This window comes from Cryptomeria japonica, chromosome 10, assembly GCF_030272615.1.
Source record: "Cryptomeria japonica chromosome 10, Sugi_1.0, whole genome shotgun sequence".
Classification (NCBI taxonomy): domain Eukaryota; kingdom Viridiplantae; phylum Streptophyta; class Pinopsida; order Cupressales; family Cupressaceae; genus Cryptomeria; species Cryptomeria japonica.
The window spans coordinates 918,490,640-918,778,997 of NC_081414.1; the positions used below are offsets into that span (position 1 = coordinate 918,490,640).

Sequence of the window (288,358 nt, forward strand, 5' to 3'; positions counted from 1 at the left end):
ATATACTCATTTTCGCATATACTGTCTAAAATGCAAGTTTTCCTTCTCCCCTTCATTTGAAATAGATGTGGATCTTATGTGTACTCCCAACAAATGTGTTGAGAGGTTGGTACCCAATGACGACTTTTAAGACCTTGTACATGATGAATTATAGAGTTATAAAAGGTTGGAAGAAGCATTATTTTATTCAACTTTATGCAATCATAGGAGAGTCACTTTGTAACTAAGTTTTTAAAAAAAGTACACTTTTTATATTTGAATAATACCAAATTTTAAAAAATCTTGAATTCGGAAGAAAAGAAGTGGAAAAATAGAGGGGATTGCTTTGTAAATCGAACAATGCTCGTTTCTAGGATTTGTGCCCCGTTGGAGGGGTCTTCCAAGCCACACTGTGGAGGAGGGCGTACGACCTCCTCCACGCAGGTCAGCTGCTTCTCATTTTCTTGATTTTTTCATGGTATTAATGTTGGCTCGTGTTGGTTTTATGGCCTTTCAATTTGTAAGGGTTGTCTAATGCACCTAAATGGATGGAAATCCATTCGTTGTGGCATATAATTCGGATGAACACGCCTTTAATTCAAAGGTTGCCATTGCGAGTGACACTAAATCATATAATGCGACACTTATTGATCCTTCGCTTTCTATCCCTAACTTCACAAAGTTTGACGCAATGGTTTCTACTGTCTAAAGGTAATGGTGACATGGGAGGAGATAAGCAAAATAACATTTCTTTGTCTAGCCTTTCCATCGCCTCTAATTCGGATATGATTAATGCTTTGAATAATGAAAAATGTAGGCTAAAGAATATAGTTGTATTTCTTGCAGCTATGGATATTGCTAAATGCCCGGCCCACAAATATTTGGATGAATAACACAAAAATATTTGGATTAAAATATTAGGTTTTCATTTCTCCTTCGGTAGAATGATTCAGAAAGGGTTGTTTATCATTTTCTTTAATGATGCTAAGTCTTAGGCAATAATAGTTGAGAAGCAATACTGGTTCATTGGGAAATGTACATTTAGGGCCCATAAATGGTTGCTTGAGGTTGTTAGTGATGAAATCTTAGCCCTCTCGTGTCCTAGGTGGGTTGTTATAAAAAACCTTCCCCCTCTATTATGGAATTTTATTCCCCAAATGCTAGAATCCATTGGGAAAGTTCTCAGGTTGGATAACACTCACTCATTGGTTCCCAACATGGATGCTAGTGTTTTAATATATATCAACCTAGGCAAAGACCAGACCAAGTTTGTTGAAATTAATATTGACGAAGATCCCATGGTCTGTGTCATTGAGATTTTAGGCGAGATTAATGCTTGCTTCATGTGCAAATGAGAAGAGCACATTCAAAGAAATTGCCCTATTTTAGCGAAACACAAGCCCCTTGCTATCTATAATGGCACTTCTGGTGACCGCCTTGTGCAATCCAATGGTGAACCTGCCATCCCTCTTTAGGCTCAACCCAATCATGTAGAGGATGCACAAGGCCCTATTTTGGAGCACCTCAATTCTCTTAAAGAGACGATGAAGGTTGTGATTAACTCTCTGCCTGCTAGTCTTCCTGTCCTCAATGAGCCTGCTAATTTTGGGAATTTTAATGCTAATCTCCTTCCTCATTTGGTCATTGTCGTGTCGTTATCCCAAATTAGGGATCCCAAGGTTGATAATTCAAACCAATTGTGCATCCAAGGACTCACAAGGTTAGGAGGAAGAACACACAACTTGCCCTAGATAAGCTTAATAACTCTAGAGTTTCCATCATGGAGGTGACTCACTATTCTAATGAACCCTTCGATATTGACCCTTCCTCTTTCCCAATGGATGATGATTCTTAAATTCTGCCACCTATGGCTAGTTTGGTTAAGGAAGATGATCGTTCTCTCATCAAGTCTATAGTTAGGGGTATCGAGGAAAGGAGATGCTCTAGTATGAAGCTAAGCAAAGCGACTAGCTTGGTTACCCCTATGGAGGGATCAAACTCCTTGAAACTCTCTGAAAATTTTTGACATTCTTGTGGAGCCTCATAATGAGGAGCCCCAAGATGGCGAGATTGCCAAGGCTCCCCCCTTCCTCGGTGATAATCAGACTATGATCTCCCCTTAACTTGATGTTAGCACATCTCCAACCATTGATAACCATAACTTTAACCTTGACAATGATGTTGCTTTTTTGATGTTATTATTGTGGACCCACTTATTAGGAATAAGGCCTCTAATGAAGCCCATGACTTAGCCATTGTGTCGTATGACAAATACAGAATGAGCCTTTGTGATCTCACTGAAGCTCATCCTTTAGAATCACACCTCGACACTAGGTCCTTGTTTAGTGATTCGATCACTAAAGAGGAACAAAGCCTAGGTCATGATCAAATTATAGAGTCCAAAGATGAAGATTATGAGATTTTGATCCCTGTTAGGAATGATCTTTTTACTAAAGTTAAACGGAAGAGGGGAAGGCTTAAGGGAAAACAATCCCCTTTCCTAAGAAAAAAGATAATAAGGACCTTCCTAAGTGCTTTGACAACTTTAAAGCTGCTAAGGACATCATTACTTAATGTTTCTCATGGAATTGAACTGCATTTCTTAGAACATTAGGGGACTTGAATCCCCGGATAGGAAACATGTGGTCAAAAGGTTTCTAAACCAACATAAAAATGTTTACATTATGTTGCTTCAGGAGGTAAAGCCACTAGGATCACTCTGGAAATGAACCTTAAATGCATATGGAAAGATGCAATCCAATTCTCCACCAATCATGATAGAGGTAAAGAGGGTGTTGTCATTCTAATTGAAGGCAAATAGGGTAACAAAGTCTTGGATAGTGGTTCTTACCCATGCAATAGAGTGATGTGGATAATTTTGAACCTTCATGATACCAAGGTTGGCATATGCTCCCTTTATGCCTCCAGTGACTACAAAGAAAGAATAGATCTTTGGAAATGGTTGTGTAATCTCCCAGATATTCCTTGGCTTTGGGAGACTTTAACATGGTTGAGCATCCAGAGGATATACTAGGAGGTCTGAACCTGGAATGGAAGAGTGGGGAGAAGCTCTATTGGGCCATGATGAAGGATAAATTTAGAATATTCGATCCCCTAGAAGGTATGAAGAAGGATTATAGGTCAATATGGTTTACATGGTGTAACTTCTAGCAAGGGAGCAGTATTTACTATAGGTTGTATAGATTCTATGCACATAAAGATCTTTTCTCTTTCAAGCAAAAGGATGACAATATCACAGTCAAAGTTTGTCCTTTCACCCTTTCGGATCATCATCCAATTTCAGCTCATATTACATTGAATTTCAATACAACCCCTCAACCCAAGAGGGAGGAGAACTTTATCCTCAACACTAACCTTCTTAATGATCAAGATGTCAAAAGTGTCATCTATATGATAAAACAAATCAATAAATGGGACTGTCACACCCCCTTTGCCATTGATAAATGAAACAAAAATGTTAGGAGTTGGAGGGTTCTACAAACAGTACAAAGGAGAAAGCTAAAGGCGGTAGAAGACTAGAAAGAGACCCAGTGTATAACTTGCTAGTTCTAGAAGCCTGGATTCAAAATGACCCTGTCAATCTGGAGCTATCTCACTCATTGTCCTGAACCAGAGACATGCTGAGAAGAATTCAACATAAAAACATCTAGGGAGTCAAGGTGAGGGCTAGACTCAATTGCCTGCAACAAGGAGATAAGGGCTCCAAATTCTTCTTTAATATGTTGAGATAGAATGAATTCAAAGAAAGAATTGATAGAGTTTGGGAGGGGGATAAAGAACTGGTTGACAATGAGGACATTAAAACTGCCTTCTTGTAGCATTACCAGAAGCTATTCTCCTCTGATGGTAATTCCCCTTCTAGCTTCTCTGCTCGAGACAAATGTAGAGCCCTCATTTTGAAGAAGATCTCAATAAAGGAAGCTGATATTCTCAAGAAACGTATCTTGATTGAGGAGGTCCATACGGCTATCAGTACCCTTAACAATGATAAGGTCCCAAGCCTAGATGGGCTACCCATTAAGATCTACAAAGAGGCTAAAGATTGGATTAGCATGGACCTATTGCAGACTTATGAGGAACCTTTGGCTAGGAATTCTTTAGGTGTTAAGATTAATAAGGGGGTGATAAAGCTTCTCCCAAAACACAAGGACAAATCCCTTATTTAAATTGAAGCCCATTACTTTACTAAATGTTTCCTATAAAATTCTTGCTAAGATTATTGCAATCAGACTTGTGGATATCTTGCCAAATTTGTAAGAAATACTCAGTTTGGCTTCATAAAAGGGAGGTGCATTCTTGAAAACCTCATCACAAGTTGGGAAGCCACAAATTGGGCAAAGTTAACCAACCACAAAGTTGCTATGTTCCTTATCGACTTTGAAAAGACATGATTGGATTAGATGGAGCTTCCTCACCATGATGCTGGAAGCATTAGATTCCCTGATGAATTTTTCCAAATGGTTCTTCATCAATTTGGTCTGCAAAAATACACAGTTCTTAAGATAAATTTCTAGCCTCTCCCCATGCAACCTTGTCATAACCATCCTCAAATGCTCTGAATGGTCCTCCTTTGACTTCCTAAACACCAAGATATCATCAAGATACACTAACAAATTTCCCTAAAAATAGTTTTAAAACCATTAGAAAGCCCAAAGCGCATAACCAACCACTCATAAAGTCCATCATTAGTTTTAAATGTTGTTTTCCACTCATCTCCAGGTATGGTCCTAACTTGATGATAACCACTTTTTAAATCTCTCATTGAGAAATATATAGAACCACTCAACAGTCCATCAAGTCTTCAATTCTTGGAATTGGAAATCTACATTTGATAGTTATCTTATTAATGGCCCTAGAGTCTGTGCACATTCTCCATTCACCTCCTTTCTTAGGTATTAGGACTGTAGGAAAAACACTTGGCTAAGAGACACTCTTATCGAAACTTTCTTGAGTAATTCCTCAACTTGTTTTCTAATCTCCTCATTTTCTTTAGGAGTCAATCTATGTGCAACCTTGTTTGGAAGGCTAGCTCCTAGTAACAAATCTATATGATGGCTAAGACTCCTTATGGGAGGCAACTCATCGAGTAAATCAATTGCAACAATATCCATATGCTTCTTCAAGATATCTTGCATCTCCTCGAGTAAATCATCTAGTTTTGTAGAGGTAAGAACGGTCTTGAGCTTGAGTACTAAAGCATATCCTACTTCATCTTTCATTTCATGTAAAAACGATTTTCTACTTATCATCATTACCTTGTTGCCATTGCTACTACTATTGTTGTCCCCTTCTTATTCTTGCATAGGCAACAATGTATGATTGATACCATCCTTCTCAAAAGTATAGGTATTATTCCTTCCATGAAGCACAACCTTCCTGTCAAATTGCCAAGGTCTTCCAAACAATACATGACACACATCCATGCGCATGATATCACACATAACACTATCTTTATAATTTCCAATTTGAAACTCAACAAAGGCTTGATCATCTACCAACAAATGATCCCTTATGTAACCAAGAAACTTTATAAGGGAAAGGATGTTTAGTTTACTCAAGTCCTAGCTTATCTACCATTTTTGTAGCCATAAGATTATCAATACTTCAACTATCTATAATCAGTTTGCAACACTTAGCTGTTGCCTTGCATTTTGTTTTGAATAAAGGTATCCTTTGCACTAGTTCTTGACCCTTCTTAGGTGGCTTTAACAATATTCTCTTGAGCAACAATGACTCTCCAAATTCTAGTTCTTCTTTGTGATGAACACATGATCCAACACTTCCTTGATCTATTTTCACAATTTGATTGGTTCTCTCGGGTCTTGGATGACCTCCTTGTGAAAGCTCAAGACACTCCCAACTTTTATGACCAACATACTTGTTACACTTCAAACACTTACCAACAAAGCCTCTTCCTCTTCCTTGGAAACCACCTCTTCCATAAGATCTACCTCCTTTGTTTTGATATTCTCCTCTTTCTTGATTAACAGGTCCACTTGAACTACTGACCCCTTCATCTTGATGGTGTTGTTGCCCCCTTCCAGCCTATTGTCCTCTTCCACTATAGCCTCTTCCTCTATTCCTTCCTCGCTGATTTTTCTTTCTTGCAACCTTCTCCTCTGCCTCTATAGAATCTTTCTAGAAGGTTGTTAGCTCTCATAAGATCTTATCTTATCTTTTGGCATTTACTTCTTGTCCTAGGTCATATAATAATTGTTAAGTTGTGTCGTAACATAGGATTAAGACACATGTCACAATCTTGTGTAATCCTATCCCTCAACCTTGTCTTTATAAGCAAGGCATCCTATGCACATTTCATATTCAATCATTTATTCAAACATCAATAATCAAGCAAATTATTCTTGTCATTCTCTGTTGTGGAAGGTTATTTTTATTTGGTAGGTTATATTTGATTTCAGCTGCAATTTTTATATTCTTATATCCATTTACCCCTCTCTAAGCCTTTTTTAGTTTGAAAAAACAAAATATAAGACAACAAGAAATCAAAAGAAAAGAAACATTAAAATAAAGTAAAATTAATAGTAAATACCCACAAGTAATATAGTTCCATTGTTTTTGGCATATGCTGTGATAGAAACCAATACAATCGGATTGTTCTTCCCCTGAAACAATAACAATGCTTGTGAGAATAGTCAATTATTTAAATTGGACTGAAAAATATATATTTAGTTACCCAAATCCTTGGATATATAATAGTTATGGAAACTTATTAGAAATATAAATGATCTGTCGCAAGAAAGCTACTTCTTATACTCACAAAATTGGATTCAGCAGTCAACTCATGTGGCCTTCCAAAAACTATGATTTTAATACAATATTTGTTTACTAGATGATTTTGGGGAAACAATGGAATAGGCTCTTAAAGTGAAGTGACAACTTCATCTACACATAGTTCTGACTATCTTCTGCTCCTTTTGTATATTTCTAATCCAAGAGATCTATTTCCCTTATCAGTCAAACGAATTTTTTTACATTTTAGTTAATATGGGCACATAATGAAATTCAGCAACAGTGTATACATGGATCCTGATAGCTCCAAATCTCTTGAAAATGTTGATTGATAGATTTGGGCAGGACTCAGAAGCTAGATAGTTAAGGAACCACTGAAAAAACCAATACTTCTATTTTTCCTGTCATTCAGGAGCTACATGGTTCATTAACCATCAATAAAACTGATACAGATATTTTTCCTGTGTCACACGTACACTATGAAAATATAGAATCACACACTTACACATTTGACATCTGCAACCAGATGACGGATATGTGGAGCATACCATTTAACTCGTTCCACATGCTCAATACTCACCTTCCATGTGTATCCTGAAAGTACTTAAAAGATTATAACTGATAAATACATGAAAAATTAACCATAAAAAAACCTAAAAGATTGCAGAAGAATTGGGGATGAATTTGTTACCTTCTTTAAGAGCAAAATCTTTTATAGACATGGCGAGATATTCCAGCCAAGATACCTCCTCGCAGTCTTTAACATTCCCATGCACATGTAGCACACCCCCTTCAGGCCTGCATAAAACAAACCATTCAAGATCTTGACAATAAGAAACAAGAGCTAATCAATAAAAGTGTTCCACTTTGGTCCTCAACATTTAAACTGCTCTGCTATGATTTGCTTCATGTAATTCATGTACTGCTGCATCTCTTGTACAGTTTTTCAGATCTAATATTCAAGGTCAAGATGCATAAGGAAATCCCATCATACACTATTGGTTATGCATTTTGTAGTCACATTGACAATGTTTTATCAGTAGTGGACACTAATGTTTAACTTAATCAAAATCATATATCATCAACAACATGATGCCAAGCATAAGCATAATTCCAAACCAATTATCATTAAGATCATTGAACAAATTGTGACGTGCTATATTCTTTGACTGGAGTGATTGTGAGATCTTATAATTGTTCTATTGATCTCTATCTCTATCTTTGGGATAACATTATACTTGTTGGTTCACCAACCTGCCTTCAATTTTCTCTAAGGGGTTATAAATCCCTATGATTAAGAATATTGCATGGTTGGCCAATGAATGTTTCTCTCTTGCACTTCAGGCTTTGCAGAAGCTAGATGGGTGACCCTTTAGGACTCATTTAATTTACACAAATTTCATGAATTCATTTCAATGTAAAACAAATAAGAAAACTCCCACAAAATGGGTAACGATTTGTAGGGTTAGAAGGGACTAAGTATCTTGTTCCTTGTACCTTTAATATCTTAGTGTGCATTTAAAAAAAGAATACAAAAATAACTTATTCTCTGGTGAATTATCATTTCAGAATCAATTGGGTTGGCAGGGATTGTCTGAATAGTAACCGGTGCCTATATGAAGAATTACAGAACCAATTATTACCTATCAACACTCATTCCTGAAGCGGACATCATTGATAGTTTCTAAACATGGAACATTGCCTTACGATGGTGAAACTTGCAAATACAGTTCAAACAACCTAGGTCCTACTAAATAATCCTTTGCAACATTCACACTTCCCATTATTGCTTGTGAAAAACTAATATTACTCTTTGAGTATTAACTAACACAAGACAATAATTGAACACAGCAAACGTGTGAAGAAACTCAGATTCCTCAATTCCTTGCCTTAAAAGCATACAAGCATACAACAAGAGATGACACTAAATCGAGAAAATTCATTCATATCACTTAAACAAAGACAAGTATCAAGAAAGCATTGACAAAGAATAGTTTTCTTTGTATTTCTTCAAAGAGATTTTACATGTATTACAGAGCTTTTCCCTTGCTTTATCAAACTCTTAAACATTACAAAGATCCAGTCCTTTTATAGAAGGAATTACAAAAAGTGCCCCCAAATGGGTGACTCCTGATATTCTGCAACAGTTGATGAACTAAATGCAAACCAATTGAATAAAGGACAAGTGAAAAAACATGGGAGTTCATAAGCCTTTGCAAGCTGTTGGACGAATTAGTTAGAGCCAAATCAAGCTCCAACTGTAGATAGATAAAATTACAAACTAGTTACTTTTGTTATGTTGAACACTCGACAAAAATAGTTAAGATTCATTGGTTGTGTAGTTACCAACGATTGGAAAGTCCTCAGCAACTGTTGGCAAGTTTAAATATTTCCTTGTAGTCGAGACAAAGGACTGCATTGTGCAAATAGTCTCCGATCCTGAATTTGGTATGAAGTCCATTGATGAATAAAATATACTTGTTTGCTCTCTCAATTCATATATTGTTTAATATGTTCTTATCTAGATCAATTCTTCATGAATAACTCTCTTTACTTCACTATTTTTATTGCTTAACCATAATGCAAGCAAACATTTGGTGCTGTTGCCCTTCAAGAAATTGGGGTAAAATGACAAAATAATGGGACAACCAGTTGAAGAACCTGTTGAGTTGATCCAGGAAAAAGAGGACAAACTCACCCAAGACCTTGTGAAGTTGTGTAGGACATTTTAGTTAAAGAGAGTGTACTAGCAGAAGTCAAGCGATGGAAAATCCCACAAGAAATCATATGTGATAACCTCGGGGTAAGCAAGGTAGATATTCTTCTTGATCATATGCCATGATTGCTCACAAGACACTAAATAATCCTTAAGACCTTCTTGAGGAACATGATCATGAAATTCAAAGATAGCAAATAAGGGAACACTTTGAGAAGAGAAGCTGATGAGGAACATAGATCAACACGGGATCCCTAGAAATTAATGCCCTAATACCCAAACAAGAATTGAAATCTATCAAAAAGCGGTGTAAGCCGTTTAATTAGTAAATAAGGCTTTTGTAATGCTTTAAAAGAAAACAATAGTATTAAGTTATATCTACGGGTAGTTAGTTGCCTGACGGTTGATGGCCTAACCAACCGCGAACTCTTTATATTGTAAACTCGTAGCACATTTGGGACACATTGGAATGGAGAGGAATATGATAGAAATCTGTGTTACATGAATATATCATGGTATACTGTATTGTGTGTTATTGATTCCATGCTAATGTGTTACTATGCTCTAGTGTTATAAGTTGGATATTGATGTTCTGTATACTACAGCCTAACCCACTTAGGCTACTAACATTTTGGCGCCGTTGCCTAAGTCGAATCCGGAGGTCTCTAGAGGGAAGGCTGGCGGGATGGAAGCATAATGGGTCGTCCATTCGACCAAAGCATACGGGTAACAGACAATGACATAGAGGATAACACTGAAGTAACCAGGGAGGATCAATTGACACAAGACCTGATTCACGCGTAGGATGTTTCCGTGGACCGGTACGTACAGCGAGAAGCGGAACTGAGCGCAGTCTCGGCTAATACGGTACGGGCGGAACTCAACGTGAACCGGGCCGTACATGATCTCCTGGGTAGTCTTCCCCGGTTATTGGCACGTGTACTCGTGGAACGTGAAGAGGAACGAGAGAACATACAGAGGGAGCAACATAGGCAGCAAGTGCTTCAACAATACAGAGAAAGGAACAGAAGGGAAGAAGAACAGTGGGACTCCACACAGCAGAGAAACCACCGTAGCCCCAATAGTTAATGCCAAATACACTCAACAAAGATCGAAGCCGACAACCCCTAGAGGAAGAAGAGGGGAGCCACGAAGACATAGTGAGGAGATCCCTGCGCATCCAGGAGCAACTCGAGATGCACCTGAAACTCTACCGGATAGTTGAAGAGAGAGGAAGCCTAGCGGAAGGTTCTCGGCAACATACACAAGAGTGGGACAGGAGTCACCACAGGCCACAGGCAATAGAAAGTAGCCAGAATTGGGAGCAAACAACCGCCCCCAACCGAGTCACTCAACAATTCCTAGAGTAAACCAGAGAGGACGAGAAAGATGGCACATAACCCTGAAAAACAGAAACTTCCCAGATTCAATGGACTAGGATTAGAGGATCTCGCGCGCCACTGTAACACTTGTGTCACCATATGGCAGGCCAATGGCGAGGATGATGAGGATAACTGGTTGAAAGCATTTCCGGCCACCCTCCATAGGATTGCCATTGACTGGTACAGGGACCTACGCACCACTTCAAAGGATACCTGGAAAAACCTGGCTAAAGCATTCGAGGAGGAGTTTCGGCTACTCCGGGATGATGACGAGATCGTTGCAGAAATATACAACACCAAACAGGGCAAGATGGAGACGGTAAGGTCCTACTACTGTAGACTGAAAGAGTTGATTGGAAAAATGGACAATAAGCCAGCCGATGGGTTGAAGAAGCGATGGTTCATTGAGGGATTGCAACCATCCCTGCGGAACAAGATGAAGGTAGTACCTCCATCTACGGTCACGGATGCATACAATAGAGCCATGGACATTGAAAGTGAGAGCAAGACATCGAAGGGCAAGAGGCATACAAGTGATGAAGATAGTAGTGATCAGGAAAGCGAGGAGGAGTCACGCACGATACAAGCGCTCTGGAAGGATATGAGACGGATGATGCGGGAAATGCAGACGCAGAAGGAAGAAAGTAGGGAGGGTAGGGACCTCTGGTGCACAGAGTGCAAACTAGAGGGTAACACAAAAACCAATTGTCCAAAGAAAACTTTCTGTGACATTTGCCAAGTGTTGGGGCATTCACAGAAAGAAAACTTTCTGTGACATCTGCCAAGTGTTGGGGCATTCACAGAAAGAAAACTTTCTGTGACATCTGCCAAGTGTTGGGGCACATTTTCAGTTTTAGTCTTTCCATAATCTAGGCTAAGTGTTCCTTTACCTTTTATTTCTCTTTTTGTGTTATCACCAAATCTTACTGTTCCTTCATCTGCTGGTTCAAAGGAGATGAACTTGTTTTTGTCCCCTATCATATGCCTTGAACATCCACTGTCTACATACCACCTATCCTTCTCGTTCTTTGCATGAAGAGCTATTTGAACAAATAGGGATTCTTTATCTTCTTGCTGTTTTTTCTTCCAAGTCATTCTAGACATTTCCTCCCTTTTGATGGGTACATCTTCCTTTCTTGGTAAACTAGGAAAGATTGTTCTGCAAAATCTGGCAGTGTGTCCAAAGTTGTGACACTTATGGCATATCACATCATAATTCATTAAAGGAGAAAATGAATTGTGGTTCTTTGGAGTAAAATTAGAAATATTTCTAGTATGACTCCTATTTGTGACCAAACTTATAACATGAAAAACAATATCCTTGGAATGAATAATGATTATCAGTTACATGTGGTTTCTTTAGGTGGGATGTTTTCAACACATCAGTGGGAGGATGAGATTTATGAGTATCATTCTTCCTTCTTCTATTTTCTACTATCTTCCATGACTCATCCAAGGGTTTTGAACTAGTAGCCTTGGCTATTTGATCTTCTTTACGTCCTAGACCTGATTTAATGAAAGTAGGTCTTTGTGTTTTGAGAAGTTTATCCATTTTCTTGGTACTGTCTTCAAATTTCTGAAGTTTCTCCAAGTTTTGCTTTAAGGAGACGATTTCTGATTCTAATTTACTGCGTCCTTCCTCTTTACTTTTAAGCTGATCTTTTATCTCTTCCTCATTCTTCTTTGCTTCCTCTAATTGTATTTTTAGGTCTTCATTGAGCTTGCTTGACTCTTGTAATTTTGTCTTATATTTTGAAACCCACCCTTTTAGTTTTTTATTTTGTTCATAAGCATAATGTAACTCTTCTTCTAGATCTACATCTTCTTCATCACCCATAGCCTCTTGTTCTTCTTCTTTTTCATCTTCATCATCCTTAACTTTCACTGCCATGAAAAGAATTTCTTCTCCATCACTGCTGGACATATCTTCAGAGCTTTCTTCTGATGAACTAGAGCTTTGTTTAGAGTAGAAGCTTTTCTTATGCTTTGAGTAGTTCTTCTTGAAGTATTTCTTTCCTTTTTTCTTTGGATAGTTCTTCTTTTCCTCTTCACTACTATCGCTTTCATTTTGAGGACACTTTGAAGCATAGTGCCCTACCTTACCACAATTGAAACATTTAAATGGAAATTTGCCTTTATATTTGCCTTTGCCCTTTTTGAATTTCCTCATGAAATAAGCTTCAGCCTCATCTGATTCACTACTTGAGCTCTCCTTTGGTTCATGGTTTTTGTTTTTGCCTTTCTTCAATATTTTGAAAGCTGCTTCCTTTTGAGAGGGTTTGTCTTCTCTTCTCATTTCATAGGCTATGAGAATTCCAAACAATTCATCTTTTGTCAATGTTTTCAAATCCTTCATTTCTTCTATAGCTGATACCTTAGGATCAAATTTCATTGTCAAAGTTCTTAGCAATTTCCGAACAAGGAGTGTGTTTTCAACTTCTTCTCCCAATGCTATGATTGCGTTCACAATTTCATCCACACGCAAGAAGTAGGCAGCGATGTCTTCATCTTCCTTCATTTTAAGACTTTCATATTTCATTCTAAGTGATTGAAGCTTGGCTTCTCTTACTTTTTCATCCCCTTCATAGATACCTTTTAATTTGTTCCATATCTCTTTGGCTGATTTGCAATGCATAACCTTCGTAAATTCGGAATCTGCCAGATTGCATAGAAGGGCATGTTCTGCTTTAGCATTATTCTCACTTTTCCTCTTTCCTGCCGTATCGGTGGACGGAGGTGTGTACCCATCCACCACGGACTGCCAAACATCATAACCAAGTGCGTTCAGATAGGCTTTCATTTTAATACTCCAAAATGCATAATTTGTCCCATCGAAGATTGGATTCCTAACTACATAGTTATCCACCATTGTGCTCTTTTGGGGATCTACCTTCAAGCTGTAAGGCTATCTATGAAGGAACCTCGCTCTGATACCAATTGAAGAGCACACGATTATACTGAGAGGGGAAGGGGGGGTGAATCAGTATAATGAAACTTTTCAATTTAATATGATTAAGTTATTCAAGACAATTATGCACATAAATACAATAACAAAAGAATTTGAGTGGAAACCCAATGAGGGAGAAAACCACTAAATGAATATTGTATATTTATATTTCTTTTACAATGTTTGTGAGCACCAACCCACTGGAAGCACCAACCTCCTAATTCTGTTTTGTGAGCACCAACCCACTGGAAGCACCAACTCCCAAATCTGAACTTTGTGAGCACCCACCCACTGGAAGCACCAACTCCCACTTTTGTGAGCACCAACCCACTTCACATATATCTAATTTTCACCTTTACAATGTTGCTGTACCAACTGATGATGGATTATATTCTTCTCAAATTTCCTTTTTCAAACTGTTACAATGCTGATCATGAATCTGTCACAAAAACTGATTATAAACTCTTATAAATCTAAATGCTTCATAAGTCTGCTAAACTCTGCTTCATAAAGTCTTCACAAATCTGTACATGGAGTCTACATAAATCTCTTTTATATCTGCATATACATATTCGTATATTTTCCTGTGTATGATTGATCTTCACACGCACACTCTTGTGTCTGATTATATTTCCAAAATTACACACTCTATTCTGTCAGTAACTTATTATATTTCTAGCATCATACACCTTGCCAACGCTACAACACACGTATTCTTTCCACCCTCTATATTTTTCACCATAAATCTGAAATAGCATTCATACAATTGTCTGTCTTAATCCGGTGCACATATTATATTTGATTGTCTTCTTCACACAGCACACCTGTAAGCAGCACTCTACACACATCCACCTTACACACTTAACATATTCTTCATACAGATATAGCGATATTCCTCCTTATAACATTATAAAAAATTCTCCTATTTTTTTTTTCTAGTCACGCTTATTTTTCCAGCATATATATTTTCTCGCACACTTTCACAAGAGGTGTGAACTCTTTCCAAAGAGTGATCCTTATTCAAAACAAATTAAACTTTATTTAATATCCTCTAAAACAAATCGCACCTCTTCATACGTATTGTTGCCTTAACCGAATGGGTTGTCCTTTTAGAAGCTTGTTTATATTATTTAAATCGCTGCTTCTTATAATGGCTATTAAAATAACCAATACCTTTTCATTAAACGCTGCCTCAATAGGATTTGTTAATGCTTTTAATTTTAAATTCAAATCACCGCTTTGTCTTTGCCTTTGAATAAGACAAAATAGATTTTGTCTTTTAGGAAAATACTTTTGCCTTTATTCACAAGATAAAGAGATCGTAGCTTTCCATTTTTACTTAATCACACCTTTTACAATTTCACTTATTTCCAATTTCGTCTCATGTGCAATTTGTCTTATTCTTTCTTTGTCTTATTCATTTTTTGTCTTGCGTTGAATTAAGTCACCAGACTCCTTGGCCATGTCAGCGTATCACTTGATGAGTTGGTTGTGTAAGACATATACACGACTTGATTATTATCAGGTTTCTTCTAAACACGATTTTTATTATAGACGTATCTATAAAACAAATTTAAATCGCATTCTCCTTTACAAAATTATTTTTTCTGTTTCATACATGTTCAATGTAAGTTTGAATCAAATCATATCTTTTGTTTCTGCAAACTGCTGGGCATTCTGTATCCATTGTTTGAATACTCCTTCTGTAGATATCGATCATACATATAAGTTAATGCACCAGTATGCATCATTGCTGTGTGAGTCCCTTCTTGATATGTTGTCGTTGATACAGATTGAGACTGTATTATAATCAAGCCATACACAGAAATACATAGTCACTGATAAGTCACTGATACACAGTTTCTGAGAACATTGTGGCTTTATCACTGCACACAGTATAGATTCATTAAATAGCCTGATTGCTGCTGATAATAATCCTTTGTTTCTGCTGCATATTCATATCCTGAGAGGATGGCTGAACATACTATAAAGTATAAACTAATATGTAATGTACAACATACTTAATTTGATCATCATCAACCGGCATAATAATTCAAACTTGTATAAGTTAACAATCATCTAAGCATCATCCAATATGTTCATCCTCCTCCAAATTCCTTTGACATCAATGACAACATTTCTATCACTATACCCTCCAAGAACACAAACTCAGACACATCACCAGGTGGCTATAGGAACAGCCGGAGGGGGAGTAACAACAACAACAATAATAATACCCCACGAGGACGCATCCAATATGATGCAAAAGGCAGACCGATGATACAATGTCGACGATGTAACGAATGGGGCCATTTTGCACGTGACTGCCAGAGTGGTGTTGGACAAGGAGGAGGGCTCCTCTGCAAATGGTGTGGGCTGGAAAACCACGAAGATGTGGAATGTCCAAGACAGAAAGGCGTGAACATGCTGGAGGTAGTACGGTCAGAACCAGAAGTATTGGCCATTACCCGATCTCATACAAGGAAACTAACTTACCCTGAACCAAGAATAGAAAAGGAAAGACTAAAGGAGGCACAAAAAGAAGTAGAAAGGGAAATGAGTGAGGGACGGCGGAAGACAATACCCCATAAAACCACCAGCACCATACGAGCCGACTCTGAAGCTACCATAATGAACCAGCTGCTACAAACCACCGTGCCACATGAATATATCGTGGTATACTGTATTGTGTGTTATTGATTCCATGCTAATGTGTTACTATGCTCTGGTGTTATAAGTTGGATATTGATGTTCTGTATACTACAACCTAACCCACTTAGGCTACTAACAAGCGGTTAGACAAAACATGAGATAAGACGATCCCCGAGTGTAATATCCCACTAATTTTTTTATTTTTTTTTCAAGCCAATAGCAATTCATCCACAACAATTAACCCGTTAATGTTAGAGTAATAAGCAAAACAACTGAAAGGGAACCCTTCCACCTTTTGTTCACAGAGAGCCCAGACTGGGAGGGTGAGAGCATACGGTGTTCCGAGGATCGTCAGCATCAATAAACAAACTGAAAATTACAATTGCACGGGCGGCAAGCCATCCCCTTCTGCTTATCCAGCAAGATAGAAACTAAACTTCTTGGCGGTGAACCGACCAAGGGAAAGATTACAAGAAACTAAAGTTCAATCACTCTACTGCGTATTTCAGGGAGAGGACATTACATTACAATCACTCTACCGCATATTTCAGCGGGAGGACCAAAAACATTGAACTTATCACTCGACCACTTATTCAGCGGAAGGACTGGAAATTACAAATTATTGCATATCAGGCCGCAAGCCAGCCTCTTCCACTTATTCAGCGGGATGAGAATTACAAAGAGAGATCTGGTTAGTAGTACTACTACCTAACCTTACAATAATAGAAATGATAGAAGGAGAGTAATGCAGATTTCTATAGTAAAGATATAAATTTCTATTACAACCAAATCTGCAGGCTGGAAACACAGACCAGCAGCCTAGATAAATGCCAAAATATTCATATCTCCCTCATTTTACATCCAATTTAGCTCAAACCAATCCCAAACCCATCGTACAACATATGCAATGCTAACCAATCAAAACAACACCCCAAAAAGACCCTTATTTATTTTGCATGCATTCCAATGCAAGGCAGAAAACCCACGCCTAGACTAGGAATTTCGATTTTGCATAATTAATTCAAAACTCAAACAAACGTGCTAAAAACTTACAAACCTATTTGCCAGTGCTGGGAAGGAAGATAGGATTGATACCCATAACTATCAGACGCTCCAGCAGAGAGATGTGAGCAAGAATATGCTTCAGCCATAGGCAAAACCAGCAAGTACAGAATCATTGCAACACCAAGATGTCAATGGCAAAGCTCTGAAAACGGTAGAGGAATACAAGGCACAGCTAGGTACTGTATTTCAAGTACGAAACCGAGTAGCACTAGGGAGACGCACTCCGAAGCCTCAAGTTCTGTCGCCAATCCGGCAACATAACATTACAGATTTGCAAGATGATGCAAATGGGAACCCAAGCCTCATATTTATAACTTCATTCTTCAAATTCAAATGACATCCCTCCAAATTCCACACTTGCATTTGAATTTCATTCCACTTACATGTGGACCCAAGTGTAGCGCCCATTCTCCTAAGTCAAAAGTCACGCCCAAGAAAGGGGAGGACCCACGTTAAACACTTAGGCACATATTAGCGATGCAAAGTGAAATAATATCCCTTCTAAAATATTTCACATTCCATAAAACAACTGAATTTCGCCAAACTTAGGATTAAATAGGCATTAATCCCAAATTTAATAAACCAATAGCCAATAAATAGATTAATTAAATATTAACCTTAGGATAAGGAAATAATATTTAATTATGTTGCAAATGTTTCCCGCACTGATTATTATCACCACCAAGATGAAACTGAGCCCAGACGGCCACAGACTGCTGCAGAATTCAGACCCCTATCTACTGCCAAAAATAGAATTGTGCCACCTAGCCACTTACTAAAAATAGTAAGACAAGAATTAATGCTCAGAAAAATATGATCATCGCGTCCAGAGGCAAAGCAAGGAGGGCTCAGTAGGACAGTGGCACCAGAATGGTCATTCCCTGACTTATTAAAAATAATAAGTCCTCGTTTCATCAATGCTAGACCCTGATTACTCATTCCACCTAGCCTACGGGTCTTAGGAATAGGCTAATGGACCACTGAAAGAGCATCAATGAGAAGGGGACATTACACCGAGGATCTTAGAACAAAGAGAAAGAAGGAAAAAACTATGACAAGCACTTGAGAAAAGCACTGCAATACGATTCTCAAGTCGGAGTCCTTCTCGGGAAGTAAGTTGGAGTCAAAGTCAAAGCCAAACTTGGAGGACAAGCTGAAATTTGGACCAAAACTCAAAAAATGAAAAACAATTCTTCCACAAGAAATCGTACAAAGCGTGGCAAGAGATGGCAAGACATCTACCCTTACTCGATGAAATGTGGATTAATCTCTCTAATCAAATAGACAAGCCAACAAATAAAGATGAATGGTAAGTAGAATCTAAAGACTTATGAAAACAATAAACAATTGTTAATTAAAGAAATGGTAGTGGAAGGATGCAAATCTAAAACTCTTTGGTCAAAATTTTCAAAATTGAAGGCAACCTTGTACAAAACACTCAAGCAGGAGGAGTTGAGGATTCTCACACGACCATGAGTGCAAGTGAAGCACCAGAGGATGTGAATCAAAACCCAATGTTAAGTCGGTTTGAAGCATTGACATTGCATTAGAAAAGATAGTGAATCCCCTATCAAGTCCAAGCAGTGAAAGACAAAAGTTGGCTAAATTTATAGACAATGGGTCAGAAGACCCTACATGACATTGCATGACTTGTGAAACAATGTGGACAATGAATAGCCTGGATGATAGAGCCTATTGGCTATGGTCCTTTCCAACAACCTTAAGAGGAAAAGGCATCAATTAGTACACAGCTATGTTTCGCAACGTCTCCAAGACAAGGACAATAGGGGATGCATTTTAGGCCATTATATATATATATATATATATATATATATATATATATATATATATATATATATATATATATATATATATATATATATATGTTACCAGGAACGCCTACTTTGGTCCACGCACCCAAATCGACTTTCCCTGGGTTCAGGATCGTGTGGGGTTTGCCTTGGGTTCACCCTAGGTACATACCCAGTGTAAATGTTATTGCAATTTCCAATTTAATGAACAAGTTATATGCTAGATGGTGTATTTAAGATTTTGGTATTATTACTATGACAATAATATTATCGTCTTTCTTTTCTGTAGGTAAGGAGGATGAACATGTATCGATTTCAATGTCATTCCTTTTCTTTTGAATGATGTATATATAGTAAAGCAGTCACGATCAAGTGGCACCTTGATCGGACATGTCTTTTTAGACATGTCCGACCAAGATGTCACTTGGTCATGATTGTCTACTGATTCACTCGGTGTTTATGATAACTTAATCGGTGCCATTGTAAATGATAACAGATCGATATAAACACACCCGATAATGAATCGGTGTCAAAGCAAATGATAACAGATCGATATAAACACACCCGATAATGAATCGGTGTCAAAGCAAACAAGCCCAATAACTAATAGCATTTAGATCGACGCTTAACTATGTTAAGCAAGTCGTCGATCTAATCCATCTTTATCCAATATCAATATCATAATCAAGATCAAAGTTACAGTCTGATAAACATATTCAGTTCGGAAAGCATAAATCAAATAATCTAATAGCATAGATGAGTAAACCAAAAACAGAATGGAGGAGATTAACGAGTTAGGAAAATCTTATCTTGCAGAAGCTACTAATACATTAACACTCCCTCTTAGCTTTGGAAGATAGATAAAGTAACCTGCATCACATTTCTTTTTCCATAATGTCAGTCTCCAAGAATATATATCATCTATACATATGATATGAAGTATCATCAGGACATAATATACAAATATAAAACATCACTCTAAGCATGTGACATAGAGTATCACCTAACCATGTGATATAAAAGATTCATCATTTCATTATGACAAGATATCACCTAAACACGTGATATTAGTATTGCCTAAACACGCAATATTGCCTAAACATGCAATACTAAGGATAAACATATAAGGATGGTTAGATTCTCATCTTATCCAAGTTGTGATATGTGCACAAACATTTTATACAAATGTTTTATCACAACACCGTCATGGCACATCCATGACATACCAGAGATCCAACATGATAACTAGTTTAGATAATCATAAGATCGTCACCTTATGATGTCTACATACAAGTGTTCATAATCTGAGAGATCGTCACCTCTTAGATATGAACACAGGGGGTGAAACCCAGAATGTCTCAAAATGACAAAAAAAGTTTACACATTAAACATCTTATTTACAAAGCAAATTACCTTTCTATCATACCTAAACCTTTTCTAAAATGATCAACCTTCACTCTGGAAAGTGGTTTGGTCAAAATATCTGCAGTCTGATCTCCTGTACTAACATATTCCAATTTGATCACATTTTTGTCTACCATGTCTTGTACATAATGATATGGAATCTCAATATGCTTAGATCTGTCATGAAATACTGGATTTATAGAAAGCTTTATGCAGCTCTGGTTGTCACAGTGAATGACAGTGGGTTTCATGGGTTCACCAAATAGTCCCACAAGCAACTTCCTAAGCCATACTACCTCTCGAGCAGCCATGGAAGCTGCAATGTACTTGGCCTCGGTGAAACTCTGTGCTACAGAAGACTGTTTTCTATTGATCCAAGAAAATCATAGCTGATCCTAAATTGAAGCAACACCCAGAAGTACTTTTCCTGTCAGTCACACTCCCAGCCCAATCTGAGTCTGTAAATCCGTGTAGGTCTAGATCGACTTTCTCATATTTGAGACCAAGGTTTAGAGTACCTTGTAAGTATCTCATAATGTGTTTCACTGCAATCAAGTGGATTTCCTTAGGCTCGCACATAAACTGACTTAAGGCATTGACTGCATAACAGATATTTGGCCTTGTATTCACTAGATACATGAGAGACCCAATCATCTGTCTATAGAGAGTAGGGTCAATGGATTGTGACTCTGCTGATGCTTCCTTAAGTTTATGTAAATTTGTTTCCATGGGAGAGGTCATAGGTCTGCAGTTATGCATTCTGAATCTCTTCAAAATGTCCAAGGTATACTTTCCCTGGTTTAGTATAATATTTTCAGAATTTTGCCATATTTCAAAACCTAGGAAGTAATGAAGGAGTCCCAAGTCCTTCATATCAAATTCTTTAGATAAATCTTTCTTACATTGATTTATGAGGTGATCTTCTCCTGTGATTAGTAAGTCATCAACATATAGAATCAATATTAACATATCACCTTTATTTTGTTTGTAGTAGAGATTTGGATCTGCATCATTTTTAGAGAAGCCTAGTTTAGAGAGATAGGTGTCAATTCTTTCATACCAAGCCCTGGGAGCCTGTTTAAGCCCATAGAGAGCTTTCTTGAGTCTGCACACATGAGACACTGCACCCTGAATTTCAAATCCTTCAGGTTGCTCTAGGTAGACTTCTTCTGAGATCTCACCATTAAGAAATGTTGTTTTAACATCCATCTGGTGCACCTTCCACCCCTTTGCTGCTGCAATGGCTAGTACTATTCTTACTGAGGCATATCTGGCCACAGGTGCAAAGGTTTTTTCATAGTCTATTCCTTCCCTTTGAGAGAACCCTCTAGCTACAAATCTGGCCTTGTGCTTTTCAATACTGCCATCTGCAGCATGTTTGATTTTAAACAGCCATTTTGATGAAACAATTGATTTCTTAGTAGGCCTAAGAACGATCTCCCAAACATCATTCTTCATAATGGACTGATACTCTTCAGACATGGCATCCTTCCATACTTGATGTTTAAGTGCATCTGATACATTGTTTGGTTCAGCTTTAGAGAGATCATTCATAAGAGCAACATAGCTAGTGAATTTATTAGGTCTTTTGCTTTCCCTAAAGGTTCCTGAAGGAGCAGCAAACCTCTGAGCTTTTGCTACAGTCTTGGTGGCCCACAGAGGTCTTTTCTTGAGGTTTTCTCTAGGTAGGATTGGAGTTTCACCTATAGTTTCCTCAAGATTCTCCCTCTGAAGCTCAGGAGTAGGATCTTCTTCTATGTTAGGAGTGGGGATATAGTTTTCAGGCTCTATTGTACTTAGGGCTCTTTTGAAAGCTAAATCTTCTTCAAAGATTACATCCCTACTAAGTTCAATATTTCTCTGACCATGTATATATATTCTATAGGCCTTGGATGTTTCACTATATCCTACAAGTATTCCTCTTTTTCCATAAGGTTCTAGTTTTAGTCTTTTCTCTTTAGGTACATGTATATAGATAGGACACCCAAATATCCTAAGGTGGCTGATAGCTGGCTTTAGTTTGGTAAATACTTCTTCAGGAGTTTTATCTTCAAGATGTGAGTGAGGACATATGTTTTGTATATACACAGCAGTGTTAGTTGCTTCTGCCCAAAGATTGATATTTAGATTCTGATCAAAAATCATCGCTTTGGCAGATTCTACAATTGTCCTATTTTTCCTCTCAGCTACCCCATTTTGTTGAGGATTATAAGGTATCGTTAGCTCCCTCTTAATCCCTGAGTTTTTACAAAATCTTTAAATAATTCTGATGTGTATTCCCCCCATTATCAATCCTTAGGATTTTAATTTTATTTCCTGAGTGGTTCTCCGTCAGTGATTTAAACTCTTTAAACCTACTAAGGATCTCTTATGATTCTTTACACTTCAGAAAGTAGATCCAAGTTTTCCTAGAGTAGTCATCAACAAATATTACATAATACAAACATCCTCCTAGAGAGGGAACGAGCATTGGTCCACATACATCAGAATGAACTAACTCTAAAAATTTGCTTGTCTTCCTAGTACTATTATGGAAGGCACCCTTGATATTTTTACCTAGGGCACATCCCTTGCATGCCTCTGAATGATATTGCTGCAACTTAGGTAAACCTATGACAAGGTTTCCCATAGATGATAAAGCTCTATAATTCAGGTGGCCTAGTCTTCTATGCCAGACCTCATTTGCATTTGTTGCTTCATGAATTAGGGCTAGGTTGGGCTCTATGCACAGCTCATACAAATAGCCTTGTCTTGGACCAATGACTTTAGCTTTCTTGATGGAAGAATTTCTTGGCCAAGCCAACACCTTGTTCTCCATGAAGGTTACTCTGTATCCATTATCTTCTAGGGATGATATGGAGACTAGATTTCTCTTGATGCCGGGGACATTTAGTACTCCTTCGAGTTGTAATGATATGCCTGTCTTCAGTTTGATGGTGCAAGAACCAATTCCTCTAACTGGATGTGAGGAATCATCTTCGATGGTTACTTCCTCATCATTATCCTCTGTCATGGAGTCTAGCACTTCTCTAAACCCTGTAATGTGTCTGGATGAGCCACTGTCGATCACCCAGGAGTTAGATTTATTTGATGCATGGCTTGTAAGTGTTGAGTAGAGGACATAGTTCTGGGAGTCATCTTCTCTTTTAGATTTTCTTGCTCTGGCAAATGTGGCTTGTTTGGCTCTCTCTGGACATTTTGCAACAAAGTGTCTGAACTTATCGCACCTATAACATTGAATATGTGATAGGTCTCTCTTTGAAGTATTCTTGCCTTGATGACCCTTCCTCTTCCTAAATTGCTTCTTCTTGGTTGTCTTATTTGTGTTAGTATTTAGAACTTGAAGGTCTTCGTCTATGTTCTTTTGTTTTATTCCCATCTTGTTCAATCTTGATTCTTCTTGGAGACAATCGTCCCTTAATCTTTCAAACTTAGGATACTTGGACCTTGCACTGATGCCTTGGACGAATGTACTTCATCCACTAGGCAACCCATCTAGAGCAATGAGTGTTAACTCTTTGCTTTGGATCTCGTAATCCAGAGTTGCTAGTTCGTCTCTTAGAATTGATATCCGCATAAAGTAGGCGTTGATTGTCTCCCCTTTGTTCATGGTGATATGATTTATTTCTCGTTTTAATGCCAGAGTTCGACTTGCATTTGATATCTCAAATGTGCTTTCAAGTGCTTTGAACATTTTATAGGCTGTCTGATGTTTTCTTATGATGGGCATTATGTTGTTTCTCACCCCATCAACTATTATTTTTATGGCCTTTTCATTTCCCTCAATCCATGCTGTTTTGTCAAGTTCATTTTCAGGTTGGTCATTTTTAGTTTGAACAAATGAATCTACTTTGTTCTCTTTTAAGATCATCTGGATTCTAAACTTCCAGGCTGAAAAATCATCGCCACCTCCGAGTCTGTCTTCGAATCTGATAGCGCTGGCCATTGGAGAAATGTGGTGTAGTATATAACCTTGTTCTTAAATTATTCACAAAATTGAATAGCCTCAAGTTCGATCAACGTGGCTCTGATACCATGTAAATGTCATTGCAATTTCCAATTTAATAAACAAGTTCTATGCTAGATGGTGTATTTAAGATTTTGGTATTATTACTATGACAATAATATTATCATCTTTCTTTTCTGCAGGTAAGGAGGATGAACATGTATCGATTTTAATGTCATTCCTTTTCTTTTGAATGATGTATATATAGTAAAGCAGTCACGATCAAGTGGCACCTTGATCGGACATGTCTTTTAGACATGTCCGACCAAGATGTCAATTGGTCGTGACTGTCTACCAATTCACTCGGTGTTTATGATAACTTAATCGGTGCCATTGTAAATGATAACAGATCGATATAAACACACCCGATAATGAATCGGTGTCAAAGCAAACAAGCCCGATAACTAATAGCATTTAGATCGACACTTAACTATGTTAAGCAGGTCGTCGATCTAATCCATCTTTATCCAATATCAATATCATAATCAAGATCAAAGTTACAGTCTGATAAACATATTCAGTTCGGAAAGCATAAATTAGATAATCTAATAGCATAGATGAGTAAACCAAAAACAGAATGGAGGAGATTAACGAGTTAGGAAAATCTTATCTTGCAGAAGCTACTAATGCATTAACACCCAGGCATTTGGGTTCGTCAAGTATGAACCCAAGTACAAACCTGGGCATATCCAAAGCCACTGAGCACCAAAACATAACAGAAATAGACTTTTTTGACCTTTTTTTGCATCCAAAAGCCCTAAAGCACCCCTTCTATCGTTTGGTTTTCATCATGCATTTATCAATGATGAAGTAGCATACTATTAAATGTATTTAGTTTTATAATTCTGAATATTTCTTTAAATTTTTACATATAATATGTATATATATGTATATACATATATATACTAAGTCACAAGGTTCGAATTCGAATTCGAATTCGACAACCATGAAATTCGGATGAAATTCGACAAGGGAAAAATTCGAAAAAAAAATCGGATAAAATTCGCCTTCTATAATTTTGTTTATGTTTAAATATATGTATACTTCTAATAAATTATCAGAATAGCGACCCTTGTTGGAGAAAATCCAAGGGCGACCCAGCAATTGCAGACACCCATGACCCAATAGATACAAAACATATACAAAGAATACCCACGACCAGCTGAGTTGTGTTTAGAGGCGGATAGCAGTGCTTTATAGAGGAAATTCGATTAAATTCGATTTTTTTTATAGAAGTTTGAAATTCGATTAAATTCGATTTTTTTTATAGAAGTTTGAAATTCGATTAAATTCGAACCTCATCCATAAAAAAAGCCGTATCCTGTGACTTAGTATATATATATGTATGTGTGTGTGTGTGTGTACGGATGAACCTGACCCAATAAGTCAAAGGGCAAAAAATTTCTTACTCGAACCCATCGACCGGGTTCGCATACCTGAACCCCAACTAGTAACTTATATATATGAACCTGACCCAATAACTCAAAGGACAAATAATTTCTTACTCAAACCCATGAACCGGGTTCGTATACCTGAACCCGAGCCCGAACCCGAACTAGTATATATATATATATCCCAAAAAGAAATTGTTTGTTTGTACTTCTTAATAATACCACACTATACCAAACCATGGCAAATGCACTTTTAATATCTTTTGCAACTAACAATAAAAACTAACTCTAATACCATATCAAGAATTTTGAGGTTTGAGACCTTTTTGTCCAATGAAATCAGAACTCCAAACTATTACTATTAGTGTTAACTGTTATATATCTTATAGCATTAACTATGAATATGAATCATGATATATTTATTGTTGTTAGACTACAGTTGTTGCTGTCACTATTGTCATGGACTCATGATTAATTTATCTACTGTTATACCGCTTTCATGATATGTTTATTGCTACTGTTATAATGTTGTCATCTTATATTGCTATTATAATAACGTCACGATACATTAACAGCCCTTTTCTAATGTTATCGATGATTTTTTTAAAACAATATAAAAATTGCTTTTTTGCAAGGGATGCGACATCCCAATCGCCTCAGTGACAGGTAGGCGTCCCCTATGCATTTCCTACCATCCTTGATTTTAAGGATGCGTTTCAAGACATTTTCACATTTTCCCAATTTTGAGGGGGGCAACTAGGATACGCCCCCTAACATCCCTCATCCCCAAAATGCCGCAATGGACAGGGATGGGGTTTTGAAGGGTGGGGACACATGCCTATGTAACATAGTAACATAGGTACACAAAAGTCGATCCAATCACCAAAATTTCATCAGAGGGATTAAAGAAAGCCTTCAAGGAAGGATTTAAATTGCTAACAGATGAGAATGAGATTGTAACAAAGATCTACAATACAAAGCAGCGCAAGCATGAGAATGTAAGGACTTACAACCAAAGACCTAAAGAATTATTGGTGAAATTGGAGAAGAAGCCAACGGACAGCCTTAAGTAGCAATGGTTCATCAAAGGCCTTATCCCTTTGTTAAGAAAGAAAATGAAAGTAATGTGTCCATCTTCTTATAAGGAAGCATATAATTGGGTGATGGATATAGAGAATGACGACAAAATGTCCTTGTTAAAGTTAGATCAGATCTTATATATGGTATATTTTAAAATTTTAATTGTCACTCTTGATTAATTTTTCAGATTGCAATGTAATGTTCAATTATCACATTAATATATATGTAACCGAATTTCCTTTAATGCCGATTACACTGTATATATATAAAATGCAATGACTGCAGATGCAATTCAAACTCTCCAAGTTCGAATCTGGGAGTACAATAAAACAGAAATGTCTGATCCTTATCAAAGCACTGTTGATTCCTTGCAGATCAAATAATATCTCCACACGATATACTGAAGTTATCGTTCTGTGATTGTGATTGCCTATATATATGTTATGCAGCGGATATCTTATTTTTGTTACCAACCACAATGTCTATGTGGCACGATATATATGCTTAGTCGATCGCATAGGGTTGCGACCCTATGTGGAACCGACATGGTTCCACATACGGTCGTAACCCTATGTGATACAATTAGTAAATATAAACAGCGATCGGCATAACAATATTAATCAATTGGTAAAACATACACCAATTGGTATTAGTAGTATACGATTCTATGCATAATTAATTAACAATGAAAATGTTATTATTAATTATGCATAGAATCGGTAATACTTAATCAACCGATTCAATGTTTATATGATACAATATTAATTTGTACAATGATCAGAAAATTGAATTTACTGATCTGTAGAGTAAGAACAATAAAGGATAGAGATAATAGTTAATTATACAAATGTCTAAGGCCAAAGGCCAATTAGACATTTGCATTATTAAATGATTATCCGACCGAAGCTATATATATATTTTCAACAGTCCTCACATGCAAAAAGAAAATAGAAGATGATGAAAGCTTGGACAATAGTAGCGAGGGTGAATACAAGACAGTACAAGCACTGTGGAAAGTAATAATTTGAATGATGAAAAAGCTGAAGTCAAAAAAAAGAGAGCAAAGAACTCTAGTGCGCAGTGTGTAAATGTGAAGGACGTGCTAAAAAACAATTACCTAAAGAAGTTATCTTTTGTCATCTGTTAGATCATGGGACACTCCATTAAAGAGTGTCCATACAATTCGAATTCTATGAGCACACAAGTACCCTTCACATAGGGAGAACAATCTATCCCATCAAGTATGCCACCGAAACCACAAAGCACTAATCCATCCCCAAGTGGATACCAAAATAGAAGATCTAACAATAATGGAAGTACAAGCAAAATACAATATGACTCAAAAGAGCGTCCAATTATACAAAGCAAGATGCAATGAGTGGGAACACTTTTCCTGAGATTGCCAGGTAACCACAACAAGTCTGGATTTCTCTACAAATGGTATGGACTAGAAGACCATAAAGATGTAGATTGCCTTAAAGTTTTAAAGTTTTAGTAGTAACCAGAGCACAAACTACAGAAGTGTTCATTTGGATGCATTTAAAAAGAAAGAATGACTAAGAGAGGAAAATCGGAAGTTGCACAAGCCAGGCAAAGGAACAAAGGTATTCCAATGACAATACAAGGCTACCACAAGAATCCAATCAGATAAAAACATCATATGGCGATTTACAGACCCCAATACCTATTAAGATGGCTGATCTCTTTCAAACTATGCCTCAATTGAAGAATACAATCATTGTCATAACATCAAGTAACCAAGAAAAAGGGGTGAGCCAAGATAAAGACAAAGACACAGTAGTGGAGCCTCCATTGCATAGTGAGCAACTAACAAATCCTCAAGAAAGTTGTTACAAAAACAATCATTGATGATGGTGCTGGTTTTTGTTCCAGCTAATTGCCCAAGTAGCCCCTATGAGGTAGCCAAATTCAATCAACAGGGACTTGGATCAGTGGCCAACTGTCAGGATCTCTAAATGGGGATAAGGAACTAATCAAAATCCTCTACACTTTAGGCTCTGTTAACCAAGGTGGGTGTACCTGTATCAATACGCTTATAATCCTAATCCCTTCTTAATGGGTATTGTGACACATAGGTTCTCAATGTATGGGAATCAAGCAGGTATATGGTATCAAGCAGATTTGGCTTTATCCTTAATTCATAAACCTTAAAATCCTTGATAATAGATTATTCCTACTCTAATTTTTAAACTGGAAACAAAATAAATTGGAAGAAATTTGTACTGAAGCTGTAAAACCAGCAAACATGATTGGTGCCTATCCTAGGGCTAAAGGAGTCATCAATAAAATGGAATCACTTGAAGCAACTGCAACATGTTAACCAGAGACATACATATTCTGCTTGATTAATAGCTTGTATTAACCAAACTGTGAAGATGAGTTACAAGCTCTACTTATTATCCAGTAAAAGACTCTACCAAATCTTTGAATCTGATTTAAGCATTTAATCTTCCACTTTAGAAAAAGCAGAAATCAGATACACACAAACAACACAATGCACAGATACAAGCAAAAAGATCCTTGATCATTCATTTCATAAGATTTTGGAATACACTTATTGGAGACAGCTTGGAAATCATTGAACTTTGAATTCAAGATGCTCTGATATTACAAGTGCTTCACAATGTCAATTTGTATTCATGAACAACACAAAAGGACTAAGACAAGTACTTCTCATATTCCTTGCTTCACAGACTTACAGTCATATATTTTGTCTCAGACTCTAAAAGTACTCGAAAGAGAAAAAAAAAAAACTTAAGAATCTAAGAAGTTGAACTCTCGAATAAGGCCTTGAATTCCCTTTTATATGATAAGGGGGCAACAAGCTTCAGGCTGACATACTAGAAGACAAAAAACTTTTTGAGCTGCTGACTGGATCAGATATTCTTCTTCATTCTCCGCAGGTGGTAGTTGTTGTTGATAGTTTGAAGCCTCCTTTTCTCCTCGCAAGTCTGTTTATAACTTTATCATGCTGACAAAGATCTGACAATTATGCAGACACATTAAGACCACCATTACAGAAAGTAGCTTGTTGGGGGTTTTAACAAATATGAAATTAATGCTCAAATTTTCACAAATAGTCTACAAAATCCTTCTAGCATAATTACAATTGACCTAAAAATAAGATCTAATCCCCCTTTTCCATCCAAGAAATCAATAAGCAAAAATTTACAAAAATTCAAAATTTGGTGAGAAACAACAGCTACTACTTGTTTCAAAAGTACAAAATTGTTTCTCAAAGTGAAACAGTTGATCATAGAGCTTGGCCACCACCTTTTTTGAACTTTTGAATCTTCTGAAGGATGCCTTTGATAGTCTTCATCATCTATTATGCTTCTTGCTCTCTCCATCTTTGTCAATCCAGATTCTAATTTGGATAAAGCATCCAACTATGATTCCAACTTCTTTATTGTTTGAATCTCATCTGCATGTATATCTACAATCATGGGATCTGGGACTGTTCTAATTTCTGCCTTCCACTCTGACTTTGGTCTCAGCTGCTTTTTTCCCTCGCTATCCTTCTTCTCCTTATCAAAAAGGGGAGGCATATGCCATGTAATAAGGCTCCTAAACTTGGAGAGCTTTGTTCTGATCACCTTAGTATATAGCCTATGAGTAAAGAATATCTGAATCAAAGCATTTAACTTTGTCCTCGTGTCACCAATCAATTGTAATGTCCCCATTTTGCGAGCATCAGAGTTTGTAAGAATTAGCCTATCATTTGACCCTCGTAGGCTAATAATTATTGATAGAGGGCCTCGTGTGGCAATTACTTGGTGATTAGAGACATTACTCTTCAGCTGGATTCAGGTTTTGGCCTTTGCACAGGTTTTTTTGACTCAGATTGGCACACTTACTATTTATAGTAAGTTACTATTTTGGGAGAGTCAGGGTTCCTATTAATAGAAAGACACCTGAGCAGAGCTTATTGGCAATGTCGACCTTGATTGGGCCTTTGCAGCTATTTCTAGACTCAGTTCCACATACTTACTATTTATAGTAAGTCACTATTCAGGGTTTCTATTTTTAGACAGGCATCCAATCACATGGAGAACAGGGAGAGTCGACTCCTGGCTCAGACGGCTTAGCAATCAGAAGAGATATTAAAGTTTAAGTGACTTAAGTGATTTATTTAATATTTTAATATTATTATAAAGTTCTAAAGTAACTTTATAATAATAAAGTCACTTTAATATAATAAAGTGCGTTAAGTGAATAATTTAATGTGGGAATAAATCTTTTATCCCACATTGGCCAGGAAGGTGTTTGAGCTCTCTTAAGGAAAGAATAAAAGGAAAGGGAGGAGTTCATTCTCGGCATCTAGTTGATGAATCGTATTTTGATTGATTTTTATTGTGGAGCCTAGGGTTTTCGCAATTTTCTTCTTTGATCATAGGAAACGAAAACTTCCTATTGATAGCAATTTTGAAGGTGTGAAATAACACCTGAATTATTGCAGTTGTGGGAAAGAATACTTCAGTTCTTTCATTTGTGCAAATTGGTGAAGTTTTCTACAAGGGTTTGAAGTTTATTGTTGAAGAACATTTATAGTTGGTTGTGAATCATCCTTATTTGGCAACAAATTATTCAAGGTTTTAAGAGCAGATTGCAAGTTTGTTCTTGCTGCTCCAGTGCCGTGAACAGTGCGCGTGAACAGTCAATAAATGATTAAATTAATAAAATATATTTAATAAAATATATTTAATATATAATAAATGTCAATCAAATATTTAATACATTTAAATATGAAAGTGAATTATTTAATATTTAATTCTTTTACAAAAACTAAATTGAATAAACAAAGCAAATAAGAATAAATAAATACAACGTAAGTTAATTAAATAAAAGCAATTAATCCCCCCCCCCCCCCCCCCCGATTACCTCTGCACAAGAGGTGCGACGGTAATCACAGCCTAAGCTGTAATCACCGGCACACCCCTCCATGAGGAAGGGCACTGTGAAGGGGTACAACCCCTCACGGGATACAAATAATACGAAAGGGAGAAAGCAAGGGGAGGACCGGCATGGAAAAGGAAGGAAGAGAGAGTGGCTGCGTACAAACAGGTATGTGTTGTATGCTTTTCACGTAAGGTTATTAATATGCTAATATATGTAAATAGAATATAGGGGTTAGTATGCTATGACAATTTGCATTATTTAAATAATGAATATAAGTAATGTGTTAATAACAAGGAACGTAGGTAATTAGCATGTTAATGTTATTTACTTATTTAATGAATACAATATACAGATTAACACATTAGGGAATGAACATGTTAATATAGATTTGATTAAGGAGATTAATAACAATATGTTGATAGTTAGGTATATTTAAAATATATGTTAACAAATACGTATTAAGGAATAGTTAAGAATATATATTAATAATGTGAATTACGAAATGGAAATAATAATAAATTGGCAAATGCAATATAAATAGGATTAAATAATGAAGGCCATAGGGGGGGAAACTCCCTTATGCCTAATGGAGGGATACGTGAATCCCTGGTTGGCAATATATATATATATATATATATATATATATACTGATGATCTATATGCATACATGAATGGTTTGGTTGACAAGTTCATCCAAGAAGAGACGGATCTAGCCGGTCCCCTCTAATGGACTTGGGTGATGAGCTACATCACCCATGGCAAGGAATTGACTTATGGTCTGCCTTGGATGGCTTGGGTGTAAGAGATTACACCCAAGACAGGGATCGAATTAACCTTCGATTTCCTGGATGGCTTGGGTGTAAGAAACCTTGGTTCCTGGATGGCTTGGATGTAAGAAATTACATCCAAGACAGGAATCGAATTCACCTTCGTTTTCCTGGATGGCTTGGAACCAAGAGGGGTTCCAAGAAGGCGAGCCTCATAGCCGCCTAAGGACATACTTTGTATGGCATCGTATCCTTTTTGTAGATAAGAATTGTGATTAGTGTTAATTAAGTAATCTTAAATTAATTTGCAAGTTGATTTAGTGACAAATTGATGTATTTGTTGTATTCTAACAATTTGTTTTGCAGGACAGTGATGCCTAACTAGTAGGGACATTACACTTAGACACCTTATGTGCAAACTTGGCAACATTAATTGTCATGTCAATAGCCTCTATAGCTAAGGTGTCTAATACTCTCTTTAAGAGCAATTGTCCATACAACTCATCTTGGTGTTGAAGCATTGAGGGCTTCTAAGTAGCCGGATATAAACACCAAATAGCTAGTATGTCCAATTTATCATCAAAGGCGAAGCAAAAGAACAGACTCTTGGCCTGCTCAAGATCTAGACTTTCTAGATCAATATCTTGCCTTCTCCTTAGGCAATCAAATGCAATGGCTGAGGAAAAATCCCAGCCCTCAAGAAGCAAGAGTCCACTCTTCTTAACAATCTGTCTTGCCATCTCTGGAGTCATATTCTCCAACTATTCGTTAGCATACTTCAGGATTTCTTCTTTCAAACTCAACTTTGCCCCTTCATCAAGGGCATCAAGCTGTAACCCTTTTCTGTCTGAATCTGGGCTACAATAGACTTTAGTAAAAACTGCTTGAACTCTCTGGTTTGGATAAAATTTTCATCACTCATGAATTCCTCGCAAGCAGTGAGTCTTACATCCTCCGTGATATCTCCTCCCAACGTAAAAGCACTAAGAGCCCTCTCAAGAGAAGGATCTTCAATCTGCACTCCTGACCTTGTGTAAAATTTGTGAGGTGGCAAAGGTTGCTGCACTTGAGAGTTGAATCCCTCATAAGATTCAAATGGGATGTCTCGTTCTGGAGATAAGGTATGCAAAGGTGTAACAACCCTTGGGCTCTCAGGGACAAATAAAGGTTGTTAACCTGAGGAGGAAGGAGCTGACATGGTCTTCTTGGAGGATGAAGTAATGAATGACCTTGGAGGGGGGAGGGTGACCTCAAAGGGAGGTTGTGGAACTGAGGGAGTAATGAAAGAAGGTGCCTCAAAACCAGGTGGGGGTGGTGCTTGCTCAAGGCTATGTGATGGAGAGGCTGGTCCAATTGCAGAGACAATAGAAGATGGTCACTCAAACCCAACCTCAATTGTGGGTGAACTAGACCCTACAGACTATGCTAGGACTCTTGGTCGCTCATGGGGCAAACACATTTCATCCACATCCTTATAGGCACCGAAAATTGCCCTCATCTTGGCCTCAAGAATCAACAATTGCTCTCAATAAGGAACATAAGAGTTGTCACTTCTCTTCTTCAAATTCTCATTATAAATTATTTTATACCACCTCTCCTTTTGCTTGAGGACTTCTTGATGGTCTGAGGCATTCCCGATTTAGTCCTCCTCATTGCATTCATGGTCAGGGCATTTTCCTTTTGTAAGCCCTATTACAAACCATTTAAAATCATAATACCTATTCTTTGTGAGAGGAAGACCATACTTACCAAGCATAGTGTCCAAGATTTCATATGCTCTCCTATTTTTGAAGTGAAACCCTCGCGCTTGGACTTGTGATGGGAGGGATGAGCCCTTCTTGTGAGTTCCTCTAATAATAGATTGCTCTGCTTCAAAGAACTAATGCATAATCTCCAGAAATGCAATCCTATCAGGCACTATGATTGGAAGGTGCCTTGGCACAACAGGGCTTCCAAAAACCCTAATTATTGTATGGTCCTTAAAGTAGAACCAAGACCCCCAATAATGATCTATTCCTTTCTTTGGGTCAAGGTCTTTTGGCCTGAGAAATTTCTTTGCCTTTTCACTTAATCCCCACAGCACACTCCCTTGTAGTAAAGCCATCATCCTTCTGACAAAATGATTTTCAAGTACAATGTAATTGGACCGCTTACAATGCATGTCCTATAGATATGTCCACTCTTGGATAGGAAGAAACTCCCCATCCACCATGGGCCAAACCCTAAGGTCGTCATGCCAAACCTTAAGACCATTGGACAACAAGATATGCATCAGGATTGAATAGTGCATGAAGTGCACAGAGGGACTTGCCTTGAATTGACAAATTGCATTATGTAACTTGGCTACGAGTAAGCTTTCATAATCATAAGGCCTATTGTAGTATCGTCTCTAAGTATCCATACATAAGACCAACAACCAATTACGGATGAATGGTTCTACATCTAAACAGTGTTCCATGGGGACGTGTACCCCCCCTTTTTGGGCGCATCCCCCTGTCAGGGACGTCTCGGGGACGCGAGGGACAGGGACTCAACGTCCCCCGCCATCCCGCCACCGCCACCCAATCGCCGTCGGGACGTGGAAACATCTCCGCGTCTCCCAGGGAGACATGGAGATGTGGAGACGTCTGGGCGTCTCCTTGGGAGATGCCCAGGCGTCTCCCGCGTCCCCACGCCTAAACAAACTGAAAAAGCCACATTTTAAAAAACATGTGCCTTTTGGAGGGATTAAGGGGTAACCCTAATTGAACGTGGGCCCCACCCAACCCCCCCAAAACAACACAAAAGCATGTTTCTTTTAGACTTAACTCTCATTTTGGTAAACTGATTTTTTTTCCAGCAAGCTAAAGAGGAGGAAAAACTTGAAGAAGACTGATTGAAGGGGTGAGAAAAGCTGATTGCAAGTGTAATAGGAGCTAGAAGAAGCAAGAAGAAGAGGAAGAAGAAGATTCTTCTACATTTTGGAGAGATTTTTCAAGCACAAGGTAGGGTTTTTCAACTTTTTCTTGTTTTTTTTTTGTTTTATTTTGAATATTTTCTGATTTTCATTGTTCTATGTCATTTTTGGATTTTTTTTCCCTATTCATCTCAAGACTCAAAATGAGATTTGATGTTGAATCTTGAGGGCAAAATGACTGAATCATTTTGCCCTCAAGATTCAACATCAAATCTCATTTTGAGATGAATAGGAAAAAAATTTAAAAATATATTGTTAAACTAGGCTGATTTAATTTTTATTTTTATTTTGTGAAATGCAATGTCAATTTCACAATGAGCTCCCAAGGCATGAGTGAAGATGACATGGAAATCCATTCTCATAGTGAGAATGATTCAGAATATGAACCTGAAAATGAGGGGGGTGACCATGGGGCTGATCCTGGAGCTCAATCTAGCTCTATGGCAAGTGCACCAGCTAGTACAGGTTGCCCTTCAGAGTTGTTGGCACCATATGCTAGGGGTCATTTTGATCCTAAGTCTCCCCTAAAACAGTTTGCTTCACGAATATCAGTACAAGGCACTGCATCACATTCAAGTGGGGGAACAAGGAAGTGGAAGTGCAATATTTGTGACACAGAATGGTTCGGTAGCATTAGTAGGGTGAATGCACACTTTCTGTTTTGGAGAGGAAAAGGCGTGAAACATTCTAAGTTTTTGGAGGAAGCCAAAAATATACAGTACAGAATTGAGTTTAACAGGCTTTGGGGGGTTCCAGATGACACAAATATTTCAATGCCTACTACTTTGTCTGCTAGGGCAGCACTTCATACTTCTCCTGCTTCGCAAACGGGAGGAATGATGTTTGGATCTCCATCCACTTCCACTTCTACTACTGCCAGGGTTGGGAAACGTAAGTTGCAGACACCACAAAGCAACCCCATTACTGATATGTTTAATGTGCAGCTGAGAGATGAGATAGATGAATCCATTGGCAAGTTCTTCTTTGCCAATGGCATTCCATTTCATGTTACACGGTCTCCTTATTATAGGGAGATGATGGCTATGGTGGCCAAGGGAGGACCATCTTATGTGCCACCAGGGGAGACGAAAATGAGGACCTCGATCTTGGATGAATGCTATTCCAAGATCAATATTTTGATGGAGAAGATGAAGGCATGTTGGGTGGCATCGGGTTGCAGCATAGTTATGGATGTGTGGACGAACATTAGCCATCGTCCACTCATCAACGTCATGGTCACATGTGCAGAGGGCCCATACTTCCTTAGAGCAGTTGATTGTACAGGGCATCGTAAAGATGCTGACTTCCAGTTTCAGGTCCTCAGGGAGGCTATTGAGGAGGTTGGGCCACAAAATGTGGTCCAAGTAGTGACAGATGCAGCCCATGTGTGTAGAGCAGCAGGGAGACTCATTGAGACAGCCTATAGACACATTTGGTGGACCCCATGTTGTGTGCATGCCATGAACAATGCACTCAAGGACATGGGGAAGATAGACTGGATTAGAGGAGTGGTCACCGATGCAAGAGATGTGCAGATGTTTATTTGCAACCACCACACTTCACATGCACTCTTCGGGACCTTCGCGAAGGAGGAGTTCTTGAAACCAGTTGAGACTAGATATGCATCCTATTTCATTCTCTTGGAGAGAATGATTGAGTTGCAAGAGGCATTGCAACTCATGGTTATGACTAATGAGTGGAACAGGTGAGCTGAGGCCAAGACAAAGCAAGGGAGAAGGGTGAAGGAGATAGTGAAGAGTGATGTGTTTTGGACTGATGCGAAATACATTGTCTCTATCATTTCTCCAGTATTCCAGGTGATAAGATATGGGGATGGGGATGCACCTAACCTTGGAGAGGTGTATGAGTGCATTGACTCTATGTTTGACCAGATGAGGGTTGTTGTGCGAGTGAAGGACCCCTCTTTAGCATTCTACAATGACCAAATCCAACCTATCATTCAACGTAGATGGGACAAGTTGAACACTCCTTTGCATATGGCTGCCTTTGCCTTGAATCCTAAGTGGTACAAGGCTAGACCGGCTAGACCGATTCAGGATGATGAGGTGAAGGCGAGTTTCTTTAGGTGCATAGAGAAGATGTTTGATTCCAGAGATGCCTGCACAATGCGCACTAAGTGGGGTAGATTTGCCACTCTTAGAGGTTATTCAGATGCGGCAAAGATGGATATAGACAGCATGGCACAAGAGGATCCACTTTTATGGTGGAATTGTCATGGCCCGAAATCTTTGACCACCACTCTAGCCATCCGTCTGCTATCCCAGGTTTCCAGTTCTTCAGCTGCTAAGAGGAACTGGTCTACATATAGCTTCATCGACTCTCTTAAGAGGAACAGACTTACCTCTAAGAGAGCAGAGAAGCTTGTGTCTGTACACAGTGCTTTGCATCTCATGGACTGCAAGACACTTGTGTACAAGGAGAGTCCAGCGGCACGATGGGATGTAGAGCCAAAGGAGCCTTCACAAATTGATGAGGATGATCCTACCACTTCAGATGCAGGGCTAGTTGGTGTGAGCTTGAGGGACCTTGATCCTCAGGAGTCCAGCAGTTCCAATGAGGAGGAGTTCGCAGATGATTAGAGGCCTCCATTAGCTACGGTTTGAGTTTTCAGTTTTGTCATTTTGTATTTGACTCTAGTCTCTTTTGTAATGCTATTGCTGCACGTATTTGTATTTGGCTACTCATTGTAATGATGAATCATGTAATCATCTTTATTATTATAGACTTTGCAATGGCATCAAATATTCGTATTTTCGTTTTCCTTTTTCAATATTCATATGATAGAAATGAGAAATCTCCAATTTGACAATTTCATTTGTCAAATTTTATTTACTTTTAGCAATTAGTTACGTATCACTAATCTAAGTAATCTTGGTATTTCCTATAGTTTCATTTGAAATCTAATTCTTATACTGTTATACATCTTTTCAAAACTAGTTTTTCAAGTACTATATGTATATGTATAAGTATATGAGCACCACCACCCCACCACCCCCCCGCCGCCGTCCCCCTGCCGTCCCCAAATTTAGACCCTTGGTCCCCCCGTCCTGGAGACGCGTCCCCGTGTCCCCCCGTCCCCGACGCCCATGGAACACTGCATCTAAACCAAAAACTTGACACAAGGCAAAGTATGTGTCCTTGAAGTATCTGACAAACAAGTCCACAAAATAAGGGGGTTGGTCCCTGTTGTGACGTTTTCACACATCGCCCCATTGCAAATGGGGACCCATGTTTTTTTGCTTTTTAGGGTTTGTTCTTTAGGTTTTTTTAGGGTTTTGTTAGCTAGCCTTTGCATTTTGAACGTCGCCCAGGGGATCACATGGATAAGCAAGTCCGGCTTGAGTAAGGTCCTGATCCTGAAATTTGGCTAAGTCTGGAATGTCCTGATCCTGAATTTGACTAAGTCTGGAAACCGAAAAAACCTCCAAAAACTAGATTTTGCAATATAACTCCTGGAGGTCTGAAACCACTCTCAAACATCCTGAAAGTATATATGGAATATAACTTAAAGTATAAGAAAGAAGAAACATAGAAGGAAATGTCACTTATACTTATTTGAGCCATTCCTGACCGTGTTTGGACGAATTCAGACATCAAAGGCATGGTGAAGGACGAAATGAGCATGATAGAGCATCCAGACTTCATCAAAAACAATGAAATGATGAAGTTTTTACCTAGAGGGTCAAATTCGCTCCTGTCCCTCACTGAAGGACCAGAGCGAAGTTCTTCACAAGACAAAATTCAGGCAAAGATCAAGTCAAGTTTATGTTTGAAGGCAAGAAAGGAGGCGAGATGAACGCGTTTAAGACAAATTGAAGATTATGAAACACCAACAAGGGACCAAAACGTCCTAGTTCGCTCCTGTCCCTCAGGAAGGGACCAGAGCGATTTTTGTTTTAGATGATTTTCTTGCCCAGTTTGGATGGATCCCAAGGCATAGATGAATGGAATGGAACATTGCGAATCCGTTGAATATAATTTTTGAAGGATATGAAGTCAAGTGAAGCCTACAAGAGCAAGATCGCTCCTGTCCCTCTCCAAGGGACCAGGGCGATGTAATGAGTATATTGCTTCTTATTCAAGTTCAAGACATTCCAAGACGGAGAACAAGGTGGCAAGGACATTTCAAGACATTTCAATCAAGCATGAAGTTACAAAGGTCGCCAAGTTGAAGGATTTGCATTAAAATATCCTAGTTCGCTCCTGTCCCTCAGGGAGGGACCAGAGCGAAAATTGCATAAAGGCATAGATTTCGAAAGTTAAACAAGCATCAAGCCACCAAGAGGAATCAAGGGACGTCGTTTCACGAATTGAAGGTAATGGCAAGTTGATGGAAGCAAGGACAAGCTCAAAAACTTGAAGTTCGCTCCTGTCCCTCAGGAAGGGACCAAAGCGATATTGATTATATTGGCTAAATCTCTTAAAAATCACGTTAAGTCAAGGTTTTGCAAGGTGGTAAAAGATCCAAGGCATGATTAGAAGATGATATTCAAAGGTTTCAAACGTTAAACGATCATCAAATTGAACAAAGAGGCTATATCGCTCCTGTCCCTCTCCAAGGGACCAGGGCGATTTGCATAGGATCCTTCATTTTCCTTTAAATGCATGTCAAGGTAAGTTCATGCTAGATCAAGAACGTCCTTTAAGAGGCAATGAACGAAGAACCAAGGTTGAAAGGTGATGCATTTGGACTAGAGCTTCAAGATCGCTCCTGTCCCTCTCCAAGGGACCAGGGCGATATTCTTCTAAACATCAAAACGCCTCGTTGAATTCAAGTGAAATGAAAGTAGAATGAAGGAATAACATTGTTTGTCCCTCACAATGAAAATTGGAGTTCGAAGATGTAAGATCTAGGAGAAAGCATGAAGATCGCTCCTGTCCCTCTCCAAGGGACCAGGGCGATAATACATCCTAAGGCACTCATTCACACATGCAAGTCGATCTAGCTCGAAGGACTCAACGAACATGGCAAATCCAACGTAGAGATGAAGACCTGGGACGTAAAATTGCAAGAATCAAGACAAAGTGATGAATCGCTCCTGTCCCTCAGTCAGGGACCAGGGCGATGAGGTTTGAACCTTCCCATTTTTTTTCAATTTTGGCATTTTGAATTTATTTAAATGCTAAGAAAATCGATAATTTTTGAAAATTCAATTAAATGGCATTTAAATATTGCACTTAATATTAATTAATTGTTTTTGCCTTCTAAAAAATCGAAATTGTTAAATTAAAAAACGTTGGCAAATAATAATTAATTATTTTAATTAAAATTGAATGGAGCGCTTGGTATTTTAAAGGTCGGCTTTGTTATTTGTTTTAAAATCGTTCAAATTGCCTTATTAATTACCAAGTCGGCCTTAATGAATTGATGGTGTAAGCGCTTATATAAGGAGGGTGAAAGATTTCATTTTTACATCACCATTTTATCATTCAAATGTGATTAAAGGGAGAAGTGCGAAGTTGTATTCAAAGGAGCGAATTTTGTTTCAAAGCAAGGTGGTGCGAACTTAAAGTTTTCATTTGAGCGAATTTGCCAAGGCTTGAAGATCACATCAAAGACATATCAAAGGTGGCGAAATTGCTATTTTGAAAAAAGAGATCACGTTGAAGGGAGATCTAACGTCAATTTTGCCTAGGCGATTTTGTTCTTTTTGCATTTTAGAGTTAGGCTCTCAAGTAAGGTATGGCAAGATCTCTTGTTTTAATTTCGAATTTTGATCATCATTGCCTTAATTTTGAATTTTGAAAATTTGTTTTCCCTTAGCTCAGTCGTTTTTAGGAAATGATTAATAAAGGACTTATCATTAAGTTTCCTAAAATTTGCTCTCTAATTTATGTTATGTATTGCAAAATCATGTTACTAATTTTGAAATGTTGTGTAGGCATCAAATGGAGATCTCTTCAAGGAAAATCAAGCCGGATCCAAGACGGTCTTCGCCAGGACGATCAAGCCAGGACAGGGGCGACCTCTTTCAATCCAGCATTCCAAGGCGAGGTACATCATCGTCTTGCACATCAAGGACAAAAGGAGTTAGAACAAGGGCTCGTTGAGGAAGCAGATAATACCAGATGAATTAATTAAAGCAAGCTTCTCAACAACATCAAGTTGAATATCTACCAAGTTACAAGTGTCAAATGAGGTGGCGTCCTAGTCATCATTTCTCCAATCAGTGAGGTCCACCTCAGCATGTCCAAATTCAATGTACTTAACTCATGGAAGGTGGCACAAACTCCGATGTACCTACCCTGGCTATCCATTGGTCGATTTTTCTAGAAGAGACATGTGTCCAAGCAATACAATTTTATCATTGGTCAAGCATTAAATGTTATGTAATGGTTGTAACAAACCCTAATTAGGGTTTTCATTGTTGAATCTTGGCCATTGATCTTGAATTGATCTAAGCCATCAAATTGTATTGTGGGCACTATATAAGCCCAGGCATTTCATTTGTAAAGGCGAATTAGCAATAGCTATAGAGTTAGGAGATAGTTGGAATAGTTAGAAGATAGAAATAGAATAGCAATTAGAGTAGAATAGGAGGACAAGGCAAGAAATTGTTGCCATTGATTGTAAACAAACTCCATTTTCATTGAAGTAATGGTGAAGTGTGTCGTTTCTTGCAATTTGCATGGTTTCTTGTTAAGTCTTCAATCCTAGATGGTAGATGATTAAATGAATGGAGGAAATGCGATTGATTAATGGTGGAATTCGTACATCCATACTACTAGCAGTTTGTTGATTGCAGACTTGCCTTGCGTAGTCAACTGGAATCATTCAGCCTAAGCTCAATTTCAATTTGTCGCCTCTTCATTGATATGCATCAACTTGATGGTGTCTATGCCTGTGGTGATGATTTGAACATCATAAAGCTTCCCTTAGAAGATCGCACTAGCCTTGTGTAGATGTTCCATTGATGTCAAAACAAGACCTAGTTGGAGTTTCATCAAAAATCAATCATTGCTCCTACATTCTTAGTATTAGGATTAGATCCTCTCTTCGCCCTTATCCTTTTTTCATTTTTTTTTTAAATCTAAGTTAGTAAGAGCCTGTGTCCAGCAAAGCAGATCGGAAGTTCAATCATCACATGTAAGTCCCCTTGTGATCCCAGCAAATCACATCATACCACTGGAGCTTGTCCACACGTAGAGACCCTACATCAAAGAACCTTGGAGTCTACCTAACTGATCCTTTATGCGAATCTTCAGCAGTTAGAGACTTTTTCTCAAGAGAGGATAAGATACCCTTAGGTATTTTATTCTGTGTTAGGCTGTGTACAAAATACACGTCAACAGTCCCTTGGAGTCAAAGCCTTCTCATCTCTTGACAAATGTTTTGGCCTAAAGGTCAAAACCCTGCTCCTATAGAGCCTATCATGAGACTTGAACTCCCTGGCCAATTCATTAATGTCCAAAGGCCAATTGTTCCTCTCATATAGCATAAAAGCATCTTCAATTGTCTTCTTGTTTATGACAACTAGCCTTCCACCATCATGAGCTAGAATTTCTCTAGTTCCCTCCTTATATCTTCTGGCTATAGCTATCATAAGTTCAATGTTAACAAAGACATTGGGAACGACCAACCTTCCCAAATATTTCTAACTGGGATGCTCTCCTTTTATTATAACATCGACTCCATAGATTGAACCCCCATGGTTCAATAACAGGGTCTCTACATCCTGCATTGTGATCAACTAGGAAATCCTCTGGCTTGTTGCAAACCTTTGCTCTTTTCTGAATGTTAGTAGACCTAGGAAGCTTAGCAATAACCTCATCATTGAACTTCCTCTTGAATTGAGAAGTAGAAGCTTCAGCCATATTAAAACCTTAAGGTTAGGGTTTAGCAAAGAAAAACCTATTGCGCTAGGGTTTCGCAATTATATATCAATTTTGCTTTATGGATGGCTTTGCAAGCTTAATTGCAACACAGAGGACCAAGAACTACAAATTAAAGCATCAAAATGTGAAAATTGAAGTCCTATAGCTACTGCAAACATGTTTATATAAGCTTTGGATTAAAACCCTAATCTCTGAAAATTTAAATTACAGAATTCACAGAGTGCACTCTTGGCAAGATAGCTAACATTCAAAGATTAAAGTAGGACCAATCAAACAAGGATTTTACTTAAAACGGTGCAAGGAGATGAATTAATGGCAGCACGTATTCAGTTAGGTCGCGGGAACTAACCGTTATATTTCGAATTTGAATGTTGAACTTCTAACAGCTATTTAGTTGTTATAGTCAGCAACCAATGAGGTTAAAACACATCAATCGTGGGTCCAAGGTTGTGCTGTAGTGAGCCTAGCATTATCGAGCATCTCCACTTAATCACGCAATAGCATGCCAATCCTAGCCTTTGATTCTTTGTTAAGTGTGTACCGCTTAAGGGCCCACCACTCTCTTGCTTGCAACCTTGCGGAATTAGCTCCATCGAGCTATTTCATTTACTTGTGCAACTGTGCGAAGAAACTGTGTCATCAATCCACTTGGAAATAACCTTCGTTTAAGTGCATGACTTAACAAGGTATTCTCAGGGTCCACTGGCTCACTGCCAGAGTCACTAACATGAGTCTTGACATCATTTTTCCAGCTGGGGTGAGGTGGTGGAGATGTGGGCCACCTTGCAATGTCGACTTTGCGAAGCTTCGGAGTTAAGGTCATTGTGCATCTCTACCTAATCATGCAACTGCATGCTCATCTTGACCGTTGATGTAGATGAAGGTGATTGGAGGTTTGGGCACATTGACAAGTTGACCACGGAATTGCGAGGTTGGCTCGGGTGTGAAAATTTGACTAATTGCGCAACAACGCAATGATGTAAGTCATAGCTAAGAATAAAGATGAATGGTTGGGAGAATCACTTTGACTCTTTGACTGCGCCCTTGCGGAGATAGGCTGGCGCACAAATTCCAGATATCTGCGCAATCGCACAGGAATATGAGTTGTCAATGCTACAAGATCTACACTAAAAATATGTTAGTCTTAAAACGTGAAGAAGGGCATAGGCTCGAGTAAACTAGAAAAGCTAACACGCGGGGTTGGTCAACACGAAGACATGATAGACTCAGTTGGCAACTTAAATAATGGAGAACTTGTTGGAGGAGGTCAACTCAAAATTATAACAAAAAAGTGACCATTCATAGGGTTTATTAGGGTTTAAGGTTTAAAACTTTAAACTCTTCAAGAGACAATAAACCCTAGAAGACCTCATGACTATAAACAATGGGAGGCAAAGATGAAAGGTCCCAAAAAATGGCTTGAGAGTAAATGTACTTCATGAAGACACATAGAAGAGTCTCAAAAACCCACCATCTAGCCACAACCCTGTCAACTAGGAGGAGTCGAATAGCAATCGATTAAAGTCTTAAGAGTCCTAATGAGGCAAGGAAGGTGCAAATTAGAAAGCAATCATTATGCTCATTTTTGTTGTTATCTCTCTAAATTTAAGGGTCTATGATGCATTATTGGCTTAGGGATGGCTGATAGTAGCCAGAGCCAACTACAACAGGAAGAAAAGAACAATATCCATTGAGAATAAAGGTAGAAATATATAATTGATTGAAAAATCAAGTTGTGAGTGAGGAAGTAGCTACCTTGGATTCAAACTCAGAACTATGGGGAACTTGGGGAGAACACAAGAAAGGCCTCATGGAGCCGAAACAAGGAAGGATTTGTTAAAGCCCACCCTACATTTTTTTTAGTAATATAAAGATGCAATGCAATGCTTTCAACAGTTTTTTATCACCCAAATCCTGATGTGGGTAAGGTGAGAACATATGATGCCTCCATCCACATAGCTAATCTAAATGAATACAATAATAATGATATGGTGACAAGCCAACAAAATATACAAGCAATAAAGCTACCCTAATCAACACCTCTTAGGCAAATTGCGTAAAATGACACGAAAGCAATAAAGTGAACCTACCAACACCTCTTTGGTGGGCTACATATACACAATGCAAGCCACTACCAGAATTTCTAAGCTTGACTCAAATAAAAATGGTTGATAATGTCAGCTTGCTCATGCCAAAACGGGCAGAATGAAAATGCTATAAGAATTGGCAGTAAACCGTCCAAATTACAATATGAAAATGCACGCAAATCATACTAGTGGTACTACCATCCGAGATTTATAAGATTTATCTAAAATGCATTACAAATTGATATTTGAAAAAGTAAGCTACGGTTATAAACTGATATAAGGTTCTGATTACAAAATCAGACTACTGCAACACCCAAAATAAGGCCAAATAATATTGACAAAACAACACAATTAGGCACCCATTATGCAAGATACCTCTAATTGTTGATGCAAGAGGCTGATAATTGATAACATTGACAGGCTGTTTTGCAAATTGTACCAACAAATCAAAATTGCAACTCACTAACAACACTCAGAAACCACTGCCCAGAAGCACACCAACACCACCAAACTAGCAGAATAGACCAGATCTTTTGTAAGTTTGTCTTCTCTTTGTTGATTGGATTATGTTGGTTCTTCTAATGGTTGTCTAATTTATACCCACTTTTTATTCCACTAGGCTTCTCTGCAGGCAACAATGCCAAATGTTTACTTGCTAGATAGTTACACAACAATTTAAAGCTCACTAACCTAATTTAATATACAAATTGATTCATACAAGAATTGCAAAATAATTTATCCATTACATATTCATACAAATTGATATAACATTTTCTTTCTTTATTCATTACATATTCTTATACAACATTGGAATAAGGGAATAATTCCAGCACAAAGTCCCTTTTCCTAACTAAAGAACCATATAGACTTGCCAGTTGTTGCCAAGGAATTCCAACCATCAACAACTAACAAAACTAACTCCATAAGCCGACAAGGCATACACATACCCACCAACTTATAGAAAGTACAACTTAATTAATATATATTTTATGCTATCTATACTCTATCCTTAAACACTTAGTCACAAAGTTCACAAAACATTCTTGAAGAAGTTTTAAAATCAGGTGAACATTTTTTTTTAAACCCTAAAAATCATTCAAAATCTCCATTTACATTGTACTTACATGGATGAAAAATTATGCACGTAATTGGAAAAATGTGTTTTAAATTTAGACTTTTAGATTTTTGAAGACTACTACATCTACTTCTTGGTTAAATCAGTCTCTGCATGATGTCTTTGGTCTTTATGCTTTCATTTGCTACAGTTTATTGGTTAAACTTATTCTTTTTCTTGTAGTATAGATTTCCGGATAAGATCGTGTGCGAAACTATACTACAAGAAATTCTATGGATTGTGGAAATCTTATATCACTAAACTTATTATTGTCCATGTTGGAAAAGTGTATACGAAATTATGAATAGAATATGAGAGAAAAAACTTAACATCCATGATGTCAAGGATAGCTAATGAGATAGCAGACCCTACCACTTTTTCTTTTTGAAGTGTTGATCTACCATTCAATTTGATAATGAGCTCCCCCATTCTCTCAACCATCTCCCCGTTAAATAGATCTTGAAATGAACTTGCTACCAATTTCACACAAAAGACAACATTAGTTAGTCCTCAACTGGGATATCAGGATTTTTTCTTTGCAAGGGATATTTGCTTCTAAATAAGCCTTTTGTTGATAGTTGAAAGTGGGGTTAAATTTCTCAAGGTAATATTTCTTCTTTCTCCCTAACTCCTTTTCTCACATTGGCTTATGATACTTATTTACAACAAATATTTTTATTTCTTTGCCAATATTAAGGGCAAACATTCAAGTGAATGTGTGCACCATTTGCTCATCCACTTATAGTTTTGCTTTATCCATAACGTATTTCTTTCACTAAAAGACTTCTTTAAACAAAACATTGGGCCAATGTATTTCTTGAGAGTTTATTTGGGAGTATTATCCCATCTTGCTATGTCCTCTTCTCGCTTTAACATTCCCCCATAGAACAACAATGTATAGTAGTTAGTAATATAATGCAACTTCATATCCATTATTCAACATTTATAAATTTGTATTAATACAATATAAATTTAACTATAAACTTATATTAATATAGTATAACTTTATAGTTTATTAATTTTACATTAACATAGTATAGCTTTATATCAATATTTAATATTTATATATTTATATTTTTTTAAATGCAATATTTATAATTATAAACATTTATTATATATAAATATAAATATAAACTTATAATTATTATATCAATGTTTTTAGTTTTATTATTTATATATTTTATCGATCAGATAACATGATTAACAATATTTTTAAATGACTTGTTTAAGATTACTATTTATTAATAATATATGGGGATGACCCCACAATGCAGCGGTTAGCTGCAAGCCTCCTACATGGGAGGTATTGGGGTTCCTACATGGAAGGTCTTGGGTTCGAGTCTACTCGACCGATTTCTTAGCTCTAGGGAAAAGCTAAAAAATACCGCTTCAGCTGTGACTTATATATATATATATATATCTTGTGTAACCGGGAGACATGTCTCTGACACCCTAGCATGCATTTTGGAGACCAAGATGCGTCTCCAGTACTAGAGACCTTGCCTAAGACATATTCGATTGCAGGAAACTTTCAGATGCGGCCTCCCAAAGCCTCTCATCATCTCTCACACAAAAGGCACCATCTCCCACAAATAAAACAATAAAACCTAAAAGTTAAAAGTTAAATGCGTGAAGAAGCTAGAAAATAAACATGTAGCGGAAGGAGAAACAAGATTTGACGTAGGGTAGGAGCCAACACAAGCTAACAAGACCATAAGTATTTGCCATTTGGCTACTTGCAATTTGATGCAAATTTCAAAAGATATTCACTATACTCTTGTTGTTGTTCTTTCAATTCCTTTATGTAGACTTTGCAATCAACACAATGGGGGTGATTTATACTAGATCCTTGGGAGTCGAGAATTTGGTTGTCATAATACATTTTCTTTCTTCATTCTTGTGAGGATGTCTATATTCATATTCTCACATATAATCACACAAAATACCAAAAGGATTTGTTGTGTTGAAGGAATCAACTTGTCAGTTTGGGACCTTGCCTCTGTTAATGCATTAGTAGCTTCTACAAGATAAGATTTCCCTAACTCGTTAATCTCCTCTATTCTGTTTTGGTTTACTAATCTATGCTATTAGATTATCTGATTTATGCTTTCCAAATTGAATATGTTTATCAGACTGTAACTTTGATCTTGATTATGATATTGATATTGGATAAAGATGGATTAGATCGACGACCTGCTTAACATAGTTAAGCATCGATCTAAATGCTATCGGGCTAGTAACCCGATAGCATATTAATGTCGATTCATTTATGAATCGGCATTAATATACTATCGGGGTATTAACCCGATAGCATATAATGCTATTAGTTATTGTTATTGTTTATATCGATCCATTATAATCTGCTTTAACACCGATTCATTATCGGGTATGTTTATCGATCTGTTAACATATACAAATGGCACCGATTAGTTATATCGATAGACATTCACGACCAAGTGACATCTTGGTCGGACATGTCCGATCAAGGTGCCACTTGATCGTGACTGCCTTGCTATATATACATCATTCAAAAGAAAAGGAATGACAATTGAAATCGATACATGTTCATCCTTCAGACGTGCAGAAAAGAAAGACGATATTATTATTGTCATAGTAATAATACAAAAATCAAAAATACACTAACATATAACTTGTTCATTAAATTGAAATTGCAATAACATTTATAGCCTCAAGTTTGTATGAAATTTTCTTGGCTATGGATGATTTGGTTCTAGATGAACTCTTTGCCCCTTTTATCTTATAGATCTAGATTGTTGTTGGGTGTTTAATACTTCCTTTTTCTCCTAAATGATTTTCATTGCCTATTTAGTATTTGGGCATACCCTTGCCAAACAATTTGCAGTGTTGAAAGTTCAATGTCATGATATTTACAATAAAATAATAAATTATATTTAAAAAATTGTGTCTCCAAGTACCCTCATCTCCTATTTTGAAAAATAGACATACTGATACCAGTACCAATCTCCCGGCAACCTTGTATGCTTCTATTCTCCGAACATTGTCACTATTTTTTAACCAATGTGTATGAGCTGGTAAACCTTGTGGCTTAACTTTAATACATAAGAAAAATAGAACAATTACAAAAATAATAATAGATTAAAAAATATGGACAAATATATAATGAAAGGAATTTTAAAGAAAACAATCAAAACAAGATTCACGCTGATGCCCTTTTTAAAACAATAATACAACTCTACAGGTTTGATAGGCTAATCTCTATAAATTAACTCCCTCAAAAGAGGAAAATATGTATCCAATATACTAGAACAAATTTATCTGTACCTACAAGTTTAAAGTTTGTAACAACATCACTAAGAGCAACTTTAAATTTCAAAATTCAGATTTCTAGTAGGATATACAGGTTTTGGCGAGCACCTAAGAGAATTAATAAAAATAAATAAATAAACTATCCCTGTAATGACATCTCATTTCAAATATTGTGATCAGTTTTGAAGAGTATATGAATCAACAAATCTAATTTATATACAAAAGAAATAATACAGAGAAAGGTTAAACAAATCGAAATGACAATGGAACTTCATCTTGGATATGCTAGATTACCTGAGGGCTCTGACAGCAGTGCACCAGCTTAGCTCACTACTTGGTAAAAGGCCAAGACACACCCTGTGTGCGACTCTCTGAACCAAATGCATTCATTGTCTAGTCAGACAAGAAAACAACTAAGTATGCCACAAGGGCCCAATCAATCTTGAATCATGGAAATCGTACGCAGAGTGTAAAAAGAATTTTATATGAGAATATCCATGTCAGTATTAAGTATTAAGCCACAATTTTAATCTTAGATCCTCAACAAACTTATTTAATCACAATAACACAAAAATACAAACCCTTTATTAAAAGTGCAGGTACAAGACTTACATTAATATGGCATAACTTCCATTACAAATAGTGTCATTGATTAATTAAATCTAGCAGTGAAGTTATGGTGATCCAAGTGATCAATCAGTCAACCAAAGTGGAGGGTAGCTTTATTAGATTCTCTCTTGCCCATTTTGTAAAACCAATTGTCCAAACAGGCTATTGATGTGCGCGACAAGGGCACAGATAAGATAAAACTGGACCTAATACAATATAAGCTTATTAATCAATTTTCTATCTGAACTTTGCAAAGATGGATAACATGGACCCTCGGATGGTGTATCTTCCTCCTTCCAAACAATTAAAGCTCTTAACTAATGCCCTCAACAAAAAACAAAACGAAAAAAAAAAAAAGACTTAATGGTGAAGAGCACTCAACTCTGAAAAGGAAGAATAATCAAGTCACCTAGTACATAACAAAACAAAACGTTGGAAGAATATTAGTTCTACTCTATAACATGCTTACGTTTGGTCGCTCAAGAGCCAATAGTGTTTCATAGAAAGGTAGGAATGCAAAAGGGACTGCTATTAACTTATTAGATTTTAAATTTTCCTTAAGTTTACAAAAATTTTGAAATATATGAATGCACTTTAAAAAATATATACTCCCCACAAGATACTGAGAATAGGTAAAGTTAACTATGAGAATATACCTTCATTTATATCCATCCCATATAATCATGGCATTTATTCTTTTCTGATGCTATATTAAATATATTGTGTTCAGAGTGCCTTAAAGACATCCATCATATCTTGGAGTTCTTGTGCATTGATCTGCTTAAGTGTGCTTTTACTCTACTGTCAACCATAGCACTCTCCACTTAAATATCACAGAAAGTCCATTAAAAAAGTACAATAATACGATCTATGTAAAGGAATATCCATGCTTTATATTATGTAAACTTATATCATGTAGGAAAGCTGATGTGGTGAACGCTTCAGCAATCAACAGCAATTGTTCACTTAACTTTGTGGCAGATATGTATATTGATTAGAAATTCTCTTAAAGCACAGAGGTTTAGAAATCCCTTGACTCAGGAAGGCACAGCATCCTCCTATTGCTGTGTTTATCTTCCACAAAACTCTTACTCTACAAAGGATCAATGAATCATAATGGTTGGATGCCTCTCACTTTAGAAAGGTATTATTGACTATCATATGAGCAAGAACCTTTCTCAACAATAAATCAGCAAACCAAAACATAAAGATTTTTTTCAATTAATCGGAGTTTAATTAGAGAAACTTTGGGAATCCCAAAAATGCAGGAAAACTTGGGAAAAAGGAGGAAAAACTACTGGTTTTCATACAAGAGGTAATTTAATTGCATATAGAGAGAGTGAAGAAAAATGAGAGTCTACATCATTGAAGCAAAAATATTTCTTGAGAAAATCTCGGCAAACCAAAGGAGAGATATTTTCAATTTCTTGGGATAATATTGTGAAAATATTGGGAATAAAAAAATGCAAAAAAAAATAAAAAGAGAGAAATAATTGATGTTCTCTATATTTAAAGGCATGTCAATTGCATAGTGGGAGAGAGAAAGTAAAGGTACACCATTAATTTTGAAATATGGATTTTTCTCATTAAGTTTGAAATAATTATTTATAGTGCACATTGCACAGTGTGTTAATACATAGTTCTGCTTCAAAGTTAGAAATCTCAAAATCAATCACAAACTACAAAATAAAAATCTCAAGCTACAAAGTGACAACTACAAGAAAACACAAGGCAAAGGAAGCCAACAAGGCTAGCTACCATGAAGTACAATCAACTAGACAGTTGTACTTCTTGATGGTCAAGCTCAAATATTATGCCATAGTTACATTATACTTACACAACAACAGCATGGCAAACAAAAAGCATAAATGGTATTCAATTACGCAGATTTAGATTGGGAATAGACAGCAAACCAAAAAAAACACTATAATACTCATAAAAACAAAAGAAAATGAGTGAAAATATAATTTCATGCCAAATAGAATGCATAGAAAATGAAACAAAGTCCAAATTTCAATTATAGGATATAAATAAAGATTCAAACTTCATTATTGTCAATTACTCTCAAATACTTATTACATATCACTTTTTCAGTTGGTTAAAACTATATATTCTCAATGTCGTAGACTCATTACAAATAACTCAACTGTTAGATAAAAAACAAAATTGGAGAGTACATAATTCAAAATTCAAATATTCTCAATGTCATAGACTCATTACAAATAACTCAACTGTTAGATACAAAACAAAATTGGAGAGTACATAATTCAAAATTCAAATAGCTGCTAAGGCCGCCATGACTAGATATGTAAAGCAGATGTTGATGCCCTTGCAACCCTTGTGTTTGCACTTTGAAAGCATTTTGTCCAAATGACCACTTCCATGATCATCCAAAACATCATTAAGGATATCCAAATCCTCTTCACTAAATGTAGGATCCTCCTTGACTATCATCCATTTAGAATCAAAATCAATCATCTAGATCAATTGGTTGATCATCTTCAACACTACCTAAGGTGACCAACGATGAACACAAAAGTTCTCAACCTACTATTGTAGTTTACAAAAATAGAAAATAATTGGTATTCATAATTGAAAACTTTCTAATTGCAATTTTCCTTCAAGTGAAGATGATGGTTGTGATGGATGAAGATCAAACCATGTTTACCAACCGTCGCACCGTAACTACCATCCCTCGGTTACTGAACTAACAAAGACAAATACAACTTAATTAACTAGTTTTATACAATATTGCCGCCAACAAACCAGTCATCCATTGTTGGCTCAATTCGTTGCATTTTTAGAGTATATATGCTCAAGCCTCAAATACAACCCAAAGACACTCACAAGCAAAAGAACTACATGGTTGGGTTAGCATTTGCATTGACATCGAACGAAATGATTTGCCATCATAGCCAAAGTACTCCAGCCATTGCGTTGAAATTAGATTAGTTGCACAAGCAAATTATATTAATAAAGCCAAGTCACTAATCATTTAATTCCATTTAATGTAGAATAAATTGTATTACAAATTATTAATTTAGAAATGTGTATTCATTGATTCCACTACACATATGTTAGAGAAGTTCTTTGCTTTCATATACAAGAAGTTGTCTGTACAATAGACATGACAATGCATTTAGTAATCCGATCTAGAATTGATGATCTCCTAAAATGGCATGAATCTCTTCTTATCATTTTGCATTTTGGACCACACTACCTCTATTGCCCTATGCAAGGCCTCATAGAATCAAGCGACCTTGAGCACTCAAAGAAAGGGCTTTGAAACTTGCACAATCTCTTTGCATCCATCCAAAATGCATCATCAAATACAAGATGTGAAATAGTGGTCGCATCCATCTGACTAAAAAAAGAGCACTCTACCGAATTTGATGAAACAATCATACATTTAAGGTTAAGCTTTTGGATACAAATATTCTTAATTGCCAAGAAATTAGTGGCAAACCTTGTTGCCCCAATCTGATGAGCTACATTCCCAATCCCTAACCTACAATTTTCAAGTATGTGTCGAGCCGCAACCTCGGCCCTAACACCCAATCTGCAATAGCATCATGACTCTTCAAATCTCAATGTGATGTGTAGGTGTCAAAGTAACTTGTACTCTACCATGGGCCAAACTGGTGAGATGAGGTGAAATGCAGTGAGGTTCACCGAAATGCATTTGCATTGATCCTTTATTATACTTTCAAAAAGGTGACATGACAAGTCATCCCTGCCCAAGATTGCTTGTCCTCAAGCAATGCCAACTGGGGCAGCTTAAGTAACTCCGTGCTAATGAGCTAAATCATGATGAATGTTCATAGAGCCCTGATCCTATATATATTAGATGATGCATCTTCTACCAGAATCTTTTCCAAACTTAAATGTTCAAATGTCTCCATGTCAATATCATGAATCCCATTGTAATACCCATGCGAACTGGAACTTGTACCTTTCCACCTTCAACTTGGATCTAATAGTGAAGAAACCAACTATCCATATGCTTGTGATTGAAAAAATCCACAAACTCCCATAAGACCAAGATCTGCTCTATGCATTTGCCAAATTATCTTTGTTGTGGCTTATTGATCCTCTGATGAGTATGATGATAATTCCCTTGAGTTATAGTGGATCCTATCATCATAATATAGGTTGGGACATTTATGAATTTGGAACACTCAACTTGCATACTAGGTGGAATAAAGTTATAGAAACCAAAATCTATTCCAACCCTCATCCAAAACAGGAGTGTAGTCATTGAAAGGATTGTTTCCTACAGCTCCCCTAGTTGAACCCTTTTACAGACAGCAAGGTTCATGAAAGTTATCCAAAGATCTGCAATTTGGCAATTGGATATGATTGACAATAGCAATCTATAATCAAAAGCCCTGAAAATTAGCAGTATTAAAATGGTACAATAGCTACAGTATTGAAAATCTCTTGCACAAACCAACAACTTAGAAACTGGAAGCAACCATACAATGCCTCAAAATATCCCAATAGCAACATCAAATAAAAGATCATTCAATTCTTTGATTGAATACACCTATATAAACTCATTGCCTTTGAACTTTATCTCTATAATGTATTTTTCAACGAGATGTGAAAAATGTTTGTCAATTATGATGTTCGCCCCTTCCAAATTGGTGTTATAAGCTATATCTAGGACAACAAAGACTTACCATAACACCCCAAGCTTTATAACTTCAAAGATAATCCAGATCAGATTATACAAGGCTGGAAGATGGTTGTCACAATCAAATTTGCCTTGAAATCTCGCTTCAAACAATGATATATCAACTGGACTATTTGCACTTAATATTCCCAAGGGATGAGACTTTTTACACACAACATAAGGCAAATGGACCTTCCCAAAAACATCCCTCTAATATTGCATTTCTCCACTCATAATTAGAGTTATAATGGTTAGAAACCACCCTCTACTAGTTGCAAACACCTCAATAATGATAGTGGTTTAAGAATTCCATCATCTGACTAGGAGTTCTTCTTTGGTTGTCGCTAAAAGTGGGACTCGCTACAGATGTTGAGGGCAACAGGTCTAAATTCTTTGGAAGAGATTTAACTACTACCAAACAATCTTTCATCCATAGATCAATTGCAACTCTAGGCTCTCCTTCTTCAGTGCCTAAAAGTTCTACCCCTTCTCCCTTGGGTTTCAACTCCATTGTGGACTCTCCCCTAGGATGTATCCTTGGCATGCCCCATATTATGTTTAACTCTCCTATGAAATACTTGTTGCATTCCATGTATCTAGCTACTATGTTCGAATGCTATTGTGCACACTTGGTCTTCTTATGTGATGAAGGACCTCAAACAACTAGCTAAACTTTATGACTATACCGTTGAGCTAGAAATAAACCATCACAATTCACTGAGCACCTTATCCTCATTAGTGCTAGGATAGCGAGAGTGATTACACCCCATAATGGAACCTTCTCACTAACATTACCAAGCAAGAAATTCCTCTTTAAATGTACCACTCCAGTACAATCTATAGCTTGAAACATCAAGACCAGCATTATTAAATTAATGTAGTAATTGCAAGTATGATAAGCTCTGCCCAAGTCCGCCAAGTGATTACTGTAGGGCTAGTAAACAGCCCTACATAGACTGAGAACTCTTCATAAGAAGCTACCAACTGTAAATTACTCTTCATTGTAGCTAAGAGTCCCTACAAAACCACCTACGTTGCCAATGAAGTAATGGGGTGGTTGTTAACAATGATGACAGCAATATTAGGACTGTAGCCCTAGGAATGCCTCTACTATGGCATAAGGATACTCAACCGCCTCATGTTTTGCTAGAGACAGGCATCCAATCTTGCTCATGTTGTGCTACCCTATTATATACTAGAATTTCTCCCTAGAATCTTTCAATGAAAACAACATGCCTCATTAACTTGTGATGATATTCTCTGCTCAGTAGTAGCCATCAAAAATCGAGTTTCATGCATTGCTGGTCCAAGCTAGACCAAGTACAAGCTCTAATGTATGACTCTCCTTTGAATAAGGTTGTAGTTGATACCAATTGAAACTCCACATAGAAGTCTTTGTGTATCTCACGTTCACCCATAAATGACAACCAATCGCTCTACTTCTATGATGTTCAAAATTTGGGGTGTCTCATTCTTCATGAATCCTCCAATTTTTTTGTAATTTGACAACACCATACCAAGCTTAGTCACAAATCATTAATGTCAAAATGACACCCATTTCAATTACCTCCATCTAGCATCAGACTTCTCCAAGTGACTATCTCCATTTGGTATTCAAGGTAGTGAAGTGATAGTTTGGTGAATGCATCCCTTGCCCTTGAATGTCCATGCAAACCTCTCTTGGATCTATCATGTGCAAATCAGTACTTTTCTTTTCATGACCACCAAGCTCATCAATCTTGGAGCAAAAGAGTTTGACACTTCCTAGTCAACCTCTATGTAGCCAGTGTGTATCATCATGGCATTTCCTTTCGTCATGTCAGCAGTTGTAGAAAGGGCAAAGGGGCTGGAAATTGTGTGGCTCATTTTGGGTAACACTCTATCATTTTGCAGGTATCCATCAAAGCTCCGATCAAGCTTAACCATTGTTTTGTTAGCATGTAAGGGATGGACAAATCTACTACTGATGGTGAGAGTAGTCCCATCAAAGACACAGTCTCCTTATCCCACACCATTGCATGTAAATGTCCTTGATCCCGAACAAGGGAATCCCCATACCCCAAGTTATAGGGTATCACCTCAATCTCTCCAATATTATTAAGGTTTTCATGATCAACTTTCAATTCCTCTTTATAGGGATCAATCAAAGTTAAATCAATTTTCACAACAGCATAACTAATATCTTGCAGATCATCATCAGAAGGCCCAATCATTCCCATACATCGCAAATCATCATTACATGGTGCAATTACTTCCATACTGAAAAATTGGGTGGATGTTTCTAGGAAATCATTTGCAAGTATGACACATCTTCAACATATAATACCAACTCGTTGTCGAGGATGATGTTGTGCTGATATTGGATCTCACTACCTTCTATAATTGAGGTGTCCTCTTGTTCTTTCTCTACAACAACTTGTGTCTGATATTTTCTTTCTGCACTACTATCACAACTTCTTTCTTGACCTCACTACCTTCTATAATTGAGGTGTCCTCTTGTTCTTTCTCTATGAGAACTTGTGTCTCGAATATTTATTTCTTCTCTACTATCACTTCTTTCTTGACCTCTTCTTGTGATTCTAGCTCTAATGTAGTCTTCACTATTTTAAAGTTCCAATGTCCTAGGTTCTCCTTCTTTCAAAATTGATTCCTTCGACTCCAACTCCTTGATCACGTCCTTAGTAAATTTTGAATCTTCCTCCTCTTTTCTCCCTCTTCTTATGTAATTATAAAGGCTTCCTTTATTTGGATTCCTACTGTCATCTCTATCCCATCGTTCCATTCCAAAACTTCCTATATGAGGCTGCTCCACATGCCTTCTCCTCCTATGCCCATTCCCTGTTTTCAACTTACAATATTCAAAAAAAGACAAGTCACGATGGATGGTTGGATCTAGGGCATTATACTCAATGAGATACCTCTCCATTTTCTTGTCAAGGGTGTATAGGTTGTTCTCTTGGATTCCTTTTTTCCGAAAATTTGTCCCAAGATTGTTCTATTCTTTTGTCCATTTGCTCTAGAATGTGATCAAAGATATCTTCAACTGAATCTGTAGATCTTCCTCTCTAATTTCCATTTTGCAGCATTAAAAGTTAACTTCCACCCTATAGGGTGGCTAGATCTTGGCTTTGATACCAATGATATGTCCTTTTCCAAAAAGTTTAATGAAACAACAAATTTGAAGCACAAGCAACAATATTCACCAAATAACATACACAAACCATATCCCCCAGCAAAAAATTAATTAAACTCATCAACACACATAACTTGCACAAATGAATCGCAATACTTATATTAATATCAGCACAGTAAATGGGATTGTTTACAATTATTAGAGCAGCAACACACCACATTAATAACAATGCTCACAATAACTCACTACACTTTCCTACAATGCCTTGCTCTGATGCACTCCGTAAGTGTGAATGCCCTCCAAGAACCAAAGGATTTTTGTCCACTAATTCCATTCAACCAATGGGATTTCGTCCACTGATCACAGCCTCCAATGAGTTTTTGTCTACAGAAAGACTTGGACACAAAGTGTCCAGAAAATAGAAGTAGTGTCCACTAATTCCATTCAACCAATGGGATTTCGTCCACTGATCACAGCCTCCAATGAGTTTTTGTCTACAGAAAGACTTGGACACAAAGTGTCCAGAAAATAGAAGTAGTACTTCCACACAAATGAGGTGCAATGGTTACACTGATCACAAGATATACTTTGGGTAATATATTGGAGGGCAGGGAAAAAATCGCAAGAAATGAAAATTGCCTTTGTTAAGAGTAATTATTTACAATATAAGTGAAGTGTCCAGAAAATAGAAGTAGTACTTCCACACAAACGAGGTGCAATAGTTACACTGATCGCAAGATATACTTTGGGTAATATATTGGAGGGCAGGGAAAAAATCGCAAGAAATAAAAATTGCCTTTGTTAAGAGTACTTATTTACAATATAAGTGAATTGATCTTGAAATGTGTAAAAAACTGAATATGAACGAATGTAACTTAGTTTAATCTACAAAAAAAATTTGTAATATAAATTGTTTTTTATGAAAACGATTAACTTAATAAAATGTTTTTTAATTCAAATATAAGTGGATTGATTTTGAAATGTAGGAAAGGCAATAAGAATGAATGCAAGTTAATTTAAAATACTGAGTTGCACAAAATGTTTTTTTTATATAATTTTTTTTACAATGCATGGATACTATTAGAGATCGGTTACATTAAATATGTTTGTCGTTGATCGTTCTGATAGTTTATCTAATTTAATTTTTATTTCAAGAATTTTAATAATAGCAATTATCATATAAATTTATTAAATATTATAATATAAAGTTATCATTATTATTAATAATAATTATAAAGATAAGTTCATCAAGATTAAAGCATAAATCAGGTTATTAGAAGGTAAAGTGCAGTAAAATTAAAATTTACGTTGTTCAATATGCAATAGATTTATTTTTGCTTGCCTTAATATTATTATATATTAAATTATGATTAAAATTATATCTTATTTATGTGAAAGAATTTAATGTTGTTAAATATTTTATCCTATACATGTTTAACTATTAGAGTAAAATATATTTAGGATTATCATGTGCATGATTAGTTAATTTATATTGTAGGATCAAAATATGACATGTCTATCATAATATTAAAAAAAATACTATACAAAACATTGAATCGAACAGTAGTAAGGCAATGGTTTTCAAATTCAATTACAATTATGGATGCATTTATGGTTAGAATCTGGTGCATAAATTTTATATCAAAAACATTAATTCCACGTGTTTTTTTCATATAATTATTAAATATTCTATTATATTTAGTAATAATAATTCAATTGAATTTTTTAATTTTAAATATATAATTTTTAAATATTTAAATTATAAACATTTTAATTGATATAGCTTCTCAGTGCTTGTCCATACAAATATATACATACCTACATAAAATTCAACTCGTTTGTTTGATTTGTTGTTAGTTTTATTTATAATATTGATAATTATATAATATATACTTTTAATTTTACAAAATCAACAAAATATTTAAAATTTTATCAATATTACATATTTATAATTTACTATATCAAATATTTATAATATTTTTAGCCAAGTCAAATTAACTCAAGATTAATATCAACTCTATTTTCACTTCGTGATAAATACTTTTAATTTTTACAAAAACCAACAAATTATTTTAAATTTCATCATTATTAAATATTTATAATTTGAAATTAACATAACGCTTTAAGTGCTGTATCAAATATTCATAATATTTTTTAGCCAAGTAAAAATTCACTTATGATTAATATCAACTATACTTTCAATTTGTGGTAAAATAATGGCATCTCTTCAACTAATTACTATAACTACATTATAAGGGTCTAACACTAAATCAATTGATCAATATAATCATATTTGTGCCGATTAAAAATCAATAAATAAGTAATACATCCAACTTCTCAAACTATCATCTATCTTGTCTTCAAATTAGTATACCATAACTCATCTATCATCTATTCTACAATAAAACTATAAACGCAAGTACTCACCACCACGTGGCACTTGCTTTTATTAAATTTAAGTCACTTTAAGATTATTTTTATTTGAATTCAAATTTTTAAACTATTTAAAGATTTTTTTCATTTTATTTATATTCTCTACTTTAAAATTATTACTTGTGTTACTTAATTGAAGGTTTTATGCACTTCAAGATTTATTTTAGTTCATTTTAAATTCATATAAATTTTAGTATATTTACTTTCTTTAGTTTACATTCAAATTTTATTTTTTTTATTTACTTGTTTCCATGTTACCAATCTACAATTATAAATTCCTATTCCCAAAGTAGATGGTTGTTTTTCCCAATATTATAGCCAATCAGGACTTTCCAAGAAATTCCTATTCCCAAAATAGGTGGTTGCTTTTCCCAATATTATAGCCAACCAAGATCTTTCTAAAACATACATTAAATTTTAATGTTTTAATGAATTCCAATAATATCATCCTTCTAACAATAATCAAAACCTTGGCCTTTCAAACCCTCATTACTCTCTTTGCCGGAAGATTATCATTGCAAGCTCAAATGCATGGGAATTAACAGAATTTTGAGCTTTATATAGATTAGGCAAGACTGACAAAAGAATTGATTTACCCATCAACTAAATTAGGAACTTTATTGCGGAAAAAGTAGCTACCTTTAGAGTAGTTTTTTTATAAATATTCTTATAAAATATTATAATAACATCAAAGAGTAAAATATTCCAAGAGCTATTATGAAGTTTACTAACTCAGAACTGAATGAATACAGCAAAATGGTTACAGTTGCTTGGTTAGAGAGCTAACCAATAATTTATGTAAAATGGAAAAAATGAAAAGATTTGTGCTGACTATAATTGATCATGGCACTCTAGTGACAATTTTGATAACACGATGACCAAAGCAAAACCAAAATTATATTTATGAATACTTACGACTAGATTTTAGCTGTTATAAATTTTACTAACTCAGAACTGAATGAATACAGCAAAACGGTTACAGTTCCTTGGTTAGAGAGCTAGCCAGTAGTTTATGTAAAATGGAAAAGATGAAAAGGCTGACTATAATTGATCACATGGCACTCTAGTGACAATTTTGATAACACGATGACCAAAGCAAAACCAAAATTATATTTTTTTAAACTGAACCCTCGCCCTCTATGTTTCCCTCCCTTACCTCTTTTGCGCACCCCTTCCTTATTTCCAAAAAACTTGAACCCACATCTAGAATCCTTCTCTTTTGTAAGCAGTCCCGCCCTATTGAGGAGTCAGGGCAATCTGAAGGAAACAAAACAAACAAACAAAAAATTGCTCTCGGAAAGTATGTAAGTCACTGAAGAACTAACCTGCAGAAAATTGCAGCTCAAAAAAGCTGGCCACCAGAAGCTTTTGAATGGTTCAAAAAATTCAGGCTTCTGTGCACGTTTTGTCCTGTATTCTGGATCGTTTCCCTCACACTGGATTTAGGTAGCCGTAGGAGGCGGTGCCAGCTACATTTATTGGGGTTCACTGATGACATTTATCAAGGCGTTCTGAACAGAATTGTTTTGATAACTATTTATTTGGGGCAGAGTGTCACCTATGGCGTGCTAGACGTGCTCATTATTAAGGATTATTTACGCTTTAAATAATCAAGTATTTATATCATTATTAATGAATTTGTATGTCACCAATGGATTCAGATTGGAGGTTGTGCGTAAAAACCTTTAAACAATTTGGTGGCTGATATTTTAGATAATTATTTGCAATGGAGTTTTTTACAAAATTTGTACGATTATTGTTTTCCAGTGGAAAAGAAAAGCAACCAATATTAAAAAAATCACAAACACAAAACTGGAAATGATCCATGCTCTTGTTCGCTTAAAAATGGAAAGAGACCTGGAACCCATTTTTTTGGCTATGATATCAAAGGAAACAATCTGGATCACATCACATCCTATTAAATACAGGAACAAAAAAATGCAGGTTTTGTTTCAGTCTCGCTCTGTCCTTTCCCGATTCAGTGGCCATGCTGACGCTGAATGAGCATTAACTTGGCCTATTATTACACGACATAACATACAAGGAAATGGGCAGAGCTCACAGGATACATATAAATGCACGGTGAAGTTTTCTCATTCCAAGAAAAAAGCAGGCGTAGATGGGGAAAACCGATTAAGGAAGACGTAAACTTTGTTTGTCTGAAACTATTGTCCGCCAGGAAATTTTTCAGGCGTGAGACATCACGCTTTCTATAGGAGCTTTCTTAAATATAATAGCCTATCGGCTAATAACATAACATAATCTCCTCGGTATAATTGAAATGTTTCCAAGCTTTATAAGAAATGCAGTGTAATGTCCCTTAAAACTCTCTAAGGATATTGCCTTCTATTTTGTCTGTTATGTTGTCAACTTGTAGCAAAAAGGGGGACCAAGTATGACTGTTGTGTTGAAGCATAGTTTGGAATGATATAAATAGAAGGTAGGTCATACAATTTTTATCTAGCAATGGTCTTCCTTGAATATGTAATCAATAACTTCTTAAATACATAGAAGGTACCCACTGAAATATAATATTTACTGAAGTATGAATCGACACAGTATTAAGGTGTCAATGCATTCTTCCTTAATGATTGTACATACTCTGATTATTAATATAACTGAGTTCTGATCCACAGAGTAGATCTCGCTGAAAATAAAAGACCCAATCCTTGTGACAATCTAATCGATTTTCCTGAATCACTTCTATATGTTCATGCAAAGGAATAGATCTGAATTATGCTAAGTTACGGGTTCAGGTTCGAACAACCAGTACACTGGTATGGCAAAAGTTTGAAAAGGGATTTGAGTTCGTTTGGGTTCGTTAGTACAAAAACATGTAAATTATATATATATATATATATATATAAGCATGAATTAAGATTAGCATGTCACATAGCATCATATAAACAACAAAACCAACATAAACTTGTAATCATAGCATCATGATCATACCATAACAGCATCATATACATCAAGTTTAATATCAAAATGATAAAATATTAAAGTATCATTGTTTCAAATTTCAACAATTTAAAGTTTGATCATCAAATAGATTCTCTAATTCATCATCCTCATTCTCCTCCTCCTCATCATTGACATTGACATTAGATGAATCAATGCCAATGCCAATGCCACTTACACTTGCACTTGCACTTTAAGTTTGCTCGCTATCTGAGTCATCAAATGCAACAAGCAGAGAAGTGAAAGCAAACAAAACAGTATGCTCTGGCTCTATATCCCACATCTTCGTTTCCCCTTGCTTGTAGTCATGTTGCTTGTGTGAAATGAGCCAAGTTAATGTTTAAAAACTCACTTTTAGGGCTATATTTTAATTTTTTAAGTGGTAGAATTTTAAAAAAATTAAATTTTGCAAAAAAAAAACCATTTTTGGGCTGTCCGACCCCTGGGTTCGACCTGGGTCCTCTTGGGTTCTACCTGGTCCGAACCAGGCATGTGAATCACGAACCCTGTCTGGACCACAAGCGGACCGGACCAGAACCCCGGACCAGGACCGGACCGGACCGGACCAGTACCAGGGGTCTAGGGGGCCAAACCAGTAACCTAGGAATTATGTAGGAAGGAATAGGGTCTGCAACTTATTGCTCTTTCAAAATTAGTGCCTTCTAATCATGTGTTGGTTGAATGAAGAGGCTAAGCCTCGAAGTGTCGCTGTTTCTGATTTTACTCTCTTCATTGCTGTAACAAGTATGGACGCTGTCCCTGTTATTTAGTCCTCCTTTGCAGCATCAAGGCCTTATAGAATGGTGGGTTTACCACCTTCACTGGACTGCCTAGGCAATCTGCTATAGATCAATAAAAAACAATAATCCAATTCACCCCCTCTATTGATGGCATGCCTTGCTGATCACCAAATCAATAGAACACACACAGGAATTTACAAGTAATTGACAGAGCAATAATGATAGGAAGTTCAGGAATTAAACAGGGAAACAATATCATCAATAATCTGTTCCAATTATACAAGTAATGGAACACAAGTCATTACAAAACACAATGAACAGACACTGTCTTCTATCACGATTTCCACAATGATTACAATGCTAATTGACTCTTCAAGGATTCGGCCTGACTGACAATTCACACCAATTTAGTCACTGGCTGCAATGGCCTTCGCCCAGACAGACCCAAACGACCAGCCTCCCCAATTGATTACTGTTGCCTCTTATTTATTCTGCCATTCTTCAACAGGCCCGATTTCCTACACGCCCAATGCCTTCCTCTGCTGTGTGGAATTCGACCCTCTCATCCCCAACGTGACCAACCCCAATTCATGTATAGTATTATCTATAAAGATAATTAAAGGAGCTTCATCAAGTTAGCAACACAATACCTAAGTAAGTCTTGTTTTGTATTAGAATTTGGATGGGGACATCACATGCAACCAAAGATAAAACTAGTCAGCCAAGCCCCAAGATGATGCCAAGGTTCAATTTGAATCCACATGCTACATCAAAAATTGGCCTCATGGCCTTGCAATCTTCTTGTCGTTCCACATGCTCCAATTTTGCCCACCATTGCATATGCTACTGTTATTTTTGTTGCCTTGTGTGTTGTCCCTTTCTCGTAGTTCCATCTATCTTGGGGTGCACCATACTCCACCCTTGATCCCTGCCTTACAATTTAAGGGTATACATCAAGAAGCTACCCCAACCCCTTACACTTGATCTACAACAGGAATATGACACTCTAAAGAAACACACTTATACTTGTTGCCCTGGTTTTTAGTTCCCATTTTCAAAACCATCATTTCACTCATTAACTGGTTCAATCAATGCTTAGAAGCCTTGAGAGTTTTTAAGAGATCTCATTTTGCCTTAAACAACCCTCGGAAATCTTAATATTTATTTTATGCTTAGGTTTTATCCTTGGTTTTGAAACCATCATTGGGCTCCGAGGAGGTTCTCACAACCCATTCAAGACCCAACTATGTTAAGTCCAAAGCAACGATCCTTTTGATTTTAAAGTTTAAGTCTTTGTCTTCAGTCTCCATCCATGGTTTCAAAACTGATGTTGGCAACTATTTAATTTATGAGACAAAAATGTTGGCAACTATTTGTCAAAATTCTACACCTAAGCAATAATTTAACAAGCCTAGATCAGTCATATCAAAAGCTTTACTCATATTTGATTTGATTTGTTCAATAATGTGTGTCTCACTAACTATAATAATGGTCTCATCTACATATATGACTAGTAGAATGAAATATTTGCCTATGTTTTTGATGTACAAATTAGAATCCAAAGGGCTGTACTAGAACCTTTGTTCATCCAAGTACCTATCAATTTTTATGTTCCATGCCCTAGATGCCTACCTCAAGCCATATATAAGTTCCTTCAGTCCACTAGCAAAATGCCCCTTCCTTTAACCTAAAAACCCGATGGTTCATACACTTATACTTATTCCTCCAACTTTTCATTGAGGAAGGCACTCTTTACATCTATTTGATAGACTATGCAACCAAACCAAGCTACCATAGCTAGGATTAAATGATTGGTGCTCATATTGGTTGTAAGAGCAAAGGTCTCCATGTAGTCAATGCGCTCTCAATGAGAACTTTTTTGCAACCTATCATACTTTTACTTCTCTAGTATGCCATCTGCATTGTACTTGACCTTGTACACCCATTTGTGACTAATGGTTTTCTTCCCTAGTGGAAGATCTATCAGATACCAAGTCTTACTCTTCATAAAACTCTCATGTTTAGTTGCCATGCATTTTCTCATCCAGTTTTTGACTTTGCTTCCTCAAACACCTATGGCTCATAAACTCAATAAATATTGGACATAAAAGCAAAGTTAATCATGTTCCTTGGTGATCTATGGGCTAGTTAACCATAACCTTGCACAGTATTTAAATAATTCAATTATCTAAACCTAATAAAATAAACATATAATAGAGAGTGTCCATTTACAAGAAGAAGTGCTATTGCTACTGAGATGTTCACTAGATTGCCCAAGATTTAGCCTCATTCAACACAGATTGAATTCTGAAAGCTGGGTATAAGCTATAATGTAATCACATGGTTGTTTTCAGTCATTCTCATTAATACAGATAATACTCAAACCTTCTTTCTTCACAACAAAGCAAAACAATAACAAGCATAAATTAAACAAAACATACTACTCAAGAGTCAATGTCAATTTAGCTGTCTATCACCATTTCAAATGGTAAGAAAGAATGAATATATGTGTGTGTATGTGTGTTCTTTATGTGTTCAAACATGGAAAAAATTTGCAGTCCCAACAAAACCATACCAGAAACCAGATTCAAACAGAAACTCAACCTATATGATATATGTCAGCAATTATTACCTTGGGAGCTGTAATGCGGTTGTCCCCTTCCAAAATAATGCAATGATCTTCAACACCATTTACAGTAATATTATGCCGAAGAGCAGCAATTGCATTAGGATTCCATTCACAAGCATACACAAGTTTTGCATGGGCCCTGTCATATTTGAGTGTTTATATTAGATACACATCCAAAATAGTTTGTTAACATAACAGATAACTAAATACACCCTTTGACAAACTAATATGCATCAATCTTTTGAGGAAAAGAGGCTTTATGAACAGTAGAAGCAATGTACACCACCAATTTTGTGCAGAGAGACTGAAGGGTTTTGCCTACAGTTGCAATGGAATATTGTTTTGCATCCTATGGAATTGTTATCCTTCATTTTGAGATAATTTCCCTTTCTTAAAATTTTAATTACACTTCATTTTTTATATCAATATTTTATATTTTAAGTACCTTTCAAAATGTATTCTTAGCCATATAATCTGTAACCTGATCCCTCCTTTCTAGCATTGCTGTGCTGGATAATTCAAGTTGCCATGCTCCAAGTATTATCATGACGAAACTTAAGATTTCTTGAAATATTTTCAGCTATTATTTTTGCCTCTAGGTTAGGTTCTGTGATTACATAACCATTAAATTACTAAGTAGGAAAAAAGGAGAAATTGAGCATACTTTAAGAGTAATGGCAGAACAAAATATCCAATTCCAGAAAATAAGTCCACCACTATTTCATTTCTGCAATTCATTTTGGCCATTCGAAGTTTCTCTGATACATTTCCAGATGAAAACATACACTTCGTTACATCAAAACAATACATAATTCCATTTTCTCTGTGTTCCACCCAGCCATTGTCACCTAAAAGGAGCTCTAAGGTGCTATCCCTTGTACCTGTTGCAGCAATTCGACCCTAAAACATACATGAAAAATATAAGCTTGTCAGGTATAAAACAACCAAGTCAAATTGTCATAGGAAAACGTATTCAAACTGATACATTTAAAACATAAATAAATAAAGCATAATTCAATACAGCATTATAGGTATCTTACAATGATGCTACAAATTATCTTATGCAGCGAATAGTGGATATCATACTTCTTTGTTATGTTGGTGACTGTTCATGAATTCATGGTATTGATATCACACAGAAATTTGGTATTTTACAAATGAAATGCTAAATTCTCGAAGCATAATTGAAATTGGTATTTTCTCTTAGCAGGTTCTTACTTACACAGGTGGTGTTAAAAAACACCACTTTTAACACCTCTCTCACACACATAAAAAGAAATAAAATGTGTTACAACTTGTTTGCTCCAATGTGTTTATCTTAAAAACCAAAGCTCTGAGCTTAACTAATGCTCATCCAGCATCTGCCAACATTGAAATATCCCAAATAGGATATGCGCTATAATTCTGAAAATAATTTCTTGAATTCTGCCCTAATTCTCTGCATTTTGGTTTTCTGCTCCAAACCATAGAATTCTGATTTATATTTCTGGTTACAACAGATGTGGACAGCTAACACATATGCCAATAATGATCCCTTATGATAATATCTTCAATCAAGAACTCATCCAACCATATAGGACATAAAAAATGCAAACATATATATGAAACAAATCTGATTTCAGGATTATTCAGTCTACTTTATTCAGTCTGCTGCTACAAATCAGAAATTCTGAACATGCAATTACATCCAAATGCATAGGCCATACATGCTCAAATACAACTCAAAAATCTGCCATTACACATCAGACCTATCAATAGGTTTGTACATACCACAATGACATAGAATGATGCTCAAAACCCTTCCGGTAATATTTCAACCTGCAAAGATATAACTCTGAAACTCCACAAATCTCTAAAAATTGAATAATGAAGCACAACTGTGAATTCTGAGATGAATTCACCACGTGGGCTGATCTAGGTTTCTGTCCAAATAGCCAAATCCTCTAGGGTTTTCGTCCTAGGGTTTACTAAACCTGCAAGCTAAAGCTCTCAAGCTCTCAAGGAAAAGTTTCTTTGAAAATAACAACTCAAGAATGAATCCTCATTGCACTTTTTCCTCCTTTTATAATACTTTTCCTTTTTGAAAGTAATACTTTATTTTATTTCTCTCTTAATTTACTTTCCCCTCAAAAGTGACTTTACTTATAATTTGTCATTGACATAATTATAAAGTCACTTCATAAAATAAAGTATGTCCAGCTATTGATTAATTAAATTTAAATAATCCCAAAGGACTTAGGACTATTTAACATTTAATTAACTAATTATCACTTGAAGAAAAGGGGACATTACAATCCTCCCACCCCAAGATTGCTTGTCCTCAAGCAATCACATGTATCAACTCTGCATTAAGCTCAAATATTCCAGCCAATACCTGGATCCCAAATTAATCTAGGACCTTGGTATGTCTTCCCATGTGTATCTCCTTTAAGCTTCCACTGCTCCACTCTGATATAAACATCATTATGCCCAAAGTTGTGAAGCAACTCATCATGATCCCAATGAAGTAGTTCACCAAACATGCCAATGCTAGGATCCCAATTCAGCACACTCTCACACCAATGAAAAGTGGAGGAATAGATGTCTCTTATTATGCCACCAATGCCAAATGTCCATCTATATCTGAATGAGTTCCCACGGATGTGAGAAATTATCATTACAAGTGCACAATCAATCATTTCAATCCACCATATGATGCTGGAAATCCCACTCAAAATGATGCCCCAAGTACCTCTAATGACAAACGATGATGGAATCTCATCACTATACCAACCTGCAACAAAGGAAGAATGATCCCAATCTTTCAAAATCCTCCAACCACCTGCTGTCCTAAAGAATCAATTTGAAGTCTTTGTGATCAATAGTGTGAAACAACAATCTATCACCATTGTGAGAACTCTAACCCAATGAACTATGGTTGACAATTCCATGCTCAGAAATGTCTAACAACCCTCTATCCTTGTGATGTAACTCAAAACCCAAAGGTTTGAACATGAAGTGCTACTGTCCTCTACATGCTCCATGATGTCTTCTTTATTTATCACATATACTCTCCAAGTGTGATCAAGGAATGATATTGTTATGTAACAAAGATATAATGTCAAACCTTGAATGCAATGTGGTTCTTCAATTCTTATCGCATGTTCTTGCATAACAACAAGATGAATGTAACCACGTAAAGATGGGAGATGGCTGATCATCAACATGAGACTCGCCTTTATTTTGTATCTTCCAAGTTTGCCTTCATGTATGCTATCATAGGCTGCTGTCCCAAGGTGTGTGACAAACTGACAACTTCTCTCAAGAGCTGTCAAACTTTCCACCTCAAGGCTGCTGTTATAAATCAGACTGCTGTTATAAATCAGACCAGCAACTAAAGTGAAGGCAATGATGTCTGCATACCCATGCATGAGAAAGAAACCCATCTCATACACCTTACCTATAAAGTGAACGTGTCTCCATAAACTCCAATCCAACCCAAAAACTGATGTAGACCCAGATAAATCTGAAAATGCAATGTACAACCATGTAGGACAGCCACGTGTCAACCATGAATCCATGAAAATTATGTCACAACCCAACCAATAAACAACTGCATAAGCATATGAAATAGGTGACAATTCCATAGTTGTATTGTAGTTGTCTCCATTAATACAAAAAGTCAATGCATGAATGGTTGATCCACTAAACATATCACCTATAAAATCATGATACACCTCAATGAAATTGTCAACATCACAAATTGATTCATGCACTTCTTCAACCGCTGGTAAAAAAGCAGATTGTTGGTAAATTGAGGTTTCAACCTTTACCTCATACTTATCTATCCACTCATGAATGTCTACCATGCTACACTTCTTGTCACCACTATTCTTCTTGGATTTGTGCACATGTGACATCACAAGATTGCTGTCCCAACTCAATAAACCAGAACCTTTCCAAGGTGTCTTCGTTGCTCTTTCTTGTATCTTTTATGAGGGAAGATTGTTCATCCATGAGTGTTGGTCTATGAGGTGTCTCCCGCTGCAATAACATAAATTCCTAGCTGCTAAAGCTGATCTGTTTTTCATTACTAACCAACTCCATGGTGTAGTATGCAAAACAAACCAAAATTATCAAATTGTAAGATCTTCCTATTACGCAATCTCTTAGTCTCTATAATCAGCTCTCTAAGACAATATGCCTCATGTGATCTTAACAAGTATTCCTCCAATGTAATCATGTGTCCAAAACAAGGAATATCAAACTTACTAAGGGCAGTCATACCTTTCAAGCAGCTTACATCTACGAGCTCCTTCTTATGCACCTCATTGTTGATTGATCCTAAACTTGTAGCACCTATCTCATTACTGAAATTTGCATCTTCATGTGAAAGTTGCCCCACAGGTGTGGCTGCCTTAGAGAATTGTTTTCCTGATTTGCATTCAAAGTCATGCCTCTCAAAATCAGCTACCTCCTTGACCTCTTCTTCATCAAATTCCTCTTTTGAAACGTTATACCCCACCCAAAAGTCATGATGGCGTGATGTTGAAACATAGGTCGATTCGTTGAGTTCTTCGTGATGAGTTAGGTCTTTCCAATCTGAAATAATGTTCTTTTCCACACACTTCCACATATTCTTCCTCAACCATAGATTGATCATTCAAATCATGTTGTGCTAGAAGTCTTTGATCCACAAAACCTTCATATGTATAAACAATGTCTCTTTCAACAATGCTTAAATCTGAATTTCTACCCATGGCTACTACTTTGTCATCCTTATTAGTCACAACATCCACATTTGTAGATGCATGTTCAAGTAACGATTCTTGGAAAATTAATGTAGCACTGTTATTATGCATAACCAAATCAGAATTAGCTTCCTCCCTTTCAGCAGCATTACCATAGCTGCCACAAGTTTCATGTGCCTCTTCTTCAAGTGAATTCTCAGAATTGGAATAATCTATATGCTCATCTTTAGTGACTTCAATGTGTTCATCGTTGTTATGCCATCTTAGCTTCTTCCTCCAAAAGCAATTTCTCAAACAATAATAACATATCTAATTGATATTTTTGAAATGCTTGAAAGAAGTCATTCGTACCATTCATAAGCTCGTCCATATGTAGATCATTTCTTTGTGGACTTATACTATCTCTTCTATCCTTCCTTGATGGACTTGTTCCGCCTTTATCCATTGTTGTAACTTTTGTTACACCTGTTGTACGTGACGTTGATTTCAAGAGGAAAGTAGGTGGCAATCTTCCATCTATAATTCTACCCATTGTTGTGACCTTTTATAAACTTGTTGTATGTGGCTAAAACAACTGATTTCAAACTAACATGCAACCGATTAGAAGAACATGCAACCATAATTTTTGACATGCAGCTGATTAGAAGCAACATGAAACCATAAAGTATGACATGCAACTGATTAGAAGTAGCATGCAACCATAAAGTATGACATGCAACTGATTAGAAGCAGCATGCAACACTCAAAATTAACATGCAACTATCTGGGCAGTCGCCAAACTAACATGCAAGATCTGGGTAGTCGCCAAAACTAACATGCAAGTTCACTAAATTGACATGCAAGATCTGGGTAGTTTCCAAACTGACATGCAAGTTCACCAAATTGACATGCACTAATCTGGGTATTCACCAAATTGACATGCAACGCTGAAACTCCAACAGGCTGGCAAGATCACCAGCTCTGATACCACCATAATATCCCAGACTCGGATATTGCCTCAAATCTGATATGGGATTTCATTTTTGCCCATATTTTGTTCATCATAATATAATATTGTGACATGCAAACATGCAAATTGAACATGCAAGATCAACAATACAGATTTTCAAGGAAATCAATCAATGTAATACGGAGAATCTAAATAAGCCAATGGTATTCTTTGATATAGAAAAGTATTACTGTTTACAAATGCATGCTGCTGTTACAAATCAAAAGATGCCTAATGCCATCAAGTATTACATACTCTGAATGCCTCCATACATAAAATAACAAACCCTCTGAAAATTTGCTAGATAGATCATTGAATCTCAATGAAAACTGATCAATGATGTGCAACTGTGAATCCTGAGATGAATTCACCAAGTGGGTTGATCTGGGTTTCCGTCCAAATAGCCAAATCCTCTAGGGTTTTCGTCCTAGGGTTTACTAAACCTGCAAGCTAAAGCTCTCAAGCTCTCAAGGAAAAGTTTCTTTGAAAATAACAACTCAAGAATGAATCCTCATTGCACTTTTTCCTCCTTTTATAATACTTTTCCTTTTTGAAAGTAATACTTTATTTTATTTCTCTTAATTTACTTTTCCCCTCAAAAGTGACTTTACTTTATAATTTGTCATTGACATAATTATAAAGTCACTTTATAAAATAAAGAATATCCCGCTGCTGATTAATTAAATTTAAATAATCCCATAGGACTTGGGACTATTTAACATTTAATTGATTAATTATCACTCAAAGAAAAGGGGAGATTACACACATCCACAACTATAATTATCCTTCCCCAATCCAATCATCTGTTAGAAAACATTAGGTAGTTGATTATCTTTTAAAACCATTACACCCACCATTTGACAAAAAACATCACATTATGTTGCAGATCTTGTCATGAATACAGACAAATGGCAAGCCTCTAGCGTTACTAACACAGAAACACACCAAAATTTTGAGCAACCCTTGAAGACATTGGCACAAAGAAATGACAAATCATATTGGATTACATTAGATCGCACAAGAACAAAGCCAAAGGAAAAAACAAATCATGAAGAACATCATAAAGAAACTAGATTTTTGGCCGACCTGAATTCCCTCATCCCGATCAGTTGTGCTTTGCACACACTCGCCGTCGTCGATAGAGTCCCCTTTTGGTGTTTGCCTCGTTAAGGTCCTGCGTATGAGTTTTGTCTAGTTGGCAGAGAAAATTGCAAGGATGAGTAAGCAAAACTTGGAAAGATGATTCAATCTGGAATTTCAAACTGATCAAAGGTCCTAAGTCCTAGAAATGGCAAAGCATGATTTAAGTCTCGAGAAGGGGGTGTTCTAAAGGGTCAATGCGTCATTGAAAGAGAAGTGTGCAAAACTCACATTTTGCCTCGAAGGGTAGAGTTCCCCCCCATATAGGTTAATTAAATAACTTAACCACTAAAATATTAATATCTCCCTCAATATTTAGTCTTTTGACGTGTCGTCAGAAGCTAAAGTCAACACTAAATAACCCCCATGTGTCCAGGTGTCCTGACTAAAAATATCACAACTGCCAGATTGACTTACTATAATAGTAAGTCCCTCAACTAAGCCCATACACTGACTGCAAAGGCCCTGGAACTGAAACCAAGATTGAACTAAAGAAGTGGAACTGCCATTGAGACTCTCTATCCAAAATGTTAGCCTACGAGAGTCCAAAATAATAAGCTAACCCATCAATCACTGAGACTGACTAGAGTGGGGACATTACAATCCACCCTCCTTGAATTTGCTTGTCCACCAGCAAACTCAATGTTGGATGCTATAAAATACTGTCACTCTCCCAAGTAGCATCCTCTATCAGTAGATCTGTACACTTAACCAAACATTCCCTAATAACTCGCCTCCGAAGATGACACTCTCTGGAATCCAGAATGCCCTCAGGTGCTAATATCAACTCCCCCTCATTATCCAAGGGTGGTAAGCCTGAAGAAGAAATCACATGTTGTCCCAAAGCTAAAAGTTCTTTGATGGTTTTCTCAATTTCATCTTTCAAACGCTTTGGGTGCCTGTAAGGTGTAATCATGATGGGCTTGGTGCCCTCCTCCGTTTCAATGATGTGCTCGATGCCTCTATCAGGAGGTCTACCAGGTGGTATGCCATTGAACACCTTCGTCTGCTTAACTCTAAGCTCCTGAACATCTGAATGATAGGGTGTTGTATGCTGCTCCTCATAAGAAAGCATCAACATACACTCTGTTGCCTGCTCTACCATATCATGTTTGATAAGTCTCTCTGTTCTTTTGAGAGTTATAACTCTCCAGTTGCTGTCCTTGATGGCCTTAAGTATGTGAATTATCCCATCAACCTTAAATTTCATTTCCATGTCCCTAAGGTTGAGTGTAAACTCTCCGATTGCATGAAGCCACTTCATGCCAAGAACCACATCCGTGTTTCCCATGTTAACCACATAAAAATCAGCCTTAAACTCACAATTATTAAGTTTCATAGCCAGATCCGGAATCATTCTTTCACAATTGAGAGTGCAACCATCAGCAACTTTTACCTTAATTCCTTCAAACTTTTGAATTTGAATACCACAATTTTCCACCAGTGGTACATCTATGAAATTGTGTGATGCACCTATATCAAGTAATGAAATGACTCTTTGACCAGCCAAGAGTCCACGTAACTTAAAGAAGCCTCCCCTTTGCATGCTAGATATATAAGCTTCCGGTAGCTCCAATTTCTCTACATTTGCAACTTCATTTTCTGAGTTTTCAGACCTTGAATCCTCTTGATCAGCTTGCTGGTCTGTATTTACAGTCATGTTTTCTCCCTCATAAAACCATTCCAAATGCTTATATTGCCCCTTAGGCTTGAGAGGACAATCATGCTTTTGATCATAAGGGCCCTTGCAATAAAAACACAGCCTCTTCCTATGCAAATCATTAATTGTTTCCCTATCCAAAGGTGCTGCAAATTTCTTCTTTTAATCACCATTTTCTATTTTCTTTGGATCAGATTCGCTGTCATTAAAGGATGAAGATGGTTTTGAATTGTTTGAGTTGAACTTACTACATGGAGCTCTAAGTTCCATGCTACGTGCTTTCATCATAGCTTCTTGCAACGTAGGGGGATCAAAAGCCTTAATCCAACCCTTCATAGGTTCATAAAGACCTTCAATAAATAGCATGGCCAGCCTCTTCTCTGAAATACCTGTGACCATGATCGAGAGTTTTTGAAACTCACTAATATAAGATTCCAAGCTGCCCATTTGTTTCAGCTGAGCTAAGTCTCTGAAATACAACTCTGGATCTCTTTTGTCAAAACGCTCAACCAATCTATCAGTGAATTCTTGCTAAGAAGAAATAAGGTCATGATGCAAGGTAGCCATCCCATGGTGCCACCAATCATGGGCAACCCCATCCAAATGCAAAGCTGCAAATTTAATGGCATCCTCTTTTGATATAGGACGTAGAGTCAAGAAGGTGTCCAACTTACTAAGCCAAGCTCAAGCTATGACTCTACCACTGCCATCAAAAGTAGATAGTGTGAGTTTGTTGATTGAATATTTAAGATCATTAGTCTTATTCCATGGTTTCCTGTCATTCCAGTTCCATTTCTTGCTATGTTCCCTCTTCTGACTAATGAACCTGTCAAAGTTAAGATGTTCCTTAACTCTTGGTGGGAATGCATCCCACTCATCATCTAGTGTCATCACGTTATTTGTAAAGGCCACCTCATTTTCCTCCTCAGCCACGTCCTCTTCTTCAAGTTCATTTCTCACAAATGTTGGGTGTGTAGGCCTATCATAGGTGCGTGTGGGTGTCGCTCTTGCCCTTGGGCGACCAACAACACTTCCATTTTCTTCCCGATTCTGGTTATGTCCCCTAGGCATAGTGATTTGTTGTATGGCTATAGTCAACTGCTGCGACACATTTGCCACCTGTTGTTGCCCAGTTACTAGACCCCTCATAATAATTTCGGCTTCTTGGTCCTCATTGTTAACAGGGTCTCTATGTGGCTCACCATAATTCCTGTCTCTCATGATTTCCAATGGTATCTCTTCAATTTGATCTGGATCACCCTGCAAACCAGGTCTCCTGTGTGTATAATACCTGTGAGCCCCAAACTGTTGCTAATGCATAAGAACTTCTAACCCTCCAGGAAGGCAGGATCAGAGCTCTGATACCTCTCTAAGAACCTTGCTGGTTCTAACTCTCCTGAAATACTATTGCTGATGTGTTTTTGGATTTTCAAGGTTTTTGAACAATTTTAAAGCAAAAAATAACAAGTGTGCCACGCAAGAATTGCACATAAAACTTAATAGAAACAGAATTGAGAGCAACTGCAACTAAATTATGAATAAGATAACATATACAATTAATTCTACTTCTAATAGCATACCCGTAGGTCCTCGGCTTATTTTAAATGAAGAATTTTGGTGCTTGCCAGCCAAAACTGGGAAACTAACCAAAATAGGCGTACAAGACCAAAATATAATTTCTTCAAGCCAGAAAGTAGATGAATCAACCTATCAGAGCTAGGCGTTGAGGATGGCGTCACCAAAATACAACTAAGGGAGGCGTTTCAACCTCCCATCAAAAAAGTCCTTCCTAGAACCCCCACATGGCAAGCTTGAAAGTGTACGGCCAGCAAAGGAGAAGTGTACGGCTGCTTTAATGAATTCAAAATGCTGCAAATGCGACATCTAAACCTGAATGCTCCTCTTCTTATTCAAAATCTGCAAATAATTGAATACATTAACCTCTGATGAAGCACATAAAGACTCCCGAATGAAGCCCTCTCAGTTTGCAATAATTCAGCTAATCTTCAACAACCTCAAAATCACAGATCCATGAAGAGTGCACGTTCTTCAATAGCAAACCTGTTAGAACATAATGTTATTAGGGATCACATCCTTATAACATTTATATATAATGTTCTAATATAAGGTTATAAAACCTTATATATTATATGCTTTATAAGCATATCCCATTTGAAATAATTATAATCTAATAACTATTAGATTATTAATTATTTATGAGTGGGGGTTATTGAAAAGGTGTGACTAGTGAAGTCACCCTTCCTCCTATATTTAAGGAGGTTCTCTCTCATTTGAGAGTTGTGTGAATTTGGAGCTTTATGGTGAGTTGTATCACTATGCATATGAGGTATTATTGGCCATGTGGAAGTATTGGAGGAGTGTCCCCAGGTTCATGTCTATTTTATTATAGACTATATTTGTAAGTGTTTTAATTAAATGATGCTTTATGGGGTTTTTTACCCGAAAGGGTTTTCCCCATGTATATCTTGTGTAATGTGTACATTTTGCATGTATGTTTCATATTTCATTTACTTTATAATCTTGTTTATAATGATTAGTATCCTTAGATCCTAATTTCTAACATGGTATCAGAGCAGGTTAGGCTAGTACTAATCATTTTTACAGGTTATACTAGAAGACATATAAAACTTGATGGAAAACGTATTTATGCTAAATCAACACACATGCAAGGCCAATTGTGCTATGTATTTAGTATGCCTACTCCATTCATTTAAATTCAATTTATCAAGGCCAAGTAAGGAAATCCTAACTTTTTTTTGATATTTTCAAAAAATTTAATGTTCACATAGCATAGGATTGTGAAGTATAACATATATATTTTAATAACATCAAATTTCAGAATCTTATTAACTCAAAATTATTCCCTTATAAGAGATGTACATAGTTACAAAACTTTTTTCTGTGTCAAAAACCTTAAGCAATAAAATCATTTGGTGTGTCTCTTCTATTACCCTTAAAATCATTTTTTTTAATAATGTACACTGATTTACAACCCTATTTAGTATACTTAGTTTCCTTGGCTAAAACCATATGCATGATTGATAAAAAAAAATTTGCCTATTTTGTTCTATTAATTATTTTTTTAGGATACTAGAAGCTATAGTCATGAATTTTTTTTCTTTAAACTTGCCAATTGTTTTGTTCTTGAAAGATTCTAAGTTTTTTTTAATCAAGCATTCAAGATGTTTGCACTATACATCCAAGAAGGATATGAATTTATCTCTAGGAGGATAGCATTTGAGATGCTTTACTTTTCTATGACTTATGTTTGAATCTATTTTCTTATGATTTATATTTACATTATAATATTCAATCTAATTGATCCGGAGTTTATATTTGTATACATAGTAGCTAAAAATATTTCTCAAACATATTTATTTTATCCATGTTCATAAATCATTTTTCCTTTTATTTTTATATGAACATTTTTTTTCATGCAAAACCATCATTTTAGATCAATTAAAAAATATGATTTAATGATCATCAATAAACCTATTTCAAAACATATAAACACATCCATTAAAACTTATTTTCTAAATATTAATTGAAAATTTAAATATGATATATTATAATATAAAATTAAATAAACTCAAGACATAGAACTTATCTAGTACACCTATATCTTGATAGAGTTGATTCTATATCCAACATATTCTCCTTTTAATAAATTCTTGTGTGAAAGATTGGAAAGACGTGATTGTTTTTGAGGAGCAATACGAAAGAGAGCGTCATTATCTTTTCTTTTAAAAAGAGGCACGTCATTGAAAAGAGTTGCCTCCTATATAACTATAACTATTCAAGTTATCCATCTATAACTATTCATGAAACATGTAATTGCATCCTTTGGTGTATTTCCAACAATAATATTTGTCAAGAATTCGTTATGCTTGGCGGTTGTCCATACAAACTACAACTGTTTCAAATGCCATATAAAATGGTCACTCATAGATATCTGATCCTTGAATACGTAATTCATGGGCAAATGAGATGGAATGGTTGGGGGTTTATACTCATGTTGTTAGAGAAAACCTGCTTATACTTCTTCTGCCTCCTTCCATCCGCAGTCTCGATGATGAATTCGGTGGAGAAAATATTTCATCTACTCTTAACCGTAACCGTTCCTTCCACCAGTTGTCTTCTTGACATTATCATCGTAATTGCTTGAGCTAAGAAGATGACCAAAGATAAGCTCGGGCACATAAACACCCTCCTGCTGATGAATCTCCATGGGAATACCGTTGCCATTATTGTAGATGCTGATTCTTCTGTCCTCCTCGCTGATCTCCACCTTGACAGAATTCATTTTTTGGGTCTCTCTCCTTGTTATTGGCTGCACTGACCAGAATCTCATCGAAGATCTTGTACAACCCCGACACATATTCAATCTCCTTGTGCACCATGCCTCCATTCTCATACACCCACATCGTCTACTTGTGCCTCTCGATGGACCCAACGACTTCAATGGCTTCCTCTGCTTCGCCTTCCTTTCTTTCTCCATTCACCCCAACACCTTCCAACTGATCCGGGTATGTGTTGACGTGTATTTTGTACACCATCATACACAGAATAAAATACCAGTAGGCATCTTATCCTCTCTTGAGAAAATAGTCTCTAACTACTGAAGATTCGCATAAAGGATCAGTTAGGTAGACTCCAAGGTTCTTTTAGTAGGGTCTCTACGTGTGGACAAGCTTCCAGTGGTATGATGTGATTTGCTATTTCCTCCAAGGGGCCTTACGTATTCCGAAAGTTCAAGATTTTGCTAATCTAAGAAACTTTTCAAAAATAACAAAAGAGTAGGGTTTGAAAGAGGTCTAATCTAGTCTAACCCTATGAATGACTTAGTATAGACAAGACTTGGCGAGATTCAACCAACTTCAATTTTGCCATAAGATAACAACTCAATTGAAATTAGTGCGATCTTCTAAGGTAATAAAATGATATTCAATACATCAAAGATCATGGACACTACCACGAAGGTACATATCCAAGATACAATAATGATTGAAGATTAAGGGGTTCAAGGTATTCTCCAGTCGACCACGCAAGGCGTTCCTACAATCAGCAAGAAGCTAGTGGTTTGGATTACGAATCCTACCAAAAATCAAGTCTCACACTATGTCCTTCAAATTAACAAGCTACTTTGATTGAGCATGATTCAAGTAAATCAAACAACCATGAAGATAACTTAAGAAAGTTGCAACGAAACACCATAACTTCAATATTTCATTGATTTCCAAATCATCATGTACAACAATTTGCTTGAATTTCTCTCTTCAAAACTCAATCTTGCTACAAAATAAAATTGCTTCTAACTCTAATCTCTCTTCTCTATTACATCAATTATTGACTATTACACTATTACCAAATGAAATGAAAAATGGGGGTATAAATAGCATCCCCAATTACAATGAAAGGTCCAGATTGAAAGTAGATCAACGGTCAAGATCATGACACCTAAACCCTAATTAGGGTTTGTTACAAATGGCCTCCTTTTTACTGAACAATATTAAATGCATAGCCAAATATTAAATTTGGCACAAAAACCTAGGAGACATAAACCAATGACAAATAAGATGCCATGTCATCTATAACAACCTTTCATCTAGAACCTTATTCCCTTTCCAATGTTCTTTTTTGGCATATGCAATGAATCTTGTCACGATTCCTTCGATTTCTGCAATTGGAATCTCGGGAAGATTCTTCATACTCTCTTCCAAGTGGATAACCTGATCGAATGCATCTAGAAGAGCTGCGTCCCAAGTAGATTCAAGTTCCTTTGTTCTTTCAATCAGGAGCATGGTGGCAAACATTTGATCATATTGCTCATCTGTAACATTTGCATCCTTGCAAAAGATGACCTTGATTCTATCCTCTAGTTCTTGCATATCCACATCTGTCTCGACCTCGATCCTTCTGCCAAGAATGGTACGAAGTACCTCAAATATTCTGTCCTGGATCGGATTGATCACCTCCTCAATTTGGCCACATCTAGTACTGATGTCTTCAAAGAAAACACTCTTCATATGGAGTAAGGTTGACCAATGAAACAAACTGTGAGATTCTCCCTCCAAGATCTTCTCCTGCACTAAAATCTTCCTTGAAGTATGTCTTATTACTTTCAAAACAGGAATGATAACGTCCTTGGTATGGGCAAATGCAGCTACTGTTATCATCAAATTGTGGATTATCTCAAGAACTTGGATAGCTTGATGAATAATCTTCATCATCCTTGTAACAAACTCTATGGCCACTGTATGAGATCTATCCATCCAGTTACTTGTACGTTGGACCATGTTCCTGAATCTTTCTGCCTAACTGATTGATTGAAGTGGAAGTGCTTGCACTAGTGATCTAGCTGGATCCTGACGTCCCAAAGGTTCATTGATGTGACTGAAATACGTCCTCCATGCACCGACCTCTCTCTCAAGCTTTCTATTCTTCTCCATTTCTTCTCTAAGCTTGTCTTTCAATGCCTCAAATGAGTCGATAGCATCATCTAAAGTCTACTCTGCTGTGGATGGTCCTAACTCAAAAGTCTGTATATCATATTCCTCTGCTAGGATCTCACCTTCATATTTGTCTGCTGCTGGTGTAGCTATCTGTAGTTTTCTGGATCCAGTCTCATCTCGAATCATCTTGGACATCTTGGTAGCCTTTCTCTTCTCTGTTACTTCGTGTGAACGTCCAACAAGGCTCTCTAAATCAATTGCACTGTCCTCGTCCTCTAATACAATCACCTTGGTTAATCTTTCTTTCAACCAATCTGGGATAATCGATCTTGTTTCTTGAACTTGAATCTCTTTGTGCACTATTTCTTCTTGTCTGGGAGGAGATGTCATTTCATTGTCTTCTTTATCTTCATCTAAATCATAGTCTTGGAGAGATCCATTTGGTGAACCATGTTGTGCCTGTCCTTCTTCCTGCCTGTCATTCTGTACCATAGACTCCATGGATTCTTCCACTTGAATTGTTCTCTTCTCAGGTCTAGAAGAAGTACCGGATGATCGATCTCTGTTAGCCTCTTGTTTCCTCTTGGAAGATTCTCCCTTTCCAGGTCTCTTTTTCCTCTTAGAACCTCTTGGATGGAGATTGCCCTCACTGGCACATCGAAGGTTCCCTTCACCTGAATTTCTAGGATTAGGATTGCCTTCACTCACACTAGCTCCACCTTCGGCTGGTTTCTCTTCCAAAGTGAAAGTCATAGCTATGCCTTGTTCTCTCAACTTCTGATGCTGAATGTCAACCCATCTGCGAGTACAAGACAAGACTGGTGCCATCAAAGCATCTAAATCCACGACTTCGGGCTCATTCCAATCCAACCTTATTGTTTTGCTTTCTCGATCATAGGAAGACTAGATATGTCTCCCACTGTCCTGAGCTTGGTCGGCCACTCTGTAAATCCTGCATTTCCAGATGAAATCCAAAGGCAATCTAGAATGCATTTTCCGTTTCACTTCAAGATCATCTAAGAGATTCATCATAAAATCTTCTATTTGGTACTCATGTCTAAACTTCCTGCCGACTGCCTCCTCTAAATGTCCATGTGGATCAAAGCTTTCTCTCAGAGCAAAAGATGAAAAAGAATACAAGGCTAACTCCTTCTCTGCGTCATCCATGGCTAAAGCATTAGGACATACCTCAACTGAATTGCCCAAAATGATAGGTACTGGAACTCCATTCTGATGTCTGTGTCTGAATGCCTTCACATATGCTGCCAACTGTCTTGTTACTTCAAGTAACACAATTCTGTCTGTTGGATATCTCGGCAACATGTATGGAGGTAAAGGACATCCATGTACTCTAATATAAGTGAACTTGGGAAACTGAATGAACCAAGCACCGTACCTCTTTATGAACTCCTGTGCATCCTGAGATAACCTGTTGTGAATTCCACCTTGCAACGTTCTTGTGATGTTCATCGTGAAAGTATCATTAACCAACTTATAGTTGCTCCCTGGCGGATGATGCAAGTAGGCATAAGAATCACAAGCTCTGACCTCGCTGGGTCCTCTTCCAATCACTCCTCTGTGAGGTAGTCCTGCGTACTCAACACTCCTAATCAAGGCATAGATGACATATGAACTCATGTGGAAGGACTTAGTAGCCTTGAGTCTCCTCAACTGTACGTCCAAGCAATGGCTAATCATCCTAGCCCAATGTATCGTACCCTTTCCCTGAACGATCACCTGGATGAAGTAAAACATCCATTTCTCAAAATAGAAGGCATGAGGGGCTCCTGTAACTCAGTTGAGCATGGTAATCAAATCTCTGTACTCCTCTTGGAAATCAATCCTGTGCGGTGTGTTCGGGACCTTGCTCAAACGGGGACGGCTCTTAAGTAGCCAGTTCTTATTGATAATGCTTAGACAAGCATCTGGATCATCTTCGTACATTGATCTGGCTCCTTCTGTGCTCTTGTATATCATGTCCCTGTGCTCTGGAAGATGGAAAGCTTCACTTATAGCTTCCTCTGAAAGGTACGCCAAAGTGTTTCCCTCTTTGGACACGATCGTTCTGGACTGTGGATCATAATGACGAGCACACTCGATCATCAACTCATGGCACTGAACAGCTGGAGGAAAGCCGGCCGCCTTAATGATGCCACTCTCTATTATTCTCCGGGCGACAGGCAATGGCTTGCCAATGTAAGGGATCTCTCGAAACTTCTTCGTGCTGAAGTTGCCTAAGTTTGTATCTCCAATGTGGCTCCACTTTGACACGATCTTAGTCTCCACTTCTTCAGTCTTCTGATCTTCTTTCATGAGAGCTGAACGACTGGTGGATGCTCCCGCCTTCGGGGTTGCCATACCTACACAACATTTCATAATGAGAAGCTAGATTTTGCAATAAATAACATAGATTAGAGAATAAATTTTAGGAAACTTCATGATAAGTCTTTGAGTTATCATTTCCTAAAATAAAACGATTGAGCTAGGAATTCAAAATTTCAAAAAATCAAAATTCAAGATTTAAAATATGACGATCAACAAATAAAACAATAAAACCAAATCGCCATACCTCAAATCGTGAGCTAACTCTAGAATGCAAAAAATGAATAAAATCGCCTAGGCAATATTGACGTTAGATGGCCTTCAACGTGATCTCTTTCTTCAAAATATCAATTTCGCCACCTTTTGATATGTCTTTGATGTGATTCTCTAACACCTTGGCAAGTTCGCCCAATAGATCTTCAAGTTCGCACAAATGAATCTCCAAATTTTGCACCACCTTGAATGATATTAGCGCCACCTTTGGATATCAATTCGCACTTTCCTTTGATTGATAGTTCGCACCACCTTGCTTGGAATGAAAGCTCGCACTTGAATGGTAAAATGATGGTTTTCACCTCTCTTTATAAGCGCTTCTCACCATTCACCCTAAGGCCGACTTTTGTGATATAAAGCAATTTTCAAACGATTTTTAATTAAATAATAAAGGCCGACCTCCATATCTAAGCGCTCCTCTTGATTTTTATTAATTAATAAATAATTAATTAAATGCCTTTATTTTAAATTATCAAATTCGATTTTTTTTTAAAGGCAAAATAATTAATAAATGTTAAGCGCAATATTTAAATGCCAATTTAATAGGATTTTCAAATTTATCGATCTTAGCATTTAAAATAAATTAAAAAAATGTTTGCTTGAGCGCCAAATTTTTGAAAATGAAGTATACGTACCTCATCGCCCTGGTCCCTTGGAGAGGGACAGGAGCGATCTCCCTTGTCCTTTCTCGATCTTGCATCTTTGATCTCGAGTTTTCATTGTAAGGTGAAAAATAACATCGTCTCTTTACCCCACGCTTGCATCACTTGCTTTTTACAAGGCATTTTTGATGTTTAGAGGATCATCGCCCTTGTCCCTTGGAGAGGGACAGGAGCGATCCTTGTCTTTTCTCCATTTTAAGCTCAAATTGGTAATATTTAACATCCATTTCCCTTTGTATCGCCTTCCAAATGATGTTTAAAACCTTGTACAACTTTGTTTTGACGTGGTCTTCAAAGGATTATAAGTGTTTTGGCAAATATCGCCCTGGTCCCTTGGAGAGGGACAGGAGCGATCTCCATGTTCTGGCTCAAATTTGTAAACATTTGATCTTCGTTCTTCGTTCATTGTCTTCCAAAGGACGTCCTTTACTTCGCCAATCCTTGCATTGTCTTGATTTTGAAGGAGCATGAGTGTTTTTGTAAAAATCGCTTTGGTCCTTGTCCAAAGGACAGGAGCGATATAGGCTCTATGGCTCATTTGATAACATTTTGACGTTCGAAACCTTTGTAAATCATCTTCAAATGACACCTTATACATTGTGTGATCCCGAAAGACCTTGACTTGGCATGAACTTGAAGGAAAATGAATGATTCCATATAAATCGCCCTGGTCCCTTGGAGAGGGACAGGAGCGATATAGCTTCTGTATTCAATTTGACGATCATTTTACGTTTGAAGTTTTTGTATATCTCCTTCAAAAGATGCCTTAAACCTTTTACAACCTTGTGAAGTCTTGACCTTACGTGATTTTTGCATGAATTAGCCAATATAATAAACATCGCTCTGGTCCCTTCCCAAGGGACAGGAGCGAACTGGGGGTCTTAGTGTAAATCCATTCAATTTAGCAACTTTGGATACTTCGTTCTTCATTGGGACACTTCGAAACGCCTTTACCACCCTTCATCTTGACTTGGAACGGTTTTGAACTTGAGGAAAAGGCAACATACTCACTGTATCGCCCTGGTCCCTTGGAGAGGGACAGGAGCGATCTTGCTCTTGTGGGCTTCACTTCACTTTATCACCTTCAAAGTTTATCTTCAATGACCTTGTAATGCCTCCTTTCATTCATTCATGCCTTGAGATCGGTTGTAATTTGGCAAGAAAATCATCTACAACAAAAATCGCTCTGGTCCCTTCCTGAGGGACAGGAGCGAACTTAAGCATTTTGGTCTTTTGTTGGCATTTGGCGATCTTCAATTTATCTTCAATGAGTTCATTTTACCTCCTTCCTTGCCTTCAAACATAAACTTGACTTGATCTTTGCCTGAATCTCGCCCTATGAAGAATATCGCTCTGGTCCCTTGGAGAGGGACGGGAGCTACAATGTACTTCGCCCTGGTCCCTTGGAGAGGGACAGGAGCGATTTTGGCATTTTGGACCATTTTTCTTCATGTTTGCTCTTCAAGTTATATTCATTCGATAAAACATATCCCCTTGGACATCTTCAAATCGTCAAGTCGTTGAAATCCTGCAAGGACAAAGCAATATTTGATTTGTAGCTCCGGTCCTTCACTGAGGGACAGGAGCGATTTTGATTCCTGGAGGCACCTCTGTGCTTGTGAAATTCTTCAATTTATATTCAACGGAAAGATCACACCTTTCTCTATCATTTCCAACTCGAAATTCACCTTGACCCTACAAGGACAGTAAGATATTCGAAAACGAGCTCCGGTCCTTCACTGAGGGACAGGAGCGATTCTGCTCCTACAGGCCAAAATATCATGATTTTACACATTTTATCACTTCACACGGCGAAAACAAATCATTTACAATGCCCAGGATCAAAAAATCAAAAAACTCAAAATCTGGTCAAAATATTCAATCGGACAAAAATTCACATTTCATCATCAACACTTAGACAAATTTAAGCTCTGCACTCAAAATTCCAATTGAAAATAGACCATTTTGGCGAAATCATTGCATTCAAAATTTGCATCCTTCGAAAGGAAGCTCAAAAGCTCTCAAAACTGACCGGATTTTGGCCTGAAAGGACGGCAATTAAAACCCTAAGGCTAGACCCTAAATCCAGACAATTGACTGACTAACAAAACCCTAAAAGCGAAGCGAAAAGCGAGCGAAAAACGAGCAAAAAGAGGGGGTCCCCATTTGCAATGGGGCGATGTGTGAAATGGTCACAACAGTATGGTAGGCGACCTTGAATGAGAGATTGAACTGGCGGCCACGTGGGCAATCGTGGGAAATGAACTAATGAAAGGTAGTGTTTCCAATCTATTTGCTTCTTGTGTGATGAATTGCTTCCTTTGATACTTGCACACATCCGCATAAAAGGCTCTAAAACTCATTGCATATTAGCTTTGTGAGTAGAACTATTGTTCGCAACGAGAATAATGAGTAGGTATCGTCTTGTCTTTATTTTTTATAGCTATGCTGGCATTTGAGAAATTGTATATAAAATGTGAGCTTTGCGAATGACTAAAGTAATTGGATTGGACATCCTTTACTCTTCTATTCCTTTTAAAAAAAAAGTTAAATTGGCGCATTAACAAAAGTAAACCTCTAAATTTTGAAAGAAGAATCAAAACAACGAATCAAATATGGCATCCCAATGATAAATTTGTTTTGATCAAACGAACTTGTACTGTATATACTTGTAGACTTTTTATTTTACTCAAACTGTAATTTGAAGAGGTTGGTCGACTTCTTTAGTAACATAAAAAAATATAATATGTTCTATTTATAGGAACTAGCATAAAAAAAAAATAGATTGAGTTAATTGCAGAAGTTAATTTTGGAGTTCTATTATGATATCTCTACCTACTTCATTTTTTTAATTTTTTTTCAAGAAAGAAAATATGATATTAATATTTGCATTGTTTCCTATGAGGAAGGAAGGCTCTTGAGATAGAAAATATTCATAACAAACATAAAGATAGGGATGGAGGACTTACCTTAACTCACTCTTCAGGACCTTGCATACTCAAGCTTAAAAGAAAGTTCCACAACTTACAAATGAGTTTATTAACTAATTATTTTTTATCATCTAGGTATCAACAATTCATATATACCAAAAGTGATATCTTACCATAAAAAATTGAACCTTAAAATACATAGGTTGTCTACACAACCATCTAAGGAGGTTATTATTTATCTATCAAACTCTCACTCTAATAACATTGAAATGGACAAATTCATTTCCTCTTACTAAAGGGTGATAAGGTAAACCAAACACTTATACATCCATACATCAAGTAAAATTACATAAAGTTTCAAAATATATTTTTGCTATGAGATTTCCATTGAATGTTAATTTAGTTAGCATTTTTTTTATGAGATTCAATTATGATCTAAATTTATTAGGTTTAAAAAACATTATTTATAATGGATGACTATCGCCCTTATAAACTGTCTCGGGAGCAAACCTAGAAAGGATAGCTCACCCATTGCCTAATTTTTTATGGATCATTACTATATGTAGTAGCATGTCTATTTTTGTATTTTAAACAAGACAACAAATTATTCATTCCTATTCTCATGAAAATATATGTTGTTCTCCTTTCTACCAATCATTGGACTATATTTTTATAAGGAATATTATATGATCTTCGGCAAATGACAAAAATAATATTATGTTCTTTCTTTGCACCAAAAATGAAGTTGATTACTATGTTACTAACTATATTGTTTCTTCTGTGGTGAGGTTATGCCTTCAAAACATATGGTGCAAGTGCTATTACATGGATGCGGCAATACTTTAATAAGAAGACTATCTTCTATGTGTCTTTGAATCAAATGGACAAAATATGAATGTAGCTCTTAAAGAATCAATATGGCCTTGAAGATTTATGGAAGAGTTCCATTTGGATACATATGAAAGTACCATATTACTTGAAGTTACTTTACTCATTCTAGAGAATATCATTTCTAAAGATCAAAATAAACATAGAAGATCATGGGCACCTCACTCAAGTGAAAGCATTCTATAATAAAGGCACCTTGAAGATCATGGGCACCTCACTCAAGTGAAAGCATTCTATAATAAAGGCACCTTGAAGATCATGGGCACCTCACTCAACTGAAAGCATTATATAATAAAGGCACCTTGAAGATCATGGGCACCTCACTCAAGTGAGATCATTCTATAATAAAGACACTTTGAAGATCATGAGAACATACTATATATTATAATTTTAGCCATCACTTTGAAATCCTCTATGTAGTGATTGGCTTTGAGGTGATGCCATTAAGGGGGAGTGTACATGACACCACCTAGTGGCTAAATCCTAGATTTAAGACCTAATAGGCATAAGACCTTTAGGCATTATATGCTCCAAATTCAAATAATGCTTGGCCTTAGGTGATGCCATTGAGGGGGAGTGTGCATGTCAATGACACCACCTAGTGGCTAAATCCTTTATTTTTTAAGTCCTACGGGCACAGTATCGTAAGACCTACAGGCAGATTTTTTTTAAGTCCTACGGGCACAGTATCGTAAGACCTACGGGCAGATTTTTTTAAGTCCTACGGGTATATTGTAAATTCTTCTCCTTGTAAAACTTCCACTTGTAAAAGCATTGTATTAAGACCTACGGGCACTATGTAATGAACCTAGGGAGAGGCTAATTTGAGGGGACCGCGGCTCCAATATAATTTTTTAAGACCTCACGGCATCATTTTTAAAACACTGGGATTATAAATTATGACAAGATGACTTTCATGTAGTCCGGAATGCATGATCTTCATGTTGGCATATATTTGTGTCCCTGTTTATCACTGTCAAAGAAGACCTACGTTATTGGGGTGCTTCATTTTTTCTTTTATGGAAATTGACATGTGATCCCCTATTAACATTAAGGGGGAGTGTTAGAACATAATGTTATTAGGGATCACATCCTTATAACATTTATATATAATGTTCTAATATAAGGTTATAAAACCTTATATATTATATGCTTTATAAGCATATCCCATTTGAAATAATTATAATCTAATAACTATTAGATTATTAATTATTTATGAGTGGGGGTTATTGAAAAGGTGTGACTAGTGAAGTCACCCTTCCTCCTATATTTAAGGAGGTTCTCTCTCATTTGAGAGTTGTGTGAATTTGGAGCTTTATGGTGAGTTGTATCACTATGCATATGAGGTATTATTGGCCATGTGGAAGTATTGGAGGAGTGTCCCCAGGTTCATGTCTATTTTATTATAGACTATATTTGTAAGTGTTTTAATTAAATGATGCTTTATGGGGTTTTTTTACCCGAAAGGGTTTTCCCCATGTATATCTTGTGTAATGTGTACATTTTGCATGTATGTTTCATATTTCATTTACTTTATAATCTTGTTTATAATGATTAGTATCCTTAGATCCTAATTTCTAACAAAACCCTTGTCTCAAACAATCCACGGAGCAAAATCAAGCAATGGCAAATAATCAATAATAGAGTTTGAATTGCTCTTTTTCCCTTATATCTCAAAAAAAGCACGAATTCCAAGAAAAGTATGCCCAACTTCATATTAAATACATTTAAATGTATTTAATTCAATTCCTATAGTTTAATTAACCTTTTCGGCGTCCAAATTCATTTAAGTGATTTTAAAAGTCACTTTATAATATTTAAGTGGTTTATAATTTCAATAGTCATTATCCATATAGGTTAATTAAATAGCTTAACCACTTAAATATTAATATTCCCCTCAATATTCAATCTTTTGACGTGCCGTCAGAAGCTAGGGTCAACACTGAATAACCCCCATGTGTCCAGGTGCCTTGACTAAAAATATCACAACTGCCAGATTGACTTACTATAAATAGCAAGTTCCTCAACTAAGCCCATATACTGACTGCAAAGGCCCTAGAACTGAAACCAAGACTGAAGTAAAGAAGTGGAACTGCCACTAAGACTCTCTATCCAAAATGTTAGCCTACGAGAGTCCAAAATAATAAGCTAACCCATCGGTCACTGAGACTGACTAGAGTGGGGACATTACAAAAGCAAAGGAGTCGCACAGAGTAAACTCACGTGTGAAGCAAACAAAACTCGGCTATCTAATCAGATTTGCAAGTTTAAAAAGAGGACACCGCCTTAGGGCAAAAATCTCACATCTTCACTCAAGAGGCCGAGTTCTCATAGCAAAGGAGAAGGCATTCGACCTTAAATCTCACAAATTCGCCCTAAGCGTCGAGTTAACCCCTAGAAGCAAAAAATTCCCTTTCAACAGCAGCGTGCAAAACAACAAAGTGTTTCAAAGAGGGATTGCAGCTCTTAGTTCTACCTAAGAGGCCAAAATTTTCCTCCATCAAGAAGTAGAAGGGCATTCATCCAAAGCAAGTTCTCAACATTGCCAGGTATGCTTGATTGGCTTCAAAGTTTCATATATTTGATGGATATTCATGTTGTGACCAGTGTTTGTATGCAAAACAAATTGTGTAAACTTCAAAAAATTTAACTCAAAAGTCCATCATTCACTAAATTCGGCTTCCAGCCTGAATATTTTAAACTTAGAAAATTTTGGAGATTTTGAACTTAAGCTGAAAACATGGAACATCTTTCCAGACGCCCTTCAAAATGCTTAAATCTCCCTTCACTATTTCGCAAAGAAAAACAAGTTCAAAAGCAAAGCACATTTAAATTGAAAACTCTTGCATTCCAAAATAAACCAGCAGTATGGGGAGCATTGTTTTTTCAACGCACATCCAAAATCAACAACCAACTGAATCCCAAGCCAAGCGCGCCCGATCCCCATCCCTAGCCGTACCTTGAAATTCAAATCATTCATACAACAAACTGTTGAGCAACTTTCAAATTTTGGTTATCACGTTGTTTTGCAATTATAATCTTGTTATTCCGATAATGTTGATGCTAACATTGTCTTTGGGCACCGCTAACCTCATTTTTAACTTAAGTCCGCCTTGTAATTCGTGTCCCGGTGTGCAGGGTAGATGCCTCGTCAAGTGGCGGAATCCCCAAAGGCACCCAACACAGTAGGAACATCCCAAGTATACAAGCAAGATTACCCCCATTAGTTGGAAAAGATGAAGTACAGGTTTCAGGGGGTTACACGAGAGTCAAAAGTGCAGAGTAATTGGGAAAACATTGGCGATACAGATTTCGAACATGTTGATATCCAGCATTTCCGGTATATAGTGTATGATCCAAATGCATACGGAAAGGCGAAGCGGATGACAAAAAGTGGCGTAGCCTAGGAAGCAGGTTTCCCACAAGCTATCCAAAATTATGAACTTGTTGTGGAGGCCGCTAAGCATTATCTTCCAGATAGCCGAGTGGTGGTTGCAAAAGGGGTAATGATGGCTGACTTCACTCCGGAGGCTATTGGAAAAGTCTTCGATGTCCCACTCCTTGAAGATGCCATCACGGTGACGATAGAAGAAGCTCAGGCAGCTTATGATGCTAATCCCAATAGGTGCAAGGGGAAGATAAATGAGGAATGGTTAAAGGAAAGAAGACCCCCCAGCACCAATATCCCAAAGAAGGCATACAGGAGTGATTTTTATGTAGAGTATGGGGATATGATAACACTGCTCAACCGAGTCATGGGACTTCCTCACTCCAACCTGTTCGAAGAATGGATGTTCTACTTCACGAAGCAGGTCTTTATGGGGAAATCAAATTTGGCTGGACCCATATTATAAGTGACAACATTCACACACAACTGGTCCTACTTACCGAAAAGAAATATTTCACAATGTCCTCATATTTAGTGTATGTGTTTGCCAAACACCATAGACTTCCAGGATTGATTTGCTTGGGAGAGATCGGTAATGGGCCAGGGAAGATGAAAGTGTATGATTGCTACCCGCAGCTACACTATTATAATATCAGTCAGCGGGAGAAGAGCAATATAGCATATGCAATATCCCAATATGAGCGCGTGAATGATGCATTCATCATGCGCCTCATCAAGGAGATGCATGAGGGACCACACCAACGGATATCTAAACAAGCCATGGCACTAATAAGGAAGTATGGGACCTGTTTCATCCAGTTTACCTGGTTCACCTCTTTGAGGATTTCTGGCTTTGAGGGTTCTCCTTACCGACTCCTGCGGTACCCCACAGACAAGTCGATCCTCCTAGAGGTTGCTACGCAAGCACACTCAACAAGGCAGATTCTAAGAGCAAGGAAGATGTCAAGAGTCACATTCTCTATGGCCATAGGGGCCAACGATGTATATTTTAAGACTTCTATGAAAGCTAAGTTGCCAAACGAGGAACTGCATCATACTATTTGCAAGAGCACCCCAACAAAAAGAGTTTTGATCCTACAGGATTAGAATAGAGGGCTTACAGCAAACACTATAGAAATAAGATGAACATAGAAGACTATTGGGCCAGCTGCAAGGATGATTTGAAGGTCCGTCGGCGTGCGTACTCAAGGCTTAACATTCACCAAATCAGAACCTTTGAGTACGCTCAAGTCCCTAATTAGCTGCTAGACTATGGGGTCAACATGTTGCATCAAGACTATGAGGCAATAAAGGATCTTCCTCCCTCAATAAATTGGTCCCAAGATCCAGTCACTGACTTGGAGGCCACAATGGAAGCCCCAAGGGGGCTCACAGATGCATGGCTATATCAAAAAATTCAGGAATTAACTCATGACAGGATACAGTTTACCTAAGACCTGATGGGGGACTTGGAATCCCACTCATCAGAAGAGGAAGAGCCATCAGGTGTTGAAAAGGAAGAAGTTGAGATAAAACCCGAAAAGAAGCGTGTCAAGGCCAAGGTCAATAGAGGAGTAAGAGCATCCAAGAGGATTAGAAAGAATAGGAGCCAATCACCAGAAGCACTGGCTTGGGAGAAGATACCAGTTGTTGCCACCTAATCAAGCGATCCTAGCTTGACCAAGGATGTAGTCGAGACTGAGCAACTACCTACTTCTCCCCCGCCAATTCATTCAGCCATCGTTGAGGCAGTTGATCCACAAGAGCCCAAGGGGCAAGAAACCGTAACACAAATCATTGGTCTAGACGAGCCAAAGGATCAAGTCGAGGAAGGAGAAATACAGCCCAATGATGAGGATAGCAAGCAAGAGGCTGAACAAGAAAAGACTAAGGAAGAGGGTGATAAAGACGATAGGATAGCTACCGAAAAGAATGAAGAGCAAAAGGAGGTACATGATAAGGAGGAAAACAAAAATGTAGAGCTCCTTGGGAGTGAAGAACAGCGGGTACTAGAAGTCACTCAGCAATTGTTAAGAGAGGTCGGGGAGAACTCGACAGTGAGTAAAGATCAAAGCACAGAACTAAATCAACCCTCCTCCCAAGGCGAGCAGCCGCGGCTAGGTAGTGAATCTGTTGAAGCTTCAGAGCAGCAAAACACGGAGTTGGTTGTCACCTCAGGACAACCTACCCCTCATGCATGGTTGCAGTCCAAGATACATAAGAAAACCGCAACAAGGCCACCCATAAACTTGGATGACTTATTTTCTAGGATAGGAAAACCTCAAGCCAAAGGGAAGAAGAAACCGAGAACCTATTCCAAGGTCACCAAGGATGCCCAACAAAATTGGACAATACATATTGCAGCTCCGCCCAAAGGCAAATCAATTGAGGAAGTTGCACTGGCCAATTATAGTATTATGTCAATCCCATTGGGAAAAGCAACAAAAGAACAAGTGGAGGAGTTCAAGGACTCCGTGCAGAACATATTGGGCCAGCTAGAAAGAATGATGGTTGAATGAGATATCTATAAAGCTCATGCTGAGCAAGCCAAAGGCTATATAGATCATCTGCTCAAGCCACTGCAGCATGCTATTGAGACCTATGTTCCCCCTTTGACATTACCATAAAAATCCACAGCTGAGTTTGAGGTAGTGCGCGACACGGAAAAGGCGATTAGAGAATGGATTGAGAGCATCAAGACACCAGGAAACCAAGTGATTGAGGATGCAGCCAACATGACTATAGATCTGGAACAAACCCGTCAAAGGCTACACGATGCTAAGGAAGAATTCAACAAATTCCAGAAAGCGATTGATAGGCCTCTTCCCATCATGAGGGCATTGTTTTGGACTCACCCCCACATTCCCGCACTACAGGAAATCCTTAATCCCCGTGACATCAACACTTTTGGGGAATGGTGCCAAAATTTTAACATGAAGAGTGACATGGCAGACTACATCGGCAAAGGGTGGGATGAATGCAAGACAACCTTATCTGATGTCAGGACTTTTTATGAAAGGACCCTCAAGGAGTTGATCAATGACTGGAAAGATGGCATGGAGTATGATGAAATGAAATTGCACTGGAATGGTCGGCTGAAAAGTGAGAAGACCACATACTCCACAACTTACATAGAATTCGCCAACACGCTGCACACAACAATACAACATTTTGAAACCTACAAGATAGACTGGTTCGAACAGCTAAGAAGAATGGACAGTCACTGCAAGGACATCCACTTCCGAATGCATAATCCTCCTATTCCTCCCCTTAAGGACTTGTGCATTGCATGCTTACGATTCCAAGAGTATGTTCGTGCAGAGCGAGCAACAGACCGAGATATCTGGACAGGATATTTGAAGGGAGAAAATACATTTTTGTAAAAAAGGGAAAATATCTACTTTGGGATCATAAAAAGTGCATTCCCAAAGTCAGTTATTTCTCCCCAACTACCCAAGTACACTCTTCAGATTTTGAGCTCCATGCAAATGCACTTTTTGGGGGACAACTTTATGTTTGGTAGTTGATTAGTTAGTTGAAGGGTATGTCCCTTATTTACTAGGTATGGGCAGCCATGCTTTCTAGGATGAATCTGGGCCACTTGTATGGTTTAATCTGGGCCATTCATCCAATTTTGAAAATCAATTTAAAGGGAATGGTTTTTCCTTATTTTTTGTAAGAATTCTTGGATTGTTGCAGAAACTCTAACGAAATATACATAGATTTAATGGAGTTAAAAGTTGTTGTTATTTCCTATGAGTGCATGGTTCTCTTCTTCACCATTTAATTTTTGTTATGCATTTTTGCTTTCAAATAATATACTCAGGTTGATATTTGATAGGGGTATTTAGTTCATACCATTAAGGATTGGCTGATTGTCAATCCCTCTGCATGGTTAATCTAAACTCATTTACAAACTTAGTTCGGTTGTTAAATGCTAGGTTGGTAAACTGCGCCAAAATGTTTAGTCCTTAATGTGAGGTTGGTAAACTCACGGATAAAACAAGGATTTCCCACACATACCAACTATTCATGTAACAGAACATTCATATACCAAAGCATAAGTAACAACAATAAACAGCTATACCAGAAGAATGATATCTTTATTGAATTCTCAAGAATATGCCAATACAATACCCTCCTTGCCGAGGTTCCATCCCAATCATATATAGACTCGACGGTTGGCCAAGTTGCCAACCGTCACTAACTACCAACTACCCCACAGGAACCTCTCGGCGACTCAACATAACCAAACATAAACACCCATCCCAACTTCAAACTAACATGTGTTATTGACCCCTAACAATGGGTGAAAGTCTAAATTCAGCATTTGTGTTTAATAATTTCAAAATCTAGAAGTAGTTAGTATCTCTCTTCCCCTTTCCCTCTTTTTACCTTTTTTTTATAATCTGAAAGTAGAACAATAATGATAGCATCAAGTTTAATGCAAAATCAGATGAAAACTGACTTGTAGAAGTTTGGGGAAAATTTTACCAAACCTTTTGAGCCAAGTCTACCCATTAACATTAAGTCCCCTTTCTGTCTACCAGCAAGGCAGATGAACCTCTGAGTTATCCCACAGTCATGAACTAACAGTTAAAATCTTGAGTTGACTTCTAGTGATCGTTTAAGCAACACCTGAAGTCCCCTTATGCAAGAGAATGGGATTGCTAATAGATTCTATTATGTGTTGACCGGAAGAGTTGAAATTCGACTTTAGCCACGTCAACACGGTCCTGGGGACATTTCAAGGACATGGGGCTGGCCAAGAGATGTTTCACCCCATACCCAAATATGCAAAAAACCCAGGAAACGTCTCAGGAACAAGTGGATGTCGGCCCTAGCCGCGAGGGACGTCCGGTCGTCCCGAGGATAGCGGGGGACATCCCTTGACTGTCCTATGGACGACCAAGCATCCCCCGTGCCTGAGGCAGTTTTTGGCAATTAAAAAACAGAAAAATATAGTATTTTTTTAATTTTCTTTTTTGCATTGTGGGCCCCTACATCCAAAAACACTCTAAAGCTATTACTTGACACATTTTGACTCATTTGGTCATTTGTGTGAGAAAAAACTTGGAGCAGCAAGAGGGTTTGAAGGAAGCCATTGAAAGAGGAGGCGCAGCAGGGAATAGATGGCAAAGTGGTTCAACCTAGGGCAAGTATCATCCTTCAAGCTTGAAAGAGGTAAGTTTCATTCTTCCATTTTCTTATTTTCCATTTTTTTTCAAAATTTGAAGCATGAAATGAGAGAAATGTATAATTTTTTTTATTTTTTGCATTTTATCAGTTTAAACTTTCATTCAAACTCAAAAAAAATGAGCAGCAGCGAGGGTGATAGTAATAGTGAGAATGAAGTGGAAGTGGAAGTGGTTGGTGTAAATGCAAGTGGAAGTGCTCAGAGAAGTAGTGGGCAGCAACCTAATATATTTAAGTGCCCTTCAAAAATCATGGAAACACATGCAAAGGGCCCTTTCAATAAAAAAAACCTATTCTCCAGTATGTTACACCTAGGGTTCAAAGGAAAAGAAATTCGAAAGGGAGTAGGGTGTGGAATTGTCGTTTGCTTGACAGATTTTAGGGGTAGCTACACAAGGTAAAATTTCATTTTTTGGGTGTTCCAGGCCATGGGGTCAAAACTTGTCCAAAACTAAAAAATGAGGTGAGGACAGAGTGTCATAGATTGCACATGCAGGCAGAAATGGGGAAACAAGATGGGGCAATGCCGGCACCTTCTTTTGCATGTTCACAAACATTTGTACCTATGACATCCACTGTTGATAGTAGTAGTCAAATTGAGACGAAGAAAGAGGAAGATAGGAAGTGAGAACGGAGGGTTGGTAGAAGCTTTGTTTAATGCACAAGGACGTGAAGCTACAGAGATATCCATTGCTAGGTTCTTTTTTGCTAATGCCATCCCATTTCATGTGGCATGCTCCTCTTACTTAGAACAAATGGTCAAAGATATAGCCACTATCAGTCCCACATTCACACCACCTAGAGACCATAAGCTACAGCCTGTTCTCCTAGACGAAGAGTATTCCAAGGTTAATGTGCTAATGGAGGATATGAGGCGAACTTGGATGAGGTTTGGTTGCTCTATTGTAATGGATGGGTAGACTGATGATAGACATCGGACACTCATCAATATCATTGTCACAAGCCCTGTTGGTTCCTATTTTCTCAAAGTTGTGGATTGTTCAAGGAAGCGTAGGAATGCAGAGTTCCAATTTAGCATTTTGAGAGATGCCATAAAGGAGGTTGGGGCTGCTAATGTTGTACAAGTGATCACAGATTCAGTGCATGTGTGCAAATCAACTAGTTTGATGATGGAGGGTGCTTACAAGCACATCTTTTGGACCCCATGTTGTGTTCATGCATTGAAAAATAAAGGAAAAAAAAGATTGGGTAAAACAAGTGGTGGCAATAGTTAAAGGCATTCAAATGTTCATTTGCAACCACCGCACCTCACTTGCTCTCTTTAATCATTTCAAAGGAGTTCCCCAAACCCGTTGACACAAGGTATGCCATTTACTTCATTTGTATCAAACTTCCAATTTTTTATTTTACTAGAAATTAAATATAGGTATGCCACTTAATTTTTTTATTATTTCAATGAATATAGGTATTGCACTTACTTCATCTTGTTGGAGAGGACGCTTAAGGTGCATGATCCTCTACAGTTCATGGCAGTGAATCTTGAGTTAGATGGCAGTAATCAAACTATACTTAAGGAAAATTTGCCAAACAAAAGAGCCTTGATGACAATTGGTGGTCCATTGTGAGGTAAGACGTTGCTGATTTTATTATTAAATTGCTGATTGTTTTAAAAATTAAATATTAGATTGCTGATTTTCATATTCTGATTTTAATATTTTAAACTTTGCACTTGCAGATATGTTTGTTCTATCATCTCACCTATAGTAGATGTCATTAGATATGCTAATACAGACCCTTCTAGTCTTGGAGAGATGTATGAGACATTTGACAATATACTTTTGAAGATAAAGCACACAATTTTTTGTAAGGATCCTATGTTGGGGTTCTATGAGCAACATATTAGGCCTACTGTGACACAAAAGTGGAACATAATGAACAACCCTGCTTCATATGGCAGTCTATGTTGTAAATCCCAAATGGTATGCACCAAGGGATGGAATGGTGCCTCCATGTGATGACAAAAAGGTTTTAGATGGGTTCACACGAGCCATTGATAAGATATATCCAGAGGAGGCAGCTTCCATACTTCGCGCACAATTCCTTGAGTTCACAAATCTCTGTGGTCCTACATTTAGTAAGCCAAAGGCAAGGTTCGATATAGCTATATTAGCCCAAAGACCCTATTGAAGTTGCTTGCCACTCACCTCCTTTCACAAGTTGCTAGTTCCTCTTCTGCAAAGAGGAATTGGTCCACATATGGCTTTATCCACTCCATCAAGAGGAATAGACTTAAATCTAGACGCAAGGAGAAGCTAGTGGTCGTGCATAGTGCTCTTTGACTTCAGGATCATCAAACTCCAGCTTTACAGTGGGATGCTGATCCCGAAGATGTGGCCTAGGTTGATGAGGAGGAGACACAAGGGGGATTGATTGGGATTCCGTTGATTGAGGTGGACATGGACCATGATAGTAGCAAAGACTCAGAGTACTCTGATTTTGATGCAATGTTAGGAGATGCAGATTAGCGGCAGCAGTGTACTTTGTTTATTTGTCTTTTCATATCGTAAGTGACAATGAAACTATATGGCAGCAGTGTAGCCTTTGGGCATTTTGTATGTTATTTATTCAATATCACATGCATATTGACAATGAATTCTGAATTCTGAATTATGAATGCATATTAAGTAATCACAATGAATTTTGAAAACAAATGTTGTATGTTCAAACTTAATGGTCTAAAATGTTTTCATAGTACCATACACATGCTATATCCATGTTTTTATATGAATGTAGTGTATATATGCATGCTTTATACATGTTTTCATATGAAAATTTAAAATTTTCCTATATATTTTAAATTTTCCCTATATTTTATATAGTCGTCCCCTTTGTTGTCCCCCCCTCCCCCTCACCTCCCCAAATTTGGCAAAAGGACTCACCGTCCCCGTCCCGGAAACTCGAGGTAACATAGCAAATTTGTGATTGATAGTGGGAGCATGGATAACCTGATATCCAGTGAAAGGTGGAAAAGTTGAAGCTGAAAAGAATCCCACATCCTAAACCATAGAAGGTATCTTGGCTACAAAAATAACACCAACTTCTGATAAATGAGCAATACTTATTGAATTTCATAGATAACATAGATTACATATTTTCCATTAATTGGTAGGTATGGCCCTATGGGTATGCCTTGTTGACAGATGGAATTGCTTTTGGTAGTTACTGATAGTTGAAATTACTTAGCAATAGTTGGGAAAACGAATAATGTGTTGGAATTGTTCCCTTATTCTAGCTTTGTATAAGAGCATCTAATGAATAAAGAAAGCAACTGTTATATCATATGGAAACTCTCTTGAATTACTCAGCAATTCATTTATGAGTCATTAGACATGTATGAAATAGTTGTGTATTCATTTAACAAGTAAACATTTATAACAAACTTGACCTGAAAGAAGAACAACTAGAAAATGAAATATGTGCAACACAACTCAAATTTGCAAGATACAATAAGCAGAAAATATCAATGGGATTAACCTGGCGAGCTACACGCTGCACACCAAGTGCTCTTGCCACAGTGACCCAAAGTTCCTTACCAAAAGAGCACCAGCTATCAGCTGTGAAAGATGCCATTGGCAGGACTGCCATATCACCTAGTCGCTCCCATCTGCAGGTACACAACCATTAGCTAGGAAAAATTGAATTTTTGATATTTGAAAAGCAAGAAGCTTAAGAAGAGCAGAGTTTACTGGTTATTAGTTTGTTAGCAATAATTACCTAATAAATCTCATAGATCATAAGGGTGATTGGCTGATTTTACAAGTACAAGCTGACAATTATTCTTTGAGAGAAAAACCCTAGTTATAAAACAAACAGCATATGACTCAAAAAAATAGCATTGTCAACTTTGCTATGCACCTTTCACTGCTCAAGGAGACTACTATGTGCACCTGATGACCATGTCAGTATATAATGAGAAACGACAGAAAATTCAATGTAACACAAAGGTAATGGACTAGCACTAAATGCAAAGTCTTTGTTGGCTCAATAGATAGAGGTTTTGCTGGGTGTTGGCATCATATTGGAGCCATTAGGAAATTCAATTAAATATTGTACGTGTGATTATTTAAGAGCTGTGTAAGTAGTTAGTAGATGCAAAGGTCATTAATGTTTGTTCATTAGATATTAGTGTATAGGAGCTTCATGCATGCCTTTATAAGCAAGCCTTCTATTTGGTTGTGAGCATGTCATTAAGAGGATTGATCCATTATTCTGTAGCATTTTTTTAGGAAGAACAAGGAGACTGACAGATAGTGAGATTTATCTACCCCCTTTGGCAAGGGTGGTGATGCTTATATTGTGATGTGATATTCCAAGTATTGTGTAATATCTTTTGTTCTTGGTGTTTGCATATCATTGTATGTGTGTGCATCTTTGTGTCAAGACAAGCATTGGCTTCTCTGATCCTTGTACAATTCAAGTGAGACAGCCCTTGCGGATTTGTTGTCATAGGCAAGCCGGCATGCCAGTGCATGAGCTGAAACTAATGCTGGCCAATGAGGTCTATGCTGCAATCATTTAACATTGTAATGCAATTATTTAATAATTGCATTTCGTAGATGCATATGGCGTCAATGCTTGTTCTTTCAATATTGGTTGTATGGAAGAGTCTTGCATGCCTTTATAGCAAGCCTCCTATTCACTTGTGAGCATCTCAGGGTTGATCCATTTCTGGTAGGCGGTTTGCAGAGAGCTAGGAGGCAAGGGGAGCGAAGAACTACATGCCCCATTAAAGGGTGGCCATGTCTATGTATTCAGCATATTTGTAAATGTGTTAGACTAAGATTCACAGTGTTGTGTGAATTATGGTGTTTGTGCATGTTTGCATCTATATGTTTATGTGAGATCTCCATGGTTGAACAAGTATTGGATAATAAATCCATGAGCACGTCAGATGAGATTGCCATTTGGGGTATTCTGTCATTGGCAAGCTGCTGCAAAGGCTGCATCTAATGTTGGGCAAATGGTCAAGTGCACAACTGCAAGAAAAATTGCATAACATTGGGTTATGTTGCAAGATATGAATGTCAGTTTGAAACCATTCTTTATCATTCCATTGCCCTTTTGGTTCTAAGGTCTACACCCACTTTTGAGATATTTTTCTATTCAACACATTATGTAGCTCATAGAAACGGGACTCGGCGAGGCTGACTTGACTCAGGACTCGGCCTTGGCAAAAAAAACTCGGCTAGACTCAGCAAAGTGAAAAACTCAAGAAATTTAGAGATTTTTAAAGATTTAAAACTTGTTTCATGCACCCTTTATTAAATACACCTTAAAGACACAATAACATCATCAAATAGAAGCTAATTTGATTACAAACACAAGTATACATCAATCACATAAGCATAAACGCACATTGTAGCTTAAGGAAATAACAAACACAGATATATAAATCTTGTCAAATGTATACAATATTACAAAACTCATGGAATAAAAAATCCATGTCATCATATGATCAAATGTTCTATACAAATATCAAAAGTAAAAACTGCAAGCCTATGGCTCAGAGGAGCCTTCATCCCTCCAACAAAGGCGTCTAGGGTAGGTCCTGGATGATTTGGCAGCCATAGCCTCTACCTGTGACACCATGCAACCCTCACCAACATCAGGTATATGAATATCTGTGTCTGCCTCTGGCTTTGTTGTCTCTGCTCGTGCTCTATCATGGCTACAGCCTCGGCCTCTCTATCTACCTGGTCGACCCAATCAATGTCCTCGTCACTAAAGACAGGTTTTGTAGCCTCAGTGGTCCACTTGTTTCTCCTCACAACTCACCTTTCTCCTCCTATTTTGCCAAATGAATGAAATGAAGTTCACTTTTAGGCTAAAAGCATAATATAGACAAAAAAAAATCAATTGAAAACATATTGTAAGTTGTTGTTTTTTTAAACTTAAAATGTCAATGTCGTTGGCCGAGTCTGGGAGTTGGGACTCACCAGACTCAGCGAGTCTAGCCAAGTTTGAGACCAGGCGAGTCTGGACCTGTTGTGACGTTTTCACACATCGCCCCATTGCAAATGGGGACCCATGTTTTTTGCTTTTTAGGGTTTGTTTTCTAGGTCTTTTAGGGTTTTGTTAGTTAGCCTTTGCATTTTGAGTGCTGTCGGGGAGATCAATAGGATAGCAGGTCCTGCTGGAGTGAAGTCCTGATCCTGAAATTTGGCTAAGTCTGGAATGTCTTGATCCTGAAATTTGACTAAGTCTGGAAACTGAAAAACCTCAAAAAACTAGATTTTGCAATATAACTCCTGGAGGTCTGAAACCACTCTCAAACATCCTGAAAGTATATATGGAATATAACTTAAAGTATAAATGTCACTTATACTTAAATGTTATATTCCATAAAAATTATCCTGATAGAGAGTTCAAAAAGTCAAATTTCGCTCATGTCCTTCACTGAGGATCCAGAGCGAATTTCGCTCCTGTCCCTCTCCAAGGGACCAAGGTAAAGGCGCTCCTGTCCCTCACCAAGGGTCCAGGGCGAAAAAGCTTATTTGAGTCATTCCTGACCTTGTTTGGTCAAATTGAAACATCAAAGGCATGGTGAAGGACGAATTGGCTTAAAAATGAAAAAGTGCTCCCGTCCCTCACTTAAGGACCGGAGCTTGAATTCCAAATTTGCATTATCCTTGCAAGATTTAAGTGATTTCGTGATTTGAAGAGGTCAAGGGAAGTGTGTTTTATTCGTTGAATATAACTTGAGTGGCCTACAAAGGAGAGAATCAACCCAAGTTGCAATAGGCGCTCCTGTCCCTCTCCAAGGGACCAGAGCGATTTTCTCACAGGACAAATTTCTGGCAAAGGTAGAGCGAATTTCAAGTTTGAGGTGAATAAAGAAAGGCATAATCGGTCCATTGGAGATAATTTCGAAGACTAGCAAAAGCACAAGTGAGCTTATAATTGCAAAATCGCTCCTGTCCCTCACCAAGGGACCAGGGCGAAAATGTTCTAAGGCACGCTCCTTCCAAAGATCACATGAATTGAACTTAAAGTTCCAGATAAAATGCCATTTTGAACGTCAGGAACGAGGTTTTGAACGTAAAAAATGAAGGATTGAGGACAAAAGTGAAAAGGCGCTCCTGTCCCTCTCCAAGGGACCAGAGCGAAGTTATCAAAATTCATTATTTTTTTGCCTTATTTTAGCAAATCGCACTAGATGCCAAAATCATCAACTTCGAAATATTTGAAAAAATTAATTAAATTGGCATTTAATAAATTAATTTTGGGCCTCAAAAAAAATCGAATTTCTATTATAAAGGCATTTAAAATTAATTTTTTGTGAAATAAAAAAATTAAATGTGGAGCGCACAAGGCATTATTTTGCCTTTATTTGGCAAGTCGGCTTACTCCTTTTAAGGTTTTATTTATTATTTCACCTTTTATTTGCTAGGTCGGCCTCATGGGTAAGTAGAAGGTGAGTGCTCTATATAATGGGAGAGAATCTTTAGCAAATTCAAATCATTCTTGCATTATCTCTCATGCGAACTTGAAGAGCAATTTGAGGAGGGCGAAATTCATCTTGAAGGCCATTGGAGAGGCGTATTTCTTGCTAGTTTGGAGGATAATTTCCAGATTTTTGAAGACATTTGAAGGCGAATTTCCAGATTTTTGAAGAGGAAGGTGGAGATCTTTTCCAAGCTAAAGGAGGTGCATTTTATCCAAGGGAGAGCTTTGATCTACACTTTGCCTAGCAAAATTCATCTATTTTTACATCATTTCTTAGAGTTTAAAACTCAAGAGGAGGTATGGAGAAATCATCATGACACCCTTATTCAAGGTTTGATTTTTTAGACATTTTTTGGAAAAATCTAAGTATTACATTGTTAATTAGGAAATGATAACTCAAGATTTATCATGAGGTTTCCTAATTAAAATCTTGAATCTTCCTTTTAAAGTTTAATTTTTAGATTTCAAGATATATTATTAATTGTGAAATGTTGTGTAGGTATCAAGATGGCGACTCCAAGCTCGAAAGATCTACAAGTCGGAAGACTCTCCTCAAGGAAAATCAAGCCAGAACAAGGACGATCAAGCAAGGACAAGGACGACCTTCTTTGATCCAGCCTAGCATTGACAAGGGCGACCTCCTCCAGCCTAGCATCGACAAGGACGACCTTCTTCGATCCAGCATCATCAAGATAAGGGCGACCTCTTCCAATCCAGCATTCCAAGGCGAGGTACATCAATCATCCTGCACATCAAGGACACAAGAAGTTAGAACAAGGGTTCGTTGAAGAAGCAGATAGTACCAGATGAATTAATTAAAGCTAGCTTCTCAACAACATCAAGTTGAATATTTACCAAGTTACAAGTGTCAGACGATGTGGCATCCTAGTCATCACTTCTCCAGTCAGTGTGGTCCACCTCAGCATGTCCAGATTCAATGTACCTAACTCATGGAAGGTGGCACAAACTCCAATGTACCTACCCCAGCTATCCATTGGTGGAATTTTCTAGAGAGGACATGTGTCCAAGCAATACAATTTTATCATTGGTCAAGCATTGAATGTTATGTAATGGTTGTAACAAACCCTAATTAGGGTTTTCATTGTTGAATCTTGGCCATTGATCTCGAATTGATCTAAGCCATCGAATTGTATTGAGGCACTATATAAGCCCTGGCATTTCATTTTGTAATTAGGAGTTAGAATATAGTTGGAAGCAGTTAGAAGACAGATAGAGAGTAGTTAGAAGGTGATTAGCTAGTTGATAGAATAGCAATAAAGGTAGAGTAGAGAGAGAAGGCAAAGATTGTTGCCAAGATGTTGTTGTAAAAGACTTGTAACTTCATTGAAGAAATGGTGAAATTTATGGGTCGATTCATGAGTGGAAGAAATGTGCTTGATTGATGGTGGAATTCGTATATCCATACTACTAGCAGTTTGTTGATTGCAAACTTGCCTTGTGTAGTCAACTGGAATCATTCAGCTTAAGCCTAACTTCAATTGTCGCTTCTTCATTGATATGCATCAACCTGATGGTGTCTATGCCTGCAGTGATGATTTGAACATCATAAAGCTTTCCTTCGAAGATCACACTAGCCTTGTGGAGATGGTCCTGGGATGTCAAAACAAGACTTAGTTAGAATTTCACCAAAGATCATTCATTGCTCTTACATTCTTAATGTTAGGATTAGATCCTTTCCTCGCCCTCATCTTTTTTCCTTTTTTCAAATCTAAGCTAGTAAGAGCCTGTGTTCCAGCAATATTCAAAGCAGATCAGACGTTCAGTCATCAAATGTAAGTCCCCTTGTGATTCCAGCAAATCACATCATACCACAGAGAGCTTATCCACACGTAGAGACCCTACATACAAGAACCTTGAAGTCATCCCGATTGATCCTTTTTCGCGATATCTTCAGCAATCAGAGGCTTTACTCAAGAGAGGATAAGGTACCTTTAGATATTTTATTTTGTGTTTGATAGTGTACAAAATACACGTCAATAGGACCCCAAACTCAACCGAGTCCGTGTCCAAGCCCCCTGGACTTGCCGAGACTCACTCGGCTCGAGACTCGCCAACTCCAAGTGATTTTGGGCGATTTTCGTTTCTCAAATGTAGCTACTATTTTAGTGGTGTTAGGCTATCTTGGAAGGTAGTTGTGTTAATCTTGCTCAATTTCTCATCTAATGGATCTGTCAGAGCAATTGATATGTGAGCATGTGCCATCAACTTACATGATCGCAAGAATCCAAAAAGGTTATCCATGTGTTGTGTATTGTCCTGTTTTAATAGATTTTATCTTTTGCATCATGGATGATACACTATTAATATGGCTTACACTACAAGTCTTATTGTGCACCTTGTTTGGTTGATGCACATGATTTCATGATTTAGCCAACAAAGGAATTCCCACATTTCTTGAGTTAGATTCTTCATTTGTTAGTGATGAGGGCCTTCTTTGGATTTCTAAATAGCATTGAGTTGTATTATGGTGTGCATGCATTTCAAAGTATTTCATCAAAGTATTTTGCGGTTGCACGTGGTTTGCTTGGTTATGCGTAGGTGATTTTGACAATGGATCTAGGATTTTGTCAAGCTATCCATGATTGATAGTGATCATTTGTTTTGACTTGCTTTTGCAGCGTGTTGTTGATATTTCATGCAAATAGATATGTTGGCACACAAAGGTGATTCTAACATGATGAAGTTGATTAATGACAAGTCGTTGCTATGAGTCTATGAAGGTTTCAAAATGAGCTGTGTATAGAACATTCATGTCTACACACTCAATGGTCACAATTGATCCATAAACCACTAGATTGATAACCCTATTAGTGCATTAGCAATGGACATCTAAACAAGCTCTACTATTACTGTTCTAATTAGTGTTATCCAAGCAATTAATAATGTTGGAATAATATACTAATTATAATATTACATCATTCTATAAATGTTAATAATAAGAATAACATATTATTATAGCTGGTTGGGCTCGGGTATTTCATTACTTACATATCAACCAGACATTTCATTTGTATATATTGTAATCTTTCTAAATAATATGATTTCTTATTGTTCTACCAAATTCTTTATGGTATCAAATCATTTTCCTTGCACCTATAAGTGAAAGCCATAATTCATAAGAGGCAATTGCCAAGGTTGTAAAGCAGATTATAGGAAAATTGCAGATCAAAATAAACAGTCTAAAAGAGAGAAGAGCATGTCACACCATGTCAACAGCAATTGCAGTTGCTAGAATCGAGGGGACTATAGTGCTGACCTCCCACCCTTTCCCATGGAAGGTTTAAGAGACAAGGCAACTGACTTCTCTATTCACTCCATGTCCTAGTGTTACCTGTTATCAACTTGCTTCACACTATCATTGGAGATACAAAATGAGGTAACATATAAGTCATCAAAAATCTATTGTGGACAAACATAGCTCTATTGGACTCAAGTTTGTCGCATCAAAGGCATAGGGCAAGTAAACAAATACATAAGTTGCGCCTTGAGGCTAGTTAAAGGCATCCATCTGACCTCTTTCTATGATGAACCCGGGATAAGGCTGGCCAACCAGCCTTACTCTTAGCGGTATTTTCTAACACCCATTTCTTTGTCTTAATATTTTAAATAATAAAGTGTTAGTTTATTAAATAATTAATAAAGTAAATTTATGAATAAATGAAAATATTAAATAAATTTACATGTTGGCCGACTCACCTAGCTGATCCAATGGCGGTTTGTCTTGGCTGACCTATGTGATGTTTGTATATAATGGTGATTACTTCTTGTTGGAGGCATTCCCGTATTTTCCAGTTCATTGCATTACACGAATGCAGAAGTCTCAAGTGCTCTCATCCCTAGTCGGACGTAGCCCCTGTCAGTTCCATTTGAGGTCAGTTTTAGAGATATTCTTATTTTCGGTTACTTCTGCCTGAATTGAGCTGATAATATAATTTTGCATCCCCTCTGATTATAGGATCAGTGCACACTGGAAGAGATACTTGTTCGCTGCGTGTAAGGAGGGATCGATTGTATGAACCAGGATCGAGGAATCGGGAGTAATAATACTATAGTTGAGATAGGAAGCATTTCTTTTCTTTTGTCTAAAGACAGAGCAAAGAAGGCAGACTTGAGCGTTAACTAGCAGTTGAGGACATCTGTAATGTGTTTGGGCCAATAAAAACCATTCAGAAATGAAGTGGAGATAGTCCTAGAAGCAGTCTGGAGCTAACGTGAAGTCACCCAACTGAGATAGAGCTATTTGGGAGCCCTAGCAGCGGTCCTATAGGTGCACAATTCCCAGTTGCTATGGGCCAGTGTGATATGATTCAAAAGCGGAAGAGATCAATAAGGAAAAGAATCGCAAAAACTTGCTTTACAGGTTCCAATTCAGATCTGTATTGTTTAAAGCATCTATGAATTTATTCAAGTCTGAAATTTGAGAATCAACTTAATTTATATGCAGTGAATGATAAGTTCCACTTTCATGTTTTGGTCTGAGAACAAAAGTAATATCTTTCTGATATTGATGATAAAATCACTGGTGCTACCGTTATTGATTAATTTTTGTGTTAATATCTGTATGGTGTCAAAGTTGTTCTTTTCTGTTTAAAACTTCAAAATCGAGTTAGAATAAATCACTTTCATATGTGTGATTTTTTTCCAAATCAATTATTTTCAATTGTTGAAGGTGTCTAGAGAAATATGTGATGTCCCCTATTTGTGAAAGCCCTAACTTTGTCCTAATCACAATTTTTTAGTGAAACAAGACTAGGGTTAGAGATATCTTTCACCTTACCCCATGCTCAGAATTGCCACCACTAGATGATGAAGGCAAATTGATCTGGAACCAGAGACTATCCTTAACGTGTGAGAAAAAAGACTAAGAAACAAAACTATTGAGGAGTGCCTAGTCAAATGGAAGGTCTACCTACCTGTTGGTGTAAGTTTTATCATTTACCAAACATTAGAATAAAATATCCAAGGATACCCTATCCTCTCTTGAACAAAATCACCACATGTGCCAAGATTGCGAGAAAGACCACACGGCCACTCCAAGGTTTATATGTGCGAACGGGCGACTTTGTGTTGGATAGCTACCTTGGTTATGTATGCTGAAATACAAGGAGGACTTACGCTTGGTCTGTTCAATTCACAATGAAGATCTATCGTTTGGGTTTGGATCATGGACTTCAAGAAAACTGAAAAGGAGGTAAGGTTTAGAAAGTCTAGTCTATTCCTAAGAAATCAAAAGACGGTATTGACTAGGTGACTTCAATAACAACACTTTGCTTCGCCACGCTTAGGACAACTACACAAAGTGAGTACGATCTTCAAAGGATGTATACTCATGAATAATACCAACGGTTGAACAATATTACTCAATGTAGAAGTTAAATCCTCCACAAAATGAGCTCAAACTAACTTTACACAATGAACAAAAATCATTTGTTCATCAAAAGTATGAGCGGAAATTCACCATAAATCAATACTTATAAAATCTTGCATTCTTCTAACATACATGAAATAAAATCTAAACTGTGATGAGGGTTAAGAACCATGCCAACTCCAAAATAAGAGAGGTAATCACCATCAATTCGAACAATGCATTACTTATTACTTCGGCATTTGTAAGCAACAATTTACTTATCTCAACATGTTTTGCAACATGCTCCCATGATTTACAAATGAGGGGTTGAGCTCAATTTATAGGCTCCCCAATTACAATTCAATGGCTAGGATTGATTTCAAATCAACGATCAAGATTATAAAATAAAACCCTAATTAGGGTTTGGTACAACTAACTACCTCTCGACCAATGAGAAAATTACATCTGAGGTCACTTGTCTTTCTTGCTAAATATAAACCAATAGTAAAATAGAAGGTTGTTGCATTGTGAAGTGTGCCTTCTAGAAGCTTCGAGATAAGTCAGTTTCATTGAACCTGGACATGTTAATCTTGATTGTTGAATGTCCTTCTTGAATTCTCCAATTGATGTCGAAAAATTGCCTAAGTATGGAAATTTGTTCCGAATAATCTTCTTGCCACTATCTGATCTTGATTGGGAGCTTGTCTTTGAGTCTTCAAGAATGAAATCCTTCAAGAAGTCTGGAATTTTTGCCAAGCCTGAAGACTTTCCTTGATGCCTGGAAGCTCTTTCAAGTGTCTTGAATTTAGAACTTTTTTTGTGAAGTATTTCCCATACTCAGCCAAATTTTGGCTAGTCAATTTTATTTTGTGACACCTTCATGTGGATCCTTCAACACCTAGCCAAGATTTTGACCATTTCTATGCTCGGACACACTTTGTCTGTGAATTTGCCTTCGATTTTGGATCTAGCTTGTGCTAAGTAAAACAAACTCCGCCTTTGGACAAGAATTTTATTCATCTCCTCTTTATTTTCCTCTTTGTTCTTCTTCTTCCTTCTTGTTTCCTCTCCAACACATAGTCAAAATTTGATTCTTTTGGTTGTGGAAAATCCCACACTTAGCCATTTTTCATGTGTCAAACTTTTATTTTCCAACCCATTCGTTTGATTGATCCTTGATTTCATGTGCTTATTTTGTCAAATTTGTTTTTCCTCTAGCTAATTTCTTCCTTTCCCATGGCAAGTTGATCATCTTCATGTCTTATCCTTAAGCCATAGCTGAATTTTTTTGTCTTGCTCAGGTATCTTCACATATTCCATTTATGCCTAGGCAAACTTGGAATGTTTGTGTCTATCTATCTTGGCAAACTTTGGGTAATTGATCTTGGCAAATTGTATTTTCTTTATCATACCAAACCCCTTGCTTTTCTTTATTTCCTTGTTTTAATCTTCCCCTTATGTCTAGCGGACTTCAAGGATGTTTGGACATCCTTCACTTAAGCTAGGCAAACTTTGCTAGGAATAAGACATTCTTCTCTTCGCCATGCCAACTTTCAAACTTCTTAGGCGGACTCGCCATCTTGCTTCTTGCCATGTGTTTTGCTTTTATCCCTTGGGCAGAGTTGGATTCACCTTGGACAAGTTCGAGTTGGAGGTGTCCATGCCAAGGTCAACTTGAAGCTTGGAGTGCATGCTTTATTTGATTTTATCCTTCTTCTTGGGGCGGACTTCAAGCACTTGATGCCAAGGCGGACTTGAAGTGTATTAGACATTCTTTTCAAGTCTAGGCGAACTTTGATGTGTCTAAGACATTCTTCCAAGTGCCTAGTTGCATGCCATGCTTTCATGTGTTTGATCATGCTTTTCAAATTTCCTAGGCGGACTTTAGAGTGCATTGGACATGTTTATGCTTCCATCTTTGGCTTGGGCGGAGTTGATGGAGCTTTGAACATGTTTGCAAGTGTTGGGCGGAGTTCACATGTGTTTATACATGTTGCTTTATGCCTGGTGGACTTTGAAGACCTCTTACCATCTTTACTTGTGCTTGCTTGACTTGGGCCGATTTGGAAGATCATTGGACATGTTTTGCTTTATAACCTTGCCATCTTTTCATTGTTTTGCTTTATCTCTTGCAACCTACTTGGGCAGAGTTTGCCTTCTATTTGCCATCTTTTATGTGCCTAGGCGGAGTTTGCACCACTTTGGACAAGCTTGATGGTTTCCTTGCCAAGGCGGACTCGGCACATGCCTAGACAGGGCGGAGTTCGGAGTAGCTCGGGCATTGTCTTCTTATGTGCCTAGGCGGACCTCATGAGGGTCTTGCCAAGAGTTGGCGGACTTTGCATAACCTTTGCCATCTTATACTAGGCAAGGCAGAGTTGGAAATTTGTTTGCCAACTTTGTCTTAGCTTTCACCATGTCATGCCTAGGCAGACTTAGAGCTTGGCAAGCCATCCACACCTTAGGCAAAGTTTGAGACTTCTTGGACATCTTTCTCTTTTGCTTAGGTGGAGTTGGAAACATGTTAGACATCTCCCTGGGGTGGACTTGGAAGACATCATTTTTCATTTTTGAGGACATGGGCACTAATCAAAAGGCCTGAGGAATGATCTTCTGGAACAAAACCCTAATTAGGGTTTTTACCTTGCTTTTTACACTTAGAGACCAAATTTTTCAACTCTGAGAACATGGGCACTGAGGATATGACCCGAGAAACAAAACCCTAATCTCAGAAAATAGCAGAAAAAACATAACCCTGCTTTTTGTACTTAAGAGGCAAAAAAATTTAATTCTGAGAACATGGGCACTGACCAAATGACTTGAGGAACAAAACCCAAGTTCTCCTTTCAAAAAAGCAAAAAAAAGCGAAAAGCGAAAAAAAAAGTAAAAAAGCAAGCCAAAAAAGTTGCTTCCTGGATTGTGCCCAAAGTGCCAAAAATCAAACTTTCTATTTTTAGAAAATTAGAAAAAGCAAAAAAAACAAAAATTCCTAAAAGAATATAAAGTTGTCAGAAATGACCCAAAGCAATTGCGATCCTCGTCCTTCAAACCTTCTAAGCATTTTGACAACATTCAAACACTGATCTGACCATGAATTCTCTATTTGGGTCAAGATGATTTCTCAAAAACTCTAACTCATTGCAAAAAGACTGGTGATTAGCAATTGCGATGCCAAAGCAAAACCCTAAAAAGCAAAAACAGGGGATCCCTATCTACAATGGGGCGATGTGTGAAAAAGGTCACAACACTACCAAAGAATCAACTTGGGAGGGAGCCGAGATATTCGATCATCCAAATCTAAAATTGCTTTAGGACAAGCAATCTTGAGAAGGGCGGACTATCATGCCCCCGATCTGACAACCCATTGCCAATGATGAAATTGTATTACAAAGTAAGACTTCACAATTTCATGAGATTGAACCATTACCTTGATAGCCTATCTCAGGTGGACGGAATTGATAATTATAAATAGCATCAAACTTGAGGATCAATACCTTTTCCCCAAGAGTTTTCACGAATTTATGTACAAACTATTAACTAGCGAACAAAGGTTAAGTGAAGCGGTTAAGATTGGTCAAACCTGGCGCTTCTAATCCAAGATGGAATATGAAGAGGCCAACAGTCAAGTAAAGGGAGGTGTCTCTTCACAACCAACACAGCCATCCGTGGGAAACAGCATGACTCATCAGAGAGGAGATATAAAAGGATCATTCCAGCATTCAAAGGACATCATTGAATGATCATATTTGGCATTAATAACAAATTGCGTGTATAGCAGATTCGAACATATACTGTAGTTTTTGGTATGAGTTCCCTATACATAGCATAATAAATATTATTTATATCTGGTCATTGCTGATTAGTGATGTGTTGTTTATGACTGATTAATATAGTGTAATGAATATTATTTCTATCTGTCCATTGTTGATTAGTATTGTGTTGTTGTTTATGACTGTTTAATATATAGATGCATAGAATACATGACATAATATAGGATTCTCTCTATATATATTCTGCTTAGTTGATATAATCAGCCATGGTAGGGGTAATGAGGGATTACAAGGGAAACAGCGATGGGGTCCTCTTCTAGGTACGCCACCCCATGGTAGTAGACCAAGGAGTCCCATGAGGCCAAGGGGGTACAAGGGGTACTGCCTTTGGGCTTAGAAGGGATGGACTTTGGGGACACCCTATTGTGAATACACGTCAACCCTCTATCAAGGTGGATTAATACATTAAGAAGTCCAATCATAGGAAGTGGGAGATGGATGGCAAGATGAAAGGGAATGGTTATACGACACCTCACTAGGTACACCATGTTAATTTTAGCAATCAGATATAACAGAATTCAATCTAAACTGAAAATGTAATGAAAACACAATGCTCATAAACACAACACAGCAATACCCTGGGAAAACCTCCCTCTTGGAGATGAAAAACTCAGCCTTAAAATCCAATTATATTATGTCAAATATGAAGGCAATTACAAGAAATGAAACTTATCTCCAACATCAGATCAGTTTGCTGTCACAAGAATGAGATTCACATATCCTAGAACGGTGTTGACCGCCTTCAAGGATGATTCGCTGATCTTCAATGATGAATGCTGCCACACAGTAATATTCGCTGCCTTCAAGAAGGATGTTCGCTGATGGTGTTGATAGCCTCAAGGATGATTCGCTGATCTTCAAAAAGATTTCGCTGAGTATATAGATGAATATTGGAGAAGTAATTCGCTTTGTATGATTGATTGATTATGCCATGCAAATGACTTGCTTATATACTTGACTTGTGGTGTCAAGTCTCAAATCGGCCTGCCTTATTAATTTCATAATAATATTATGTATACCGCTCAAATAGGCCTTGACCTATTAAGATGTTATTGCTTGATACTCATTTACAAGCTACATGAGTTTGGGCCCAGCCCAATTACATAAATGATCGCTCAAATACATATTTGATTTTACCGCCCAAATTTACAAGTTACAATAAACAATTTTGGGCCCAGCCCAATGTAGATACATTTGTTTATATTTATTTGCTCATATAATCCGATCTAGCTATCGGTTTTCAACACTCCCTCTTAGCTAGGGAGGATTCTAGCAAATGGTGTAATCATGCATCATGGACTTCTTCATCTTACATTGCCCGCAGAGGATGAAAAAGTTAACCTGCAAGAAAACAACAAAACTTTCTATCTTGCATTGCCAGCAGAGGATGGATCCACCTTGCATTGCCCGCAGAGGGTGGAAGAGGTCTTTCACCTCAACCTCCTCCTAGAGAAGGAAATATTGTCAACTTGCATTGCCCGCAGAGGGTGGAAGATGCAACTTAATGCATCACTGAGACTGAGAGGGCATAACCGGATTCTCCACAATTCCAAACCTATCTCTGAAATATTCAAACTTCACACGAGCAAGGGGCTTGGTGAGAATGTCTGCAACCTGCTCATCAGTGCTGACATATTTCAGCTGTAAGGCACCTCTTTGTACCATATCACGAACATAGTGAAGTGAGTTTCCACATGTTTTGATCTGCCATGAAACACAGGATTAGCAGACATTTTAAATAAACTTTGATTATCACAATGAATAACTGTGAGTTCCCAAGGTTGTCCAAACAACCCAGCAAGAAGCTTTCAAAGCCACACTGCTTCTCTCGATGCAACACTCGATGCAATATACTCAGCTTTTGCAGTACTCAAGGCTACAGAGGACTGTTTCCTACTGGCCCAAGAAATCACAACAAAATCCAAACTGAAACAGATACCTTAAGTGTTCTTCCTATCGGTAACACTTCCTACCCAATCAGAATCTGAGTAGCCTTCCAAGGTAACAGAAATGTTGATTGGATATTTTAGCCCATAGCCAACAGTTCCACGCAAGTATCTCAGAATATGTTTGGCTGTAACAAGGTGAACATGCTTTGGCTTGTTCATAAACTGGCCGAGTGCACTCACTGAATCAGAAATGTCTGGTCTAGTGTTAACTAGATAAATCAATGATCCAATCAATTGTTTGTACTCATAAGGATCTGCAAAATCAAAGTTAGCTACAGATAAACTCAATTTCTTCAAGTTAGTTTCCATAGGAGTAGACATAGGTTTGCAATCCAACATTCCAAATCTCTTCAAAATATCAACAGTATATTTTCCTTGACTTAGAATAATTTCATTAGGTCTTTGCCACACTTCTAACCCTAGAAAGTAATGCATTAGACCTAGATCCTTCATTTCAAATTCAGTAGCTAATTCTTTCTTACACCTAATGATGAGACTATCTTCACCAGTTAGGAATAAATCATCCACACATAAAACCAGAATTAGCATTTCACCATTAAATACTTTAAAGTAAATGTTAGGATCAGCATCATTCTTACAAAACCCTAAACTAACCAAGTACTTATCAATTCTTTCATACCAAGCTCGAGGAGCTTGCTTGAGGCCGTAAAGAGTTTTCTTTAATCTGCATACATGTGATTCTCTATTATGAGTCTCATATCGTTCTGGTTGCTCAATATAGACTTTTTCCTCAATGACGCCATTAAGGAAGGCAGTCTTTACATCCATCTGATGTAACTTCCAACCCTTAGCTGCAGAAATGCCTATAATAGTTCTAATAGAAGTATATCTAGCAACAGGAGCAAATGATTCTTCATAATCTATGCCTTCCTTTTGAGAAACACCACGAGCTACAAATCTAGCTTTATATTTCTCTATACTACCATCAGCAGCATGTTTAATTTTAAACAACCATTTAGAAGAAACAACAGACTTACCTTTAGGTCTAGGTACAATATCCTAGACATCATTCTTGATGATGGATTGATACTCTTCGTCCATAGCTAATTTCCATGCTTGTTGGTTCATAGCTTCTTCTATGCTGGATGGTTCAGTCTGAATGATGTTGCACATCATTGCAACATAGTTAATGAACTTCTGAGGTCTCCTACTTTCTCTGAAAGTGCCACTAGGAGCTGCAAACTTTTCTGCTTCTTGAATTGTGCTCCTAACCCAAAGTGGCCTTTTCTTGCTAATTGCAATAGCTCTAAGTCCATCAGTTGGATCCAGAGGCTCAGGAGGATCACCATGCTTTATAGGTTCGAGAGGCTCAATAGACTCATTCTGAATCTCAGGGTTAGTATCAATATCCATGTTTTGATTATCATTAACCTCTTTATCATCTTTGACAAGGGAACCTTTAGATTTCTTAAAAGCAATATTTTCTTCTAACGTAACATCTCTACTTACCTCAATATACCTTTGTCCTAGAATGTAGATACGAAATGCTTTGGAGGGTTCACTGTATCCAACAAGGATACCTTTCTTCCCGGATGGCTCTAGCTTAGTTCTCTTTTCCTTCAGCACATGAACATAGACAGGACTTCCAAAAATCCTTAGGTGACTGATATTTGGTTTGACTCCAGTGAAGGCCTCTTCAGGAGTCATGTTCTTCAAAACACGGTGAGGGCATCTATTTTGAATGTATATTGCAATCTTGGATGCTTCGCCCATAAGGAAGTTTGCAGATCATGATCATGAATCATTGCTTTAGCTGCTTCAACAATGGCTCTATTCTTTTGTTCAGCCACACCATTTTGCTGAGGATTGTAGAGAACACAAAACTCCCTCTTAATTCTTGTCTCTACACAAAAGTCATTGAAACTACTTGAGGTGTATTCACCTCCATTGTCAGATCTTAGCACTTTAATCCTTTTACCAGACATATTTTCAGCTAGGGCTTTAAATTCTTTCAACCTACTTAGAACTTCATCAAATTCTTTAGATTTTAGAAAGTAAATCCAAGTATAGAAATCAAAATGAACAAGTACTAATTTTTCCTTAGCTCTACTTTCACTTTTGTGAAATGGACTCTTAGTGTTCTTACCTAATGCACAACCTTTACAAGTATCATCATGAAAATATCTAAGTTTAGGCATACCTTTAACCATCTTTTCAAGTGAGGGAAGTGCCTGAAAGTGAAGGTGGCCAAGCCTTCTATGCCATAGCTCGCTAGATTCGGGAGCTTCATGGATGAGTGCTCCAACAGGATTAGCTAAAAGCTTATACAAACTATCATATCTATTTTCAATAACACGAGCAGATTTAAAACTAAATTTATTAGGCCAAGCAAGTACTTTACCCTCAGAAAATGCTATTTGATAACCTTTATCTTCTAGGGCAGAAATAGAGATTAAATTTCTTTTAATTCCAAGAACAAATAAAATATCACTAAGATGCAAGGAGATACCAGATTCCAAACTTAAGGAAGTATTGCCAAAACCTCTTACCAAATACTGAGCATCATCACAAACTACCACATGAAGATTAGACTCTTTCTCCATTAAGTCTGAGAGGTGCTCCCAGTAACCCGCCATATGTCTGGATGCACCATTGTCTATCAACCAAGTGTTGCTGTCAGTTGGCACATGGCTAGATAAGGCAGAAATGAAGAGGAAGTTTTCGTTATCCTTCGAATCTGCAACTTCATTCAGGTTCGCTTCTCCTTGCTTGGGCAAATTTTGACATTCTTTAGCGTAGTGTCCAAGCTTATCGCATCTGAAGCAACGGACACGTGAAAGATCCCTTGGCTTCTTCCTTGAATCGTAAGCAGCAGGAGATCTGAAGTCTCTATCTCTTTTGAAGTTGTTCTTCTTCCAATGATCACCCTTTCTTTTGACATGTTGAGATGCAATCACATGATGGTCACCTCCATGAGTGCCTTTGAGCATTCCTCTTGCAGCTAGGCGAGATTCCTCTTGAATACAATCAGACTAGAGGCAATCAAAAGAGGGAAATTCAACTCTTCCGCTTATGCTTTGAATAAATGGATCCCAAGAATCAAGGAGACCATTTAATGCAATCATGACAATATCCTTGTCCACTACTTCACTTCCAATAGAGCTGAGCTGGTCCTTCAATTCTAAAATTTTCATGAAGAAGGACATGACTCAATCTCCCTTGCTCATCTTGATTTGAAGAAGTTGCTGCCTCAGAGTAAGAGCTCCGCTGATGTTATTGATTTCGAACATTCCTTCTAGGTGTTTGAACATCTCCTTGGCTAAAGATAACTTGGAGATGACTGGAACAAGATGATCCTTCACATAATCAATTAGAAACTTCTTTGCCTTAAGAGCATTCTTCTTGAACTGCTTTAACTCATCTGGATTTGAGGGTTCAGGCAGATCCTTGTCTTCCACAAACTGTAACAACTCAACCTCTTCAAGGGCAATGTTGGCGGCAATATTGTACACGGAAATAAAACTAGTTAATTAAGTTGTAATTGTGTTGGTTAGTTGGCAACCGAGGGGTGGCAGTTGCGGTGCGACGATTGGCGCTCGCACCCCCTCGGTATCTTTATATACTTCGGAATGTAACTTGTGACGGGAGAACACTTAGGAATGGAATAACATCTCTTATATTGCATCTGATATCTATGGCATTATTATTCTGCATTACGTGCTTTATTTGTGTACTTTAAGTAATTCACCCCAGAGGGCAAACATTTGGCGCCGTTGCCTAGACGTACTCGGGAATGGAAGACGCGGATGGCACACGGACACGATGGGCCTACCCGTTGGTGAGATAAACCCAAAGGCCGACGACGCATGAACAGAACTTTACACAGGAGAAGACACCGCAACGAGAGAATTTTCAATTCTGCTCCAGGTACCCATCCAGACCTACGTCCGACGAGAGGTGACGGAGACGGAAATCCCACCAAGTGTCATGTGGACGGCGTTGGAGGTGAGCCCAGCAGTAAACCGGTTGATGAACCATCTTCTTCGGTTGCTTGCACAGGCATCGCTGGCACAACAAGCTCGCCTGGAGGAGATTGTCCAGGAAGAGCAACGCCAACAAATCCTTCAGCAGTACGAAGATAGCAGCCGACGAGAAGCAGAACGGAATGGCGCCAGACCAGGAAGGAATTGAACCTTGAATCTTCTATATTCAAATAAAAGTGTCATTGACACGAGTTGTATCTGAGGAAATGAATTAATAAAGACGCGTTTGGCTTTATGTATTGCGAATTATGGAAATGTATGGCAATTAATGCCCAACCTATTGAATAAAGATAGAAATAAAAAAAGCAGAAACGAACGAGTGGAAAGCCGCGCAAAGGGCCTTGATTCTGGAGCAGCAAGTAGAACGTAGACGGAGGCTGAGGCAACTTGCCGAAGGACAACCTGCCGAAGGACGGCCCAAGGGGAACCAAGGAGGTGTCACGGAGGGTGCAGAAGCCAACGGAAATTTCTACGCGTCGCCAAAACACCGTAGGGTGCGGAGCCACAACGAGTTTCTGGAGGAAACAAGGTTACTGCGGAATCTAGTCGAGGAGACTAGGGATCAGTTTAGAAACTTATCCCTTACACCACGGAGTGAGGATAACCAAAGGGAACCAAGAGTGGGCGCGGGTGAGAACGAAGGGGAAGACAACCATACGGCTATAGGTGCTACACACAGCAGGCAAAACACCGTACCCCCAGTCACCCACGCAGGACACACCACCGGCGCCGGAGGGAGCGGCGCAGGGGCTCAGACACAACCACAGCCACCTCAGGGGAGACGACCCCCATCAATGGCGAGTAAACAGAAACTACCAAAGTTCAACGGCGACAGGAAGGAAGATCTCATTCGCCATTGTCGAACATGCGAAACCATATGGTCAGCAAACGGTGTTACCGATCAAGACAAATGGGTAACACAATTCCCAGCAACCTTGAGGGGAGTGGCCATAGACTGGTACTCAGATATGGATAAGGCCAAAGTCGGCACATGGCCCGACCTGAAGGAGTTTGGGATAGAGTTCTGCCTCCTGAGAGATGACAACGAAATAGTCGCTGAAATCTATGGAACAAAACAAAACAAGAACGAGACTGTCTGAGCCTATAGTCGGCAGCTGAAGGAACTGTTGGGAAAAATGGAGAGTCAACCAGCGGATGGGTTGAAAAAGAGATGGTTTGTGGAGGGACTGAAACACTCCCTCCGAAAGAAGATGAAAATTGTCCCACCGACATCGTACGAAGACGCATACAATAAAGCGATGGATCTTGAGAGCGAGACCAAGACATCAAAGAAAAAAAAGAAGGATAGCTCGTCTGAGGAGGATGGCTCTTCACAGGAAAGCAGCAGCGACGGTGAGGCTGGCAAGCAGGTGCAAGCGCTCCAGAAAGACATGGAGCGAATGAGGAGGGAGTTCAAAACAATGAGAAGCACCGGTCGAACTCAAGGGGACATATGGTGCACTGAGTACAAAAAGGAGGGGCATACAAAGGGTACTTGCCCGAAGAAAGCATTCTGCGAGATTTGCCAAGTGACGGGACACTCCATCAAGCAATGCCCATACAACATGAAAACCCGAAGCACGCAAATGAGCCAAGTGTTGTTCACGGAGCAGGCCACAACATCCGCACCAACGGGTACGACCCAGCAAACCAACACAACGACATCATCTGGAGGTTACCGAGACAACAGACACAGTGGCAGAAGGAATAGCAATAATAACAATAACGGAAGCCATATCCAGTATGACGCCAAGGGCCGGCCAATTATCCAATGTAGGGCCTGTAATCAGTGGGGACACTTCGCCCGTGATTGCACGAAGGAAGCCACCCCTCAACACCTCTGCCGATGGTGTGGGCCAAGCGACCATGAGGACGCAAATTGCCCAAAGGCAGGGGTTAATCTCCTCAACATTGAGAAGGCTGAGAAGACTGGTGAGAAAGAAGTACTAGCGATCACCCACGCCCAGACGAAAAAGGCCACTTATCCCGACCCCCGTACGGAGAAGGAGAGATTACGAGAGGCAAAGGCCAATATTGAACGTGAGATGACAGCCAAACGATGGGACAATGAGGTGGCGAGTACATCATCCCATACGGAAGCGGAAAATAACATCATTGGGCAAGTACTGCAAATGGAAGTACCTATAAGGTTAAAGGACCTTCTAGAAACAATGACACAGTTAAGAACCGCCATTTTTAGTTCCATACAAACCACTGCGCAGGCACCTTTGCGTGCCACACGGGCGGAAGCTCTGGTCAGCCCCTCGACTGACCCAATGTTGTTGGCCTTAAATAGTGGTCGACATCCTGTTGTAGTAGAGATGGGAATTCTCGAGGCTATCCTCAAAGACACCATCGTGGACGGAGGTTCGGGGGTGAATGTACTGCCACAGGATACGTGGAAGAAGCTGGGGAAGCCAACACTATGGCCACCCACGTTCAACTTGGTAGGTGCAGACCAGCACGGCATCAAGCCACTCGGCACCCTGATGGCCCAGTCGATCACCATTGGCACGCAACCCTTCATACTAGATTTTGTGGTAATCCGACTCAAGAAGAAGGGGTACGACGCCATCTTAGGCAGAGGGTGGCTGGTTATAGCAAAGGTGAACCACGACTGGAAAAAAAACACCCTTTTTATGGAGAAAGGGGGGCGGAAGTACACCATTGATCTGAGTACCCAAGTTGTCGACGAGGAACTGGCATCATCTTCGAAATCGGAGGGTGAAGGAAAAGGCGACCTGGGGAACGAAGGACGGGGCTGCAGGGAGCCCAACCACGAAGGGATTCTCAAACTAGGAGAGTGCTCCGGGGATGAGACAAGGTCAATGAACGGGCTCTTCCATTAGCAGATGGAGGATTACGAAATGTTCCAGAGCTACAAACTCGAAGTAGAGGAACAAGAGCAAGTAACAGAGGAGGTGTACCTGCCAGAATATAGAGAATATTGGAAGGGAGACGCCCCAAACCTCGGTGACGTAGATAATCCCAAGATCATTTGTGTCGGCAACAATTGGAACCCTGTGTGGAAGGCCACAGCCTTCAAGATCTTTATTATTATTCTTCTTCTTATGTACGAGAAGGAGACCATGGTCCCTGTAGAATTTGTGGCTCCAGGTCTTTGGATGGCCATTGAAAATAGACTCGCCACCAACGGATCCAAATTGAAACCCTACCACGCGAAGCGCGCAGGGAACCTGAGAGGCCGAAAGGACACCCGAGAGGCCTAAGGGGGACCCGAGAGGCCAAAAGGACACCCGAGAGTCCGGAGGGGGACCTGAGATGATGGAAGGGGACTCGAGAGGCTGGGCAGGCGACTTGAGAGGTACAAGACCAACGCGGGAGACTCTTGGGCGAGGAAAATCGAGAAGGGTGAAGGGCGATCCCAGAGACAGGGGACCCGAGCCGAAAACTCTCTAGACAACTAAATTAAGAAATTAAAAATAAAAAAAATGTACCGTCGTACAGGTCTGTACGGCAGTTGACTGTACGGCTGGGAAGAAAAAAAAAATTTAAAAAGAAAAGAAGAAGAAAGCCACGGTAGAACCACCGTACAGTAGCACCACCATGCCGTGGCACCACCGGCGATGGAACCACCGTACGGTAGCACCACCGCGCAATGGGACCACCGTGCAGTGGCAACACCGACGGTGGGACCACTAGCGGTGGAACCACTGTACAGTAGCAACACCAACAGTGGACCACCGTGCGGTGGAAACCATCGCTGGCGCAAGGAAGACATAAAATGCAAACATAAACGCAGCCCCGCACAAACACGCAGCCCCCGCACAAACAAACACATAGTCGTACGGTGGAGGGGTGTTGACCGCACGGGAAGGTGGTCGTACGATTGGAGGTGTCAGGACATCAGAGAAGGCACAGTAAGTGTTGGGTTGTCCCGTACTATGAGAAAGAAGCCTAAAGCTAAGCATTGGTGGGGAAGCCATAAGCCGTAGAGGGAGACGGATTCAGAGGTTGCGAACAAACAGAGTTTGAGGGAAGGCATTGCAAGAACGCGAAGTCATACAGCACCAGAGAGTTATTCAGTTCAGTTATTAGCCTTTGGGGAGTGTGATGGAGAATTTGAGGTGTCTCATAGCCTTTGTGACAGAGTGTTGTGGCCACCTCCGGGCATGAATGGAACGCTTTGAGAAACTCGGAGTATGTCTCGGCTGGACGTGAGGTTGCCTTGGTGGATGCACAGAGGGCTCGGGAGGAGCTAACCACCAGGTTGGAGGCAGGAGTAGCGTGAGACTTAGCTCAACGTACCCAAGAGTTGGATGCCGAGAGGGCAGCACAGGGGGCTATCGAGGACAAATTAGCTAGGGAGACAGTATCATTTGAGTAGCAGTTGGTGGAGGCTGAGACTGAAACGTGTGTTTTGCAGACAAGTTTGGTTTAGGCACAGGAGGCCTGTGATGTCGAAGGAAGCAATAATGGTGAAAACCGCACTTGAGCATCGGATGGTAGCAAAAAAGGGTTTTCAAGCGAGGACGCAACAGGTGTATAAGTTCCAGCCTCGACTGGCGTCAGCAATTCTGTTTAATGTCATCTCCGTTTTGTATTAAGTCGTCCGAAGACGACTTCTTTTCTTTTGGGGGGGATGATGTTGGCGGCAATATTGTACACGGAAATAAAACTAGTTAATTAAGTTGTAATTGTGTTGGTTAGTTGGCAACCGAGGGGTGGCAGTTGCAGTGCGACGGTTGGCGCTCGCACCCCCTCGGTATCTTTATATACTTCCGAATGTAACTTGTGACAGGAGAACACTTATGAATGGAATAACATCTCTTATATTGTATCTGATATCTATGGCATTATTATTCTGCATTACGTGCTTTATCTGTGTACTTTAAGTTATTCACCCGAGAGGGCAAACAGGCAAGAAGCACACAAACTTTCCAAGAAGTAAAGTTGAGAGCACCATCAAGTTTGTCCTCAACCTTCAGTCCTGTAACCATCTTGCAAAACTAAAACAGCAAACTGAAAGTGAAGGATAACCAATAATCTGATTTATAATGAACCTAAAGCTCCGATACCATGTTAATTTTAGCAATCAGATATAACAGAATTCAATGTAAACTGAAAATGTAATGAAAACACAATGCTCATAAACACAAAACAGCAATACCCTGGGAAAACCTCCCTCTTGGAGGTGAAAAACCCAGCCTTAAAATCCAATTATATTATGTCAAATATGAAGGCAATTACAAGACATGAAACTTATCTCCAACATCAGATCAGTTTGCTGTCACAAGAATGAGATTCGCATATCCTAGAACGGTGTTGACCGCCTTCAAGGATGATTCGCTGATCTTCAATGATGACTGCTGCCACACAGTAATATTTGCTGCCTTCAAGAAGGATGTTCGCTGATGGTGTTGATGGCCTCAAGGATGATTCGCTGATCTTCAAAAGGAATTCGCTGAGTATATAGATGAATATTGGAGAAGTAATTCGCTTTGTATGATTGATTGAGTATGCCATGCAAATGACTTGCTTATATACTTGACTTGTGGTGTCAAGTCTCAAGTCGGCCTGCCTTATTAATTTTATAATAATATTATGTATACCGCTCAAATAGGTCTTGACCTATTAAGACGTTATTGCTTGATACTCATTTACAAGCTACATGAGTTTGGGCCCAGCCCAATTACAAATGATCACTCAAATACATATTGATTTTACCGCCCAAATTGGGCCTACCCTATTTACAAGTTACAATAAACAATTTTGGGCCCAGCCCAATGTAGATACATTTGTTCATATATTTGCTCATATAATCCGATCTAGCTATTGGTTTTCAACACACCACCCCATATGGATGGCACAGGCCACATTGGCCCAAGAGGGATGGTATATCCACTATTGGGCCTAGGGTAGAGGATATCTAGGGCACCCTATAGAGTCACCTTATCCTAGCTCTCCTATAGTTGATCTTTTTCAAATAGATTTAAGATATCTTGTGATTAAATTTATATTTGTAATATCTGCTTTGATGATTCCCAACTAAGAGATTTATTTTATGGATTATGGTTATAATTGATTTCTAACCTGTTTGCAGGGTCTCAATCAGGTTAAAGTTATCTCTAATAATACTCTTGTTTCACTCAAAATTAGGGCTTTCACAAATAGGGGACATTACAAAATATCCATGACAAAAGCCCTAAAGTCAAAGGTATATGTTACTTAAAATTGATCCCATGTTTCCAAAACAATCGATACAATAGTTAGTAAAGAAGCATTTAGGTTGAAAAGAATTTTAAATTAATAAATTAAAAAATTAAAAAATGAATTTTAATATAGTTAAAATCAACAAGAGAAAAATTATATTAACTTGATTTATTGCACTTGGAAAAATATTTTTTAGAACAAAATTAAGTTTAAAAAAGTAAAGAGTACAAGCCATTTGTTTGTTACATTTCATGACAAACAAGCAAATGTTTGGTATAAACAATGCCTCTAGTGTGCATTTATGTGTAAAGTCATTCTGATGGATTACTCCATCTAATGCCTAAAATGCTGCAATCATGATGTATGTGGTATCAATTTTCCATGAAGCTCAAATCACCTAGAATTTCCTATCAATAATGTCTTTTTCTTTACCCAAAAGGGTGGTGAGAACTGTCACATCTCGATTTTGTTTGCACGACTTAACTAGAATAATAAATAGAAACTGGATGAAACCATTGTACGTATGTTGTTTGATGCATGAATGTGTGTGTGTGTGTGAATCATAATTGGATATGATTACTAAGAATGCATGAATTTAGATTAAATGGTGATGAATTGCATATTGCAAATGTTATATGACTACTAAGAACGCATGAACTTAGATTAAATGGCAATGAATTGCATATTGCAAATGTTATTGAATATGATTATGGTTTTATGGACTAACCTATTGACGAAAAATTGAATACAAGTGAGTGCAGTGTACAGGTTGAAAGCAAATAAATGGTTGAGGTAGATGACCTAGCAGCTTAGCAATAGTTGGCATGATGGAAATAATACACACACACATGTAATTGCATTCATCCTACATTTTGAATGATTACATATGATTCTTGTCTCATCATAGATTAAATTGTGTGATATATCTTATGAATGGTTTAAATGATGATCATGTTTTGTGATTGTTTACATGGCAAAAATTAGATTATAGCTATGCAATTTTGCTTACGATATATTCATTTCAAAATATTTACTTGTTGGAAAAATAAAAGATTTATTTTTGTATGATGGTGTTATTGTTTTCACATGCCTATGCATTTAATTTAATAGAAAAAATTAAAAGGTTATATTTTGTTTCACAATGATAATATATTTGTGTGTGTATATATATAAACAGAGATGAAGTGAAGTTTTAAAAATCAAAATAATGATAAATAGATTTATAGCCATATCAAACTGTTTGGAGTGTCCATGTAAGGGCCAATTGCATGGGAAAAGTGGAGTTTATGAAAGTTTTAATAAATTAAATCAAATTAAACTCCCAGAGGAAGAGTCAACTCACCATGGAAGCCCAAAATAAGGCATGATACACAACGAATTCTTGGATATATACGCAGCAAACCTTAGCAAAAGATAATAGTGGTTTTTGGCAATCCATCTAGCAAAAGGATAACAGCGATTTGGGCGGCTTTCTTAGCTGTATACACAGCAATTTCGGAGCACTCACGAGCAACCTCCTTAGGCGAATTCCTCGGCAATATCTTGGGAAATTTACACAGCAGTTTGGATGCTGTATAGAGCGATTGGGGCACCTTTCACAGTGGTTTTTGGATGAATTCTCCTCTGTTGACAGTACATTTACCCTATCTTTGATAAATTCTTGCAAAGATATCATACAATTTGATAGATAGGAGTATTACTAACAGTCTTTGAAGCTTGAATTCGCTGCCATAAAGGGAACGGATGTGTGCATGTGTGTGCGTGTGGCATATTCTTGTATCTCTGTTTTGCTTATATAAAAACTCTGTTTGAACACACACATACAAACACACACCCATATACATAGGTATGTGTTATGTGTATATAACTAATCACCATGAATATGAGATTCTTGCATAATATCATGATATTAGTTTAACAAACTTTTCCTTTGATCAATTGTATATGTAATATGAGTATATATACACATATATGTAATATATATGTATACATAGATATACGTATACATACATACCTATCTATATATATATATATATATATATATATATATATATATATATATATCAATTGTATATGTAATATGAGTATGTATACACATATATGTAATATATACGTATACATATGTATACGTAGATACATACATACATACATACATACATACATACATATATATATATATATAAAAAGAAAAATGCTTGTATCATTTTCTGTGTGACTAAATTCTCTATAGTTGAGTTGCAAAACATCAAGAAAATTGTATTAGAAAACATGAAATATTGGTAGTATATGTATTTACATAAAAAGTTGCATGATATCATAGTAGCAATTGAATTGCATAAAGTTATGTATAGATGTTTTATCCATTTTTGCATAAAAAGATAATGAGTTATTTTTATGATTCAGACCATGCATGACATGTTTCAGATTATCTTGATAACAAAAGTAGTTTTCGTTTCTAAATATGATTTTGGGCTTTACCTTCTGGGATGAGTGTTGAATATGAGCTAACAGAGAAAGTAGATCTTCTTTTCAAGATCTACCAACCTATTTACAATTTAAAGTGCTTTGGCCAAAGCCATGTGTACCATTGAAATAATTGAATGGTTTTTTATTATTTTATTTTCTCTACAATATCCTAATAGTAGGACATAGCATGTTCATATTAGAAATGCATATAGATATATCAGGTTGCACCAGATTCCATTCTGCATGCCATTTCTAGGTCGCTAGCCTTCTCATGCAAGGTCGGGTATTCTTCGAACATGAAGAATTCTCGAGAAATGTAAGTTTGTGGTTGGGCGGAAAAGCGCCTAAACCATGTTCTCCTATCATGGATTTGCGGATGACCATTGGGTTAGTGGCGACCAAAGACTTCAATGATTTGTATTCTTATTGTATTGTTAATAAGATGGGCATGATAGACTCGGTCACCTCCAATTGTACATTATGTCATTGTAGTCTATATTCATAATTTGACATTACTTCATGTGAAGATTGAAGAACAATTGAGAAATACTGAGAGGGGGGAGGTGAATTAGTATTTCAAAAATATTAACAGATAAAGCCACACATAAATAGTAGATGGAGCATTCATAGAACAGACACAGAGTTTATCTCGTGGAAAACCCTCTGGAGTAAAAAACCACGGCACACAATAGCTATTATTATCAAAAATGGGCTCCAACCCATAATACAGAAGTGGGAACCAACCCACTGAGAGCTTCAACTCTTCTCAAAGCACAAACTTACAACTCTTGAGGCACCTACCTCAATGAAAGTATCAACTCGGAAATATGTTTGAATCAAAATACATGTAAAATTCCTGAGCTATGATTGGTTTGCAGAAAGACTTAAGTGCAGAATACACAGACACATAAAGTTCAACTCAGCAAGTGGATGATTGGAATACTTTAAACAGTTTTATTGTCTTATTACACAAAGTCTCAATTGCTGATTAACACAGTATTTGCTAACAGGAAACTGAACTATCTTTATTCGATGTAGTTGTTAACAATTGATGAAACGTTCTGTCAAAAATAAGTTAAGAATTTCTTTTGGTGCACCTGATGAATACGCAGTGAATACCGTTGTTCTTTGTCCTGCAGATTATTTGTCGAGAGTCTTCATTTAGCCACGATAGTCCATTCACTCACCGATGACAATTACTGGAAACCACCAATAGTTCTTCCGCATTAATTCTGCAGCATAATCAATACCACTGCACTATCCACTGTAAGGTAAGCGTGTGACCGGACGTTACTTCCATCTTGGTAACCTAGGGTTGCAAAACCTTACATTTTGCGTCGGCTCTGATGGCGTTCCTTCCGCGAAATCCCGACCTTCTTATACGGCGTCATGACCTTGCTAAACACCTCCCGGTTTGTGAGGCACGGAGAGTAGAATACACGCCTGCTAAACACCTTTGCAGGTTACGGGGCACGGTGAGTGGAATACGCAGTTTGCACTTGGCGACTGGTGGTGCACGGGAGGGAGAATACGCCCCAAAAGCTTGTAGTTTTCACGCGGTTTGGGAATTTGCACACGCCCGCGACTCAGACAAGGCTCATTCTAAAATTCTTCGATTGCATCCAATAGGCCAGTGATTAACTGGCGAAAGGCATCTGTATCAATCCAATGTGCATTTCACACTAAAGGCAAATCATATTTTATTCAGCATATCCGTTCCCTGCAGAGCCATCCTTTTATTCGCAAAATAAGTTGGTTTATATTTCCCGTAGGAAACTACTTCACTAGTTAGGAATAATCATAGTGTTTAACACTTTATTCATCAAAGCATTAATAATATTAATTATTTATATTAATCTATAGCTGAGATATTAATATAAAATAATTAATATTGTTTCAAGTTTACTTTTCGTAGCTCAATTATTAGGGAACATTACAATACATCACAAAAATCTGAATATATTAAATCTTCTGTTTTAGAGAACAGCAACTGGATTATTGATAGTCTTCAACATGTACAAATCCAACTCATATTCTTCCAAGCTCAATTATTAGGGAACATTACAATACATCACAAAAATCTGAATATATTAAATCTTCTGTTTTAGAGAACAGCAACTGGATTATTGATAGTCTTCAACATGTACAAATCCAACTCATATTCTTCCAATCTGCCTTTCTCAAACAGCAAACACAACCTTTTTATATTTCACGTTCTTCTCAAAAACACTGCTCAACAAATCAAGTTCACCTCTAACTTCAAACAGTCTTCTTTCAAACTTATACACAACCTTTCACATCTCTGTTTTTATATTACAGCACACCTTCACAAGACTGCCATCTTTTTAAGAATAAGCATTGCATGCTCTTCAAAACAGCCCTGTCATCGTAAGAGAGCATTATTCTATATCATAGAACACACAAAGACAACTTTTTGTAAATAGTGTGCACCAGTTCTAAAGTCGTGTGTTCCACTATTTGAGTTCGGAAAGCTCATCTAATAAACACACAAAACGTTCTTCTCACAACAGTATGAAGTTGTCTGCCTCTCATATTTAATTCGAACAGCACACAAACTTTATAATAACATCCTTTTTTTCACAAAAAACCACCCACGACTTCACAAGGAAGAATATTCAAAAAACCACAGCATCATCTTAGCACTTCTTTTTACAAAAATATGGATTTGCTATTCAAAACAATAACACCAAAAAAAAATGTAACACCTACAGGTTCTTTTTGACAGCCGATATCATAATCAAAATTTCCGTGTGTTGAAAGATATTTCCAAAAAAAAAAGAAACGCCACCAAAGAAGTTGTCATATTTTCAAATTTCAATTCTAAATAATAGCTCTCTCAAAACTGAATTTGACAATACTTTTTAAGTCTGAACACGCACGTTACATATAATCTCAGAATCAAACCTGCACAAGAATGTTTCTAACAAAACTGCCCTGGCAGATGTGCGACAGAGAATGTAACTGAACTGACAAACAATCCACTCTTATTACTCCCCCTTTGACAGCAATGACTAAACCAAGTCTGCATACCTGAAAACACTCTGCATAACAGAAAATGGGGCATAAAATATGACAATAAACACTCCCCCTGAGTCCAATCTGCAAATCAATGATGGAGCGAAATCACTCCCAACTTGTGTCTCAAAAATTTTAATGTCTCCTTTAGTAGTGGCTTGGTAAACAAATCTGCAATCTATTCTTTAGAGGACACATATTCCAATTTAACTTGCTGATTAGCAATTTGTTCTCTCAAAAAATGATATTTTATGGGAATATACTTAGTCCTAGAATATATAACTGGAATCTTAGAAATATAAATGGCACTTGTATTGTCGCAAAATATAGAAATAGGATGATCATACTCTACCTCTATGTCCTTCAAAGTTTGTTTCATCCAAAGCACTTGTGTACAACAAGATACAGCTGCAATATACTCCACTTCAGCCATAGAACATGAAACAGAAGCCTATTTTTTACTTAACCGGGAAACAAGACAGTTTCCAAGAAAGAAAGCACCATCACTTGTGCTCTTTCTATCATCAACTGAACCTCCCCAATCTGCATCAGTATAAGTTGTGAATGTAAAATCTTTACCTCTAGAAAACCATAAACCAAATTCCATTGTACCCTTAAGATATTTGAAGATCCTTTTTACAACCTAAACATGAGTGTCCTTTGGTGTAGCCTGAAATCTAGCAACATAACATCATTCACCGAACATTCGAATAAAATGTCAAGGACACTCTACCCTCTCTTGAACAAAATCACTGCGTGAGCCAAGATTGCAAAGAAAGACCAAACAGCGACTCCAAGGTTTATATGTGCGAACGAGCGACTTTATGTTGGATAGCTTCCTTGGTTATGTATGCTGAAATACAGGGGGACTTATGCTCAACTAATATCATTCACAAGTTAAGACTAGACGAATTTAACAATAACTACTCTCTTTTTTTTGGATTTTCAGTTTTGGATTTCAAAAAAAAGGATAAAAGGGTAAGGGTTTAGAAGTTTTATGCTAATCCTAAGAACTCCAGAGACGGCAAAGATTAGGTGAAACCAATAACAATACTCTGCTTCACCACACTAAGGACAACTACACACAGTAAGTGCAATCTTCTAGGGTTGTGCTAAAGATTTCTATACTATGAATAATACCATCCAATGAACAATATTTATCCAAAGTAAGAATTAAAGAATCCATAATAATAAGCTCAGGCTAACTTTACACATTGAACAAAAATCATTCATTCAAAAAAAGTATGAGCAATTGTTTCACCAATCTATACTATCAAATCCATCATTCATCTAATAACTTTTAAAAGCAAATTTACTCTAAGCAAATATATTCTTTGTTGAAGAAAATATGCAACCATGCAACCACGTGATAATAATAGGGTTTCAAAGCAAACTGCAAGTGAACTTATATTACCAAAGTAGCTCTTAGCAACAATTTCATAAATCTCTCCACACAAGAAAATGAGAGAATGGGAGTTTATATAGAGTTCTGTAAAACAAATGAAAGGCCAAGATCAATCTAAGATCAACGATCAAGATTAAGACACCACAACCCTAATTAGGGTTCCCAACATAACATCAAGGACAAGTGCATGACAAACAAGTGGCGCAAGGAGCTATTTTTTAGGAATGTGCATCCTTATCTTCTCGAGTGGCAGTGTATTCAATGAACCTGGACACAATGGGGCCGACCTCCTCCATTGTGACATGTGGTAGCATATTGACCTTGAATTCCAATCCATCCGAATCATCTGTGCATGCAGCAAAAGCAATCTCCCATTCTAACTCCTACTTTTGGAAGGCATCCTGGATGGACAAGAAATTCGATGCCTTGGTCAAATTTTGTTTCAAGATTGGTCCAATGATGGCAAAGAAAATCTCCTGAGTTTTGAGCTTTAGACCTTCCAACTGCATATCACTTTCTCGGATGGTTTCTTTCTCAAGTAGATCAACAGCTACAAGGAATATCCTGTTTTGAATTTCTCTAATTTGCTCCTCAGCCTTAATACTACCAGCCTTCACTTTTTCTAAGACTTCACTCCGCGCAACCAATGCCCAGTGCCAAGTGTTGAAATCATATACAGCTCCTGCTGCAATTACTTTTCCATCAATTAATTTATGCTTGGGAATTCCTTTCAACACCCTAAGGCATGAAATAATTTTGTCCCGGACTTCATGAAGGTCGTCCCACACTTCTGCCATGTTCGCAATCCTAGAGAGCAAAAAGGAAGCCTGTGCATATGCCAACATTAACCTTTCCACAAATGTGGTTGCTTCTTCACTTTTTCTCACTATCCATTATTTAGTCTCTCTTGTTGTCACCTTTTCCTCTTCAAAATTTCCACTTGCTTCCTGCGAAGGACTCAAAAGTGGAGTTGTTGTATCGCCTTGATTCAGAGGCTTGGTCAAGTGCTAAATATATTGTTTCAGGCGCTCAATTTCTTTTTTGTATTTTCTCTTCTTTCCTATCTCCTTTTTCAATCTCGCCTTCATAGAAGTGACCGAATTGTCCAAGTCTTCAACCTCTTGACCTTTTGTAGTTGGTCCCAAGTCGATAGCAATAATTTCAAATTCCTGAGGAGTAATATCCTCCTTCGGCTTCTCTACTTTAGGTACAGCAATCTGAACACTATGGCAGCCAATTTCATCTCTCTGAATTGTGGAAAACCTCTTGGCTGGTTTCTTGGCAACAACCTTCCCTAACCTAGCCAAGAAATCAGCCGTGTCATCTTCTTCTCGGACTTCCATAAGTACTTTTATCTTCAACCTCTCTTTCAACCAATCAAGAATCGTAGGTTGTTCAATGCCTTCCTCTTCCTAATTACTTTCTTCACATGGAATATCCTGACCTCCTCGAAGAGTGGAAATCATTCCCTCTTGAAATTCCTCGCCCAAAATATCCATTTCATTTTCTGATTCAAGTATCTTTGTGCCTATAGGAGATGGGGGTTCTTCATCTTCCTGCTCGATTGACTCCAAATTTCCCTCATGGATTGGAGAAGGAATCTTTATTTCAGCCAATGATTCATCCTCAATAATTAATATATCGTTCACATTCCTAGACATGGCAAAATGGGAGGGGGCTGATTTCTGCTTCTTCTGAGCAGGTTCATCATTTACAACCTTCTTCCCCTTTGACCTTGAAGAACCCTCAACTGCTTCCTTTTCTTGGAATTAATGCTTTTAATTGGTTCGGCACTTTGGGGCACTCCTGCATTCGAAGAACATGACTCCACTTCGCCCATCAAGTTATAAGTGAGGGTCAAATTTCTTCACCTTACCACTTGGACTTGTTGATCAACCCACCATTGTGAATACTTGACAACTAGTCGCATTAAGGTGGCTAAATCTGCAAACTCTGGCTCTTACCGTTTTACATGAGGAAGAGGCCAATTTTCATCAAAGCATGGCTGAGTGTACTCTCCATCATCCTCTAACTGATCAAGCACACAAAAAAGCTCTATTGTTCTGATCAAGCTTACTGGCAATCTAGACCATAATCTTTTCCTAATATCAAACTCGTCCACAACATTTGCTCAAAAATCCTCCAGATCAACCCTATGCTTGTAGCTCTACCCATTCAACGATCCAATATGGTTGTGAGGATCGAAATTAGCCCTGGATCCACTGCATTTCTAACTTGGCACTCTCAGCTGCATGCGTCGTTGGACAAGACTCCAGCATATTTCCAATGAAAAATGGAAAAGAAAAGGTCGCCTTTTGTTTTACTCTTTGGAAGCCTTGATATGCTTCCAATTGTCTAAGGATTTCTAGCAAGATCATTATGTTAGTGGGATAAATCGGAAGCCGATAAAGACATCCAATAAATCCTTGGACTCTTATGTATGTGAATCTTGGATACTGGAATACTTTCTTATCAAGCTCTTGGCCTCCTAACTGAGTCTCTGATGAGTTCCTCCCTACAATGTCCTGGTAATGTACATCAAAAATGCATCATTTACCCTTTTGAAGTGGGCCTTCTCGCTAAGTTGCAGTTACAGATAGCAGTCATAGGACATAAATTCATTCTCACCATTGCCTACCATGCCTTTGCAAATCAATCCTGTATATCTGTAGTTTCTTGCCAATAGATAAACAATGTAGGAGCTCATCTAAAAGGACTTCATCCTTTCCAAATTTTTCAGCTGTTCATTCAGGTTGTTGCTGATTATCTTGGACCAATTAACATTCTGACTCAAAAGGTGATCTCATCAATGAAATAGTATATCCATGTTTCAAATGGCGCACCCTGAGGGTTGCCCATTACTCTATTCAGCAGTAAAAGGATAGCACCATAGTCCTCCTTGAAGTCAATACAAAGCAATTTCTTCGGCAATCTCTTGAGGGTGGGTCTTGGCTTCTTGTTGTGACGTATTCCTACTTTTTGGCTTTCTGGGGTTTGTTTCTAAGTCTTTTAGGGTTTTGTCTATTAGCCTTTGCATGCTGAGTGTTGCCAGAGGGATCACTAAGAGAGCAGGCTCTGTTTTAGCTAAAGGTGGGTCAGTGGATGCTCCGGGTTAGGGTCATCTTTGGAAGTCTTCCTTAAAACAAGGTTTTGCTCTTGTTGCTAATTGTGTCTTGTTTGAGTTTGAGGAGGTCAATGAAGCTTGGTGAGTGAATATCATCTTTGAAGGTCTGAGTCAGGTCAAATTGGTGAGTGATAAAGTCTGGAATGTCATCCTGATCTTCAAATGTCCTGAAATTTGGCTGTCTAGAATGTCATCCTGATCCTGAAATTTGACTAAGTCTGGAAAATTGAAGAATCCTCCAAAAACTAGATTTTGCATTATAACTCCTGGAGGTCCAAAACCACTCTCAAACATCCTGACAGTATATATGGAATATAACTTAAAGTATAAGTGACATTTCCTTATATCTTTCATGTTATATTCAATATATGAATCCTGATGGAGAGACCAAAATGTCAAATTTCGCTCCTGACCCTTCCAAAGGGTCCAAAGCGAATTTCAATTTCACTCCTGACCCTTCCAAAGGGTCCAGAGCGAAATTCTCCATAAGACATTCTACTTTGACCCAAACTTAGAACTAACTCATTCCCAGGCATTATTGAGGGCAAAACACTTGTTTGGATGAAGAAATGTGAGAAATGAAGTCAAGATTTGAGCCTAAATGTGAATTTCGCTCCTGACCCTTCCAAAGGGTCCAAAGCAAAATTCTCCCTAGACACTATTTTCTCCCTTGTTTGGGCTAACATCCTTGTTCCTTGGACATGGTGGGGGTAGATTGATATGTTCTTGCCTCAGGAAGTGATTGAAAGCATTGAGGAATGAAGATTTTGACCTAAGATATGGATTTCGCTCCTGACCCTTCCAAAGGGTCCAGAGCAAAATTCATATTTCCTCTATTTTGCTCTTTAACTTGACCAAGTTTGGAACTTCTAAGGCATGGTTTGGAGGACTTGGACGCATATTTGCCTTGGAGAGGAGGTTTGAGGCGATGAAATGATGGAAATCAACCTAGAAGGAGAATTTCACTCCTGGCCCTTCCAAAAGGTCCAGAGTGAAATCCTCAGTTTGACCCCCTATCTTGCCTAAAATGATGAAAATGACCTTGTCTTGAGCTAATTTGATGGTAGATTCACTTAAGTGAGAAGAAAGGACCTTGAATTCGATCAAGTTTGAAGGAAAATTCGATGAAGGAAGTGGGAAACCAACCAAGAACATGGATTTCGCTCCTGACCCTTCCAAAGGGTCCAAAGCGAAAATCCCCATAGACCTCAATTTCTTCCTTGTTCAGACCAAGTTCTTAGTTTCTAAGGCATGTTGGGAAGTGTTTGACATGTTTTTCGCCTTAGGGAGTGACTAAAGGTGGAGGAGATGAAGAATTTTAGCCTAAAACTTGAATTTCACTCCTAACCCTTCCAAAGGGTCTAGAGCGAAATTCTTGAAAACACCCATTTTCTCCTTAGAGGAGGTCAAGACCTTGGTTCCTATGGCGTGGATGCAAGTGGAGTGGTGTATATTTGCCTTGCAAGGAAGATTGGAGTTGAAAAGATCAAGAGTCAAGCCTAGAATGTGGATTTCGCTCCTAACCCTTCCAAAGGGTCCAGAGCGAAATTCCACAAAACCACTTTTTTTTCCCAATTTTGTGCCAAGTCAAGTGTGGGTCAAGGTGAGATAGGATTGGATTTGTCCTTAGGAATGACTTTGAGTTGCTAGTGATCAATAAATGTGAAGGAATTGAGCAAACACTAGAATTTCGCTCCTAACCCTTCCAAAGGGTCCAGAGCGAAATTCCTAAGATCACCTATTTCCCTTGCAAATCAAGTCAAGCTTTTGGTTTTTTTTGGCCTAGAGAGGAATGGAGTAACATTTCCTTGACTTTTGAGGTGAATTGAAGTGGAAAAATGATGAGATAAGCTCAAGAAGGTGAATTTCGCTCTTGATCCTTCCAAAGAGTCCATAGCGAAATTCCTAAAATCCACCTTTTCCTTTCATTTTTGTGTCAAGCTAAGTGTGGATCAAGGTAGATTGGGCTTGGAAGGACCCCTAGGATTGTCCTTGGATGGATTTTGGCCACCAAAAATGAAGATTTTGAGCTAGTACAAGGATTTCGCTCCTGACCCTTCCAAAGAGTCCAGGGCGAAATCCTAAATAGGTCTTGTCCCTGGCCATGATTCTTGGCGAAATTCTCCTTTCTAGCCATTTTGAGGGTCAAGCAATTTTTGTCAAGTTGAGAGAGGGATCCAAAAATGAAAGTCCAAGTATGAAAAGTGAAAAGAGTAGACTTAGGTGAAGGAAAACAAGCAAGTCAAGAATTTCGCTCCTGACCCTTCCAAAGGGTCCAGAGCGAAATTCTCAATTTCACCTAATTTGCTCATGATGAAGGTCAAGTTGTGGATTCCCAGGCCTTGGTGGAGAGAAGACTAGTGTATGCTTGCCTTGGAAGACATTTTGGAGTGGAGAAATGATGGAATTTGAGCTTAATCAAGAATTTCGCTCCTGACCCTTCCAAACGGTCCAAAGCGAAATCCTTATAACCTCTAATTTTTTCCCAATTTTGTATCAAACCTAGTGTTGATTGAGATTAGAGGCATCTTCAGGCATGCATTTGAGCAGGTTGTGATCACAAAATGTGGAGATTTGTTCCTAGAAGGCAAATTTCGCTCCTGACCCTTCCAAAGGGTCTAGAGCGAAATTCTCTATAGGTCCTGTCCTTGGTCAAGGTCCAAAGCGAAATCCTCTCTTTTGGTCTTTTAGGAGGTCGAATCAATGATATCTTCAAGAGAGAGCAATTCAAAGTTCAAGAGCACTTCAAGGCAAAGAAATGATGAAATTTGAGCTAAATTGCAAATTTCGCTCCTGACCCTTCCAAAGGGTCCAGAGCGAAATTTTTATAGGGCCTGTCCCTAGGAAGGATTTTGAGCAAGCTTCATTTTGATGTCTTCTTGTTGATGTTTTAAGGTAGAAAATTCTATGTTGAATAAATTTATTATGTGTCCTTAATCACCTTTTGATTTGTTTTGCAGATGGAAGAAGATCAGGACAAGGACAACCTATTCTAGTCCATCATCATCAAGGACATTCCACAGGCATAAAGGTGGACTACATGTGTTCTAGGAGTTGCCAGCTACCTCCAAAACCTTCACTTCGCCACACTAAGGAACCACAAGATGACAAAGAAAGGCTTTGCTAGTACTTCAAGGAGAGGTTTGCTACCAGAGAAAGAAAACTTGATAGTGAGGAGGCCTCATCAAGCACATGGGAGTAAAGGAGGTACATCATTCATCACGTCAAAGACAGAGGAGGATCAACCAAGACACAAACGTCAGACAAGGTGGCATCCCAGTCATTTTTCCTCCAATCGGATTGGTCCACCTCAGCATGTCCAGATTCAATGTACCTAATTTATTGGGGACGACACAAACTTCAGTGTACCTACCCCCGCTTCCTATTGGTCCTCACTCCTGGAATGTAATTTTCTAATTGGCTAAGGAAGTTTGTTGTAACAAACCCTAATTAGGGTATCTATCTTGTAATCCTAGCCATTGATTCTAAGACAATCAAAGCCGTCTATTTGTAAAGGGTTCTCTATATAAAGCCCTAGCTCCTCATTTGTAAAGGTTAATAGTTAATAGTTGGTTAATAGATAATAGTCAGAGATTGATTAATAGAGAATAGATAGTAGAATTAGCAAATAGAATAGCAATTAGAGTAGATTAGGAGGAGAAGGCAAGAAATTGTTGCCTTGATTGTAAATGAACCCCCTTTTCATTGAAGATATGGTGAAATGTGTCATTTCTTTGCAATATGCATGGTCTCTTGTTGAATCTTCATTGTAGATGATAAATGATTAGATAGAATGAAAGAAGTTATTGAATGCACTCGCATGGAATCCCCCTAGTCCAAACCACTAGCCTCTTGTTGAATGTAAGTGTGCCTTGCATGGTCAGCTGGCATAGAATGAGCTTAATCTCAAGTCGTTACACGTCTATTGTTCATGCATTAACTTGAATGATTATCAGTATCTGATGGTATCTGATTTGAATATATTTGAAGCATCCCTCAGAAGATCGCACTGAGTTGGTGTCGGATTGTTCAAGCCTGATGGTGAGACCCAGCCCAGTAGGACTCCACCTAGTCGTTCATCCATCTTCTTGCATTCTAGGTCTTAGAGTAGACTCTCTAAACTTTGTACCTTTTGCCATTTCTTTATCTTCCCACCAGTAGATAGGACTTGAGTTCCAGTAAATCAGATGCTCAGGCAGTCAAATGTAAGTCCCCTTATGATTCCAGCAAAATCACATCATACCGCAAAGAGCTTATCCATACATAGAGAACCTACATATCAGAACCTTGGAGTTACTCCGACTGATCCTTTGGCGAGATCTTCAGCAGTCGGGAAACTTTGTTCAAGAGAGGATAAGGTACCTTTAGGTATTTTATTCTGTGTTTGGTCGTGTACAAAAGACACGTCAACACTTCTCCAGCCACAACTTGTTGACATTTGTTGTGCAAAGCTCAAGCTGGTCCTCATAAAGATTTCTGGTTTCTTTAGTTTTATAGGAAGTCTGGTTGTAATTTGATATCCCAAATGCTTCTTGAATGGCTCACTCTCCAAGATGAGCCAATACTCTCCCATCCAGCACAATGATCTCTCTTTCTTGGGCTTTGTAGTATATGGCGCATTCAACCATAAGCTCAACGCATTCCATAGCTGGTGGGAATCCAACTGCTTGGACAATGCCATTTCTCATCATCCGACGAGCAATAGGTGTTGGCAAGAGTCCATCTTGCCCATACATTCTCCTTTTGAAATCTTTGAAATCCGCATGCCTGAGGTTGGTGTATGTAACATTTTTCCATTTGGAATTAATCTTTCGCTCCGGCTACAATCCTTTATTGGCAAACTTCACATGAACTTTTCTTGAAGGTCCTCCTTTGGTGGTCATCAACCTGCAACAAACATGAAAAATTCGACATTGCTTTTCAAGAAAATTTAAGATTCCAACTCTAATTTTTGGACATTTTGCTCGAAAATTTCACTTGCCTGTCAAAAAGCTAAAATTCTGTGAAAAAATCAGACTGAAAATGGAAGAATTTGGCCTAACACTTAGTAAATTTTGCGAGAGAAATGATTAAGACAGAAAAAGGACAAAGAAATCAATCAAAAATATGGATTTTTGAACTTCAAGAATTTAATTCTGACTGATTTTGGTGAAAATTTGCCTTCACTTCTGGAAATTCTTGGTAAATTTCTCCTTTACTCAGAAAATTTACTTTATCCTTCGAAAATCTTCCTTCAAAAATCTATCCTTTTAACCTTGAGAGAGCAAAGCCTTTCACAATCGAACTTTGGAAGGAATGAATTGAAAATGACAAGTTAAACTTGATATAGAGTTGAAGAGTTTGATGATTTTAGCAACTTCATATTTTTTTCTTAGATTCATCGAACCTAGACTCTATTATTTTTGCCAAAATGGAAACTTAATCCTCATTGAAAATTTTTGAAAGAAAGTTTATAATTTTAACCTTGGCGCCATCCTTAGCCAAAATATCTCCTCCTTTGAACGAGTTGGCAAAACATCTTCTAGATTCTTCTCTTGAAGTCAAAATTTTCGAAGTGTTGAATATTTTGAAGTGTTGAGTTTTTCAAAAATTTGTCAAGTGTTGGAAAAATATTCAAATATTCTAAGTGTTGAGTTTATTTTTCCAACTTCAAGCTTGGTTAAACCTTCGTCAATGGCCGATTTTAAGTGTTTCATGTCATGTTTGCCTATTACTCTAGCCATTTTTTCTTTCTTCTTGGCGAATTTGGTCATCCTCATGCCATTTTACCTAGGCGAACTTCGTGGTTTTCAAACCATTTGTTATTTATTCAACTTATTGCCAAGGGCGGAGTTTACCTTTCACAAGCCATTTGCCAACTTGGCAAGGCGGAGTTCAAGATTGTTAAGCCATTTTGTGGCGGACTTTAACTTTGTCTTGCAATCTTTGTCTCATGCTAGGTCGGACTTTGCATGTTCCATGCCAAATGGAGGGCGGAATTCATACTTGTTTAGCCATCCCTTGGGCGAAGTTTGTTATTGCTTGGTCATTGCCTTCTATGCTAGGGCAGACTTTGTCTTTGGCAAGCCAAATTCTTCTATGTCTTGGGTAGAGTTTGCACTTCTTGCGCCAATCTTGGGTGGACTCTCTAGCGGACCAGCCATCCTTCACATTCTATCTTGGCGGACTTTAGCATGGACTTCACACTTGGTTTGCCATGCTTGAGCGGACTTTGCACTTGGCTTGCCATGCTCAGTCATGGCGAACTTCATTTTTGGCCAAACATTTTGAATTTCCTCCATTGCCATCTCCATTTGAACTTATCCTTGGCATAGACACTTAACAGATTTTCCTGCTCAACAATCCATGTTTATCTGGAACATTTGGATCAAAACCCCATCTGGATATTTTCCCTTGCTTTTTGTACTTCGAGACACAAATTTTTTATTTCGAAGATAGGAACCCTATTGCCATGACTTGAGGGACCCAATCCTAGGTCAACTTTCAAAAAAGAAAAAAAAAGAAAAAAGCAAGCGAAAAAGTTGCTTCTCAGATTGGTCCCAAAGTGCCAAAAATCAAAAAAGCAAAAAAAACAGAATCCCACAAAAATAGGAAGGTGTCAGAATTGTCCCTAAGCAATTGTATTTTTCATCATTTGGGCCTTCTAAGGGCTTTGATGGTGTCCAAAGACAGTTCAGAGCATGATTTCTCTATTTGGCTCGGATGACTCCTGAAAAACTCTAACTCAAAACTCTCGAAGAAAAAGACTTATGAAATTGCAAAGCTAAGACAAACCCCTAAAAAGCAAACAACTGGGGGTCTCCATTCGCAATGGGGCGATGTGTGAAATAGGTCACAACACTACCATAGACCTGTAATAAGTTTGATTTACATTAGGAGACTCATCATCTTTGCTAAGTTTGCATCTTGTTACCATATGTGTACTTAAAGGATTGCAATCTTCCATCCTAAACCTCTTCAACATCTCTCTAATGTATTTGGTTTGAGAGACAAAGATACCTTTACCAGATTGATGAATTTCTAACCCAAGAAAGAAAGACAACTCACCCAACATTGACATTTTGAATTCTTTCTTCATATTAGCAGCAAAAACTTTGCACGTGTACACAATTGCTACCAAAAATTAGATCATCAACATAAACCACTACAACCAATATGTGTTTACCTTCTTCTTTAACATAAAGGTTGTCCGCTATCCCTCTTTTGAAACCTTGTTGATGTAGATAACTATCAAGTTTGTCATACCAAGCACATGGGGCTTGCTTAAGGCCATAAAGAGCCTTTTTCAGCTTAAAAACATAGTCCTGATTCTTTGTTAAGATAAACCCATCAGGCTTATCTATGTACACTTCTTCATTCAATCTACCATTAAGAAAAGAAAATTTGACATCGATTTGAAAAATTTTAAAGCCTTTAAAAGAAGCAAAAGCTAAGAACATTCTTATTGCTTCTAAACGTGCAAAAGGAGTAAAGGTTTCATCATAGACAATACCTTCTATTTGAGCATAACCTTTGCAAACAAGTCTTGTTTTGTTTCTTAACACTTGACCATTTTAATTTAGTTTGTTTCTTGTTGTCCTCATTTTTGTTTCCAAAAATGAAGGACCACTACGATGAAATTTTTGTGAAAAAATAAAAATTATTACTCTATGACACGCTTCCCGAGGCAAAATTTTGACTAATCCCTGGACTAGCTTAATCCTCAGTCCATTCTCGAACTACGTTTCAAATTTCGTCCAATTCTGGGTTCGTTTGCTATGCCTTTCCTTCAATTTCGGGTTTTAAAACCCAGACTGCAGGTGGAGAATTTTCTTCAAACTGCAAGTTTTAATGATATTCATTGTTGTGGTCTTTGTAGGGGAATTTTTGATCACTTACATGTGCATTTTTTATTTCAAATATGTCACTTGTAATTTATTTTAAGTTTCCCCTTTAATGTTTTTATCTTTTTGTTGTTTTTTGGTCATTTTTAGTTAAAATAAGGATTTTTTGGCTCAATTGCAAGTAAACTTGCAGTTTGGTCAAAAAACCCCTACTTTAATGGTTTTTGCATGTAATAGGGATTTTAAATCCCCATTACATATGTGCAAGCAAGTATAACTTGTTGTAGGGATTTTATTTCCCATTTACAAGTATTTAAAACTTGCAGTTTGCTCCAAAAAACCCGATTTTGCCTTGCAAGTGCATTTTTGACAATTTTTAAACTTGTCATTTGTCCAAAAAATCCCGATTTTGGCTTGGTAAGTGAAAAAGTGAATTTTAAACTTGCTATTTGTCTTAAAAAATCCAGATTTTGGCTTGGTAAGTGAAAAAGTGAATTTTAAACTTGCTATTTGTCTTAAAAATCCCGATTTTGCCTTGTAAGTGAAAAAGTGACAATTTAAAACTTGCACTTTGGTCCAAAAAACCCGATTTTGCTCATAAAGTGCATTTTTAACATTTTAAACTTGCTATTTGGCCAAAAAATCCCGATTTTGCCTAACATGTTGAAAAAGTGAAATTTTAAACTTGTCATATCCTCCAAAAAACCCAATTTTCATTGTTTCATACATTTTAAACTTGCTATTTGTTCCAAAAAACCCGAATTGCAAGGAAAAACATGTTTTTTGAGGATTTTTAGCAAATTTTTGTGGAGATTTTTTGGGAGATAGAAGGCGTTTTGGATTCCTCCCTATTTTTATGCATTTTCAAACACCTTTCACGCCACATGGAGGTTAAGATTGCTGGTTTTTAGTTTTATAACAGCAAACACGTTTTTGCCAAAAAACCATGTTTTTCTTCATTAAAAATGCCACGAATCAGCAATGTTATGAATCGTTTTGGCTTGGTATGCTAAGGTATTGAGGTTAGAAAGAGTCTTGGCCATTTTCCATGCCATTTCTCATGCATTTGCTGCCACGTTTTTCAGTTTTGGGCATTTTTTCAAAAACGTGGCTAGGGTTTTGGAATACGGTTAATTTCTTTTTAAGAGATATTCTTCTTTATTTCAAAGATTGATCATCTTTTGGAGAGGCATTTTCACATTGGAGCAAGGTAAAATTTATTTTCTTCTTGTTTCTTTTTTCTTGTTTTCTTGTTTTTTCCTTTCTAGTTGTAAATTTGTAAATGGTTGGTTCTTCTTCAAAAATCAGATTTCATGAGAGACATTTTCCCCTTTGTAAAGCAATTTTAGAATTGCATTGTTCTTCCCCATTTTCCCTCTTTACTTGTATTCGGGATTTTAAATCCCGATTACAAGTTGGATGAAAATCATTGTTCTTCCCATTTTTGCATTGGCAAAGTTCCAAGTGATCTTCTTGAAATTCATTTTTACCTACCCGCTTCCAATTCCCTCATCCGTACATACCATTTCATCCACTCATTTCACACATTCATTCGTCTACCTGCAATCAGCCATCCAGAACCCGAAATTGGTCCAAAATGCACTCAAAAAACACTTGAAAATGAGTTCTAAAGGTCCAATTACAAGTGCAAACTTGTAGTTACCCATTACACATATGAAGTTGCATGTTTGTTCCCACATTTGCAAGTTAATGCTCTTGTTTTTCCTACACATGTAATGCAGCTTCCAAAACCCGAAATTCACTTGTGAGCCCATTTTTGCATCAATTTATCCCTTCCCTTGTCAGTTCGGTTTGCACACACGATCTACCAAATCAATGGATTAAGGCATGGGCCTTATTTTGCAAGAAGATTTCAAGAATGAAGGATGATACAAAGAAGAAATACAACAACAATTCATGGTTGAGAGCATAAAATGCTTTCAAGACAAAGATGGTCATGACGTGAAAAGAGGAAGGCAGCTCATTCCCTCTTGAAAAGCTAGTACTACCCCAAGCAAGAAGACAAGGATGCAAGTTCCCGTTCCGGTTCAAGATGTCTTTACCAATCTATAATACTTCAAGTTCTAGCATCCTGAAGCGACATGAAGATCATCACAGACAAAGAATGATGCAGTTAGAGTCGTGTCTTTAGACACATGGAATAATTTTAGTTATGCATTCATAATTTTGTTTTGACAAGTTACATGTAAAAGTATTTTTGTAAAATGCAAGTTACACATTACTTGCACTTTTGTAATTACATGTAAGACAACTACAAGTTGTGTCCGATTAGGATTGTAGTTGGAATAAGTCTTAGTTAGTTGGAGTAACTCTTAGTTAGTTAATGAAGTCTCAGTTAGTTATTGAATGAGTCTTGGTGGTTGAGAGAATCTCTCAAGTTAGTTAGGATCCTCCCACCTTTTTCTCAAGGCTCCTCTCCTTTAAATAGAAGAGAGGGTCCATTGTAATTTTTATCTTTTGGAAAGCAAGCAAAAACTCTGCCAAATTTACAGCAAGAAGTCTTTGAGCTTATGTATGTGAATTGAAGGTTTTGGAAGAATATTAAAGAAGGATTACTCAAGTTTTGAGTCTTTGAGCTACATGTTTGAGTTTGAATCTTTTTATTTCTTCTATGCAAAGTAGTTCTAAAGGAGCTTAGTCCAATCTGATTTGAAGTCTTTGAGCTGCAAGTAGAGAAGATTAATTAGAATAAGAAACTCTCTTGAAGGAGCAGCAAGTCTTTGAGCTTGCATCCATTCTTGAGAAAAATTATTGTTTGATAAGAAATAGCAGCAAGTCTTTGAGCTCGCATTATTTCTTGTCTTTATGTTGAAAGAATAGATTATTCCAGTCTTTGAGCTGTTATCTTTTATTCATTGTAAATTTTAGTATAGGAAAGGGTAGATAGGACTTCCAATAGTCAAGTCTTTGAGCTTGATATTGTTGTCCCGTCCCGAAGGAAGTGACGGAAGTCTTTGCGCTTTCAGGAAACTTCATTTCCTTTCTCTCATTTCACTTGAAAGTAATTACTGTTGTTCATATTCAATCGCTATCCTTTTCTGTGAAGAGAAAAGGATATTGTCTTTCTTAAAAAAAGAAGGAAGACTGCTGTCCCATCCTGTTTTTATTTCAGTTTTAGTTAGATAGGGGGAGCCTTCCCTTAATTAGGAGAGTTTTACTCGTGTGCTGTGGTTGAAACCACAATTTTGTATATTTCCCCAAGTGTACAAAATTTTCAACCAACATTTCTGTATCGCCATTTTGTGCCTATAACATTTTTGTCTTTGGGCCTAGGTACAAGTTTCCATGTTTCACTTTTATGTATTTGATCAAGCTCCTCTTTCATGGCTACCACCAAATGTTTATCTTCAGCTGCCTCTTCAAAATTCTTTGGTTCAAACATAGACGGCAAAGAGATATCCTCATCTTCATAATAATTTACATTTCTTCTTGTCGCTCTAGTTCTGATCTCAAGTAAGATTTGATCGACGGGATGATTCTTTTGAATAAACTTAGGAGTCTTTAACGTGGTCTTACCATGATCAATTTTAGATTCATTTTCAAAAAGAGTATCTGCTATCCCAAGCTGAATACTTTAAGGAGTATTTGTTGCCTCTGGTTGAACATTTTCTGAAGTATTTTTAACACTACCACTTGCTGTCCCAGCTTGTACATGAGAGGGAAAAAGTTGAACAGCACCTTCCATTTCATCCTTTTGAGCACTATTTTCATCATTTTCATGCTTGTCACAATAATTAATATTCTCATGAATTTTTACATTAACACTTTCAACAATCTTACGTAATCTATTATTGAAGCATCTATAAGCTTTACTTTTAGAGGAATTGCCCAGAATGATACCTTCATCAGCCCTAGGATCAAATTTACCTAGATTATCTTCACCTCTCCTAATGTAACAGGGACTACCAAAAACTCTAAAATACTTGACTGTAGCAGCCTTACCTTTCCACAATTCATATCATGTTTTATTGTGCTTTGCTCTGATCATACCTATGTTCTGAATGTAGACAGCAGTATGAACTGCTTCTCTCCAAAAAGTGTCACTCACATTTGACTCATTCATCATACTACGAGCCATTGGACTGATCTATTTTTCCTCTCAACAACACCATTTTGTTGAGGTGTCCTTGTAGCTGAATACTGTCTTTTTATACCATTTTTCTCAAAAAAATTGATAAACTCATTAGAAGTGAATTCACAATTCACCTCCATCATCTGAACGTAAAAATTTAATTTTCAAACCTATTTCATTTTCAACTAGAGCCTTGAAGACTTTAAACTTCTCAAGTGCTTCTGATTTTTCTTTTAAAAACATAACCCAAGTCATGCGTGAATAACCATCAATCAAAAGCATGAAGTATTTCTCACCTTGCAAGCTTGCAGTTCTTGTAAGACGACACAAATCAGTGTGCATTAGCTCAAGAGGTCTAAAACTGGATAATTCCTTTGATTCGAAGCTTGCTCTAGTTTGTTTGCTCATCTGACAATCTTTACACACAACATCAGAAAGTTTAGTAAGGTGTGGCATGTCTCTAACTGCTTTTTTCTTGCTGATTTGAATCAGATTATCAAAGTTCATGTGTCCAAGTCTTTTGTGCCACAACCAAGCTTCATCTAGGTGACTTAAACAACACTTTTCACCATTAGCATCATCAAGAATATACAGATTGTTAGCAACTTTACTAGCATCAGCAATATGCTTACCATCTTTACTAATAACACAACAATCCGAATTAAAGATCAAGCTATGTCCTTGATCACATAGCTATTATGTTTCAGCCCTTTTACATATAAAACATTTTCAACTTTAGTTTCACCATTGTTCAACACAAGTGTACCTTTACCTACAACCCTTGCAGATGAATTACCACCGAATCTAACTTTACCACCATTCATCCTTTTCAGGGTCAGAAATTTGCTTTTATCCCCAGTTATATGTTTGGAGTATCCACTGTCAACATACCAAATATCCTTTTCATTTTGTGCAAGAAAGGTTATTTGCACAATTAAGGACTTTTCGGTATTTTGTTTCTCCTTTTTCCTCCAAACTTTAGTATTCTCATGTGCCTTCCTTTTCGTTTCAACCTTGTTGGTAAAGCCTACCAAACCATTCTTACAAACTCTTGTAGTATGACCAAAGTTATTGCATTTATAACAAATAACATTATAATTCCTCAAAGATGCAAATGAATTCCGATTCACAAAACTGAAATCTCTCTTAGCAAACACTCGACCAAAATAATTGCATGTAAAATAGTAACCATAAAAGTAAGAGTTGTTTAACCTACCCATATGAGTTTGTCTAGCAGTAGAGGACCTTTTCAAAGCGATATTTATGTTTTTAGAGAATGAATCTCTTGTATTATCACCATTAGACTTTTGTTGTTCACCTTTAGTAGATTTTGAACATTGACCTTCTTCAAAGCCAACTCCACTTATATCAAGGGACTATTTTTGAGAGCCTAAAAGATCATCCAAAGACATAGATCCTTTATGATTAATCTTCTCATGATTCTGTAACTATGTAGATTTATCCAACTTCCTTAGAGAAACAACTTCAGCTTCAAGCTTCTCACAATTTTGTTCTTTGTCCTTGAGCTAACATCTGATTTCTTCTTCTACCGTCTTTGATTCCTCAATTTGGAGGTTCAAATCAGCTATCAACTTTTCTACTACCTCTAATACAAGATATTTTTCAGAATTTTTGTTAATCTCTTCTTGTAACGACAACTTTAAATTCTGATTTTTCTTTTTAAACTTCTTAATTTCACTCAAAGCACTTATAAGTTCTTGCTCAAGATCTACTTCTTCCTCTTCTTCATCAAAGTAGTCTTCTTCTTCTTGATTTTCAATGAAGGTCTCTTCTAAAGCCATGAATAAAATCTCGTCATTCAAGGACTCCTATGTTGAGACATGAACCAGCTAGGACTCGAACCTAGGACCTTCCATACGCTGCTGGAATGCTCTACCACTGAACTATTGGCCCCTCTTGGACAAGTCCATCGTCTGTCCAAGTGTGGATTATTTCCAACACCAACATCCTATTCATTACCATCTAATGAACAGCTTTCCTCTTTAGAATAGAAACTTCTTTTGAAATTACAAGTCTTCTGTCCTTTCCTCATAAATTTCTTATTACTGATTTTAGACTCTTTCTCGTACCTACTATCCTCTTCCTTCTAATACGGGCATTTGGCTGCAAAGTGACCTATCTTTCCACAATAAAAACATTTTAAGGGCAGCTTGCCCTTATACTTTCCAGAACCTCTTTTCAGTTTTCTCACAAAATGTGTTGCTTCACAATCAGATTCTCCATCAAAACTCTCACTTGACACACGTCCCTTTACTTTTCTTTGAAGCTTTGAAAGCAATTTCTTTCTTTGAAGAAGATTCAGCATTTGTTCTCATTTCATAGGCTATCAGGATACCATGCAACTTGTCAACAGTCAACTTGTCAAGTTCAGTCGTCTCTTCAATAACTAAAACATTAGTATTGAATCTTAAAGGTAAAGACCTTAAGATCTTCGAAACCACAATCTTATCTTCAATCTTCTCACCTAAACCCTTAAGAGAGTTACAACTTCATCAACTCTCAAGAAGTAAGCTGCAATACTTTCTTCTTCTCGCATTCTAAGACTTTCAAACTACAATTTGTGAGTTTGAAGTTCGGCATTCTTAACGTTTGCATCTCCTTCATATGCATTTTTAAGTTTTTCCCACATGGTTTGAGTTGTATCACAATGCATGACCTTACAAATTCCGCCTCTGATAAGCCACATAATATTGCATTCATGGCTTTAGCATTGCTTTGAAACTCCTCCTTTCCATCAGCATCTGTAGGAGCTGTAGAAGGAATAGTATAACCATTTACCACACTCATCCAAACATCAAAACCAAGAGACATCAAATAGGTCTTCATTCTAACACTCCAAAACGCAAAGTTAGAACCATCAAACAAAGGAGCTTTGTTTGTTGCAAGTCCTTCAAGAGCATTCATCTTGTGTGCAAATGGGATCAATCCTTCAAGCTTTTAAGCCTTATTAGAAGGTATCCGGCTCTGATACTGTCTGTGTGTGTGTGTGTGTGTGTGTGTATTTTTGTGTGTGTTTGGGTGTGCATATATATATATATATATATATATATATATATTGTGTTAAAGTTTTTCTTTTTCTTTTTCTTTTTCTTTTTAGCTTGTTATTTTATGTTTGTTTTTCCTTGTGCATTCTTTTGTATAGTTTTCTTATTCTTTGTCCTTCTTGCCTTTCTTTTCTTTTCTTTTTCTTTCATTTCTCTTTTTATACAAAATATATAATCATTTTTTGTTTCTTTATTTATTTATTTTTGGTTTTGTTTCTATCTTTTGTCTTTTCATCTTTGTTGGCTGATCGGCTCTTTTAATTTTCTTTTGCATTTTTTATCCTCTTTTTCTTTTATAACTTTGTTTTATCACTTTTCTTTCTTTCTTTTTTCTTCAGCCTTGTTTTTTCTCTATCCTCCTCGTTCCTTGTGCATATCTCCATAACCTCCCCCTTCTAATACCCCCTTAAGTGAGCCTTTGTCTGCAATTTGTTATTTTTTACATCTCTTGACACTCTCTCTCATCTTGATGATGGATCAAAGAGTGTGATCCGAAACATTGATGCAAAAAAGATAGACACAATCAAATCCAGAAGCAGCTTAATAATTCAGTTATGGATTGTGGAAATTTGATAAATTAAATTAATAAAATAATCAAATATAAATTAAAATAATATTTAGTTTTAAATACTAATAATCTAGTAAACCATAAACGACTAAATATATATTAATAGATTATATTTAAAGAATAAATTTTTAAATCTCTAACGTTTTAACAACAAAATAAGTATAAAATTATCAACAATTAAGCTTTTTATATCTATAATAAAGTCAAAACATCGAACATAATATAAATATAAACAATTAATTCATACATACCTTTGGACTTGTCACTATTGCACGAAAATAAATTAGAATGCTCAAAAAAAATTGAGTGATTGTGTTAGAACACCAAAAAGAAAAGGGTCGTTTAAAGAAAATCAAAAAATGTTTTGTTTGTCTTCGCCATTCACATGTAGATTTATTTATACCCATAAAAAAGAATATTTTTTGCTTGATTCTAGGTTATTTATTAGTTTGGGAAGATTCATGCTAGTTTTTAAAACAAATCATGCAATATCCAATAAGGCTGGAAAACTAGGGGTTCTTTCAGGCACAAGGGTACAATATTTGATGTGTATCCACATTGTTCAATACACATATTTGTACTATTTATGACAATACCAGTGTTCCATGGGTGTTGGGGACGCATTTCCAGGACGGGGGGACCAAGGGCCTAAGTTTGGGGACGGCGGGGAGACGGCGGCGGGGGGGTGGCGGGGTGGTGGTGCTGATATAGTTATACATATACATATAGTACTAGAAAAACTAGTTTTGAAAAGATGTATATCAGTATTACAGTATAAGAATTACATTTCAAATGAGACTATAGGAAATTTGAAATACTAAATCTAAATACCAAGATTTCTAAGTTTTGTTATATGGAGCCTAATCAGACTCGGAGGTTAGATTTTCCCTACTTCTATCAACGCAGTTTCCCCCTATATTTTTCAACGGGGGTTTGGGGGCAGCGCCCCCAACTTGGGGTCAAGGGGCGAGGCCAAAAATACTTTTATTATTTTCTAAAGGCATCGGGTGTTATTTTTCTATTGGCCCACGTCCAATTAGAGTTACCCCTTAACCCCCAAAAAACTTAAAAAGTCACTTTTTTTTTAAATTTTAATTTTAAACATTGCATATACGTGGGGGCGACGGGAGACGTCTAGCCGTCTCCCTGTCCTTCGAGAGACGTGCAAGGAATGCCCAAACGTCTCCACGTCTCCCTGGGAGACGCAGAGATGCGGAGACGTCGACAATTGGGTGGCGGTGGCGGGACGGTGGGGGACATCGCGTCCCCGTCCCCCCATCCCGGAGACGTCCCCCTTAGGGAGACGTGGCCAAAAAGGTGGGGGACGCATCCCCGTGGAACACTGGACAATACATATGCCTGGGGAGGGGGGTCAACATATCTAGCTACTCTTAAGAGTGGAGATTTGCACACAAAAGATGATGTCTACACATAAGGAAGGGAGGCTTCTTGTTGTTGGGGTTCCTACAAAGAAGAAGCAGAGAGCATATTGTTGTTGTCAAGCATCATAAAGTTTAGCATCCATAAATTCTTCTTCTAGTATTTCAAGGACTGAATATGATTACATCAAGAGAATGTTGCCATCATATTTCAGCCATTAGGAAAATCATTCAAATGTAAATGCAATTACTTAATAATTGTATACAGTTAGTAAATGAACATGTCGTTAATGTTGGCTCATTCCATATTGGTTGTAAGGAGTCTTGTATGCCTTTATAAACAAGCCTCATATTTAATTGTGATCTTGAGTTGATTAGAGAATTAATCCATATTCTAGTATTAAGTTTGACGAAAGCTAGGAGGGCAAGACGACTGAAGATCTACTTGCCCATTTGCCCTTTAATGCTGGCCATGTGTACGCATTCAGCATATTTGCGATGTGTGAATGAAGCATCATAGTGTTGTGCAAATTATGGTCTTCACATGTATTCACACATATATGTCTATGTGGGATCTCCATAGTTGAAAAAGTATTGGGTCACAAGTCCATGGGTAGTACCATGGGTGATATGGGCATTCAGGATTTTCTATCATTGCCATGCCAGTGCACAAGCTGCAACCAATGTCAAGCAGAATGGACAAGTGCAGAACTGAGGGCAAATCTGCCTAATACCATTTCCCCTAACCAAGAAAAGAATAAAAAATGAGAATAAACAGTTTTTTGTTAACAGAAAGTGTGAGATAATTTTTGTGAATACACATAGGTAGAAGCAAGAAAACACAAAAAATTAGTAAACACACCAAAACTGCTAAAGTCCAGTAGGCTGTTCATAATAAATACATACCAAACTGAGATTCAAAAAGATATATAAAGCATAAATAATGCTAAATAGACCTTAGTTGAACCTCTGACAATTGGTGCAACAAAATCCCATTGGATCACAAAGTTGACAAATATTTTTCACCAAGAAACCCTAAACAGCTGTTTACTCAAGTAGAGAATGGTTAATTAAAATACAGAGTAAACGGAATGGAACTTACAAAACATGAATATCAGAACATAGAAATACCAAGTACAATATAGGTTCAGAATGATAGATCATTTATTCCAATATGTAATGTGTACATGACAATAGTAACAGTGCCCCAAGACATCCAAAATGAGTACATAAATAGTAGTCCACAATTAGTTAAGATTACCAACCAGTAGGAATTGTCAAGTAACAACTACTCATCGGGGACAATAACCACCATTACGTAACATAGTTGCCTATGTTGTTGTGTAGATAGGTGGGATCCCTTCCAGGGCTGACATAGTGCACAAAATGCCAAGTGGCCTGTCGGCCTTGGCATTTGGATATATCAGTTGTATGAGTCCAAATTGGGGCAGGGCCTATTTAGGGGAACCATTTGTGTAATTTGTGATTAAGTTAAATGTAACTTGCAACTAAGGGAGACTCATATGTAACTTGTAATATATAGGTTTGACCCTATCCTTGGCGCCAAAAGTGTATGGCCAACTTGAGGTCTATTAGACGGTATTGATTCATATATATGCAAGGTCATGATTGCATCAAGAGATATGAATTCGCTAACATGCAGGACATGTAGTGTGCTCGGGGGTGACGATAAGAGCTTATCGTCTATGGTTGGGAAGGCAAAAGATCTGATGTTTGCCTGTGGTTAACGAGCACTAACATAAAATCAACAGCCTAACTACTAGGCACTTAACACCTTTAACTAACCAATATTTATTTAGAAACAAACTCAATATAATCTACCGAATACATCAGCCCCCCCCAAAAAAAAGTTGTCTTCCAAATGATGGAAGCAAAGAAGATACCATGTACAACAATAGAATTACTAAGGAGGGTGAGAAGGCATCCCTAGACAAGTGGAGGACGTCGGAATCGATGAGGCACCTAAAGTGGATTTCGGCCAATAGCTCGTGTTCCCTAGACCCCTTAACCATTAGAACGGGCTCCATTCGGCCACTCTTAGTCTTCTCCAACTCTAAGTCGCAACCTTATGTTGTTGATCTTATGGTACCAGCATGGCATCATTCTCCGCCAATTTTGCCTTTTGCTACTCCAATAGACTCTCTTGCTCAAACAACTGAGCATCCCATTCAAATAAGGTGGCCTCCAAAGCTAGACAACGCTCACATTCTACAATGGTAAGTTGGGTCTGCTAGGCAAACTGCTACTGAGATATGCAAATATGGGCAAACAACTCACTCTTAGCACCTTCTGCTTGTCTAAGTGCACTCACCCTAACTATACTAGCTTCTTCTAGAGAAGTCGTGACCCTCTTCATTTTGTAGAAGACATCCCAAAAACAAGTCTCCGTGTCATGGAGTGCAGTGAGCACTCGGCCATGCCTTCCCACCGTGGTGGACCTCGATGGGTGTCATGCCACCATCATGGTTGGGGTCTCCACAACGGGTCAACCCTGAGATACAAAACAACGGGAGAACTCCCTCTCACAATCTACTTGCATGAATGCAAGAATCTTTCGCGTAACTGATGCAATGTCCTCTAGCTCTACCAAATATCTTTGTACCGTGTTGTTGACGTGGCTAAAATCGTATCGCTGCAACTTTCTCCGACCAACGCAGAATAGAATTTACTCACTAAGTATCCTATCCTCTCTTGTATAAGGAATCCCTAATGCTGTTTTAGTTGATCAAAGGGGGCAACCTCAAGGTTCCAAATGTTAGTTCTTGACTGTGGGATAACTCAACGATTGATGTGTTTTGCTGGGAGCACAAGGGGCCTTACGTTTTGCAACAGGTTGGTCTGCTGCAATTCTCAGAATGCGAAATAAAATCAGAAGGGAAGGGGTTAGGAGACCTAAAATTAACAAGACTGGTGTGCGAGTAGACGGATTCAACATAACCAATCCCTGCTTGGCCAAAATAACTCACAACCTCACAAGAACGATGCAATCTTCAAGGGGGACTTAGAATATTTTCAAACTGCAGGTGCATGGCTAAGCACCCAATTCTAGCGCAGCTCAAACGGACACCTGCAATTGAACTAAACACAATTTTAAAGGCTCATACTAACCATACACGGGGATACACAATCAGCATATCCCCAATGGTATGAACCTGAATCCATCAAATACTTGCACACCAGAAGGATCTATCTAAACTTGCTGAAGGAAACCATGCAAACAAAAGAAAACCAAGATAACAAACACCATATTTCAATGTTCATATATTGATTTTGGCTGTCATTACCAAGCTTGCAAAACTCGGCGAGCAATTCAAAAACTCGCGAGTAATCGCGATCCATAATGCCGCGCGAGTTAATCGCGGAAATACTCGGGGCGATTTTTTTATATACTCGCCGCGATTTTTTTGGCAAATAATCGCCGTTAATGGCCAAAACGCGGCACAAAATGCGAGAAAAACGCGACTTAAGTCGCAGGCAAAAAAAAAAACCGAAGTCTTTATTCCATTTCGCGGCTCGCGCGACTCCGGAAGGCAAAAAACGCCACGCGATTTGCATAGGGTTTGCATTTGCACGCACGACCAGGTATCTTTTTGTATTGTTTTATTTCGAATACACAGTCATTTTGACTGTGTAATACACAGTCATTTGAAATGACTGTGTATTACACAGTCAAAATCACTGTATTGTTTGCATTTGCACGCACGACCAGGTATCTTTTTGTATTGTTTTATTTCGAATACACAGTCATTTTGACTATGTAATACACAGTCATTTGAAATGACTGTGTATTACACAGTCAAAATGACTGTATTGTTTGCATTTGCACGCACGACCAGGTATCTTTTTGTATTGTTTTATTTCGAATGACTAAGACTGTGTAATACACAGTCATTTGAAAATGACTGTGTATTACACAGTCTTAGTCAATTCAAATGACTGTGTATTACACAGTCACAGTCATTTCAAATGACTGTGTAATACACAATCATTAGTAATTACAATTTACAGTCATTTCAAATGATTGTGTATTACACAGTCATCAGTCATTTGAAATGACTGTGTAATACACAGTCATTTGAAAATGACTGTGTATTACACAGTCACAGTCATTTCAAATGACTGTGTAATACACAGTCATTTCAAAATTCAAATGACTGTGTAATACACAGTCATTTCAAATTTTCAAATGACTGTGTATTACACAGTCATCATTACACAATCACAGTCATTTCAATTTTCAAATGACTGTGTAATACACAGTCATTTCAAATTTTCAAATGACTGTGTATTACACAGTCATCATTACACAGTCACAGTCATTTCAAATGACTGTGTAATACACATTCATTTTCAAATGACTGTGTATTACACAGTCATCAGTCATTTGAAATGACTGTGTAATACACAGTCATTTCCAAATGACTGTGTATTACACAGTCATTTTCAAATGACTGTGTAATACACAGTCATTTCCAAATGACTGTGTATTACACAGTCATTTTCAAATGACTGTGTAATACACAGTCATTTCCAAATGACTGTGTATTACACAGTCATTTTCAAATGACTGTGTAATACACAGTCATTACAGTCATTTCAAATGAGAAATGACTGTGTATTACACAGTCATTTTCAAATGACTGTGTAATACACAGTCATTACAGTCATTTCAAAATTTCAAATGACTGATGACTGTGTAATACACAGTCATTTTCAAATGACTGATGACTGTGTAATACACAGTCAATTGTGAAATACTCAGTCATTTGAAATGACTGTCAACTGTGTAATGTCAATGTGTATTAAAGTATTTCATTTAAATTTAAATTTGAAGTTAAAAACTTTAAAAAATACACAACCAATTAAAAATTTTAATTTTAGAGAGTCATCTATTAATAGATGATTGTAAATAAAATACAGTTATACAGTCATTGTAATTTTTGGATGTTTGTGATTTTTTTTGGTAACAATGTTATTTATCTCTAAATGTTGCCTCTCTTTTGCTAGGTTCTTTTCCACATCTTTTTGAAAGAAAATGGATTCAGCTTCTACAGTTAAAGTTGGTGGCAAAAAGAGAGACCCTTGTTGGAAACATGGGAGACCATGTCCAAAACGAGGAGATGTTTTTTGCAACCATTGCAAAAAAATTGTAAAAGGTGGCATTAATAGGTTCAAATATCACCTTGCAAAAATTCAATGCCGAGATACCACAAGCTATACGGAATGTACTGAAGAGGCTACGAGAGATGCAATAGCAACGCTTGAAGCATATGATCAAAGGAAGGCAACAAAAAAGAGAACAGCAGAGGCAATGCCAGCCCCAAGGGCAGATTTGAGTTCCATGGGGTCACATACAGATGTGGGGACATCTGGTTCTTCCCTTGGGCCACGGATACGAGCAAAGGGAACTTTGGACAGCAACATGGAAAACTTCTTTATTCCACGTAACACTCCTGGTGCACAACCTGGATTGCTTGGCACTGCATGGAATAAAGAGGCTCACCAACAAGCCAAGGTGGCGTGTGCTAGATTTTTTATCTACAACGATGTTCCGTTCAATGCTATTTCTAGTCCATCTTGGGACCAATTGGTCACCGCGTTGACTGTGGCAGGTAAGGGGTTCAAATCCCCAAGCCGTTACGAGGTAAGTGGACCGTTATTGCAGGATGAGGTCCAAAACACTCATGCATTAGTGGAAGAGCAAAGGACTATTTGGGAAAAGAATGGCTGCACCATTCTTTTTGATGGATGGACAGATGGTAGGAACAGGACACTCATCAACTTTCTAGTTGCTTCAGGAGGACAGTTAGTATTTTTTAAATCAATTGATGCCTCCAATGAAGTGAAGAATGCGGAGACCTTGTGCAACATGTTGGATGAAGTGGTGATAGATGTGGGAGTGCAGAATGTCATCCAAGTTGTGACTGATAATGCAGCTGCATATGTGGCAGCCGGCAAACTTCTAATGGCTAGACATCCGACATTATTTTGGAGCCCTTGTGCTGCCCATTGTCTTGACTTGCTCCTTGAGGACATAGGGAAACTAAGTTGGGTAAAGAAAGTGGTTGAAGATGGAAGGAATATCACCAAATACATCTACAATCACACATGGGTCCTGAATCTTATGAGAGAGCACACTGAAGGTAAGGATCTTGTGCGGTCGGGGGTTACACGCTTTGCTACCAATTTCCTCACCTTGCAGAGCATACTTGCTACATTGCCCAACCTGAAGCGGATGTTCGTGAGTGAAAGATGGTTGGGGAGTCCTTATGCTACAAAGCCTGAAGCAGAGAAGGTTGTGATTGCCATTTTTGATACTAATTTTGCCAAGATAGTGGAGGAGATCATCAATGTAAGTTTTGAAACTTTAATTGATGATTTATTATTTAATTTTCTAATATTTCAATCTGCTGATTTTGTTAGATTTTTTATATCTAGGTGTCGAAACCGTTGGTGAGGGTGCTACGAATGGTGGATGGGGATCATAACTCCATGGGGTATCTATATGAGGCCATGGATAAGGCCAAAGAGGCGATTCAACACTTGTATGGGTCAAACAAGACCAAGTATGAACCCATATGGCGCATAATTGATCGGAGGTGGAACCATCAACTCCACCAACATATTCATGCTACTGCCTACTTCTTGAATCCCAAGTTTTTTTACTCTCCGAGTTTCAGAGCAGATGCAGAGGTTAGAATTGGCCTTGACACATGCATTCGGAGATTAGTTGATGATGAGATCCTTCGAGACCTGATACTTGATGAGTTGCAGAGTTATAAGAAGGCCTTAGGGGAATTGTTTTCTTCACCTGATTGCAAACGTAGGAGAGCCACCTTACGACCAGGTAAAAAAAAGCATATGTTTAATTTTTACCATTTATTTCTCTCTTTAAGATTATTGAAATCTTTACAAGTTATAAATCACATTTTGTATCCTTGCAGATTTGTGGTGGGAAGATTATGGTGCCACAACGCCTAATCTTCAAAAGCTTGCCATCCGCATATTATCACAGCCTTGTAGTGCTTCTGGTTGTGAGCGCAACTGGAGTGTTTTTGAGAACATCCACACAAAAAAGCGCAATAGGTTGACTCAACAACGCTTGAATGATCTTGTCTATGTGCGGTACAACATTCGATTACATGAGAAGAAGGTGCTAGGGCAAGATTCACATGAAGCACTTGACTTGGATGACATTGATCCATATGCAGCAGAATGGGTTGCTTCTCCTGATGATGTTGATAATGATTTGGATCCATTCCTTACTAATGAGCAGCTGAGTGAGTTGGAGAGGGCAGGAGAGGAATGGGATGCGGAAGTGGCAGCACGTGAGGAGGAGCAGGAGGTTGATCATGCAGCAGAGGCACCTGTTAGTGTTGAGGATGTTGCCACTACTTCAGCACCACCCACCCAGCGGCCACAATCTGTTTTGAGCTTTAGTCGTAGACGCAATTTATGATTTCTTATTTTCATTGATACCAAACTTTGAACTTGATATGTAATTAGAATTTCAGAGGTTCTTGTTTTGTGGTCTATGACTCTATAACTCTATGAGACTGTCACTATGATACGTTGATATGTATTGAACTCTTATACATATGTTGCACTTGGTTTTTGGTTTATGCTATGATACTTGCATTTGTTGCTATGTTACTTGCATTTGTTGCTATGTATTACCAAAAAAATTTGATTTATATATCATGGAAATCATATATGTTATACAAATTTGGTGTAAATGTGTGTTTTTGAATTATATATAAAAAAAAAATGTATTTTCAAATGTTCGATAAAGTTGCCGAGTTTTGCCGAGTTTTTTGCCGAGTTTTGGCGAGTCCCGAGTTTTTAAAATTTTTTGGCCTTGCCGAGTTATTGCAAAATCCGAGTTTTTCATCTATGGTCATTACAACAATTTCTGCAGTAGTTCTACTCTATTCCTAACTACTAAATTCTAACCTTCTAATCTAACTCTAAAAATCTAACCTGTCTAACTCTAAAAATCTAACTAGAATCTAACTCTAAAAATCTAACTAGAATCTAACTCTAAAAATCTAACTTGTCTAACTCTAAAAATCTAACTAGAATCTAACTCTTAACAAGAGAAAGGCCTCTACCTTTTATAGATTTTACAAATTTGAACCAGAGGCCAGGATTGACTGCATCCAACAGTCTTCATCTGCCTTCTAGAACTTGGCAGCTTTAACCCATGCCCATTTAATCCTCAATTATCCCCCCAACCACTTTCTCAACTATCTACCACTATTTGGCTTTAATTCGATCAATCAAGTAGTTGGAAATAACTGAGCGGTGTCCCCTCATTTTAAAATATCTTGAACGAGGCCCACAGGCAATAACTGATTTTCTGGAATTTCTTCCCGCTGTGCATTTCTGAGAATGCACGCACTCGTTGCATTCTGAATGTTCTTCGTCTTTGATCTTGAGGGGGAATCTCAATTTTGCGGTTCAGGATGGTGCGCTTCTCCGAGCTTCGTCATGCGCTCTATGATGCGTTCGTGCATTTCCACTTCCGACGTTGATCGCGATCAAGGCTTCACTTTGTGCTTCGGGTTGTCATCAATCTGCAAACAATCAATTTCAACCTGGATTAATCATTTTGAAAAATTAAATAAATTAATGTAACAAACATTATTTTTTTCTTTAAATGCCCCTCTTGTTGAAGAGAACTTGGCCTCTTTAGGCATTTCGAAAGTTCGGCTTCTTTTCATGAAATGCACATCACACTATTTTATTTTAACGCCGCCCAAGCCTGATGAAATTCGAGATTTTTAATTGCAATTTTAATAAAATCATCAAATTTTGAAACGCCCCCCCTCCTAAGTTATAATTTCGGCCACTTTAACTAGAATGGGCAACTTTTCTTTTTAGTTTTCAGCTCAACGAGTCAAAATGCGCAATGTAGAACTTTATATTTCTTCCACCCTTTCACTTTTGCTTTGATGTTTTGATTTAAAACACCTAACTTTTAGAGAAGAAATTCGGCCAATTGGAGGAAAATGCATGATTTTGGGGGCTAAACGTCTTGACTTTTTCGGCCTATTAAGTTGATTTCGCAAACCTTTTCTATTTGAATGACTTTCGGCATATATGAAGGTTTTGCACGATCTAGAACTTTGGAATTTTCGGCAATGAAGCCGATTTTGCGAACTCTGACCTTCCCTTTCATTTTCGGCATATTTGGCTATTTTGTGCGAACTTTGCCTATCTCTAATTTCGGCTCAATGAGGTCTTTTGAAGATTTTCGGCCTATGTGGGCTCTACGAGCGAATTTGAAGTTCTTTGTCATTTTCGGCCTTTGAGATGCTGTTGCACGACTTTATTATACACCCCTCTATCTTCATACAATCAGGCCTTTGAAGATTATAGTGCGATTTTTGTTTAGCTTCCATTTTCACAAAATGTGTATTTCGGCTGATTTTATATTAGATGCCCTCTTCCTTGAAAACTCGGGATGTTTCAGCAGAATGTGCGATTTAGATAAATTTACGATTTTATTTCATGTCAAAAAAAAGTCGAACTCTGGGAAGAAAATGCCGAACTTTGGCCATCTGGAAGGAGATGTGCAATTTTAAGTTTTGGTTCTTTGTCTAAGTTTTCGGCCTATTGAGCCCTTTTGCGCAACTTTTTGTTTTGAATATTTTCGGCTCAGAGTTCATCAAAATGTCAAACTTCGCTTTGAACGTTAAAATCGCGTGTTTATAGAATTTGGCCATTTTGATAGAAATGCGCGTACTAGGGTATATTCGCCCTTCCTGCAAGTGAAATCGGGATTAGAAGCAAAATAGTGCGATGTTTCCATCTCAACTTGGCTCAGCTTCAGGTGGACATTTGCAAAGAGAATTACGAAGGCGACTGGAGAGGAATTGTGGAGATGTTGACTCATTTTGGCTGAATTTCACCCCTCTGACTTCAACCTTACATTATTCATTGTAGTTCTCAGCCATATAAGATGCGAATTTCGAGGTATTTTGGTATTTGGCAAGTGCGAGGTGAGAATGAAACAAATGAATTTCACTTGTCTTGAAAATGTCGGGTTTGAGGCTCACATAGCGCATGACACTCACTAAACCTTAGCTCTAATAGACTTCGGCTCTGATAGGCATTTTGAACGCAAAACCCATTACTTCTCTCTCTCTCTCTCTCTCTCTCTCTCTCTCTCTCTCTCTCTCTCTCTCTCTCTCTCTCTCTCTCTCTCTCTCTCTCTCTAGCAGAAAGGCAACAGAAAAACAACGGGGTCCCCTGAAGCAGGGCAAGGTGTGCATAACGCACAACACATGCCAAGTACGTCATGGGGATCAAATCTAGAAAATCTCTATGTGCATCTTTTGAGTCTCATTCTCACTCGATGAGTCATCTAAACCCTCACCTTCTAGAGTCAGCCTTTTCAACCATGAGCTTGGTAGAGGTCACTATGATGGTAACTTCCTCTACTGCTAGTATACCCCACCCTTATTTCCATGCAGCAGTTCTATTAGCCCTTGTGTCAATTGCCAACAGCTCTACTTCCCTTGCCTCAACTACTAGAGAATCCAAGTTCTTGTCCAAGAGACTCAATTTTGGCGGTGGTGGGGCGGTTGGTGACACCTTGAACTTGCTCAGCCAACTATCCACCTTGGTTGCTCCAACTCACTCCTCAAAATCAAGTGGTGCAGCTTCAACAGCAACTACCAATGGTGCGGCAACTAGCATCACTTTTGCAACAATGGCTACTTGTGTCGCTACTAAAACTCCTTCAACCCATGGAGAAACTCTCGTTGGCGAGAGTGACAAACAAGAGCATAGCAAGCAAGAATTCAATACTCACAACGGCAATCTTCACTGGAGGTGTTGGTTGAATTGGCATTAAGTAAGCCTCTACCGAATCATCCTCTGAACTGGTATGCTCAAGACTAGCATTCCTCAAATTGGTGTCCTTAGTAGATGACGATACTGCAATAGTTGCACACTCGCCTCTTTCTTCTTGACACTTCCTTTTCCATGGCAATTGCACTATTAGTGGAACGACCTCCTCCAAAGCCGCCAGAACTCCCAAATTAGCCCAATTGAATACTATTGGTCACCCTGGTTCCAACTGTCCGACAGGCTATAATCTCCCCCATTTGCTCAGAGGCACTTGCGTATGAATCATATCTAGAAGTAACCCAATGGCATGTTGGGTCATATAAAAGGCTTTGCCCCTTAAAATCAAATAGCCCTCTCGCCCAATTATAAACTTTGTCCACACTAATTTGGATCATTGGAAGGCCACATTGGAAGTGCGGATGGCACCCATCAGTCAACACTTGAGATCCAATTAAACACTTCCACTTTGTCGTAGCCAAAAAGTTTTTCTTGAGCCCTTTGTTTCCCCTTGAGCTCCATATGCCATCATGCTCTTCCTGTGTCAAGTCTTACCTAAAGAGCACACCAATATAATAAGAGGGGGGGGCGGCGGGGGTGAATCAATATATCAACAAACTTTTACTTTCAAAAATTGATTAGATACAATAGCAATATTTCATAAAGTTTAATCAACCACACATGCAAGATCTAGAAAGTAAGAACACAAGATTTACGTGGAAAACCTAATGGGAGAAAACCACGGCAAATTAATGCTTTTATATAAATACTTCTTTGACAATGTGTGTAGACACCAAAGTGACTCAATTCAAGGCTCTATATCTATGCCTTGCTCCCAATCTCATTTTCTATAGATAAGATCATTTGAAGTTCCAAGAGGCTGAATCAAGTACATGAACAAGAGAATGTCCATCAACTTTTTAGAGAGAACTTAGAACAATAGACACAAAAAAGCAAAAAGACCAGTACTACCATAAACACAAATTTGAAGTTAGCAATCGGATCTTCATCTATTACCAACCATTTAAATAAAATTCTCTAAAGAAGCAAAAGGATCACAAACTTTTCCAACATTTTTATAACCAAACAATAATTGGAGCAATGGCCTACTAATTAGACCAAGCACTCTCTTTAAATATCCACACAATGGTTCACATCTCTTATAATCAAATCGTGGGTAAAAACTATTAGTATAGACAAGGCTTCGAAAGATGGATGAAGAGGAAATGCTTATTTGGAAGCCCAAAGCAATGTGTGATCAACAAGTAGCTACAGAACAAGGCAATCACAAATTATCTCAACATGCCAACCAAGATGCTACCTAAGAGGATGGACAATTCGTGCAATTCTTTTTCAATAAGGCAGAAGCATGTCATACCACCAACCCTTACCCTTAGACATATTACTATCTTCATTATATATCACTGGGTTATGGAGTAGCCAGCATGTGGTGCACATAACTCTTGAGCTATCTTCTAATAGGTTCTTAAGGTTTATCTTTTTTGATAAGTAGGCCTAATTTGAGCCTTAAGATTGAAATCACCTACCCATGAAATCATAAATAAGGTGGTGAGGATTATTGTGTGATTCTTTTCTACCACTAAAATATTATGAAGACCACCCTCTCAAGTTAATCCGCTATTATATTTGCCAGTAAAAAATTTTCTCTTTTCAGATTTGTTCTCTATTGATGCTGTTATTGTTTTTCAGCTTGGCTTTGCTGTTATCATGTGGAATGCTATCATTGTTTGCATTGGATCTCTTCTGTTTCACTTGCATAAAATGTCATCACATACTTGCTCTCAGCCCTTCTCATTAAAAAAACAATACTACAATAGAGGACATTAATTTTTCACAGTCCATTAGATCGATAATAAGAACTTCTGAGAAAAACTCTGTAAGTTTTGTTTACAACTTTACATCAACATTTCAGATCACACTCTGTGATCCATCACCAGATGAAAGTAAAGATTACAACAGTATCAATCCATTCGCAAAGTGTTTTCATTAACTCCATAAATCTATATGTAGGTACATTGATATTCAGTCCTCTTATCATCATCTAAGTTCTTTTGCCGTCTCGATAGCGACATTCATTTCCAAAGAAATTTCAGCCAGAAAATTCAAGCATTCACCAATTTTTGAGAAGAAGCTGAAACCTTAGATGTGGCAACCATGTTGGCTTAATGCTTCTGTTCTTCCTTGGACTTGACATCAATGCTAGAAATCAAAACCTCATTAAGTATTGCCAACTTTGCAGATATTCTGCCATGAAATTCTAAAGCAGAAGAACATGATACATTTGATATTGATGGTGCAAGAGCCTCTTAAGATATTAACAGATATAAAACACAAGCATGGAGGTATATTTGATATTGATAGTGCTTCTGAATGTTTACAAATATATACCAAGAAGACTCTAGTTATGAAAAGCATTTACAATTAATAACTATATATCTCAAAAATAGCTCATACATTCAAAATATCAAAATTTCAAGATTTAATGAAAGAGAATTCAGTTTCAAACAAAAACGAGTATGCATCGTGAGGAAAACAGACATAGAGAATGTATGTCCATACAGTGGAAACTAGGAAACACACCGACTTGGCAATTCTTCTAGTAAGGATGGAGAAAGACCATTCTGCTTGGCTAACAAAGCTACTGCTTCTCGCAATAATACTTGTGGAGTTTTGAATTCTTTACTTCTGCTGCAAACATCCCCTTCAGCAACCATCCCATTACAAGAAGTCAAGATATCTAACAATGCAGAGAAAGAAACATCACTTTTGGAAACCCCTTTTCTCAATTTCACCACCGAACTCTCCCATATATCCATGGATGAATGAAGTTCCCTCTTGTCAATAAAACTAAAGTTATTTCTATGGAAAAAGTAAACAGCTTCTTCCATTATGGGGAAACAAATACAGGAACCCTGTTCAATTGCCCTCGCTTTCCTGCTCATATCTAACCAACCAAGTTTCTTCAACACATCTTTTGCAAGCTTTGCTGAATATTTGTCAACTTGCAATATCCACATGTTGCTCCTGTGTACTGTTTCACCTTCATTCTGCTCTTGCTCATGTTCATCCCTTGTGTCTGCAATCTTTGAGAAATGAAAGGGCATATTTGTTGCTGAGATGAATGGTTCAGGATTTTCTCCTTCACTTTGATTTTGGTCACTTACACCCCTTGCATTGGCAATCATAGAGACAGGAAAAGGTTTATCTCTTCGTGAGATCACTCTGTTTCCTATTATAGTATTATTTGCAGAAGAATTTTTGTCATTTGTGGCATTGATTTGAGAAATTTGAACATGTTGTTTAGTTCTGTTATTACTATGTAGCCAGTGGTTTTGCTCTGAAAATATCAGTGAGCGCATGTCAAATTTAAGGGGCTCGTTGAATTTTGTTCCAAATGCATAGCATGAACATCCTCCGCCAATAATAAATAAATCATCTCCAACAATAGTAGTTGTACTGCGTACTAGAAGACAGTCACTTATTGATGAAATAGATAAATGCCTCCAAACCAGAAGCTCAAGATCCAACAAAAACAATTCTTGGAATCTTTCAGCCACAGGACAACCCCCAATTATAGCTAGGTATTTGTTAAAAACAACAATAGAATGAGAAAATTTGGGCCCGGGTTGTCTCCCTTTTGTTTTCACCTCATTCCAGAAACCTGTTTCAACATCATATGCATAGAGATCCCCAAGAATTCTACTTCCATCATAGCCACCAAATAAATATATCCTTGTTCCTCTTACAGCTAAGGAATGGGAATGACGAGAAACAGGAACTTCACCCTTAGCTTCAACTCGTTTCCACTCCATTATATTTGTGTCAAGTACATGCAGATCCCCATAAATAGTGGAGCCATTGATCCCACCAAACACATATATACATGAACCAACCACTGCAGCAGCATGTCGATGCCTACATACAAATAAACAAATCAACAAATCAAACATTGATGTAATGGTAATTCTCAAGAAACAAATCAAATCATTAAAATTAAACCACTCAATGAATCAAACCTAAGTCTCAGATTTCATATGACAAAAATCACTGTTAAAGGTACTTCCAGAATATAAAATCACCAAGCAAATTTCTAAGGGAGTGCAAAACCCATATTTGTCAGTCACTTCTGTACATAACGAACAAAACTAAAACAGAACATTTCAAATATCTTGAACCAAGCTCACTAGTATTCCATTTACAAAGCAACAACATGGCATTCATTATGTATGTCCTGAATTACACATTTAAAACAGGCAAGAAACAACCAAACACGGTGAACTAAAGAAGAATTAGCAGACTTCTAAATTTAGAAAATCTGAACCACATAACTGAAAAAACTAAGCCATGTTACTGAAGAAAAAGAATGTGAAAAAAAAGAACATGTTGTTGGAAAAGCATCATGTACTTATAAAAGTTGCTATTTTTCGAACTTAAAAAGGGCTTGTCTGGGGGCTTCCTAGGTCAACCATTATGCAGTGCAGCAGATTAGAACAGCATGGAAAAACTGCCAGTTCATGATTACCCATGCATTCTTCCAAAGAAATGCTTCCATTGGACCAACATTAGACCACATACAGAAGAAGAGAAAATAAACACCCTCATGGCCAATCAGTGCTGCAGATGATGCAGAAGAATGGTCAACGTTGATATGATGGAAAAATTACTTTGAAGTTACACAACAATTTGCAGGGTATGCACTACTGATTCAAATGCATGTAAAAATGCAAATTGTCAACCATTACATTAAAATGGGACCAGCAGTATGTCTCTAGAGTCTAGACTCGCATCATTGAGTACTGAACAGTCCTAAAGAATAAAAATAACAATGGCAATCATCACAAGTTCAGTGAAACATATGTCTGAACTAAAATAAACTTAAAGAATTACCTTGCAGGGAGAATGTCCTGGTTGAACTCAATCAGATGCCATTTCATTTCAGTTAAGTGAAAAAACCATACATCACTTAGGATTCTTGTTGGATCTTCCCGGCCACCAATTATGAATAGGTACTGACCCACAAAAACAGCAGTATGACCCATTCGAGGACTTGGTGAATTTTGAACTTTTAGAGTCTTCAAATTACCACTTTTAGTATCCAGAATCAATGTGTCATTTAGTCGTGAATGACGCCCTTTACCTCCATAACCACCAAAAATAAGCAATGACTTTGAACTTGTCAAATGTGCAGCACATGTTGAGTGACCCCATCGAAATAGTTTCTCGAGTGGCTCACCAAAAATTTTCATTTTGATAGCCATGTGTCTACACCCAGAAGATGTGCATACCTCTGCACAAGCAGTCTACAAATAAATTGAAAAGTTTTACAACATGTTGAACAGGTTTAGAAATAAATCCCTTCGATTATCTAGATTAGTGAATTGAGAATATTCTAGCCTTCCTTAGACTGCACATTATAAAATTTAAATATAGAGAAACAAGGCAACTCTGGGCACAAACAAATTCCTTAGCTAAATGGTAAATAACCAATAATATATCCCTGTACAACTTAAACTATGATGATTCCGCAATCTCTCAGTTTAATGATTTGAAAGCATAACCCAAGCCAAATAACGACACTTGATTGAGAATTTGAGAGATTCACACAAAGAAACAGTGGGTATATCATACATGCCAGCTCAAAGAAGTAAAATATTAAATTTAAATTTACATTGAAAATGCCCAATTAAGGCTATCGTAATTGGGTGAAATTACAGCAATAATAACCAATTAAGGCTGTGGTGACTGGGTGTAATGAATCTAATTTCCACCCAATCCACCAGCTTACCAGAACTTTGATCTTGAACCATTGATGTCTGCAAGCTATATTTATGGATATCTGATCTATGATTTTGAGGTTGGCTAACTAAAGAACTGCAGGTAGCATCATGACCATCTTCAGTTGCAAACACCTTAGACGGGCTACCTTTCTCACTATAACAAGAAGCGCTGCTGTTGGGAAATGGTATGCCAATACCATTATCATCATTACAAGCTACAAATTCTTCTAGCTCAGTTATTAGTGACAGAATATTGAGCTGCCTGTGTTCAAGCTCTGCAACACTGCTGTGTTCCTTTAATGACTCTTGTGAACCATTCGATATTTTTTCGTCTGTTTTATGTTTTCCTTTTACATGCTCAGGATCATTTTCTTGCAGCTGCTTGTTCATGGAAGGAGAATTACCACCCTAGAATAACAACAATATAACATTAACAAACGAAGACCAGTCATCATAAGAATCATTTGTTACAGAGATTAAATCTAGATGAAATTAATTTCATTGAGATTAAAAGTTTAAAGTACAAATAGAGGTCAAATTAAGTAAAAATAGTCAAACATTCATCAAGTACTAAATATAACCATAATTTTTTAAGAAGCGTTGATAAAATCTTTTCGACATAGGAATTCTATTGAAGTTGATAACCTTAAATTTGGAATTAACTTCCATAGTTGGGGGTTAGGATTAAAATACAAACTAAATTATTTATCAGAGACTGTTGGTGTCAACTGTTGGTGTCGACATATTTCTTGGAATATGTATGTTTAGACATTTTGTTGAAGAAGTACCATAGAAATGGAGGCTTTGACAAAAGGGGCAAGTAAATGAAGAATTTCTTAGGAGAAAGCAAGATGTTGCTAGAGGATAAGCGAACAGTGGAAAAAATGATAGAGATAAAAGAAAAGATAATACCACGAGATTAGAAAAAGAGAAGTAAAATAAATTGCCAAGAGATGGAATAAGAACCAGCGCAGGAGTTGGAGATAAGGAAGCAATAGAGAGGTTTATGGTGTAGTAAAGATAGACAATTTAATGGACAGAGAAAAGAGAGAACCGATAAGGGATTGCAGATTTTTTTTTTAAATGGAAGACTACAAAATGAGAGAGCATAGGGTGCACATAACAAAAGAGAGAGAAGAGTATTGCCCTTGGAATGTTAAATGAGAGCAGAGTAGGCACAGAGACCAAGAGGAAGTGTAGAGCAGGTTGAAAACTTGAAAAAGTGTACAGGTTATGGGAAAGTGGACAGAGACCAAAATAAATAAGACAAATGCCAGAATTGGACTGTGTAAGGAATATAACATTTTAAAACAATTGCAGATTTTGAGAAGTGTGTGGAAGGAGAGAATGGAGGCTGCTTGAAGATGGAAATGAGAATGTGCACAATAAAGAGAACATGAAGAGAGGAGTGTGCAGATGGTTCTATGACTTAAGGTAGTGTAAAGAGTGAGAGTAGAAAGGTGTGATTGTAATGAAGGAACGATTTTGTAACAGAATGGTTTCTCTGAAGATAACAGAGAGGTGAATTTTTATTCTGGATGTAGATTTAAAAGCAGGTTTTGAAATTGAATGAAATGAATTTGTGTTGTTTTATTTGCAATTGTATATCAGTAGTGTGTTGTGGCTGCGAGATTGGGCTTCTGCGCTATCAAGTCTCCTATAAATTTCTTGACTCTATTTATTAATTTAAACTCTAATGCTATGGTTTGTTTTAAGTATTGTTGTAATTTTCTCTTTTTTTAATTTTACAAATGTTTCCTTTAACTCATGGAAATTTATTGACTCTACTTAAACTCTAAAATTGTGGTTTGTTTTAAAATCATTGCTATCCCCAAAACAAATCTCCACATTAATTGTCATACCCATACAAAACTTGCTATTAAACATAGTTTTTCTCCAAACTAAACAAGAGACAATTGCAGACAAACAGAAATATCAATTTGGTTGAGAAAAAGAGAATAGTCTTCATATCATAGTTGTTGCTATGCATCATTGGTAGTCCATGTCTACTTGGAGAAATCGCTAGACCCTATAATTGGTCCTTTTGAAGTTCTATGGGATCTTTGGTGACTCCAGTTGTGGGAGATAAGTGGTGAGAGCCAATGGTATGCCTCTTAACTAGCATAGTTGTTGCCATGCATCATCGGTAGCCCTAGGTTCCCTGGAGAAATCACTAGACCCTATAATTGGTTCTTTTCAAGTTCTATGGGATCTTTGGTGAGTCAAATTGTGGGAGTCAGGTGGTGAGAGCCGAAGGTATGCCTCTTAGGTGAGGGCATGGTGAAGTCTCTCTCTTTAAGTAGCTCTGCATATCTCCATTTAGCTGGGTCCCTACAGAGGACATCCTCAATCAAAGCAACACAATGTAGTTGGCGCTCATTATAATTAACCTACCTCTACATCTAGTGCAAGAATTGGAATTCTAAAGTACCCTTGTGGCTTCCAGAGAGAGGGATCTAAGACATGTTGTCCATAGCTGTGTTTATACTTTATATTGAACGCAAACAAGAGGCTAGGTGCTGTGGAGGGTTCTACAAGAAAGCAATAAGATTTTTTAACGTAAAAATAACTATCAGTTTCATTAGAACTTTGCTAAAATAAATTTGTTAATTTTAGAATGGTTTCTGCATTCAATTTATGAAAATGGGCAATATTTTTTCTTGTGTAAGTGTAATAAGGTAATGCTCGTTTTTAAGTTTATTAAATCAATTGGGATTTTATGATAGCTTTAGGGTGGCATTGTAACTTTCCTATACTTCCAACTACAATCATTTTTTAGGGTTTCCCAGCCTAATTGTTCATTTTAAAGGTTAACCAACCTAGTTATTCATTTTGAACATTACCCAACCTAGTAATCCATATGAAACATGACCTTGTTAAATTGTGTCAAAAGCTCTTGAAATGTACATTGCAAAGGTTTATAGTTCATCAACGGTCTAAGAAATATTGGACCACAACGATAGAAATGAAAAAGTTCTCATAAAAAACTGCTTGCCCTTTCGGTCAGTAAAATGTACATTACTTAATGAATTTCCCTCATTCTATATAAATGATTTTAAGTATTACTTAATAGGGTAAAATAGCATGAAGATTCCATGATATTCTCAACCAAAAAAAGATCCAGTACATTGCACTTGGAAGTCGTTTCTTATAATACCTGCTCCTGGAAAACTTCAGAAAACTTGTCAATCCTCTTTTTGTTCATCTCCATTTTGTTATTTGCAAGATTGACAAGAAAAATGATGTAGTCCCTAGGCACCAACATCTGCCCTTTGTCTGCTATAGGTACTTCCATACGTATCGAGCAGCGAAGTGCCACCATGATCCGCTTCCCAATGCTTGTGATGCCTACATTGAGATGATAGCAGAGTATTAAGTTCAAAGTCCAAAATTCTACTTCCACAAAGTTTACCCATCACATTAACAACCATATAGTTTCATGTCCATTTCCAGAGCCACCAACCAGGCTTACATTACTTCCATAAAAATACTCTTTAAGCTGGACTGATGGTGCACGAATATGTACTCCATGAAATTGGTCACATGTTCAATATCAAACTAGGTTAGGGTTGTAAATTCTCGTTAAACAATATAGAAGGTAACTAAAAAAACCTACATTGTTAAAAAGTATACAAGTTAAGTGAAAAACATATTGATACAGACCACTCTGTTCTGAGTGAAAGCTGCTACTAAACCAGTGAAAAATAAACACTAAAAACAACCAAAATTTTCATTTCTGGACTGAATTAAAGCATAGATTCCTATGTTACCCCGAGTTTCTGGGACGGGGGAACGGGGAAATGGGTTTCCAGAACGTTTTTTTTTTCCTAGAACAAGGGACGGCTATATATATATATATAATCTTTTTTTCCTTGCTCAGACCAAAATCGAAAAACTCTTTCAGCTTTAACCAGTATTTTTCTTCCCTGTGCACTGCCGTGAAAACACCTCCCATCCACCAAGCTAATGTTTTTATTTTTTGTTTTGGGAATGACTTATGATATAGAAATAGTATTATATCGATATCATACATAGTATATCGAATTGATATAATATGTCGATATAATATTATATGGAAATCGACAGTGAAATGGAAACCAGAAACTGTGAAAGTAAAAAAAAATTAAAAAATTTAATCGCTTACTGAGTTTGTAAATTATTATATTATTTAATATTTATTAATAATTATTAATTATTAAAAATAAAAATAAAATTACTGGCTTTCTATCAGCGATCAGGGATTTTCTTTAAAAAAATTTAATTGTTTTCTTTAATAATAATTTTTAATTGCAGCGTCTGAAAAATGAAAAATATTTTTTATAAAAAAAATTGTTTTTTAATTGTCCCTACCGCCGGAAACGGCCATTCGTCCTCAGGACATTCACGGGACAGCTTGGGCGTCCCCTACCGTCCCAGGGACGGTCAACTGTCCCCGAAAAAAAGGTTGACCGTTTCCGAGTTTCTGGGATGGTTTCCGAAAATTTTCAGGGATCGGGGACAGCTTGGAAACGTTTCCAGCCGTCCCCAAGTCCCCAAAACAGTTTCTGTTTCCGGAACGTGTGCCTTTAGGCCAGAAACGCATTTCCGGGTAACACTGATATTAAATTCTCTTAAAATGTCTTCCCAAGACCAGACATCAAAACTCTACCCTTTCCAGCAACCCGCTACTACTAATAAACAAAAAGAAAGCATTATAAAATGGGCAAATTCTATTAATTAACTATGACAGTTATAAATCCCAAAAATGGAAGTTATAGCAAAAAACAAGAATGCTGACATTCCAAACAAGATCCCGGTAAATTTTCCTTCAAAGTGTTCTCTCACGATCCTTTGGTCCAACCTGAAACACCATTTAATCTTCCAATCCTTGCACTTCCAAGGTCAAAAGCCAGTGATGGTTCCACTGTCAGTGTAGGCTGGCAGAGCCATGTGCACACACTAATGTAGAACTAACAAAGTGATCTCTGTTGCTATCACCAACACACCTGAACCTCCTTGCCTTGTCCTGCTCATGTTCTGCACCATTGCACTCAGACTGAGTTAAGGCTGTTACCTTTAAACAGACTCTCGATGGCATACCTTGAGGATTTTCCATGATTTTGTCAATCCTTTCATGACCTATTATTCCTCCTAATCCAGTGAGAGCTGATTGTAAATCCCACTTGATTTCTTTAGTCACACTATCTGTAAACAGAATTGTTACCTTTAGACTTTAGACATATTCAATATTTGTGCTTTGCTCCCATGCCATTTGGTACTTCCCATCTGGTCTTCAATTTGGATCCTTTGGTCAGCATCTACAACCTTTTGAATCATCATTCAAGATCGCCCACTAATCTAATTGACAACCCTTTGTTTCTTTAGACCTCTCAAAACTAGCATAACTCCATTTGTTTGCTCTAGTATTGTCTTTCAATGTTTCTCTATCGAGTTCAATTAAATGAATCAACTGCATCTTCATCATCCATCTCTTGAGGTACACTTGTGACCTCATCTATTTACTGTCAATGTAGCTCTTCTTCACACCTCACTCTTCAAACCATTTGCCCTTTTGGCTCCCAAACATGCTTCTAGCTCACTTACTGGCTTATTTAGAGTTCGTTTTTTCTCATCAAGCCCAAGTCTAGCTTCTGCTAAGAGAGACAAAGTTGACATTTTGAATGCCCCTTGTTTCTATAGTTTCAAGAATCTCTCTTCTGCTCATGTTGCACTTCACAAGTGTTCTCCTTGCCATGATGGATAACTTCTTGGTCATACTGTCAAGGCCTTCCCAATAGCAAACGACAAGCAACCATTGACACCACATCACCTAGAACTTAATGTTCATAAAGACCAATTTTGAAAGCGACAAAACAAGATTTTTCCACCAATAAATTGTAATCCTTTTTCAACTAGGCACTCTTATAAGGGGTTGACATTAGAATTCTAATGTGTTTACCATTTCTATACTTTGCCAAATTGTTGAAAGATCCACCATCTACAATCACTTTGCACATTTTGTACTTACACTTGCATTTTGTTTGAAAGACACTCTTTCTCTTCCAAACCACTTCTATTGTCTCTTTGTTTCCTAATATTAAGGTTATTTGTAGCTTCAAGTTCTCTCTCGTCTATACTTCAACTTCTTGTGTTGGAGGTTCATCTTCTTGAGCTACCATCCCCCTTTTGGGGTTTTTGAGGGCAATCTATGGCCTTATGGGCTTCATTGCATATGAAGCATTCAAATGGTTTTTAATCACCAAAAGCTTGTCCTCCTCCTTTGCCTTTGAAGCCTCTTCTTCCTCTAGAGTTGGATTTCGCATCCTCACCTTCCTCAAGCTCTTCATTCACGACAAGTTCTGAGGAACTTGCTTTTCCTGTGAAGGAAGCGTGGTGAACTATAATGAAATAACATGCATAAGAGAAGAATTTAAAAGGAAATTGCTGCAAACAATTGATAATATAATTCACTTCAAGGAGGCAGCCTCCAAAAACATGCCACTTCAAGGGAGCTACCTGCACTAGTCTTCAACAAGAACAAAACATACAATATGATGATAAAAAAGCAACCACTACCTCCTATAAATACCATGCTATTGTCATGGATAACACCCGGGCTGACCTAACTACCTATATAAAACTATGTAAATGATCATTTAACAGAATTTAAGGGCTATGTTAGCCACAAGTTGGCTACACAAATCCCCATGTGCACTATAGGTTAAGGGCATAGCATGCCCATCCCTTTAAAACCAACATTGCCCTCAACATTGACAAAGACAACACGTGTTGGGAAGTTAAGAAGAGAATGGAAACAAAGACAAGAATATCAAGGATTGCTAAGTTACCAGAAACGCAATTGGAAAGCATCGTTTCGTGTTTCAACAACCGAAACGCGTTGCCTGTCATCAATGCCGTTTCTAAGCTGTCAGAGTTGTTTCCAAGTGTTGCAAAGGAGTTTGGAAAAAAATAATCATTGCATGTAGGCTTTTCCTACCTATGGAATTAATACACTAGACTTAAAGTAAGTAGGTATATGGTGAGTTAATGTGCAAAGAATTAGTTTTTTTAATATTAAAGTGCAGACCATTCCCAGTCAACAATTAGTTCCAGTAGCTTTTTAATATTAAATTGCTTTAAAGTTATGAATATCTAAAAAATAGTTATTAGTTTTTAATGTTAAATTGCTATATACCCATAAATATTTTTAAAAACAGTTGGGCACTATCAAAAATATAAAATTATTTACGTTTTCATAAAATTAGCATGCATTTGTAAAATTAATTAATGATTAATTTTTTAAATATATATACATGCATACATGCATATATATACATACATGCATACAAATATACATATACATATACATATTCACGTGCAACCTTTAAAAATTCCATTTCTCGTTTCTGTTAACATAGAGGGATTGAGGGCCAGAAATACCACAAGACTCATACTCTAGGTCAGGGTGTCAAGGACGAACAATGGGCATGCCAGTAAAGAAATGTCCGAAATGACCAACAAATACAGCAGTGAAGAAGGGGAAGAATAGAAGGCATGACAAGATGGCAAAGTCCAAAACTCGGATAGAAAGAAGGGAAAAGCGGAGTTGGAAAGAAAGGCTATTCAGAAGGGAAAACACCCAGTAAACAAGACCACGGGAAACACACGAAAACAGACCTAATATCTATAAACTTATATTAACTAAAAATGGGACATGACAATTACAGCATACGTTCTCTTAAATATCTTCCGCAGTATTCAAACTCTTCCATTTCCAACAACACACTACAGCTTTTTTTTTCAAGTAAACCTAAATTGGGCAAACTCTAGTAATTACCTATCACAGTTACAAATCCACACAACAAAATTCCAATTTTTAGAACTGACGGGAAATTGGATAATATTCAGCACCAATTTGTCTGTTATAAATCACGAATGAATTAATGGGTTCCACAAGGGCATCTCATACACCAAAATCGGTGTCCCCGTGACCACAACCAGAGTGAGAGGTAGAAATGTAAATCTTGTTGAGCAATATGTAAGATAAATAAGAAAGCAATCTTCCCCGAGCTAAGCCTCATACATTAAATTGGTGACTCAATGTTCAAAACCAGAGGAATGGGATTATAATTAAACACCTTGTTTAACAACATATAAAGTAAATGAAAAGACAATTACTTTGCAGGACTCCACAAGCGGGTCTAATGCATCCAGTTGGGGTCTATAAAACTACCTTCAGCTTTACATTTGAATGAACACCGTGCTAATGCAACCCACATCCTCCCCACTGAATTAATGACGGCAATGAACGAAAAATGGAAACAAAAAATTACCGGATTCTCGAAATCCACAAGAAATAGCAGAGGCCACAAGAGCCTGAGCTGCAGAGATATCAGAGCAATCGAGAGCCAATATAAAAGGCTCGAATCTGAAAACGACGAGACCCCCGTTTAGCAAATCCTGTGAAAACAACAAATCGAGGACTTGGTTTGCATCGGCAGTTTCGTGAGTCACAAAAATCCAGTCGCCTGCCTTCTTCTTGAGCTTCTTGTCTGCTGGGGGAAGTTCTTGCAGAATAGAAATTCTGCCAGAGCAGGAGCTGGTGGTGTAGTAGGAGGGATGTTTGTTGATAGAGTTAATGAGGTCAGTGATGGGAGCGTCAACCCCACCCTTGCGAGATTTATCAGAGGCGGCCTCCAGCGATGCCATCGCCTGTTGCTTCCGCCTCCGGAAATCCATCTAAGCCTTAAACCCTCCAAACGTTTCGCACGATAAATTTTCTTTACACTGCTCACTGCAACATTTTAAACCTCCCCTCTGCTTGCAGGTGAACTCTCGAAATAAAATTATTTATCTTAAGTTTCCTAATTAGTTGAGCATGTTCAAATAGTCTGTGTTGTATTGTATTAGTTGATTTAATATTTAGTATTTTTAGCAGACGTTTTAGTGGGGACTTTTAGGTCCGAAAAATTGTCAGTAAGTCGGAAAACTTTTGGTATGTCGGGTGTTTTTCGTCGGACGGTAGTTGGGAAGCTGTCGCTATTGCCTCCACATTTATTGGCGGAGTTTTTTAAAAATTCAATCTTCTCACCTTCGATGTTGCGTCAAAGTCATATTTGTGTCGTGTCATTTATGAGCGGCAAGTTAATCGTAGCATACGAGCACTACCTGTAGCCACCTCAAATCAAAAGACAGTTGTGTTGTATTGGGCAATGTGTGGAGGTTGGCTGGTATTTTCATCTGCATTTGGCAATTCATTGTTTAATGCAAGAAGAGAAACAGATTTGTGGTGTGTTTGTGGGCGAATGACAGGTGATTTGCTTCAAGGTTTAATGGTTTTCATATTGAGCAGACAGGGACCGTGAATGCACCGTGAGTAGGTAGGGCACCGTGAAACAGGCAAATAGGCACCGTAAGCATTGGTAGACAATCGGACAGGGAAGGGCCTTACAGCTAGTGGATCCCACAAAAATTTCACGGGTGCCTTTTCTCCACCTTTGTATGCATTTTTGCATTCTTTTAACTTTACTTTGTCGGTTCTTTGGCAAATGGAGGCAAAAATGGTTAAACCTACATAAAAGTCCAAACCCACACAATATTTTAACACATGAAATTAAAATAACGCAAAATGAAGGGAAATCTGGATCTGACAGGCATAGTGGCAGTAGGATCACAGGGATTAGATATGGTAGGGCAGGATTGAAGTACACAAGGTTCACAGTGGCTAAATACAAAGATTTTTCCAAAACATTTAGGAATAATGGAATATATAATGAACAACAAAATGACAAATGAGTCTCATTTACAACTGAAAGTGTTGTCAAACCTTCTAAGTCAAGATAGTTTAACAGAATTCTAGAGATCTTTGTTAATAAGATCATTTCAAACAAATGCATCAAAGTATACAAACATTGAAGAAAGGCTGATTTTCGTAAATGAAAAACAATATAAGGGGATCTTAAGGCGCAGACAGACTCGATAGCTAAGACAAAAGAAAAAAATTCATTGTGATTTTACCAAAATTAAATTTCAGTAACGAAGAGATAGCTAATAAGTTGTTTCAAAAGGGAGAACCAATTGGCCAAGCTGAGTATAAAGGAAAAGAGAAGTTGATAGGGGACACAGAGGATCTCGAGTCAAATGTGGACCAGATAGAAGGGATTGTGGGCAAAATAGAAGAGCTCATGACAAACAAGAAGGGCACTGGAAAAGTGACGCAAGAACTTTATAGCCCCACATCCACACCTCTTATATGATCATTAGATTTGTATGTAGAAGAGCTCATGAGATTGAAGAACAGACTTGAAATATTAGAATCCAAGGGGAGATTTGAAGATAGCAAAGCAAAAATGGTGATAGAATCCAATTGCAAGTTGGAAAAAGAAAATAAAATACTAAAAGAACAAATTCTAAATCTTCAAATTAACATGGAGAGGGGTCAGCAAGATTTGAACACTCTAAAACACGAGTTAGTTCAACTAAAAACAACTGAAAACAAGAAGCCAACAACGAAGGAAGGAGAAAATGTAATGAGGTGATCTAATTAGCATTGGTAGACCTAGAGTCAAAAGAAAATCAGCTAAGAGAACAAATAGAAGAGGTCAAGTCATGGTCACAAGTGGTAAGGGGGCCAGCAAGCGAGCAGAGAGGAATCATTGAAAAGCAAGTCAAAAGACAACTAAGGGAAGAAAAAGATAAGCAGAGGAAGGCTGCAAACATTATAATTAAGGGTTTAAGGGACTTTGGTGAGAAAGAGAGAACTGATATTCTCACTAGAGACTTCCTTAAAGGCAAACTACAGTGGTCGGGGTATATCCAACAAGCAAATAGGATTGGAAAGAAGATAGATGGAGGTAGAGATAGACATGTAAGAGTCACCTTAAGAAATTTAGAGGATAATAACGTGATCCTAAAAAACGGAGGATTGCTTAAAGGCACGTACATTTATTTAGATGATGATTTGATCTTCGATCAACAAGAAGAATAAAGGAAAGAATGGGAGAAAGTAAAAACAAAAAGAAATGAGGGAAAGTGGGCATGGTTGAAGAATGGGAAAGCCCAAATCTTTGGGCGTTTTTTAAACAAGAAATAGGGATTAGGGGCCCCACAGTATTACTTACACGTTGTAAGTTGGAATTGCAGAGGATATCCATGGAGGAGAGGACCTGGGTTGGGGCCCATAGCAAATGGAAAAGATATTATCATTCTCACAAAAACACATGAACATGATGGTTGCAAAGTTCCAGATTTTGAAGGATTTAAGAAAGTTTTGGTTTGGAACAAAGGGAGTGAAACGGGCAAAGGTCATGGCGGAGTTGCAATTCTAATAGATGAGAAGTGGCAGGCAATTGTAAAAGTGGAAAAAAAAAGACACTAATAAACAATACATATGGCTGCAAATAACAAAGAATGGGGTGACTTTCATATTGGTCGCTTGCTACTTTGCTCCAAAAAACTCAAAGTTTTATAAGAAGAGGAACTTAGACAACGAAGACCCTTATGCATCGCTAATAAAAGATATCTCTATTTTCAATATGTTTGGTGACATAGTGCTAATGGGAGACTTTAATGCAAGGACAACTAATAACCAGTCCCTTCAGTTGTGGGGCAATGAAGCAAGAGGGGAAAACAATCCTCTTTGGCTGGAAGAAGGTAGAGATCAACATTGGGAAAGAACCTCTCAAGATGGTAAGGGTAGTGTGGCAGAATTACTTGGCCTTTGTAGTTTATTTGGCTTGGTCATTTGCAATGGCATGAAAGATTGGCCAAGATCGGGGGGCATCACATGTAATACTTATAATGGCCAAAGTGTTGTGGACTACGTGATTTGCTCACAAAGTTTTATTTCTAGATTGTTGAAGTTTGATATTGGGGACTGCCCTATTGAGCTGAAATCAGATCATTCACCTCTTCTTGTTAAACTAGGCATTTCTCCATGCAGTCAACACAATGGGCAGGTTCACCACATGCAAAAGATGGGCCCTTCCAAGGGAAAAATCCTTATAAATCAAAAGAATAAATAAATCCTTAGCGTTGATCTTAAGCAACAGTTACACAATCTGAAGTATAACAGAAAGGTTAAGGCGACCAATAAGATAGGGGCCCACATTCATAGCAGCCAGCTGATTCCATTAATCCACAAGGCTCTAAGGTCATGCAAAAGATCTCAATCTAAGACGAGGGTTGCAAACACTTTTCTGGCAAATCCATGGTATGATGAAGATTGTAAGGTAACCAAGAGATCGCTAAAAGAGGGTGGAATGGACAAAGAGTGCAAGAAAAAATATGTAAAATTGGTGCAATCAAAAAAGGAAAAATATGTTCATAAAAGAAGGAAGGAACTAATTTCTCTTGGAAGGCATAATCCCAAGGGGTTTTGGAAGGAGTTGCAGCAAAAGAAAAAGAAGACTGAAAATAGCATTACAGATGCGCAATGGTTGGAATATGCCAAGATCCTTTATGAACGCACTCATGAGAAAAACTATCCACCTATTGTTAACACTTCAATGAAACTTTTCACAACGAAGGATATTCACCAAGGCATAAAGAATTTAGTGAGTGGTAAAGCACAGGACATAGATGGGTTACAAGCTGAATTCTTAAAATGGGGAAGCGAGATTCTCGCCCCTCATATAAGGAGAATTTTCAATAACATCATTTAGAAAGGTTTCTTGGGGGAATGGACAACTAGTGTGATCATTCCTCTTTTTAAAAATGGGGATATCAATAACCCTTCTAACTATCACACGATTATGGTCAATCCTAACTTTGGAAAGCTCTTTGGGAGCATGTTAGAACGTAGGATTAACAGCTGGGCAGAGAAGGAAGGTAAAAGGGCTAAAGGGCAGGCATGTTTCAGGGCAAGAAATTCTACCATTGATCACTGCATCACTCTTTGACTCTTGATAGAAAGAATTTGGAACTCAAGGTGAGGAAGCTTATTGTTGTTTTGTGGACTTGAAGAAAGCTTTTGAAACGATACCTAGAGATAAACTATGGAACATAATGAAAGAGCTAGACATACCAGATGGGTATAGAGCTGCAGTTAATAGATTATATGAGAAGGTTAGAGCTAAAATCAAAACAAGTGAAGGCATGTCAGAGTGTTTTGGAAGTGATATTGGAGTTAAACAGGGCTACCCTCTATCTCCCATGTTTTTTGGGTTATACATTGACAAGTTAGAAGCTTGGTTAAGCAAGACAAAGGGTGAGGGTGTTCAGTTGGTAGGTTATGTCGTGAAACTCCTTTTGTATGTTGATGATCTTATCCTAATTTCAAAAACTACTCATGGGTTAAGAGAACATTTGAAAGTTTTAGAAGACTTTTGTCAGGAGGTTGGGATGCAAGTGAACATATCCAAGACCAAAATCATGATTTTCTCATTAAAAAGAAAAGACATAAAAGTTACCTTTCTTTTTTAAGGCACCCTATTGGAAATAGTGAAAGAATACAAGTACCTTGGGATCGACTTTCACTACAAGCTCAGTTGGGAGACTTGTAGGACAAAAAGGATATGAGGAGGTTGGAAAGTCTCATACTTACTTAAAAATAGGTGCAGAAAAGTGAAACTTTGGGATCGGGAAACCAAAAAAACCCTTTTTGGTCTTCTAGTCACACTGGTTGTTCTCTATGGTTGTGAAGTATGGGGTAGTAGCGTGTCGAACTACAATTGGAGGCAACTAGAAAGAATCCAGAAGCATTTAATAGCAAGTAATCTCAAAGTTAAAAGCACGATCCCGTATGAAATTTTGTTAGTTGAAGCAGGTATTTTTCCTTTGGAAGCCTCGGCTATAACCCGATTGATATGTTATTTAAAGAAAGTTGTGAACATGGATAAGATATTAAAGAATTTAATTTGCAAACAAAAATTACTTATCAGAAGAAAACCCAGACAAAGATATTAAAGCATTTAATTTGCAAGCAAAAATTACCTGTCATTCGTCGATGGCCCTTTAAATAAGACTAAACCTCCCACCACACCACAACTTACTGGTTAGTCGCGAGAATGATCAAAGAAAACACACAAAAACATGTGAATGGATGAATGAATGAAATATTTTAATGACGTCCACGAGACTGATCAGTCTATGGGATCAAATATAGCATTCTTAATTAATCTTCAGATTCTTTTCCCTGCCCAATCTTCTACTATTGATTTGGGCATAGTAGGCCCCCCATAATACCTGATAATACAACTGGTAGTAGCTCATATAATGCAGGTATATCCTCCCATGCTATCAAGCCATCATGAATAAAAACATCCTCCTCAAAAAATCGCTGCACTGCTGTTGTCCCCCGGGCTCAGTCATATGTCACCAGATCCCCTCGGATAGGGATGTGTAAGATTCACCACACATCCTCTAGTGTCACGGTGATCTCCCCCTGTGCTAGGTGAAACGTACAAGCCTCACTGTGCCATCGCTCTGCCAATGTTGTCATCAAATCGTGATTCGTTTGAATCATGGGCATATACATCACATCGTATAGGCTCGTCACTGCAATGCAATCAATCTCGGTCTCTGTCAGTCGATCTCTCAACTGTTGTGTGGCTGGATGCCTCTCCCGCATCTGTAAGATGAGAATATCCTACTACACAAGCACATCAACCATTATCATCAATTGTTTTGTTTCAAACTTTCTTAAGTTTAAACCTAACTATCAACAGATACTTTGATCAAGTATCTTCGGGTCTCAACAGGTAAGCAATCATGGCACACCTAGACTACAATAGACATTTATCCTAATGACCTAAGTCTCAACGAGGCTGCTATGGTTCAAAACAACTAACCTCTCCATCAATCCATCATTGGCATCAAGAGATTCTTTTTCTAAAAACATTGGGGCATTTATTTTTCAGACAATAGCGCTACTCTGCTAACAATCGTGCTACAACAACTACACATTAGCGCTAAACAAACAATCGCGCTATAACAACTACGCAATAGCGCCATTTCAAAACAATAGCGCTACAAGAAGGAATCAATAACACTCAAACTACATTAGCGCTAAAACAACTACTCAACTGCGCTACAACTTGCAAAAGCGCTAAAACCACTATGCGATAGCGCTACAACAGCACAATAGCGCTAGTTTAATTGACAACAATGCCAAAACATAGTTTTAGTGCTATTGTTTTGACTCAACTTAGACACTTCAAAACAAACATAAAAAATGCATGAAAAAAAAATTCAAATTTACATACCGTTGGTTCGTAGTCATCTAGCCGTTGGAATCGACGAAGCCGCTCTAGCCGATGATCTGCTATCGGTACCGACATCCTGACTGTTGCTTGCTCTTTCAAAGAGGTCCCTATTAGAGCTCTAAAATAACTGTGGAGATGAATGCAAATGACCTTATTTTTACCCTTTCACCCCCATATATACCCTTCGTCCTAACCCTAATTTTACCCCGCTCACCGTTGTGGTCCTCGTGAACTTCCAGTACCTCCCATTTCTCTATTTTATTTCCAATTTCTTCCATTCTTTCACCAGTATTGCTAAATCCTTCTCTTCTACTTCCCCGCCAATTTTCATTCTTTTTTGAGAGATCGCCCGATTTTTCAAAATTTTCGACCCATCTCTCGGGGGGCATACCACCCATTAAATTAACATTTTATGGGACATATTTCTTCACACCTATTTTTCTTTCTTTGAAACAATGTGATAAACCGCACCGTCTCAAAGAGGGGCAAATGTGGTCACATAAATCTGTCCATTTTAATTAAATGAATATTTGATATTTATTTGATAAAAAATCCACTAACCATCAGTTAATTAAATTAACATTTAATTAATTCATCTTCAAACATTCTCCTATTAATTAAACAAATTATTCAAATTATTTTAATTAATTCATTAAACCAAATTCACAATTAATTAAATGAATAAATCCTATTTATTTAATTTAATCCCCTTTCCTCTTTTAAATAAATAAGTAAAACATTTATTTAAATCATTAAATCCCCCCCCCCCAAAAAACTTGCATTCTCCTAAAAATGCAAGTTGCACCTATTTGTTGAAATAAATGAATTTTATTTTAATAAAAATCATATTTTCCCTCACCCACCAAACCCACTTGCAATCTTAAACCCCTTCTGGATTCTTCTAACCTCTTCCTAATTAACCTAATCCATCCCCTAATTATTGTCACATTCCTAAGCAACTTGGAGTCACTTCTCAAACACTCCAAAGTCTTTGAAAAGTATTTAATGATTTATGTGTCTAACAAGCTAACCCCTAAAGTCTTCCAAACCACTAATGGCTCTTACATGACCATTAATGGCTCTTACATAACCATTTATGGTTAAATCCACTTGCACACATGGTTAGGGACTTTGACCCCTAACTCAACCCTCATGTAACCCACGTGTCTCCTCAAGCATTTATTGCTTTGACCATGGTTATCCTCACTAACTCTTGCACAAGAGTTTATCCATTGGATAAAAGCATTATTCTTTGAATAATAAATTTATTCACTCAACTCAACATCAATCCTACCTCCCAAGTTAACCCTCAGGTCATGTCAAGCATTTAATGTATCTTCCCTCTCCTCTCAACCCATCTCATGTTGACAGTTGCCATCCTGGGATTGGGTTGAAAGCCCTCACATGGATGTTAAACCATTCAATCCTGACCCTTGTTGAGATTACTCAATCTCAGCCATCCATTGCTCCATTTTACCTATAAATAGAGCTCGCAATCCTCATTTTCAAATGCTTAAGCATCTAGCATTTTTAGCTATCATCTTGAAAACTAGTATGCATTTAACTTATAACCAATTTTAGGGAAGAACATTTTAGCATAAATCACTAATATATTGTCATTTTGGACTAAAATAAATCTTAGTTCATTCCATAGCATGTCTAATTAGTTTGTTTTACACTTGCATGGCATAGTTAAAGCATTTCGATCTTGAACCTCCATAAGTCATCCATAGTGCAAAAAGCCGCTGAGAGCTACACTCATTTGGAACTTGGAGAGGAGAGGAACAAGGAAGGAGAAGCTACCAACATGGTAGAGAGCATTTGGAGATGTTTAGTTACATTTCTTAGATTCATTAAGCATTTCATTTGTTGTGTAGTGTCTTTCTTGATATGCTTGCTTAGGATAGTGTCTAATCTTTGATTTGCTAATACTAATGACTAACACTTGTTTCTTGTGCTTCTCTTTGTGTGTGTAGCAATCAAACAGGTTTTTCTAACAATTCTTCATTTTGCAGAGCATCAACAACTATTGCACACAATATTTCAAAATGCCAAAAAGGTTAAAAATTGTCAAGTTTAAAAATAAGGGTAACAGTTGGCTCTGATTGGGGATAAGGACCGTAAGGGACGTAAGATGAACCCAGAGGTATTGTAGATGATTAATGTGTTATCCATTGGGAAATAGATTCTGTTGGCATTCTACACTCTTATGAGAATAGTTGATGTTGTCATTGATGGCAACCAACTGGAAATCATCTAGCAACCCACCTGTAGTTACCGGCACCAGAAATAGACTTCTACATACACCAACAGACACTTCACCGACAGTGGCAACAATGCATACCGACACTCAAACCGACGTGAAATAAACTTTTGTTTATTGTTTTATAATGTAATTATCTCTTGTAAAAGCCGACATGGCATATTGTAAAAGACTCATATATGTATGAGATCTTATAGGTCATTTTGAAGAGAGAGAGAGAGAGAGAGAGAGAGAGAGAGAGAGAGAGAGAAGGGGGGGGGATATAGATGATAAGTATAAGGCAATTTTGTATAAGGTGATATAGTTGACAGCGAATATTTTGGTTATAGACTGAGCTTAAACTGGTACTCAACCTGGCATAGTTGATGCTGATCTGAAGTATTACATTGTATTGGATTTTGATAATCCATTTTGTAAGTCAGTGAGACTTCTATTTTGTAGTTGAGCAGTGAGTTCTAGGTTGCTAGCCTTCCTGCATGTGCAGGCCCCTCATTGTAAGTAATATTTATTCATTGGCTAGTGAGTGAATATTGTGGGTCACAAATCCCACTGAGGTTTTTCCCACACCAGGTTTCCTCATTAAATATCTTGTGTTGTGGTGTGTTCTCTATGTTGTCTCTATTATTCTTATTTGCTGCATTAATTCTTATTTACCAGTACACTATTTTGGGATACAAAGTTCTTAATAAGTTTAAATATTCTGTTAACCAGTTAGACACTGATTCCCCCCCCCCTCTCAGTGTCTTTGGGACTGTCGTTGATTCTAACAATTAGAATCAAAGCCTGGTCCTCTATTTTCAAAAGCCTAATAGATTGAGGAAGATTCTGACACCGGTATAGATGGAGAACTTAAGAAAACAATTGGAAGGAGCTCTTGTAGATTATGATGCAGAGAAATTGAAGAATATCAAACTTGAAGATGATCTAAAGACTGCACAGGAATTCATTAAAGGACTTCAGGAGAACTTTGCTATAGCACAAAATAAAAGAAAAAAACTTCATGAGAAGATGTAGAAAGATGGTGATGAAAAAGAAACTCTTAGAGAACTTGTAAACAAGTTGAGACAAGAAAACAATAATATGAAGAATGAAATGCAAGATATGACAATGAGGTTATGTAAAGACATTGAAGACATGAAGAAGAATGAAGAAGACTTGACTAGGAGACTCAATGATGCTAGAAATGAAAATCTAAGATTTAGTCATGAAAATGATATGTTGAAGACAGATCTGATTCACATGCAACATGATAAAACTGAGCTTATGAGACAAAAAATTTGGAAAATGAGTTGGCTACTACGAATAAACACAAATACAAATTCAAGAAAAATTCAGAGGAGCTTGATGATATGCTGAAAAGTCAGAAACCTAATGGAGATACTAATGTACTTGGATTGGAAGTTGGAGAAAGTTCTGGTACTGCAAACAATCTAGATCATAACAAACCAGTAACACAACCTAATGCTTATAAGTTTAATGGCAAATGTTTCAATTGCAACAAATATGGTCATAGAGCCAATCAATGTAGATTTAGAAATAATCAGAATATTAATGCATCCACCGGTCAATGTTCCAAATGCAACAAAGTTGGTCATAATTCAGAAAATTGCAAAATGAATGTGAAATGCTATGTTTGTGGAAGATATGGACATTTATCTAATCAATGCAGAACACAAACCGGTGTAGGATATGAAAAGGCTATTCAGAGGAATAATGTGACTTGTTATGCTTGTGACAAAATTGGACATATTGCAAAATTTTGTGGAAGCAAGACTTCACCGGCAAACAATAAAGGATCCAATTTGAAAGGCAAAGAAAAGGATGAGGTAAAGCAAGAATTTTCAAAACAATGGATTAAGAAGAGAGATCAAAAAGTTGATGAAATTGTTTCTATACTGGTATAACAGAGTAATTCTCCACCGACAGGAGATTCTTCATCCAACTAAGAAGTAACCTTTTGGGGGTATTGCAGCAAGTTGAAAATCATGCAAATTACCCTCGGTTGATGGTAACCGACTAGCATTTAATGCAGTTGGTGGAAGAATTATCATTATAAATCAGTTGATTTCCCTCATTTTCGACTCACCAAACATTCAAATTATCAAAGAGCGCGAAAACTGAGAGAAGGCATTCAAGGCGAAGGTGCGAAGTGATTTCTTCAGGCATTCAGAATATTTTCAAGTAGTAAAAGGTATTTTTCAATGGCCTCTTCTTTTGCTCCCGAGTTTATTCCGAACCCTACCATTATGGAAAATGTGAAACACCCTAGGCCCGTGTTTAAGGTAATTCCTGAAATTGCTAAGCAAGATGACTCTGTAGGGGCATTTTCGAAAATTCCTAAAGGTGTAGCATTTGTAGAAGACCCTAGGATTTATATGCATTGCAATATAGAAGAACTAGGTTCTGAGGAATTAATGAAAATGTTTACTAAGGTCATTTGTGATGAACATGGTGTTGTTAAACCCGAACACAAGATTGTGGAAACTTTAGGTTTTGTGGAGATACTGAATATCCCTCAATTTTATGAGGAAGTAGTAAGAATTGTATTGAGTAGAGTACATGGAGAATTCTTGTGGTTGGATTCTGTCTGCAAAATAACCTGACAATCAATTAGGGTAGTTACTAGTTTACCCTCAACTGGCAGCAGACCTGATAAGACCAAAAATATTCCCAACAACAAAGTGATAAGCCTAATTGGAGCAACATCTGACAATAGATCACTGATAGTAAATGATATTAAGGACATCAATGTGAGATTTGTAAGTATGGTGCTAGGATACAAGACCACACATGCAAAAAGGCTAAAATATGTTTCTAGTCTCTGTATACACGGTGCTTATGAGATGGTAAACAACAATGCAATGATAGATGTGTGTGAATGGCTAAAAGATGAACTTATTGACAATTTGAAAAATATTAAAGGAGACGAGAAAAACACATTCTGCTTTGGAAACCTTTTGGTATGCTTGATGTTGTACTTTGCTAAAGAGATCCCCAAGACTAGACTCGAAGACTTTGGCTATGATATACCGGTAGGAAAGCAACTACGGGAAGCTTTTACCGGCATGGGAACTGCTAGAGACAACAACAAAACAGACTAATTTAAAACTTTCCAAGCTAAGATGAGAGCTAGAGAAAGGTTACCACAGAGTGTAGTAGATAAATATGACAAAGAGATTTGTTTTGTTATCAAAAGAGATGAGACATGGATGGAGGCAATACTCCCTAGGACTATCTGGGTCACCGAGATGGGATATGAAGTAGATCTTACTATTCTAGAGACATATGCTAAAGCTTTATTGGAAGCACCGAGAGAACCATCAGAACAGGTCTTTGGTAGTGCCGAGACTATTAAAAGTAATGTAAATCTGTTAAAGAAAAGAAAGAAAAGAAAGAAAAGAGAAAAATAAATTAGAGATGCTTCTGAGAAAGTAAAGGAAATCAAAGAAAATGTCATGAACCTTAGTGGCATATCAACTAGTGAGTTTGAAGGACTTCAACCGAAGGCACATAGTTCACTGGTTGACACATCTTCTGGAACTGACAGTGAGAAGGCAGCAAAATTTAAATGAGTTGAAAGAAGGAAGAGAAAACCTTCACTAGTACCCTCTCCTATACCTAAGAGAACAAGGACCTTGAGAAAGAAACAACATGCAGTAAGGGGACCGCCCAAGAAACTAACACCAAAGAAGAAACAACAACTTGTTACCCCTCCTTTGAATGATTTGTTGAATGAGATAACTGGTGATGACAATTTGGCTAATGTACACAAACTATATAATACATTTAATGATTCTGACAGGGAAAGCATTGAGAACAGTATTATCTTACACCTGGACATATATAAAAAGGTTCTAATTGAAGTTGTGGATGATTTACCAAATGAACTCTATAGAAGATTGGAAGCAAAAAGGATAGCAGTGATGGAATTAGAAAAGAAACTGAAAATTGAAAAACTTCTAGCTGTACATCCTATTAATTCAAAAGAAGAAATTGATGAATTGATTTATGAGGCTAACCGATCCGTTTTTGCTAGTGGGCACCAACAAGTAAGCTTAATGGCAGGAAGAGTGAAAGAGATTGTAGATGAGACTGTAGATAATTGGGATATATTTTTTGTGGAGAAGGAAAAACAAGAGGAAATGAACCGACCTAAAAAGACATTCAAAGTGTATCAGAAGGACAAGGACAAGGGCAAAGGAAAAATTGGTGGAGTTCCAAACATCAAGATTACTGACAATCTACCACCACCACTTTGGATAAGCATCGGTACAATCAGAAGATCCACCGGTTATTGACATTGAAGGTATTACACATGATGACACAAATCTTGAATCTGAGATACTCTTTACCATGAATGTGGATACTCAGGAAGTAAATATTGTCGTGGATAAGGATAATTCAGAGGTTAAGGCAAACAATGTTGACAGTGGCAACATGGCAAAGAATCCGGTAGAAACTGTTGAAGTTGAGATCCCAATCCAAATAGAGCAACTGTTAGAAACTGAAAAACCTACCGAAGGTAAAGATGCTGGCACAGGGCCACCGGAGACAGAGATACTGATAGTTGAACTTTCAGAAAAACAAACTGAGGCAGAGGTACACATTGAGATAGAGAAACTGGCAATCACTGAGACATTAAAATAGTCTGAGAAACCTTTGTAGGTTGAGATACAAACCCAGACTGATCCACCGGAGGAAAATGCAAGCAAAGTGGTTATACCTGATGGAAGCACAAAGGTAATAAAGGTAATTGGTCAAACATCCGAAACATCTACAGGTGAATTCAAACCTACCAATGTTACAGAGGTACTTTTGGATTCAATCAAGAAGATAATGAATTACGATGCATTGGCCTACAAGGCAATTGATAACACTTTACCAGTTCTTAAATTGATTGCACCAAATTGTAACATAGATCATATTAAGGATTCTTTAGGTAAATTGGACACATTGTCCAAATTTATTGCTGACAATGTAATAATTATTGACAAAAGTGAATGGACACAATAAAGGAGAGAGTTGAAAAAGAGAAAAACAAATTCTTTGAAGACACCATAAAGAAGTGTACAGACCACTTGAATACATTATTACCGAAACTTAACTCTACAATTTTGGAGTACAAAGAGATTTATAGGGAAACATGCAAACCTCACCTTCTGACAAAGGACATAGATAAGGAGATCAGCAGAACACAGAAAAAAATCGATGACATAGCTGATAACATAATTGGTTCATCCGGACACAAATCAGTTTTTGAGCAGGAAATGACAATTTTTGAGGAGAAATTAGAGAAACTTGAGAAAGAGAAGGAAAGGATAAGGTCAAATGCTCGAGAACTTAAAAATAAACTTGGTCCCAAGTTGGACAATATTATCTCTCAGAGAATTGAAATATCTAAGGCATTACTTCAGGGAGAGCGATCACCGGAAGAACACATGCACTATCTCACCGACACAATCCAACAAATTGAGGCAACCTTGAATGACAACAAAAGGTTTATGCAGAGTCTAAATCTAGTTTTGGCAGATATTTTTCTGATTGTAACCAACTGGTTACAGACTTTGAGGTGAAATTTTTGCATTCGTTTGACTATTTTTGATAACCTTTGTCATTGATGTCAAAGGGGGAGTAGTGGAGAGAAAAATTCCTATTCAGAGGAGATCGTTTGTTCAGGGGGAGCACATCTTTTTGGAAACTTTTTGGACTTCAATTTTGGAACAGATTTTGGATTTTTCTCATGAGTGTTTCCATCAATGCCAAAGGGGGTGATTGTTGGCATTCTACACTCTTATGAGAATAGTTGATGTTGTCATTGATGGAAACCAAATGTCAATCATCTGGCAACCCATCGACAGTTACCGACACCGACAATAGACTTCTACATACACCGGCAGGCACTTCACCGGCAGCGGCAACAATGCATACCGGAACTCAAGCCGACATGGAATAAACTTTTATTTATTATTTTATAATATAATTATCTCTTGTAAAAGTCGACATGGCATATTATAAAAGACATATATGTATGAGATCTTATAGGTCATTTTGAGAAGAGAGAGAGAGAGAGAGAGAGAGAGAGAGAGAGAGAGATGATAAGTATAAGGCAATTTTGTATAAGGTGATATAGTTGACAGTGAAGGTTTTGGATATAGACTGAGCTTAAACCGGTATTGAACCTGGCACAGTTGATGTTGATGGATATAGACTGAGCTTAAATTGGTATTGAACCTGGCACAGTTGATGTTGATGGATATAGACTGAGCTTAAACTGGTATTGAACCTGGCACAGTTGATGTTGATTCGAAGTAGTACATTGTATTGGATTTTGATAATCCATTTTGTAAGTCAGTGAGACTTCTATTTTTGTAGTTGAGCAGTGAGCTCTAGGCTGCTAGCCTTCCTGCATGTGCAGGCCCCTCATTGTAAGTAATATTTATTCATTGGCCAGTGAGTGAATATTGTGGGTCACAAATCCCACCGAGGTTTTTCCCACACCAGGTTTCCTCGTTAAATATCTTGTGTTATGGCGTGTTCTCTATGTTGTCTCTATTATTCTTATTTGCTGCATTAATTCTTATTTAACGGTACACTATTTTGGGATACAAAGTTCTTAATAAGTTTAAATATTCTCCTAACCAGTTAGACATTGATTCACCCCCCCCCCCCTCTCAGTGTCTTTGGGACTGTCATTGATTTTAACAGAGTCAAGGAGAGGAGACAACAAGAGAAACCAACTGGAGAGACCAACCTCAAACCAAAAATAAAAGAGACACAACCAAAAATTCTATCTATAATATGTACATGGTAGGGACCCCTACCTCAAATTGCTCTAGGATTGTCATACAAAACCATTCACAGACTAAGAGAAATAAGCACCTCCGTGAAAAAGTGACGTGCACCTTTGTGACACCTGTAAGCTCAGTAGGTTGGCAACATTGAAAAATGTGAGATGTGGAATAATTTTGAACAAGAAGTCGAGCAACCATATCTCATCATAAAATTGTGACTCCTCTTGAATGATATTGGTGCCTCTTTCTAGAGTGTTGATAATGTGTTTTGGCATTGTGCTAAGAATATCAACTTCCTCTACCCGAAGATCCTTTTGATGATTTGGATTGAGAAATATTGACCCACGAATGGGATGACCTTTATACAATTTGCTACTTGAAGATACTTGTGCTCGTAGAAGTATTGAATCTTTTCCTTGAATGTCAACTTCTGTAGAAAAGCATTCATTTGAAAACAAAGGATTGAGGTAAACACTTTCACCATAGAATGAATCATCATTTGGAGCTTCCAAGCACCAATCTTGGATACAAAAATCATGAGAGATAACTTGACTGGACTCCTTCATTAGATCATCCACTACCTCATTCCTTGCTTCTGACTGGACTCCTTCATTAGATCATCCACTACCTCATTCCTTGCTTCATTATTGGCACAATTCCCAAAACTGTTCTCTAATATAATGTTGTCTTCTTGATCTAAAGATTCAAAAAGAGGATTTCTTCGAACCTTGAATGCTCCATCAGGCACAGATTGCACTTCTACGAAGGTTGATATATCTATGTAGCTTTCATTTTCAACTTGCTTATCAATATCCATATAGCATTCTGTATTCTTCTGACTCACTAATTCTTCTGTATGAAACTCTTCATGAAATCTGAAAGTTTCATACTTGGATTGCATGTATGATAAAGAGTGGATTCTTGGTGATTCATCTTCTTTCACTTGGGGCTGATCTAGAAGTTCATCAATATCTTCAAAAGTAAAGGTCTCCAATTCTGAAGGAAAAGAAGATATCCGTAAAGTTTCACTTGTAGTTGCCTGTCTATTAGTCATGGTAGTGAAAGGTTGCTCAAAAGTTACTGAAAGTTTGACATCATCAATGCTACTATCATCTCCATTTATTGGCGATGGAATAATAGCAATGTCTTCTCCACAAAGAAATTCATCATCTAAAGCATTAAGAAACCAACCTGGAATAAAGAATACTTGAGATTTATCTTGGGATGCTCTTTCTTCACCATCTTCTTCAAGCTTGGGCTGCATGCATGTATACATACATATGTGTGGGTGTGTGTGCGTGTGTGTGTACATATATACATATAAATATATATACACATGCACATATATATGTATATATACACACACACACACATGTATGTATCTACATATGTATATGTAAATGCATATGTATATGTATATGTATATATGTATACATGTACATATACTATGTATATATAAACATTTATACATGTACATATATATACATATGTATATGCAATAAGCTTGATTGAATCCCCCAAGCAACTTTCATTACATTTCATTCAACACCCCCCCACTGGCACAACACTCGACCTGCCCATATATATATATGCGATAAGCTTGATTGAATCCCCCAAGCAACTTTCATTACATTTCATTCAACACCCCCCCATTGGCACAACACTCGACCTGCCCATATATATATATATATATATATATATATATATATATATATATATATATATATATATATATATATATATATATATATATATATATATATATATATATATCTGTGTGTATATATAGCTGACAAAGAAGGGCAAGTCGAGTGTACACACACACATACATATACATACACATATATATACATATTTCATACATATACATATACACATACATACATACATATGTATATATATATGTATATGTATATGTATATACATATGTATGTATGTATGTGTATATGTATATGTATATATACATACACATACACATACACACACATATGTGTGTGTATGTATGTGTATACATATATACATGCATGCATACATACATACATACATACATATACATACATATATATGTATGTATGTGTATATATATATACATATACATGTATATGTATGTATATACACATACATACATACATACATATATATATACATATATATACACATATATATACACACACACATATATGTGTGTATATATATGTGTATATATACATATATATGTATATATACACACATATATATATATATATACACAAGTATATATATATATATATATATATATATATACTTCAAGTATATATATATATATATATATATATACTTGAAGATTTTAATTCACCTCTATTTTTATATCAACATCCCCAAGTTTAGGCAAAACTAGTTGGTTTTTCATGGGGCACTCATAGAGATATTGTATTGCAAATTTTGTTTTGAAGATTTCAATCCACATAGTTATTTCTCGAATCTCTTGCATATATTGCTACTACTATTTAACACTAGTATATATCATGACATACAACACTCCTCAATTCTCTACTATAATTAATTTTATTAAATATAATTATATGTAAGAGATTCGAGAAATAACTATAATTTTGCCTTGAAGATTTTAATTCACCTCTATTTTTATATCAACATCCCCAAGTTTAGGCAAAACTAGTTGGCTTTTCATGGGGCACTCATAGAGATAATATATTGCAAATTTTGTTTTGAAGATTTCAATCCACATAGTTATTTCTCGAATCTCTTGCATATAATGCTACTACTATTTAACACTAGTATATATCATGACATACAACACTCCTCAATTCTCTATTATAATTAATTTTATTAAATATAATTATATGCAAGAGATTCGAGAAATAACTATGTAGATTGAAATCTTCAAAACAAAATTTGCAATATAATATCTCTATGAGTGCCCCATGAAAGGCCAACTAGTTTTGCCTAAACTTGGGGATGTTGATATAAAAATAGAGGTGAATTAAAATCTTCAAGGCAAAATTTGCAATATAACATCTCTATGGGGCATATATATATATATATGCATGTATGTATATGTTGGTAAACAGATTTGTTGCTTTAAGAAACTTTCTTGAAAAACTCTGTTTTGCCTTGTAATTAGCAACAAAGCGTTCACAACAGTTGAAGAATCACAAAAACGAAAGAATGGTAATTCTTCTCTGCGTTTGAGAGGGGCAACTCCCTCGTATAATGGGGGTATTTGGATTTTTCAAAAATTTAAAGAACGAACAATAAAGAAAGATTGAATTCCATATAAGGTATGAATCTAGATTAAAATAAATTCCATATAATCAAGTTTGAGATACCACAACTTGAAATAAACTTCTTCACATTCAATGTTAAAGGGAAAACATTAGGTAATCATCAATCAAACATAAGAACATTGATTATAACCCATGAGAATAAGTTGAACACACATCCAAATTGATCTCTATTGCTTAATTGCTTGAATAATACTATCCAAGTCTCTTATACAAAGCTTGTGAAAAAGTGGAAATCCCCTACATTGAATAATAATGAGGTATATATAGGTGAAGTCGTAACCACCTGAGGTAACTACCCTAACCACCTTTATAACTACTTTATAACTTCCTCAACTACTTGAAATAACTTCCTCAACTTTGGAAGAAATAACTACTTAGAAAAACTACCCAAAATGAGAACTTAGGATAACTACCTCATCCAATGCTTAGAAAAACTACCCCTTACAAATAAGTTAGGATTGACCTAACTTTCACAAAAGAAAAGCCCAAATTCTAACTTTAATTACAATAAGTGACTTAGGTCACTTTTACAAAGATCAACTTGAAACATTAAAACATTAAAGTTAGGAACAATGTAAGGTACTTATCCATCTCCAACTTCTTTATTGATCTTCGTGACCGTCTCATCATCTATTCATCTTTATTGACATCAAAAAGTAGTTTTCGCCAACAAATATTCTTCAAGTACATATGTGCTTCAACTATCCCGTTAAGCATATTTGGCTTCCATGAATACACATTCTTCCAGAAACCAAGGAGTCTTGCATCAATGTGACTAACTTATTTCAAAATACTGCATATTTTGTTCACATTTCCCCATAACCATCTTGACATGACATTAAGTGAGAAGAGTTGAATGTCTTCACTAAATGATAAATTTATATACATCTATACATTTTTTGTCGCATTCTGTCAATCCTTCTTGCACTTCTTTTTATCTCCACATCAGCAAGGTTCTGGAAATTTACTGGGATTTTTTTTGACATATCTGCTCATAAGCTTTTAAATTCATTCTAACATGTCTTTTGTGTGCAACCTGCTATTATTTCATTTTGCTCCAAGAGATGACATCTTTTGGAGGCATTTGTCAAATGGATATTTTGCTATGCAAATTCTTTCACGGCTTGCAATCATGTCGGTTAGAGCATTTTAAATTATAATATCAAATGAATTTCTATTATCCGGCGTGCTTCGGTGGGTGTCCATACCATGCAGTCTTGCCTTTAAGCCATTTTGAGAATATAAAATATATAGGCATACATATCAGTAGAGAAGACAACTCTAAGGCTCCTCGTACCGAGTAAAAGGATCAACTATTGGAAAATACCAATAGTTCACTGTTAGCACAATTTTATTCCATGAGCATGAAATAATGTTTCTCTCAAGCATCCTTTTGAATAATTCATGATGCCATGTCTATGTTTGTCTTTCTACCCAGATGTCAACCAATGCCTCTCCTTTACTTTGTATGCTTGCGTGACAATGTTGATTGCTAGGAGATGGTTAAAACTAACATCTTTCATAGGTGATTTAAGGAGTATCGATAATGTTTAACTCTTTGTTCTCCCTCTTCGTCGACGTTATGGGATATGTGAGAATCTTAACTTTGGCAACCTAGGAAGAGTTACCAACTTGTTGACGATGACCAATATGCCGCCTTGAAACCTTTTCTTTGCCTTGTGCTCTAACTGGCATCCATATGTTGTCTCAAATCTCTTGTTTCTACTGCAATCATTATGTTTCATTCTTTAATGAAAACGGTATCTTTGAGGCACTCTATCAAATAATTCAGATGATGCTTTGATGAATGTTGAAGCGCTATTGCAAAACTCCCGTTTTAGCAAAGGCGGAAGGATGCTAGCTGAGGTTACGGAATTTTTCTTTACACCCGCCAAGTGCATCGACTTGAAAATTTCAAAAAACTTTCTTTTCACAGACCAATTTGTGCATATCCTACAATCTTTGCTTGTCATGAGACCACATTTATTTGATGTTTTGCCTTTGAAGATGCTTTAGTGAATGACCATACATTGTTGTGAAGAGCCCTACGAAATTGTTGGGAAACATGAAATTACTCCTGCAAATTGCATTTTTTTTAAAGTTTCAAAATCTTTTTCAACATCTCTATTTTGCGCAGTCTGCAACTCAAACAGCTCATTCATTTTTTTTCTATGTTCTTCCACACTTTGCATTCATATCGGCCAAGGTAACAGCAACTAAGTCATTCGATGATGGACGTTCACAGCCTACTCTGAAACTTAGCACTGGCGTAGATAGAGAGTTCACAGAAGCATGAGTGGATACCATGGCTTGCACTCCTAGCACATCATGAGACCACATTTCTTCAATGATCATATCGAATATTTCACATGCCTCGACTAGGCTTTCCCATTTTGTATCGTTCAAAACTTCTATTTTTGCACTGGCAGAGAGGAAAGCTGGCAAAAGTTGTTGAATTTGGGCTTTACACCTGAAAATTTGCATTTGCCTGAAAGTTACTAAAGCTTTTTTGCCAAGTTGATTTTGTGCATATCATGTCGTCCTTGACACATGAGACGACATCTTATTTTGAGGCATTCCACAAACGGTTCAGGCTTTGTGTTCACTCCTCTAGGCATGCGGTAGGATGACACCTCTATAAGACATTCTTTCAACAAGTCAGGTGTAGACTTTGCATTCACGTCTTACTGCGTGGATATCAACTTGTGCATTTCTAACTATAATATCTGACAGAGATCCACATTTGATCATGCTTTTATGAATGTCTCTTCGCATCTCCAAAACTCACACTTTGGAACGGGCATGAAGGATGCTAGCAAAGGGTTGTGGAATTCAGTTATAAGCCTGTGAACTACATTTGCTTGAAGTTTCTAAAAACGTTTCTATGAATCTTGCACCTAATTCTTTGATGAAGTAGTTATTGGCAAGTAGTTATTATAACTACCTTCTCTTCACCCTATGAAAACAAACGAAAAACTCCCTTTGTCGGAAATTTGTGAAAGTTGGCCAATCTTTTGATAATTTCACTTATCCTTCATGTCTTCACTTCATCGATGACTTTTGAGAGTGCTAAATTTTTCTTTTGATAAGCTTTCTCTAAATCTTTTTGGTGAATTTCCTTGTACAGTCCACAACTTGTCACTAATGCTATTAGATGGGACATATCGGTGGTTTTGGAAATTTGAGCAAGTCATCGATAAATGAGTGCATTGGGGTCTTTCAAAATTGAAACAATTCATCGACAAGTGAAGAGCTAAGTGAGAGAATCGGTCTTAAATACTTCGAAAACTTTGTGAAATGAGCAATAAATATCATTTTGATATGCCATTTGATAAAAGCTTCATCTTCGGTGATTTATTAAAATGTAACAACTCATCGAAAATGCCTCATGATTGAATACCTTGGCATCTTTGAAAACTTGGCCACATTATGAAAAATTTCACCATGAAGGAACATTGACACAAAAAAATTTAAATTTTGACAAGTTTGAAATTAGGGCTAACAATTGGCTCTGACTGGGGACAAGGATCGCAAGAGACAAAGGATGAATCCAGGATCTCTTCACTGGTGAGTGCATTATTCATTGGGCAATAGAGTCACAAAAAGAGGAGAGAACAAGAGAGACTTATTGGAGAGGCCAGACACAGACCGAAAATGGGACGAACACAACAAAACCTCTAATCCTAAATTATGTACATGGTAGGCAAAACCTACCTCAAATTACTCCAGGATGATCATACAAAGCCATTCACGGGCTGAGAGAAATATGCACCTTTGTGGAAAAGTAACATGCATCCATGTGGCACCTGTAAGCTCAGTAGATTAGCTATATTGACAAATGTGAGATGTGGAATAATTTTGAATAACAAGCCGAACAACCATATCTCATCATAAATTTGCAAGCTCTCTTGAAAGATTTGGGTACCATTTTGAACATTAGGGGCAATTTGTGGAATATTCTCAAGCATGCCTATATCCTCTATCTGAAGATCCCTCTGATAGTCTGGTTTGCAATTAATTAATCCACGAATAGGACAACCTTCATATAATCTGTAATGTGAAAAAACTTGAGTAGATGCAACCATTGAATCAAGTTCATGACTATCAGCTTGAAAATCACCTGTAGAAATACACTCATCTGAAAACAAAGGATTGAGGTACACATTTTCATCATAGGAAAAGTCATCATTTGAAGCCTTCAAACACCAATCTGGAATACAATTTTTATGAGAATTAACTTCATGGGATTCCTTCATTAGATCATCCATTACCTCACTTATCTTTGCAATCTTGTTATAGCTCCCAAAACTATCCTCTTGATTTAAAGATTCAAAAGGAGGATTGATTTGAACCTTGCATACTTCATAAGGCATATATTGAAATTCCATCAAGATAGGGACATTTGTTGATAAACCTTCATAGATTTCATTTTCAACGCGCTCATAGACATCTATGTTACTTTTTGTGTTCTCTTGTCCCAATGATTCCTCTTTATCGCACTCTTCATGGAATCTAAAAACTTCATAGTCAGGTGGCATGCATGATAAAGATTGAATGCTTGATGAATCATCTTCTTTCACTTGGGACTCTCCATGAGTCACAATAGTACATGAATGTCTAGTAGTCATCAAATCTATGAATTCATCATTAGATTTATCCTCTTCAATTATTAGTGATGAATGAATAGGAACATCTTCTCCACATAGAAAGTCATCATATGGAGCAGTGAGACACCAACCAGGAATAAAGACTACTTGAGATTCATCTTTATGCTTTTCTTCTTCATCATTACTTTCAAGTTGGGGCTGCATGAAAGACTTGAAATCATTTGACACTTCAATTTCATTAATGATTTCTTCTTCGATTTTGCAATCTTTGTAATCTTCATGGCTTACACCAATGCAATCTTCTTTTCCTATCTTTATCACTTCTTCATGGTATTTTCCTTCACATGCATTCCTATGAGAGGATATAGCTTCATCACCTTTCATGCATGTCTTGTAAGAATTTGATTTTTCTTCTACTTTAAGCTCCTTGTTTCCAAGTCTATGGAAGGCTTCTTCTTGGCTATGGCAATCTTCATAATGCTCATGGCATGTCCCGATACAATCTCCCTTTTCTATCCTTCGCACTTCTTTTTGATCTTTCTCTTGACACACATCCTTATGAGTAGATTCAACTTCATCTTCTTTGGTACATGCTTTTTGTGATGAACCTTTTTCAAGAGTTGGATTGCAAGACATTTCATCTGGAATGTGTTCATCATCATGTTTTTGTTCAATCATTTTCAATTTTCGAAGCAAAGAAGGATGCACTTTGTTAGGATCAAGTTGCCTATTGCCATAGAAGCTTTTTAAAAATTAAACTTGTTTGGGATCATCAAGTACTTGATTTCTCTCAGCAATAGGTGTAGGAGAAGGAGTATCATCATTATTATCCATTGCCGATTCAACAATACAATCATGATCAAGCAATTGGTCCTCTCTTCCATCTTTTTCCTCGATCTTTTGTAGAGTTTGGAGTAAAGAATGATGAATTTTATCAGGATGAAGTTTCTTTCTATCATAGAAACTCTTCAAGAAATCAACTTGTGCAGGTTCATCAAGAGTTTGATTTTGTTGAGCAACTGGTACAGGAGAAGGATCACTTTTTGCTCCATTTTTCTTGGTTGTTGTTGATTTGGGTAAATGGTTAGAAGAAAGAAAACCAATCTTCTTTCCATCATTTTCTTCAATAGTTTGTAGAACTTGAAGCAAAGGAGGATGAATCTTTTCTGGAACAAGTTGCAAGCCTCCATAAAAGCTCTTCAAGAATTCAACTTGTATGGGCTCGTCAAGAACCTGCTTCTTTGGATATGGATAGTCTTCATCATCACTTTCGCTATCACTTTCCAATTTTCCTTTGTACCAAACCATTGTTGGCATTTGATCTTTCAGCAAGAGTCACCAACCTTCATTCTGGAGAAGGTACCTTTGAAATTTCTGAGAAACAAAACACATTGGTCTTTCGCTCCCCAGCAGAGTCGCCAAAAATCTGTTGGTAAATAGATTTGTTGATTTAAGAAACTTTCTTGAAAAACTCTGTTTTGCCCTGTAATTAGCAACAAAGCGTTCACAATAGTTGAAGAATCACAAAAATGAAAGAATGGTAATTCTTCTCTGCGTTTGAGAGGGGCAGCTCCCTCGTATAATGGGGGTATTTGGATTTTTCAAAAATTTAAAGAATGAACAATAAAGAAAGATTGAATGCCATATAAGGTATGAATCTAGATTAAAATAAATTCCATATAATCAAGTTTGAGATACCACAACTTGAAATAAACTTCTTCACATTCAATGTTAAAGGGAAAACATTAGGTAATCATCAATCAAACATAAGAACATTGATTATAACCCATGAGAATAAGTTGAACACACATTCAAATTGATCTCTATTGCTTAATTGCTTGAATAATATGTATATAATATAATATATAATTCCATATTGCTTAATTGCTTGAGCCGACAAAGAAGGGCGGGTCGAGTGTTGTGCCAGTGGGGGGGTGTTGAATGAAATGTATATGTATATAATATCTACATCTATATGTTGGCATTAACAACACCAGTTAATCCAGAGAACCGGTATATGTGCTAAGATTTGTCATTGATGTCCAACACTTACCGGTGAAGACACTAACTGGTGAAGTGGTGTTCTTTCAGCAAGCAAAAGTGATGACTTACAAACACATGGAAACGAAATTGGTAACGAATGATCAAAGGTTCAATCAGCTCAAGGAAAGATAGACTAAGCCAACCGTTCTGTCATTCAGGAAGATCGGTCACTCTGATGATGATGATGTCACAAAAGGCGACTCAGGCAAGAAAAATTAAAGTTGTATGCAAACTGGAATCACATTGGCAAACAGGGGAAGAGACTTGATGCTAGGACAACAAACCGGCAATCAAAGGATGAACCAGTAATATAGAAGTGCAGTGGCATACCAGTACACCGATATGAAAGAAGGAAGATAGGTGATCACCATAAATTTTGGAGTGGTGATTGGTTATTCAGTTGTGGTGGCGAAAGATGAGTTGGTGAGCTTGTGTCTACGCCATATCACTTGTTGGTGAGGTCAACTTTAGTTATCATGCAGTCAAGCATGATTACCGGTGGATTTTTTGGTTTGCACTTAATTGACTGAACACGACCCATAAGTTACTATCTTTGGGAGATGCGGTGACAAAATTTGTTGAACACTTGGCAGAATTGTTGTAAGGCGCGCAAAGAAAGAGTGGGATATTTTTGAATTTGAAATCTTCTGAAATCCATGATTGCTTTGATTGAGGGAATGCCTGAAAGTGTCGATAGAAAATGTATAAAGTGTTCTTGAGTTCATTCAGAAGATTTTGATCATGAAATTTGCAACAAGCAGATCTTGTTGAAGGCGATCCAAAGAGAAGAGTAGAGAGAAGAGAAGTGCTAAAAGGTTTAGCATAGTAGAGTGAGTTTGAGGTAGATTGACAAAGTACAGAGCCGAAGGACAGAGAACCGACAGAGTGGAGAGTCGAAGCTCAGAGGATTGACAAAGTGCAGTGCCGATGGACAAGCGACCGACTGAGTGAAGAGCCGAAGGTGTAAGAAGAAAAATGGTGTTGTGCAAAGAAGACACAACCGGTGTGGATTGAGTGTGATGCATATTGAGATCTGATCAAGCTATCAGTAGCTAATATAACAGATCATCCATATGTTGCTTTCTAACCACTGCAACATAAATCCCTTAACCGGGTGGTCTTTAACAGGTCCCTTTTTGTAAAATCCCTTAATCGGATGACATCTTAATTGATGTTCTTAAGTCCTTTAACCAGGTTACCTTTAATAGGGTAAAGGCACTAACCGAACTTAAACAAAATCCCTTAACCGAGTGGCACCTAACAGTGTCTTTGTAATCTCCTAATAGGGATGGCTCCTCACCAGGTGTACTTCATAAGAATACAAATTTTGCGAGTTCCTACTCACACCATGGTTTTCTCCCATTTGGGTTTCCACGAGATAACTTCTTGGTGTCATTGTCAACTCTTCATGCTTGCATATTTTACTTTAGTGATTAAGTATATTGTTGGATATTAGATGAATGCATATTTAAGTTAAAAGTTTAATTGTGAAAATTTGATCAAGTGTTGATTCACCCCTCCCCTCTTAGCACCGGTTGGGACTAACAATTGGTATCAGAGCAACAGGTCCTTATAATTAGAAGAAGCTTAATCAGCTTAAGAAAAGATCCAAGATGATGCGTAAGGAGGGTCCTAAGTTTTCTAAGGAGAATTACATCTTATGATGTGGAAGAATGAAACTCTATCCAAGATCCCTAGGTGAACACTACTGGAATCATGTGATCACAGAGTATAATGAACCTTCATGGACTCTTACTCCAGATCAGATCAAGGAAAGGCAAGATAATACTACTGCTATGGATCTGATAGTCAACACTCTTTCTGATAATGAATTTGCTGAAGTACAAGATTTGAAAACAACTTTTCAGATATAGAATAAGCTGAAGACAGTCTATAGGGGAGATCCTCATGTTCAGAAGGCCAAAGTAGACAACCTGAGAGGAAAATATGATGAGATGAGGATGCAGGAAGGAGAAAACATAGAGCAATATAGCAAGAGGATAAAGGATGTAGTAAACTCCATTAAAAGTGTTGGAGGAAAGCTTGAGGAGGATGATGTGGTTAGCAAAATCTTGAGAACCTTGCCACCACAATATGCCATAAGGGTCTTTGCTATCCAGGAACTCGGATCCTTGGGAACAGTCAGTGTAACTCTTGACTCAATGATCAGTGAGTTGACTGCTTTTGAATTGAGCAATTATGACAACAACGTACCAAAGATTGATGCTGCTTTCAGAGCCTCCATGATGAATGTACCAACAAGGAGAAGGAAAGAAACTGGTAGTAGTTATACTACCAGAACCGGTTATTCCTATGAAAGTGACAATATGTTATCTGAGGAACAGGAGCAAGATGAAATTGAAGCTCTACTGGCAAGAAGATTGCCAAGAGGAAAAGGAAAGTACAAAGGTAAATTACCCTTAAAGTGCTTCTCTTGTGATAAGATGGGTCGTATTGCTTCAAGATGTCCTGATAATGATAAAGATGGGAAGGATAATTTCAGAGGCTACAGGGACAAGAGCAAGGAGTGTTATCTTGTAGAAGGAGTCACTGATGAAGAATCAAAAGGATCTAATGGAGATGGCATTACATTTGTGGTAGTGAAGGAGGACAACACAAAGGAAGGAGATATGGCATCAATCTCTAGCATAAACTGGTGTGGAGAATGGGTGATTGATAGTGGTTGCACTTACCACATGACCGGTGACAGGAACAAATTCCTCAACATTGAGGATTGCAATGGAGGAACTATGAGATTAGGAAATGATGCTCCTTGTGCAGTAAAAGGTAAGGGGTCTATAGCCCTGAATGATGAGACAAATTGTGATGATGTTTATTGGGTAGAAGGGTTAAAATATAGTTTTTTAAGTGTTGTACAACTTAACAATAAAGGTTATCGGTTAGAATTCAATGAAGGAATATGTAAAATAAATGATAAATCAGGAAGTCTGATTGCCACCAGTAAACAATCAAGAGGCAATCTGTTTCATCTAGACACCACCATAGGTAGCTGTCTAATGGCTAAGGTTGAAGATAGTTGGTTGTGGCACAAAATATTGTGTCATGTTAACTTCGATAGCATACCAAAAGCCAGTAAGGAAAAATCTGTCAGAGGAATGCCTGACATGGTGAAACTTGAAAATGCTATGTGCAAAGAGTGTCAACTAAGAAAGTTGGTTGGGTCTAGTTTCAATAGTAAAACCTTTTCATCTGAAAATGTGTTTGACTTAGTTCATATAGACCTGTGTGGTCCCATGAGAACCAAGAGTTTCTATGGAGACTGGTATTTTATGTTGTTTGTGGATGACTTCTCAAGAATGATGTGGGTTGTATTCTTGAAGGAAAAATCTGAAGCCTTTCACATGTTTAAGGTTTTTAAGGCTTGAGTAGAAAGAGGAACCGGTAAGAATCTAAAGTGCTTGAGATTAGATAGAGGAGGAGATTTCACCTCTCAAGAGTTCATGAATTACTACGAGGAACAGGGGATTATGAGGCAAATGTCTTCACCTAGAACGCCTCAACAAAATGGAGTTGCTGAAAGAAGAAATAGAACTCTTATTGATTGTGCAAGGACTCTGACGATAGAGAAGGACATTCCACATATCTTCTGGAGAGAAGCAATAAGCACTGTAGTATACACTTTGAACCAAATACAGGTAAGAAAGGGACAAATAAAACTCCCTATGAATTATGGAGTGGATACACACCTAATGTTTGTTATTTCAAAGTATTTGGAAGCAGGTGCTATATCAAGAGGGGTGAGTACACTGGAAAATTTGATCCCAAGAGTGATGAAGGAACCTTCTTAGGTTACTCAACAAAGAGCAAGGCATACCGGTGTTTAAACAAAAGGACCGGTAAGATTGTGGAAAGTGCAAATGTCAGAGTAGATGAGTACTCTGAGAAAAATGAACAAGGCAGTAAGAGTGAACCAGAGGACTATAAAGGGTTCGAGTACAATGTACCGTTGGAACCTACTAAATAAGATCATGTTGAAGTGGCTAATGAAGAAGCCTGTGAAGTTGAACCTACACAACTGGTAGAAGAAGCTTTGAGGAGTGAACCGGTATTGGCTAAGTATGTTAGAAAGAATCACGCTACAAAAAATATCATCGGTGACAAGGATGCAAAAGTTCTAACTAGAAGAAGAGAAAAAGAAAATGGTTGTATGCTTTCCATTTTTGAGCCCAAAACAACAAAGGAGGCTCTAAAAGATGATGACTGGGTCAAAGCCATGGAAGAAGAATCGGAGAAAATTGAAAAAAATGATACATGGACTCTATATCCTAGATCGGAAAACAAAAAAGTAACAGGCACCAAGTGGGTGTTCAAAAATAAAATGGATGAAACCGGTAAAGTGATAAGAAACAAAGCAAGATTGGTCTGTAAGGGATATGCTCAAGAAGAAGGTTTGGACTATGGAGAAACCTTCACACTAGTGGCCAGGCTGGAAGGGGTAAGAATTTTGCTAGCCTATGTTGCTCATAAAAAAATTAAAGTTTACCAAATGGATGTCAAATCGACATTCTTAAATGGGGTGTTAGAGGAAGAAGTATACATAGAGCAACCAGAAGGGTTTGCATCTGAAGATGGAAGGAATATGGTATGCAGGTTGTAGAAGGCTTTGTATGGACTGAAACAAGCACTAAGAGCTTGGTATGAGAGGTTACACTCGTATCTGCTAAGCATAGGGTTCAAAACAGTAACTTGTATCTAAAGAGTGGAGCTGAAGGAAAACACCTAATTGCTGAGATTTTTGTAGATGACATCATCTTTTAGGGAGACAATGAGATGAGAAGAATCTTTGTAGAACAAATGAAGCGAGAATTTGAGATGTCCATGATTGGTGAGATAAAGTTTTTCATTGGCCTGCAAGTCTCTCAACTAAAGAATGGCATCTTCATCAATCAGACTAAGTACATAAGGGAAATTCTGAAAACTTTTCGAATGGAAGATTGAAAACCTGTTGGAACTCCAATGGTTACAAGTTGCAAGCTATCTAAATATGATGAGGTTGAAGAAGTGAATGAGACACTTTATCGGTCCATGATCGGTAAGTTGCAGTATGCAGTACATAGCAGACCGGACAGAGCACAAGTTGTTGGCTTGGTTGCCAGATTTTCTACAAATCCAAAAGAGACTCACATGGTGGAAGTCAAAAGAATATTCAGATACCTAAAGGGGACTGATGAGTATGACCTTTGATATCCACGTAAGGGAGACTTCAGTTTAAGTGTCTTCACTGACTTAGATTGGGTTGGGAACATTGATGACAGAAAGAGCACTAGTGGAGGTGCATTCTTTCTCGGAGACAGGATTGTATCTTGGACAAGTAAGAAACAAAAATGCATATCTCAATCCACAACTGAGGTTGAGTATGTAGTTGTTGCAATCAACTGCACACAAATAGTTTGGATCAAGCAACTGCTGGAAGGAATACAAGAAAAAGTGGTTGGATCGGTAGTGATTCATTGTGACAACACCAGTGCCATTGACATATCCAAGAACCCGATGATGCACTCCAAAATGAAGCATATAGCCATCAAATATCACTATCTAAGGGAACAAGTTCAAGAAAAGGAAGTGACGTTGGAGTACATACCAACAACAGAACAGGTGGCTGATATCTTCACCAAGCCACTATAGAAGGACACCTTTGACTATCTCAGAGGTAAGTTGGGGGTTATGCCCCTCCATTCAGTAAAATAAGCAAATAGGGTTCTACATCAATCTGATATGACTTCAAGTTTTTTTTTTGTTTTTTTTTTTAAAAGAGACTAGATTGGTGAGTGTGGACTACTTCGGTTAGGGGAAGCAGTCTTGTAAGTGTACATAAAGGACTCTTTGGCATTGTTGTCAAAGGGGGATATATGATTAGAGTGTTGAACATTGGTAAGTAGTGATCGAGATGAAGTTGCTGCATCAGAGTATTACCAGTGACAGGGGTAGATGTTCATTACTCAGGGTAGAAGTAATGATCGGACTGGTACAGAGATGAAGGAAGTAAAAGAACATGCAACTAATTAGGCAGATTTTGATGTGTTTGCCATCAATGCTAAAGGGGGAGATTGTTGACATTGACAACACTGGTTAATCCAGAGAACTAGTATATGTGCTAAGATTTGTTATTGATGTCCAACACTTATCGGTGAAGACACTAACCGGTGAAGTGGTGTTCTTTCAGTAAGAAAAAGTGATGACTTACAAACACATGGAAACAAAATTGGTAACGAATGATCAAAGGTTCAATCAGCTCAAGGAAAGATAGACTAAGCCAACCGGTCTGTCATTCAGGAAGATCGATCACTTTGATGATGATGAAGTCACAAAAGGTGACTCAGACAAGAAAACTTGAAGTTGTATGCAAACTAGAATCACATTGGCAAATAGGGGAAGAGACTTGATGCTAGCACAACAAATCAGCAATCAAAGGATGAACTAGTGGCATACTGGTACACTAGTATGACAGAAGGAAGACAAGTGATCACCATAAATTTCAGAGCGGTGATCGGTTATTCAGTTGTGGTGGTGAAAGATGAGTTGGTGAGCTTGTGTCTATGACAAATCACTTGTTGGTAAGGTCAACTTCAGTTATCATTCAATCAAGCATGATTACCAACAAATTTTTTGTTTTGCACTTAATTGACTGAACACAACCCAAAAGTTACTATCTTTCGGAGATGCAGTGACAAAATTTGTTGAACACTTGGCAGAATTATTGTAAGGTGCGTAGAGAAAGAGTGGGAGATTTTTTAATTTGAAATCTTCTGAAATCCATGATTGCTTTGATTGAGAGAACGCTTGAAAGTGTCGATAGAAAATGTATAAAGTGTTCTTGAGTTCATTCAGAAGATTTTGATCATGAAATTTGTAACAAGCAGATCTTGTTGAAGGCGATCCAAAGAGAAGAGCAGAGAGAAGAGAAGTGGTAAAAGGTTTTAGCACAATAGAGTGAGTTTGAGGTAGATCGATAGAGAACAGAGTCGAAGGACATAGAACTGACAGAGTGGAGAGCCGAAGGTCAGAGGATCGACAAAGTGCAGTGTCGATGGATTGGCGACCGACTGAGTGAAGAGTCGAAGGTGTAAGAAGAAAACTAGTGTTGTGCAGAGAAGACACAACCGGTGTGGATTGAGTGTGATCCATATTGAGATCTGATCAAGCTATCAATAGCTAATACACCAGATCATCCATTTGTTGCTTTCTAACCATTGCAACGTAAATCCCTTAACTGGGTGGACTTTAACAGGTCCCTTTTTGTAAAACCCCTTAACTGGGTGACATCTTAATTGATGTTCTTAAGTCCTTTAACCAGGCTACCTTTAACAGGATCAAGGCACTAACCAACCTTGAACACAATCCCTTAATTGAGTGGCACCTAACAGTGTCTTTGTAATCTCCTAATAGGGATGGCTCCTCACCAGGCGTACTTTAGAAGAGTACAAATTTTGTGAGTTCCTACTCACGTTGTGGTTTTCTCCCATTTGGGTTTCCACGAGATAACTTCTTGGTGATATTGTCAACTCTTCATGCTTGCATATTTTACTTCAGTGATTAAGTATATTGTTGGATATTAGATGAATGCAAATTTAAGTTAAAAGTTTAATTGTGAAAATTTGATCAAGTGTTGATTCACCCCTCCCCTCTCAGCACCGGTTGGGACTAACACTATATGTATATGCACACACACACACACACACACACACACACACACACACACACACACACACACACACATATACATACATACATATATATATACATACATACATACATATATATATATACATACATACATATATATAGTGTGTGTGTGTGTGTGTATACATACACATGTATGTATGTATATAATTATATGTATGTGTATATATATATATATATATATATATATGTATGTATATATACATACGTGTATATATATACATACACATGTATATGTGTATATATATCTACACACACATATATATACATGTGTGTGTATATATATGTATATGTATATGTGTGTGTATGTGTGCGTGTGTGTAGATATACATATGTGTATATATATACATACACACATATACATATGTATGTATGTATATAAAAAGATAACCCCTGCCTAAGGGATAAAGAACTTGTACCTAAGAGATAAATAACCTTGGAAAAGAGAACCTGTCCCTTTTCCTATTTCACTATGGATGGATAAAGAGCACATGTATTCAGAGGGTCCGTTTTGCACCAAGAGAAGATAATTGCTTTTGGGATTTATAAAATAACCCCATGTTTATACATAAAAATGTGTAAAAAGGCCATTTACGGTCGATAGAGCATGGATTTTATCTCAACCTTTCATATCGGCAAATCTCTGAGCATTCTAACGTCGATATATGGATCTCGAAGAAGTATCGGGGCTCAAATCAAAGAATTTTGAGATCTCTTTGATGAGATCCAAAGATAGAGACACTACAGTCCTTCAGTAGCCATTAATTCCCTTGACCTTTAGGAGATATAATGTTCTTCAATCCAAAAGATGTCAATATAAGTATTATTTGTGGGCTTATTGAGCCAAGAAAGCCAATCCAAAGACCAAGTCATCCAATCCCAAGCATAGTTCCAAATCTAGCCATTGATTTAGTTTACCTATAAGCAACACCAATAATTGTATCATCAAAATATATAGTCCCAATTGTATTCTTTGAACCAGGATATCCAGAGATAGTTTACGAAGTGTATCCTATAGAAGCAAGGGTGGCTGCACATCGCTCACCACCATCCCTCCCATTTTGAGAGCCTACTGCCGACACCACTACTGAAATAAGTCATTCTGAAAAACTAGAATCATTGGCATCCAAAGGGGTGTGTGGGCAGTGTGTGGTAACTCTAATAATATGATACATAGATTTTCATGTGCCTTTTCTTCTTCTGTAGCCTTTGCCTTTGCTTATGGGTAATTCCATTCTCCTACCTTTACCTCTGTTGGTCAGAATGTTGGATCAACTTCACCCGGTGAGGATGTTAGATATGCTCCTATTGGCGGTGTCCCAAGAATCGACTTTGAAATGGCCTTTCAAATTGGTTCAAAAGCATCTTCTTACTTTGGTGTTTACTCTGTTGCTTCTCCCACTGTATCTATTGGATCTCTTTCTTGCTTTGGATCAATGGGATAAAATACGACTATTGCTTTAGACACCTTTGATTTTTTTTCTACTATTGATGCTCGAGCACTCGGAACAGGATCTAGATTTTGTGGAACTTGAACTCCATCCGTAGAGAGTTCTAGCTCTCAAACTAGTGAGGATGATTCATTTAAATCAAATGGATAAGTGGCTGTCACCTTTACGTATGGTCTCAACTCAATTGTACATGGAACCAGGATGGGATATGCCTTTGCAGGATCTAGGTCTTAGCGGAGGGGCTAGGGCCATGAATAGATGCCACAGGATATAGCTCTCAATTTGTAAATAGCTCTAGAACTAGTGGATCTTAAATTGCAGGATCCACTCAAATTGGATTTGCATCTGTCTCTACTCTTGTTATTACCTATTACATTGGTGCTAAAACAACGAAACAAGTTTAGGTATAACTTGTGACCAGTAGTGCCATTTCATGTCTTTCATGAAATTCTGTATATAGTATATAGTGCCTATACTCCCAAAACTGTTGTGCCTGGATCAAAAACTCAACAAGTCGCATCTCGATCTGAAACCTTTATAGCCGCTACCTCTACGAATGTTGCAGCATTTTTCCCACCCTTACCTTTGCAATTGATGCTAGGTATCGATCTCAGTCTGCTGTATGGTAAATATCTACCGCTGAGGAACCCTGCATGATGATCCGCCCTTAATATGTATGAGATTCTATGCCTTATTTTGTATCATTGATTGATCTGACAACATATACTTAGGATTGATACCGAGACCCACCTATAGGAAAGGCAAGAGCACAACCATGATCAGTTTACCAAGTTTCAGGAGATTCGTAGTAAGTTTCATATCCAGATCGAGTCGTTTACTCAGAAGGGCCTTTGAAGGGAAAGTTAGGGAGCTAAATTAATCAACTTATTAGGGGGATAACGACAAGGAAATGGTTCTAGCTAATTCGAGCAGTTCTTTAATGACACCTTTGTGCCCCCCTTCCTACTAAAATAGTTATAGAATTTACTCGGGTATCTCGAATTTACAACTGCAATGGTCTTCACCAACAACCTATTTAGGGAAGGTTCGGTAGGGCCCTTTCTATTCTAATTGGGGCCATATTATATACGTAACATGTCCACCCCCCTTTTTCTATTCTACCCCTGGGTGGGCAGGAGGAGGAGACGCCAGGGCCCTACTATTATAGATAATTATCAATGGAGCAATGACAACATTGCTAGAGAGCAGTTGAGAGTCCGGTTATATTAATTTACCTAACAACTACCCCCTAAAATTCTATGGAGAGGATAATTGTTCAAAAAAGCGGCAAAAAGTGTATAATTTAGCACGACATTGACAAAGAAGCGGATAATTTAGAAGGAACATCAGATAATTATTCGATGACAAAAGCAAATAATTTGAAGGCCTCGATTGCTAATCATGTGTGTGTGTGTGTGTGTGTATAAATATTGAAGAGGGGAAAAACAACAAAGCAAGATTCAATGGTTATATTCAAATAAATCATTCAAAACATAAAGCAAAACCATTTATACTTTGTTATTTTTACCTTTTCCTTCAGATTGGGCTTGATGAAGTGAAGATGCACCCTTGTGCTCCACTTGTTTGGATTTGCCCTTCTCGATTGATGTGGATTGCTCTCCAAGATTGCATAACAAAGAGGGATGGAGTGGATAGTGAATGCTCAAAGGATGGATGTGGATGCCATGGATGCTAAGTGGATATTTGGCTATAGTGGTTTTAGACACCTAAAAATAATATTTAATTAATTTAAGCCTGTCAACATAGTTAATTAATTTAATTGTGTTATCCTTATTCCACTTAGAATCAATTAAATCTAATTTAATTAATCTTGTCACTATTGTCCAATAATTAATTTATCAAATAAGTTAATTATTCCCTTATTCTTCTAAAGTCCCCTCCAATAATTATTTCCTCTAAACTCACTCAGTTAATTAATTTTAATTAATTGACCTAGTCATGTGATTCCTACAAATCACTTTTACGAATCCCACTCAACCTAATTAATCCTTCTAGATTCTCTCATAATCATGCTTATCATTATCCCTCAATTTTTAATTCCCACTCATGTCACATCAACATTGAGTCTCTCAAAGAAATTCAAATTTCTTTGAATCCCTCAATGCATCCTTATTTTGGAATTTTTAATTCCTTATATTTGAAATTCAAATTTCTTTGAATCCCTCAATGCATCCTTATTTTGGAATTTTTAATTCCTCATATTTGAAATTCAAATTTCTCCCCCCTTTTCCCAAGGAATTTTATATTCTGTTTATTTTCCCAGGGCACCCTTGATCCATGCCTTCTATCTAAAATCAATCTCAACCCTTCGTGATCAAATCAATCTCGGCCCTCCATTGGCCTCCTCCAATCTATAAATTGGAGCCTATTCTCCTCACAAATCATCCACTTCTCATGCATTGTCATGCTACTCTTTTATCCTCTCTCTTCTTCCTTCAGTCTTTCAATTCAAATCCATCCAAAATTCATCCAAAAATCCTATCAAATCCATTAATCTTGTTGAGCAAAGGAGATCAATCCACATCCATATCAAGCAAGGAGCACATCAAGTAGAGCATCAAGGGCGCATCCTCATCATCCATCCACTTCATCAAGCTCAATCCGAGGGAGAGGTTAAAATAGCAAGGTATGAATGGTTATTCTTTGTTTTTTGTGTGTTTGAATGCTTCATTTGAATACTAAAAAATGTAGACACCTAAAATTAATATTTAATTAATTTAAGCCTGTCAACATAATTAATTAATTTAATTGTGTTATCCTTATTCCTCTCAGAATCAATTAAATCTAATTTAATTAATCCTGTTACTATTGTCCAATAATTAATTTATCAAATAAATTAATTATTCCCTTATTCTTCTAAAGTCCCCTCCAATAATTATTTTCTCTAAACTCACCCAGTTAATTAATTCTAATTAATTAACCTAGTCATGTGATTCCTACAAATCACTTTTACTAATCCCAGTCAACCAAATTAATCCTTCTAGATTCTCTCACAATCATCTTATCATTATCCCTCAATTTTTAATTCCTACTCATGTCACATCAACATTGAGTCTCTCAAAGAAATTCAAATTTCTTTGAATCCCTCAATGCATCCTTATTTTGGAATTTTTAATTCCTCATATTTGAAATTCAAATTTCTCCCCCCTTTTCCCAAGGAATTTTATATTCCTGTTTATTTTCCCAAGGCACCCTTGATCCATGCCTTTTATCTAAAATCAATCTCAACCCTTCATGATCAAATCAATCTCGGCCCTCCATTGGCCTCCTCCAATCTATAAATTGGAGCCTATTCTCCTCACAAATCATCCACTTCTCATGCATTGTCATGCTGCTCTTTTCTCCTCTCTCTTCTTTCTTCAATATTTCAATTCAAATCCCTCCAATAATTCTATCAAATCCATCTATCTTGTTGAGCACTTGGAGAGCATTCCACGTCACAATCAAGGAGCTAATCCAAACAACCTAAGGAGGGGCACATCCTTGGCTTCACCAATAGCTCAATCCGAAGGAGAAGGTATAAACTTGCAAGGTATAAACAATTTGTTTATGTTTTCATATGGTTTGTTAATGTTTCATGTTTTTGATGTGTTTGAATGTTTTGTTTGCATACTAACCATCTGATCTCACCTTGCTATGTTTTCCCCTCTTCAGTGGTGATGCTCTTGATGGATTGCTAAAGCTATGTGGACAACATAAGATTGCACAAATTGGAGATGAGAAATGAAGGGGAGGATGTTAGGGTTCCCACAAATACTGAGAGGGGGGGGGGTGAATCAGTATCTGACCGATTATGTAATTTTCTTAAAACTGAATATGCAGAATATAAAGTAACAGTATACCGGTATGCAAGAATTAATGCAAATAACAAAATCAAAAGCATCCACATGAAAAGAACACCATAACACAAGATGTTTAACGAGGAAACCCCGTGTGGGAAAAACCTTGGTGGGATTTGTGACCCACAATATTCACTTACTGGCCAATAAGAGAATATTACTTACAATAGGGGCCTGCACATGAAGGAAGGCCAACTGCCTAGAGCTCACTGCTCAATAAGAAATCACACTGACTTACAATGAGGATTTACACAAATCCAATATTCTGTACTGCTTTACAATAGCATCTTCAATGCCAGGTTCAGTACCGGTTTTTGCTCTGTTCTTTACATATACCCTTAACCTACAATTCGCACATTAGGTCTGCCTTATAATTTATTTATACTTCCTAACCATATATTACAAATGTCTACAATGATCTCTTTTATATACAAGAGTCATTTTACAATTTGCCAAGTCCGATTACAATAATAAACAAAATATTACATATAAAAAATCCTGTCGGCCTCTGTGCCGATATACATGCTCTTTTCTGTGCCGGTGTACATCTTCTGTGCTGGTGCCGGTGTAGATTGATTTTGTTGATGCCAGTGCACTGTTTTGTTTGAGTAATGCTTTGTCGGTGCCATAGGATTGCAAGGTTGCCATCAATGACAAAACCTTCAATCACACACAATGTCTCATTGGAGTGTCCATATGCCAACAAAGGAGACCCCAATTTATAGATTGTAAGAGGGAGGAATGGACGGTCAAGATTGAAGATGAATCAAGGGTGGAGATTGAAGGAGAGGGAGCACATGGATTGTGAGGACATGGTGTGGAGACCAAGAGATTTTCCATAAAGGCATTTCTTGTCTCCACACTCCACAATGTACATTGGGAAGGCAGGAAGGAATTAAAAATTCTCAAATAATGAAGTGCATGAGAAAAGAAGATAGGAAAAGGAATTTAAAATTTCTTGGGAAGGCGAGAGGCATGGGAGAGTGTGAGATTTTGAATTCTTCGAAATGACCCAATTAGGTGCATTTAAGGTTGGAAGGCGAGGAGGGGACAAGTGGACTTAGCCATTTATGGTTATTGGTCGACTTGGTGGTTGATCATGGGGATTAGCCACTAGCAAATGTTTAAGGAGGTGATTAGGTAGGTTAATGAGAGATTAGGAGACAAGTGGGATTTGTAGGAGGATTTAACAAGAGGAGAGAGAATGAGTAGAGGGATTAAAAATTAAGAGATGATGTTAAGTGGGCTTCTAGAAGAATTAATTAGGCTAATGAAGAATTTGGGAAAGTGATTTGTAGGAATCACATGACCGAGTTAATTAATTGTCATTAATTAACTAAAAGGGGATTTATAAGAATTAATTAATTTAAGGACCTTAGAAGAATGGGGAATAATTAATTTATTGAATAAATCAATTAACTCGACTATAGTGATAGGATTAATTAAATTAAATTAATTCTAAGAGGAGTAAAGGTATCATAATTAAATCAATTAATTATGTAGAAAGGATAAAATGAATTAAATATTTAATTTAATTAATTTTGGACGTCTATAGATATATGTATGTACACACACACACACATACATACATACATACATACATATTGTTGGTTAATAGATTTGTCTTTCACACAATTTAATTCTTTAACTTCTGTATGCCCATAAACGAAAGACAAAACACACCAACAATTGGATAACTGCTTAAACAGTTAAGCTCTATATATGGGTACAACTCCCCAAGAATGATTTTCAATAAACTTAAACTTTACAACAATTTCTATGCACACTTTTTACCATAAAGCATTAAAGGGATTTAAGCATTCATTTGTCAACACAAAATGAATATTGCAAATATTTTTAAGCGCAATTTTTTTTTTAAAAAGCTCACAGAATTTCATTCCTTTAATCGCCAAGACAAGACATTTCAGAAGTTTTTCTTTTTGCACGTTCACATACACTGCATTAGAAAGATGACAAATTCTGCAATTGAATCAAATCTTCACAAAGATTCGCACTTCAATGCATAAATACACAGATTTAAAAGATGAAATATGTTGCAATTTCATTCACAGATCAAATTGTCTTTCCTTCAGAATGCATAGCACTACAAAAATATAAAGCTTATGTCCTATCTCAACCAAACAATTTCAGACCTTTTACAAGGCTTATAACAGAGTATATATAGCCACCAGGCTATGATAGTTCGTTACAATTAAAGCCAGAGTAAAATGCCTAACTTGTGCAGGGAACCTAACACTCCAAGCATGCAATTTTGTTTTCTTGTAAGTTTTGTGTGTTGTCTTTTATGATGTAATAATGGACCAACTATTTGGGACTCAGTGGATCCATGGTTGAGTTGTCCAGGCTTTGGGTTGTGTCAACTGTGTTCAAGATGCTATCAGCCTAAAAAGTTGAAATGCTAATGTAGATCACAAGAATGGTACTCTAGATCATTGTTATCATGTAATAGGGGTATAATTTATTGTGTTTAGGTCTTCTAGGATGCTTGAGGGCCTTTGGGAGCCTTGGAATGCATTAGAATGAAAAGTTGCATCTCAGGTGTCAAAAGATGTAAAAGTTGTTGAGCAACTTTTTGCAAAAGTTGCATTTTTTATAATTGGCATTGCAAAGTTGGTTGAACCAACTAAACCATCAGCATATAAGCCAAAATATACTTCATTGTACAGGTTGGAGAATTTGGAATGTAAGAACAAATTTTGTGTTTTCAAGAAATCTTGTTTTGTTCATCGTTTTGACAGTTTCCTTCATTTTTTATTGCTTTGGTACAGTCTAGTACGGACTTGACAGAAGGATCTTATTGCAGGGCATGAGAGTTTATTGAATTTAATTTCCAATAAGTTTGATTATCAAGACTAATTGTCTTTAGTTGCAAAGATATCATCCATTCTTTGTAACTAGGTGTAAAACCCTTGCAAGGTAGGGTTTAAGAGCAAAATGGCTCTAACCTAAGCATCCATTGATGACACCTATTGAAATCAAGTGGAATGATAGGTTAGGGTCTTTACATATGAGTAGAGTAGGTTTTGTTGTCTTGCAGGCCTTTGAGGAGGAGCTACAATGAAGCCCTAGGCTCACTGCTAGGAGTTGGTGAGTTAGGACATCAGAAGAAGTGTGTTTTAAGAGCACATATGGATTGGTGGAGTCACAAATGAGGCATGGTTGGAAAGCCCTATGAATTACCTTCAAGAATACTCAATTGATTTGTGCCAGTGATTTGACCGGTGCAGCTTTCCAAAGTCATCTTCCCAAGACACCCGGTAGGCCTAAAACCCTTAAAAATAGTGTAGTATTGGAAACCCCATGTGTATGGATAACCCAGATGCAATTTTACAATATTGTTTGTAATTATGAAACGGGTATCCAAAACTGTAATTTATTTGTGGCCTTGTTTGGGAAGTTTACAAACTAAGTCCTTAAAACCGCCAATGGAGGGCTAATTGTATTAGGCCTGTTTGTAACTGGTAGAGTCAAAGTGAGGTTGGAAAAGCTTGGCGATGGGACCAAAGGTGCTAAAACCCCTAAAATACTTCAAAGATACTACCTAAATTCATATTGAACCCATTGTAGGAGTTGGTGTGTTGTGATCCTTGCAGGAGTTGTTGGAGCCCTAGGAGTGGTGTGTAGAGATTGAGGTGGCAACCTCGATAGGAGGAGTTGATTGTCTAAGATCAATGGCTATACCTTGGAGGCAAGCCAAAATGGATCAGACCTTGGAGGTCTAGACAAAAAAACCCCAATCAAGTGCCATTGTATGGTCTTGAGGAGTTAGAGGGTTGAGTAAGCCAAGAAGCCAAGAAGGTGAATGGGAAAAGCTCCAAGATTCACTGCATTAGAGTGGTATCAGAGCCATTCTTTGAAATATTTGGTGTATGTCAGATTGTGAAGAATCAGAAGCAAGTTCAATGCCTCCAAAGGCAATGACTCCAGAAGCCATCCGATAGATGGTGGCAGAGATGATAGAAGGATTGAAGGATACGAAAGGAAGTAAAGGAACCAGAGATGTTAAGAAGGAGAAGGGGAAGGTTAAGACAGAATGGGGAGATGAGACAGATGAAGAAGTGGAAGATGGAGAGGAACAAACAATAGTAGCAATGCCTCAAGACCAAAAACTATTCTTGGATTTAGTCAAATCCATCCCGAAAGATAACTTGGATGGACTACCCACCTATGGAGGAAATCTCAGTGGAGAAGAGTTGCTAGATTGGATAAAGGCCCTAAATAATCATTTTAATTATAAGGAGGTAGTAGAGGAGAAAATAGTCAATGTGGCCAAGTCAAGATTGGGAGGGTCAACATTGGTTTGGTGGAACATGATGCATGAAGAAAGGGTACAAGAAGGTAAGAAGAAGATAACTTCATGGGAGCGTACAAAGATAAGGCTTAAGACTCAATTCCTACCAGGGGATTATGAAGTTCAAATCCACAAGAGATTGCAAAATCTGAAACAAAGGGAACTAGATGTCAATGCATACACGAAGGAATTCCATAAACTCAGTTTGAGGGCTAGGAAGCATGAGAATGAAGTGGAAAAATTGGCCAGGTACATGAATGACCTTAGAAAAAACATACAAGATGAGATTAGTATCCTCACAACAGACACTATTCATAAGTGTTTTCAGTTGGCCTTAAGGGTAGAGGAAAAGATCAAGAGGAGAAGTGAACAAAATCAGAAACATAGAGGTGGTAAGAATTTTAGAGGTAGAGGAACCTTTGGTAGAGGGCAACATACATCAAGAAATGAAGAGAAAAAAAGCCAAGAAGGTAGTGGGGACTCACAAAGAGGAACATTTAGAGGATCCTTTAGAGGAAGAAGCAATTTTAGGGGTAGGTTTGGAAGCTCAAGAAGAGGAAATATAGTCTTCACCAGTAGGTGCTATCACTACAATCAAGTTAGACATACCATGAGTAGGTGCCCGGGAAAAGCCTCAAGTTCAACAAGCTCATACATGGGTGAAAGAAGGACTCAATTGGTGCAAGAGGAGGACACTCAAAGTGAGACCTCTCCAATCAGCAAGGCAGGGCCAGTGACAGATGGGGAAAACTTAATGATGAGAAGAACAATGCTCAAGATACCCCAAGCTCAAGAGCCACCACAAAGGAAAAGTTTGTTTAAGACCACTTGTAAGTCACATGGGAAAATTTGTAAGGTGATTGTGGATTCAGGTTCCACTAAGAACATAGTCTCAGTTGAAATGGTGGATAAACTCACACTGAAAAAGATTGCCTCACCTCACTCCTTACAAGGTATCATGGCTCAATCGCGGTCAACATGTCTCAATTGATGAACAAGCATGGGTGGACTTTGAAATTGGTGAGTATAAAGACAAACTACTATGTGACATATTTCCTATGGATGCTTGTCATTTGCTATTGGGTCGTTGATAGGGAGATTACTAGGTAAGTGCTCAAAAGGCCAATTTTGGTCAAGAAGTTACAAAAGGAAACAAAAGTATTGTTTATGTCTTCTCCTTATGTTGGCCAATATCAAGATTAGTTGCAATAGTTAGGTCTCTCTACGAGTCTTCACCAACAAACTCCCTTTTTGGTGATAGCTCACACCCATACTCAAGCTTACTCCAACTACTCACCTCTCCCATCTACACTTTCCTCAATCCCTGATTCTCTTGACATTCAACTTATTGTTTTTAGTGTGCATAGGGAAATTCCAACATGGACATGTAGGGGCATAAAGGTTTTATTCAATTTTGATTACCAACTTAGTTTAAGGCTCTTAGCCTTTGGCTTACTCAATACACCAACCGAAAGTCAAAAACTCCAACTGACGCTATGCACTATCCAAGGTTCTATATGATACTTATCTCACTATTTTGGATTGATCTTCTAAGGTTTCATAAGCCCCAAAACTCCTCCTTATAATCAAGTTTATGTATTTTGACAAAAACAGTCAAATGTGTGTTATGCAGTCCAAAAGGGCTACTAGCCCGTGGAGGCCTAATTGGCACTGTTTTTCTTATCCTGCTCTACAATGGGTATTTCCTCCCTCAAAATTGATTTGGATGGTGTCTTAGGGGTACATGCTCATATATTTTTATGTTTTGGACCATTGTTAATGCAGATTGAGGACTATCCACTATTTGTGGCACTTTTGTAGGGTTTGGTAGGGTTTAGACCCAAACACATTGGGAAGTCATTGCATCTCCACTAATCAAGCCTCCAAACTGACTTAGAACTTCTTCCACACCAAAATTAAGCCTTCCTCTACTTCTTCCTTGCAAACATAATGCCAAAAACTTGGCAAACAACTGAGAAAAGGAAAGAAATGCCACTGTGACCGTAAAAAACTGCCCTTTTAATAGTCAACTGCTGCTACACCTTTGGGCCTACATCACAAGGTGTTTGAACTACAAATATACCTCAATGAGGTTTGCAAAACACTAACCAATCTTCCTATTACATTTCCTTCCTAGTTACAAGGCTTGGATGATGCTTTTGAAGCATTCCATGAGCATTTGACAAATACACTTCACAAAAACAGTGAACCCACTGTTTTGTTTACAAAGTGAGAATGTTTAATAGGAACAAGCTACTCTAAAAAACCAAGGTGATCTTCAACACCCTTGGCCATATGTCCAGACCTCTGCCTCATACATTTGTTCACTCCAAATTACTTTTGGGTGCAAATCTTGAGTTTTTGAACATGCTACTAGCCGAGTAATCAATACTTGCCTAGTATTCACTCAAGTCCTTCCAAACACAATTTTGGCACCGTAAGAAGCATATGTACACTATATACATGAGTAAAAACTTGACTAAATCCATTTTGTGGGATTCCAAACTTGGATAAGTCAAGTGGTGATATTTTGGAACTTCAAACCCTTGATAGGGCAGTGAGCACGCAGAAGTAAAATAATTTTGTACCAACAAATTGCCAAAGGAAACCAGTACTACAATCACTTGGAGAGAATTGTACAACTACTATGCACACTTTCAAAAGGTACAGTATGGACTAGTAAAGCTACAGTACGGAGTATTACTCCAAAGAGGTAAAAAACAGTGAATAAGGCCAAAATTTCATGATTTTTATTAGGAATCTCTTGCTCATACAATCACCAACCTTCTTCAAGGAAAAGAGAGGTATTTTTATAATCCAATAATTTAGTTATCAAGCCCAGTATGGAAAAGAGGCTTCCACAACTTCATTTTGCAAGAAAAGTAAAAAAATGACAACTTTTACAAGCCCAAATGACAACATTTCTTGCTCCAAAAGACATTTTTGACAATCTAACCTTATCAAATTGTTTAGACACCTTATATATGCTTAAAAACACTTGTCAAACATGTTTCAATGCCTTGGAAAGCATTAGAAGACCTTTTTGGCAATTTTACACATTTTTGCCAAAAATTGTCAACTCAAAGCCTGAAAGGCAAAACTTGACCTCTTGAGCCCAAAATGAGATCAAGACCACTAAACAAGACACACAAAAACCTAAAACAACATTATAAACTTGACACAAGACATTACAAACATGAAAGCATTAAATACTAAAAAAGGGGAGTTTTGCTCAACTAGGTGCTCTTGCACCATACTCCCCCCAAAACAAAGAAGTCGTGTGACTCCTTGAGGCAACAAAGAAGAAAGGATGCCAAACTTCTGAAAGTCAGTTTTAGGTATCCATGTGGCCTCTAAGATAGGCTTATCCTTCCATTTGATTAAATGCTTCATATAGGTGTGATTCCTTGTCTTTTTGAGAATTCTAGAGTCTAGAACTTGTTCTGCTTGGGGAATAGAAAGAGAAGGAAGAGATAGATCAGAAAGGGATTGTGAAACATCTAAAACTCTTTGAATCTCCTTAGGTGGCTGCCCCTTGAAAGCAATCAAATCTGCAACATTAAAAATGGGAGACAAAGAAACATTAGTAGGCAAATCAACTTTGTAAGCATTAGACCCATACTTAGCCAATATTTTGCAAGGGCCTATTCTCCTCATCTGAAGTTTGCTTGGAACTCCCTTTTGTATCCTTTCCTTGTTCAAATGAACCATCACATAATCTCCTATGGAAAACTGAACATCTCTCTTTGCAACATCCACTCTTGCCTTGGCTTTTTGAGAAGTTTCTTGAAGAGCTTTTCTCACTTGCTCATGAACCTCCTTCATGGATTGAGCCATGTCATCTACTGTTCCACTCTTAGGCTGAAAGTTAGTGATATCTCTCAACTCCATTATACCCCTTGGATGCATACCATAAACAACTTCAAAAGTACTTTTACTTGTAGACCAGTTAACACTATCATTGTAGGCATATTCTGCTTGATGAATGAGCTGATCCCAACTCTGCCCATATTCCTTTGTCAAGCACCTAAGCATGTTTCCAAGAGACCTGTTCACAACTTCGGTTTGGCCATCAGTTTGTGGATGATAAGCTGAACCAAAAGAGAGATTAGTACCCAATCTCTTCCACAATGTTTTCCATAAATGACCAAGAAACTTAACATCCCTATCTGAAACAATGCTAGTAGGCAAACCATGTATTCTAACAACTTCTTTGAAAAATAAGTAAGCAATATGACTTGCATCATGTGTTGTCTTGCAAGGAATAAAATGATCCATTTTGCTAAATCTATTAACTACTACAAAGATGCTATCAAATCCTACTTGAGTTCTAGGTAATCCTACCACAAAATCCATACTAATGCAATCCCAAGGCCTATGTGGAATGGGAAGAGGCTGATATAAACTAGCATTGGAGGAATTACCTTTTGCCCTCTGACATACCAAACACTGCTCAACATACCTCCGGATGTCTTTCTACATCTTAGGCCAATAATAGAACCTTTGAACCAGCTCTAAGGTCTTGTTTAGACCAAAATGTCCACTTAAGCACCCATTGTGCTTCTCCTGAATGAGGTTCTCCCTCATAGAACCTTTTGGAACACACAACTGTCCACCCCTGAATAACAAACCATCCTGCAAAGTGAAATCAGCATATGCACCATCGAAATTATTCTCAAAATCTTGACAAACTTTATAAGCTTCAACAAAATCATCATCAGTAGGATACATATCCTTAAAACTATCAATACCAATGCTCTAAACTTGAATCTCATGAATAGTTAACAACCTTCTACTCAAAGCATCTGCTACTTTATTCAACTGACCCTTTTTATGCTTAAGAGTAAAAGTGTAAGCTTGCAAGTATTCTACCCATTTAACATGCCTATGATTCAGTTTATCCTGTGAGTTCAAGAAACTTAGTGCCTGATTATCTGTGTATACAACAAACTCTTTAGAAAGAAGATAGTGTCTCCATTTCCTAAGTGCCTGTAGTAATGCATAAAGTTCTAAATCATAGGAAGAGTACTTTTTCTTGGCATCATTCAACTTCTCACTAAAGAATGCAACTGGTCTATTTTCTTGACTTAAAACAACTCCTACAACAATATTACTAGCATCACATTCAATAGTAAAAAGCTTATCAAAACTAGGTAAAATGAGCACTAGTTGAGTAGCTACTTTAGTTTTCAATAATTCAAACCCCTTATTGGCTGCATCTGTCCACTGAAATTTTACCTTTACACCCCCTTTGATGGTGTCTAACATTGGAGCACAAATCTCATTGAATCCCCTGATGAACTTTCTATAAAATTGTGCCAAACCATGGAAGCTTCTAACATCATTGGATGTCTTAGGAGTTGGCCAACTGGTTATTGCTAAAACTTTAGATTGATCCATTTTCAGATTGCCTCCTGATACAACAAAACCAAGATCGACCAATTCTTGCTTCAAGAAATCACATTTTTCTAGATTAATGGTTAGCTGTTCATCAGATAACTGTCTCAAAACAATAGCTAAATGCTTCAGATGCTCTTCCTTAGTTTTACTGAAAATAAGAATATCATCTAAATACACGATAAAACATTTGCCAATGAAATCATGTAAAACTTCATTCATGAGTCTCATGAATGTGCTAGGAGCATTAGAGATTCCAAATGGCATGACAAGCCACTCATAGAGACCCACATTCATTTTGAAAGTTGTCTTCCATTCATCACCCTCTTTGATTCTTATTTGATGGTAACCACTCTTCAAGTCAATCTTATTGAAATACTGTGCACCCCCCAAACAATCCATCAAATCCTCTATCCTGGGTATGGGAAATCTGTATCTGATGGTGATCTTGTTTATGGCTCTAGAATATGTACAAAGTCTCCACGTTCCACCCTTCTTAGGTGCCAACACTATAGGTACTGCACAAGGACTAATGCTTTTCCTAATCAGCCCTTGGTCTAAGAGTTCTTGTATTTGTCTTGCTACCTCTTCATTTTGTTCAGGGGTCATCTTATAGGCTGCCTTATTTGGTAAAGAGGCTCCAGGTATGAAATCAATTTGATGGCTAATGGCTCTAGGAGGTGGTAAAGCTACAGGTGTACCATCACTGATTATTGCTTTGAAGTTATCAAGGATTTTCTGCACCTCATATGGTATCTCAACTTTCTTTTCTACCTTTTCTTCCTTGGGTTTCACTATGAGTGCAAATCCCTCTCCTTCACCTTCTTCTAGTGCTTTTATGAATTCTTTCTCATTCACTAACAAGATGTTAGGAACTTTATTGCTTCTCTCTCCTTCTTCATTGAGGGATTGAATCTGATAGGTTACTCCATCTTTCTGAAATGAGTAGGAGTTTCTTTCCCCATCATGGTGTGCTTTCCGGTCAAACTGCCATGGTCTACCCAATAGTAGGTGGCAAGCATCCATAGGAAGGATGTCACATAAGATTCTATCTATCTATCCACCTATGTGGAAATCTACCCAGGCTTGCTCATTTACTAACACATGTTGTCCCTTATTTAACCATGTGACTTTGTATGACTCCTTGTGTTATATCCTAGGTAGTTTCAATTTACTCACTGTTTCCTCTGATATGATGTTATCTGTGGACCTTGAGTCTATGATAACCTTACACACCTTTCCCATGATTTTACACTTAATCCCGAACAATGCTCTTCTTTGTGAGACCTCTGTATTGTGTGGCTTCTTCGTTAACACTCTCTTGATCATTAAACTCTCACCATCTTCTGAAGCTAGGTGGTTCAATGTTGAAGTTCTGGTATTACCTCCATCTTCTTGAACATAGTTTACCCTCTTTTCACCACCATAGGATGAACTAGGCTTCTCTGGGAATCTATAGGCAGGGTGGCCCAACTTTTGACAGTTATAGCACTTCATGGTTGAGAAGTAGGACCCTCTCCTTGGTCCATTAGATCTACCCCTACTCGGGTTTCTTGATCCCCTACCCCTATAGTTGGGTTTTCTCTAAGAATCCCAACTTTGCTCTAGAAGTTTAGACTCTCCCTGGGATCGTTGATCTATGCTCCTTCCCCCAAAACTGCCTCTATGGCCTCTACCGTCTCTTCCCCTGCCTCTGCCTTTGTTGTTTTGTTCTTGCTTTCTCCTACCTTTCTCTTCCACCTTAAGTGCTAGTTGATAACACTTGTGTACTGTTTGTGGGCATAACAAACTCATCTCTTCTTGAATGTTCCATCTTAACCCATTCAAGTACCTTGCCACTTTTATACTCTCATCCTCTACTACTCTGGATCTCATGCATAGTTTTTGAAACTCCTCAGTGTAGCTACTGACATCTAGGTCTTTTTGTCTCAAATTTTGTCTTTTCCTGTGAAGTTGTACTTCATTATCTTCAGGAAGGTAGGTTTCTTTTATTTTGGCTACCATTGCAGGTGGCTATTGGTTGCTTACCTTCTTTCACCCTTTCCTCTTGGATGAACTTCCACCACGTTAAGGCTACCCCTCTCAACCTTGATTTTGCTACCTTAACCTTTTGTGCTTTAGTTACTCCATCACATTCAAAATGGTTTTCTAGACCTTCAATCCAGTCTATAAGAGCATCTGGATCCATCTTCCCACTGAAAAGAGCCAGTCTCTATAAGGTTTTACCACTCATAGCTCTCAAGGCTTTCAAGAATGGTTCTTGCTCAATAACAGGGTCAGGCATGGGGACCTCATCCTCTATTGCCATCATTTTACCCTGATCTCCAACCTTATCATGAACTTCTTCAGTTTTGACTTCTACTTCAGCTAGTTTCATTGCTAGTTGATCTAATCTTTCTCTGAGTGCCCTATTTTCCTCTTCTTGGTCTTCAACCTTCTTGGCTAACTCAACATTAGTCACCATGTTTTCCTAATGTTCCTTTCCTCCTGAATCTTTTGTTGGCTCTGATACCACTATGATAGGGAGATTGCTAGGTAAGTGCTCAAAAGGCCAATTTTGGTCAAGAAGTTACAAAAGGAAACAAAAGTATTGTTTATGTCTGCTCCTTATGTTGGCCAATATCAAGATTAGTTGCAATATTTAGGTCTCTCTACGAGTCTTCACCAACAACCTCCCTTTTTGGTGATAGCTCACACCCATACTCAAGCTTACTCCAACTACTCACCTCTCCCATCTACACTTTCCTCAATCCCTGATTCTCTTGACATTCAACTTATTGTTTTTAGTGTGCATAGGGAAATTCCAACATGGACATGTAGGGGCAGCAAGGTTTTATTCAATTTTGACTACCAACTTAGTTTAAGGCTCTTAGCCTTTGGCTTACTCAATACACCAACCAAAAGTCAAAAACTCCAACTGAGGCTATGCACTGTCCAAGGTTCCATATGATACTTACCTCACTATTTTGGATTGATCTCCTAAGGTTTCATAAGCCCCAAAACTCCTCCTTATAATCAAGTTTATGTATTTTGACAAAAACAGTCAAATGTGTGTTATGCAGTCCAAAAGGGCTACTAGCCCGTGGAGGCCTAATTGGCATTGTTTTGTTTATCCTGCTCTATGATAGGTATTTCCTCCCTCAAAATTGATTTGGATGGTGTCTTAGGGGTATATGCTCATAGATTGTTATGTTTTGGACCACTGTTAATGCAGATTGAGGACTGTCCACTATTTGTGGCACTTTTGTAGGGTTTGGTAGGGTTTAGACCCAAACACATTGGGAAGTCATTGCATCTCCACTAATCAAGCCTCCAAACTGACTTAGAACTTCTGCCACACCAAAATGAATCCTTCCCCTACTTCTTCCCTGCAAACATAATGCCAAACACTTGGCAAACAACTGAGAAAAGGAAAGAAATGCCACTGTGACTGTCAAAAACTACCCTTTTAACAGTCAACTGTTGCTACACCTTTGGGCCTACATCACAAGGCATTTGAACTGCAAATATACCTCAATGAGGTCACACTAACCAATCTTCCTATTACATTTCCTTAGTTACAAGGCTTGGATGATGCTTTTGAAGCATTCCATGAGCATTTGACAAATACACTTCACAAAAACAGTGAACCCACTATTTTGTTTACAAAGTGAGAATGTTTAATAGGAACAAGCTACTCTAAAAAACCAAGGTGATCTTTAACACCCTTGGCCATATGTCCAGATCTCTACCTCATACATTTGTTCACTCCAAATTACTTTTGGGTGCAAATCTTGAGTTTTTGAACATGCTACTAGTTGAGTAATCAATACTTGCCTAGTATTCACTCAAGTCCTTCTTCCAAACACAATTTTGGCGCAACAAGAAGCATATGTACACTATATACATGAGTAACAACTTGACTAAATCCATTTTGTGGGATCCTAGACCTGGATCAGTCAAGTGGTGACATTTTGGAACTTCAAACCCTTGATAGGGCAGTGAGCACACAGAAGTATAATAATTTTGTACAAAAAAATTGCCAAAGGAAACCAGTACTACAAGTACTTGGAGAGAATTTTACAACTACTATGCACACTTTCCAAAGGTACAGTATGGAATAGCAAAGCTACAGTACAGACTTTTACTCCAAAGAGGTAAAAAATAGTAAATAAGGCCAAAATTTCATGATTTTTATTAGGAATCTCTTGCTCATACAATCACCAACCTTCTTAAAGGAAAAGAGAGGTATTTTTATAGTCCAACAAGTTAATTATCAAGCCCAATATGGACATGAGGCTTCCACAACTTCATTTTGCAAGAAAAGTAAAAAATTGACAACTTTTACAAGCCCAAATGACAACATTTCTTGCTCCAAAAGACATTTTTGACAATATAACCTTATCAACTTGTCTAGACACCTTAGACATGCTTAAAAACACTTATAAAACATGTTTCAATGCCTTGGAAAGCATTAGAAGACCTTTTTGGCAATTTTCACATTTTTGCCAAAAATTATCAACTTAAAGCCTGAAAGGCAAAACTTGACCTCTTGAGCCCAAAATGAGATCAAGACCACTAAACAAGACACACAATAACCTAAAACAACATTATAAACTTGACACAAGACATTAAAAACATGAAAGCATTAAATACTCAAAAGGGGAGTTTTGCTCAACTAGGTGCTCCTGCACCAGTCGTCCATGGCAATATGACGTGAAAGCCAGTCATGATGGAGAAAAGAACAACTATCTCATCACTAAGAATGGAAAGAAGTATCAGATGGATCCATTACCTGATCCAAAAGAAGAAAAAAAAATAGGATCAAGTGTGATGCTGATCAAAGGTAAAGAGTTTCTCAAAGTATTGAAGCAAGAAGGTCATCAAGGCCATGCTATAGTGTTGAAGCCCAAAGATGAAGCTAAGAGAGATCCAATGAGTGAAGTTCCTCAAGAAGTGAAAGGTTTACTAAAATAATATGAAAAAGTTGTAGGAGATGATATGCCTGATTATTTGCCTCCAATGAGAGATGTGAATCATCAAATAGACTTGATACCAGGGGCAAATCTGCCTAACAAAGCGGCTTATAAAATGACACCTAGTCAAAATGAAGAGATCGCCAAACAAGTACAAGAACTATTGGACAAGGGGTTAATTAAAAAGAGCTTGAGTCCATGTGCTATTCCTACTGTATTAATGCCTAAAAAAGGAGGAAAATGGAGGATGTGCACTGAATCAAGAGCAATAAACAAGAATACTATAAGGTACTGGTTTCCCATGCCAAGAATTGAGGACCTATTGGACAATCTAGGAGGTGAAAGCTACTTCACAAAGGTGGACTTGAAATCTAGTTATCATCAGATAAGAATCAGACTTGGTGATGAATGGAAGACAACCTTTAGAACCAATGCAGGCCTATATGACTAGTTGGTGATGCCATTTGGCCTCACCAATGCACCTAGTACCTTCCAAAGGCTCATGAATGAAGTCTTAGTTGAGTTTATTGGTAGATTTCTTATTGTGTATCTTGATGATATTTTGATCTTTAGCAGGCCCAAGGAAGAACACCTTAAGCATGTGGAGATGGTCTTGAAGAAGTTGAAGGAGGCTCAACTCAAGATCAACCTTGAAAAATGTTTTTTTTTTTAAACAAAGCTAGTTTACCTTGGTTTTGTTATTTCTCAAGGATGTTTAAAGATGGATCCAAGTAAGGTAGAAGCAATACTAAATTGGCCTACACCTAGGGGCATAAGTGATGTTAGAAGTTTTCATGGAATGACATTTTTTTATAGGAAGTTTGTGAGAAACTTTAGCCATGTTTGTGCTCCTATACTCAACACCATTAAAGGAAGGATTAAGTGTCACTTTAAGTGGACAGAGGAAGCCAATAAGGGGTTTGAAATGTTGAAAGCTAAGATAGCAGAGTTGTCAACCCTTAGATTTCCTGATTTCAATCAGTTGTTTATAGTAGAATGTGATGCTAGCCAAAGGGCAATAGGAGTAGTTTTAAGCCAAGAGGGTCATCCTATAGCCTTCTTCTTAGAGAATTTAAATGAAGCTAAGAAAAGGTACTCCACATATGACCTGGAGTTGTATGAAATGGTACAAGCATTGAAGAAGTGGCATCATTACTTGCTGCCCAAAGAGTTTCTAGTTTTCACTAAATCAAATTTCTCAATAACAAAGTCTTTTTTAGTGACGGTCTCAGCATCTTTATCCGTTGGAGGTCGAGCTACCTCTGCAACCCAATGCCATGTTTGATCATCTACATATATCATTGCTTCAGTTTTGAGTTTCTTAGACTTTGATGTTCTCCCCAAACATTTACTAACCATATATTCCATTGGAATAGAGATTGGAATTACATTTCATTTCTTGCTAAGTGAATTGCTTAACCATTTGGGGACATTAGATGTTTCCTTGGGTTTAGGTGCTTGCTGGCTAGTGATAACAATAACCATAGCATTTATAGAGTCCCCTACTTCTTGAATCTCCTTTCCCCTGTTAGTAGCATCAACAGTGAGCTTGTTCGGTACTTGGGCATCCATCGTCCCTAGAATTTCTTCTTCAGAGTCCAAATATACCACAAGTGGATTTGTGGGAAGTTTCTGACTGTTCTTCTTGCTACGAGAGCGTGTGACGCGAACAGGGGAAGAACTTAGAGAAGATTCTCCTAAGTTTGCAGTTTTAATTTTCTCAGTCCTCTGTTTTTCATTACCTACAACATCAATAGCAATGTTAGAAGAGGAAAAAGATACTTGTGAAGGTGCACGAGTTCGACCAACTTTCCTACTCCTTGATGCAGAAATGGACTGTTGTCCAAAACGACGGTCCTTTAGCCATCTTTCAGTCCGTCTAATAACATTGAAGGTTTTAGCTTGAATGTTGTCATCTCCTTTTCTATCCCAATCAACTTCTGGAATAGGTTTCCCTTGTATCTTCTCATTGAACTCAAGATCAACAACTTCTTCGCCCTCATCCTCTTGTACATCAGAGACATTCATAGATAGACCCATTGCCACAATCTGTTGAACTATGAACCTAAACCACAATCTCTTTCTGACTTCAAACTCATCATTATAGTTCTCCCAGTAATCTTCCAGCTAAGGTTCATGATAAAAATCAATACCAACATTCAAGATTTCCATGGCATACCTTCGGCTATCAAATTTGCGTCTAGCAACATATGACTGCAAATTGAACTTCTTGAATTCAAGTTCAATATTTAAAGCATCTGAAATAGATTTACAGCTATAATAACCCAACTCTACTGGAAAAACAACTCCAAACTTCCCTTCATTTCTTTTATCAATGTAGGCGAGTTGTTGGCTGACCTCTATCAAAATATAACTATCCAGAGCATACCTGGGTAACCTGAAAGGTTCACCCTGAAAGCTGCCAACTCTAACATAAGTGAACTGAGCAAACTGAATGAAGAAACTACCATAGATACCTATAAATTCCATCACTTCTACTGATAATATTTTGTTTATGTTACCTTGCAACTCATGAACCAGTCTACCTGCAAAAATATCATTCCACCTCATGAAGTTTTCAGTATATTTCTGCTGCTGTAGGTGAGGGTAGTATTCGTAAACCCTTGTCCCATCAACCCAAGGTTCATGGTATAAACCATTCCAATCTCGAGTGCAGACAAGCATATAAAATAGGTACGAGGACATATAAAAACCGCACATCCCTGCAAATTTGTTTAAGCCCTCATGTAATCTCTCCGCAATAACTTGCCCCCAATCTAGATAAGTGCTTCCATTCAACATAACTTGAATGTAGAAATACATCCAGTCTTCCCAATAGAAGGCATGAGCATTTCCCTTCAATCTGTTCAACAAAATAACAATATCCCACACTTCTGTTATAAAATGTTCTTTGGTGAGTGGCCTCGGTAACCAAGAACCTCCTTTTTGGATTTTCAACAACTAGTTTCTAGCAATTATGCTTCTATAGGTACTCTTCTTCTCGGAGAAGAAAGAGTATGAGGTACCAATGGTCTAGTCTTCGTACAACTTCTTATGGGGGATTCCCATGGTTGCCATTAAATTCTCCCTATTAATTTTTAACAACACCTCTCCATTGATAGCCATAATACACTTTTGTTCTGCATCATACTGGTTCATGCATTCTAAAACCAACTTCGAGCATGGTGTCGCAACATGAAATGCAACGACTTCAATCAAACCACTTTTTACGATTTTCTCCATCATGGAATTCTAAGTTGGATTCTTAGTTCTTTCTAGGAAGTCAATGAGGTCTGCTTGCACCAGTGAAGTGTCACCCATCTTTGGTAGTGACCTAATCAAACAGGAAGTACGATGCAATTTCAGCAGAGTTGGCCTCATGATGGCCCCTCTCATACTTATCAAACAACTTCAGGGATAAAAGGAATTCCACCTTTACAACAAATGAAACAAACAACAACTAGCTTCTGAACAAGAAAATACAACAGGAGAATAAATAATTGAAACTAACCTGATCCTGACAGCAAATTCCCGAAACCTTCTGAGTGTAGATACAATACCTCCGACCTCCTTCACTTTCACAACTACTGAGAAAATACTTGAGAGATTGCTAGTTTTTACAACAAAAATGAATAAAATCTCACTCAAATCCTCGCTAGCTGCATTAATTAAGTAAATTTGTGCGAATTGACACCTGATTTGATGGATATCCGACATGCATTTAATTTTGACTCACTCCATTACATGTCACACGAATTACCATGATTACTTGCCATAATCAGAAACTGAAATTCCGAACTTCCCAGAATATTCCCTTTCCCACTGTCATTTTCCCTCCATGATATGTGCACCGCTTCTGAATGAGGCCTCGGATTATGAATTTAGAACATTGAACCTTGAACCAAGAACCAAAAGGTTATAGAGTTCAAGTTCAACTCTGAGAAGAAACATAGAACACAACACAAAACAATCTTCACGGCATAAAAAAAACAAAAGACAACGAACGAGCAAAAATAAGACAGACGCACAACTAACTTTGAACCTTGAACCTTGAACCAAAAGGTTCAAAGGTTCAAGTTCAAAATGAACTTTCAACAATAGTGCTCGCATTTTACCATGAAACAAAGCCACAAAGACAACTAACTTTAAAGTGGACATTGAACTTGAACTTTGAACTAAGACAAGGTTCAATCACTTAAATTCAAAGGAAGGAAACACACAACCGAAAAGGAAAATAATAATTAAAGGATGACTTTTTAAATGAAACACACACACACGTGTGTGTGTGTGTGTGTGCATACATACATCCATAGATACATACATACATATATATATATATATATATATATATATACATATATATGTATATATATATATATATGTATATATATATATATGTATATATATATATATATATGTATATATATATATATGTATATATATATATATATATATGTATATATATATATATATATATATATATACATACATACATACATATGTATATATATATACATACATATATATACATATGTATGTATATATATGTATGTATGTGTGTGTGTGTGTACATACATATGTACACACACACATACATGCACATACACATGTATATATATACATGCACATACCCCTTAATTCTGCTTTGTCATTTTATGTATTCATGATTCACTTGGTCTCTGTCCTTTGTGCCTCTGCATTCTTCTGCTTTGTTGCTTTCTTATATTTTTCTCTACGTTCTTTGTTCTACAACTATTGTGTTATGTTGCTTTATGTATATGTGCATATATATACATATATACATGTGTATATACGTATATATGTACATACATACATACTTGTGTATGTGTGTATATATATACGTGTATGTGCATGTATGTGTGTGTGTACATATATATATACACACATACACAAGTATGTATGTATGTACATATATACGTATATACACATGTACATATGTATATATATGCACATATACATAAAGCAACATAACACAATAGTTGTAGAACAAAGAACATAGAGAAAAATATAAGAAAGCAACAAAGCAGAAGAATGCAGAGGCACAATATGTACACACACACATACATGCACATACACATGTATATATATACACACATACACAAGTATGTATGTATGTACATATATACGTATATACACATGTACATATGTATATATATGCACATATACATAAAGCAACATAACACAATAGTTGTAGAACAAAGAACATAGAGAAAAATATAAGAAAGCAACAAAGCAGAAGAATGCAGAGGCACAAAGGACAGAGAGACCAAGTGAATCATGAATACATAAAATGACAAAGCAGAATTAAGGGGTAACTGTGATTCATTCTTTTGTATCTTCTGATAATTCAAGGTTGTAACCTTGTTAGTTTATTTAGCGTCAGTGCTCTATTTGAATGTAATAAGGGATTGGGGATTGATGTCCTAAATCCAATTGGTTGTAAAGGGGATTAGTGTTCTCTTTGGGTTGGTTTCCTAAATTAGATTTTGTTGTAGAGGGGATTGGTGACTCCTAAAGGTTGGTTCCTTTAACTTCAATTGCAATCATTTTATTCATTTGTGAGGCGGAATTTGGACAATAGCTCCAAGCAACATTTTCTGATTGTGTTTTTTCCCATCTTGGGTTTTCATGTATATTTTGGTGTCATCTATGTTGTGTGTTTATTTTGATCATTTGCTTGTTTTATATTTTTGAGATCAGTTACTTTGTGAATGATTGAAAGTGATAAATAATAAGAATTTTTGTGATAGACTAATTCACCCACCCTCTTAGTGTAACTATTGTGTTCAACAATCCTAGCTTGTAAAGATTTCAATTTCTTTGTTGGGCAGAAGATTATAATTGCTAGTCAATGTATTGATTCCAATCTAGTAGGTAGTAAGTTCAATGCAGACCCCTTGCCACATTCTGCTATTAAGGAATCACTCTCCTAGATTCATAACCCTTCACCGAAGAAGGAAGCCTTCTCATATGGGAAACATCGCAAACCTCAAAAGAAGAATGCCAAACAAATTGTCATGGACAAGATTAGGGTGAGAATTATAGGGAATGATGTTGACTTAGTGTAGACAACTTAGAGGATATGATTCCAATCTTTGAGACTCTCAATCTCCCTCTGAAGAACATTGTTGACCTTCCCCGCAACGAGGGATCCCTAGTGAAGTTTATTGTTCAAGAATTTGAAAGAGGGGGAAGGGGGGGGGGGGGGGTGAATGATAAGGAAATTCAAGGGAGTTGTAGGATGGTGACCACTCCTCTTATGTTTGATGTGAAACTCTCTAATAGTTTCATTTCTTTGGTTGACTAAGGGAAGATTGAGACTCTGCCTATTGTTATCTCTAATAAAGTAGCCCTAAATGACAACTCAACCCAAGGGGTAAGTCAGCCTACACCTCCTCTGAAGGCCCTAGATGATTACCCACTTCTATCCCAATTTTGGAACAACACCTTAATGAGGTGTGCAATGATTGCATCGATGAGAATAGATCCTTAGTTGTGAAAGACATTGTGCCCTATATTAGAGACTGTGACATTATTTGCTCAATCCTAAATAGTGTTAATGGTTTGGATGTTATAGCTAACCCTAGGGAGAACCCCAATTCTGAGACCATTTAGAGGAAGAAATCTATGAGTTATAGCTCCTCTCCTATCCCCAAGAAAGCCTCAGATGAGAATCTTGTTCCTGCTAATTATGGTCATATTAGTGCGATGAAATCAAAGAAGAGAGGGAGGCCAAATGCCTCTACCTCCCCCATACACAAAAAGAGAGAATATAAAAATAGTTTTCCTAAATGTTTTGGAAGCTATAGGAAGCCACTCAATGCCCCTAGATAAGTTGAGCCATGAACTTCAATTGTACCTCGTGGAATGTGAGGGGATTGGAGTCTCCAAATAGGAAATATGTTGTCAAAAGGTTTATTAATAAAATTAAGAATAAAGATGCAATCCTTATGCAATAGGTGAAAGCTACACAATTCACTCTTCATGTTAACCTTGATTGCATTTGGAAATAATTTACAAAACTTACAACACAACATGGGAAGTGAGTGGGGAAGCTTCTGTCTTAATCTCCAATAAGTGGGCTCATCGTATCACAAAACATGGCTCCTCACCCTATGATAGGGTAGTGTGGATCATTGTTGAGATAGACAATATTAAATTTGGACTATTCTCTCTATCTGCGCCTAATGATTATAGGGATATGATTGATTTATAGAAATGGGTCTATAACCTCCTTGTTGTCCCTTGGATCATTTGAGGGGATTTCGATATGGTGGAAAGACAAGATGACAAAGTAGGAGGATCAACATTTGAAGAAAAAAAGAAATGAGAGGTATTTCTAGACTAGAATGAAAAATAAACTTGGCCTAGTAGACCCTCTAGAAGGCAAAAGGAAAGAACACCAGTCTATTTAGTTCACGTGGTGCAACTATCGGCAATGGAGGAAAAGGATTTATTGCAGGCTAGAAAGACTATATGTTAATAAAGATCAATTTAGTTTCAATAAGGATAGCAAGGGAAATAACATCAAAATGTTTCCCTATACTCTATCTAATCATCATATCATCTTTATTGACATAGCTCTTCATAATGATAATGAAACTAGAGCAACTTTTTATTCAATATCATCTTACTAAATGATGAGGATTGTAACTGTGTCATTTACAAAGACTATATAACCCCTTTGCCATTGCTAAATGGGATCCACATGTCAGAAGTTGGAGGATGTTGCTTTAGGCAATAGGAAAGAAAAAGGCAATATATAATAGCAGGATAGAAGACAGGCTACATAATGAACTCCTCCATTTAGAAGCTCTATTGCAGAATGATCCATCTAATAAGTCCTTTAATGATAACTTGACTATGATCAAGGATTCCTTGAGAAAACTGCTAAATAAAAGAATTTGAGGATTAAGAATCATAACAAAACTAATTTGGATTAAGAACGAAGACAAAGGGTCAATTTTTTTTTCAAATATCTCAAGCACAAAGAATTTGAAGAGAAATTTGATAAAGTTTGGGAAGATGGCAAAACCATCCAAGATCAAGTAGAGATCAAAAGCATCTTTCTAGAGTACTAAAGGAAGTTGTTCACTATGGAAGGTTTAATACAAGTAGATGCAAAGAAGCTGAGAAATCTACAAGCAACTCATTCACAACAAGCTTTCAAAGGATAACATTGTTAGTCTTTACAAGGACATTACTCTAGATGAAGTTGAAAAAGCCATCAATGTCCTAGATAATGATAAATCTCTAGGCCCAGATGGGTTGCCAGTGGAATTATACTAGAAGCAAATTAGTTGAATTAGTGAGGATTTGCTTTATCATTTACAAGGAAGCCATCAATAGAGGATCATTGGGTCCGAATATAAATAGAGGGCTCATTAAACTACTCCCCAAGGAAGGGGACAAGACAATTATAAAAAAATGGAGACTGATTACATTGCTTAATGTTTCATACAAGATACTTGCTAAAATCCTATCCTTTATACTAGTGGACATGCCCCCAAAGCTAGTTAGCAACACTCAAACTAGATTTATAAAAGGTAGACGTATATCTTGGAAAATTTGTCAACTAGCTGGGAGGCTATGAATTGGGCTAAGATTTCTAATAAAAAGGTGGCAATGCTACTTACAAAATTTGAGAAGGCCTATGTTAGGGTAAAGTGGCCATTTCTAATCGTGACTTTGGAGGCCTTTGACTTTCCTATAATTTTTTTTCAAATGATTAATTTTTTTATGAAAGATGATTTAGCACATGTTGACATCAATGACTCACTAACGAAGGAGTTGTGCTAGAAATATCCATTAGGCAAGGTTTCCCTCTTGCCCCTTCCCTATTTATTATTGTAGCATATTCCATTTTAATACCTCTTAAGGGATACATCCCTCTTAGTAAGAGTCAAATGTATCAATCTTACTAATAATGAAGATCTACTTAACATACATTTTGCAAATGATACTGCTATATTAATTGAACTCAAAGAGGATAATATGGATGCTCTCATGGGGACACTAAACTTGTTCTCTGAAGCCTCTAGAGCAAAAATCCATAATTCCAAATATATCATGTTAGGATGGGATGAAAACCCCTCTCATTGGTTGACAAAATATAGTTTTCAGTGGGGAGGGTCCACAAGGCAAGTGAGATATCTTGGTACTCCATTTGTTGTCAAACCATGCATTAAAGATATGTGGTTGGATCACAAATAAGATTGAACATAAGTTGGGTAAATGAAATAAATAATTCATCACTCTTGTTGGTAGAATGCAAATTTGCGAAAAGATTCTTTCATCACTTAGCCCTTATTATTCCTCAGTTTGGCTATTTTAGCAATTGCCAGATAATTGATATTCAAAAAAATTAGGAGAATTCTTTGGCTTGATGGCAAAGGTAAAAACAAGCAACACTTTGTTAAGTGGCAATGGTGTTGTTTAGATAGGAGAAGGGGTGGATAAGGGTTGAAATATATCAAGTTGCAAGGAAATGCTCTAGTTGTTAAGTGGATATTCGAAGCATTGGATGGTGAAGAATCCTAGAAAGTGCTAGTGAGAAACAACATCCAACTCCCTATCCTTAAAAAAGCTAAAAACTGGAAATTCCTTCCTCTCAAAGATCTCTTAGTTGGCTCTTTCCTAGTATCATACATTGATCCAATGTATTTAAGACTATTTGGAAAGTGTGGGAGGAGGTTCTTATTATCCATAATGACATTATTTATGAGCAATAAAATTTGTGGGGAAAGATCAATCTGGTGGAACCTTGTTCACAAGGATAAACCACTTTCTCTCCTCCAAGGCTGTTTTGAAAAAAAAATGGTTCATTAAGGGCATTAAGAGATTTGGTGACATCCTCTAAGATGATAAGCTTAAGGCTTGGATCTCATTGACTCTTGAGTATGAACTCCCCTCCTTCAACTGCAGGACTTACACCATCATTACAAATGGTCATACTCACTTCCATTTGCTTAGGAACTGTTCTAGGATTAATGATAGATTTTATGATTATAAATGGGTTGATGGGACAACCCTCAAGGCTATCAAAGCTTAGCAAATTTATAATTCTTTGTGTTGTAATTCTAATACGATTAATTACCAAGATAATAAAAATTAGAATTTGAACTTGCCTGAGGAATAATGGAATGATATTTTCACCGATCTGTGGAATAATAATGTTGAGCCTAAAAATGTATTCTTCAAATGGCTTCTTTTATTGCATAAACTTTCCTATAAAGTGTTTAATAATAATAACATTTTTAGTTGTAGTATATGGAGGATCCCTAAAAACATTAAACACATCTTCATTAATTGTTTTGTTGCCAAGGAAATTTAGAATATCTTTTGCTCCAAGTTGAAGGGTTGGAATAATAGTATTGTTTTCTCTGAAATTTTATTTGAAGCATTCATGATGCCAGGAAGAATTATTATATGTTTTGACTTATTTTATCAGTTGAAATTTTATGAAAAATTTGGTTAATACGAAACGAGGACAAGTTCCGGGGGGTCAAAAGGGTGCTTATTGAGTCTTACAAGAGACTCATCTATTTTAATGTTGCTTCACAAGTAACTATTATGCCGAGTATTTCCATATTTAAATTTGAGAATTTCATGGAAACTGACACCAACAGAGTCAACACTGCAAAGATTTCACATGGGCATTATTGGGCATATAGTAGAGAGTACTATAGACCATTTGTAAGAGGACTACACAAATTTATTAAAGAGTACAATGAAGACAAGAGTGCAAATGGTGATCACAAAGGGAAATGGCTTGCTGAGCCAAATGATACAATTATATGTTGACATATGTAGTTTGTATATATCAACATTATCTATGTTTGATGTTGTATCTATCTTACAAGAAGTTAGGATATAGAGTTTGGGTTGATCAAGCTGAGGCCCTGCGAGGAAGCCACTTTATTATTTTTTGGTTCATTTTGAGGCAAAACTAATCTGTTCCTTGACTCTCGTGAGTATATCTCTATGTATGATTATACCTTATCTTTAATACAAAAGAAAATGATTAAGTATATGTTGTTTTAAAGAATATTATATGTTTGTCAAGTTTTGTGGATGTTAGATTTGTTTGTGTGGTGTGTTGGTGTAAATAAGGTTATATCCTAACTAGTTCATAGTTATAACCTATTCACATGTTTACTTAGGCTAGCTTGCATTTAAGTCAGTTATTAAATGCAACTTATCATTTAATATTGTTCTTGTTAGTTATCCTAGGTGGCATTGTAGATGATATGAGTCATAGCTCATTATTTAATATTAGTTCCATAATGCATCATGCATTTAATTTTTGTAACAAGGTAGTTGCATCACCTTACTTATATATACAAGCCTCATTTGTACATTGTATAAATCAACTTCATCTCAATCATCTCATTGTTTATTCAGGCTCATGTTTGAACATTCTCTTGTGGTTGGAATCTTTATTGGTTGATCCTCAACGTTTGTTACTTCATGATGGGCTCTTTGTTATTCCAACATGATATAAGAGCTTCAAATGACCAAGTAAAGTCCATCCTATATAGGAGAATTGTGCTTTTGGATAGAAATCTATTATAGGTGGAAGAAATTGCTACCACCTCATCAGGCTAGTTCGTAGGAAAAATTGCTCAATCCAACATCATTTTGTAAAAAATTGTCTATTTTCGGGCATTTGTTGCATGCCTAATATGGTATCAATGTTGGCATTTTGAAATTTTATCCAAATTTCTTATTTCGCCAACCCTGTTGAGGCCAAAGTACTGGGGTGAGGATATTGGCACTATACCTTAATCTAGGTCGTGGCATTATTCTCATTTGTTGTGATATCATTGATAGAGGTATTAATTTGTGCCTTGTTGTGGTAACTTTGTTTACAGTCACAACGATAACCTCATTGGCCAATTTAGACATATCCATTTAATTGTCAGGCTTCACACGTGGTGTTGTTTTATCTATTTCTCTGAGGTGTTGCTCAATTTTTGAGAGTTAATTGTGTTTTGTTGGCATTACATTTTTTGTGACAATGTCATTTATTGGAGGGTTCAAATATGTGCATCGAGTTTGAAAGCAATATCATATTGTGCTAGCCTGTTAATGGGTATCACAAGGTTGATCCTAGGAAGACTAAGGAGGACATGGAATGGTCCAAACCGGAGCCCAGATGGATGAAAGTAAACTTCGATGGAACATCAAAAGGGAATCCTGGACCATCAAGGGCTGGATGTGTGGCTAGGGATGCAAAAGGCAACATCCCTGTGATGGAAAATAAAAAATTGAGGATCAAAACCAATAATGATGCAGAAGCCTAGACGACATTATTGGTGGTGGATTTGACAAAAAAAATTAAAAGTTGATCAATTGCACCTAGAAGGTGATTTCCAGGTCGTGATTAATGCAATCGCAAATGGGGGTTCTCATGTGTGGAAATTTGACAAATTGGTTCGCATCATTCGAAGGAAACTAGTAAGATTCAAAATTTTAAAAATCACTCGTGTAGAGGAGGGTAATGTATTGGCAACTCTTTGTCCAAAATGGCGGTTGAGGTGGTGGGATGACTTTGGTGGAGTCTGACATATTGTTGAGTTGGCGCATGAGAGGGTAGGACAAAATGACGACGTATTGAGTTGGCATTACGACAACCGCATTTATTTCCACCTATTTTGATGGCCTCCGTGTTGGTAGGGAGATCGACATACAGTGAGGTGGCGGATTTGGGTGATCCACAATTATTTCCTGTAAGGTGACCTAAAGACCTCCAAACAACAAATGGAATTTTGAGGCAAGATCACCATTGAGCGACTGAAGATCGTCTTCAATACGGACGATCCCTTTTTTGTTATTCAGGTGCAGCAGGTCCTTGGGTATGATTTTCTGCTCGCGAACCACAAATATGCACAAACGAGGATATTTCATCCATGTTTTGTGCCTGGGGTCTGGAGTGTGGGAGCATACAAGAGGTGAAAAGAATTATGGAAAGATATGTGAATCTGGAATGGAGGCAAGGGTTGGACGCGCTACTTGGGCAGAGCTGGGTAGAGGATTCATTACGGCCTTGGGGGGATCGGGTGGCTATGTCGGGTTATCTTCCGTACGTTCATCCTTTCATTCTCTGGAGAGTCATGGAAGGTAGAAACATGCGAAGACATGAAGCGGTTGGGGGTGGCGAGCGGTGAGGGATTAAGTCACAGATTGGGAGCTTGTTCTTGCCTCCGGAGTGCCACGTGAGTTGATGGACCTCAACAAACTCAAATTCAAATTGGTAGATTACTGGCAAGATGAGCATCCTCAAGGAAGACGCAGGGGCCGTGCTACGCGAGGTAGAGGAGTGCTAGGAGGCTGCAATTCCAAGAGGAACCAAAGGCGAGAAAAGGGGGAGCAGGTTGACGGTGGAAGAGGTGGGGAATTGCAGGAATGATGGTTGATCTTCTTATTTTTGATTTTCAGCTGTTTTCGTATACTATACTTTTTTGTTGAAAATATTGCATTTTTATAATGGGGCATATTTTGGGGTAGACTTCATGGGTGATTTTGAATGTCCGAACGGACAATTTAGGACTGAAAGAGTAGGAGTTGGTTTATTTTTGATGAGATACTCTATGAGAATTGTACGATCTTGCAACTTTTATCTAATAATAATTTAATACTAAATATTTACTGACCAAAAAAATATATCATATTGTGCTACCGTTTTTGCAATGCGATTAGAGTGGCTTTTCTGCATTTGATCATTTTGCTTTCCATCACATTTTAGGAGGTGTTTTGTGATTAACATCAATCCAAGGCTTTTATTCCTTATTACTGATGGCAGCTATAATTGTTGTTGCATTTAAATATTGTGTCGGTTTCATTTAATTGTTGGAGCTCGATTTACTTCTGGCAAGTAAATATATTTCATTTCATTTCATACCTACATCAAATTGATTTCATTGGTGGCGTTAATCTCAACAAGAGTGCATATTTGAGTTCGAGTGATTAGTTTTTGGATTTCCTTGGCTACATTAATCTGTATCTTCTTTTTCAGCCACAATAGCTTGATCCAGGCTTCAATATTGATCCTAAATTTATTGTACGTGGCGGGCTTCCTACATATTAGTCAAAGCAATGGTAAACGTGTACAAAACCTATACGTTGCATGTCTCATACCCCAACTCAACCGTGATCACTGCATATTCAGCTTTTGCCATGCCTCGAGCTGTTTCTATTGGGCCTATTTATCACATTCATTTCTATCCCTACACTCAATTCATCAGTTGGAAACCTTTCATTTGATTGGATCAACTTTTTCCTTTATCGGTGGAGCATATAGATATTGGTTGCAGAGGATTTATTTTCAGGGGCGAGCTCTCTTTGGCATGGCTGACATTTATCTTGCCCGACTTGAATTGGAAATTTGAGTTTTTTTTTTCCTGGCTGGTGCATATATCGGGTGTCTGCATACTCACATGAATTGGTGCAAATTACATAGCATGTGGTTCAAAATTTCTCTTGGAGGCTCGTATTACAGGTTGCATCATTTTTATTGGTTATCGTTTCATACAAGTTCGCATTTCAACTATCTTAGGGTAGAGTTTTTTAATTGTCGTGTTGCTCTTTCTCTGGTGCTTTTCAACGCTAGAGCCACTCTTCACCGGCGGGGCTTAACCAGCACACTCGAAGCTTTGACCGCTTAGGGTGGCTGATGTGGGGCCGTCGAAGACTTTGCCCTTGACTTCCCAGGCTCTGCATTCGTCCGCTTGCTTTGTCCGAATGCCATTGCTTGTCTTGTATGCCATTGCCTGTCTTGTATACAATTGAAAGTAAGGATAAGGTTGTGAGGCACCCAAGTTGAAAGTAAGGATTGACAGAGTCCATATGCCCAACTTGGGTGCCTCACAACCTTATCCAGTTAGAAATAGACAATTAGATAGATATAAAGATGTTATAATTGATAAAATAATTATAATTGTATCCTTTCTTTGTCTATTTTTTCTTTTCATGATTCAAGTTCTTAATCTAACAAAAAACCTCTATCCAACCTTCAAAGCAATATGAAAGCTACAGGTTGAAAAATTTATATTGCAAGAGGTCAATTGATCTCAACGCTAAAGGAAATCGAGATGTAGTCCAAAAAACTATTATTGAGTTTATCGTTTGGATTCATTCTTATGAAAATGTAGGAGACAATTTTTTAAAGATTGATACATCTATTATATCTCATGAGAAAAGGCTAAGCTAGTCATCAAACTTATCCTTGGAGCATGAATTTGAATCATTAGTGTTATTTATTCATGGTAATGGTAGAGAAAGATCCAACTTTAGAGGTGGAGGAAGAAATTCGTATAGAGTTGGAAGAACCAGCACAATAAATTTAAGTGAAATAGGTAGCAACTAAAATTTAAGACAACCAATCTCAAAGCCAATAAATCTCAAGTTCAAAGCCATTATTACAAAACTATGTCCATTTTTTAAATTAATGCAAAAAGAAAAATTGATTTCAACAAACAAAATATTAATTTTACTAGATTATTAGTGTTAAACACAATTTGATGAGCATTAAAAAGGTTGTTCTAAAGGGTTATAGAGTATTATTTTTAAATAAATAATATATAATTTTAGATAAATTACAAAAAAAAACACTTCTTTGCAAAAGTTAAAATGACTAATACTAAAATGTTTCTCCTAATGTTGAAACCAAATTTGAGGGTGAAATTCTATCATTAGAGCTCCTTAGTAAATCAACAAGTGGATGGAGGAAAAAATAAAGTAGTTACTCAAACAATATTTCAAGATAAAATAAAATATGAGAATTGGATTTGATATCTATTACTCATATACCTTATGAGAATTGGATTTGATATCTATTACTCATATACCTTGATTTTGGAGGTCTAAAAGGTTTGCCACTAATAGAAAAATAAAAAAGACTATATAGGAAAAACTTAAGCAATATTTCAAGAAAAAATAAAAGATGAGAATTGGATTTGACATCTATTATTTATATACCTTGATTTTGGAGCCTAAAATTAGTACATATGAAAATCATGGTAAAAGGTTTACCACTAATAGACAAATAAAAAAGACTACATAAAGAGATAAATTGAGAAAGAAACATGGAGAATCATTTTAAAGAGAAAATTCAATTACCAATCGAGAATATCCACTAAAATTTGTGTTAAACAATGTGAACACCTTCAATCTCTATTATCTTTTCTACTTTAAGTAATTTTTTTTTTATTCTATAGCATTGGTATTCAACATATTTCTTGTAACCATAGATAAAAATCAAACTAAATTATATTCAACAAAGTTATCTTAATCAAGTTCAATTAGTCTATTTAATGTCAAGATGCACAATACAATCGTAGTAAGTGGAAAAGTCTAATGGCATGACGTATTAATGAAAAATATTTCTCTTTTTTAAAATTTGATTCTCATTGCTATGTCAAATTTTAAATATAAAAAAATAAATGCAAATAAATATTTTAAAAAAATTTAAAACTACAGAAAAAATAATTGTTTGTTTTTTCAAATGAAAATTAAAAATCACATATCAAAAGGTCGTAATGATATAGTGTAATGGCTCAAGATCACAATGGTAGGCCTCTTTCAATGGTGGCACTCCCTTTGGGAACCCAGACAAACCACTATGCTGAGGCTATGGCCACCTACATTGGTATAAAACTGGCTATGAGGGAGAACTACAAAAGAATTTGGCTGGAAAGTGATTCCCTAAACATTGTTAAATGCCTAAGTTTTGGGTCACAAATCACTAGTTGGACTATAAAGACCTTAATTGAAGATAGTTTAGGGATGCTCAAGTCGCTTAATAATTTTTGAATTTCCCATGTCTTTTGGGAAGGAAATAAAGTGGCTGGCATTTAGCCAATCTTGGAGTCAAATAAAATAGGATTAAGTTGTGGAGGACCTATGATCTTATCCCACAAAGATTAATAAGCTCATTTATGATGATAGACGTACATGTGTAATTTGGTGGTTGTCTAGGTTTTAATTATGCAATAATTTTTGCATAAGTGGAAGGAAGGGATGAGGTGTCTGCATCATAACATTATTTTGAAAGGCAAGTTTTATTTTCTTGCGAAGTCTAGAATCTTCTTTTTTCTTCTTTTTTGCTATATTCTATGGTCCAGTGGCCTTTTGCGGGGTGCTCATAGATCGTTTTGTAGGCCGAATATGGGAGGTGATTGAAATAGACTAAAATTAACAAGGGTGATAATTTATTATTATTAATCTTCTTAAACTTAGACTCCAAGCCCACAATTCTATCCTCATAGTCAACATCTTTAATATCTTTCTACAGAGAGACAACCACAATTTTACCTTCATTCTCAATCCACAAGTCACCATAAGCTTGAATAAGATCAAAATTATTTTGAAGGGATCGAAACATAAGATTAATTTGATTAATTTCATGGAAAATCCACTTATGTGTCCTAAAAGTATCGATTGTTTCATTTCTTGCCACCCCAAGAGATTAACTAGGTTCTCTCTATCTAAATTGACCAATGAGAAGTCTTTCTCAAGTTTTCCTGGAAACGAAGGTCTATCCTCACTATCAGTGGCCATAAGAGATTCCTTTAGCACATTAGCATCAACACCATGTCCCCTCGAAATAGAGAATTAAGGGGAAACCCTCCTTTTCTTGACGTGTTTCTTCTTACCCTAGTTCATAGCCTTCATTATCTGTTCATGAAAATTAGAATAATCATCATCCTCAGTCTTCCACCCCTTTTCCTTCAAATACAAGCTATTTGAATCCTCCTCCACTAATTCAATACTATCTTCAATATCAAATTTGACCAAAGTAGAGGGATTCTTTGTCTTTTCCTTAGACCAGTAAAAGACAAAGGAATAGATTTTAGGTATTCCATTAGATCAGTAAAATTAACCTTTCATGTAGGATAGGGTTCCTAGGGTTTTTCCTATGATCCTTAATTCCCATACTCGGCGAGGAGAGAAGATAAAATGGAAAATAAATTCTATCTTTGTGTCTAAAGTGGTTGAGAAAAGCATAATGTTGATTCAAAATTTAAAATGTTATATTGTAGAAATAAAGTTAATTTTTTGTCGAAAAGTATTTTTTTAAGAAACTAAAATATAAAATTTAGAGGTAAAAGTGAGAATTTAAGTGTTCTTTATCCCATGACGAAGTAGGCATTGGAAATATCAATTGCATTTTTACTTTTTGGTGGGGGGTATTTGTGCCTTTTTCATCATGGATTTATATTCTAGGTAGGTTCTCTTTAATTCATTATTTAATGAATTTTATGAGTGGACCTCATTCCTTGTCTATAAGATCACATTTTTTATTTATTTAAATTCATCATACTTACTAACCATATATACAAAGATATTAATATTTAAAAACCATTGAATAGATTCTGGACATATATGATACAACATAGGCTTTCTCTAGATGAGTACTTGACATTGATCTTAGCCTTTTTAAACTTTGTAACCACTCTTCCTATGCATTTATGAATCTTGTTAGTATCTACCATTTTAGATACTATGATGTCGAAAGGATAATTATTTTTAATTATCTTGTCAAGTTTCAACCAATCATAAATGTGTATATTTTCTCATCAATATAGTTTAGATTTTTTTTTAAATGACAATTTGTTCAATTCACCCTCTTATTGCAAGATACATGTGAGTTGATACACAATAGTAATATAAAAAATGCAATAAATAGAATATAGAATTATATGATATAACATAAGCTTTCTCTAATGATTGTAACTTGACATTGATCTTATTATTTTAAAAAATTTTAACCACTCTTCCTATGCATTTATGAATCATTTAACTATCTACCATGTTATTATCTATAATGTTTTTGATTAGGATAAATAGGTTTTGAAGGGCCCCCGAAACCCCTTACAATCAAAGAGCTGCTAACGAGGAATAGACAAGACTGCCTAGCAGTAAAACACAAGTTTTAGAAAGGACCTGATACCTTTTGGACTTACGGGCATCCAAATCCTAGAACAAAGGCTACAAGGGATATAAGTAGAAAAAATAGCAGCTACAACATCCCAAACACCATCCAACAACATTAAAAACCAAGCTAGATGAAACAAGTGGTCTAAAACAACAAGACTAGACCTCAGGAACATGGTTCGAGGGTTTATCAGGCACCCTCAGCCAACATGCATGGTTTTCCCAGGCTCCCATAACCTGTAACAACATCTCCAAGCCACAACAAAACAATCTTAAACCTAACCAAAAATAACAATTGGCCAAACTGGGCCCTTGAAAACTTTTAGCATCCAGTCTGTCCCTGACAAAAACAAGAGAAATAGGGTTTTTCTAGGCTCCCTCAACCTTAAGAGTGGATTTTACAAGGCTCCCACAACCTAAAATAGTGTTTTTCTAGGTTCCCTCAACCATGAACGTGGGTTTTGCAAGGCCCCCACAACCAGAAACAAAGGGTTTTTGATAGGCACCTCTATTCTTGAACTTGAGAATGAATAGATCACCGCACAATAAACCCTCCAAGATCCCCACCTAAATAGGGGATAGAGTAGGAAAACCAATGTGAAGACCATCTTATGTTCTCCAATAGTAAAAAAATAGGGCACCTTTAGTCCCTCGCCAACACTTACGATCATTAATAGCAACACCCAACTCCACCTCTATAGGAGAAAAACTCTAGCACTATCTCCAAGCAAAATCTCCACCTCAAAAGGCAAAGCAACCTAAAATAAAACAATAAGAAAAGGCCTTGCTTCCAAGAGACTGAGCATCAACTTACCATCCAAGATCTCCACCTCAATAGGAGAAACTGGGAAGAATTCAACACAAAAGCTAGTAACAGCTCTCTTACAAACAAAAAACAAGGATTCAAAAGACCCACAATAGAACTTCTAGGCACATTTAAAAGCATCTAGCTCCACCTTAAAAGGAGTAAGAAAAACTTCAGCCACATCCATCTCCCCCTCAAAAGAAGATAGGACCACCTCGATAGGAAAGACCAGAGAAGCCCAAAGATGCAAATCATGAAGCATAAAAACCAAAGCCTGGGAAGAAAGTTGAGAGGAAGCAACAAAATCCAAACCACCAAGATAGAAGGGGGACAACAAAAATAGCCAAAAAGGAGTAGATCCCAATGCCCTAAACCAAACCAAAAATAGAGGGCACCAAAAAGCACCAGCAAAGGCCCTCTTCACAAACTAGCGGACATAAAAAACATAATGGAGCAAAACAAACAAACTCGGGCCCAATGCCACATAATAGGAACCAAGAAAGGTCCCATATGAAGTACCAAAGTTGCACAATCGTAGGAGGACGAGGGCTAGGTCCTTTGAACAAAATAGCGACAGAAACACCAACTGGGGCCAAAAAGAGGCCAAAAAGCTATTGATTTAAAATGAGCAGAGAAACATAATAAAAATAACTAAACTAAATGTAAATGAACCAGACTAATAAACAACACAAAATACAACACAAGAAAAGACATGAGACCAAGATATTTATAGTGGTTCACCATAACTTGGCTACATCCACTCTTAAGCAGGGATCTATCTCTATTATTCAATGTATTAATATATGACTATGCACATCTATTTATACATTTATGCTCAGCTAAGAGACGAAAATATAGGAATGCGAAAGGTCATGTGACTATTGTGCTTCACATTCCCAACAATATCCCCTTGAAGTCCAACTGGTAGAGCCATGCATTGTGAATCCCTTGCGTTTCCAATTCTAAATTCACATTACAACTAGGCCTATCGAAGATTTAAGCATCAGCAACCTTTATTCATAGACACTTCGAATTAAGCTTCTCCATGTCAAATCAGAGAAAAATATCTTCTCCTACTACTTTACTGATTAATCCAAACTTAAACACACCACATCTGACAGGTGCAAAATACACTCCCCCATCACACACTCCTGCTCCTATGCTCCCCCTCAACAAAAAATATAAATATGTCATCTTTCTCAAACACCATGACTGATGAGGCCAACTCAACAATACCAACAAAAAGTTTCAGAACAATCATCGTATTCCTTGGAATACACGTGGTCATCATGCAACCGACAATTTCTGGTACCAAAATGCCAAAATCAGCTACATCTTAAATCATTACAAATTCCCCAGCCGTTAGGTGTGCCAGGGCCCAAAAGTATGATTCATTCTCATATTTCTCATGCATATCATAGGAATCATTGCAATCATATTGTAACAGTTTCACAGGCTCCAATATTCCCTCAACCTTAGACTGCTTGACATTCACATGGACCACATACACAGTACAGGCATACAAGATAGAGATTGAAAGATTGACATGACAAACCATCAATCTAGCGAGATACAGGGTGTTGTAGAGTCCATCCACCATGGCCAACTGTTGAAGTTCGAGTCGGCCTTCCTTTAACAAATCCAGAGCATTCATTTTCATCCAATCAACGCACACTGAGCTACTCACCATCATTACATTCACGGGATTTCCCACAACAAACCTAGTCATGTTAGCTTGCAGAGCTCCCGCCTGTAAACTGTCAAGCCTATGCATCCTACTATTAACATCCACATCTTTCTCAAAAACACTAATCTCATGACAAATACCTTCAGCTATATTCAGAGGGCCTCTACCCATGCCGACTATATCGCTCTCATAATTTTTGTTACCTAATTCTCTGATAAATTGGTGGTGCCCCTCGCTGTAGACAATGACCTATGTATTCTTCTTCTTCTTCTTCTTCTTCTTCTTCTTCCATCTCTACTCAATCCAACCACTTCTCTAATACCAATTGTTGATTTAAAACAAGCAGAGAAACATAATAAAAATAACTAAACTAAACGTAAACGAACCGGAGAAATAAATAACATAAAACACAACACAAGCGAATACACAAGACCAAGAGATTTATAGTGGTTCACCTTAAAGGATACATCCACTTCTTCTTCTTCTTCCATCTCTACTCAATCCAACCACTTCTCTAATACCAATTGTTGATTTAAAACAAGCAGAGAAACATAATAAAAATAACTAAACTAAACGTAAACGAACCGGAGAAATAAATAACATAAAACACAACACAAGCGAATACACAAGACCAAGAGATTTATAGTGGTTCACCTTAAAGGTTACATCCACTCTCAAGCAAGGATCTCTCTCTATTATTCAATGAATCAATACATGACTATGCACATCTATTTATACGTTTATGCTTAGCTAAGAGATGAAAATATGGGAATGTGAAAGGCCATGTGACCGTTGGGCTTCACATTCCCAACACGTCCCAGCTGCAAACCCCACTGCACTCCCCATATGACCCATGATCCAACACCAGCCTGTTGCTCCTTCCACAAATAATGCTAGCCGCAGGGGACAAAACTGAAACAAAATAGATGGGGGCAAAACCAAACATGACCCCAAAATAACACCCATCGAAAGTTATGCGGCCAAAGAAAAGAAGCTCGCACCCATGCCGTGTGCATCACCATCCTCATCACCTTCTCCAGAATCTTCAACGACTGAAACCCTAGCATGCCCGCACACTCCTGTTCGCCTGTTCCCGCTCATCGATTGTTAGTATCTGTTAGAGTAATCTTTCATTAGATAATAATTATTTATTTAATTATTAGACTATTATACTCTATGCTTAAGCTAAACTTAGGAATCTTATAATTCTTTAGGGTTTCGAGTATCCTCTTATAAGGATTCTCTCTTTGTATTTTCATAACAACTATAATTATTAAATTTCATTCTTGTTGCATAATCAATATGAATCCTCTTTTCTGGATCTTTGAATTCTGGCCTCCATAGCTTTTTTGCTTCTCTCCTTCTGTGATAGGTTTGCATGGAGGTGATTTTTGGGAGATGTAGAGTTGATTTTTCCTCAACTCCAATATGGTATCAGAGCTCCATATCTGCAAGCCCCTGTTCTCTTCATGAGAGATTTTGGGCCTTATTCTTTAGATCTTTGTTTTCGGGGGTTTGTGCAGTTGCTTTTTTCCATTTTTGGGGGTAGCTGATTTTTTGGTATATTTTGGTGCCAAAAAGACTGATTTTTTGGTATATTTTGGTATATTTTGAGGCCGTTTCCATGAATTTTGATATAAAATTTGACTTATTTTGGAGTTAGGTGTTTTGGAGGTAAATTTTTTTAAGGCCCTAGGTCGTACGATCTTGGGCACATAGATCGAGGTGAAAAAATAATTATTTTTTTGGCAGTTTTATGGCTTGCCTATGCCGAACCAGTCATGGGAGCTGGCAGCGGTCTGTAACCCGTCAGGGCCAGCCCAACGGTCTTAAAACCGTCGGCTCCCGTGGCGGTCATCGCAACCCACTGGTTACTGTGGTGGTGTTGGTAAACAGATTTGTCCTTCTTAAATACCTTTCAAAAATGACTCTCAAATGCCCAAATTGAAAGACCAAAACTAGAACCAACAATTGAGTCACTTGCAATGGTGAGTGCAAGTGCTCTTCGAATTTTGATATGAAGGTACAACTCCCTTCATTGGATAAAAATGTATATTTTCTAAATATGCTTTTAACCAGAAAGCAATAAAGGAAAACTAACATCTACCCATAACCATGAAAGTAGATGCGAATAACAGATTTATAATGAAGTGAACGAAGATAAGAAAAATATAGTTTAATTATCCACACCCATGAAAATACCCTTTCCAATAGATCAAAATGCTCTGGATATTGATCGAGTCTCTCTCATGCCTCAAAGGACAAGGGGGATCAAAATATCTAGATAAAGACTTTACAACAGATTTCTTTCCAAATATAAACTATTTCTGAAATCAAAGTTTCAGAATCAAATGCATATACATAGTTTGATGTAACAAAAAAGATAATGAAAGGAAATTACAAGAGAGACAAAGCTCATTGTAATCAAAAGAAAATATTGACAAATCCACAGATCAACAAAATCTTCTTTATTCTATCAATGCCAAAATTGTGAGCTCACAAACTCAACACTTATGAAAAACAAAACTGTGCAGTCCAAAAAATAATGCTGCCCCTTCTTTTTTACAACAGAAAGAGAAATGAAAGAAAAGAAGAACCCCCACTCCTTTCTTTCATTACATATATATAGCCTTTGAGAATTTCAGTTATCAATAACTGATTTTTGAAGAGATTATTAATTAATCTTTTCCTTTATCTTCTATCTTCTTCCTGACAACTCTTCTTTTTCTTTTTGCTTCAAATATTTTATCCACCATTCCTTTCTGAAAAATATTTGTAGAAAACATCACATATACTTCATCTCTCAACTCCTTTGATCACCGCATTATCAGAAATACAAAATTCGCTAATAATCCTTCACACTTTCAAGCTTGTACTCATATATCCTTTCATACCTCATCACACATTTAAAATCATCATTAGGTCAGCTAGAACCTTCTTGGACCTCAAACTGGATGATGGCCACTGGTCAATCAGGTCCTGGGCCAAAGAACGCCCTTCCCTTTTTTGTCTTTTAGGTTTTTCTTCTGCAGCGATAGGTTCTTTTCCCTTTCTTGTCTTATTAGTTTTGGATGATGATTCCATTTGAATTTTAAAAAAGAGGTCCGTGTGCAAACAACTTACTTTGAATTATTGAGCTTTATCTATGAATTCGCCCAATTCTTGCTTTCAGTTCGTCGCTTGTGAATTCCTTAATGTTGTGTCCTTTGATGTTGATCCACTACTTATGGCGTATTTAATCAGTTAGTAATGGCGGTTTGGACAACGGTCACTCAAGCACACGTTTGAATTGAATGGCGATGTGACCTTCAGTGGGATTTGTTTCTGATTTTTGCAGCAATCAATAATCATTTCGATGAGGATATGTCTTTTGATCATTTGTTTCTTTAGTCCATTGATCTCTTTGTTTCTATCGACAATACTTTTGTTTCGAATATTACTTCGATCAAGTATTTTTTCCCTTCATCGAAATACTGTATTCAGTCAGTATGGCGGTCTCCTCATCAAAACATATCTGATATCCATCGGGTCTTATGTCGAAGAAACCTTGGGCTTCGGTGTGCTCCTTTATTTTTCATCGAAATACTTCTTTCGTCGACATCACTATGCCCCGTCGATGAATGAGTGTATTATCTCATCGATAAAGTTACATCGGCAAAACCACGCATATCGAGAACATGCCTTTTAACCTCCTCAAAACCTATATCCTCATCAATATCTTTTATCGATATAGCTTCCTTTTGTCGGATCGATATTATTCTTTCAATGAAAACGCTCCTTTTGGTGGGTCCTTTTTATGTTGCACCGATAGTATTATTTCCTCGAGAACTTTTCCGTCGATGAAGACCCTCTCTGCTTTCTTCAATATCTTTTGTCGATGAAGTTATTATCTTCAGTGAGTCCTTTCTAGAATTCATCAGTGTTTCCTTCCTTCGATGGCTCTTTTATATCGATGAGACATCGCTGGGTCTCATCGATCCGAATTCAAAAGGTATTGATGAGACCCAACGATGTCTCATCGATATAAAAGAGCCATCGAAGGAAGGAACGCCGACATCGATAATAATAATTTTTTTTGATAAAAATTATCATTGTCGGAATTACGACGACTACCAAGCTTTCGACTGACGATGTAATCGACGGATATATAGTGTCAGCAAAGTCCATTGGATTGTCGTATTTCTGACAGGTATGGCATCGTCGACCAATCTGACACTGAGTTTTCGACGGTTGATTTTGTCGGCACTCTGACGAAAATTCATTGTAAATCCGACAAACGGTCGTCGGAAATCAGCTCCAAATGTACTAGTGATGTGAAACAAGCTAAGGAAGAGAGCCTTAGGGGAAAGTTTGAAGACATGTGGATGGTTGAAGGAGAGACCATTCAACAATATGGAATAAGGATCAAAATTGTTGTTGGAGACATCAAGATGAATACATGCGTTATTTAATGATGGAAGTTGATGAGCTAGTTATGATTAAATGATTGATACAATGTGTATGAAGTTTGTTAAGGATCTATGGCAATGGAAGATCGGCAGGAAGATCTACAACTCAGATTGAACCGTAATACCCTAGCACAAGTTCCAAGAAATGTATGCAAGTTCCAAGGCGAGGTAAAACGTTTTTAGATTGAAGGATACATTGAACCTAGTCAAGATTGAAGATCTGATGGCTATGATTGATCATGGGAAATGTGATCAAAGATATTAAGCAGTTAGCAAATTGTTTATAAATAAGGAACTATTGATAAACAATGTATGCAGGCAAGTGTAAGCACAGGGATGCTACATAGTGATTACCGAGCACAGAAGCTTGAAGACCTGTTTGAATAACAGAGTAAGGAGCCCAACAGAGGGACAAGATAAGTCCTATGACTATATTGTATTGAGCAAATAAGAATCTGCTTTAGCATTTTAGATGCAAAGTTGCAGACATACTCATTACTGTTATTTATTTGTAAGTGACAGAAAATCTCTTAACCGAGTGGACTTAACAGTCTTATTTGTAAATCCTCTAGCAAGGTGACATTCTGATTGAGTGTTTGAAACCCTTTAACAAGGTCACCTCTAACAAGGTGAAGATCCTAACAGATCTGAGGGAAATCCCTTAATCGAGTCACATCTAGCAATGTGTTTGTAATCTTTAACAAGATTTGCTTTTAACCGAGCATACTCTAGAAGATTATATTTCTTAATGGGTCCGAAATCCCACAGTAGTTTTTCCCTATTTGGGTTTCCACGTTAAATCTAGTGTTATGAGTGTTGTTATGATTATGTGTTCTTAAGTTTGCATGTTTTGCAGTTTTAGTTACATATATCTGTTAAAGCTACCGATGTTGAATCTGTTGAATATATTGAAGATTAAGTTTGTATGAATCACCCCCCCTCTCATCTTATTAACAATTGGCATCAGAACTAACAAGTTATTATTGCTATTATCCAGATGGAGGATGTTTTTGATCGCATCAAGTTCTAGAATTGATGATGGTAGTTGTGGAATAAATGAGGAACTATTCTCCCTAATTTGTTCTTCATTGTTAATATTCAGCAGAGTAGAAGTATCTTGAACAACATCTTCTTGCAGGGAATGCACTGAATGCAGTAGCTCTGTAATATCATTGGTTTGCTCTGGCAATAGATGCACTTCATTTGGATCAATGACTACATCCTTGTAGTATTGATCATGTTTCATTGTGTAAGCCAATGCATTCATGACGTGAAATTTATTCACATAATAGTCATAATTCAATCCTTGCAAATTGGTTCTACAGACAATTAGAATTTCTAATTGATTAATATGGCAAGGTAATGTTATTGCAATTTTAGAAATATCTTGTGGGAAGTTTATTGTACGACTAGAATATTTGTATTGCCCTCCCCTTGCATGTGTTACTTGTAAAATAGGGGCAATTCTTGATATGAGCATTTCTTCTACTTGAGAGAGAGACTTTAAAATAGAAGGTTGCTCACTTGGGTCTATATTGTTTGATAATGAGAAGTGATGGAGCCCTTTTTCACCATAACATCTCATGCACATAAGTATGTGATTGACTTTTTTAATAGTCATGCCCACATACATTTCTTTGCAAATAGAACATGGCTCTGTGGCCTCCAACATATCAATCTTTTTGTGGAAATTAGACAACGTATTTTGAAATGAAGCAGTCTTCACATCAAGTTCAGGAGTAGTAGAAAATGTTTGATTGAAATTAATTTGCTCAAGATCATTGTTTTCTGTTTCTAAAAACTTTCCTGAGTTATTGCAAGGTCTGTCGTTTCTTGGAGATATTGGCTTTGTTCTTTGCATAATAAGTTCTATTGGTCTGGCTTCTCTTCAATTTGATAGCATCAATTTCTTGAGGGCAAGGCTGGCTAGATATCTAATATTTCAAAGAGAGCAGAGGTATGTTAGAATTTTGATCATTGAAGGTAGTTAATTTTGAAGTATGTATCAAGAATGTATGAGAATTGAAAATTGTTTCATCTATGGTTATGTGATTTTAGAGGATCTATTCTATATGTAAACTGCTTTTGTTGTGTTTATTTGTATGTCTAGTGATTTGTTCAGTTGTTTGTTGCTCTCGTTCTGGGTTGTGGAAAGTCATAAATTGGCTTTGTAGTGTTGTACTGCGTAGAGTTTTTGCTGTTAGCAACTTGGTTTTTGAAAAGGTAGCATTGTAATATAGGTATGCATAGAGATAGTAATTTTTGATACATACACATGTATGTATACATATACACATGTATATATACATATGAATTAAATATTCAAAGTGCTGCATACAAACATGCGCACATATATAACTACACATGTATATATATAAAAAACTAAGACTATGAATAAAAATAGTATATATATATATATATGTATATGTATATATGTATATGTATATATATATATATGTATATGTATATATGTATATGTATATATATATATATATGTATATATATATGTATATGTATATATATATATATACATGTATATATATATGTATATATATATATATACATATATATATATATATATGTATGTATGTATGTATATATATATATATATATGTATATATATATATATCAGTGTATATATGTATAATTGTTTGTTGTTTTTAAAAGCATTATTCTAATATAGGTATGCACAAATATAGTAAATTTTGATACATACAGATGTATGCACATATATACACATGTATATATATATATATATATATATATATATATATCATTTAAAAATTCAAAGTTTTGTATATTAACATATGCACATATATAACTACACATGTGTATATCAAAAAGACTATAACTATGAATACTTATATATAGTTTTGTACATATATAAGTATAGTTGTATATGTGCGGAATTCTATAAGTATGAATATTTTTGGTGTTGTATAGTTATACAAACAGATATTAGACCACGGGAAAAATGATATAAGTACATATATGTATAAATCTTTTGCAAACAACATAGAGTTCAACACATTTAAAAGTAACGAGTATGACTGCAAATAACTTATGTTAGGAGGAAAAAATTTCAAAGAGATAATCGGTAGATGTAAGAAATGTACATATAGATATTTATAGAAGCAGCCTTGTCTTCGTAAAACGTAATTGTTTGTATATGTAAAACTATTAAATATGTAAATTAGCTAATAGTATAATTGTATTGTAAACTGAAAGTTTAATAATCAGAAAAGATGCATTTTAATTCAAAGTCTGTGTACTTAGGCAGCCAATTTTTGCAAGTAGTGCATGACACTCAGCTTTGAAGTCAACAGGAGCAACTTTATTGACTGTCACTTTCATCTCTGATTCTGAATTATGTCTCAATGGAAACCAACAGTGTGAATGAATAGTGACATGACAGTAGTCTCTTAATCACTGAGCAAGGTGTCTCTGTTGTTGTTGCATCATTTTGTAGTGCATAAAGTTGTTTTGTAGTTTTGTGTACCAAGTGAATGTCACCCTCATCAAATGTAGTGGCCCATAGAGTACTTGTCACATCTTGTAACTTTAGTGGCAAGAGGTAACTATAATTACAGTCTTGCATAGTCATTTGACATCTAGAGCAGAACCAAGAATCATCAACTTGTTGTGTACATTTTTTCTTGCAAGGCCTTCCATTGACTATTAGTGGACAGGCTGCGTAATAGAAATTTTGGTCATTTACGTTTACAAAGCACAAAACAACTAGCAAAGTTGTCTGAATTGTTTCTAGTTTGATGCTCATCCGCTCACGGATTGAAGAAATTCTCATTCTAGTATATTTGCCATCTATGTGGATAGTTTCTGCAACAAATGGTACAACAACCAAAGGGTCCTTTCCTCTTAATGTTAGAAGCTCTGCTTCTGGAAAAGTTGGGTTGATATGTAATGTGGTTGCACCTATTATGTTTATAAGCTTCCCATTGAAATAGCCAACACAAGCATTACGCAAAGCTAGGATAACTACACTATCATTGGTCAACATATTTTTCAATTCTAGGCCTTTTTGTTCTGCCATTAGACCCCATAGGTTGATGTCAATTGTTAAATCAAATAGATCATTAATCTTCACAACACGTTCCTGTGTTTGGCTGCCATCTTTCTTGTTTATTGGATTGATATCTCCAACATATAGAACAAGGCCAATTATGTCAACCAACGTGTTATTTGTTAGATGAAACAATTCACTAATGGGCGTGAAAGGAGGACCTTGTTGATCTGGTTGTTCTTCGTTGGTGCAACGTTTCAGTATGGATGCATCAGACAAGGTGATTTCTAAATGACTGTTTAGTTTGTTGTACCTTGCATTTGCCTCCTTAATAGATCCCTTTGAAATAATATAATGTGAACCTATGTCCACACGGTTAGAGTGTAACTTAGCTATCTCATCAAAACATGTAATTCTAATTTCAGAACCCTCACAATCAACAATGTCAAAGCTAAACACATGGCCATTTTTTGTGGTTGTGCTATATGCCTTAATAGGGCGTTTATGAGCAACTCTCCCTTTGATTGTCCATTTATTTTGGTATGGATTCAAAGTTTTGATAGGGCTTATATTTTCAGAAGTTATTGTTTGTGGGGATGGCAATTCAGTTGCAAATTGAAGAGATAGTTTAGATGTTGATGGTCTGTCCTCAGACATCATTTTTGGTTGTTGTTCTTTGAACAGGTACACTGGTTTACCAAAGAACGGGCAATCAATTTGTTTCACTTCTAGACTAAATATTACAATAGTCCTATGAAAACAAAAGACCTCTTTTTAAATTATTGTTAATTATACATAAATGAAATTAAAAAAAGATGAAACATATTGTATTTAATAACCATAGTTGATTTCCTACCTTGTGTTCCATATGTATCGGCATGTATAACTCGACAACTGGACTATTGTGCCTATTTTTAGAATATCTGAATCTATCAGAGTAGCATATTTAGAAGGCAAGATTGCCAACTGCATGTATGTGCCATTAGATAACACTAATTTATGTCTGTCAGTATCATATGTGATGTTCTGTATTTTCTGAAATAACAAAACTTGTAGCAATGCTGAAGGAAGGTCATCCCCAGCATTGATAGATTGAATTGCAAAAGGGGTAGGGACATACTCTTGGGTTTTTGCCTACAAAAAATAATATGAATATAGAGGATTTAATTTTAACGTCAAGCAACTCATATATTTCCTTACTTGTTAATGTAAAGTATGTGTTAGTAAACTATGTAATCAAACTATGTTATCTATAGAGTATGTGTCTACTTTTGCACTATGCTATGAAAAAAGGATGCATGTGGTAATGAAAAGGATGGTATGGAAAAGAGAGATGAATTGTCCAAAAAAAGAGCATAAAAGCTTTCTATTTTCAAAAGCTTTGATAATTTAGCTTATCAAATTATCAATAGTGGAGTGCTCTATCGAGGTAGCTATTGAAGATGCCATTGTGAATATATACCTGTTGAGAATTAAAAGTAAATTATAAGCATGATGAATTGTAGTTCTAATATCAGAATACAATCACAACATGATGTAAGCTTATCAAAGGTATATATGCACAAGTAGAGCAAAATTAACTGAGCATAGAGTAATGTTGTTACAGTTTAATTTTTGTTTCAAATGGTAATGAATTGATCATAATGTGATTGAAACATGCATTGAAAATGATAATTGGTCATATGCTGATAAGCTTAAAAAACATTAAAAATGACATCAGGATTTACATATTTGAGAGCATATTAACAAAATATGAGTTCATCTCATCAAAGATCTTTGAAAATATGGGATGCTTCTATGTGTTTTGAATCTTAACCAAAATATGAATGCAACTTTTCAAAGATTGAATAATTACAACAACACAGGATCAACCCAAGCAACCCATCCAAGCTCGTTATCAGTCCATTTAAATATTTTGTCTCCCAATGTCAAAATAATCGTTGGATCACCTAATTGTTCAGTACTTGGTATTGGTAAAGGTACCAATTCAATACTATGTATGGTTGTTACAACACTACAAGATGTAGAAAGGTTGATTGTTGTTTGGTTTGGTGATTTATGTTCGTAGTGGTTAATTATCTTTCTGAGGTTGCTCTTTAACTTGTTGCTTTCTTGCAACATGCTTTCAATTACATTGTTGATGTTCTTTGTTGCTTTCAATCTTCTATCCATTGTTGAAATTTGATTGTGTTAGTGTGGTTGTTTTCTGTTGGAATGACAGAGTGGAAATGCATTACTAAAAAAAGTGAACATAAAAGAATAATACAACAAATCTTTAAGTAGATCACATTTTTTTTTGTGAATCATAATGAATTTACCATTAACTGATTATAAAAACTTGTAATAATTAGGTCAATACTTTAAGTTTTGGAAATTGTCTAATGAGTCAACTTACAAAGCTTTCACTCTGCAAGACAAGTGCTTAGTTGCATTTATTTTAGAGTATGTGTATATATATATCCATGTGTATATATACAACTATACATGTCTATATCAATGTACATACACGTATACATATACATCTATATCTATATATATACACGATGTTGTCTTTAATGATTTCATCTCGGAGGCTGTGCACGAATGTCAACGTTCTTTATGGCTGCTTGCAACCCTAAAATCTAATTTGTTTTGTTGTTGTTGGCAATATTTCACTCTGCAATTTTTGCTCTAAAAATTTTCGCTTAAGGTTGTTAGGTTTTTTTCTCGTTGTGACTGTTTTACTGGGGTTCTTTGTGAGTTTGATAGCGTGAATGGTTTGAATTTGCAAGGTAAGGTTTCCTTTTATTTAAATGTATTTTTGTTTTGTAATGGCAAGGCATTTTTGAGGTTTCTCTGTCAGTTTCAAGCCCTGAATGGTTTGAATTTGCAAGGTAAATTCTGGTTATATTTATATTCTTTTTCATTTCGTAATGCATTTTTTTAGAATATGTTGTGCAATTTTTTGCAAATAGCTTTCATTTTATTTAATTTTTTTTTGGTTTTGTAATGCATTTTTTTAATATTCTGCTTATTTTCTCCTCCCGTGTGCTTGCAGGGTTGTAGGTTTGTTTATGTTGTTTAACTGTTTGTGGTCATGGCTACGCTTTGCAAATTTTCACATGAGGTTGTATATAGTCGTGGAGTTAGGTTTTGTTCTGGTTGTGACAGTTTACAAACACATTGCTAGATGTTACTCGGTTAAGGGATTTCCCTCAGATTCGTTAGGATCTTCACTTTGTTAGAAGTGACCTTGTCAAAGGATTTCAAACACTCATTTAGAATGTTACCTTGCTAGAGGATTTACAAATAAGACTGTTAAGTCCACTCGGTTAAGAGATTTTCTGTCACTTACAAAATAACAGTAATAAAATATATCTGCAACTTCACATCTAAAATGCTAAAGTAGATTCTTATTTGCCCAAAACAATCTAGTCATAGGACTTATCTTGTCCCTGGCTCTCTACTCTGTTATTCAAACAGGTCTTCAAGCTTCCGTGCTCGGTAATCACTATGTAGCATTCTTGTGCTTACACTTTCCCGCATACATTGTTTATTAACAATTCCTTATTTATAAACAATTGCTAACCGCTAAATCTCCTTGATCACATTTCCCATGATCAATCTTAGCCATCAGATCTTCAAACTTGACTAGGTTCAATGTATCCTTCCGATCTGAAAACATTTTACCTTGCCCAGGGACTTGCATTCCCTTCTTGGAACTTGCACAAGGTTATTGCGGTTCAATCTGCGCTGTAGATCTTCCTGCCGATTTTCCTTTGCCATAGATCCTTAACAAACTTCATGCATGACATACCAATCATTTATACATCTCCAGGTAATCATTGTCCTTCATTAAATAATGCTTTTATCCATCTAATGCACACTATCATAACTTGGTTGCAACTCGGTAAATACTAAACCTTACTCAGTAGACATTTACCTTAGGGTTTACCTACTAGGTTCCTTAGGGTTTACCGACTAGGTTCTTTGCTCGGTGACATAGTATAGTATTAACCTTACAATCAACAACATATGTAAGATATCAAAACAATCTAAACATCATGATCTCATCATTGTCTAACTTGGTAATAGTTGCCCATTGAATAACTTATTCCTCCTCTTATTCATCACATTCTTTCTGTGTCTTTTACCCACATCTTAATTCTCTTCTAATCAATCTTCTCAAGATATGGCAATATCATACTAAATCAGATAATCAATTTCTTGACATCAATGACAAAATAATGTTATAAAGATAGTTATCATCCTTCTTCAGTTATATCAATAATCTTCAACAACCTTCTTAATATCCTTATTGAATATCAACAATCTTTCTTTCTACTGAAATGCCAACAGAAACTATAAAATGTAATTTGTTTTGTTGTTGTTGTAAGTATTTTGTTCTGTAAATTTTCTTGTAACATTCGATTTAGTTGTTGACTTAGGTTTTATTTTGGCTATGAGTGTTTACTTGATGGGGTTTGTAAGGTGCTCATTGCAATGTAATTGTTTTCTTGTTGTTGTAAGTATTTTACTCTGGAAGGTAATTGTTTACTAGTGTTCGTGTTGCATTGGTGTTAATTTGCAATGGTATATATGTGATTACTGGTGTGTGCACACGAAGGCTTTTATTTAGTCAGATAAATTGATATATATATATATATATATATATATATATATATATATAGAAGTGCTGGCACTGTAAAAATTCCTTTATGGTTGCAGGCTTGCTACTTTGTTTATGTTATTTAACTATTTGTGGACGTGACTACTTTCAGACTACAACACATAGTACCTTATGTACATATACATACAGATATGTCTATATGTACATACATGGATATATATATGCGTACATGTGTGTATTTATATACATGTATACATGCCTATATATATGTGTGTGTGTGTGTGTGTGGACATATACATTTGTAGGCAATATTTCGCTCTGCAAAATTTTGTATGAGGTTGTATATAGTCATGCAGTTAGGTTTTGTTCTGGTTGTGATAGTTTTATTGGGTTTCTTTGTGAGCTTCACGCCATGAATGGTTTGAATTACTAACGTTCATGTTGCATTGGTGTTAATTTACAACGGTATATATGTGATTACTGCTGTGTACACACGAAGGCTTTTATTTAGTAAGATAAATTGATATATATATATGTACATCACGTGTACATATATGGACATGTATATATATAATTACATTTGTATATGCATATATATATATATATATATATATATATATATATATATATATATATATATATATATATATATATATATATATATATATATATATATATATATATATATATATATATATATATATATATAGAAGTATTGGCACTGTAAAAATTCCTTTATGCTTGCAGCCTTGCTACTTTGTTTATGTTATTTAACTATTTGTGGACGTGACTACTTTCACACTACAACATAGGGCACCCTATGTACATATACATACGCACATGTCTATATGTACATACATGCATATATATATGCGTACATGTGTGTATTTATATACATGTATACATGCCTATACATACATGTATATATATATGTACACATGTGTATGTGCATATACATATATCAACACTACAAAGCATTCTAAAAAAAACAATTATATATATACTTTGTTTATGTTATTTAACTGTTTGTGGACGTGACTACTTTCAGACTACAACGTATGTTATTTAACTGTTTGTAGACGTCACTACTTTGAGACTACAAGGCAGACTTGTATCAATAAATCCTACACACTTTAGAACATAGTTATTAAAATAGAGAGTTAATAACCCTATATACATATACATATACACATGTGTATATATACATACATGCATATATATATGCGTACATATGTGTATTTATATACATGTATACATGCGTATACAGACATGTATATATACATGTACATATGTGTATGTAAATATACATATATTAGCACTACAATACATTCTAAGAAAAACAACTATATATATATGTACATCATGTGTATATATATGTACATGTATATATATATGTACATGTGTGTATGCATACATTTATATATGTATAGATTTATATAGATATATTGGTACTCTAACAATTTGTTAATCTTTGCACACATAAAGAACGTCAACATTCATGCACAACCTTAGGGACAAAATCATTAAAGATAGTGTTGTTTCAGAAACAGAGCACACGCATGGAGATGACCATAAGCAAGGCACACATCACCACACGGGCAAGGAAATGAACACGGATGTACCGGAGGGAGAACGCTGGGGGCAAGGCATTCTGGCGGTTGCCAGATTGTCTTGCACTTTTCCGGCGACTTTCTCCTCCTAAAAGCATATTCAGGCTGAGGAAAAGTTATAACCAAAGTTCTCTACAACAAGATCATTTACTTTATACATGCTTATGCATATATGTATGTAGTTAAGACAACAAACAGTTAAATAACATAAACAAAGTCACAACCCTGCAAGTACACCACGCCAAAAAAATAAACACCGTATAAAATAAAGAACTGCAAATTTGCAAAACTTGAAATTCAATAATGAACATTCGGTGAAAATTTTAACACCAAAATATTCTTGAGAATGGCAAAAGAAATTACAATTTAGGGTTGCAACCGGCCATAAAGAACGTTGGCATTAGTGCAGACAATAAAAATATCTGCAGAAGCCAAAACCAAACTAAAACTCTTTTAACCTAGACCAGAATTTAATTGGCAACAGAATGGTCGAAACCTAAATACCTGTCAAAGTGAACAAAGACATTGCAGACTAAAAGTAATCACATCCACAAACAGTTAAATAACATAACCAAAGTAACAATCCTGCAAGCACACCACGCCAAAAAATAAGGACGCTATCAAATAATGCATTACAAATTTTGAAAACTTAAAAAATAAACTAAACAAGTACTTAGCAACGTAAAACCATTAACGACGACAACCTCAGAAACAAGCCCAACAAAACAGTCTGCATTGGTGCACATCATCGAGGACGAAAATATAAAAACAAAGTAATAAACTTAAATCAATAAATATCTGCAAACAAGAAAACCGAACTAAAACCCTTTTAACCTACAACAAAATGCACAAACTACCAACCTTGCAACTACACCAAACCGGGAAATAAGCAGACTATAAAAAAATGCATTACAAAACCAAAAAGAATCTAACTAAAACTAGAACTTACCTTGCAAATTCAAACCATTCAGTCAGAGCCACAACAAAACCTAAGTCAACAAATATATCCAAAGTTATGTGAAATTGCCTTGCAAACTAGAAGTAGTCACGACCACAAACAGTTAAATAACATAGACAAAGTAACAACCCTGCAAGCACACGGAAGGAGAAAATAAGCAGACTATAAAAAAATGCATTATAAAACAAAAAAAAATTTAAATAAAACCAAAGCTTACCTTAAAAATTCAAACCATTCACAGCGTGAAGCTCACAAAGGAGCCCAATAAAACAGTCACAATGAGAACAAAACCTAACTTGATGACTACATGCAACCTTATGTGAAAATTTGCAGACCGAAATATTGCCGACAACAACAAAACAAATTAAATTTTAGGGTTCCAAGTGGGCATAAAGAATCTAAATAAAATGGGAACTTACCTTGCAATTTCAAACCATTCACGACGTGAAACTCACAAATAGTCACACCCACAAACAGTTAAATAACATAAACAAACAAACAACCCTACAAAGACACGGAAGCAGAAAATAAGCAGAGTATAGCTTTAATCCATTACAAAACCAAAACAAATTTAAAAAAAGTTCTTACATTGCAAATTCAAACCATTCAAGCCATGAGGCTCACAAAGGAGCCCAATAAAATAGACACAAGCAAAACAAAACCTAACTCCACGACCATATACAACCTCATGCGAAAATTTGCAGAGCGAAATATTGCTTAGAACAATAAAACAAATTAAATTTTAGGGTTGCAAGCGGCGGAACTTACCTTGCAAATTCAAAGCATGCACGACATGAAACTTAGAAAACAGCCTCGAAAATGGCTTCCAAAGTGGAAGTAGCCACGCCCACAAACAGTTAAAGAACATAAACAAAGCCACAAACCTGCAAGCACACGGGAGGAAAACATAAGCAGAATATAAAAAAATGCATTACAAAACAAAACCTCATGCGAAAATGTGCAGAGCAAAATATTGCGTACAACAATAAATTAAATTTTAGGGTTACAAACGGCCAAACTTACCTTGCAAATTCAAAGCATGCACGACGTGAAACTCGCAAAGCAGCCTCGAAAATGCCTTCCAAACTGGAAGTAGCCATGCCCACAAACAGTTAAAGAACATAAACAAAGCCACAATGCTGCAAGCACACAGGAGGAGAAAATAAGCATAATATAAAAAAAATGCATTACAAAACCAAACAAACTAAAGAAAAAAATGCATTAGAAAATGAAAAAGAATAAAATATTACCAGAATTTACCTTGCTAATTCAAACCTTTCACGGCTTGGAACTGACAGAGCAGCCTCAAAAATTCCTTGCAAACTGGAAGTAGGCACCCGCACAAACAGTTAAGCAACATAAACAAAGCATCAACCCTGCAAGCAGACTAAAGGACAAAATAAACAAACTATAAACAAAATGCATTACAAAAGAAAAAGACATTTAAATGAAATGGAACCTTACCTTGCAAATTCAAACCATTCATGCTGTCAAGCTCACAAGGAAGCCCAATAAAACAGTCACAATGAGAACCAAACATAACCAGTTAAACTGTCACAACGAGAACAAAACCCAACAAACATAACTAGTTAAACAGTCACAATGAGAACAAAACCCAACAATCTATGCAAAAATTTCCAGAGCAAAAATTGCAGAGCGAAATATTACCGACAACAACAAAACAAATTAGATTTTAGGGTTGCAAGCATCCATAAAGAAAGTCGACATTCGTGCACAGCCTTGGGGACGAAATCATTAAAGACAGCATCGCTTCAGAAACAGATTGCACACACGGAGACCATCGCAAGCAAGGAGCACGTCAGCACGCGGTCTGGACAACAACACGCACGCACCAGAGGGAGAATGCTGACGACAAGACATTCCGGCAGCCGCTGGAAGGTCTAGCAATTTTTCGAACGCTTTCGCCCACTAAAAGCCTATCGGCTTAAAAATATAATTTATATTTTAATAGAACTAACATAAAAAATAAGATATTATTAATTATTGAAATTATCAAATGACGTTCGACTTGAATCTAATAGGTTTTCTAAATTATATTATTGTGAAGTCATACTTATTCAAAACTCCTTTAAAAATATCAAAATATCTTTTTTAGATGTAAATGATGGAAGTGGACCATCATATTAATTCAAAATAGTTTCTTGACTTGTTCTAGCTCCTTATCCTTAAATGGTTAATCATTTCAAAATTCTTGATTACATATATTTTTGTTTCATAAGTAGACATGCATTAATTAAGAATATGGGTAATGTTCCTTCATTCATGGTAAGGTGTAGGTTATTTAATAAAGTAGGTTGTATCTAATCAATAGTAACTTTATTTATGTATTCTTAATAGCTTTATAATCTAAAATAGTCTGTATTGATAGATCAATAGATTACATAGAAATTTATTAATATTTGTTTAATTATTTTAGTGGATACGTCTAATATTTGTTTAATTATTTTAGTGGATACATCTCAAGGATGGTATAGACTTAAATATGATTAATTTTGTTATCTAGTTTCAAGCATGGTAATTGGAAAGAAGATTAAGGTCTTAAAATATGTTAGATAGATAAAAATAAGATTATTATTCATAACTTAAGTTTGATTGATCTTTATTCTTAATGTTGAGGGATATACAAATAAACATATCTTAGAAGGGTTGGATTCATTTATCATTATATGTAAGTACCTACCTATACTGTAATAGAATTCTTGATGTACCTTTAATTAGTCCTTATAAACCATTTTTTAGGTTTAGAAATCTTATAACTATATCAAGTTAATTGGTTAGCCTAATATATGTTTTCATTACTATTGGTTCAAGGATATCCTCTTGACTAGGATGGCATAGCACAAGAATCTATATGAGTAAAGGGTACCATGGTTTACTAAGTAAATAGTTAGGTTATTGTGTACTATGGATCTAGTTTAGATTGATACACATGCCTAATTGTGTTTTCTAATCCTTGATTAAAAAGTATTATATTGTGATTGTTGTTGATATTATTTAAACATAATGATGATAAGTGATTTGATTGTTGAAATTTGTAAACCGATGAGGTCTACTACAATTGACTTCTTGAAGAATAGAATAAGGCTTAGATTGTCCATGATAAAATAAGTTGTCAAATACTTTAATGATGATAAGTGATTTGATCGTTGAAATTTGTAAACCGATGATGTCTACTACAATTGACTTGTTGAAGAATAGAATAAGGCTTAGATTGTCCATGATAAAAAAATTTGTCAAATACTTTAGCCTTATATTTAAAAAGGGTTATGAAAAATATTCTTGGAACTTGTGAGATTGAATTATGCTGGATATACAATATTATTCACTTGTATGCTCCTGGTGTCTCTTATGTGCTCTTGAATGCTCTTGATTATTCTTGTATACTCTCATATGACTATCTATGCTCATGTATGTTGTTGCAAGCTTTTATCTTCATTTTTGAGTGTTTAATGTGTATTATTTGTGAGTATGGACAGGTCCCAAATATGGAGCAAAGAGAAGAGTAAGTTTCTAGAGAAGATTCAATATTTGCATTAATTTATCTTTCGATAAATTCAAATCAAAAAGTATTTTGGCCAAAGTTTACTACTCAATCTCTTAGTCTATGCTTACTAATTGAATCACTATGTTTTACACTCTCTTCTATATCATAGTGTTGATACATTAGCATCTATGAGTTGCTAGGAATCCTCGTGCAGGGTCAATGGTTCTTCATGTCATGAAGAACTCTGGGGAATCTTAATTTCTTTGTAGTTAGGCGGTAAAGTGCTCTAGAAAAGTTCTTGCCCCTGGTATTCTCGTGGGAGATAGATGTTAGGAGCTCCTATCAATATTATTATTAACTATGTATATCATGTATTATTATATCCAACCTTATAGTCGCTTGTAAAGGAAATAATTTTTACATGTTTTGCCTATCTTTTAGCTTATGTACTTAAAATGTCTATCATGACACAATTTTATATATATTTGAGAAAAATGAATTTAAAGTATTCTTAATTATGTGTGACATTAATGCAATTATGTAATTTGATATTTTGCTAATATGGACATCTTTACAAAGGTTATCTCAATTGACGTCTATTATTAGGCTATGTTTTTACTCTTTTATATAAAAACAAAAAGGGTTAATTGTAAATGAGGTTGTAACTCATGAATATGCAAATATTGTTTTTCTATCTTTAATGTGTGGCTTATTCTTGTTTAGTTATCATTAATTAGTTTAGTTAAGAATATATATGCATATAATTTACATTTATATGATTATATATGTATTTACTTATACATACATGTGATATACCTTCTCATTTAAATATTGCATGATGAAAACTCCATTAATCATAATCTAAGTCTGTATGCTTATTGAAGACTATATTTGGTTATCATTGTATTAGAAACATGATAATTTATGAATATTCATACTATAAGTACATCTTGCATATTGAATACTTGTCATATCAATAATAACATGTTTTCTCATCTTGCATAATGTCAATGCTTGTGTTATCCTAGAAGGAGAACCATGATTTGTACTATTGTTTGTGCTTGTGTGACTATAGAACTTTCTTAAAAGTAAAGAAATATTAATGTGTCGAATCATTATTTAGAATTATGAACTCTCTTTTACACATGATTCATTTGAAATTAAAAGCTTGGTGATAATTGTTCATATGCCTAGTGTGTGGAAAAAAGGAGTTCATTCAACAATGCTTTCTCAAAATGTATTGTGGATTTCTTTCATCATCTATTTCATAATGACGTCCATATACATATAAGAGAATAGATAGACATGTTCTCATGAATATTATGTGCTCTTATGTGATCTTGTGTGCATTATTTGATCTTGTATCCTCATAAGTATTTTGGAACCAACTTTGGACTGTATTGGAAATTATAAAAAGTCTCTGGTTGCAGATAGATCTCTAATCATTGAATTGAATTATTTTAGATAATTAATTAAGTTACATTAGAATACCACATAATTCCATTACTCTTGCAAATATTACTTTTCTAGTCTTCCTCATGCTAGCTCAATAATCCTTTGTTTCATGAAAGATTCCAAGGAAGTGTAAATAATTAGCGGTAGGGTGCAAATATGCTCCAATAATGACCTCGCTTGTAGTAGGTTTCAAGTTCCAAGAGTTCCTATATGAAGGATCTTCATTTTTTGTTCTTATGTATTCATTGTAATCGACCTTTTGATCTATTGTAAAAGATCTTGTATCCTTATATTATGCCTTGTAATGGCTCATTGTATTAAACACTCTTATAATTAATGTTAATATGTCATGTCTTTAATTAATTTTATTTTATGTACATTAAATTGTAAATTATGTAAATATTTAATTATAGAGGTCCTTACAATATCCAAGTACCTATGAGGGTATCTTGGGTACTTCAAGAGAGCACAAACATATATAAACATGAAGAGGCATTGCTATAATCCATTACTCCTAATAAATCATTGGCATTCCGCTTAAATCAAGAGGTAATGATGAGGTAACCTTAATATTCCCATCCAATAACTCATGTGTGTCAAGAGTCAACAATCTCATAAAGATAGTTGACAACGTCGGGATATCCTGTAGAGAATCAAACATACATTTCGAAGAGGAGTGAAGTGATTCCACTAAAGGCTACAAAATAGGAGTCGTATCATAAAACTTTGGGAGAGGGATGGTGACAAACTCTAGAGGTGTATCCTCCTCAACTACTAGAATCAAAGAAGAAAGAGAAGTCAAATGAGCTAATTTGTTGCGGTCAAACTCAAGTTTAGGGCCATTCTCAAACTTGTGCTTAGGTGGTTGAAATGAAATCTTCATGTCAATTGCGGTAGGTCAAAGGATCCAAGGAAAACTAGGATGAAGATGTGGAGAATAAGTAGGAGGAGCAGACAAGGCCATATTAGACATAACTTATGTATGAAGTGTGTCTATGTGTTACACAAATGGAGGAATATCAGGTAGAGAAGTGATAAGAGGCTCCTCTAGGAAGGGAGAAATGAACACTTGCACCCGCTTAGGGAAAGGTTCATTGAAATCTCCTAAGGAAGCTAGAAGAAAGATTAAAAAAGTAGCAAAAATAGAAGTAGATATAGTGGGAGCAAAAAAAACTAGAATAGAAATGGAAGAAGATGCAGGAGTAGAGACAAAAGTTTCATCCTCGGTTTTTATGGTAGCTTCATGTTCCTGATCCATCGCCCATTGAGGATGCGTCCACTCACATACAAGCTAGTTCCAACATAGATGAGAACCAACAAGTTCAGAATTCTAAGAAGACTTTATAACATCATCTTCCATAGTCAAATCTGTAGTCATAGTCATTGCTAGCAAAATAGAAGGCTCAACTGATGAAACAAGAGGTGTCATAGATATAGGGACCTTGTCCTTGACCAAGAGCCCCTTTCCTCTTTTTTCTTTCAGAGAAAGTGAAGGAACAGGAAGAACCCTCGAAGGTTGAGATGCAATTGCCTCACATGAAGGACCAATCGAGGAAGAACACTTATTTTTCCATACCAAGTAGGGTGAGAAGTCTAGAAGAATAGAAAGCTTAAATAGAAGTGTGGGTGTCTTTTATTTTCCTATTCTAGGCATAGTTGAAGGAATAGGATGCACCACTGGAGGTTGTGATGTCTTGGAAGAATGGGGAGGTCTACTCATGAGAGAGCAATTTTTCTCAACCCTTGATTAAGAACAAGCAGAAAATGAACCATGCTACCACATAGGAACATGCCTGGAAGGGGGAGTGATAGAAGAAGGAGGAGATAGAGAAACAACAAGTAAAACTAATGCAAATGCTAGGTCCTTGGTTTTATACTTATAATAAGCCTTGTACAATGAGTCACTATGGAGTAGCATGGGTCCAACAAGAGCGGGCTAAAACTAGTCCAAAGAGAAGCCCCCACATTACACAAGTGCCTTATACCTAGTGTCCTTGATAATCTACATTGTGCCATCATGAGGAAACTTTAGGCATTTGTGTATGAATGGTGGCATTTGAATCATCATATATCACCCTATGTAGTCCATTAATAAAAGGTGCCTCCTTAGTGGTCACATTAACTTTGCAGGCAAGATAAACCATAACACCAATGATGATATTATCTTTAATCTAAGCAAGAATGTACAAGAGAGAAGGCTCCCATTGGAATGACAAATCATTAGGCATATATCTTGACCTTTTGACTCAAAGGGGAGATTGGAGTGATCATCACCATGCTCACATATACAAAATCATGCTTACCAAAACAAAAGAAGATGTAGTCATAAAATTGGAAGAATTAGGATGGAACAGATCTATGTAGACCTACAATTCACTATTAGCCTAGGATCTGCTTCAAAAATGGAACCAAGAAAGGTATATGATACCTAGGAAGCACGAGAGAGGGCTTTGTTCATGAATGAAATACTTTTGTTGCTCAAATAACTTAGCTTGCCTAAGAATGATAATATTATCTCTTTCTTGCTATAGATTATAATATTTGTCATGAAGCTCCTCAATCTTTTACCTTCCAGAGCCAGATAAATCCTTAGATAACTTCAAATTCACTTGAGCTTGTTGGATCTTGTCTTAAATGATATTCATCTCATCTTTGATTCTTTGAGTGGCATCCGACCACTAAAGACTAAAAGCAAATAATATATCACCATTTTCCAAATAAGACTGACCTCTAGAGATAAGATGGGAAAGGTGATGATGGGCTGATTCACATTTGGTCTTGATTTCCTGCAAGAGTTTTTCTCTATCATCAGCTAAAGCCTTTTCATATTTCTTTCTAATTTTCTCAGCATGACTACCCAAGGAACTGATCAATATTATGCATTTTTCTACACTGGGGGTGTTCAGATCTAATTGACACTCAAGAATGGCAACATGCAGTGCTAACAAAAGATCTTCAACAATCTTGTTACCTTTACTGAAATATTGCCTAGTAGAGGAAATGAATAGAAGATGCAATTGGTGGGAGAATTAAAGGAGCAAATAAAATCCTTTTCCAGACATCTTCAGATCAACCAGGGTTGGTACCAATTATGGATACATGTATGCTAGAATCCTTTGTCGAGATATTTTCCTTCACATATGATGGGATATTGCATTCAGTGTTCCTGGATCATCCTTGTTAGATACTTGGTTATCAGTAGAACCTTCAATTTCTTTTCTCTTGTCGGTCCTTGAGTTGACCGGAGGGACTTCAGAAGTTTCGGGAAATCCATACTACTCATAACATTGTCCATAGGATTTTCCATATCATTCACATCCATGGGATTATTAATAAGACTATTTAAGTGATCATTTTTGTCTTCAGGAACAGTAATATGCACATCCTCATGTATGCCAGTAGTGATACCAGAAACAAAGGGGAAAAGACAATGGTTCTTTGTAATTGTCAAAGTCGTATCCATGATTTCTTTCTTAAGTTTTTCTTTGGCGTTTGGTACACCAAGCATGAGATCATCTAAATTTTTCTTGGTCCTTAACTTAGTTTTGCATAGTTCCATTAAGGTGGCCATATTATCTGGAGAAAGGGATGAACCAACAACCTCAAATACATGATATTTAATGGCCTATTCCTCTTCTCTAGAAATTTTCCTAATTCTTATCAAATCCTCATACAATTATTTTGGAACAATGTTTCTATACTCATCAATTGTAGCTTCATATTTTACATAGTACATTATTAAAAATTTGATTATGATATTTTTATCTTTATCATTAGCCTTAGTAAACAGATTACCTACCTCTCTTGAACTTGTGCCTTGAGTGAGGGATTCACACAACCTTTATGCATCGAGTGGTTGCTTGGCCTTCTTCCCTTTGGATTTCCAGACATGTATCTGGTACTACTTAGCTTCTTCTTCTTCCTCAAATTCTAAGATGATGGTTTTCCTCTTGATTTTAATCTTTTTCTTAGGAGAGCTTGAAGAGAGAAGCTTTGTTTGAGAGACCTTGGCTGTCCCAGATGCACCAAGCCTTTTGGATCGCATATCTTTCAAAATTTCTTCTTCAATCAAATTGGCTTTGTCCAAGGATTCTTGAATGACCTTTTTTCACTATCTTTTCTTGATCCTTCTTGGTTAGTTCCATCTGGACCTACAAGGATTTTTCATCTGCAGTCCCAAAACATTCTTGGGATTCATCTACCAGACTTTCCAAGAGAACTTTAGCTACGCCTTCAAGTGTGTCAAAAGGTACTTCATACCCAAATGGAGGAACCCATACTTTTCTGGGCACCACAACTTCCTTGTAGCATTTATCCATCATAATTACAAATATGATATCATTTTTGTACTTGGCTACAATTTCCTTGGAAATTCTATATCTATTCTGCATGTTCATCTAATAGACGGAAAAGAAAGATGCAAACTCTTCTTCTCTTGTCTTTTCATCAATAAACCCTCAGAGCTTGTCTAGAATCTGGTGGGATACCGGTTTGTCTCATGACTAGAAAACCCTACCATGATTGTTTCTTCTCTCTGTACTAAACAAAATACATAGAGATAGGGTTCCAAATTTGAAAGAGTGTTTCTTCTCTTTGCACTGAGCAAAATTATCCAAAAACTGTTGATGTAGGATTTCATAGAGGTTGAAATCCTTATTTAATTATGCCATCTCATAAGCCATGTGTAGTGCAGTAGTTGAAATGGAATTTTCTCTGTTTGTGAAATAAATTTTGTTTCCAATTATCATAGATAGGTACTTAACTATGGGATTCCTGACATTATCTATCACTAAAGAATGCTTGTCAAATGTAGCACTAGTCAATTCCATAACCACCTTATTCTTGGATGACTTTGATCTGAGAATTCCACTAGAGTAACTCAGACATGTGATGGTCTTCATTACATCCTTGGTTATCATGTGGGTTTGGTCTAACCAGAGGAACTCATCATGAAACATGTTGATCGCTAGCTTGACACACCTGTCATCATAATAGAAATTCGGAAAATTATTTCATGTGTTCAAATTCTTCTGAACTAGGTTAACAAATTTCGGTTTTACCTAGCCACATTCATCAGCCAATTGTTGTGTCTAGAGATCTAGCATCTTTCCATGATGAATAAATTCTTCCAACTTGACATGGATGTAAGACCTAACATCTTTCACCAGAAAAAACCCAATGGTATTTTAAAAAATGCTCCACTAGGATCAATCTGAATTGCTATGTAAGGTGTCTTTGTGAATACAGGTCGGGACTTGGGAGCAATATCAACAACTATGGGGGCATCCATGATCACTAATTCTGCAAATGGTTAACCTTGATCGAATCTTGCCAGAGAAACCCTAAGTTCACTTGGTTGCCTTAATCGCCTTCACAACTCTTGAATGCTTTTAATTCAAGGTAAAGAACAATTAAGCGATGTGTTTTCTTTAAATTCTTTCATCAAGGGATTCACATTAAATACACATGAGTTATCTTCCATATTCTCAACTTTCACAACAACTTGTCAGTTCCTGTGATGAGTTATGATAATGATTACTAGATCCCTTTTCTTACTAATATACTGCCTCATACAAATTTGGGTGGGGATAAAATTATGCCTTTTTGATTACTCCCCCTTGGCTAAAGCCACAAGTTAGCTAATTTCCAGATGAAGTGCCTCCACCGAAGCTAGATGCTGGCATTTCTGTGGTCTCCTTCTTTCTCCAAATTTTCTTCATTTCAGCTTTGACATCCTCCACATTGACTTTCTTAACTGGGTCAATTTGATTATGAACCTTATTGCTTCTACACTGTCTTGCCATATGTATAGGTTTATTGCAATTGTGGCACATAATATTTGTCGGACTTTGTCTTGACCTACAGTGATTAGCTTTATGTCCAATAATGTTCCATGTATAACATCTTCCTCTAAAGTAATTATCTATTTTGATTTACAACCGGATTCCTACATTGATGAGCTTTATTACCATATTTATTGCATATGTAACACCTACCAAAGAATGGATTAAACGATTGATTTAAATTGCTTCTACATTCTACTACCTTATGTCCTATTCTATTACATTTGTAGAAAAAACCATTAAAAGGGGTATTTTTCATACTTACCTACTGCTTGACTGGAGACTTACCTTTTTCCTCCTTGGTGACTGTCGCTTTTACCGGAGATGATTCTTCTCCATTGGACTTTGCATCCTTCTTTATTTCTGGAGATTTATTTGTTATAGTGTTGGGTTTGTCGGATTCAGTATTGCTGTGTTGGTTCTTGGCTTTCTCAAGATCTACTTTGAGAAGTGTTACTTCTTGCCTAAGCTTTCGCATTCTTTTGTTTTGCATTTCACCATTTGGTTTAGGTATTCTTTAGTCTTCTCACTATCTTCATCTTTGATCCTATAATCTGAAATGGTGTTGTTTTCTTGCTTGAGCTCCTCATTGACTTCTTTGTGTCTAACCTTGAATTTTTGAATTTTTTCTCTTAGCTTCTTGATGCATTCATTTGCTAATTGGACACTCTCCTTCGGATCTTTGTTTTCAGATTTCATTGCCTCAAGTTATTCAAGAGCTTTTCTTAAGTCGTTATTGAAATTCATAAGTTCAAATTTCCAGACCTCCTTTGAGTGGTTAGACTCTTCTAAAGGACTTGGCTTTGATACCAAATGTTGAATAACCAGAATATTGAGAGGGGATGGGTGAATCAATATTCCCTTGAACTTATTTAAACTTCTAATTAACCAATCACATAACATAATTTAAATGCAATAAACAAAATGAAGGCATAACACATAACACCATATTGTACATGGAAAACCCAATATGGGAAAAGCCACAGAGAGATGATACTCTCAGGAAAAGTGTAATATGCAAACGGTTACACAATATAAAAGAGGGGGCTCACTGCCAATTTTGTTCACTATTGGTTTGGACTCTTTGTCCAATATACAAAAGAGGGATTACAGCTAGATTATAATGTATACAAAATTGAACTATTGTAATTGCATCCAATATATGCATAGCGTACAGTTGCTTTGAACTACATAAGCTATCTCATAAATTTGTTGTATATGATTTGCACACAATACACAAAGAATTATGATTAAGGTAATTAATCATATTAAAATTACAACACAAAGAATTATAAATTTTCTAAGCTTTGATAGCTATGGGGGTTGTCCCATCAATCCATTTATAATAAAAAAAATCTATCATCAATCCTAGAATAGTTCCCAAGCAAACTTGGAAGTGAGCACGAGCATCTGTAATGATGGTGTAAGTCCTTCAGTTGGATGAGGGGAGATCATACTTGAGAGTCAATGAGATCTAAGACTAAACCTTACCATATTGGAGGATGTCACCAAATCTCTTAATGCCCTTAATCAACCATTTTTTTTCAAAACAGCCTTGGAGAAGAGCAAGTGGTTTATCTATGCAAACAAGGTTCCACCAAATTGATCTTTCCCCACAAATTTCATTGTTCTCATAAATAATGTCATCATGGGTAATAAGAACCTCCTCCCACACTTTCCAAATAGCCTTAAATACATTGGATCAATGGATGATACTAGGAAAGAGCTAGCTAAGAGATCTTTGAGAGGAAGAAATTTCCAAGTTTTAGGTTTTTTTAGGGACAGAGAGTTGGATTTTGTTTCTCACCAGCACTTTCTAAGGTTACTCACCATCCAATTATTTGAATATCCACTTGGTAGCTAGAGTAATTACTTGCAACTTGATATATTTCAACCCTAATCCACCCCTTCTCCTATCTAAACAACACCATTGCCACTTAACAGAGTGTTGCTTGTTTTAAACTTTGCCATTAGGCTAGAGAAATCTCCTAATTTTTTTTAATATAATTATCTGGAAACTACTAAAATAGCCAAACTGAGGAATAATACAGGCTAAGTGATGAGAGAACCTTTTGGCAAATGTGCATTCTACAAACAAGAGTGAGGAATTGTTTATTCCATTTACCCAACTTATGTTCAATCTTAGTTTTGATGCAAGGGCAAGAGGGCAACCTTGCCTAATGAATATTTCTAACACAAACTCCTTTTTTGGTGAGTCATTGATGTCAACATGTGCTAAAGCATATTTTATAAAAAAAATTTAATCATTTGACAAAACTAAATATAGGAAAGTCGAAGGCCTCCAAAGTCACAATTAGAAATGACCACTTTACCCTATCATAGGCCTTCTTGTTGGTGTAATTAATTATTCACATAGGATATAATTACACCTTACTTAAATTGATTTAGGATAATTCATTTCATATTAGTTTGGATATGAGACACTTAGGGAAGTGTGCACATAGGGATGATGTATGTAGGAGAAATTCCACCTTTTGTGGTCTTATCTTGTTGTTACATTCCACCTTCAGTAGGTGATCCACCTATTGGGGAATATTTTATTATTTCTCCTACCCACTCCTACCTACCCTTACCTAATCTTGTTTCTCATTGAGCCACATGTCATGATTGTGTGCTCACATATCCATATGGCCTTGCTTTTATAAGCAGGCTCATCTACATTGTATGTAATTTTGGATGATCCAATTGATCAGTATTTTGCATCTTGATTAGAATACAATTTATTATTCTATTTGTCCCTCTTATTGTGCTATCAATTGGACTCTAGATCTTGGAAAATTCTCACATGGTATTAGAGCCATTAGAGTGCCATTGGTTTGGCAATTGCGAGAAATTTGATGCTATTTGGGGTTTTGTATTTTGGATCTTTCTATTGCATGTTATGATTGGATATTCTTGGGTCAAATATGAGGTTATCATTGGATTGAGGAGGTTCGAGAAAGTCAGAATTGCCTTTTATTTTGTCCAAATCCGACATCCGAGGCCAAATCTAGAGCCATTAGAAGGTGGAGGGCGGTGACTTGTCCCAGCAACGATTTGCAATTTTTAAACATTTTTTGTCAAATCTGTCATCGCCATCACGCTCAGAACACCCAAAAATCTCAAGATTGACTATCAATTCATCGAAATCGATCTTCATCACCTCGAGCTAAAACAAAAAATCTCCCTCCTTGGTCATATGGACGTCTCTGCAGACTGGTATATTTTAATTAGATAAAAATATTTCAATTTTTATTTTTTAAATCATAAAAAAAATTATTAAAAAATCTATATTAATTTTTCTTCGGGGGTCTTTTTTTTTTCTTTTTTTCGGGGTAGCGCTTTTTGGGCCCGCAGGTCCACAAGCTCCTGCGGGCACCGCAGGTGGTCCTTGCAGCCCGTAAGCCACATGCAGTGGCAAGTGTACCTGCAGGTACACAGGTTGTCCCTGCGGAACCCCTGTAGGAGCATTAAAAATGTTTTTTAAATTCATTTTTTATTAAGTTTTTTGAATAAATTTTTAAATATTAATTTTTTTAATGTTTTTAAAATGTTAAAAATTCAAAAAAAATGTTTCCTTTATTATTATTATTATTGAGTAAAAATTTTATCAAGAATTTTTTTTAAAAAAACATGTGTTTATTTTCCTTGTTTGTAATAAAGTTTTTTTTTGTTAATAAATAAATAAATTTCTCTTTTTTTTAAGAAAAGAAAAATTTGGTATTTAAATAAATGTTTTTATTAAGATTTTAAAATCTTTTAAAAAGAAAATTTTCATATAGTAAAAAAAATTGGGAACACAATTTTTTTGTCCACCTTCATACTTGTTTTGCAACACTTCCAACCGACAGTCAAAGGCGGGGGAGGGGGGTCAGTTGCTCCTTTATATCTCTTGACAACATTCCAATCGGAAGCACATTTTCTACAATATTCTACAAGGCATCTTTTTGGTGGCATCATCTTCATGTTTCCAGATTTGTAGTATATCATGTTGTATTCTCTTGCATGAGCAATGTTGTACTCACACTAAAATAAAGTGCCACACTTCTTTCTATTTTGTCATTTATGACATATTTGATATAATCCTCTTTTACACCATAGATTAAGACTATTCATGTGATACTTTTAGTCTCTAGTTGAGAAAGTATTTGGATCAAGTACATCTTCCATTGGTGTTCATCCATATGTCTCCTTGTGAGACTTAGTGCATGGCTCCCATTTAGACTTAGATTGTACACATTTGTGTATGGCTCCCGTGAGACTTTGATTGTACTAGTACTTATGACATTTATGAGTATCCAGGTGATACTCAAAGTAGGTTGTCTCCATGCCTGATCTTCATTTTATTGCAGTGAGTGATTCATCATCATCGACATTGGTACCTGGTTTTGTCACACTTTGACATTATTGGTGCAACATTGGCTCTATTTCTTCCTTATGGGAAGGTATTTTGGTCATCATTGGACCATACTTGTAGGAGATTCTACATTGAGGGGGGGGGTTCATAGTTTTTCTTCTTCTTTTTTATTGGGGGGACTTTTTCCCACATGAGGTTTTGTTCTTCTCTTTCATCATTGAGAGCATTGTGTGCTTTCATCTCTCTTTTGAGGGGGAGTTTTTTCCCATTGAGGTTTTCTCTCTTTCTCTGCTTGTGAGATATTGCATTGGTTTTCATGCATTTGCATTTGTACATGGGTACTTGACATGGCCTCATAGCCGAGACCCATCTTGCATTGTTGACTTGAGTATACATTCCCCTAAGTTGCACTTAAGGGGGGGTGTTGGTGTAAATTATTTCTCTATGTAATTACACCTTACTTAAGTCACAAGGGCTTCACTTAGTGAACCTGGGTTATAGCATGTGCATTCATAAAATACTAAAGAATCCCCCTATTTTTTAAAAATGTTGCCCTAAACTCCCTTTTTGTCACCCCCTCCTAATACACAGTCTAAATTAAAAGCCCCCTATTTTCACCAAATATTGGATTTTTTCATAGCCTGAATTAAAAAAACCCCTATTTTCACCGATAGGCAATATATTGTACCCTCAATTTTGAAATATTAAACACTCCAATATGAGTGCACGTGATATAATATTGCCTAGCCAGTGAAGCCCCCATGACTTAAGTTGACTTAGGTAATGCATTTCATAGTAGTTTGGATATGAGACACTTAGGGAAGTGTGCACATAGGGATGATGTATGTAGGAGAAATTCCACCTTTTGTGGTCTTATCTTGTTGTTACATTCTACCTTTGGTGGGTGATCCACCTATTGTGGAATATTTTATTATTTCTCCTACCTACCCTTATTTCTCATTGAGCCACATGTCATGATTGTGTGGTCACATATCCATATGGCCTTGCCTTTATAAGCAAGCTCATCTACATTATATCTAATTCTTGATGATCCAATTGATGTATTTTGCATCTTGATTATAATACAATTTATTCTTATCAATCTATTTGTCTCTCTTATTGTGCTATCAATTGGACTCTAGATCTTGGCAAATTCTCACACTTCTCAAAGTCCGTAAGTAGAATTTTCACCTTTTGATTAGAAATCATAGACTCCTAGCTAGCCAAAAAAAATTCCAAGATATGTATTTGCCTTTTATAAAGTCAGTTTGAGTGTTTCTAACAAACTTCAGGATCAGTATGTCCACTAGTCTAAGGGCTATGATTTTAGCAAGTATCTTGTATGAAACATTAAGCAGTGTAATCAGTCTCCATTTTTTTAATAATGGTCTTGTTCCCTTCCTTGTGGAGTAGTTTAATGACCCCTCTGGTTATATTCAGACCCAATGCTCCTCTATTGTTGGCTTCCTTGTATATTATAACCAAATCCTCACTAATTCAACTAATGTGCTTCATGTAGAATTCTACTGGAAAGCCATCTAGGCCTAGAGATCTACATTATCGAGGATATTGATGGCTTTTTGAACTTCATATAGAGTAATGTCTTTGTTAAGACTGACAATGTTATCCTTGGAAAGCTTGTAGTGAATGAGTTGCTTGTAGATTTCCCTAGCTTCTTCGCATCTACTTCTATTACTTTCCATAGTGAACAACTTCCTGAAGTACTCTAGGAATATTCTTTTGATCTCTACTTGATCTTGGATGGTCTTGCCATCTTCCCAAACTTTATCGATTTTGTCTTCAAATTCTTTGTACTTGAGATATTTGAAAAAATAAAATTGACCCTCTGTCTCTATTCTTAATCCAAATCAGTTTTGTTGTAATTCTTAATCCTCAAATTTTTTTATTTACAAATTTTCTCAAGGAATCCTTGATCATAGTCAAATTATCATTAAAGGCCTTATTAGATGGATCATCCTGCAATGGAGCTTCTAATAGGAGGAGTTCATTATTTAGCCTATCTTCTATCTAACTATTATCTATTGCGTTCTTCTTTCCTATTGTCTAAAGCAACGTCCTTCAACTTATAACATTCTGATCCCATTTACTAATGGAAAAGGGGTTAGATAGTCTTTGTAAATGAAACAGTTACAATAGTCATTATTCAATAAGATGATATTGAGTAGAAAGTTGTAATTTCTATTTGTTCTACTTTCATTATCATTAGTAAGAGCTATGCCAATAAGGATGGGATGATGATCAAACATAGTGTAGGGTAGCATTTTGATGCTATTTCCCTTACTATCCTTATTGAAACTAAACTGTTTTTATTAACATATAGTATGTCCAGCCTACAATAGATCCTTTTCTTCCATTTTTGATAGTTCCATCATGTGAACCAAATAGTCTGGTGTTCTTTCCTTTTGCCTTCAAGAGGGTCTACGAGGCCAAAAAAAAATTCATTCTAGTCTAGAAATACCTATCATTTATTTTCCATTCAAATTTTGATCTTCCTACCTTGTCATCTTGTCTTTCCACCATATAAAAATCCCCTCCAATGATCCAAGGGACAACAAGGAGGTTATAGTCACATTTCTATAAATCAATCCTATCACTATAATCACTAGGTGCATATAGAGAGAGCATAGTCCAAATTTAAGATTGTCTATCTCAACAATGATCCGTATTGTCCTATTATAGGGTAAGGAGCCATATTTTGTGATATGATGAGCCCACTTATTTGAGATTAAGATGGAAGCTCAAGCCCCTTAACTTCCCATGTTGTGTGATAAATTTTGCAAATTCTTTCCAAATGCAATCAAGGTTAACATCAAGGGTGAATTGTGTAGCTTTCACCTATTGCATAAAGATTGCATTTTTATTCTTAATCTGATTAATAGACCTTTTGACAACATATTTCCTATTTGGGGACTCTAATCCCCTCGCATTCCATGAGGTACAATTGAAGTTCATGTGGCTCAACTCATCCAGAGGTATTGAGTGGCTTCCTATAGCTGCCAAAGCATTTAGGTCAACTATTTTCAGATTCTCTATTTTTGTGTATGGGGGAGGTAGAGACCTTTGGCCTCCCTCTCTTCTTTGGTTTCACCAATATCTTTTCCCCCATGTTGAAAGGTTGGAATAATAGTATTGTTTTCTTTGAAATTTTATTTGAAGCATTCATGGTATGAGGAAGAATTATAATATGTTTTGACTTATTTTATCAATTAAAATTTTATGAAAAAATTAGTTAATATGGAATGAGGACAAGTTCCAAGGGGTCAAAAGGGTGCTTATTAAGTCTTATAAGAGACTCATCTATATTCTAATGTTGCTTTGCAAGTAAATTTAATGCTAAGTATTTTCAGATTTAAATTTGAGAATTTCATGGAAAATGACACCAACAGAGTCAACATTGCAAAGATTTCATATGGGCATAATTGGGCATACACTAGAGAAGACTAAAGAAAATTATTAAAGAGTACAGTGAAGGCAAGAGTGCAGATGGTGATCACAAAGGGGAACGTCTCGCTAAGCTAGATCATACAATTATATGCCAACATATGTAGTTTGTATATATCAACGTTATCTATGTTTGATGTCGTATCTATCTTACAAGAAGTCGAGTTATAGAGTTTGGGTTGATCAAGCTGAGGCCCTGCAAGGAAGCCACTTTACTATTTTTTGGTTCATTTTGAGGTAGAACTAATTTGTTCCTCGACTCTCGTGTGTATATCTCTGTGTATGTTTATACCTTATCTTTAATACAAAAAAATAATAATTTAATATATGTTGTTTTAAAGAATATTG

The 288,358-nt window shown here is 36.9% G+C and overlaps 1 protein-coding gene across 3 annotated transcripts; it reads right to left on the minus strand.

Annotated features, from left to right (window-relative positions):
- Nucleotides 1–6,748: 6,748 nt before the first annotated feature.
- On the minus strand, nucleotides 6,749–179,315 carry LOC131036210 (tRNA wybutosine-synthesizing protein 2/3/4). 3 transcript variants are annotated; one of them, XM_057968055.2, is made up of 11 exons: nucleotides 178,760–179,314; nucleotides 173,605–173,795; nucleotides 170,456–170,855; nucleotides 169,558–169,957; nucleotides 167,251–168,585; nucleotides 101,519–101,648; nucleotides 68,038–68,273; nucleotides 67,377–67,512; nucleotides 50,488–50,564; nucleotides 7,442–7,548; nucleotides 6,749–7,344 (listed from the first exon to the last, which is right to left on the minus strand). In XM_057968055.2, exons 1-11 carry the CDS (start codon nucleotides 179,163–179,165, stop codon nucleotides 7,244–7,246), a joined length of 3,519 nt encoding a protein of 1,172 aa, XP_057824038.2. In that variant the 5' UTR covers nucleotides 179,166–179,314; the 3' UTR covers nucleotides 6,749–7,243. The 3 variants fall into 3 exon arrangements, with proteins under 3 accessions (XP_057824038.2, XP_057824039.2, XP_059068139.1); XM_057968056.2 differs by lacking the exon at nucleotides 173,605–173,795 and having other exon boundaries at nucleotides 178,760–178,895; XM_059212156.1 differs by lacking the exons at nucleotides 6,749–7,344; nucleotides 50,488–50,564 and having other exon boundaries at nucleotides 178,760–179,315.
- Nucleotides 179,316–288,358: the final 109,043 nt, after the last annotated feature.

Excerpts from the sequence above, each read along its gene's own strand:
- LOC131036210 (XM_057968055.2), bottom strand. The coding sequence starts at position 179,165 with ATGGATTTCCGGAGGCGGAAGCAACAGGCGATGGCATCGCTGGAGGCC. Across the intron at positions 67,513-68,037 it reads GTTCTGCCATTACTCTTAAA|GGCCCATGCAAAACTTGTGT; the intron begins GTATGCTCAATT and ends CAAATATGACAG. Across the intron at positions 50,565-67,376 it reads ACCGCATTACAGCTCCCAAG|AGAGTCGCACACAGGGTGTG; the intron begins GTAATAATTGCT and ends CATTTGGTTCAG.